This window comes from Denticeps clupeoides, chromosome 15 (assembly GCF_900700375.1).
Source record: "Denticeps clupeoides chromosome 15, fDenClu1.1, whole genome shotgun sequence".
Classification (NCBI taxonomy): domain Eukaryota; kingdom Metazoa; phylum Chordata; class Actinopteri; order Clupeiformes; family Denticipitidae; genus Denticeps; species Denticeps clupeoides.
In genome coordinates this window covers 10,360,644-10,601,972 of record NC_041721.1, presented here as the reverse complement: position 1 = coordinate 10,601,972, position 241,329 = coordinate 10,360,644, and the positions used below count along the sequence as shown (strand labels likewise).

General features: G+C 43.2%; 2 protein-coding genes across 5 annotated transcripts; one reads left to right on the top strand and one right to left on the bottom strand.

The window, feature by feature from the left end:
* The first annotated feature begins 3,644 nt into the window (after positions 1-3,644).
* On the top strand, positions 3,645-54,715 carry pawr (PRKC, apoptosis, WT1, regulator). Its single transcript, XM_028954846.1, has 6 exons — positions 3,645-4,521; positions 34,465-34,584; positions 43,163-43,197; positions 47,277-47,376; positions 49,271-49,375; positions 53,148-54,715. Exons 1-6 carry the CDS (start codon positions 4,000-4,002, stop codon positions 53,232-53,234), a joined length of 969 nt encoding a protein of 322 aa, XP_028810679.1. The 5' UTR covers positions 3,645-3,999; the 3' UTR covers positions 53,235-54,715.
* A 4,036-nt stretch (positions 54,716-58,751) lies between these two features.
* Positions 58,752-233,081, bottom strand: syt1a (synaptotagmin Ia). Of its 4 annotated transcripts, none has more exons than XM_028953977.1 (11): positions 232,690-233,081; positions 174,151-174,192; positions 152,117-152,190; positions 103,370-103,559; positions 84,089-84,261; positions 80,886-81,011; positions 75,418-75,585; positions 73,617-73,784; positions 71,086-71,203; positions 63,865-63,998; positions 58,752-63,085 (listed from the first exon to the last, which is right to left on the bottom strand). In XM_028953977.1, the coding sequence occupies exons 4-11, from the start codon at positions 103,530-103,532 to the stop codon at positions 62,879-62,881; spliced, it is 1,257 nt and encodes a 418-aa protein (XP_028809810.1). In that variant the 5' UTR covers positions 103,533-103,559; positions 152,117-152,190; positions 174,151-174,192; positions 232,690-233,081; the 3' UTR covers positions 58,752-62,878. The 4 variants fall into 4 exon arrangements, with proteins under 4 accessions (XP_028809810.1, XP_028809813.1, XP_028809811.1 ...); XM_028953980.1 differs by having other exon boundaries at positions 80,886-81,002; XM_028953978.1 differs by lacking the exon at positions 174,151-174,192.
* Positions 233,082-241,329: the final 8,248 nt, after the last annotated feature.

The window sequence follows — 241,329 nt, the reverse complement described above, 5'->3', positions numbered from 1 at the left end:
AGTGATAATCTGCACCAACATGGGGATGCAAACTTTGCACAAACCAGGTCCAAGACTCCACAGCCTTGGAGATGTGCGGCACCATGCAGCCCATGTATGTCTTGTAGGTCTTAAGAAATCGTTCAGAGTCTCCCTTCCCAGAATATCACAGAATGATCCCAGATTTTACAGAAGCATTTGACAATCAGATATATTCAAAGTTCATATCAATTCCTGCTCACTTGCAAATGTAGGACACACACACCATCCAAGAAGCACATCTATTTCAATATATTTCATATAAATACAGTATGTTTCACTTTCAAATGTGGCTTAGCTCTCAGTGGTATAAAACACATGATTGGAACACTAGAAATGGCAAAAGGCAAGAAATGCAGAGGAAATCCAGTGCAGACGAACATTATCGCTCTGGCCTCTATTTGGGATTTCCCCAAAAGCTGGCTGAAAAAATGCTAAATATGCAGTGGCGTGACCTTGCGCCATAGGCCGAGTGCCTCTATTTTTAGCTCTCGCACCGCCAAGCTCTTCCCACCTGCACCCCTTCCCTTTGTAACGCGTTACGTTAACGAACTGCAACCAGCCTGAGAGGGAACGGGGGTCTGGGCAAGGACCTGAGAAAACCAGGGATCCTAAGGCAGGAGGGGAAAGTGCCACTGACACTTCGCTAGCGGTGCAACCGGAGCGATTCCTCAAACACCCCATCGGAGGTTGCCAACATGCCACGCGGTTAGCTGAATTATTGCCATCATTATCGCAGCATGGAGCCGGCTGTAAGTGTGAAGCACGGCATGGACGGAGAAGAGCGCCGAGGCAAATAATTCACCTGCATGTGCGTTACAGGGTGGACGTAGCCTAGTGGGTGACACACTGGCCTGTGAACCAGAAGACCCAGGTTCAAATCCCGCGTACTACCATCGTGTCCCTGAGCAAGACACTTAACCCTGAGTGTCTCCAGGGGGGGACTGTCCCTGTAACTACTGATTGTAAGTCACTCTGGATAAGGGCGTCTGGTAAATGCTGTGAATGTAAATTACAAGTGGGAATTTTGGGGACACACTCAGTTTTTCAAAAAGAATCAAATAAACAACACGCCACTCAGTCAAGGAAGCATTAGAAATGTTGCACACAGTAACTAGCCAAGATATTCGCTTTGCAGGCTTGAAAAGTTATTTATGGTGAATTATACATGTACTGCTCAAATTGTCAGATATTTATCATGATTTTAAATATTCAAATATCAATCTTATTTGCCATCTTATTTCACCATCCAAAGACACGTTTATTTTTTAATTATAAGAATTACGGTGTATGCTGTTACATTACACTTCAACTACCAGACGCGTACACTTGCGTTCCTAATGATCCAGGCTGCAATGAAAGAATGGGCACGTGCAGATGAACAGAACAGAGGTAGTGAATCATTCAGTGGTGATGCGGATTCTGTTGAATACGATTTTGTGCATGATTCATCCCAGCCGGCATTTAAACGTTTGTTCACGGGGTAAAACATTGTCGCAGTCAGCCCTTTAGAATTGTTTCAGTTTGCCTTCAATCTTGAAAATCAAGTCAACATGGAAAATGCAACATTATTTAAACACAAGACATTTTAATTAAATTATGGAAATGGAATAATAGTGTTGATCATAATGATTGAGCATTTGTGTGTGTGTGCGTGTGTGTGTGTGTGTGTGTGTGTGTGTGTATATATATATATATATATATATATATATATATATATTTTTTACATCCACTGGCATTAAACTCACTCACTTTTCATAATTTAGTCCTACTCAGGGTCGCGGCTTCCAGAGCCCATCCCGGGGACTCCCGTAGGGTGCAGACACACACTATACAGTCACACACTCACATCTATGGAAAAGTCAGAGTCGCAATTCACCTAATAAACGTGCCTTTGGATGCTGAAATAAGATGGCAAATAAGATTGATATTTGATATATGATAAATATCTGACAATTTGAGCAATATATGTATAATTCAGGATTAATCAACTGGATTGGGGAGGGCTAAAAAGCTAAATAATTGCACCACATCTCTAAAGTCACCATGCTCTTCAGCATCTTTTGTGTTAATTAGAGGGGAAACAATGATAACAAAAAAATATTCCCACGGTACACTGAACAATTTTTTTGTTGAAGTGATTGTCATTGTGAAACAGTACAGCACAGCACATGGTGACACAACGAAATATGTCCTCTGCTTTTAACCATCGCCCTTGGTGAGCAGTGGGAAGCCGTGACAGGCGCCCAGGGAGCAGTGTGTGGGGACGGTACTTTGCTTAGTGGCACCTCGGCAGTTACGGATCTGTTTCCTTACCCACTAGGCCACCACTGCCCCACTTCTGGTCAGATATGAGACATTGGTGTACTTTTTCAAAATGAAATGTAACGATGCATGGAGTTAAGGGGTGAAAAACTCTGTAACTCTGTTGAGGAGAACTTGACAGTATCTGTGGAGATGTCACCACAGCAAATATTCCAACACGCAACTATAGGACCTCTGTTTTGTCAACATCAAGGGATGAAGTGGTGCGGACACATCTGCTCTGTGGGATTTGTGTAGAAGTTTAGCAACTTGTCACTATAATGGTACACAATCCGATCGCGGTGGCAATAGGCTTTCTGGCAAGCACATGACCCAGGTGACCGAGTAGCAGGTTGAAGCCCCAGTTGGACTGCCCCCTGTACCCCTGTACATGTAATGTGAAGGCATCTGGCTGTAAGAAAATTCACTGTGTCACAGCAATGTGGCAAAATCCATTTATAATTAAGGAAATTGCATCAGTTAATTTTCCATGTATCCCTATTCAGAACAAAAGAGCAAAGAGCCTTTTATTGGTTAATTATTGGTTAATTATTAACATGTTTCAGCTGAAACATGTAATTTAATCATGTCTGATTTCTTAAACAACCATTTCAGAAGACACATGGAAATTATAGCAGTGCTTTCCAGAAGAGCCATATTACTGACCTAATTAAGGGTTAAGAAGTGACCAACGCTTTATTTTACCCTGAAAGGATAGTGGAGAACCATCAACTGAGGAGAAGAAATGTTGATCTGAACATGCTGAATGACCTCAGCTCCATCTTCCCTGATGATGTGGGCATTTTTCAACACGGCAGGATGCACTGGGCTCTAATATTGAAATAACAGCCCAGGCAGGACGAGCGGTAATTTTTGCACAAGGGTTGGGCCACCGTTAACACCACCGAGAATCTACAGGATGTGCTGGAGAAGACACTCTCACATCCTTGACACACACACACAAAAAACATCTCAGTAACTAAGTAGTAGCATAGGGTGGTAGTAGCCTAGTGGGTAACACACTCGCCTTTGAACCAGAAGGTTCAAATCCCACTGACTACCATTGTTTCCCTGAGCAAGACACTTAACCCTAAGTTTTTCCAGGGGGGGACTGTCCCCCTGATTGTAAGTCGCTCTGGGTAAGGGCGTCTGATAAATGCCGTAAATATAAGTAACTTTATGCGTAATGCGGTTCAAATAGTGCCCAGTCCGGCCCTTCTGGATGTCGTGTGCAACGTAATTAACCATAAACAAGCACGTCGCTGCGCTCCTGCCTCTTCGTGAGGACTCGGGCGCGTTCGGGAGTTTCCGGAGAGAGAGAGAGAGGGCGGGGCGGTCGCTCGGTCGCCTCGCGTGTCGAGTTCGGAAGGCGCCGTTTCACCTGAGAGAGCCGCCGCCGGGACGACAGGTCGCTTCACGCCGGCCGGTGCTTCGGGAAAGTCTCGGTTTTACGGCTCGCGGGGGACTGTTGCGGACGAGAAAAAGTTTGTGGGAAGTGTTTGTCGGAATGCGGGGCGCCACGCTGAAACTTTCCCCCATCCTCGGTTTTTAGGCGCGGACTTTTATCGGCGGCGCCGTCTCTCCCTCCGGGGACACCGCGCAGCTGAAATTACAATTTGTTCTATAAGTGACAAAAAAAAAAAAAAAAGAGGCCCGTGAGTGAACTCGGTCGTGAACATGGCCACCGGCGGGTTTCGGTCCAACGCCGCCACGGACTTTCTGGAGGAGTGGAAGGCGAAGCGGGAGAAGATGCGGGCGAAAATGCTGGGCGACATCGCGGCGGCCACCGGCGCGGCTCCCGCCCCCCCGGGCGGCGTCGCCGGCGGCAAGGGCGAGACGCGCGTCCCCAACGCCGAGCTCAACAACAACAACAACGGGGGCTCCGGCCACCCCGTGGCCCGGTCCTCCTCCTCCTCGGCCCTGCGGAGGCCGGACGACGAGCCGCACCCGACGCCGGCCGCCAGGGGAGCCGACACCCCGGCGGGGAATCCGAAGAAAGCGCCGCAGCCCCAGGCGGAGAGCCCCGCCGCCGCCGCCCCCCAGTGCGGGGACAGCGACAAGGACAGCATCTCTCCGGGCAAAGGGAAGGAGAAGAAGAGCTCCGGCCCCAGCGCCAGGAAGGGGAAGGGGCAGATCGAGAAGAGAAAGTTGCGGGAGAAGCGCAGGTCTACAGGTGTTGTCAGCATACCGTCCAACGAGGTGAGTTTCCAACAGCCCGATATCGATGTATCGACATCGCCAAATATCGTTACGGTATCGTCGATGTTGTAATCAATACTAAATCTTGCCATGCCGCTGTGACTTTTCTTGCAGTCTTTAAAGCTCTTCACTGCTGGTTAGATGTTGATGGAAGGGGGGGTAGTGGCCTAGTGGGTGACACACTCACCTATGAACCAGAAGACCCAGGTTCAAATCCCACTTACTGCCATTGTGTCCCTGAGCAAGACACTTAAACCTGAGTGTCTCCAGGGGGGGACTGTCCCTGTAAATACTGATTGTAAGTGGCTCTGGATAAGGGCATCTGATAAATGCTGTAAATGATAGTTCAGTTCAGAGCATAAAGAAATGGTTTCGATGTGTTTCTTCCACATCTTTGGTTGGCATCTTAAACCTTTTTTCCAAGTTCAAACTCTGTATAAAGTTTGGTGCAGTGGTGGCCTAGCGTGTAAGGAAGCGTAATCAGAAGGTTGCCGGTTCGAATCGAATGAGGTGCCGCTGGGCAAAGCACCGTCCCCCACACACTGCTCCCCGGTGCCTGTCATGGCTGCCCGCTGCATAGACAATATAGAATCAGTCGTTCGATTTATACAGGACGTCCAGCAGAGCTGCTTGGGTTCGACTGGGGTTAGCTAGGACTACCCCCCCCCCCCAACCCCCCCATGTGGCCTGGTACCAAATGTGTATTTTGTGGGACGAAAACCGCCCCATCGATCTCTCAGTTCATTTACATTTACATTTTCTGCATTTACCAGACGCCCTTATCCAGAGCGACTTACAATCAGTATTTACAGGGACAGTCCCCCCCCCCCCCCCCCCCCCCCCCCGAGACACTCAGGGTCAAGTGTCTTGCTCAGGGACACAATGGTAGTAAGTGGGGTTCGAACCTGGCTCTCCAGGCGAGGAGTTACCCACTAGGCTACTACCAGTGTGTATGTTCAGTTGTTCAGCGTGCATGAACAGCGTCTGTCTGGCTGGAATGTGGAAAGTGTCCACCTCACTGTGCTGGACATGTACGGAGCGCGGCGGAGCTGCTGCTGTTACTTCACGTCACTGCAGCGGCGGAGCTGCTGCTGTTACTTCACGTCACTGCAGCGGCGGACTTGGACAGAATAACAGGCACTGATGAAAAGTACACACACACACACACACACGCACACACACACACACACACAGACGCTTTTACCCCAGTGAAAACCAAGGAATAGGAAAATGTGGGGGGTTCAGGCTGTGGGTGCTACTCGTGTCGGGCTCGCCGCGCGTAATTCCTGTCGGCGGTTGACCAGTGGCCGAGTCGGCCCGAGACGTCCTGCGCCAGAGCGAGGGAGCGTGGGCGTCGATCCACCAAGATGCCGGGTTCCGTCTGAACCTGAGGCATTAAACACGGCTCTAAACTGCAATGCCGGAGAAGCGGGCTTTTTCTACCATATTATTTTGTGGGATTGTAAACTGTAACATGTGACCGCGGTTACATGTCAAATGACTCGGGCGTCTCATGCCAGACCACGGATGGTCATTTTTTTTTTTTCCCAGTTAAGCGTGAGGACGTGGTGACGTGCTGCTCTGAGGTAGCCGTTATTTACGGTGAATGTGGGCCATCTTGTTCTGAAGGTTGCTGCAATGTGGAAAGAGATTGCGATAAATTCACGTTTTTCTTGAGAATGTAGTTGTCAATTTCGGCCCAGGGTCTTAAAATTAACTTTTTTTTGCGTATTATTTTACAATTAATCATAGTTAATGTTCATGACTGCCCACCTAATGCCTGCATATATATATATATATATATATATATATATATATATATATATATATATATATATATATATATATATATATATATAATATGTGTGTGTGTGTGTGTATATATATATATATATATATATACAATGTGTGTGTGTGTGTGTGTGTGTGTGTGTGTGTGTGTGTGTGTGTGTGTATATATATATGTATATATATAATATGCCGGTTGTATTGTTCTGAAACACAAAAAAGAAAAAAAAAGAAAACTGCAGAAATGTGAAGTGTTGCTGGAAGGGTTCGATTTTCTGGGCCTGCTTGGGTCTCAGGTGCCCTCGATTCGTCGTCTTTTTCAGAAGCGCATCACTCTCGACCCATCTTGCCGATGTACGCCGGTAATTCTGGCAGCCTTTGTGAGTGTGCGAACTGGCATCTTCATGGCTTCCATCGGGCTGTGGAGGTTTGGACCTCGTTCGCAGCTCCAGAAGAATTACTAGGCCATGTAATTCTTTCTGGCCCGCATCAGGGGGGCCTTGTTTGCGCCATCTGTTGGATCGAGCTCAAGAAAATGCCGTTGGTACTCGCCATTAGTGGAATTCGCCGGGCTTTCTCGTGTCATTTGTCCACACAGTCGCAGAGAAATGGTGAAGCCCCCATCTGTGGCAACGGCCTGACCGCCGATGGATGCCAGTCTTCGTCACTCGGCTAATGCTTCTTGGCTCTGTATAAAAAATAATTTCTTTCATCATACCGAAAGTTTATTGGATTTAAGAATCTCTGGAGCAAAGCGAGTGTTAATAAAACGGCTGGCCTATTGTTTAACCGCTGGCGTCACATCAACACGATCTCGAGCTGCTTTTGAGATGAAGTTCGAGGCGCGGGGTTGATTGGCGTCTATCTGCTCAACGGTGGCCGAGCCAGAACAAACACACAAGGTGACAAGCATCTCGCAGAACATTTACATTTACAGCATTTACCAGACGCCCTTATCCAGAGCGACTTACAATCAGTAGTTACAGGGACAGTCCCCCCCTGGGGACACAGTGTCTCGCTCAGGGACACAATGGTAGTAAGTGGGATTTGAACCTGGGTCTTCTGGTTGGTAGAAGCTTGGTAAATGCCGAAAAAGAGAAGCGGCAGAGCCAGACCGGGCCTGGATTTAATTACGTGTCGGCTCGGGTCGTTCGCAAGCGAGAGGGTTTTCACGGCCGCCATCCCAGTGACTAGAGAAACACGCACATCCCGCCGACGTCCAGCTGCCATCTTTCCAAAGTGAAGTGATTGTCACACGTGATACACAGCAGCACAGCACACAGTGCACACAGTGAAACCCATCGCCCTGAGTGAGCAGTGGGCGGCCATGACAGGCGCCCGGGGAGCAGTGTGTGGGGACGGTGCTTTGCTCAGTGGCACCTTGGCAGCTCGGGATTCGAACCGGCAACCGGGGCCGCTTCCTTAACCACTAGGCCACCACTGCCCCGCCACCATGCGCCGCGGTCTGGGGCTGGACTCAGAACAGGACCAGTGCTGAGTTTGCAAGCGGCGGTTTGTAGCGACAAGCGATTGATGCTTCGTGGCTGCACATATTTTCATCTTCCTGCTTTCCCTGTCCAGTAAGTCAAGAAAGAATGCGATTTTCACATCGTTTTATGGATCGCGTGGGTGTTTCCAGTACATTTAGTTGGCTTGCCATTAAATGTACCCTCGATTAAAGGCCACACAATATCTTTTACTTTTATCCAAAGCGACTTACAAGGAGAAGACACCCGCAATTCCCATTCGGCCTCCATAAATTGTGAGTTACAAAACTAATAAGCCTTGATAGGGCCTAACTTGTCAAGGAGAAGAAGTGCTAGATTTTTTTTGTGAGTGTGTGTGTGTGTGTGTGCGCGTGCATGCGTGTTAGACTCTTTTGAGGTGCTTTTTAAACAAGTGAGTTTTCAACCTAGCGACTTGGTTCTGCATATAACGCTGAATAAGTGTTTTGGAACTTTGTAGTGAGGTTTCATTCCTGATCCCCGGCCCTGAGAGTCCGGTGCTTAATACGCTGTGTGTCTGTGAAGGTTCTCAGTCGTCCAGGTGAATTTGTCTGGAAGTTGAGGCGTGGCAACTGGACTTGCTTTCTTTAAGGTGGAGGCGTTTCATTCTGCATCCACAGAACTTTGTCAGTCTGACATTAATACACTGCGGCTTTATGTTGCTAAAGACTGTGCTGCAAAGATTACTTGCTTGATCATTCGGACAGTTTCTAAAGCTTTAAAGTACAAAAGTATGATGTTAATTAAGCAATTGCTTCGAAATTTCTGCAAGACATTTCTCACACGCCTTTGAGCAAGAAGCATATCTGCATTTTGAAAAATAGACATGAACGGGGCGTGGTGCAATCTTGTTTGACTAACTTTCAAACCAAACAAGGTCACGTCGTCGCTTGAAATACCTCTGGGAATAGGTCACAGGTCTAGGTGAAGAGTTGTTTGCTCAGATTTTGCAAGTTGTTTCCTAAGCGTCTTCTCCAGCTACGAACAACAATTTCATTACCGCGCTTGGGGAATACCAGAAGCCAGGAGAGGGGATAAGGTAATAAGCCAGGCCTCTCGCCCTGCACCGAACAAGTGCTTAACACACCGTAAAAAAACCCCAAAAAAAACCTGCTCCACGTTTTTGGTGCAGTTTCATGGGAAGGTTGCATAAACGCTCCCATTAAATCTCCTTCCTGATAGGTGCAGCGTGATGTAGTGCCATGTGTCCTTCTGTCAGCGTAAATCACACTTAATCAACACCAGGAGCCTGGCGTGATAAATGTGGAGGGGGTAAAAAGTCTCTGGAGCATTGTTTGCCCGCTCTTTCCCTCAAACCGCTGGAACCGGAATTTTCTGCAAAATAAATAATAGGCTTTTTAAAAAAAAAAAAATTGGCTGGTCACCTGATTGTCAAGCCGCTCTTCTGCGACGAACTGAGTAGTGTACACACGGAAACCGAGACACCCGATATCGCTAATGTTGCCAAAACGTGTACTTAAGGCCCTTCGGAATGCCTTGAGCGTGGAGGTAGGAAGGGCATCCCGAACCGAGTCGCAACGTTCCCCATCACTAACCCCCGCAGGCCGGACGGGGGCCGATCGCTGTCAACCGCCGGTGAGACGTCCGCTTGTCACTTTCTCCTTTTGTAGTTCCCCAAAGGCCTGTTTTGTACTTTTCAGTCATGGTAAGCATAGTGAAATGGAACGTTCCCATCGTTTATGTCACATTTACATTTACGACATTTGGCAGACGCCCTTATCCAGAGCGACTTACAACGTGCTTTCAAGTTACCATCGATGAAGTGATCAGTTCTGGTTCACTTGGACCCCCAACTATGAATACAATCTTTTTATTCACTCGGTTGTAGTTTCTATACATAAGAAGGTTCCAGGTTAATCTAAATATTCTTTAAAGAGGAAGGTCTTGAGCTGTCGTTTGAAGGTGCTCAGTGACTGAGCTGTTCTGACCTCGAGGGGAAGTTCATTCCACCACCGAGGGGCCTTTCCTAAGTTACTGGAATCTGATCAATTCGGTCTGTTCATCTTGTATAATCATATACGATGCTCCCGTAATCCCAGTGCTTATTGTTAATAGCGCTGTTCAATGATTAACTATATATGACTTTCTTCTGTTTAGATGTGATTAATCACAGATTATCATCTGTGTTCTTAACTTAATTATTATTGATTTACAGTTAATAATTAAAAATATCTTTTTTTGGTTTCTCTATCTGTAGTTCTTTTGTTTAGTGGAACAGGATCCCCTGTTGACTTGGTGAGGTATTTTACCAGTAATGCTACAGTGTGCTACTGAGATGTCAGGCTTGTTTAGGGTGTGGTTTTCCAGCTCAGCGGCTTCTGTTTACCGCCAGATACTTCCAACATTTCCCATTTTTAGCACCGACACCTCGTACCGCCTGGCCGTAATGGCTAATAAAGTAACATAAAGAAAAGGAACAGCCGGAGAATAGGCTCTTGTATAAATTCCCCGCATACCAGATTCCTAACACTCTTAATTCCAGATGCTTTTGAACATGGCCCGGGCCGGATTTTTCTTTTTCTTTTTTCAGCCCCGGGCTGACGTGCTGTGCCTGACAGAAAAATCCGGCTCACATCTTTCTTTTAGCAAAGGGTGTGGTTGTCTTCATGCAGCTTGGTGCCGATTATGAGTTGATATGTACGTTTTCGCTTTCGCCATCGCTACAGGCCAAAAATAGCCCTTTATATCTGTACGTGAGAAGTGACGGCGTGGGCCGCCGACCATGTGACTCGTCACTGATTAACCCGCAGTGCGCAGAGGTCACTGTGACGTCTCTCTTTCTGTGTGTCTAAGTCTCCCACCAAACATCAGTTCCGCCTGCGGACGCCTGAATGTACTCCCACCCTCGGCCTGTTTTAAAAAAAAAAAAATAGTATAAGACTGCATTGCACATCCCTGGAACAGGAAGGAGATGGAGGGAAGTTTCTGGAAGTGGTGGCTCTGCGAGCGCTGCTTGCTTGTCGGGGACATTCCTGCCGGCTTGGCTGAGGCGGTGGATTTCTGAGTCAGCGCTAATCAGACCGCTGTGCCTGCATGATTAGGCATTTGGGACCTGTCTGTTTGTATTCATTACATTAGAATAATGAAGCTTCTCTACTCACATGTCCCCTCTGTCTCTCCCTTTAGTCTTTCTTTCTTTCTTTCTTTCTTTCTTGTATAATGTGTAAAATGTGATTTAAAGAGAACTTTCTCACTCTCTTTGGGCCAAACGTGAACTCCTGGTCACCCTGCTCTTACCCCACATCGCCATGGCTACCATTCAGACTTTGTGCCCAGATAAGCGCCAGTGAATAGGAAATAACCTGCACTCAAGTGTTATAATAAATGAGAGTGATTTTCTTTTTTTCGTGTGTGTCTGTGTGTGTGTGTGTGTGTGTGTGTGTGTGAGTGAGTTCAGGGCTCCTCAGTAACGGGAAACCAGGCCCAGAGGAATCTGGCTCTGCACAGGTTGATGTTTACTCCCCTGGTTCACATTCCAGTACACTCCGGATTGTTTAAGCCACGTTTAACATCAGTGAGTGAGTTTGCACGCGTGTCTAAAGAGAGATGATGTTTAATTCAAGGAGGCCAATTAAACCGAAAATGGCTGATTTCCTGTAATGTGGCCGTGTCTTTGACCCACCTTTTTTTTTTTTTCCAGAGTAGGTCTGGACTGGCCACATGTGGCTCTGGTTTAGATGCTTATGAAATGTTTTTCAAAAACCCACCAGCGCAAGAGCTGCACGTCAGGAATTTCAGCACCAAACAAGAAATTGAATAAAAAAACATGTTGGATTAAACTGCCTGTGATCTTTAAGCCGTCCGGCCAAATAGAGGCTGGTGAGGAGGAATGCCCACACACCGCGCCGCTGCCCTTTGAAGTAAACATATTTGGCTGAAGAAGGCATCACGAGATGTGGCTTTTACTGTGACTTTTTACATCGCCCGTCCCTACGTCCTGCTTATCCACTTTTTCAAGAATTTCTATAACAAAATTAATAATATGATAATGGTTTTGAGGTTTTCAGATTTTGAGGACCAAATTGTTTAGGCAATATTCAGACTGATGGCTAAATGGATGCTCATCACCTAATTTCTCTAAATTCACCTTGTTTTTTGTGAAACCCTGTGATTTTTTTTTTTTCTAAAAACTGAGAGCCTTTATATGGAGCTCAGGGGTCCTTCATGACCTTCATACAAATGGAGGGAGTCCCTCACCTGGGGGGGTTCTGTAATGTACATCTTCTGCGACTTGTTTTTGACAGGCGTGTGTGTAATTTGCCTAAATTACAACCCAGCGGATGGCAAGCATGGCAGTAAAAAGAGGCTGGAACTGTGGAATAAAGGTGGGCTGTATATTATGGTAATGGTAATTCCACCGGGAATTTGTTTGGCCCAGGGAAAGACATAATGATGTTTATTGAAAACGGAATACTGTTAATTTCATGCCACAAAGACATTGCACCGCAAGTGAGCGAAACTTGTGCTGAATAGCAATTATGGGCGTCGTCGATGTTTATTTGTTGCATATAACCACACACAGGCATCCACGGTGAACGGTTCGAAGCTGTTAAAAGTGTACGTTTCATCTCCTGTACACTGCTACAGGACCATTTAAACCAGCCGTCTTGATGCAGAGCAACAATAAAATCAGTAAAATTAGTATTCGTAACAGCTAACGGGAGGACAGGGAGGATTTCGTTTTTAAATGTTATGCAACCTCTCGCTCGGCCATGTAAATTGAGACACCGGCCTTATCTTTGTGGATTGAAAGATCATGCCTCGCTTCTACACTTACACCTTCACATGCTGCAAGGTAAATATTTCATGGTGTTGCACGGGAAGCTTCCTTGTCCATTGTACTGTAGTCCTCGGGTCGACGCAAACGTTACATAATGACCCAAAGTCCGCTGACTTTGCATAATTCTTAAAATCCTTCGATACTTTCATCTTGATACGATGTCATCATTACTTACTATCACTGTTAATAGTTTAATGGTGTCTTTTCTTGTGGAAGCTTGGTTGAAAAGCCAAACACCACACCGCAATGGGCGCATTACTGTTTTAAGAGAGAGGAGAGAGGAGAATCTAACAACTCGTAGGCAGCGGTCTGCTGAGTTTGGTGAAGAAAGCCACCTGCAGATCCAGCACCTCACCCAACATGTCACCCAACCTGGAAAGTGCGTTATTGGCCCGCGCAAGGCAGAGGGCATTTTTTTTTTTTAGTTTAGCTTTTTTATTTCTTTTTTTTTTTAGTTTAGTAAGGGTGTAAAATGAGTCTTTGCAGGTTGGGATGTCTTGGATTGTGGCTCCCGTGCAATTCCCCGTGAAACAAGGCTAATGGCACAATAATGTAACCTTGCATTAATAAAAAAGAATTTTATTAATACATTCCAGGGTACAACAATAATTATCAGGTGTCTTTCATAAGGTCGATGTGTCTGCTATTATTACACTGTGATTAGCCTCGCTCTAATAATATGGTAAAGTAAGCAGAGGCAAAAAAGGTATTAAAATTTTCATTGCAGATATTTGCATAACAATCCATTATCAGCTAAAATGTCACAAATGTGACTGCCCCGTGTAGCCTTTTTATCTGAACTATAACTAGCGTGGAATACAGAAAGAAAGAGTCACGCTATTTCAGCATTATCGATACGCACATCATCTCTGCTCCGCTGCTTTTAACATTTGGGCATTGCCGCCTTAAGTGGGCAGTGGTGGCCTAGCGGTTGAAGAAGCGGCCCCGTAAACAGAAGGTTGCCGGTTCGAATCCCGATCCGCCAAGGTGCCACTGAGCAAAGCACCGGCCCCACACACTGCTCCCCGGGCGCCTGTCATGCCTGCCCACTGCTCACTCAGGGTGATGGGATAAATGCAGAGGACACATTTCACTGTGTGCACCATGTGCTGTGCTGCTGTGTATCACATGTGACAATCACTTCACTTTTTTTTTTTTTTTTTTTTTTTTTTTTTTTTTTGAAGACCGTCTTCTGGGAGCTGTCTTTAGTGCTTTGAGTCGCTGTACTTTTTAAGACTTTGTTCTTCTAATCCATTGAACACTCACTAACCTTTTGTTGTAAGATGGCAAGTGGCAATTTTAGAAGATCAGTACAAGGTTTCCCCCCCTCCTCCTGCCAGCATTAACCTTTTTACTTCAGGGGCCGGCCACTCTTTTGAAGATGCAGGTTCAACAAAACCTTTTTGCGTGACAGATTGGATTTTCCTCACCAGGCGTCCTCATTGATTGTGAGCCTTGTTCCTGCATTCCTTCTCTCTTATCATTCTATTTCTCCGTCCTTTCTTCCCCTCCTCTCATCTTTCTTCCGCTCCTCCTCCTCCTCCTCCTCCTCACTCCCCTCGATTTTTGTTACGGCCTGCTGGCTGTCAGGCTTGAAATCCTGCCGTGATATTTAGCCTTTGGATTCTCTGACTTGGAAACGGTCCTCCTCCCTGTTACGACAGACCTTGTTTATTAAGGGCAGGTAGAGGATTTCTGCCTCTGTGTCTCACAGACTCACGAGTAAACATGAGCGCATCAATGGTCTGGCTTCCTTTACCACACCAAAATGTGAAGCATGTGATGAATATTTTTGTGAGTAACTTTGCCTGTACTGAGGTACTTAAATACTTGTGCTGTTTCACTGTAAAACAGGGAAATGAAGAACTGGTGCACTAAGCATGAGGCTTGTTCCTAGTGTAAGCGTCCTCAGGATTTAGGGAGAACAGCTTGGCAGTGATCAGTGTCCTGAAGAACATGCGTTTAAAGTGGGAGGAGCCTTATAATTGACATGCACGGTACGTCCTCACTCTGTATGATTTAAACTGTTTTATTTGTTCCTAAGAACACTTAGCTTGTACTTCATCAGTTTGCTGGTTTAAGAGAGCATTTAAATTATACACAGTGTCAAATATGTATGCATTGATAAGGTAATCATAATTACATTTAATCCAGCATCATACCTACTAACACTGCATGATGTACAGAATCACATTATATCATGATAAATAGTTATCATACTATAATATGTATCATTTCACATGCTTGCCAACACACCAGCCTAGAAATAGGTACATGTCAGTATGAAAGGTCACAGCCTCAACTTAAGAATTGGATCAAGCATTTTAAGATCATATTTTTGACTAATTTTATTATGATGACTGACTGACTGGTGTAGCAGCATAAACTTGTATTCATAATCCTGGTGTGCTGAAGGTTTAAAAACACGCCTACGCTTACGGCGGCTTGACTGTATGATGTATGTATTTGTGACCATCACTAGATCGCCGCAATTAGATCAGTAGTACAGGACGTGTCCGAGACCAGGGTTCCAGACATTTTGTGAAGGCTATTGGTCTTTGAGGTGGTTCCCACATGTGAAATTTCCTGTTATTTTGCCCTGAGCTCTCGCTTTTGTGGGACCAGGGCTGCGATCATGGGTTCCCCCTTTTTTCATACGTTGTTTGAAATACTCAGGGTTTTTACAGCCAGGCTTCGTCTGAGACCTGAAGTGCACCCCTGCCCGGTTTCCAGGCAAATCGTGCTGTGCTGTTCTTACCTTCCTCAGTTGTCTCATTGGTTGTGGGTTGGAGTCCCAGTCATGAATGAAGGGGACTCACCGTCTGGTTGTGGCCAAACACAATGGCCTCACACACAAGGTCAAACACGCCAGATTGATTTCAGCCCAAACCTTTGGTAGGCAGATCCTGAAATCCACAAACAGGTCAGTCATTTGAGCAGCCCCTCCCTTTTGTCGAGGGAAAGTATCTGTGGTTGCCTTATTGAAATGTACAGTCAGTCAGCCATGGTGCGATGTATCCCATGTCCTCTGAAGAAGCCGTGTCTTCTGACCAAAGGATGTAGGAAGTCGTGGAATCAGAGATGTTATGGGAATTGAAAACAGAACCCCTTTTGCAGCCAATCACGTGAAGCACCAACTGAGGCATAGCCAGAATAGTGAAATTCTCTGGATTTGGGTTCAGCTTGGACCTTGTTTTAGTTTCTAACCAGTGGAAAGACATTTTTTTTTACGACTAAGCGTGGGAGGCTAGCTTGTGTACTTTGGCAGTTTTTGGCAGGACCAGAGACAGCACGGTGGCCAGACAGGTCTCATGCAGAAAGGCAGGTCTCTGCCTGGCGTGTGTCATCCTCTCCCCCTCTACAGAGTCACCGATCACAATGACAAAAGCTTGGGAAAATACCGAGCCAGCGATGTCAGCTGAGGATTGTGGCCATGCTGCGTGCAATTTTCCCATCACTCCTTGTTCTTCCTTGCTTTCCCTCCTCCCTCCCTCCCCATTGTAGCAGGAGTGTAATTGCCACCTTTGTGGATCTGTCCTCCTCCCCCTCCTTTCTTCTTTTGCAAGAGTCACCCATTAGACCATGCATGTTCTCACATGTTTGGGAGGAGCTGTCTGCATAATGTTCTGCTGCATGGCTGCGAATTGGCTTGTTTGGTGTAAACCATCTCAAAGCAATAAACTGGTGTGCATCATATATTTGGTGGTTTTTATTTAAAATAATTCGGCTTTTTAGAGGATGACACACACTGTAAAAAAAGTAGCACAGCACACAGTGCACACAGTGAAATTTGTCCTCTGCATTTAACCCATCACCCTGAGTGAGCAGTGGGCAGCCATGACCAGCGCCCGGGGAGCAGTGTGTGGGGACGGTGGTTTGCTCAGTGGCACCTCAGTGGTACCTTGGCGGATCGGGATTCGAACCGGCAACCTTCTGATTACGGGGCCGCTTCCTTAACCGCTAGGCCGCCACTGTGTGTGTGTGTGTGTGTGTGTGTGTGTGTGTGTGTGTGTGTGTGTGTGTGTGTGTGTGTGTGTGTGTGTGTGTGTGTGTGTGTGTGTGTGTGTGTGTGTGTGTGTGTATATATATATAATATATACACACACACATATTAATTCCAAGCGTAGTCCTAGTAAAAAAAAGACAGGCTAGGGGACCATAGACAGGCTAGGGGAACTCGTATTAATGTTAAATAATCTCACAAAGATTTCATGATAGGGGACCTTTAAGTAATGATTTGCTTTAAAGTGAAGTGATTGTCACATATGATACACAGCAGCACAGCACACGGTGCACACAGTGAAATTTGCATTTAACCCATCACCCTGAGTGAGCAGTGGGCAGCCATGACAGGCGCCCGGGGAGCAGTGTGTGGGGACGGTGCTTTGCTCAGTGGCACCTCAGTGGTACCTTGGCGGATCGGGATTCAAACTGGCAACCTGATTACGGGGCCACTTCCTTAACCGCTAGGCCACCACTGCCCCTGATTTGGAAGCCTATTTTAGGTTCTCAGCATATAAGTCTCTGCCAAGAGTGTTTGCAAGGTCAAGGAGGCCATGAGGTAAACTCCAACTCCAGTATCCACCTCTGGGAAAACCTTCACCTGTGCCGCGTTCGCCAGCGCCGCGCTCCCCTGCAAAAAAACTCCAGGAGCCGCCGCAGGCCTAATGCAGTAATTAAATCTCTAGAAAAACCAGGCCGTCACCGGAGCCGCGCTAATCTGATGAGCGCTTCCAGTCTGCCGGGCCGATAACGTGTGACTGCGCACCGCGTACCCCGCTTTCCCCGCACTCCTTCCCTCAAGTGCTGCTTTGATGAGGCTGCACAGATTGCATTTGGTTTTTAAATATTGGGACCGTTATCGACTACCTGCAATTTGCTGCGTGCCGCTGCAATCTGATAAGGGCCTCCGTTCTCCACGAGGGTGTCTGGCAGAGATGGGTGCCGGCTTCTCAACTGAGAATGGGCTGGGGGTGCTTTCGTTTTGGCGCAAGTTGTCTCGTCGAGCGGGATTAAGTGCAGTCAAACGACTCTGTTAGGCCACAGGCTCTGTCTGTATAGACTCTCACTGCGTCTACTTCCTGAACTCGTTCACCCTGGCCTGGTGGTCCGTCTTCTCCAACCTGGGTAGACCCCCCGTCTCCCACGTAACAGAGTAAACAGATCCTGGGCAGAAGGTCAGAGGACTCGGGAATTCCAGTCGGCAGTTTGCTTGTTCTCCAAGGGGTGCTTTGTTTGTCCAGACAGCAGCATTCCTGGGTCCTGAGGACACGACTCAGCCCTTGGAAGCGTGTGACATTCCTACCATCTACACCCCTCCTTCGTTTCTCACCTTGTCCCCTGTTGTGATAAAATCCCATCATTCCATTCTGCATTCATACAGTTCTGTGATCCTCACCGGAGGCAAAGCTTAGAAGTTTTTAATTCTGAAAATACGCTTACACACATGATATACACACAGACACACACACACACACACACACACAGACTTTTTTCCCCTAAATCTTTGTGTGGCTTGTGGTAATAACATATTTAATCCGAATTCCCTTTTGAAAATGATAACATGTCAAATGCATTACTGTTTTTGTGAGGTCATTTGATACAAAGTATAAAATAAGAATTAGAACAACAGAACACACACACATACAGATAATGGAATAGAGGCAGCCCGTCGGTGCAGCGTTGATGTGCAGCGATTGGATATTGGGGGGGTGGCGGTGTAATAAAGTTAATCCCGGCGTTTCCAGTCAGTCGGCTCGGCGATGCGGTCTTGGTTCGTCTGCTCTAAATGACTCACGGCAGCACGAGCTCCGTACTTATTCACGTCATGGACTCGCTTTTGTGTCTAAGCAAACCCCACCATCCCTCCTGACATTTGTGCTGGATCGGCGCTTCCTGAGCGAGTGCTCCGAGGGTAAAGAGGTGGGATCCTTGTAATGGTGCTCAGGTGAGAGTGGCAGCTTTAATCTCCTCATGCTCGTGTCTCTACCGGTGAAATACATTTATTTTTTTTTTACATTTACATTTAAATGTACATCATGGGAGGGATGTTTTACAAATGCATCATGGGAAGGATGTTTGCCGCAATAGAAGCAGCAGGAGTAGAAACGATAGCATTCCACACCGATTCATATGTAAATGCCGTTCGTGCGGCGTCAGGACGAGTGAACTGCGTGCGATTCTGAGTGTGTGTATCAGTGTGTGAGTGAGTCCGCGGTGGTTTTTACTGCATTGTTCTGGGCTGTGCTGCATATCGCCCTGCCCATTACACCTCCCTACCTGGTAAACCACTATACACACACACACATATTTGTGTGAAACAATTGCTGATCCTGCCTTTGGTTCAATGTAGCAGCCTTTTTCATAATGACTATTGTCTAATCAGGATCACTTTTAATATGAGCCCTAAAACCAACACACCTGGGTTCTGGGGACAGGCCGCTTCCCTGTTCTTTTTTTTCTTTTTTTCAGCTTGGTTTCATTTACTATGATTAAGTAATCTCATGACCTGACCTGCATATTACTTCAAGTCACCATGAGTCAGAATTTGCGGTCAAAGCACTTGAATGCAACTTTTGATTGAAGAGATCTCTGTGCCATTTGTGTCCAACGTATCAGACAATTGTTTGTCTTTAGAAGTAAAATTACAAGTACAGTGATTTATTTTCACTCAAATATCCTATTGTCTTAACTCATTTTAGGCAAAAAGACTAATGGACACAAAACGTATGTTTATGAAAGTGGCTGTTATATAACAGGAACCTTTGGTTTACTTGTAGCGTAGTTTAATAAAATTTCAGTTGCTAAATTTGCTGTACTGCACCTGCATGTCCACTTATTTTCTGTCCCATCACTGATCAAGTGTACAAACTAGAACTGAACTAAGAAGGGACCCCCACAGCCTCGCCAATACCACCACCATGACAAAACATCAGTCCGAATCATGCATTGCTATGGTTCTATATCTATCCACATATTATAATAAATGAATAATACTTGATTTATGCAGTCATTTACTGTTGTTTTTTATATATTAAAGTGTCACTATGCTACTGTCGGTGTCTGTGTTTTTATTTAAACTACATAAATCATTTATTTATTTATTTATCTGTTTATCTATTTACTTATTTATTTATCCAGTGACATTTTCACACATGATGGACAGTTTTATGCCCCCAGCTGTGAATGCAGCTCAGTCGGTTCTGCTGATAGGACATTAATTCATCTTCACAGACCTGCTTTGCTCGCTAATTGGATTGCTCTGGGTGGATAAAGATTTGTTCTCCGAATTGAAATGGCATCAGCGCACCATCTCCCATCCCGTCTGTGAGCAGTTTTTGGACCACATCATGCTACAGCGTCACGTTGAATATTGTTTTTTAATGAGTTTCCATTGAAAGACGTTCAGTCCTGCACAGTTGGACCATCTAACAGTTCTCAGCATTCTTTCCTCTTTTTTTAAACAAGATGAAGGAGAGCATAGGGTGCCCACTATCCTTCTGTTCTCTCCTCCTCTCTCTCCTCTTATTTGTTTACTGTGCGGAGGCAGAGGAGTCATTTGATCATCATTTCAGTTTGTTTACTTCAGTTTTCGGACATTCTGCCACAGGAGGTTTATGGTTTTGACTGATCTCGTTGTCAAGAAATGCAGCCCAGAGCCTAAAAGTACAACTTGTTTTCTCTGGATGCACTCTGGGTCTCTGCAAGCGCATTTTTTTGGTGGTGGAAAAAGACATCTCGAGGCTGAGCTGGCTTGAAAACCTTGGACTGCTCTGACGCTGCAGACTGATTTGCCGCATTCTCCTGTCAGCTCAGAGGAGATTTATTTTTTTTTTATTATTATTCATTTATTTATTTAGTTCCCCTGTTCTCTTCCCCTCCTCTGTCCTCTCTGTGGCGGCTCAGATCGCGCAATCTCTCCAAGAGACGCCGATTCCCACAGCTCTCCGTTTATTTTTAGAGCAGCATTGGCAAATTAACAAGAGTCAGCTTCAAGTGAAGCTACATGCTGCCACGTTAACAGACCTCCCTGGTCACAGGCTTCCATTTCGAAACAGGTCTAGTATGAAGCGCCCCACCCAAGGGGAATCGGTTCCTTTTGAAGTCGCTTCAAACAGCATATGTTCTTCAATCCGTCAAGCATCCCGCACCAGCACGCCTGCCAAACAAGTAAATAGAGTTATGCAATGGAGTATATATAAAAAAAAATAAATAAAACCCACGGCCTGTTTTTAATTTGAAGTTTCATCAGCGCCCTCCAGCTCACCTCAAGGCTGTCCTCTCATCATGGCACCCTGGTGTTCTGGTCAGTGGCGGAATCACATGGAACATGGAGTTTAGAAACATTCCCTTTTTAATGATTTCTCAATCGTTGCAGGTCATCGAATGGGAGAAGATGTGTTTGGCGCTGTGGAATATGGGCTTCGTTAGCATGATCCCCGCGTCTGTTTGCATTGAGAAACGGGTGCACTCGGGGGTGTGATGGTGCCCAACACGTTGAGGCAAGAGCGTCTTTGTGCATTAATATTGAGGGGATATGAGAGATGTCTTGATCTGATGGGTTTTTTTTTTTTTCCTCACCCGTCTAAATGCCTTGGGCCAACCGGCGCATCATTTCATATCTTCTGAAGCCCTGTGCTCAAGGGACTCTGTTTGAAATTCACACACTGAACGTAAATTGAGTTTCAGTGGCATCGAATGACTGTAGATACTTCAGAGGTCACATATATAATTCAATCAGACCCTGTTGAGCTAAAAAATACATCTGATTCAGGCTTAATGCTGAATTATTCCTTTAAAGAAAAATGATAGACAGTCTGAACATTGGACTGTTTCCATTTTTTTTTTTTTTGCTTTCTTCTTCCGTCACAAATGAAACGGCTCTGTAGATGAAGCTGCCTCGAGCCGGGCTTCCCTCTTCGCGGCTCCTTCAGCGATTGCTCGAATGTGGCGGTGGAGCGAGCGTGAGCTCCAGCAGCGGCTCACGGCACAATGGACAGCAGGGTTAACTGGCACTCGCATGCCGTCTAATCGCACCCGGTGCCCTGAATGGCGCTATCTTGCCTCTGTCCCGCTGCCTTTAGGCCAGGATTACTGGCAGCCGACAGTAACCCATATTTTCTTTGTGCATTACTTCCTGTCAGCCTTATCACCATATGATGAATGCTCTCGTTATTTTACTTAATATTTATTATTAATTTTTTTTTTTTATTGGTGACCCCTAAAGAGAACAGTTGCATTAGTTACCAGATTCTGCTCGGCCCAGAGCAGGCTAAGACACGGCAATTTTTACTGCGCTAATTAAACAGGCCACAATCCCATGCCACCCACTTTAGGAGGCTGGTATCCCGTTAAGCGCTGCTTTATGCCTTCCTAACGAGAGCAGGGGAAGGGCGCAGATGGCTCTTAATTTCCCTTATTAGTAATGTTGGTTTAAATGCACTTAGTGTCTGTGCATGGAAATTCCATCAAGAAAGCGGTGCAGAAGTGGAGGTGACCGCTGCACCATTTCCCCTTCTTGCTGTAAAAAGCATGAAAGTCGTAGCGTATCACCAGTATGTTTAGTCAAGTCAAGGGAGGACCAACTGGTTCACATTAAAGACAATCCCTGTTTTAACCCTTCCTTTGACTGACATTATAGCTTCTATCGGCACTTCTGGGTTAAAGTCTGGAGAGGAAATTGTGGGACGTGTTCATTTATGCTAAAAAGTGTGGTTTTAGTCAGACTAACACACAAATTATTATTATAATTTTTTCTTTTAGTTAATTCCGAACATCATTTAAATGTACTGCATCATGGTGGCATATAAGAACCTGGTGATATTCTGCCCGTTTGTAACGATGTTATAACACTACGTACTATCGTGGGTGCGCTGGTTATGTAATGCTAGAATATAGTACGAGAGCGAATAACCGTATCCCAGATGGCCCAAGGACCTGGCGGCGCTCCGAGTGTTGTGGGAGAAACCAGTAGCTCAGACACAAGAGAAAACAGCAAATCAGGCGGAGGGAGGGAGAGAGAGAGGCCTCCCCTGCTGAGAACCATGCCCGGGGGTCATTTTATTACTCGCGGTCTGTTTTCAGGAAACATTCGGGACTTAAAATACCCAGAGAAGAGGGTCAAAAAAAGCCAAAGGAAAATATTTTTGTTGTGCGGCGATGTTAGACTTCAGCCCCCGAAGGCTTGAGGTGGAAGAGACTCAACACGCCTGAGCGCCAAGGCATACGCAGCAGACGTTTCCAGAAACAACCCCAAATCAGCTCCGCGTTTCTGTGTTTCTTTCAAGGGTCTCATCCATAAAGGTTTATCTTATCTTATCTTATCTTATCCAGGAACCCAGAAAGCCCCACCTCTTTTATCGGCCTCTTTGCAGATGCCACTCACCCTGAGGCCGGTGACATTGCATTAAACTCCCGTTGGTTTGGAGAGGCTCTCTGGCAGTTCGTCGATTACATTTGACACCGTGGCCTCCATCTTCCGGATCCCCACCAGCCGTGGCAACCTCCCGAAGAACCTCTTCCAAACCTTTGCCCCCCAAAACCCCCCTCCTCCTGTGATTCACGCAAACATCTAATAACCATAGCCCTTTGTAGAAAGATGTCACCCCCTACAATGCGTTAAACCCCAATTAGTTTGTTTCCCGTTAGGCTACATGCTCGACACTGGAGCTTTGCCATCTTCCTGAATAATAAACACTCCTCTGCTCCTCCACTTTGCACTTCCTGTTACTTGTCCTGCTTTCCTTCCCATTGTTGCTCTGACATCATCTTGAAGAACCCATGAAAGGAGGAATGCTGCTGTGGAATTCTGTAGACTCGACGTGCGATGACATCCTTATTTCTGGGTGGTGTGATGAGGCACAGGTTTGGTGTTTGTGGATTTCAGCACAGCTTTTTACAAGCACACACCTCCATAAAGCATGGACCTTTTAAACAGCATTTTTATAGTCCCATTATAGTCCCTTTGCCAAACCCGCATCCACTTTTGCCTTCAGCAGTCGTTATACAGTCACACTAATCCCCTCTGCACAGCAGACACAGCACAAATGAGCTAAAGTGGTGCGCGTTCATTGTAACACAGGGCGGAAGAGTTTACAGGTCCCTGAGTGGCCACCAGATGGGTTCAAATTCGCTTAATCTGGTCGGATTTTCACTTGCAGTACAGAGAACCCATGTTCTCCAAGTTCACAGTACATTCTAGAGTGGACACTTGGGAGATGTTTGTGTGTGTATCTGTATTTGTTGAGACAGATATTTAGCTTGTATTTCAATTAGCATAAATGAACGTATAGGTGGAATGCGCAGTGGCGCAGCGGTTAGTGACATGGCGCCTTCCAAGTTTGTGAGTTCAAATCCTGGCTGGGACCTTGTTTTTTTTCTCTCCCCACATTAGGGGGATTGGCAACTTTAAATTGACTGTAGGTGTGAGGGCGTGAGTGACTGGGGTGTGTGTGTGTGTGCCCTGTGATGCATGTGAAATGCATGTTGGGGGTTAAATGTATTGCAATCATGAGTAACCACAATTTTTGAATGATTGTTTCATTCCAATGTCATGTATCTGGTGCCACGGCATTGTTGTCATATACCAGCCATTTTGGAATTGACTGACACACCATCATATTTTTCCCCATCACACTCATAATTTGCAGAATCCTAAATCCCATCAGACGAGGGCATCTAATTCCTCCATTCCTTTCTATTTGTAAGCCTAAAGCTTATGAATCAGTTGAGCTTCTGTGTGGATGTGACTGTGTTTGTGACCAACCATGGCTCGCCGTAGATGAACCAAGCTTTCTGCCTGAAGATGGGGAGGCTGGGGTTACAGGTGCCAGTGCTGCGGCAAGCCTGCACCGTGGCATCGCAGTGCCATCAGGTGCCTCCAGGCTGTTACTACTGAGCCGAGGCCTGTCACTCCGTCGCCATAGCGACGTGGGCCCGATTCATGCGTTATTCAGACCACCATTCTTTGTTGCGCATTCGCTCTGAAGCTTGTTCCGCATAGGTCAGTGCCAGGGCTGGTGTGTGTGTGTGTATGTCTATAAACACTTTACCCCTTTTTCTGTGTGTTGCTTATCACTGTTTGTTTTGCAGAGATTTCGTTGATCAGATTAATACGCCTATGATGGCACGGGCCGTTGACCCATCGACATTTTCAGGTACCCAGGAGAAGTGCTCTTTAAGTGGTCCAATTCAGTGCCGCCTGACAAGTGGAATGGCAGCGATGGTATCGCACAGCCCCCCTCTCTCTTTCTGAAAGGCGAGGCATCCATTTTGCGTTTTTTTTTTTTTCCAGCAACTCCTTTGTTGTTTCAGCGTTACAAGCCGGGGCAACTAAGGGCCCGGAATATACCGCTGCTGTGGCAACTCTCAGCTTTTTCTTTCCAGTGCCCTGTGAAACCCGAACAGTCCCACGAGCCGAGAAGGCTCTGAATGAGCGCGCGTTAGCGGTGGCCAAGTAAACAGAGAGGTGGCAGCCAAAAAAAACGGCAAAGGACCGGCAACAAAGGAGCACAGGCTGAATAGCGCTTGGCATGGACTGCCAGTGGCTTGTTCAGTCAGATAAAGACCAATCAAAGCGAAGAAGAACAGATGGCCGTTCTCTTCTTTCAGCTTTGGAAGGATCCCGCCGTCGCCGTCTTTTCAGGTTCGAGCCAAAGCGCTTCTCCCCGTTGTGGGCTCGATTTCTCGCCTTGTAGAGCCACTACTGACACAATAACCCACTGTTAAGCTCCAGAGGTTGCGATTACTGCCTTGTCTCCGAGTCTTTCCGCTGCAGGTTTTGCTAGGTATTCCAGCCTCGAGCTCTTAACAGACCAAAAGGGTCACATTAGGAGATTCTGGCAGAGATTTCAACGCTACTATGAGCTTTTGAGTGTCAATCTGTGGTTTAAAAAAAGGTAAAATGCTGCACAGGTGCCAGAGCTGACAGAGCCGGGAAGATAATAGGAGAGGAGGGGGGAGTTGGAGAGTCTCCTCCGTGCTTGCCAGATAGCCGCAGGCCGAAGATAAGTGACCATTAACGCTTACGACTTACTGACCCCTTCGTCCAATCCGGCACTCTCCTCTCTCTGGCCATCGGTCAGTGTTTGGGGGAGGGTGCATCGTACAGGCCTTTTGGTGAGACGGTGAGCGGCCAGCGCAGATACCGAGATAGTTTTATCTAACGAGGCCAAGGCTCATGGCTGCAGGCCCCCGAGGCTCTCTGGAGACTAATATATATATAATATGCTTAGTCTGGCTAAGAAGAGTGAAGTTTTGTAGCACGGGATGAAAACTGGTGCCAAATGCCCACCTTGCTCATTTCATCTCCCATTGCTCCTCCTCACCGGCGTTGGTTTGCAGGGATAGCGTTCATCATGGAGTGTCAGCACCAAAGTGCTTAAGCAGCCCTGCCAATCCCCCCTCTCTCGGGTTTGAGTTACAGGATTGTTTTTCTGCAGTAGTACCAAGCAGAACAGGGCGGGTTCTACTAACTTAAGAGGTATACATAAGAGGAGGTTTAACAATGACAGCAGAATTGAAGTGACCTTGAGTCTACAAAACTGTGGACACCTTTTTTTTAGGGGGAAATTTTTCAGCATTTTATTTCCTGGCTGTTCCAGTTATGCCTTTTGAAGTGGTTATTTGACAAGGTCGCAAAACAAAGTTTATCCTTTCTGTGTTTCTCTGGGTCGATACGTTATGTGAATGAAAAATTCATGAGTGCTATGGGAAAGAATTTTAAGAGCAAGAGAGGTGCTTCAGCCTGTTGAATGTAGAGCCGGGGTTTATGCGGTTTCCATGGAGGTATGTTCTAGTCGAGCATAAGCTACCATTTGAGCAGAGAGGGCTTCAGGCTGTGGCACATTCCACTGAAAACCTCACACTGTGCCCACACCGCGAATGCTCCAGACTGCCGTGGCGGCCCACCTAAAGAGTAGCCATGGTGGTTAGCAGGGCGATACATACCAACACGTACCAAGTTGGTATGAGACACGTACAAACTTTCCAATAGACATGTTACTTTACTGTACAGTCGCAAATTAGCAATACGTTTTAGTTATATTGGATGGATGCTGTCCCAAGGTAGTGCACATTTTCAGCTTATTACCATACATATTTATCATACACATTTATATTTTCAGTTTTTCCCGAATGATTTTGATACTGAACTTTTTTTGGTGTAGTTTTTTGGCTGCTCTTATGTTGTACTGTCCAATTTCTTCCGTGAATATCTAAATTTCGCACTTGTGCGAAAATCTGCTGCAGGTCCTGTACAACTACCGGAAGAATTTGAAATCTGCTTCTGCTTACGGGACCAATTATAAAAGTGCACCTCTTTTTTGACTCCGTTTGCATAGATTCTGACTGTGGTTTTTACTTTTTCTATATGAAAATAGTGATTATCAGTGCTGTCACTGCTTTAAAGTCATGTACATGGTGTAAGATATCCAACCCTGTAGCACCATTGGTAAACATAGAAATTTACAAGCCAATGTAGGTAGTAGCCTAGTGGGTAAAACACTCGCCTATGAATCAATAGACCCAGGTTCAAACCCCACTTACTACCATTGTTTCCCTGAGCAAGACCCTTAACCCTGTGTGTCTCCAGGGGGACTGTGCTTGTTTCTACTGATCGTCTCTGAAGTCGCTCTGAATACGTGTGTCTGCTAAATGCCGTAAATGAATAATTAAAAATGAACTCTCAGTTCAGAGTGCGTTTTGACAGTAAGTACATTCATTTTTGATTCCAGACGACTTTGAGGATGAATGTGAGCAGCGGTTGTCAGACTGGTTCATTTCTTTCTTCTGTAGTTTGCAGCTAACTGGAGCAGATGTCACTGATCTCTTTATCATGCTTTGCAGTTTTCTTTGTGTCTCTTCATGATTATTTTAATAATAGCATTGATTGTGGAAACGGTTGAAATGCCTGATTTACATTTCCATGCCAACTATACAGCATTAGCATAAAATAAAAATCAACAATCAAAGATTGTAAAGGCCGTTGTTGCACAAATCATATTGATCCACAAATTTCTTGCATTAAAGACCTGCTCACACATTCAGACGTAAAGAAAATACGGGTCATGCTTGTCTTGGTAGGTTCCAGCCAGGTTCTAAACATATGGTGCTGTTTCCAATGTCATGAAGGGGTGATTGGATGCAATGGATGGAGAGTGACTACACTCACCCGCAGGACCGAAGCTTTAGTCAAGTGCCATCACTAGTGAAGGGTGAACCAAACCAGCATTGACCAATGACCACAGAAAAGGCTGAAACTGCACTTCTGAATTTGAACAGTGACCGTTCCATCCGACCTGAATGGGTTAAGCAAAGCGTGTGTGTGTGTGTGTGTGTGTGTGTGTGTGTGTGTGTAAAGAGAGACGGTAATGCTGTGGAGGCAGTGGTGTGGACACAGGTCTGTTTGCAGTTAGCACTCTCTCTCTCCTGCCTAGTCAAGGCACAGGGGGAAAACAAACACTGGCGCTGCTAATGGAGCCGTAACTGCACACTGTTTACAGGCACAGGCTGGCGTGGTTCAAAGGAAGTGCCAGGACAAACACACTGATATACACACCCCCACTTAGTGTCTACACACCCCCAAACTAGTGTCTCCTAAAACTGCAGGAATAGTCACATTCCAAACGTGCGACTGGCCTAATCAAGGTTTCACTATTTAAACGTACTTATCACATATTAGCCTTCAAATGTCTGTTAGTTCTTGATCAGCTGAACTGAACATGATCCCCATCCCCATAACGACATTGGTCAGATGGCGATTGAAGTTAAACTTCCAAATTGTTCACATTTTTCACAATGCTCCCAAAAGTTCTACTGGGATTTCAGAATCAATGGATTTTCAGATTGACCCAAAATTGCATGGGTGTAAAGTGTCTGCTCGAGTTCACCTCGAGCATACACTGTTCCCTTGGCAAAATTCACATCTATTGGCACATCTTCAGCATTTAATTGTAAGACACAGAGCTCCAGTGGTTCTGCAGCTCAAGCCACAGTCAAAGGATGTGACGTTAATTTAACTAGAAAGGCAGTACTGATGGCCAAGGACCAAGCTTGTGTGCAACGTTTCTGTTGTGCCAGCCTAAATATTCATTAGAAATTTGTCACTGAAGCTGTGTAATTAAGCAATTCTCCATATCACTGGAAAATTACCCAGCGTAACATGTGATCTAGAAATTGCATGCATTCATAATATTTCACGTTATTTTTGTCAGGAGTGCCTGGATTCTTTTAATTGCTTTGCCAAGATCATTAAGAATCGCTTACCTGAATTACTGTGTATTTGTACCCCTGAAATGTCAAATGAGCATTGCGTGAAAATTGCCAGGCACTCTCTTCTCTTCTCACACCCCAGAATGTGCATGTGGAATTCGTATTCCGATTCACTATTATCCACCAAGACTAGCGTAAGTTACATTGACTATATTAAAAACAAGAATCAGTATAAATCTCTTTAATTGTAAGTTATCAACCAACCATTTTAGAATTTCAGAAATAGGAGTAATGTTTCCATTGCTTTTATGTACAGAACTGGATAACATCTTCAGGTGCAAGGGGTGTTCCACCAGAGGCAAATGAACGTTTTATATAAGAATTCTGGGATTTTTTTTTATACTTTCAACTAGCCTCATGTTGAGGAGGTGGCCTTGTGAGGTCCTGCGAAGCTGGAAAATGATGTAGCTCGGAGGCAGTGAAAACACGAACCCAATGCTCCTGGTTTGACAGAGGTTAATGCCTTCTCCCACACACCCCACGTCAGGAGCCATTTAAAGTGACGACCTGGCCTCTGCTGGGTTTCTTCCCCGTGATCGGCACTGATTTTCAGAGTGGCCTGAATCCCTTCCGGGGTCAGAGTCAGACTCTGCTTTTCTTTCTGACCCTGTCCTGTGGACATTGTGACAGACCCAGAACACTTTTGTGCTTGATAATGTTCAACATATTCTTTTCTTCCACTTAGGGGTATGTGCTAAGATGTGAAAACAAGAAAAAAAAAAAAAAGTGAAGTAGCGACTTTTTTTTACTAATCTTTAAAACAGTCTGGTTTCCCACCATGTGTGTATCTTGGTTTGTGTTGGACTGTGCTGAGTACAGATTTATGTTGTATTCTTCCTGTGTGTGTCTGAGGGCTGGATACTTGAGTGCGTGAAGCTGTTCAGCCTTGTCATTAACGTGCACCTCATGAAACGTGGTCATAAGTGGACAGCCCTGGCATTGGAATGTGACCACTTCTCATCACTGCTGTATATTCAAATAAACTCGTACATCATATCTCGCAGAGAACAAATGTGTTGTTGTTATTAACTGGCAGGAGGCAGTGGTGAATTTCCTGTGTCTATTCTGCCAGAAAATGAAGAAACCCAAACAATATGAAATGTAGCTTGTAGCATGATGCTCTTGGCCCACAAATGAATAGAAATGAGGTCTGTGCTGGAGCAGGGGAACTTTAATGTGGTCCAAGGCACATTTGTGCAGACAGTGTTGAAAGAAAATAGTTGTATGTGCATAAATTCTGACCTTCTGATCACATCACGCCAGACCGATGTGTTGACTGTCAACAATTTGCTTGATAACGCTTGACATCACGCCAACAAAAGTACTGATTCTGCAGTTCTATGTTCTATGGTATTTGCATAGTCCAAAAAAAGATGGTATACTATTTTAATAGTGTTTGCCTAGCAGGTAAGGTTTGCGGGTTCAAATCCCGAACCACCAAGGTGCCGCTGAGGTACCTTGTTCAAGGTACCGTACCCACACACAGCTCTGGGCGCCTGTCATGGCTGCCCGCTGCTCACTAAGGGTGATGGTTAAATGCAGAGGACACATTTCGCTGTGTGCACCCTGTGCAATTGCTTTCGCTATTGATTTTGCCATACTTCACTTTTTGCCTGTCATTTGGCAATAATTTTATCATGATGTGTATAAGTGATGAAGAAAAATCCTTAAAAAGCAATGTGTAACTATAACAAGCATAGAACACTGCGTTTCTGAAACTGCTGATAAAGCTAAAGTGCATGTTCACCAGGACCATGGCTCCCCACCAGCTACATTGTTCATGAAGACCATGGTCTCCACTAAAGTGCTCACTCTCCAGGACCATAGTTTTTCTCACATGCAGATGTAGAGACAGAAATATACTCGCTGTCAACTATGTAGGTACGTACAGCCACGGTCCATATTTTTGCGTCGTCCCTTTTTCTTTAATGAAACTGATACGAATAAGGATGCAATACTTTTACAATGCAATACAATACCTCCGTAATTTTCTAGGGGAAATGATGGGGGTTGCAAGATGACTATTTATTTATTTTATTTATTTATTTAATTCATTCATTTATTTGGTTTGCGGCCTCGACACACCACCAACCTTGTGGTAAGGACTACACACTACAGAGAACGTACGGTATATCAGCACAAACAAGTATATTTCTGGCTAAAGTGTTCCACTTCTGGATATCAGTGTATTGATAATGTAGACACAAAGGATGTATCATGATCTGTTATAAAAGTCCATATCATCAGCCTAAACTCATAGCGCAAGAGCTGGCTTTAGTAATGAACGCTGTTTTTGGGGTTCAAAGGCTCACAGCAGAACCTATGGCCTCCCACCAGCAGAGTGTGCTGCTAATTCGCCACATAGAGGCACCTCAAGACAGTCCAGTCCACGTCCCGAATATACCACCACAAATGCACACACTTAAGACAACAGCATTGCTCTTAAGGTTGAAAGATGGTTGTTCCTGTGTCTCGCTTTTGACTCGGCTGTAGCTCGTGGGTCCAAGCGTGTGCCATGATTAAAAGACGGCGGTGGGCACTGGCCACAGCTGCTTTCGATTGATAGCCTCTCATCATCGTGAAGTCCCAGTGGTAGGCCAAAGCAGCTTGTGATTAACTCGCCAGAGTCAATAATGTCACGCCAGAGTGGCATCGCCTCTGAAGGGCACTGCCATCCCAAGCGACCTGCATTCATGTAGCCTTTTTAAAAAAATAAATCCAATACTGAGATGAGCGTGCTAATATGCTTCTGCCGGCTGGTGGCCGATAAAGCTCATGCTGGTTCTTCTCTAATACATGAACAGAGGAAAAGTAGAAAATCACATTTTTCTCATTTACAGTGCAGGATACATGGACTAGATGGGAAAGAGCAATGATGTGATTCACAATATGTTGTATTGAATGTGTTTGGGTCCTATTTTCCCAAATTTATTTAATCCTAAAAATTAAGAAATTAACTGGGACAGTGGGGATGTAATTTGTTTTGTATGTTGTTTTAAAATTCATAAATCTTTGTGGATCCATATCAATATGCTATTCATTTTATTTTGACAAATCAAATATTTGAATTATTCTGTCTTTATTACCATAATCTTTAAAAAGAACACTTTAAATTGACAGGCTGTCCCATGAGGGATCGCTTGAGATTTCTCACTTTTCCCTCACATCATGATACCTTTTTTAACATCATTCAATCTCTTGATCATGGCACAATATGCAATACTTAAAATATATTTTTGTGATTATTCATTATAATTCATTTTGATGCCTAAATACTTGCCATAATATTTAATACATTATTCAAATTGTATTATTTAGCGAATAATACATTCCTGTTCCTTCTTCTGTCATTTACAATATGAGTAATGAAAAATGTTCTGGAGCATGCTGCAATGAATTTGGAAAAATAAATGGTATTAAATTGTATTAAATCAATACAATTCTTAAAGTAAAAATGCATGTTCTGTTTTAGTTATTTAGGTAGAATAAAAAATAAATTGAAGTAGAAAATAATTGACATCAGATAACAATGAAGTCTGACTACATTGATGGTTAACAGCGGTGTCTTGAAATGTCTTGAAAAGCATGACTTTACGACCAAACTTATTTACTGACCCAACTTTTGGGGTTCAGGCCGCTGCTTTGTTTCCTTCCTGGCTAGGAAAACTGTTTTTATGACGTTTGTGGTGGCTTTGGTGGCTGAAGGAGACGGCTGTGGATTATTGCTGCCAGGGGTCATGTATTGACATGAGGAATAGCTTATCGCGTCAGTCACACCTCGTCTGTGTCCAAGACCGAACAGCTTGCTCACCGTTCACCCAGCTGTGGGTGTTTTTCTGGGCATCTGTCACTGCCCGCATTCCAATATCTGGTTGAATTTAGTTTTTTATTTTTTATTTCTGCCTCATTCTAGATCAGCCTTAGGCTGCAATTATTGTGGAGCGGCTGAACCATCACAATTTAATCCCAAAATCTGAATTAGGCCCGATATGAAATTGGAGGTTGTACCGCAGTGCTAACAGAAAGGCATCCCATAAATGGATAGCTTTGGGATCAGCATTGCTTTATATGGGATTGTGGAAAATGCAAGGCAATTCGAGGCAAATAGCGACGCACAAAGCAGCCAAAAAAACACTGCCTTAAGTGTTTCAGGCCTTTCTTAGCCTTGCTTTTTTACAGCAGGTTTGTTTTGAATCATTTGACTCATTGTATTTGTTCGTGCCTGGGGGGGGTGCGGGATGTCTGGTATGAACTCCAGTACAGTGGGAAGAGTGAGGGAGCAGACAAGATGCTTTGGCTGAACGTCCTCTGCCCTATCTCTGGGAAGTGGCTGCAGTGAGCAGAGTCTCCCGCAGGGACTGACCCGACACTGCGGTGTGGAGCTGCAGAAGATCGCTGGACCCACACTGGACCCAGACCTTTTCACTCGAGTGAATGAAGAAGGTTTTTCCCTGCCTTCTTGTGTGTGTGTGTATATGTGTGAGTGTATTCACGTGTATGAGTTTAATGTGGCAGATGGGACAGGCCTGATATTAAGTGTGTGTGTGAGAGGGTATGAGGGTTTGGCTTATCCCCAGGGATTGTGATAACCTCTCTGGCAGGAAAGTCTGTGCAAATTACTGCATTCCTCGTGTTCCCGTTTGGTTATTTTTACCCGAGCCCTGCCTGCTGCACCTTTCTGGGTCTGCTGGCGGTGTGAAATGCTGAAAGACTATGTTTTATGCTCCTTTAGGTAGCGTTTCTTTCATTGTTCAAATCCCCCATCTCACTCAAGTCACTTCATGACTCCAGTGTTTGTTCCCAGTGTTTGTTGGGACATTCCACAGATCAGAATTCCCCTTTGTCATTGCACTGTAGGAAGCCATGTTGTTTCCTGTGGCCTGGGTTGTTGTGCGAGTGCTGACATCAGCGCTCCCTGAGGGCATTTTAATAAATTCAAAATGTACAAGTACATGTATCAGTACAAACAACGTGGGGTTTTGTGTCTAAATAGTTGGATAAGGTGAAAGAGTTAATAATATATCATTAGATTGTTTACACATTGTTATGAAAGCATGAAATATGCAGAGATGAAAGAGTTAACCAGATACGTTTAGAGATAAATAGAGGTGCATACAATTTTGGGGACACAGGGGTACAGGTTGTGTATTGAAAAAATGAAATAACTATGGAGGATTTTTTAAGAATAAAATGTCTTCTGAGAGTCGAATGGATCTGAGTAGCATCATGGAGTGTCCACAAACTTCACTTATGTAATGTCTAGTTATTAATGGAATTCATTGCAAATCTGTACCTGGACAAATAAGGACTTATAGTCCCTTACAAGCATGTACTAGATGAGGATTTTGGAGAATTTTGATCTAGGATTAAAATATGACTTAAATATTTCAAAATTTAGTCATTATTCATTGGTGCATACATTTTCTGGGTTGAGGTATTTAAAAATGTTTACATTTTTTTCCATTTTCCCCTTCTGCCGTAGTGTTCTGAAGTTTCTCAACCTTTAAATAACATTTTAGAAGCAATGCAGCATTGTTGCGAAAAAAAAAAAAAAAGGTTTCCCTTTTCTCCCCTCATCAGAGTTTGGACGAGCTGGATGATGACGAGAATGGAGAGAAAGAGAGGAAGATGGAAGATGAACTGACGCAGCTCAACACAGACCAGAACGAGACTATGACCTCTGAAGCTCATTCATTACAGGTAAACTGGGATGCTGATTGGCCTTTTTTCTTTTTTAATTTGTATTTTTTATTGTGTCTGTCCACCACTGTAAAAAAAATGCCGTGTGGAATTCAGTATACAGTAGGATACACAGGAACAAAAATCTATTCCTGTTGGAAAGGGATACAAAGGGAGCTCTATAAAAAGACCCTTTTGAGGCCATGTATACATCGTGAACTTGCTTAATATATTCACGTTGACAGGGCCTTAGGGTACTAACTTAGAGAGTGCTGAAATGCTGGCTCACAATAAAACAGGCTTCATAACGCCACATGAACATATGAGCGTCTTGAAGAACAGACTGGTCCCCCCCCACAACAGACTTTCAAACTATGTGTTTCTTTTATGGAATCTGCCCGAGCTGTGGAGCAAGAGTGGGTGCAAGCATCAAAGTTTAAAGTTCAGTAATGTCTTGGCTGATATAATAACCAAACTTCTTGTAGAAATATTTCAATAACCACGTCAGGTTATTAAAAGACTATCTTGCTAGTGAAGTGGACAACTTTTTCAGGATCAGTGGTGGCCTAGGGAGCGGCTGTATAATCAGAGGTGCTACTGAGCAAAGCACCGTCCCCACACACTGCTCCCCAAGGGTGATGCTTAAAAACCAGAGGACACATTTTGTTGTGTCACCGCGTGCTGTGCTGCATTGTATCACAATGACAATCACGTCACTTTCTTTTCAACAGCAGGAACGGTGCCATCTGTGAACAGGACAGGTTATGGATGGTGCTTTTGCTTACTGAAGGACTTAATTTCCCCCAAATCACAACCAGAAGCTCCGTCCTGCGCTTGCTCTCTCTACTGCCCAGAGTGGCGTGACTATTCTGGAATTAATTCCGCGCACAATAATTCAACCTGAATCACCCACAATCAGATTTATTCCAGCTGGTGCGCTGACGTGTTTGTTAGCCGCACCGCCGTCGCACAGTTTTAAAGGAGTGAATGTGATGTGATTAGGGCGTATGTAATCACGTTTGATTGAACGTCTCTGTAGCGGGAATGAGGGCTCACTATCACGCACTGCGAGATCATTACTGTGCATTCAGCTCGCGTGAAAACGCAGCGCTATTACAGCGATTATGTGGATGTAGGGCTTGAATAGGGAGGCCGGTGTCAAAGGCTTTCGGGCACCGGCAGAACAGCAGTAAAATGCTGCCGTTGTATTTCATTTAGGGATATTGTTGCACTGAAGTATTGGCTAATATGGCTAATATAAGACATCACACTGATCTTGTAATGAACCTATTGATATTTTATTATGCAGAATTCTTGTTAGGACAAAAAAAAAAAGTTCAGTTTACTTTGGCTGTCTTGTCTCCTTTGGATCGGTGGATGGTAGAAAAATTTGTCACCCTGGCTGGAATAGTTTTATGATTCTGAATAACTCTATTAGCCAGGTTCCAGAATAGCTTGGCAAGCCTAGACACGTAATGAATTGGTCCAAATCTGGAACTATAGATCGTCTGAATCCAGCATGTTCCATTCTGCCCACCTCTTCATTGGTGGGCTGATAACTTGGAGCAGATGTGGGCGCCATTGGTGACCTATGGAGGCGTTGCACAACTTGCTAACAAACATTTCTTCAGCGCACAGCCTGTCGTGCTTCATAGTTTAGTCTCACGTCAGCGTGACCTTAGCGGGGGGCGCATTGGGGGAGACCGAGATTTACTGTCAGCGTCCTGTAGACATGTGCTTCCACTGCAGAGGATCCATCACACTTACCCAGGCTGCCCACATGTGTCCGCATGAGAAATAAGCGCCTCGGTAGTAACCTTTTCCCTGCGGTTGATCCGCCGTGAGCGGTGTGATTGACTATGACAGTAACCCGTGTAGCGGCTGTCTGTTTGGAGTATGAGCGAAATCGAGAACGTTCACGTGTTACAGGTGGAGGGGGGGATGTGTGTGATGAAGTTGCACAGAACAGCATAGTCTGACTCTCTTAATACAGAACCGAAGGGGTGGAAGGAGTCCAAATGCATGCTTTACTAATGTAGATAACTCACAGTCCGTTATAGGGGAGGGAAAACGGCGATAAAGCAGAAGTTGTCTGGTTCTCCCCATGGCCGGGGCGCAGGGTGTTAGGCTGTAGCAGCGATACCTGCGCTGTCATGGCTAGTAGACTGTTCTGTCACAGACAGGGGGCTCCATGCTGGTATCTCCTGAAAAAATCATTCCATCCTCCTGTCCTCTGTCCCCTGTCGCTCTCTCACAAATTCCTGGCTTGTAGAGCAGTGGAAAATAATAACCTTAAACTATTTTAGGCACATTAGAAGATTTTGTCACATTTTAATACTTTAATGTAACACAATTCAATACGTTTTTGTCTGTATCATGACATTAAAAACCATTGTTCTCTCCTTTTCTCTTCTTTTCCCGTTAGGGGTCGCCACAGCGGTTGCATGGTTTACACAGACACAGCCCTCCCCATTTACCCAGGCTTGGGACCAAGAAATGCATGGTCACATGCGTCCCCAGAGGCTGGATTTAAACACATTAGAAAACACAAGGGCCTTTTTATTAATGCCGGTGGAGGACATGGTGGCCTGGGTTTGCATTGTGCATGTCATAATGCATATAACCTCCATATGAGCAATTTAATCTGTAATGATCATCTCCCTTTTTATATAGTACGTTTCATGCCCAAAATAGGAATGTGCTTGCAATTCGATACAAATCATGGTTTTATGTTCACGGCAAAATTTTGTTTTCTCACGATTTTCTTTTGTAACCGAATGAGACAAATTATGCAGACAATGATTGAAAATGAGACTAATGCAAAATATAATGAGTCTTTTATGTGTAGCTTTGGGGAAGGACGGCCACAACTCAGCAGATGTGTGATGCAGGGAACACTCAAACCTGCATGAGTTGATATGGCCGAAACACTTGATATGGGGCCAGCCCGGCTTCTGGACATATTTTTGTCTTTGATGCAGTAGAACAGAACCCAAGCAGGATCTGTTTACCTCATTTGCTCATGTCAGCACTAACACAGGGTGAATCCTCAACCTGATCTACCTGTTATGTGACATTTGATCTCACTGAGATGGCACTTTGGAGGTGTTTGTGTAGACTTTGGTAAAGTTACAAGTGTATATGCACATCCCTGTAGGGTAGGGTGAGTCCCTTCAGACACGAACCAAGAGACATTTAGAGACAATCACATAATGGGGTAGTCCAGTAGGAGCAGAACTGGGCACCATGTAAAAGGTGTTTTGTAAATCAGAATCATGTATCCTTGGAGAGTCATCTGAATGAAGGATATGGTCCTTGGTAGGATTTGAAGGATCCTAGAACACATGTGGCATATTTGAAAGGGATGGAAGAAGCATGCATTATGAAAAGGAGACATGGCCAATACAGATATCTTCAACCATGGTTTGAGGAACATGACAAAGTGTTCAAGGTTTTTATCCTGGCTTGCAAAGTCCTCAGATCCCAGTCCAGTCGTGCATTTCTGGGATGTGCTGGAAAAACAAGTCAGATCCATGAAGGCCCCACCTTACTGCTTACAGGACTTAAAGGATCGTCTGCTAACATCTTGGTGCCAGACACCATAGCCTACCTTCAGAGGTCTGACCGGGTGAGAGCAGCTTTGATGACTTGAGGAGGATGTACCCAACACTAGGCAGGTGGTTTTAATGTTGTTGTTGATCTCAAGGATATCCTCACATCCATCTTTCTGTGTTCCTCTATGGAAACTAACATTCTTTACCCACTTCTTTTCCTGCCAGCCTTTGGTCACTGGCATTCTGAAACATCTGCTTCTGGTTAGATCCGATCTTACCTTTCCTCAGCACCCGGCCCCTACACACAAAACAAAGTGCCTGGAGTCGGAGCCCCAGCAGAACGACACGACCGCCCAGAACATTCCGGTTCTCATCTGCTTCTAATGTGCAGCCTGGTCCAGAACATGCCTATCGTCTTCTCCTCCCTTCCCTTTCCCGACGCCCTTGCTGTGCTCCCGGCTTAGGAGAAAATCGCTACTAACGACTCTCCATCACCAGCTTAATTTGCACCTTCCTTTTAAGATGCAATAATTGGCGCGGTGTCTGTGGGTGCACGCCTCCAGGCATGACCCCATCTCGGTCAATATTCGACGGGAAATGGACTTGTAATTTTTAGTTTTCAGAGGTGAAAAGACACATTGGATTTTGCAAGAAAGAAAAACTGTAATCAGATTGTGTGTTTTGGTTTAAAGTCACGCAGCAGCTAAGCCCTACATTTTAAATGTTTTATTATTTTTGTTGTACGCTCATATCCAATGTGTACTTGTGGCATGCCTTCTTTTCCTGTAAGTAACGTGGAGGGTGAATTTAGCTTCACCCGGCCAAATGCCTCCGGTAGGTTTGCGATCTTTATCGGATGAATGCGGCAGCCATGTGGGCCTCCGACGCGGTCGCACGGCTCAACTTTTTCATTAGCCAGGTCTCTTCTGAGATCCTAAAAATTTAATGGGCTGTCGAAAAAAAAAAAAAAATCCCAAAGGCAGCCGGACCACAAACGCGCCGTGAATTCCTTTGAAGAAACACGCCGCGGTGATTTTATTTGGAAGACTGGCATGAATTAAACATTGCTTCCAAACAAACAGCAGGTAGAGGAGCATACGGCGCAAACACGCAGATGCTGCCTTTAAACTGGCTGTTCAGTAATGGATGAAGATGTAGCCCCATTCTCCTTATTCTGTCGACCTCACTGGCCAGGCTGTTGTATGCATGATGAAGTGATCTTTAGATATTTTGTTGGATTTAGAGAAAACAGGTTTTTAGAAGACCTCTTAATCGGGGAGGTTATCATAATCTGATTTTTTTTAAATCAAATACCGTAAAAATAGTTCAGTGAGGGCTGATTCCGATGATCCGATGACACGGAAACACTGTGAAGCATATGTCACATGGTGCTAGGGGTGTGTATTGGCAAGGATCTCATGCGATACGAATTATATCACAATATATTGGGTTACTATACATACTGTCGTTGTTCACTGAAAATGTAAAAACAGAGCTGAAATACAAGATGCTGTGATTGGTCTGTCATGTTTTGCGATTTCACTCTGCCTGAAATGCTGAAAGTACCGAGCTGTACGGAGTGGAGGTTATAGCCGCACGCTGATTCGCAACCCGGTGGACTAAATTTGTATACCAGAATAGCGATATTTGATTCCCCTGTATCAAAACTACATATGATACTACGATATATCCCTGTTTTGATATTTTCTAACATGTGTGGTCAGTGTAGCACAGGCAAGATCAATAAAACCGTTACCTCGGTGTCTACATCACGCAGGACCTGTCATGGTCCTGTCACATCAACACCGTGGTGAAAAAGACCCGGCAGCGTCTTTACCACCTCAGACGCCTGAGAGACTTCAGACTGCCCTCCAAGGTGCTCAGGAACTTCTACTCCTGCACCATAGAGAGCATCCTGACGGCAAATATCTCAACCTGGTTCGGGAACAGCACCATGCAGGACAGGCGAGCCCTACAGAGGATGGTTCGATCAGCCGAACAAATCATCTGTACCAAGCTCCCTGACCTTCAATCTATCTACAGCAAACAGTGCTGGACCAGGGCCAGGAAGATAGTGAAGGACCTCAGCCACCCCAACAATGGACTCTTCTCTCTGCTGCGATCAGGGAAGCACTTTCGCTCCCTGAAGTCCAACACAGAGAGAACGAGGAGGAGCTTCTTCCCGTATGCTGTCCAAGCTCTCAACAACAACAGTACATAGAACTCCAGCACTTTCACCTCCAATCTCTTGCACAAAGTCACTTTGCACAAAATCACTCTGTGCTTTTTACCTTACTGCTTTTTTTTTTTTTTTATTATTATGGCTCTTTTTCTATTTTCTTTAAACATTGTCTGTTACTCATTTACACACCTTCACCCTACCAGTTACACATATTTGACATAAAAGTGTAATATTTGGTTATGTTTGCAATATTTGCATATTGGTTCATTGTTTACTTGCAACATTTGCAATACTGTGGTCTGTAGCAGTTGCAAAAAGCATTTCACTGCGCATCATACCGTGTATGACTGTGTATGTGACAAATAAAATTTGAATTTGAAAACTGCTATCCCATAAGTAGCCCGGTGAAATATTCTCACTGGATTTCCATTAACGTGTGCATTCATGGAACGCTTGATGATGCATGCCACATTGTCACCAAAGTTACCCGTAAATCATGACGCTGGGGTTTTTGCCGCACTCCACTTCGTGTCCCCCCCCCCCCCCCCCCCCCCCCTCCTTTCTCCTGCTCTTGCTGAGTAATTTGGACATTTTTATATTCTGAATATGCAATGTTTATGAAATTAGCCGATTTGTTTTTGCACAGTGTAGCGATTCATCAGGCTGATGTGGCCACACAATGTGATATAAATGTAATTAGAGGAAGCACATGCCACAGTGTGTGGTATCACCAATTACCCCAGCTATTGTTTTGACATTTAAATGTGCAGTCTGTGCATTCTTGTCAGATTCCGGCTTTTTTTTTTTTTTTTACAGGTTCCTGAAAATAGGACCATATAATGAAGGTTGTATTCACGAGCACGAGGATATTTTGAGTGTGTTTAGGCCATCGAGACTGTATTCATCTAATCTCCTGCAAGCCATAAGGCACATGTGGAAAAACATTGAGTGGAAAGAACTTCACATAAAATTTGCTATCAAATTAATTAAAGTGAATAGAAGATAACATAGAATTGATGCTTATTTGAATCGTGAAAGTGAAGCGATTGTCACAGTACACAGTGACACAACAAATTGTGTCCTCTGCTTTTAACCCATCACGCTTGATGAACAGTGGGCAGCCATGACAGGCGCCCGGGGAGCAGTGTGTGGGGACGGTGCTCAGTGGCACCTTGGCACATAAGGATTCAAACCAGATAAGGATTCCTTACCCCCTAAGCGCCATTGTGATCGTATTTACTTTTTGTGGGCAGTCACATAAAAAGAAAAAATTGCAGTTTTACAAACAAATTCTCCTAATTTTTTTGAAGGCAATATTAATTTGAAATCATGATTGAGTTGAACCCACATTTGCTAATGCCCTTCATTCTCAGATTTCTAAATGACATCTAACTCTATATATGGGACAGATGTAAATATCAGGCCTACAGACTTTCTTGTCAGTTCTACAGAAACATGGCAGCGTTCTTGTCTCATGGTGATTTACAAATAGGATTTTGTGTGTGTGTGTGTGTGTGTGTGTGTGTGTGTGGGTGTGTGTGTCAGAAAGTGAGGGATAAATAAGGTGTTGAGTTTTGTTGTGATGCCGCCATTAGCTCGGGACCCTGAAGGTTTAACTCTGGGCCAAACGGATATGAAACATTTGCCATCAGTATAATCCATAAATCCTGATCCTTCACACGCTTGAGCAGATCAGGGATTAAAGATGTTTAACGTGGCTTGTTCAGACACCTCCACTCCACCGACTCCTGTTTTAACAATGATTTTGCCAGAACTCCCTATCCCCTCAGCTGTGGTGGGTGTGACACTTGCAGGTGGCACTGCGGCCCAGAGACGTAGGGGCACTGCAGGAACGTGCTTTTAAAACTTTGCCCTTCTAACCTGGATAAACAAAGGGAATGAAGAGAGTTTCTGAGTTCTGATCCCCTCAAATAAGTATTCTTTTTGTGTGGTGTAAAGATGGCAGATTCTGTCAGATTTGCAGGAGAAAATAATGTCTCTGGGGATTTTTACCATATGCACATAGTTCTGTGAAATAAATACCCCTTCAACTTTCTTACTACCCTATAGGCCTGTATATATGTTGCCAATAATGAGAGACAACCATAGACGCATTGGCCTCTACTGACATTTTGAAAATAGTTTAATTTGATATTCTAATTCACTCAAAGTACTCATACTAAATTGCGTTTTGTATTATAGTTTATGTGAATGACATTTTAATGTGCTTAATTTATTCTAATCCATCCTCACATAAAGCATAAAGTCCTTTTAAAAGCGAATCTATGGAATATATGTAAAGCTTGTTCCAGTAATGCAGTGGCTCAGCCCTAATGGAAAAAGAAATGATTAATGTTCACACCCCCAGCTTTTCCACAATGGGATTGAGTGCTGGATTTGGGCGTTGCAGTTACACAGAAACCTATTAAATTAGACTTTCATAAGCCATCACCGCAATCTGTGCATCGGCTCTGAGGAAGAACAGCTAAAGAATAATCACGTGTGACCTGTGGGCCCGCCATAATGGCCGTTTTCTGCAGGGTGCCTTCTAAATCGCAGACGCAGATGGTACTTTTGATGAATTTCCGCGAAGCCCATCGGCCCATGTGCATCTGCTTGCGTTGTGGCAGCTCATATGTTATGGCAAGTAGCAGGCAAAAGACTCGCCGCTCTGTTCATTTTTCAGCCTTGAGGAAGTTGTCCTCCTTGTGAGTCCCTTTAAAATAGGGTACATTTTGGAATGCTATTTTTTTTTTTCTTTCTTTACATAATGTGTCTGTATAATCACCGAAAATTAAATCCCAGCTCTCATTTGGACCTAATTTTTCTTGTATGTGTGTGTGTGTTTTTTTTTTTTTAACAGGACATTCCTAGATCCGGGGGCGGTCGCCACAAGAGGTGAGACCCATCCTTTCCAATCCAAAAGGAATCAGAAACCGCCAGACAATATAGATGTGAGCCTGACTCAGACCGACAGAGAAGACAGCACTGGCTATCACTCACACTCACTTGTGTTGCTTTGCCCATTTCAAAATAGAAACGTCTCAACTCATCCATCTTCTTCCCCTGCCTACAATCTGAAGAATGTTTTTCTTTATGTTTTTTATAAAGTTATATATACATTATAGGCCAAAAGTTTGGACACACCTTCTCATTCAATGTGTTTTCTTTATTTTCATGACCATTTACATTGGTAGATTCGCACTGAAGGCATCACAACTATGAATGAACACATGTGGAGTTATGTACTTAACAAAAAAAGGGGAAATAACTGAAAACATGTTTATATTCTAGTTTCTTCAAAATAGCCGCCCTTTGCTCTGATTACTGCTTTGTACACTCTTGGCATTCTCTCGATGAGCTTCAAGAGGTCGTCACCTGAAATGGTTCTCCAACAGTCTTGAAGGAGTTCCCAGAGGTGTTTAGCACTTGTTGGCCCCTTTGCCTTCACTCTGCGGTCCAGCTCACCCCAAACCATCTGGATTGGGTTCAGGTCCGGTGACTGTGGAGGTCAGGTCTCCACTTTTTGTTAAGTACGTAACTCCACATGTGTGCATCATAGTTGTGATGCCTTCAGTCAGAATCTACCAATGTAAATGGTCATGAAAATAAAGAAAACACATTGAATGAGAAGGTGTCCAAACTTTTGGCCTGTACTGTACATACACACACACACACACACACACACACACACACACTCTCAACTGTCAGAACTGCAGAGTGTTCCAACTTAATTTGGGTCCCTCAAAAATGGCATTGCAGCTACACTGCTTGGGTCTCTTTGAGCCATTGTCTGTGTGCCAACAGAGCTGTACTTGTCTGTCTGTCCAGGCTTTTATGCTGTTGCTTGGCGGGCGGGTTCAGACAAAGAAAAGAGAATTTCCATGATACAATGGCACAAGTGGCACTGGTGTCAAACCGATCTGATTGTGAAATTTTATTACATTTTTTTAAGCTCTCAATGGCACCCATTAAGCCATATTTGTTCTTTTCTTCCCCTGGATTGTGCAGAGTGATTAACAATAGATCGAGGCACTATTTAAAACATAAATCACTAGGCATATTCACTGCCAGAATGAGATCTTTTACGCTGAATTCATTAAGAGCTTTCTGGAAGATTTAATTTTACCACAGGTCAGAAGCAGTTGCATTTTAATAAGCAATAGCCTCTGATGAAGGAGCTTGGGGGAAGTAGCACAGATACCCACACCCCTCTCACCTTCAGTTCGCTCGAGTTGAGATTGAGCCACGGAGAGGGGCACGTCATCACTCACTCACGTGGGCTCATAAGAATACCGTGAGTGAAAAGGTGAAGAATGAGGGACCGGATGGGCACAGGGGGGCTTTATTAAAAGGAGGCAGGGCGAATTGGCCGAAAGGGAACCATTGGTATCAGGGCGCCACCTGCCTTTTAACGTGTAGGTGCCTCGTGTCACCAAACCTGTGCAGACACATCAAGGTGTGTGATTGGATTAAGTTGTGGGAAATTCGATGGCCTGCAGTGTACTGGTCATGTTCCTCTAAACGTCCCCAAACGTTTTTGCGGAATGCTGAAAGATGCACCATTAGCTAGCCAAACACATGATTCATCACACCATTGTCCAGCCATATGTGGCAAGCTGTGGTGCACTGTGTATTTGTGAAGTGGAGATCCTTTCTTTCCATCCCTTGGTCTGAAGGCTCCAGGAGGGCATTACCATCCCAGCACGCTCCCAAGGCTAGAATGATCTTCACTCCAGGAGTCTGAAGAGGAAGGTTTTCAAAACCACAACTCCTGCTATGCCACTGTTTAATGTTTTAAAGCTTTGTTGAACGCTTTGCTCATTAGTGTCCATGATGGAGTCAGCTTGTGACGATGAAAGGAGGAAAGTGTTCCCTTGGAAAATGGACTCGCTTGAACTGTGCCTCAGGTCGGTCCATGTGGTGGTGAAGTTCAAAGATCAATCATTCGATTTTGGTGGTGTCCCATTCTTGTGAGTGCAACAGGGAGCAAATTTATCTATACACTACTGTCATTAAGTTAGGGATATTGTTATCACTCATCAGTGAACAGGACTGTAGACCACTGCTGCATTGTCTGGGTCACATGGTCTTGTGCCTACTGCAAACGTTCACGGCAGTGTCTTGGTGTCAGTAGAGTCATCTGTAATGGTTGTCTGGCATTCAAGCCAAAGTGGTGGAGTCGTTTGCGAACGGTTTGTCTGGGGAACCCTGGTACCCTCGCATCTCATAAACGGGCCAGCAGCTGTGTGGCAGTTGTATAACCACGTCTGAGTGCGTAGGTCCTTAGGTTCTGGTCATCATTGCGGTCATCACTGGTGGGGCTCCACTCCTGGGTCTGTCATAGACACTGCCAGTAGTTCGGTGTCTTGATGACACTTTGAGACAGCCCAAGTTCATGAACATCTGACTGCCTGCCACCGACCCGAACGAGTGCCATGGCCAGGTGGCGCTGCTCGTCCGTTAAGTGACGACGTGTGTTTATATATATATATATATATATATATATATATATATATATACACACACACACACACACACACACACACACATATAGGTCACTTGTGAGGGATGGGTCATAAAAAACATGCTAAAACCGTAATTAAATTCATGTATTTTTGGTCAGGTTCTCAGATAGAAGCCTAGTGGGTAACACACCTGTCTATGAAACAGATGACCACATGTTCAAACACACACAGAAAGTCAAACATCGGCATTCACATTCACAGTTCCCATCTTCACATTTTTCGCATAAAGTAAGCCTATGGATCACGGCCCTGGTCTTCCACATCGGTAATTACAGAAATAAAGCCGGCTGGAAATCGACATGAATGTTCCCACACCGGAGAGTGACACAGTTCAGGGAGCGTCTGGGAGACCAAGAGGAAGAGAGTGATAGGCCTTTTGTTTCCATAAGCTGCACTGCTCATGGTACAAAGATGAAGCTGTGTTTTTACCCAATCAAATGAACAATTTACACTTTTTCTTTCTAGTTTTTGATTCCTTCCCCCCCTCACATTAATGAGAGTGATGTACCGATCCTAGTACCTAGGGTTGTAAGCTAGGAGAGAATAGGTTAATGCGCTGTGAAAGTGTCAAAAATATTTTTAGCAAAACCTTCCCCCTCTAGGCCTGACTGTTTAGCATCTCTGAGAAAAGGAACAGACATCTCTTCTTTTCACACCTCACACTGCATCTTTCCATTAGCGCTCTTTTGTGCATCAGGCTATGAGTCACTGGCTTTTGGCGTTAATGGTTTTTATTCCTGTTTGAATGTTGTTGAATGCTGCCAAGGACATTTGTTACAAACATTGCTTGGCCCATTAAAGGCCATGTGGCTTTCTTTTACTGTAGTAAAAGTTTGCGGCTAAGTGTGTACGTCAATGGACGTCCAGTGCTGTGAGAAGCCAAGGCTTTCAGAATCCGGGTTTTCAGCCACAAATGCTTTCCAGCCTTGAGTACTGGGCAGTTTGGTCACTGCTTCATCCCCATTCACCTACTGCATTTTTGAGTTGTGCTTTGGCGATTTAGTGAGGAGCAGGACCATTGAAATCAGGCCCTTGCATATAAATGTAAAAAGTATGCAGATGCCCTGCTATGGAGGATTACTTTGGGATCTGCACAACACAAAACGTTTGTCTTCTGGATGTACAGCAATGAACAGATTGGAGATATTGTTATAACCATTTCATGTTTCTGTCTGTTCAATAATTCCTCATTTCAGGAAAATTACATCACACAAAATAAGTTAGAAAAATGTATACATGTATGTTGTTAAAATACCAACCATGTAAAAGATTCACTGACGAGAGGATTTCAGAAGACGCACATAAATCAATGCAAATGCCAATAAATATTGGGTGAAATTTTAATCAATCCAGGGACAGAATAAAAAAGGTGAAATTTAAAAAGTGCAAGGATTATTGTGACATTACCATTCTTTTTAAAAAATTTGTTAATATTTCATTGTGATGTAGCTCTGAAGAGGAGGGAAACAGTCGACAGCGTCAGGGTTGCAGCCGCCATGGTAGAGAGAGCGGAACCGGGCTGGAGAGGAGAGTGGAGGATCTGGAGAAGGTGAGGCAACCATGAACACAGTCTTTATTACCCTGGGTTAATCACAGGACTCATTAATTACGGTCCGTATCTCACAGTAATTCACAATTATTCAGCTCTGTCCTAACATGACTTGCTTGCTGAGATGAAAACCATTATAATATTTCTGTTTCCGTAATGTTTGTCATCTATTTTCAGCAGTTTGAGTTTATCAGGGTAATGATATTTTCCACAATGTTTTCACTCCCAACAGAAATTCAGATGGGTGAGCCTATCAAACTAATATCCACTCGTTTGGTATCATTAATATAACACAATTTTATTCCAGTTTTATGAAAGCATGATCCAGAATAATTCTCATTACAGATATAGTAAATGTCAAAGGACTATCTTTAATTAAAAATGTTACTTGCTTTATTAATTTATATTTTTACAAATTATTTTTACAATTCTTTATAATCATAAACTTGATGTAATGATTATCAACAGTGTAACTGAAGGTTACAGTGAAGGTAAGGAAAGAGTGAGCTGCTGACCTTGTTTCAAGTGATGCATCATATTAATTTAAAGGACAGGGTACTTATAGCCAGAAATGTGCAAACTTTACTACCTTTTCTTAATCATTTTACATAAAAAAGGATTAAATATGGTTTTGAGAAAATTATAGGATAATGCATCTGGATGCATCTGGTAATGAGAATTCACTAGAGTTCTTGTTTAAGTGATTATGAAATTTTACTAAAATAATGAGGATATGATGAAAATAGTCTTCTTTAATAGTTAATCTAAATTTGATATTGTTTATAGAAAATATAATTGTGGTTCAGGACAGTTTCATTTGAATCACCATTATAATGTCCACATTGACTCACATCCAGAAATGGTTTAAACTGGTTACATCTCCTGTTCTCTTTGACTGCATCATGTAAACCTTCATGTCACTGATAGACAGAAGGATCTCTCCTGAGAGGCTTCAACATGTCTGCACCTCCATCCATCAGCAGAAAAGAACAGGAGGGGGTGGGATCCCTTCCTGTTCCTTCCGGAACGCTGTCTGACTGCTGTCCATCTCTCTTTCTCTCCTGGTGCTATTTTGGGCAGGAATAGCTTGCCTTCCCGGTCTGAGATAACCTTTACAGTGGAGACATTTCGCTCCTCACTTCTCTCCCGAGTCTGTCTTTGAGCCCCTGCTCCTGAACTTTCTTTTTCTCAAATGTCACCCAGTCTGTATCAGGCACCAAAAATTGGCCAATCATATACTTCCACTGAGTATTCCATTGGACTCTGCAATTTTATTCCCTGCTCCCCCCTCCACTTTTCAATAGTAGCTTTTAGGTGTAATTTTCTTTGGTACAATATATGAAACAGTGTTGTTGAGAAACAACTAGATGTACTACACTTTCTCTGTTTCCCTCAAAGTTCGTTATAGAATGAAATTAGAAATATGCGGGGTGATCTGATTTACTGTGATTATTGGAGGGGTTCCCGTGCTCACTAGAGGAAACGGGCTGCAGCTGTGGTGGCGGTCCTCTGTCCATCTGTCACAGCGGAACGTAAATATTAGCATCTCGCTGACGATGTGGGAGTTCATGCACTAACAGTTGGCCGCTCACGTCCCCATGTCCCATTTTACTGAGTGTGCACCAGCAAGTGATGCGCTTTATGTGCTTCAGCGATGCATCCGGGCTTTGCTTTATAAAATGGGATGTGATTTTTTATTTTTTTTATTTATAAAAGAAAAACTAGATTTATTTCCTTCTGTCTAGTGATATTTTATCTGTGAACACAACTCTATTTTTCGCCTTTAGGGACTTGTCACAGAGTCTAGACGTCCAGGTGGTGCAGAGCCTCTCTGAAGGGTTCGGGGAGGTAACTGTGCCCTCATTTATCCCTCATTTATCCCTCTATGTCTCAGGCGCTGGCTGTGGAGAGGCAGGAGAATGTCCGGCTACAGAGAGCCTGTCAGGATAAAGACGAGCAGATAAAAAAAATGAGGGAGGAGATCGAATTACTGAACAGGGTGAGTGTTTCTCCTGATGCCTTGTCATCTAGTCTGCAGCCCATGTGTTTTTTGAGGATGTATATAGATTAATAAATAGTTATTTACCAGTCTGAAATGTAAAATAATGTTCTCACCAAGATTAGTTGCTCCCAATTTTGAGCGGTTGTCATTCCTATTCATAAGGAATAATATAATGTGTGTCCTAAATTATATCTTAGTCCATCATCTGACAAGATCACTTGCTATTTTTGTTTTTCCCCCTGCGTCATTAGTTTTTAACCTGTGTGTTATCACCGCCGTAGTGTGTGCAATTTCACCAACCTGGCTCTGTAGCTGCCGGCCAAAGCTCGAGTCAAAATAGAAACGGCTGACAAATTACCACCTTACTATCTCCCAGCAATCAGTGTGATATTGTAAAGCCGCTTCGTGGATAAGCAGAAGATTACAATTATCCCTTTTGCTCCTACAACGGGTTGCCTCAGCTTCCGCTCTCCTCAGCCACTGAATTGGATCTGATTGGTTTTTGATCAACTCTTTAAATTCATGGCAAAGTGTAGCCAGCACTGGTGTGTGTGGGAATTTGGGTGCGTATCCACAGAGAAGGTGTCTCTACCTGATTTTGAGTGCAATTTTTAATCCAAAAGCACATCAGACAGGTAGTGCAGTGTAGTAACAGGTTAACAGGCACAGAGCGATACCAGACTTTCCACTGCAAAGAGACGCCGGAGACGTCGCCCTAAACAGACGGTATATTTAACTTCTGACTTTGTTTTCACTCAACCCCCCCTACCTCACACCATAGACTATTTCTGAAAGCTTTTGTTGCCCCAAAAACCCTTCATGTAACACAAAGCAGCTGCCCCGGCTGACAGCTCTGCCAGATAGTGCTTTGCAACACCTAATTTTAAAGCACTTAGAATCAGTGTGTCTTTGTACCGGAACACTTCATGTGCTGAGGAGTACTGATATGTACAACCACTGACTTCAACTACATTCATCCAAAAAAACGCCAAAATATCACTATTAAGGGTATGTCATATGTAGTGTCTTTATTGTTTTTGACCATATGCAAGCTAAAATGATCAAGTATGTCACTCGTTGGCTACTGCACATGCTTTATGCGTCTCAGTAGACTGCAGAGACATTTAAACTGTGTTGGAAATTGGCGCCGTTGTTGCATATGTGCTGGTGACCCATGAAAATTTCACTTTGTGATATTATTAAACATAAATACGAGTTCCCCTAGCCTGTCTATGGTCTTGCAGGATTTAGACATGGCGATAGCTCTAAAGAGTGCTTTGGTTATTCAGAGGGCAGCTCAGACGGTTGGATCAGGAATTTGGACCCTTATGTTGTCATAAGGGGAAAGGTTACCTCCCATTTTGCATGCTTGGCCAACCCATTTCCTCCCCTGGAAAATTTCTCCACTGACTGTTATGGCTTGCAAATGAGTGAAAGTTGAAGTTGCTTGGTGATTGGATGTTACACCAAACATTGTGATTGGTGAATGGTGTTGTTGATGTTATTTCCAGGAATGCTCGCTCAATTCTATAGACCGCTCTCCCCCTCATCCCACCTCTCTCCTCCTCATTGTCATTTAAAGCTACAGACACAGAAATGGGGATGGTAGCAGATTTGCTAAAGAGCTACACTTAATCAGAATCCAAATTGGCTTTATTGCCAGGTATGTTTACACATACGAGGAATTTGTTTCAGTGACATAACTCTACAGTGCAACAAAAAGACTGTGAAAGGATGAGACACAACTAGAGAGTAATACGTACAACTTACTGCGGCTAAACTACTGGGGGCAATGAAGCATGAACAGACTAATTGCTAGTAATGTTAGAAGCCGTAGATCAGCTTTTTCCTCTTACCATGAGCATGATTGGCATTGACACTTATTTTATATTGTAGGAAGGTTCAGGGGTCTATTTGTTGAGATTTCTGATATAACATGTAGAGTGGAAATGAATTCCTTGAATCACCTGCTGTTCTCCAACCTCTGTTCTTGTTACCCCGGGGAATTGTGGAAATCTGTGTTCTGCTGCTTCCCTCCTGTATTCCTCCCTTGCCGTCTTTAGAAGGTCGATATCGCCTCTGTAGGCTTTAAAGAACATCAACGACAGGCAAGATGTCCAAAAACACATCTGCACTTCTGGTTTCCGCCACGTCGCTCTGTTTCCATGGTTGCCAACGCAGTGTTCCAGGGCTGGAGGTCACTCAGCTTGCAGAGTCGCCGGTGATCCAGTAGCCCCCTGAGCTCACTCTGAGACGGCAGACAAAAATTTCCCACTGCCTGACCCAGGTCAGCCCCCTCTGGGTCAGCAGCTACCACCGCTATTGACATTGCAGCAGGGTGGTGGTGGTGGGAGGGGCACCACAGGGACCAGGGAAACAAAATAAAAGCTTTTTTCTTATGTAGCAGAACGTTCCAAAACTGAGATGGCTCACATCCCAGGGTGTCGTATTGCAAGGAAAATACAAGTCTCGAGGGTCAGTTGCCAACACACATACGCTACGCTCTGCATTTTATACTCAGATGTCCAAAAATGGGCAGTTTTTCTGCTGAGCCCTTATCACACTCACAACAAATAACATGATCAGTGCCTATACGTTTTGGACAGGAAGGCAGAGATATGAGCACCATATGTGCAAAAAATTGTTTAAAGAAAGAGAGAGAGAAGAAGCATTCGTGATCCTGATAAGATATGTCCCTCTGAGAGTCTGCTGCAAGGAGCGATGCGATAGCGGGAAATAGTAGACGATCCGGCGTGGCGTCGTGGAGTCCCTGGCACATTGATCTCCAGCCTGCTGTGGAGGTTTGTTTTGGAACCGAGCCTGAGATGAAGGCTGAGAAAGCATCGTGCGGTTGGCCCGAGGGGAGCATCTGCCTCTGCCCGCTGTACCCAACCTGTCACAAATGCGAGCGTTTCCACATTCGCTGTGATTTCACTTTCCTTACCTCGCCTTTCCTGCTGGCCATGTAGAAGCATTGGTTCGGGAAGGATGAGTGATGTTCCCACTGTGGCTGTTTTCGGTTGCCCCACTCCAGCAGGCAGATATTAGATGTTAAATGGGCAGTGTGCACCAGTCGCCATCGGGGTCACAGACATTAAAACCACTTCATCATGACCCCTTTGGCGACAACTTCACGACCCCTCAGGTTCAACTTTTCATGCCGTGCTCCCTACAGAGTGTGTGACGAGCGCCACACTCAGCTAATATCTGCTGATGGGCTGTCATGTCCATTAGTGATGGAGGAAGTTGAAAATGAGAATTGTCACTTCTCCATGAGGCTTTGATGAGTCTGTGAGGCAGCAGGGCTCCTCATTTGCAACTAATTGAAGCTGATAATGTTTAATTTGTTATTATCAAGGCTATTCAACTGAAGGGAAGACCCGGGAGTCTGGAGTTGTTATCCTGCGGATGAACCTAGTTTTAAAAAAAGGGGAAAAGACTGGTCTGGTGGTACTGGTTAAAGGACGTTCTATTTAAGAGCCTGATAGGATTTGACCAGAATAATCTACAGAATAATCTACAAGATACAGATTCTGATTTAGTTAATAAAAGATTGCATATATGGTGGTATGGAAAAGCTCTAAAAGGAAAAGCTAGAGTGTGTCCATTAATTTGTTCAAGGAATTGGGGAGAAGTTGTATTGTAAATTATTAATAAATATGAATAGGGTTTATAAAATATATTTTTAAATTTGAGTAATGTCGGTTAGCTGTTTGCAGTAGTTAGCTGTATTTTGTTAGTTGAAGTGTATGTTGTGTTTTCTTTGCAGGATCTGGATGACATTGAGGATGAGAACGAACAGCTCAAGCAAGAGAACAAGACCCTGCTGAAGGTGGTTGGCCAGTTGACTAGGTAGAACCATAGAGGGACCAGAAAAGAAATCTTCACTCTCCTGACGCCTCTGCAGGGTCATGGACATGGAAGAACACCGATGTGTGCTGGGAGGAAGGGGTTTGCATCAGTGTAGAGTCAGCATACTGTTCTGTTTTTAGTTTTTTCCCCCTATTTTCTCTTCATTTTTGAGCTTCTTTGTAGCTTCAGCAGCCTTCAGCATTTCTACTCTGCTGGAGTGACCCGCCTTTAAAGGCACCTGCTTGAAAACTGCAGGTTGTCTAATGAAGGTCCTTGTTCAACCCATCTACTTAATGTAAATGTTTTGTACATATGGCTCTTCTTTTTTATGAACCATAAAAAAGTGAATTGAATTGATTGTACTAATTAGTAATTTGCTGGAGTAGCAGACCTCCATCGGTTCTTCAACTCGCATACAAAGTACAGAGTGTCAGGTATGAAGCCTCCATGGCCAATAAGAATCAGTCATTATTAAGTGAACTACTACTGGAAGAACGGAAAACAAGGTCTGGATTCGTCTGGTCCAGAGGTGAAGAACCCTGGCTTAAACCCTTTGACGAATAGGCATATCCTTCTCACAGATGTGGCCGATTGCGTTTCAGGTGTTCTATGCATCTTTGAAAACCCTTCTGGCATTGGTATTCATGAGACTGGCTGCAGGAGGAAGCCTCTGCCATTACGACCAAAAAAATGGGATGAAACCGCTGCTTCCCTCAGCCAAAGTGGGAATAATGGCTTGCACATTGTGTGATTTCTCAAATGTCCATTTTATCTTTTTTTTTTTTTTTTTTTTGGTGCCTCAGTGGACCTCTCGGTTCCACCCTCCCCTACGTTCTTCAACCCCCAAGATAATATCCACACCGTATCATGGAGCATGGTAGGCCGTGGTGTTACAGGTGACTCACTAAGTCGGAGAAAATGTATTAATTCCAAGCGTTTACAGATGTACTTTCATATACGGTAGCTATCGAGAGCAGATTTATAACATAGAGCAGGGGTCATCAACCCTGGTCCTGGAGGCCACCAGCCCCGCACAGCTTAGATCTTTCCGTGTTCCACCACACCTGACTCACCTGGGTGGCAGTGAGTAACGTGCGATCAGTGCAGGATGAGTGCCATACAGGAACAGTGTTGGTGACCCCTAGCATAGAGGCTACTGCTGTTTTTTTTTTTTTTTTTTTTTTGTAACCGTGAGCATCTCATCTGCTCTCTTGTGGTTCATGCAGACACACACCGGCCTGCATTTCGGTTCGGTCCCCACGCCAGAGTTCAGTGTCTAAAGCAATGGTGGAGTTGAGGAAGGACTGAAGGATGGCAGGGAGGGAGGGGGAAGGCTTTGTTTTTCTAACCGTGAATGTTGGAGGACGAGGGGGGTTCAAACTGTTCTCCCTCTCGCTCTCTCTCTCTCTCTCTCTCTCATGGTTTCTCTCGACATTATGCATGTACAGAAGATGAAGTCATTTAATAAAAGTTTGATTATCTCTCCTTCCTTGTGGCCTCGTTTGTGTTCATTAAGGCTAATTTGATGTGATGATACCATGGAAATGGGGCGGTAATGTAACGTGACTGCCGTTGGTGGGACCTCGTGATGGCTTGATTGGCTGGCTAGTTGCAGTTAGTTGTGTGTGTGTGTGAGAGAGAGAGAGAAAACTCATCCCTGTCTATTCATCAATTTCATTGCTCTGTGTGTCGCACCGGACTGTAGTTCCCGGGAAGTGGCGTCCATGTCGCCATGTTAATTCAGAGATGTGGCGCAGTCATTACCGGCCCCTCACCTCCAGTCGGCCGGCCGCGAGGAAGGCCTGTTGTCCTTGTATCTGCTCTAATGCTCAGGTAATTGCTTCATCCTCCTGAAATGGCTTTGGGACAGTCAGTTTTTGCACTTTTATTAAAAGGCTCTGCCTTCTGAAAGAGTTGGGTCTAAAACTGTCTAGTTAACACTATTCGAAGTTCGACCAAGTTGTCTAGAAAGGATTTCATTTCCAAAAACTACAGCGCTTGCTGAATATTCCTCATGTAAAATAGTCAGGACTTACCAAAAGACCTACCAAAAAGCTTTGACCTACCAAAATAACCTTTAGCCTTGGCCATGTGAAAGAGCTGCTGTAGCTAAAAAAGCAAATGCTGCCTCTGATAGAAAGGTTTGTAATGTATTGGCCTGCATATCTGCAGACTGGTCGGGGCGCCCATGCTGACCCGTGTCCACTGATCATCAAAACTGGACCACAGAGAAAACGAAGAAGGTGCCCTGGATCACCGAGTCACGTTTTCTTTTAAATTGCGTGCGCGTCACTTGAGGAAGACACCAGGAAACACAGTGTGAAGAAGGCAAGCCAGTGGAGATAGTGTGTTGCCCTGGGCAATGTTCTGCTGGGAAACCTTCATGTGGATGTTGCACACCCGGTCACACCGTGGTATAAGAACAGTTCAAGAACATTTGATAAACCCGAGTTAAAAGTGTTGACTTAATTCTCCCCATTCTCCTGATCACAGTCAAATGGGTGGTAGTAGCACACTCACCTGTGAACCGGAAGACCCAGGTTCGAATCTCGCTTGTGTCCCTGAGCAAGACACTTAACTCTAAGTTGCTCCAGGGGGGACTGTCCCTGTAACTACTGATTGTAAGTCGCTCTGGATAAGGGCGTCTGGTAAATGCTGTGAATGTAAATCAATGGACTGTGCAATGTTCTGGTGGCAAAAGCAAGACTACTGAACACTGTATTGTAATAAGGTCATGGCTGATGGGTTCTGAAATAAATTGTAATATATGAACAGACTAATCTTAGTCCAAGGTCTATGAGACCCTGGCAGTGGTGGCCCAGTGGTTAAGGAAGCGGCCCCGTAATCAGAAGGTTGTCTGTTTGAATTCCGATCCACAAGATGCCACTGAGGTGCTACTGAGCACCGTCCCCACACACTGCTCCCCGGGCGCCTGTCATGGCTGCCCACTGCTCACCAAGGGTGATGGTTAAAAGCAGAGGACACATTTTGTCTGGTCACCGTGTGCTGTGCTGCAGTGTTTCACAATGACAATCACTTTCAAAAGAATGAGTGGATGGAAGCATGAGTGGATGGACGTCCTGTTCCTGAACATACCGCGGTGATGCCATGTGATCAAGGTAAATAGCGCAGAAGGCCGTAAAAAATATATGACTACTGATTTTTGGGTTCACAGAGGCTTTTAAGGCCTCTTGTTGCAGCTCCAATTCCTAGTAACTTCACATTTTGTTTGTTCAGGTAATAGCACTGATTTTCTACGGCATTAGATCTGCATTTACACAGAAGCCAATTCTGTGACCGCATTAGTATTGTTATTTATGCATTTCAATTTGTTTTCTACACCCCTGTAATTTTGACATTTAGGCATCGCTGCTAGCTTTTGGCATCGCTGCGATGCAGGTGAAGGTGAACTGACATTTTGTATTCACAGGCCTTAAAGAGACCTTGAAGATGTACTTTCGGATGAGTCACCTGATGGGAGGGAAATTGATATGGATGTAATGGACTGAAATGGTTAGAGACATGTCCACCAAAATGCATTTGATCCTGCGGAGCTGATAGTCTTAAGGATATAAAACAGACACACACACATGCACGTACACACATGCACACACCTACACACAGACACACCACTCTTATCTTGCTCTTGAAGCAAGCCATATATCATTATCAGGAGCTTCATGCGCTTGGTTCTCCGCTTCAATCTACTCCATCTCCCTTCTTATCTCTGTAGGCTGCTGGTTCAGAGAAACCACTCAGCCTCCCAAGATGGAGAGGACATGGAGAGAGGCAAAAAAACACACCCAGACACACACACACACATTAGGGATGTCATTTCGTCCACTCTCAGGATGGCATCTTGGACCTGCACCTCTGCTGCTTCACTCGTCAAAAAAATGTAAATAATCATGTTTATTATTGATAAGTTGTCCATCTTGGGAAAAGTCCTGCCTGCTGGCGGTGTGGTGAAGGTACCGCCTTGACGTGGGAACTTATGATGTTGATGGAGTTTTTAATACCGACACCCTGCATGTTCATTCTGCCAGTGGACTGTCTCCCCTCCCCATGTCCAGGCCCCTCGTACAATATAATCAAAATGGGAAATTGTCTTTGTTCACAGAACCTTCTGCAATTATTGGCACCCCATGATAGCGGTTGATAAGATGTGTACAGATGTGTCAGTATTCTTGGTCCAAGAATACTAACACAGCACAGCTGGCTTTTCCTACTGAGGCGGCTCAGGTCTTTGTAGGAAATGTAGGAAAATGCTGACCTTTCACTCTGATAGTTGCGGTCTTGGCAGTTGTGCGGTAAAGACCGATGATGACAACAGGCCGGTTCCGTCCTGGTGAGCACATGCAGCTAAAGACTCGTCGCCTTTAAATGCAGAAGGGAGGAATGGAGTCCTTTTTACCGTTACCCTCTTCCCCATTCTGTAGGTGATCTTCTCAGGATCAGCACTAATGTCACGTTCTCATGGGACTCTGCAATTGCACTGTTGTTTTTCACCCCTCCTAACATGCTGCTACCTCTCTTTCTAGGTATGGCACAACACTGTCACTTTTCATCATCACTTGATCTAATTAAAATAATTTTACTATACCTGTCATAGTTATTTGTTATTTCTGAATTTGTTAAGAGTTATTTCAAGATAACGTTGCATTATTACTACTGTAAAGTATATCGTTTTATTTTCTTATTCCACTGAGCATGTTTTTAGGACAAATGAATATCTCTTGGGATAAAGTTCATACCTCATCTTACATGCATGTATGAACTATACATCTAGTGTACAACTATGTGATTTTTTACACATCGGTCAATGTGGAACTTGTAATGTTTTTCTTTTTTTCTTCCAACGTCCCTGAAGTCCATTAGACTACATTGCATTGTAATGAACTTGATGAAATGTCAGCATTTTTTAAAGACATTGGCCTTGATCATCATTGGGTCTTCCAGCAGGACAGTGATTTTCCAAAAGAATAAAAAAAAGAATATGGCCAAATCAACACACAAATGCTTACAGTCCACAGAATCAAGCTTCTGAGCGGAACTCCAGTGTGGTGAAGAGCAGAGGGTCCAGGACTGTGGAAGGTCTGGAGATATGGTCTCAGAAGCCCTGCTCTGTGTTGTACTGGCAAAGGGAGATTTTAATCACATTGTATTATTATTTTTATTATTTACACTTTTACCAATTTACCAATTAAGGTGTGCCGTTACCTGGGCTGGGTAGTGAATATTCTGAAAGGATTCTGTTCTGCAGTCTTACAAATGGTACCCATTACAGTAAACTGTGCAGCCAGCATTTTAAACAGGGTGCTGTGTGCAGAATCGCCATGTTGTCTTATTTATCTGACATTATTTGGAATGGGGGGATGAGCAGAAACTCGCATCAACCCGTTATAACCATTCTAATGCTAATCTTGAGATAACGGATAATGGAAAGGTCTGGTTTTTAATGAAATATTCATATAGCAGTAAGCGCTGTGGCTTTGCCCAGAAGAATTGGCTCAGGAGAAGGTTCTGTATCAACAGGAAATAAAACATTTTTTATTGAACATTGGTGTATATGAAGTTATATAACAACAGTCAGAAAACTCCACAGAGTGAATCACTACACAAAGTGAAACGAAATTGTAAAACACCTCATCAGAAAAATGAAGGTATACACAGCAAGATAACTGTCAGCTCGCCGCTGCGAGTGATATGGCAGGAAAAAACACCCCAAACAGTTCTACAAGGTCACAGATAAAATTTCCACGCACAAAAAATACTCAAGCAGGCAGCTGATTATACACAAAGGCAACTAGGATCTTTCTACAGCATCAGATTCTACTTCTTGAACACAGCTTTGCCTTGAAAAGTGTAAGTGTGGCTTTGTCGTCGTCGCCGCTGCTGCTGAAGTTGTTGGCGAAAATTGGAACACGGCAGGTACTCAGGGCTCTGCTGAGAGAAGGACGTCGCCGTCGCGTTGTTTGCATGCTTTGGTCGGCAAGAGTAAAGGGGGGGGGGAGTTGGGGTCTGCCAATTATGCCGCCAAACGCCTCCACACATTGCACATAGCAGCATTGCGACACAATGCAGGTCATGGCTTATTAATACATGTATGTAGATATTTTTCTGGTACTTTTGAAAACATTGCGACCCGCAATGCTGCTTTTCTTTAACCTTTTTATGTATATTTATTTATCCTTTTTTTTTTCTCTTCCCCTCCTGACTGCCCGATTGACTCTTCCCAAACTCGCTTCCAATAAAGTCATATCGTTTTCACATCATTGTTCCTGCTTTCTCATTCCATTCAGACTGTTTTTTTTATTTTATCCTTGTTCTCTTTTAAAACAAGCCTTTCTTTAATTTTAGAAACTGATGTAAACAATAAAAAAAGGAACAAAAATATACAACAAATAATAATAATAATAATAATAATAATAATACAAGAGGCATAGCATTTGGATATGCTACCGGTAACAGTGATGCAGTGTTGAGATGTTTTGGAATAGAGGGTTTTAGCTTTTCAAAGAGCTATCAAATAATGGGATAATAAATCAAAATACGTACATTGATATTTATTGCAACAATAACTCAATTTGCCAACTATACTTGGTCCCACACAAAGAATAAAACAAAAAACTAAACACACAGTCCATATTTTACATTCTTAGTTTTCACATTAAATATAAAATAAAGATTTTTTTTCAACAGGGCACCAAAAGAACATTAACCAGACAGTAGCAATATGAATTATCTAACAATAAACTCATTTTTTAAAGGTAATATGATATCCATACTTCATGGAAACGAATAGATTGGTACGCTTCTGATATATCAATGCCAACTTCAAAGATGAATAAATTATATTCAGACAAATATAAAAAATATATATATATATGTACATATTTATTTTGGATTAGGGGAATGATATCATTTTTCATTTAATTAATTAATTAGCCCAAATCATCTGACACTGGATCTGTGTGCAAGAAAAATGAACAAACAGGGAGGGAACCCAAACAGTTGCTGTTATATGTCAAGCTCCAGCCTACAGAGAATCTACGTGTGCTGTTTCCTAACCAACTCACTGGCGAGAAATACATCCGACTTGATAGCAATTTTTTCCCCTCAGGCAACACCACCCACATAACACTATGGGATGAACATACAAGTATTGCACAGTGCTCAACGAAATGCTGTGAATCAACCCGCTCACGTTCCGGAAAATAAAACAAAAAGAAGGAACAAATCCAAAAAAAAAAAGTTGAAGAAAACACGAAATCTCTCCGCATCTCGGCGTGTATAGCTCCGCCAGTTACCCGATTGGTCCACAGTTATTAAGAACTGACGACGCTACGCACTCTCAGCATGTAGATGGGGGGGTAAATGGCAGTACAACGTCACTACAGAACGATGTGGGCTACCTACTGACAAGTCTATATCGCTACGCACACACGGCAGTCACAGTGATACACCAAGCAGTCCTCAAAGACCCTTATGGAATGACGAATAGCATTTTTTAATATAATAGTGCTATCAACTACACAATAACATTGAAAACATTTAGAAAATCCTCCTGAAGCTAGCATCTAGTATACACAAGAGGTTCCTCCAAGATAAGAGACATGGTTTTAATGGAGTAAAACTTTTATTTTTCCTTTATATATTATCAGCTTCTTCCTTTCATAAGACTTGTATTAAAGGACATATGGACTAATGTTATCTATACAGACCATTAACTTTTACGGTTACGGTACGGTAATTTCTCGTACGCTCGGGTGTTATGCTCGGCTAACGCTATGAAAGCAGCCTGGCTACAGTCAGCTCCACCAAAAAAATTAAAAAAGAACTTTATTTTTGGAGTGTGCAAGAGGAGCCTGAGGTCATCGAAGCAGAAGGCCCAAATGCGTTCGCCTGTTCCAGAGTTTTTTTTTCTTTTTTTGCTGCAATCCCAACAAAACTATTGTTGCTTCGCAGGCAAACAGTGCCATACAGTAGCCACGGGTAAAAGGAAGATTGGCAGTAAAACATGGCTAGCTCTATTGTCACTGTTAGAAGGCAACACAAAGCAAAACTGCTAGTTTTAGGGCACAGTAGTGGCCAAAAGACGTTGTTCCCTAGAAACCAAAGCTACTACCTCCACGACTTGTGCATGAAAGGGAGGGTTCATGTACATTTGTTGCCTCCCTGACAGAAAACGAAGAGAAAATGGCAGTGTTAAGAGACTCACTCGGCTCCCGTCTGCACGGGATCCACCAGGCGGCGTTAAAGGTTCCGTCAACTTTAACTAGGCCTCACTTTTCCACTGTATTTTTTTTTCTTCCTGTGGTTTGAAGGCAAGGGGGTCTGTCACTGAGACACCCCCCTTAGAGTTAATAATACCCCTCCCCCCACATCCCAGCCATTAGCAAAGACCCTAAAAAAATCATGCACTTACCAAAAATATTCAGACATTGACTTAATCTAAAAAATATGTTGTTTTTTTTTAAAGCTAGAGTCCAAATCCCCAACTCCCTACAGGAAAACGTAAGCAGACAACACAACGGCGTCAATCAAACTTTAAAGACACAATGGCTACAGCTTGTAACTAGTTGACATGTGGTCCGCTTCTGAAAGGGTTCATGGAATAGACAGTTGGGTTCTAGAGAAGAATAAATGATCGAAAAAAATTGAGGACCTATCTCACGTAAAAACGAACTTTGTGTCGCTGCGAGAAGCCCTGACCGAGTGAGGAAGAGACGAAAGGAATAAAAGGCTAAAATTGGTTTGCATCTATTTAAAAACTCGGCAAAACACGAAGGTCCTCAAATTGAAAAATGAGTATAAAAAGTTTATAAGAAAAAACATGTGCTTGTATAATTTCCAGCAGCATTTAACTTTTTACCCCATGGAACCATATTAGTTAATGGCCTACATTTTAATTATATATATTTATAGCATATATAGCATGAATATACATATATAAATGTATGTACTGTATATTTGTCTGTTTTGTTAACCCAAGGCCTGACACTATCCTTTACATCGCGAGTGTATGACCTCTAGCGTCTTGTATGTCTTGCGGGTTCATTTTTTTATACATCACTCTTTTGTCTGGAATGCAATAAGGTAGAATTCTTCTTAACTCCTGTAATATATAATATCAGCTCTCCTATATCTGCATTTACATAATTTAAAATAGAACATCTTATTAAAAACATCGAGATATACACATTAGGAAACGGGTAACAACATACAAACACATAAACTAGAAATAATTTTTTGTCTGCATATTGATATATACAACTGTGATACAATAAACTCTTCCAGTCATGCGCTATCTATACAGATCATATTGCTTAAAAGAAGGGGGCATTTGGTCGGGAGGAGATACAGTGATGGTGATGGCAAAATAAGAGAAGGGGCTGGGTGGTGGGGGATTTATTTCACAGAAACCCGACATAGAAACACAAATTCCAGAGGGCCAGTGAGGGTTGGGAGAAAAAATACCATCAACGATTATAAAAGGCATTTCTTTTTTTTTTTTTTTTTCGTTTTCATTTTCGTTAAGACTAGAAGAAAAGGAGTATGATGGTGAATGGACCCATATATCACTGAGGTATGTACATACACTGGCTAAAGAGCTCTACACACGAGGGGGTGGGGGCGCCGCCCGCTCTATTTCTTGGTGGCGAGCTGGGCGTCCACCTCCTCCTCCGGCTTCAGCACGTGCCACTGGGCAATGGGTCTTCGGGGGTTCGCCAGCATATCCGACCAATGGCGCAGCTCCGTGCCCGTGCTGTTCAGGCCCACAAAGACCTTACCGATGGCATCGTTCTTGCCGATCTTGTCATAGTCCAGAACAGTTACAACAACCTGAACTTTCTGTGAAGGGGGGACAAGCAAAAGATAGAGAACAAAACGTCATCATGCAAGTTGATGGGTACTTTTGAACTTTGTATCCAGCACGGTCCCTGTTCACACTGAAAAAGAAGACACTGCTTGATCTTTACTGGCTGCCCAAATTCTGCATAGAATCTGTGCAGAATCCATTCTCACTGTGCCTCAATCGCTCATGTCCCAGCACTGAAGATTCATCTGCTTCATATGAACAACCCTGTTCGTGTACCCCAGTAGACAGTAGAGAGTGGTTACCTGCGCAATTCGGTTTCAAAATACTGGTAACGGTCATGTCATATGGAGCATATTTTTAGCTTCATTCTGAAGCTGAAGATACAGCTGGGAACTCTTCCAATCCATCTGAAGGAACCAGGCACATCCTTAAAGATGTTGAACTGAAACCCCAGTTGTATAATCCTCTAATATGTCACAGAATAAATGCTCATATATGCACTGTTCTATTTATATTGGGTTTAATAATAAACTTCATGACAAGCTGGTCAGACGTTTCAATTTTCTGCGAAAATGGTCTGTGTTTGAAACACTTGCAGCCGCTACTGCTCTGTACTGTGTGATACAGGTCAATCATGAACCTGTCACTGTCACTGTCATGATCCAAACACCACCTCTTCACATACATTTAAAACACACCACTCCCTGCTTAATACCCCCCACCCTTGAAAGATGCCACTTCTTAGTGTAAGTCTGGCACATTTGTTTCAGTACTATAACACTAATACATGTCATGTGAGGTGAGCCGTTACCTGGATTTGTTCAAACGGCACTTCAAAGCTAAAGGACTCGTTGTAGTAAGGATTGAGGGTGTTCTTCTTGATTGTCGTCTTCTTCTTCTTCAGCCTCTTCCCATTCTGCATCAGGTGGATTTTCACATAGGGATCTGTGGAGGATATTGGTCAAGGTCAAGGCTTTAGGCCGTGGAGAGTAAATGTAGGTGAGACAATGGGCTGCTGATTCACGTCGAACACCAAAGTGCTATGCATTTCTGTATGAAATGTAAAAAATATAAATGACAAATTTCCCCAAGGCAGTGACAATCTAAGGAAACAGTTTAAGTAAGTACGAGGAAATAAATAATTATTAAAAGAATTTAATTAATTAATTACCACACATTCTATTGCTATCACCCCAAAATACTGAATGAGCCACATGAATCTAGTGCAGCCCTGATATGCATGGATTCCACTGGAGTAATACCCACAGAACTGATCATTAGTAAAGACAGATGTTTAAACAATTTGCAAAAATGAGCTAATAAAAACACAGCCCTTTATCATATTTTTTCAGGAACTATTAAGTATAGAACATTTTCTAGTTTCTGTTCAACAGGGGCAATTTACCTGCGAGTGAAGTGCATTGATCGTACAGTGAAAACACAGATGTAATGAAGAGATGCAAGGAATTATTCAGGAATTATGATCAGGGTCATGGCTGCTGGAGCCCATCCCAGGACAGTGGGTGCACATACACAGAGTCACAGAATCAATCCACCTAGGAGAGCAAACTCCACACACCCAAGGTCCGAGTCAGGATTTGAACTCACACGGCCTTGGAGTTGTGAGGCCATGTCACTAAACCGGCTGGTCCCTTCCCCTAGACTCACTTGTCCACCAATCAGAAATAAAGGAGGAGGGACCTCTTGCGGCTGCTATTCTGTGGAGGGTTCCCCGTTGTCCGTGGGTGTCTCTAAATGCCACGCTCCCTTCTCCAATTTACTGCCGGCACACTTGACTTGCTGCTCACACCGGACTACAAAAGCATGGCCCCGTGGGTACGAGCAGAGGGCAGGTTTGTTAAAGGAGCAATTTGGGAGGGAACAATAGAAGAGACACTGAGAGATTTGATGCCTAGTGAGTGACAGAGGCACATGGTCATGAAACTCATGTTGAAAAGCATAGAATTAGGTTACAGACAGAAGTCAGCACTTGTTTTTCTTGGCGTGATTATAAGAGAGGCCGTGAACAGTAAATGGGTGTAATTATTTTGGCATGGGATAATACTCTAATTACATATTTAACTCAAGACCCTCACAATTAGTCCACTTAATTGTGTGTTTCAGTAAAAGCAGTTTTTTTTTTTATTTGAGCTGTACATATCTTCAAAATACCATATGGTGTGAATTATGACAACTTTGAATGGCTGATGGGTAATCCTAGAAAAATTTGACTGGTAACATCTGTAGGATTTCCATCATCAGCAAATATTGGTAAAGCTTAACACTGCTAATCTCCTATCCAATTTGGAGGGATGGTGGCTGCCAGGCTGGTGAGTTTATCCCTAAGGTGTATGTGTGTGTGTGTGTGTGTTTGAGAGTTTAAGAGAAAGAGCGAGACAGCCACTCGGTGAGACTGTGTCCGCTGTGAAGAATTGTAGTCCCGCGGTGACAAAGAAATGGAAGTGTGTGTGTACGCGTGAATAGGGCTGGCGGCATCTAAACGAGAATCTCTGCCGGTGACGGCCAGTCACCATCAAGCGGCCACGTTACCACCGTATATCACCCGCCACCATCTCCCTTCCATTCTGAATCTCTTCCCTCTGTGTGCACCGGCCGGAGTCTAAAGCCCTAGGACGCCTCATAAAAAAATAAATGGAATGGCGTGAAAAGCAATAACAGGACAGCAGAACGCCCCTCCATCCATATCTGTCCACAGGTTCGTGAAGTTCTGTGGCATAGAGTAACAGCGATGAACTGATCCATTATTCAAGGTGTCACGTCTCCACTGTGTTTATATTTATTCCTCGCTTTTTATCCCAGGCGCTGATGAGCTGTAATTGCTTTTTGATAGATTTTATATGAGAAGCTGAGAAAGTTCATTTATAAGCAAAAGACCTCACAGCTTAGACCCGTATCGAATTGGTAAGTGTGGGGAGCAGCAGCCGCCGGTTCAATTTTTTACTGACATATTATAATGAAGAGCTGCCTGATCTGTTGCATGTCTTTAAATGAAACACAAATCAAGTCAAATCATAAGTTTTTTTGTCCCACCCAATTCACTGAAAACTTTTTTTTGACACTATGAAATTTGGCCAGTTTCATTGAACTCAGTGAAATGACCTTGAAAAGGTCGACTTCAGTACAACGTCTAACATGACCCTATCTATCCACAGCATCTCATTTGCATGATTAGTATAAATAGTTTTTTTTCATGTTATTGTTACACTTTGGAAGCAGGTGATTGACAGCCTTGGCATCTTGCATCATGGTACAGGGCAACCAAATAAGTAACAATTCCTGATATCGATTGATTCTAGTCTCTCCTGCGCCTTCTCTACTCTGGCTCCACATTTAACAGCGTGCCGGAGGGAGTTGAGTTTCATTTCCACAGAACAGAGCCACTGGAGTCACATTATCCATGTTGATTTTATCGATTCATCGTTTAAAACTGAACAGTGCAATATTTGCATTTCAACTGATGCATGGCATTTTTAAAAACACTTTAGACCTCTTTGTTGAATATGACATGAATATAAGGAGTTTGGGTTTTATTGAACACGGCTTTCTCTTAACATCTCGAAAGGATCAATCAATTTGTTGCCTTTTATCTGACCACATTAAAGGTGAGAGTCTTGCAGCACGTCCACACCTTCTCTTTCTCACCTCTGCCTGGACTCCAAGCTAAAGTGTTGGGTGGAGGGTGTCTGTTATTTCCAGCTCCCCGTCTCATTTTCCAACCAATCCAAATGTGCTTTATCTGCACATGAAAAGCCTGAGTGCTGCATTCCTGCGAGAGGGAGGGAAGCCAGCCCTGCCATATTAGGAATAGAGACCCTACGTCTGCTCTCATGGTGGACCTCTAGACCTCGCAGTCTGTCCGAGACCATCTGGTTTCACGTGCGTAGGGCCCCAGGGAGTGAACCTGGCGATGCATTCAGAGAGATCTTTCACAGTCTGGTTAACTGGTCATTCTGGGTTAGGCCATATTAATTGTGCTCGCGGTAATCGGTGCATTGACCATGGGTGAAGTCATCAGATCAAGTACACCTTCGCTGGGAAAAGTCAATGGGAAGGGATCAGCCTCTTGCACTCATTAGTTGCTTTTATAAATAACTGTCTGCTTCTCTATGCAGAGTCTACCTAGATAATTACACTGTGCAGGGTCACAGCGCCACCTACAGTGGATTTTAGTTCCAAAGTTGGCCTTTCAGGGTTTCACTGTTCATGAAGAATAACGCACACTTTACAGCCAAATGTACATAGCCTAGAAACAACATTTAGAATATTTGTCCAATTCACTAAAACAAATGAACTAAAAAAAACTGAAATCATACTAATGGAATGCAAACCTATACTCATGACCACATAAATTCAGGCCTCATTAATCTATCAAAAGGAGCCAACATTCGGGCAGGTTTTCACATTAACTTAATGCTTCAGAAATCTTCGCACCAAAGCCTGAGTCGTTCACACCAGCTGCCAGAGTCATGCTCATTAGAGTACCTTAACAGAACTGCAATGTGTGAAACGCGTAAATGAATTTCAGATCAAATTCAGATGGTGTATTCACACCGACAAGAGGTGGAGGTGTAAGACCCACCCTACAGTCCGATTATTTCGCAGATGAAGAAGCGGAGTTATGCACAAAACAAGCTAGTCTGGCAATTATGGATTCGATGTGTAAAGTGACACGTTGTATGGGTTCCTGTAACATGTATGTCCTGAATCTAATTTGCTTATATTTTCAGTGGGGTTAGTCTGATTGATTACTTAAAAGATGGTGAATAGACGTAGTGTGTTTCAGGTAAAAATCCATCAAGTTTTAGAGGAAGATCCACGTCATGAGCCAGATGCACAAAGTTTTATATATGGCATTTCGCCTAATCATCATTACCAGCTTCCAATCCTGTAGGTGGCAGTAATGTTCAATTGTGTTGACGCAGCCATCGTTAGAAATACAGCTGCTATCGTGCTGCTGTTACCATATCATAACCAAACCAAACATGCAGACATATCATCACTGCTTTCTGACTGGTAGACGAGTGAGTGTAACATTGGCAAACACTCCAGACATGTTGCATCTCATATATGTTAACCTGAGCTGTGAGTGTAAAGTGTTGATGAGCTAAACAGGAGCCTTCTTATGTCTAATTTCAACCATCACTGTGGCTTGGCATCTCCCAGGCTTTGTTCTGCAAGGGTCTCCTGGTGGGTTTGTGAGTGCCCCGTTTAAAGGTTAAACACCAATGGCAGTTAGGAAAAAAAATCATTCTGTACATCACAACAATACTCAACAATTCTCAAGAGCAGACATTTTCTGTGCCAATATAAGGCTTTTGTGGAACTCAAACAATGAGCTCCACCAGCACTTAGTTTCTGAGAGGACCAAAAATGGGAAGTTTTTTTTTTTTTTTTTTTTTTTAGAATTATTTCTAATTACATATCTTTTAATTGAAATACCCATCTCTTGTGAGCCAATGACTAATTAGTCTCAGTAAACAGGACCTCGGTGGAAAAAAGGACAAATTACAGGCCATCAATTACACGTCCTCCCTTTCAAATTCCAGCTGAGTCATGCTGGTGATAGTGGTTAATTATTGGCATTATACATGCAGGCTTTTATGCCTCTCATCAGAGCCGCATCTGAAGTAGGGATGTAGCATCTGTCGGCAGGAGTGCATTTTCAAGCCTCTTACAATATTTTTTACTTGGTGATAAGGACAATACAATGAACAGCTGTCACTGTAACCTTCAAGCTCTTCAGAAATTGGATCATGCAGTGTTCGCATTCTACAAACTCTAGTGACTAAGTAACCCTTTCAGTTGGGTCAACAGTCATTGCATGTTAGTTTAACTCGGCTCATAGGAAAGCCTCTTGCTGACAGTGACAAATACATCTAAACATCTGTAACAACATCTGTATCAGTTTAGCTAGTTGTTACATTGCATTTTGATAACACTCATTATCACTGAGTACATTTCCATGCAAATTAGCCCAACAATGTTTATAGCACAGCTAGGTCATTTAATCAAACTACTGTCCTTCCTGTTTTACTGATTTACTGTGCCGCTTAACTAAGTTAAGTAGCAATATACCCCTTTTGGCTTGTTTGTACAGCAATTTTTTATTGTCACTGACCAAAATAAAAGATAAACAATTTAGCTGGTGGTGAGCATGACAATTTCCTCTCGGGGATTTGACCCGGAAGTGACAGAAGTGTAAAAGTCACAGAAGTAACAGCTCTGAGGGTCGGTGGTGGCCTAGTGGTTAAGGAAGTGGATTCGTAACTGAAGGGTTGTGGGTTCAACCTTCAAGCAGATTCAATGCCACTGAAGTCCCCTTCAGCAAGGTACCGTCCCCACATGCTGCTCCCCGGCCGCCTTTCATGACTGCCCACTGCTCACCAAGGGTGATGGGTTAAATGCACAGGACATCAATGATTTAATCAAAAATCATGACTTGACTGGGGCTGAAGATTTGAAGGAGCTTGAAAGCACTGGTTGTTCTATCAAGCCATATACCAGAGATAAAAGAGTGGTGCCACTGTTTGTTCCTTCATCTTCACAATTCTTCTGGCCATCAAACACAATCCTTCTCATTTAAAAAAACTATTTCTAACCCACGGCCTCTGGCAGTGGCACCTGCGGCTGCAGCCTTCTCACCTCTCGCCCCTTTCATTGCCAGTTATCAACTTGACAGACAGCTCATGAATAGACTGGACTCAGAATGCAAATGGCAGGAGGCTAAGTGCCAGTGCTGGCGCTTTGCAGCAGCGGGGTAGGGCTCCATGCTTAATGGCCTTCCTCACCATGAGGAAAACCTCTATCCACTTACAGCTCAGCAGGTGGGGCTGGAAGAACTGGCAGGGTGTGTAGAGAATGCACAGTGCGAGTGATGTGTGCTTTTTGTGTGCTGAAAGGGTCACATGGATGGAGAGAGAGATGGAGACCAGCATAACTTCTGTTAGAACCATAAGGATAAAGCAGGCTCAAAAATAAATAAATATTTAACGTCTTAAAAAATTAATATAGATGCATTTGGTTTACTTCCTGTGTGGGGTCTGAGCTATGATCACTACGTAAAGAATGATGGCAGATTCACATGTATTTACATTTACCGTATTTTCAAATGGAGCCACGTGGCTGCCAATGCGCTCAAACATGGCAGCAGCATGCTGGGTAAAAAAAAAGTTGCCCAAATGAACTACTGGAAAGTAAGTTACATTAAATTTTAGTCCATTTGCATTTACATTTGCTGCATTTTTCAGATGCCCTTATCCAGAGCGACTTACAATCGGTAGTTACAGGGACAGTCCCCCTGGAGCAACTTAGGGTTAAGTGTCTTGCTCAGGGACACAATGGTAGTAAGTGGGGTTTGAACCTGGGTCTTCTGGTTCATAGGCGAGTGTGTTACCCACTAGGCTACTACCTAAATTAGTTTTAAATAGATCAATGGTTCTGCAGGAGGATTGCTTATGTAGAATATTGTAGAATACGTGTAGAATGCTGAAGCATTGTTGCACTCTCCCAAATGTATTCATGCTATGCCTCCTCCCTGTTTCTGATCGTGAACTCACTCCCACTCACCTCTTCTACTTCTGTTTTAACGCCCACAACAAACCCCCACCTGGGAACAGACTTGATGTCCTGCTGGATAATCGTGAGGCCTTCTGTGTAAACAGCGAAATGAATGCACTTCAGGGGCAGACCAGTGTTCTCACATGGTCTCGTCACGATGATCTGTATACTGGGAAACTCTCGTTTTTCCCGCTGGGCCTTTAAGAAGTCTGTTGTTCTGTACGGATGCTGTGAGAGGACTCAGTGTCAGCGGGTTTCGCAAATTTTCATTTTCGACACAGTAAGCCCTGAGAGGAGACTCTGAAACTGAGACTGTACAAGGCCTCCTGTTCGTGCCCATCACCATCCACCAACCCGCGGTCCCCATCCGCACCACACTGTTCCGTTTTTCAAAACAAATTCACAATCGAAACAGCACGCGGCTTCCGAACCTGCAAACAACGGGGGGACATACCTGACAAGCCGCCCACGTCCATCTTCTTTAGGTTCTTTGCCTCCAGGATAACCACGGTCAGCTTGCCAGCAGTGGGGACGTAGCGCAGTGAGAAGCAGATATCACCCAGCTTCTCTTGCTGCAGTGCAAATATGTTCAAATAATAGGGCATTTACTTTCATAGCAAGGCATTAGAGAAAAAAAAAGACAGGTAGAAAGGAACAACGTACATAAAGTATAACCAGTTTATATTTAATATATAACCAATACATATTAAGTACTTATGAATTTCTCTACAGAAGACAGCACTTGTCTACAACAGTGGATTAGCAATAACAATTTTACAGTATTCAACAGGTGAATTAAAAATAAAGAATTTTTTGTGCACCTTTCACAGCTAATAACTTGTAAAAGAGAATTAGATTGTCATAGTTAGATATGTTTTAACTCTATCAGGTGAATCAGTATTAAGAGGCATCCACACATCAAGCAATTTGCTTGTCTGCCATCACTACAAATTAATAATTTCAGGCTATGGAATAAACATTATTTGAGAACATCACAAAAACAATTATTAGTACAGTAGAGTAAAAGCACACCTTTCAGTGTTCTACAATGTATAATCATACACTGATCCATTGAGCTATACAGCATCCATGCATTTCTGAAAGTGGAAATGTTACTATGTTTTTTGTTTCAACTGAGTGGAAATGTGCAGAAATTAAATTATTAAAACACACTTTTCCTCAATTTCCTTGAGATAAAATAGAATTATACAACCCAAAATCATTAGTAATATATCTGACTTATTTCAGCTTATTATTCTGGCTTATGAGCAGTTTCAGAGACTTTCATTGTTAAAATTTTGAATTGGTTGGGGAAATGACAATGGTGGACAGCCATTTTTATGTCTCTCCAGAGATGTTCAATTGGGTTTCAGTCAGGGCTCTGGCTGGGCCATTCAAGAACAGTCATGGAGTTGTTGTGAAGCCACTTTTTTGTTATTTTAGCTGTGTGCTTAGGGTCATTGTCTTGTTGGAAGGTAAACCTTTCACCCAGTCTGTAGTCCTGAACACTCTGGAGAAGGTTTTCATCCAAGATATCCCTGTACTTTGTCACATTCATCTTTCCCTGGATTGCAACCAGTCGTCCTGTCCATGCACCTACAACACACCCCCACAGCATGATGCTGTCACCACCATGCTTCCCTGTTGGGACTGTATTGGACAGATGATGAGCAGTGACTGTTTTTCTCCACACATACCACTTAGAATTAAACCCAAAATTTCCATCTTGGTCTCATCAGATCAGTGAATCTTATTTCTCACCATTTTGGAGACCTTCAAGGGTTTTTAGCAAACTCTATGCAGGTTTTCATGTATCTTGCACTGAGGAGAGGCTTCCGTTGGGCCACTCTGCCATAAAGATCTCATGATTCTCATTTGCTCTGACATGCATAGTGAGCTGTAAGGTCTTATATAGACAGGGGTGTGGCTTTCCTAATGAAGTCCAATCAGTATAATCAAACACAGCTGAACTAAAAGGAAGGTGAAGAATCATCTCAATGATGATCAGAAGAAATGGACACGGCATCTGAGTTAAATATATGTGTCACAGCATAGGGTCTGAATACTTAGGACCATGTGATATTTCAGTTTGGTAATGCCAAACTGACCATGTGATATTTCTTTGTTAATAAATCTGCAAAAATTTCAACAACTCTGTGTTTTTCCGTCAATATGAGGTGCTGTGTGTACATAAACGAGGGAACTTAAATGACTTTAGCAAATGGCTCCAATATAACAAAGAGTAAAAATTTCAAGGGGGTCTGAATACTTTCCGTACCCACTGTATATATATAAATACATAAATAACCTCTGACTCTCCTCCATCAGCATCTGTTGGACAGTATTATAATTAACCTTTACATAAACAAGGTTTCCCTGGCAACCAGATGTTCAAATGTTATATTGCATGACATTTACCATGAAAATTGAATCTCCTGAAGCACGGTTCGCAAAACCCGCCACTTTTATTAATAGGAAGGAGGCCTGGGCTGCTGATTAAGTGGCATTTTCACGAGAGATGGATTACCCCTCGCCTCAGATACTTGCTCCTGCCACTCCTTCAGGTAGTTCTACAGTCATTACAGCAACGTAATGACATGACAGCATTTAATAAGAGGTATGTAAATCATGAAGGTGTGAAAAGTAACGAAAAAGGTGTAAGGAACTCGGCTCAGCAAACGCACAAATTATATCATTGGGTTAGGATATTGCATAACCTCCATCACAGGCATAATTTCTCTGTGTTAGGGATCCTCTTGCAGTAGCAGGACTCTTGTGATAAAAAAAAAGAGTACTGCTGGCTCACTAGAGACTGTAATTAGCATGACAAATGAGGAAGGAAGTCAGCGATAGTTACATCCTTGCCTAATATGAGCCTTTATTGCCCGCGAATTAGTAAATTTCCCTCTCCAGCTCTGCATCTCTAAACCCAGCCAGTATTTTATGTGAGGCTGACAGAGAAATAGAAAGATGTGCGGAATTCACCTCTTCCTTCTCGGCGCTCACAAGGTCCCTCCACTCCTCTGTTATGTGGCTGAAGTCCACCTTGTTCATGGGCACCTTCACATCCCCGATGGCGTCATGCTTGGAAAATCGATCAAAGTCATACACCGTCATCACCAGCGTCTTTCCTCCCAGCTCAGTGTAGGGGACCTAATGGAGGCCAGGGAAGAGAGATAGTCAGCATTGTGAACCAATGCGGAACAGTCTGCGCAGGATCTTCAGTGACGGCACCACAGCCTGTCTTCAGCTAAGCTGATGATTTTGGGTTCCTGTCACGTCTTTAGAGATTACTGAATTCATCTCAACAGAGAAACAAGCTACAGAGTATTGATAAAGCCCATCCAGGACATCCACGTTCAATGTTTGGAACTGGCAAAAAAAAAAAAAGAGAAGAAAAATGAAATCGCCAGCGTTGGTAAGAGGGGGCCGTCTGGCATTTGATTGTTGATTGCCTCCAATTGAGCTGTTTTCCTGACAAAGCTCATTATGCAGGCCCACTCACTACGACGCGCTGACAAACTGCTTGATTGGCCAGGAGAGAGATAAGATGCTGAGGGTTGCTATTTTGTCCTTGACGCTATCACAGTGGCACTCCAGATCCTTCATTTCAATAATGGAGCCACTTGTGATTAGCTTGATGTCAGAAGCACACCAACGGTCTGTCCCATTTCGGCAAAGTCCTAATTTCCCCTAGATTTGGAATCAGTCAGACAACTACTTTCTGCAAAAATTACTTTAAAAGCAATGTGGTGTAAAAAAAACCCAAAACAGACTTGTTCAGGAACATCAGTAGACCCAGAACTTGGTTTCCGTCTCTGTGAAACGGTGTGTGTGCCTTGCCTCATATTTTACTTGCTTGGACCTTTCATGTGTGCAATGTGCAGTCTGTCAAGGGCTTGTTAAAACACCAGCTGGTTGTCTTCAGAGTACGAATATGTGGGAGAGACACTTCACTTCCCTGAATGCACAATGACATGCTAATGAGATTGTGCACAGTCCAACAATTTAAAGTTAACAATGCGTCTAGCAGACAACCAGCATTTATAATTAAAAAAAAGTTACAAAAAAGGGGGGTGGAAGGAACTTTAAGGTTATTTCTACCTAAAAACAACATTCTCGTTTTCACTGGTTTCTCAATTGATGGGCTTGTGTCTGTGTAAAACAAGAGGTTTGTAGTTGTGTAAAATATTTTTGTATGTTCTTTAAGAGTTATGATAATATATTTTATACTATAAGCTTTTATATTATTGAATAAAAACATGTTAAGAGTCAAAACAAGACGAAATAGGAGGTTTATGCAGTGGTTCCCAAACCTTTCCTTTTTTAATGAAATTTGCTAGATTTGATCCTCTTTATAAGCAGCTCATAATTTTGAAGAATGCGCATTGTTTTTTTTTTTCTTCTAGTTTTATTTCCAGTAATGCAGGTGTAGACTGAAACTAGATATTTTAGTTATGGCCTCCTGCCACTAGTGGCTGCCACTTGACTGTGTTCATTCTGCACAAAGTTCTTTCATCTCCTGGTTAGCATGATTTATATCAATTTAAGTTTAGTTTGCTTTGCTTTGCATGTAACTGTGTGACCTACATGAGTTTTGTTAATTTACTAATTTGTCTACTGCCTGGCATTTTGCCCTATTCATGTTTTTTGCACAAATGAGTATAAGAAAACAGGATGGCTCTGTTTGTGTGTTCATTTTTTTAATCAGATAACACTGTGAAACTCAGTGAAAATCAATTAGTTTGAGCACACACTCTTCTTCATGAAATATAGACATTTTTACCTTGAATGTGAACTGCTCATTGAAAGTAGGATTCAGGGTCTTCCTGTGCACCTTGGTCTCAAACTTCTTTTTCTTGTCGGGCAGCAGGTAGACCTTGACATAAGGGTCTGAGGTGCCACCCATGTCCATGGCGGGCAGCTCTGCGGCCTGTATGATTCCCACTATGAGCTAACAATTGGGAAAGAGAGGAGATACGTTGTGTTAGCACCATCCAAGAACACTAATACACTCCTGCCTTGTCCATTAGCCCACCACCATGCAATGGCTGAGCGGACACTGAGCCTCCATTAGCGGAATAAAGATGCTCTTATAAACGATTATACGCTGCAGGCACATTAAGTTAAATAGCTTCTTAAGCCTATTCATTCAGCGCTCAGACCGAGCTCCTGATAAACGTTTTTTATCTGAATGACAACTATTTTAATGTTGTGCTAAATCCCATTGGTCCTAGAAGAAGTCCTTAACCAATCAGAAATCCTCCTCTTTCTACAGAATGCATTAAATTGGACCCACAATGTATAGCTGGTTAAATATAACCAACAAATTCTGTTTGCAAATTCTTGATTGCATGCCTATTTGCACAATGATGGATCTGAGAGCTCCACACATGCAGCAATTCTCTTTGAGGCAGAGGTCAAACTGCAGCCAGGTAGCATGTAGCAGTAGAGGTCAGGACATGTCAAGTGTGGCACTTTAAGGACCCTCTCTCCACATCAGGCCTGATAATTGATAACCAGACTGAGAGGCCCACAAGGCTGATTGACCTGCCAGTCAGAGCAACTCCTCCATGGCCTCTTGGGCTGCCTAGTCAGTCAATGAACTCTTCATCAGACAGGCATCAATGGGCAATCTGGAGGCTGACCAAGCTGCTGAGCCATGGCTCTCTCCAGCTGTCGGAGGCAGAGCTGCAAGTGTGTGGTTGGTTGGCTGCCAGGTGGTGGGGGTGTCGCCACAGGAGATGCTACAGATGTGAAGCAGGCTAACGCTAGAAGTATGGGCTCAGTGTTGCATTACCAAAACAAATACACCAGCAGAATTGATAGACCAGGCACTTATTGAATCCTGGAGGGATTTTGAACTCGATATCGATATCAAAAGGCTCATGGAGTCTTTGGCTCAGGTTTGTCTGCTTGTTTCAAAGCTTAAAGCAAGCTAGCAATATAAGGAAAATTCTTTATCGTTATTTAGGGTAGAATAGAATTAGATATTAGCTGACAGAAACATCTTTGAACCTTTTATTCTTGGGGTTTATAGACAAATATGTGACCCACCAGACTAATTTAAAATACAGCAGAACACATAAAAGCATTTTGTTGGTTTCTGATGGGCTCTGTACTACACTATTATGCTGCTCACCAATATTCCATTTTGTGAACACACAGGTTTTTCATACAGGTATAAAGGTCATGGAAAAACAGCTGTACTTTCTGAAAGACAAGGCCTGTATTTTTTGTGGGAGGGTAAAGTAGGTGAGCATAGCCTGGCTTCACAGTGAGAGGGCAGGAGAAAACTCATATCTGAGTGTGACTGCACCCTGTGACGGTCGGTCTGTTCGATTTGATCACAGATCTCCAAGTCATCACATCACATCACCTGCCAGGCTGTTACTGAGTGTTCCAAGTGACCTAAAGGCATCTGAACATCCTTATCTCTCATTACGAACAGACGTGCAGAAACTCACACCAGCAGCCTGCATGTTTGTTGTAAAAAATGAAATGACAACAGATTCTTGTGGGGTGTACTCTATAGTCAAACTACTCTTCGAAAATAAAAATGTTCTGACTTTGGTAGAACCAGAAGCTAAGAGAAACTTTAATTGCATTACTATCCTCCAGGACAGAACAGCTTCTCAAATTGGAGCTTAGCGGGATGAAGGCACAAAGGCATCCAATAGCCTTATGCTACTGGCTGCAGAACAGAACTTCAAAGATATATAGCAAGCAGCAGGGACTGTGTGTGTGTGTGTGTGTGTGTGTGTTACCTACAGACCATTATTTCCTAGATTGCACTCTGTCCGCAGAAGCGTCTGTTGACAAAGATTTGAATGGATCGGTTCACATGTTACACCTGTCTTCTAACTCTGGCCCATTATTTGTTGCCAATTGCATTTGAACACAGACACAGAAGGTGACACAGCTGGGGTGTGTGTGAACTGCAATCCCAGCTCTATGACGAAAACAATGTGACCGGGCAAGTGCATCAGTCATTAGTCCCAAGTGGCCCATTAAAAACAGAGGTCAAAAAAGGCTATTTCCTAATCTCAAATACCCTGGCTTTTACTTTTATCAGCTCGGGGTGGAGTTACTGAAAATATTGAGGACTTCATTTTACACAATATAAAATACAATTACTATTTTATACAATATAAAGATACTTTAATTAATACATGTTTGTCCTGTTCAGAGTTGTAGGGGTTCAACCCAAGGTAGAAAGTAACTAAATACCCCAATTAATCATCAACTGCAATATTTTCACCCCAAACACACAAAATCCATTGTCCATTACATATTCAACATTATAGTTGGTTAATACTGTCAGAATCTAGCTGAAAATATTGTTTTTTATTGTAATGTATTTTAGTGCACATGACCCATCTTAAACCTGCTGCTCTCTAGGAATCTTTCGATTGCAGCCAGCCAATCCCTACAGGTCTGGTCTCAGTGAGGCCATGGGGGAGCAAATATGTGCTTGTGTGTGGAGAGAGGAATGGAGAGAGAAGAAAAGACTGATAGATTGTGTTTGAATGCTTTCATTAAGCCTTCTTCTACCAGGCTATGGAGGGCAGATTAGCCTTGAACAAAACCCAAGGAGATTCTATTTGCTCCTAAAATGAAAGGTAAACAGCAACAGAATAATTCCTCACATGCCAGCTCTAATTCTTATGTCCAGTCGTGCTTTAAGTCCGGTCTGGGGCGATGTGTGCGCTTGAAGCCTCCTCTGCTGACACCACTAAGCTTGTTACCAAGCTGAAAGCAACAGCAATGCTGCTTTGAAATGCTCCTACTTTCTCATGTGAGGAAATCTTCTTAAAACATGCTGCGGTCTGAGAGCCCAGGAACACTTTGCATATCAGTGAGTTTGTTCTCATAGTACCACAATCCAGCGAGAGAAGGAGTGCTATGCATCAAATAGGAATCAAAGGGACTAAGGTGATCATTCACATTTTACAATTCCACTCCAGCTCTCAATCTCTTAGCCATGGAAATGAAGAAGAGCACATGAGAAGTGGTAATAGCCACTAGCGGGTAACACACTCACCATTTTTTTGGTGGCCTAGTGGGTAAGGAAGCAGACCTGTAATTGGAAGGTTGTCGTTTCGAATCCCAAGTCACCAAGGTGCCACTGAGGTGCCACTGAGCAAAGTACCATCCCAAAGTACCTCTGTCATGGCTGCTGACCAAGGGTGATTGTTAAAAGCAGAGGACATGTTACGTTGTGTTCTTGCTGTGCTTCACAGAGTCCAATGAAGAGAACACCACTGGGATCCTAGTCCCTAGCAATGACCTGCTGATGAGATGACTCAGCATGAAACTTACCAGAGGGTCACCACAGCCACCACCACCGTAACAACTAAAGCTCCAGGGATCTTTAAACAGACTAGTAGCATTAAAATAGACATACAATGTACACCATGACACTGGACTAAAACCTACTCTGCACTGTCCAGTACCGCCAAACATGGACAAAGCACATTGAGACATACTGTATGTGGTTATGGGCTATATAAGAAATAAATGTTGTTGTTGCTTCTACATGACACTTTCACTTTGAACCAAAAGACTACAAAATCACAGGTCAAACCCCACTTACTACCATTGTGTCCCTGAGCAAGACACTTAACTCTGAGTGTCTCCAGGGGGACTGTCCCTGTAACTACTGATTGTACATTTCTCTGGGTTGGGCATCTGCTAAATCAAAGTCAAAGTCAAAGTCAGCTTTATTGTCAATTTCGTTACTCTCAGACCCATGGTGCTTACAAGTAAAATTAAATACAAAGAGTAACATTAAATAAAAAGGTATAAATACAATTTTAAAAACACAATAAACAAATAAGGGCACATGGTGGGGAGTGCAAACCATGTAAACAATGTGAACAATGTAGTGCAACAGAGCTTGTAAGTGTAAAAGTGACAAAGTGACAAAGTGAGGCAGTTGGCAGACCAATGCTGCACAGAGTGACTGGTGCACGGTCAGTTTGTGTGTGTGTGTGTGTGTGTGTGTGTGTTGGAGATGTAAATGCTGGTAATGTAAATGTAGGAGTCACTGAATCCACTCATGTGCAATCAACACCCATGTTGTGGAAGTGCATTAATGAAAAAAGATGAAAGAGGCAAAAGGGTAGGACTTTTAAAGCTTCCTGGCAGAGTGTTGGGATATAAAAAGCGATGATTTGTCCGAGGCTGCGGTGAGACTGATGGGTGTGAGTGGATAATCTTGGCCTGTCAGCTCTGTTTATGGCGGGGAGCTAGCTGCAACTGTGAGGGACGGCACTTCCCCCTTGAGCTGTCAGGAAACATCTGCCCACGGGAAGTTTTATTTTGCTGCCGAGAAATCGCAAGCGCCTCTAAAAACACACTGACGAGAGGCATCAGGCCAATTTACACGAAAAGGCTGGAAGAACACCCTTAGCCAGTCAATCCCAGCATGCCTCAAAATGAAAGCATGAGTCATTCTCAAAGCCCAAGTTGGTGTCACTGTGCTGCAGCCAGCATGCTTTAAAAGACTGTGTTTGGCTCAGTGACGTATTAAGATCAGAATAGCATAACAGACAGGTGAAATATTTTAGGGTAGAGAAACTCTTTTGAGGGACAATTTGCTGGTAAGGATTGAGAAGGGTCATGTTTGTGGTTTAAACACTCCTATTTGTAGTTTAATAGGTTTCTGGTGTTTTCTAGGATGATGATGTTAGCAGGTGGTGGTAGGTTACCTAAAAGGTAACACACTCATCAATAAACTAAAAGACCACAAAGACCCAGGTTCGAACAGCCATTTACTACCATTGTGTCCCTGAGCAAGACACATAACCCTGAGTGTCTCCTGGGGGACTGTCCCTGTAACTACTGACTGTAAATCACTCTGGATAAAGGCATCTGAGCACAAAATTTTGGCACATAATATTAAGAAAAAACACTCCAATAGATTAGCAGAGACTAGAGACTCTTTGACCTTACTTACCTTACTTTGGGCCCTATGTCAGTGAAATGATTTGCTAAGACCAAAGTGCATCTAGGTAGTAGTGCACCTGCATTTTTGTGTTCTGTATTTTGTATTCTGAAACAACCCATGGCAACACATTCAATCGAGGGCCCTTTATGTTGGTTGTCCCTTTACTTTATTGGCAGTTTGTATTAGAATCATGTTAATTTAGAAACAGAAAAAGGAACGATGACAGGAGACAGAGGTGTGACCATACGTGTGACCAGGACTATTCTAGATTATTTATAATGGGGATATCAGGAAACCCTTACCGTATTCTCTGTAAAATTGTAATCCAAGGAGTACTGTAATTTGCCCAGTTTCTCTTGCTCCTTGGGCTCCACCTCTTTCTCCGTCTCCGTCAGCCCTGTCTCCGCATCATCCTCATCCTTCAATGCCTGAAGGAAACACCCACCAAGAGTCAGTTCCCTCCGCTGCCATCCGCGCTTGTGCCAGTCTGCCACGGCTCCGCCTGGGCCTGCCCAGACAGTCCGCTCCTGAAAAACCCTCACACTTTCTTTTTTTTCTCTTTTGTTGGGGGCGTAGCAGGCATTAAAAAATAAGACACCACAGCGGTTAAAACACCATGACATGCTCAGTGATGCACTAGCTTAGAGCCGGGAAAACCAACCCCCACCCCTCCCTCCCATAAACCCCACCCCCATGTGGTCGGGTTGTGTGAGTGGAATTATATATTTTTTTAAGGGAGTTGATTTGTAATGGGACAAAAGGTAGATAAAATGGTGAACAGAGATATGGTATTAATGAACAGGCAATTAAATAGAATAATAAATAATATATATTTATATTAGAATATTAGTATTATTAGAATAGAGATAGAGAGAGAGAGTGAGAGAGAGAGAGAGAGAGAGAGAATGGGGAAATTCTGTTCAATTTACTTTAAGCAGATACATTCTCTGGTCAGGAAGGAAATCAACTGGAAAATGTTGTGGGTAGCGAGAGAGTGGAGGAAGAGACAGACCCTGGCTGACTCCTTGCCGCTTGAGGTAGCAGAAAGTTGGGTAGGTTGGGGAGGTGGGAAGAAGTGGAAGGTGCTGTGAAAGTGGAGGGTGGTTTGGTGCGGGGGGTGGGGGCCAGTATAGATGCTCGGGGGTGGGGTGGTGTTATTCAAAGAGAGCATGCGATTGGACAAGCTTCTCAAGTCCCATTCAGTGTAAAGTTGCCTTTCCAAATGTCAAACTCTCCCAGTCAGTCTGCATGCAGGGCATTCATTCTAGTTCCAGTCAGTGCTTAGTTTATGAACAAACCATTTTTTTATTGGTGACCCCCATTCTCAGTGGCGTGAACCCCCTTTCGGGTACAGAGTCATGACCCTCAGCTGCCCGTGTGACCGCCACGCAGATGGAAGCTAGAAGCATCATGCCAGCGGAAGGTGTCAGAATCATAAGGGTCGGAATGTGGATGGGGTCGGACCTCTCTGTTGTGGGGTTACTGGTGTGATGCGAAAGGCTGAACAAAACTGAACTCCTTTCTTTGCCAAAAGCCCATCTCACCCCTCTGCTACTGATGCTAATAAGTCCCTTAAAGTAATCATTACTATTATTTTTTAAATCCCAGCGAAATGTCATTTTCCCAATTTAAAAGAATGCAGAGAGGGTAGCAGTTAAATGATTAAGGCAAGGATGCACTATAAAGGCCACAAATATTCTCAATATTGAAAACTCCTTATCCAAATTAATTCCTACTTGTCTTGTTTTTTGGGGAGTTAACTTACAAATAAAAAAGACGCCCCACCATTCATGCTCCTTGGAAATTTTGTTCACCCTAATGAGCAAAAGTGGCCTTTCCGTTATAATATTTTCATGGCAGAGCTGTGGTTATTTATTGAAAGAAAAAATAATACAAAAAGAACACTTTCTGTCATCACAAACCATGAGGAGCACATTCCCACTGGCAGCTTAATCATTGCGTTTGCAAATGGGCTTTTCATAATAGCTCATTAAAAGGTCCTGGGCTCAAGGTGACGTGGAAAGAAGAAATCAATCTTGTTCAACCTTGCAGAAGCGTACCCAGTGCAGTTTTTTTCTCTCTCTGTATATATATGTGCATATGCAAACCTACACACATATATATTAAAGATATACATGTACTTTATGCATAGTTACATATATTTGCTTCTACGGGAGTAAGTTGTTGTCAAGAGGCTTTTTAAAAAACGTCAGAGTAGCAGGCTTAAAAAGATCCAACAGCAATTGGGAACCTACCGCCAGTGTCAATCCCGCACAGTCATCAGAAAAAAAACACAGATAAGGAGGACATAGAAGGAAGAGACACAAATTAAAACAACCACACACAGACGTTTCCACATGAATCTCTGGCATACCAGGAGAAATGACGTCTGTGGAGCTGATGGCTCTGGATCTATCTATTGATAAACGGTAAGAACAGTATGGGGAATTTGGGTGCTGGGCTGTATTTATTTAGAATTTTTTTTACTGTGTTGCCAGTAAAAGACTTTAAATACCAATTCAGGTCCTAATAGTAGCAGCATCTGGAACATTTCTTTTCAAATAAAGAGTTTTAGAGCCTGATTCAACTGCTTGTGCCTCAAAGAGACCAATTATGTGAACTTGAATCAATTTGGTGTTTGATGGGGAGAGGCTGTGGGCCCAACTCCTGACAAAAACCTGGCAACAGCCAAACTACCAATTTATGGATGGAAACCTAATTTTGCATATTTTAATTACGTGGCGGGACTAGGATGTGTTCATTATGTTCAGATGTAACCTGGGGTTTGTTTTTGGAATTGGTTCGAGGCGCCTGAAGTCTTGTTCTGCAGAATGTGTTGAGGTGTGAAATTTTTTGATTTTTAAAAATCTTTTTACACCCCCATGCCTTGAACTCTACAGAGAGGCCCTTGTCTTGTTAAATCTGCATCTCTAATTCCTGATGTGATTGGTGCTGAGGCGAGTGTCCTCAATTAAGTGGACTGCGATCAATTATTCTATCAGACGTACACTGTTAATGCAATTAGCATTCTAACAAGGGTTAAAGTGCCTCGTGTTCCATATCATTTTGGCAAGTAGTTGGAAGGGGGGGTGGATTAATGCGCTCCAGTCCGTGTAATTAGCTAACGTCATTTCTCAGGGTTGATACCACTTCATTGCACAGCATAGCAAATTCAAACTTCTTAAATTAGAATTGTCTTTTATTTTTTACACAAACAACCCGAAAGAGCAGAGAGAAATTTTTAATACTTTCTGAGCCGATTACAAGGCCAGGTTTTTCCATTAAAGTCCTGTAATAAGAGCCAGTGGTGAAGCATCACACTCAACAAAAAAGCTTTGCATTCCTTTTCCCAAGGACTTTTTTTTAAGTTTAAGTTATAATTGAATTCAAATTTACCAGACTAAAAGATGATTCTAAAATATAGAACAATAAACATCATCAATTAAAGCTATGAGAAGATCTACAGTACTATAAAAAGTTAAATTACTCCACAATTCGCGTTTACCTCGGTTTTGGCTCCGTCTTTGACATCTTTCATGTTGATGGCGTTCTTGCCCTTGTCTTTGCCCTTTTTCTTGTTCTTCTTCTTGAATATCCACTTTTTGCAGATGCAGAAGCAGCAGGTGAGGACCAGTATGACAGCAACGAAAGCAATAGCAACAATGGCCCATGATGGCACTGTGAAAAAAAGTCACAGGAAACCGTGATTTAACTCACGGCTGACAACAGCTGAGAAGAATATTAATAATAAAGTGAAGTGATTGTCACATGTGATGCACAGCACATGGTGCACACAGTGAAATCTGTCCTCTGCATTTAACCCATCACCCTGAGTAAGCAGTGTGTGGGGACAGTGCTTTGCTCAGTGACACCTCAGTGGTACCTTGGTGGATCAGGATTCGAACCAGCAACCTTCTGATTTCAGGGCCACTTCCTTAACCACTAGGCCACCACTGCCCCAATAATGATGATGGAATAATGATGCCGAATTGCTTGGTACCTGTAGCACTTTACAGGTTCCAGACTAAAAGGGGTCTACATTAAGGATGGGAAAAATTAGTGTATAATTATTCTTTTGGTTATATCAACATTCTGGTATCCAGTATCAATATATTAATATAATCTTAGAAGGGATTTCATTGATACAGTTGACAACATGGATATTTCATCATATTATGGGATTCTGTGTGATTTCCACTCCTACTCTGCTTAGACACTGGGTGAAACCTACTTAGCACCAGTGATATAGACAACATGCCCTGTAATGTAGAAGTAGTTGTTAGAGGGAGTAAACTTGTTTAATACATAGGCCAGCAAAGAAAAGAGGATAATAAAATGGCAAGAGTTGAAGTGTCCATAGCAGGCTAATAACCTAATCTTGAAAGACAAGAGATGTCAGAACCTCAGACTACTGGGTTACTGGCACTGACCAAGACCAAGGGCCCCACCATTGGCCCCAACTACTCCAACTATGTGCCAGGCCCATACCTGTTCAGGGTCTTTCTACGGTTCCTTGGTCCTTCATTTTTGAGGACTAAGACTTTCCACACTATCTCTATCTGTGTGATAGAGACTTTTTTTTCAATTAATCCGTTGAAAACATGAAGGTCATATTTGAAAAATCCAAGGATTAGTTTATGCTTTGGGAGAGCCAGACATGTGAAATTGCAGACATTGTCACACAGACTTTTGGACTGATGCTTAAGCCATTTGCTTAAGTCTCTCATGCTCTTTAATCAGAGAGACAATGGAAGCTTCAGGAATCCTCTGTGAAAATATAATCAGAAACCTTCTTATTCAGAACATCTGTATAGTTTTCCTGATTGTTTCATTCATGTTGAGAGAAAACTAATTTAGACATTTGAAACTACAAATCTTGTTCGGTGATCTTGTTTGGTTCGGTGATTGTATAAAGATTTCACAGTTTCGTACAATTTTGCTAGGAAAAAGCTCACACTTCCTAAAAAAGTAGAAATTGAGCAAATTAAAGGAATTCTACATTTGCTAGGCTGATATAATGAGGAGTTTGCATCAACTCCCCCATCCAGGGGCATAATTACAGCCTCTGCGCACAAGACTTCAAACACCTGGCAACAAACTCACCGATTCAACTTCAAGGTGCACATGACAGACTCTCCAAAAACACAAACCATATTCCCTCATATTCCTAACATCCACATTTTCTTGTTTGTCTGTGTCAGGTGAACATGTGTGTCGGGGATGGAAGAGGTCTGTCATGAATAATGCAAAAAATGTGAATGAGTCAAAAGCTTCCAATGCAACAAATGTGCATTTTAAGAAGATATGCATAATATCTGGTGAAATACATAGGAGGCTCTGAGTCGTTGTTATGCTTTGGGAGAATATTTGTGTAATAAGGCTACTCTAACAATAAGAAGATAAAATAAGATAAGATGATAAGATGATCCTTTGTTAGTTCAACAAGTGGGTGGTAGTAGCCTAGTGTGAAAATCACTCGCCTATTAACCAGAAGACACAGGTTCAAATCCCATTGTGTCCCTGAGCAGGGGAACTGTCCCTGTAGTGATTGAAATTTGCTCTGGATAAGGGGGTCTGATAAATACCGTAAATGTAAATGTAGGTGGGAAATTTACATTGTCATGGCAGAAAGTGGACAGTTCAATGAATGAGTGTATTCAATGTACGGTAATAGGCCATTAAAGGCAAAAAACACATTAGAAATTACTAATGGACTCTCTGGTGATCCTGAGCCATATGTAACTTGTCACGCTGCTATCCCAGAGATGCATGCACTTCATTGTCTGAGAAAATGGTGTTAAGGTGCAATAATAATGGTGAGCCCACACCAGATGCTGGCCTTTCCACAGGGTTAGGCCCATCTATTCACCACACTGTTACTGTATGATACATTTACGATACCATTAGAGCAGGCACGCTTACAGCATTACTGATTACATTTATACTATAGCTCACGGTGAGGTGACAAAGAAAAAGGCTACAGCCTTTAAAAAAGTCTCCATCAGTATTACCCACAATAACTCAACAAGGAATGTGTGTCTTAAAGCAACAAAATGACTGTTACAAACTGATTATGTCAGCACTTTTGGAACATTCCTTAAATCAGTGTTACAAAGGCTACAGTGAACAGTTGAAACAATCAAAATGGATCACAACATTAATTCATCTTTTGAAAGGGACACTATTTTCGAACTTGCGGTAACAGTGCTATGCGCTAAGCATGAAGGGCAGGCGTCTGCAACCCTTACATTCTGGATGATTAAAACCTGCACCTATCAATGATCCTTCCTTCTGTTTTCTTATTCTTGAATCTTTTTATTTATGTGAATCCAGCGGACACCTGACCATAAACTAGTGAACCAGCCCCACACTTAGGGTGTGAAAATAGTGCCCTTTGAATTTGTAAGGAATGCAATACTGGATCTGGTCTACAGCACTTTATCTGTACCTGCCCTTGAGCCACACAAGTCACATTAACAGACACACCCTCCTATGACTTCCATCTCTTATGGCTTTGAAGACTTGTTTGCTGTGGAAAAGACCCATCAAGGAGCAGCAGTGCATTATACCTACTCTCACCGGACACCAAATCTGACGTGTTTCCTTCACCATAGGCCACAGGGAAAGCGAGCAAGAAATGAAAGAGTGGAAGAAGAAGAGGGAGAGAGAGAGAGAGAGGAAGACAGAAAGTAAAGAGAAAATCAATGGTCTCTTGAAAAAGAATCGATAGGCACTCTCCTCCAAGGAAAAACAGTGAGTGATGCTCTAAAATAACTGTGGGTTCCTCGGCCTTCAGCCTGGCCCCGGCTCGGCGCTGCCATTATGGGGGTTGCGTAATAACGAAAGCGACACTGGCCAAATCGCTCCATTTTTAATTCCACTTCCCTATCCATTGGTCTTGTGCAGTTCCCCTCTGTGTGTGTTTACTTCTCCCTGGCATGACGACAGTAAGCCGTCACTGGGTGATGCTGTTATGTTTAATGTGTTCTGTTTTTAGTGCAAATCATTAGAAAAAAACAAACATTTATCAAAAGAATAAGATATTATGGCTGTGTAAACTATGTGGCTCGATCTATGTATTGAGTTGTAGAGAAACATATCAGCAAGACTGAATACATTCATTCCTGATTTCCCTATCACTTTCAAATGTATCGATGGGGGCATTTTTTCCCCACAATTCATAACAATATGAACATTTCATGCCTATATTCACACTGAAGGACCAAATCCCTCATAATCTGGTTTTACCCTACTAATGTGAATGTGCTTCTGGGCAGGAGCTCTCACTCCTGATTAAATGTGCTTTTACCTGTCTGATTATCAAGGCATATGGTTATTCTTTTATGAAAACAGCATATATTTAAATGAAAGCCTTTTTACGACATATGAAAAAAATGGTGAGGGTGAAATGGTTCTGAGTTCAGTCAACTGGAATATACACATATTGGAACCACAACCTGATGTCCACAATGTCCCTCGCCCCTTATTCTTCCTCCTCTTTGTTGAGAAAGCTTGCATCACCATCTGAGCACAGAGTCAGCAGCCTTTCACAGGCTAAACCTTGCCTTCAAGGCAAAAAATCCACCAGGTTAAAAGTTGGACCAAATGAAGACCATGATGGGTTTCTTGACCTCTTCCCTAATCCTTCCTCCTGGCCTACGGAGACCTCATGATCACATGACCACCAAAAGCCCAATTAAAACAACACTCTGGTCAGGTTCATGTTTAAGGCTTGTAAATTGCAGCTGATACGAAACTGTCCTGCTGTGGTGACAGTGGAGCTATGACACATTTTTAATGACAGCACGTATGAAAGAATCACATCGAATGCAATGACGCAGCTGGAACCCGACGAAATGAATGCATTTACCTCCATTTTAATGACGGGGACTGTGCCCGGTTCAGATTTCTTTTGGCACGTCACGAAATGTAATCTTTCCTTCAGCTCCCTCTGCTCTCTGCAATTTATAATGCATTTGCATTGACAGAAGTGCGGCGGGAAACGCTGCAATAAGCCCAACCTTATCAGTCTCATCGAGGACAAGAGTCACGTCCTGAAAGGCACTGTTGTGTTTCTTAATTAAAAGGACCCGAATCCCAGAAAGCAATAGACGCATCAGCTAATTAACTATATTGTGCAAGTGTCTACTCTCGACGAAGTGGCGTGCAGACCTCAACTGTTCCATTACACACACACACACACACACACACACACGTATGAAAAGCAGCAGTAAACGGGTGGAATAAAGGACTTTCACAGCTAGGTGTTTTCACAGCTAGCGAGAGGCGCAAATCAGATTCGGTGGCGCGGTCAGAAAGCCTCGGAAGCGCGGCTGCCGAGACGCGATGGACACAATGAGACACCTTCCTCGCTCTCAAGCACGGCGTGGCTCTGTGGATATCAGCAAGCTGCTGTTTGAGTCTGTCATCTTTCCACCACCGTCAAGGACACGCTCCGTCCTTTTTTGTGGCATGTTGGAGCAGATCTGGAGGAACGTTTGTGTACCAACACCTTCCACCCTCTCTGTACAAAGGAAACGAGGGAAAAAAACAAACCCTCTCTTAGACGGATTCATCAGATAAGTGGCGGAGTATTGAAATCTGAAAGCTGCAGCATCAGATATAGTTTTTGACAAAAAAATATACAATAGTATTTCTGACGTTAAAAACAAATTTGAAGAAAAGAAGGCACTATGGGGTCTGTATCACACACAGTACATCTTATCACACAGCTACAGCTGTGTTTTTTTACCCTTGTTGAACTGAACTCACCCCACGATGCCAGTCTGAAACACACACACAAAAAAACAATGCAAAACTCTGCAAACAAGTTGATTTGTGATTGGCCGATCCCCAGGTCCTGATTAAACTCTACGTCTCCCTGTTTCAGCAGCAGCCAGAGTAATCAATGTGACATGCACACTCTCATCTATCACTGCTATATTACACCATCGTTAATAGTTCTGACCTTGCGCTCTGATTGGCTGTGAGGCATTCTAATGGCACTCTTTAAATACCATCGTGCCTTACTTGCCTCGTTTTATTGCGCTTTAAAGTGATTAACATCTGCTTCCTACTTGCCCGCTGCCTGAATGGCACTGCTTAGCAACAACGACTGTCCACTAGATCATAGATGGAACTATTTTTCATAGTAGACGCTAAAACCCGAGCTACAGCAGCTCTGTAATTAACCGTTAATTGGAGGTATAATACCAGTAATACATTTGAGGGATGTCACGCTGTAGCATTCAGAATTGGCACTGGTGTGTATGATGCAGACAATGTGGTACAGTGTCACTATGTGACCTTGAGTTCATTATTGTTTTATAGATAAATGGACAGTTGGTATTTTTCTGCAAGTATGAGTGAAAAAGTGTAACTTTACATGCATGGGTCAAGACAAAATAGGAAATACCAGCACCAATACAACAATTTGATATGATTGTTTTAAATGAGCCAGTCATAAGAGTTGTCAGATTGGTTGAAATGACTTTTTATTCACATAATACGAATGTCTTTTTGTTACTATGTCTCTGTTTACTTAATTTAAATATGAGAAATTTCATGGTTTTGATATAAAAATAAGATCTTCAGAAGCTGTGTTTTTTAATGGTCATGAATAAGTAGTTCACTTTCGCTGTATTTGTTTGTTATTGCAGATACAGTGGAGCGTGATGCTTCTTCGGACTGGGGCTGTGCGTTGTCAGCATACAATCACTCATCCTGGTGAGGTTACCCCTGTTATTTGACATCGCACCTCATTAACTCACCACTACATGAGTCAGATAGACTGAAGTTATGTTGAGTCTCCTATCATCTTGGACCAGCAGATGGATGGACGGTGCATACATGTGTCATAGAGGGACAGGTGCAGCATTGCCACTTCCCGGCAGTTCAGGAAACACTAAAGAGATGGTCAAACGGTGAGCTGATTACGGGGCTCGCTACAACACCGCTTGGCCTCCGGCCCATCAGAACTGCAATGCTGTGATGAGCGTGTTGAGCAGAGGGGATCATTGGAAGGGTTGTGTCTCATTAGGCTCTTCGGGGCTGATCAGAATCCGAGATGAGGCTTTGTCGGCCGGGAGGAAAACGCCAGTGTGGTGGTGCGCTGGGGGAGGGCTTCTGCCGGGATAATCAGTCACTCGGGGGCTGCTGCGGGGCAGAGCACGAGATACCGGATCATTAGCACACATTCGCCATCTCTCTCTCAGGAGCTACGCCAAGCTCCCCGGCATCTTAATACAGCAAAATAGAGATGTTGAGCGGAAAAGGGAGAGTGTGTTGAGGTAGTGGGCGACTAGGGTAATGTGCACCACGGTGGCAATACAAACTAATATATTGTGACAGCGCCCCGTTGGTCAATTAACCCGCTACTACATTTCATGTTCTGGCAACAAGAGCCGAGAACCATAAAGCCTACTCTCATCCAAACATGAAGTTTGTTCCTGAAGAAATAACAACCAAACATAAGCAGAGTCTCATAAAGCAAAAGGAATGGAGTGGGGGGAAAAAAACATATCAGTCTGCAATATCCCTTCTTTCATATCCTGAATCAGATCCTGCAGCAGGTTATTGTGGCTTCATTTCTTGTGTTGACTTAGATAAGTACCTAGTGCAATTACAGAGCTTGGCCGGTGAATACCTCCTGCCATAATGAATGGCCATTACAGGTTGTATTGAGGTTTATTTAGCTGACAAATGAAAGCAAGGGAGCCAGTGATGGAGGAGATTAAATGATCGGGTTAAATGACATTGGAGGAAATCACTACCAGGGAGGAACGGGAAAGGACCTGGTCACAGACCTGGCCTTAATATTCTTCATCTATCTGTAGTACTTCGGCGAAGATGAGAACACGGGTGCCATGGGCAGAGCTGCTCGTTTGTTTATCTCCTAATTAATGAAGGTGACAAACTAAATTTGTGCATCTGGCCACAAGCTTCACTCTGTGTCTGACACTTCGGAGCTGAAAGGCAACTTTCCAAGAACATTGCCTAACACTGTCAACAAGTTGACACCCTGTTAGAAGCTAATGTTCTAGGAACATTCTCACAGCTGAGATGGTAATGGTTACGATCCTGCCTGCTGTTCGACTGTTGGGGAAAACAGGGGGCGGAGTCACAGCAAGTTTGGAGGTCTGGCAACTTTCTTGCTCAATTCTGTTCAATTTGTACATTTTATAGAATTTGGAAATGTGTGTTTATTTCACACTCTTATCAGGGACTCGACTATTCACTTATTACAGGGGAGAAATATAGAGTAGATGATGCATTCAATATAAACAGGGAGCATCTGACTTCCATTAGAAGCCAGATGTCATACAACACAGCTCAGTGTTCAAGAGTTGCCAATAAATTACCCACCTTTACAGAATCAGTATGGACCTGACTGACTTTTTCCTGTTAAAGCTTTGTTCAGCTTCAACAGAATCTAAAAACTGAACTTTGAACTGACTTCCATTTTAGCTTTTACTATTTTATGATTATAGGATTATGAACTTATGCTGTATTTTAGCAGGATAAGGTGGCATGAATGACATTGTGAGGTCTGGTTCTCAGAAAGGCCTTGCATGAATAAGTATACCGCACCTACAATTTTACCAATGAGGAGACTTCAATCAAAAGTCACCAAATGTCTCTTATTGACTCTAATTTAAACTACAAGCATGAGGAAGGTGTTTGGAGGGGTTGTAGTTCATTTGACAGGAACATGTTACTTCAGTTTCATTAGAAGAATTGAGTGGAACAGAAGCTTTGACATGAAAAGAGAAAAGTCAATAAGGTCCATACTAGTCCTTTTCATGATGGTGGATCATCTTTGATGGGTTCTTGCTCCACGAACGGCCTCCTGGCTGCAAATTGAGCTGGAACCAAAATGGGTATGTGTGTTACTTTACTTTACTTTACTTTATTTGGCAGACGCTTTTATCCAAAGCGACTTACAATGGGAAGACACCAGCAATTCTCGTTCGATTTCTATAGAATATCAAGTATACAAACTAAGAGCCCTGATAAGGCTTAGACTTGTCATTGAAGAGCATGCTCGGAGAGTGTTGGGTGCTAGACTAAGAAAAATTATAATGTATTTATACATTTTGTATTTGTTTGTTCAATGTGTATGCATGTGTATGTGTTAAATTTGTCTGTAATATTTTTGGAATAAGAGGGTTTTCACCTTCTTCTTAAAAGTGGTGATAGTCTCGGCTAGTCGTGTGGAGGAGGGTAGGTTGTTCCACCAGCCAGGGACAACAACGGAGAACAGACATGATTGGAATCGGAGACCCCGTGAAGAAGGAATTTTTAGTCTCCTTTCGTTTGCCGATCTGAGAGAGCGTGCAGGAGTGTATCTAGGTAGTAGTGTGTTGATGTAGGAGGGCGCAGTTCCATTTACAGCCCTGTAGGCAAGCATCAAGGATTTGAACTCAATGCGAGCAGCTACCGGGAGCCAGTGGAGGGAGGTAAGAAGAGGTGTAACATGGGTGTATTATGGCTGATTGAAAATGAGACGGGCTGCCATATTTTGGATCATCTGGAGTGGTTTTATGGTGACTGCAGAGGTTCCAGCCAGGAGAGAGTTACAGTAGTCGAGTTTGGAGATGACCATTGCCTGGACGAGGAGCTGCGTAGCTCCAGATGGGCCCAGATGGGAAGAGGTGTTGTAATTCAACACTGTACTTAACACTGAAAGTGTCATATGAAACAGTGATTTTTGTGTGGATTGTGTAAATCACTTTCATTTGTTAATTAGTTAATGAGGACATTCTTCATACCTTCAAGCTATGCTTAAATCAGTGGTCAGTATTCACTTACATATTTAATTCCTTTCTTTTTTGTTGCCACCGCAACAATAAAATTAGCTTTATTTGGATTTTATATGTAATATATGCAGTGTTCACAGCAATATGTGAAAATATGATTTTTATAGACAAAGCAAAGCTGGTCACAATCACTCTTTGCAACAAATGTATTTTTTTCACCGACCAATGACTAACCACCACTAAATATCTAGAGCACAATTAATTCACTTTCAAAATTTTTAAATAATTTGAAAAAAATCCCCACTTTGTCCACTGTGTAGGCGGAGGATAAGTGAAGCTGGATTTTAATGGTCTGTTGCTTTGGCTCTTTAAAAGGTTGCTGGCCTGTCCCTACCCTCCTCTTCCTCACACACTGAGAATCAAAATGAACCAGCATGGCTTTTGCCTCTCTGAGCAGACCCTCCTGAATAATAAACTTTGCACTTTTAATCAGCCTTGTTTAAGAAAATTAATTGCATGTGTGATGTTGCCAGGCATGAAGCATGCACAAGTATGAGTGTTATTCTGAACAGAGTGAGTTCATTTCATCTCGTAAATTAATCACATTAGAAAATTCATAAATAAATGTCAGATGCTACTCTTCAGTACTTAGAGTGAAGACACCAGTGGTGATAAGAAAAAAAACAGAGAGACGTTCTGCTTCAGTGCTGAGAGGTTAATTGCCCTTGGACTTTAACTCCTGGCTGCAGGGACATTTATTTTAACCAAGTGGCTGCTGCTTGGCCTTTCTTTAAAAAGGCCCCAGATTCTGGGGCTTAGCCAGATGCTAAGGCCCTGAGGGGGGACTCTGCCCCTGGCTGCAATGCTAGGGAATTGAGGGGCATCCAAAATCCAGCCTCATTAGCCAAGGAGTCCGATGGGATTTTCAGAACAGCAGAGCTTGCATGAGGAGGGCCTCAGTGAATTTAATTCATTATTGTGAATGAAATAAAATGCAATCTTTTCGGTAAACAAGTCGTTTAGAAATGAAAAAAATATATGTAGAAGCATAATTCATTCATTTTCAAAATTAAATGAAAATAATTTGAAAAAAAAAAAAAAACTCACTGTGACCACCGATTTAGGCAGAGGACAGTTAGTGGATAAATAAAATGCAGACCAGTGTAGTAACTGAAATATAAGATGAGCTATAGTGTGGATTCTTATGGTTTCTAAATTATGTAATGATAAATCGAAAAAAATATATATTACACATTGGTTCTCAAACTGTGGTACTCAGATTCTCTCTAGAAGTAAGAGCAAGGAGTTTAGATAGTTATTATTGTAGTTATTATTCTTAATATCACCAATGTAGCACAGTTCATATCCCGTTCCTCTGTGTGTTCCTCATTCAATTTGAACTTCTGGTCTGCATCAAGTAAGCTACTACATTCTGAACAAGAGTTGGAACTGAGACTATTTTATTGTCAAATCTGAACCTAATTTGTAGATACATTTAATTATTATTATTAGAAACTTAATAATTTATCTTTTATGATTGATGTCAGGTATCAGGTAATTGCAGCTAGTTCTAGGGACACCATGTTACTACCATTACTACAGTGGAGGGTTATACCTAAATCTTACACAATAGGTTCCACAAAAAAAAATCACAGTCTGAACTTAAACCGTCTCATTTATCTCCATTTAAATGTGCCTGCCAGTGGTGGTGAGAGGACATTTTCTTCTAGCTAGTGTCTCGAACCTCTCTGAGCTGATTAATCTTCAGGTTCAGGCAGAGAGACCGCAATATTCTTTTAAGGGTGGGAAGCTCGGTATCTCATTGGGAAGAATACAATGAATGGATCTTTATTAAAAACAGTGCAGGGTGTCGACAAGTGAGCGAAGAGGATAAATGCAAGAGGACGGTGCATTCGGTTGTTCTTCAAGGCCCATGCTGGCTATGCCCTGGTGGCATAATTTACTCTCATTTTAGATACGAATTGATTCTGTCAACAGTTCGGCAGCTTTGCTTACATATTCGTCTTAATTCACTGAGCCCCGCCGCAGAGGTTGTTTATTCCAAATTGCAAGCCGAGGACCATCTTTGGCAGTGACTTGTGCATTGAGGCTCGTTTGATGAAAGACCAGAAGCGTGAAAAACCGGTAATTTACTTTCTGTAATTTCATTTTTATTTATTAACACCCCCCACACACTTTCAAGTCACTCGCTACGCCTTGAGTCCTATTTCTTCCAGGTGACACTTATTCCGTTGTTGCCTGCGGCACACAGAGTGCTAATTAGAGGTGCAGGGGTTATGAGATAAAAGCCTAATGTGGCTAGCTGTGCAGCCAACACCCACACATCCATCACGTCCCCCGCATTAGCCTTGACTGTGGGTGGGGTCCACAAATCTGTGGAATAAGCGCATCCTCAGGCAGACACAGGGAAGGTGTTCATACAAAATGCAAACATACATCCACAGACCCCCTTTTTGCCCCCGGAGAGACAGCTCTAATATGAAGGGCCATTACTGCTATCCACAGGGAACCTGGGATCCCGACCCCTCACTGAGGCTTCATTATGGCCTCCATATGCTGCTCAGAGCTAATTTCACATCTACAGTGGAATGGAAGCCCTTCCACCCCTGTTTTGCCAACCTTTTGCAAGGCCTTAAAACTGCATGTAATAGAGCCAAAGCTTTCGAACTGGCCAGAAGAGTGACACTTGAGTGCCTGCTTGGTTTCAGCCCCAGTGAACATGCTGTTTGGCTTCAATAAGGCCTTCAGAGGGAGCAAACAAACCTCTTATCACAGCCCCTCCCAGCACCATAAATCTGAGGCAGAGTAATATGACAAGTGCGTCATTTGTGCCGACGCTCATGCCATACAGGGCTTCTTTTTTTCCACAGAGCCCATTTCCTAACACTGGAATTATTTTCACACAAGCCAATAAATACATCTATATTTGGTCCCTGCTGCTGAGCGCAGGCACCGGATACTTACAGGCAGAAAAGTCAAAAGAACGTCACAGTCTGGCGCTAAGAGACTGCAGGAGGCCAGATCAAGAAACGCCTCCCCAGCTTCCCATAAACGAAAGCATTTGTACACAGAGGCCATGTGCTGACAGGCACCCCTGCGTTTCAATGCGTGTTGATGGGGAGAAGGGGGCGTGGGTGCAAACAAAAGCATCGGCGACAGACAAGCAGATCAGAGACCGCATCTGCTCGTTCGTCTCAGTGAAAATGAAAATGAGACAGGCTAAACGAATAAAGAGCATCCTATGGAAATGATTTCTAAATATTTGAACAAGTGAACATAACAATGTGATGCACTTACAATTCACATAAACAGTCACTATAGCCACCGTAATTCCGTACAGTTGGAATCAGAAACTCCTGCGGGTGCGACCTCTCAGGATTGACATCTTTCTTAGTGGGGTGCGTTGATCTAAAGCTCTCAAAGGCCATATTCACAGTTTTCCCTCAAATTTCAACAACACTTCAATCAGCTGTCCCTTTGCCATTGCTGCCAGAAAAGAGTTCAGTTCATGATTGTCACATGATTCCATCATGTGACCGGGAGTAACACGGAAACGAGGTAACGTGACTCCTATATATTAGGCTGGAGAGCAGCTGCCAATTGCTCAGTCATTGAATGACGCACGCCATTCGACTCGGCTCCGAAAACCCGCTCCCAGTAAGACCGTACCTGTCCTCTCTGTTCTCCCGATACCCGAACTCCTTCCTGTCACCCTGTCCTGCCCTGTCTTGTGTCTTAATACGCGAACGACAACATCAGTGTGGTGTTGCGGCTCGCGCCGTCCCCGTTCGCAGATTAACGCGGAGGAACTTACCTGCCTCCCTGCGTCCCACCGCACTGAGGTCTCTCGTTTCCTCCTACACGTCTCTCTCGTTCTGGTCCCGGTTCGCGTGACAGAATGACTGAGCCTGAATTACGCGCTTCACAACTCGCTGCTTTGTGCGATCGGATAGCGCGGCAGGAGAATCTTTTTGGAAGTCTGTCGCAGGAGGTTCGCTTCCTGCGGCAGCGCGTTCAGGAAGTGACCGCCGCGCACCGAGACCATGAAGCGGCGAGCGTGGCGCAGAGCCCTCGCCCCCCCGCGGTTCCCGAACCCAGTTTGCCGCTCCCGGAGCGCTGGAACGGGACCGAGGGGAGCGGCGAGGTGCTCCTCACCGCTCTCTCGTTGATTTTCGAGCTACAGCCTAGCCGCTACCCCAGTGCCCGGTCCCGAATCGCCTTACTCCTAACCCGGCTCGGTGGTACCGCCGCAGAGTGGGCGGCTGCGCGAATTAGTTCCCCCAGTTCTGCGTCCCTCTCGTATGCCGAATTCGTGGAGGAATTAAAACTCACCTTCTGTCATCCGGACGGTGTGGAAGACGTCGCGTCACAGCTTTACCATCTGCGCCAGGGTTCCTCATCAGTCAGCCAGTTTACCGCCAGATTCCGGACCCTGGCTGCAAAGACTCCGCTGGGCGACCACGCCCTCCGGATGATGTACTATGAGGGACTGGCCCCACGAATTCGTGGTGAGAGGGTCAGCCGGGAGATGCCAGCAACGTATGAGGCCCTCATACAACTCGCTATGCGGATTGATCGCCACCTGCTGGCACTCCCGAAAACTGCGGCCCCCACTCCGACCCTGCATCAGACCCCTCGACCTCCGATATCACCACCTCAGCCCACCGTCACTCCTCCAGACCATAGGGGGGAACCCATGCAGCTGGGACGGACAACCCTCACGCCTGAAGAGAAGCAACGGCGTTTTCGGGAGGGTTTGTGTGCATACTGCGCTTCCCCCTCACACATCCGCCTGACCTGCCCTATTCGTCCGGGGAGACGGGACACCCAGCAGATCAGCACGGCACGGCCATCTAGGCCCCTTCCTCCACATCTGATGCCACCGACCTCCCGACTCACTCTCCCGGCCGTCCTGGAATGTAATCAGCGAAGCATCTCCACCCCAGCCTTTGTGGACTCCGGGGCGGCTGGAAATTTCATAGACCACTCCTTCATCCGACAACATCACATTCCCCTGGAACTCCTTCCAAGTCCGCTCACAATCACCTCCGTGGATGGTCATCCTATCTCCGCAGGACCCATCATTCACCGTACGGTCCCTCTGCAACTCCGGCTGGACTCCCATGTGGAGAAAATCCAATTTCTGGTGACCAAGATTATCACCTCACCACTCCTCCTCGGGTTCCCCTGGTTGTCACTACATGAACCCCATCTCTCCTGGTCGTCGGGCATGGTGTTGGAGTGGGGAGCGCACTGCCATCACCATTGCCTTCTGCCACAACCCTCCTCGTCTGTCTCCACGAACCCAGAACCAAGTCCTCCAGTGTTAGACAACATCCCCTCTTGTTACCATGACCTAGCCACCGTCTTCAGTGCAGCCAAAGCCGCCCAGCTGCCTCCCCATCGACCAGGCGACATGGCCATTGACCTGCTGCCGGGAACCACTCCTCCGAAAGGACATCTCTACTCCCTCTCCAAGGCAGAGCAATTGGCCATGGAGCGGTTTGTGGCAGAGGCGCTTCAAAACGGCACCATCCGACCATCGACCTCCCCGGCCGCGGCAGGGTTCTTCTTCGTGACCAAGAAGGATGGTGGCCTGCGCCCGTGCGTGGACTATCGGGGACTCAATAAAATCACCATCAAAAATCGAACACCGTTACCCCTCACCAACACCGCCCTGGACGCCCTCTCGGGAGCCAAATACTTCACGAAGCTGGATCTCCGGTCTGCCTACAACCTGATTCGTATCCGGGAGGGCGACGAGTGGAAAACTGCCTTCATCACCCCCACTGGTCATTTTGAATCCCTCGTAATTCCATTCGGTCTATGCAACGCACCCGCCGTCTTCCAGCAGTTCATAAATGATACTCTCCAGGACATGCTGGGACGGTGGGTGTATGCCTACCTGGACGACGTACTTATTTACTCCCCCACTCTCGAATCCCATATTCAACACGTGAGGGCAGTACTAAAGAGATTGCTCGCCCACCGACTGTACTGTAAGCTGGAAAAATGCGCCTTCCACCAGCGCTCCACCACGTTCCTGGGTTTTACCATCTCGTCCCAGGGTGTGGCCATGGAGCCCAAGAAGCTCGAAGCAGTGGCGTCGTGGCCCCTACCCACGACGCTGAAGCAACTGCAACGGTTTCTTGGGTTTGCAAATTTCTATCGTCGCTTCATCCGTGGCTACAGTACGGTCGCAGCACCCCTCACTGCTCTCACCAAACCGTCACCAGGTCCGTTTCGCCTAACCCCGGAGGCCATTCAAGCATTTAAATCTTTGTGTCGGCATTTCACCACTGCCCCCATTCTTCAACACCCAGATCCTACCCTTCCGTTTGTTGTAGAAGTGGACGCGTCAGAGGTGGGTGCTGGCGCCGTCCTCTCTCAACGCGGTCCGGACCGGAAATTGCACCCGTGTTGCTTCTTCTCGCGGAAGTTCACCCCTGCACAGCGGCGATACGGGGTGGGGGACCGTGAGCTGCTGGCAGTCAGGTGGGCCCTCGAGGAGTGGCGGCACTGGCTGCAAGGCAGTGACACCCCCTTTCTGGTCTGGACCGACCACCAAAACCTCATCTCAATCAAGGCTACCAAACAACTGAATCCCCGCCAGGCGAGGTGGGCATTATTTTTCGAGCAATTCAACTTCCAACTCTCCTACCGTCCCGGGTCCAAAAATCAAAAGGCCGATGCTCTTTCCCGTCAACACGCCCCAGACTCACCATCCTCTGACCCCGAACCCGTTCTTCCTCCTCATCGCATCCTAGGCCCTCTCCGGTGGTCCCTCGAGACGAAGGTCCGGGCAGCCCAGGCATCCGATCCTGGCCCAGACAACACCCCACCCGGGTGCCTGTACGTCCCAAATACCTGCCGACCCGATGTACTGCATTGGGGCCATTCTTCCGTCCTCTCAGGCCATCCAGGACGCCAACGGACCCTCTCCTTCATTCGCCGAGCATTCTGGTGGCCTTCAGTACGACGGGACGTACAGGCCTACGTGGATGCCTGTGATGTCTGTGCCCGGGCCAAGACTCCCAACACTCCGGCTGCTGGGCCCCTGCGTCCCCTTCCCATTCCTCATCGCCCCTGGACCCACCTCGCCTTGGACTTCATCACCGGTCTCCCTGAAGCTAGTGGTATGACCACCATCCTGACCATAGTGGATCGTTTCTCCAAAGCGGTCCACTTGGTCGCCCTGCCCGGCCTACCGTCCTCTGCCACAACCGCTGACCTCGTGCTTCAACACGTGGTCCGCCTCCATGGGTTCCCCCAAGACATTGTCTCTGATCGGGGACCCCAATTCGTCTCAGCTGTGTGGAAGGCGTTCTGTCGCCTTATTGGATCGACCTGCAGCCTCTCCTCTGGCTACCATCCCCAGACCAACGGTCAGGTGGAGAGGGCCAACCAACAGCTGGGACGATACCTGCGGTGCTTTGCGTCAGAACATCAACGCACCTGGCCCGGGTTTCTCCTGTGGGCAGAGCTGGCCCACAACCTGCAAGTCTCCTCCGCCACCGGCCATAGTCCCTTTGAGATCTGCCATGGATATCAGCCCCCCATCTTCACGCACCAGGTGCCTGCAGGCGGGGTCCCCTCGGCCCGTCAGATGATCCGCGGTTGCCGAAAGGCCTGGAAATCTGCGCGGTCGGCCCTCCTCATCGCCTCCCGAAGGATGTCCACCCAGCACGATCGCCGGCACCCTCGTCGACTGCACTTCCGAGTGGGACAGCGGGTGTGGCTGTCCACCAAAGACCTACGTCTCAGGACTGAGTCACACAAACTGTCCCCTCGATACATCGGACCATTCCGGATCCTCAGTCGGATCAACCCCCTCACATACCGTCTCCAACTCCCTCCTGCCATCCGTGTCCATCCAGTCTTCCATGTCAGCAAACTCAAACCCTTTTTCCGATCCTCGCTTCATCCTCCTGCTCCGGATCCGCCACCACCACGCATTGTCGACGGGGGACCCGCCTACACGGTGGAGCGCATTATTGCCTCTCGCCGCAGAGGTCGGGGGGTCCAGTACCTGGTGCATTGGACCGGCTATGGACCAGAAGAACGGTCTTGGATCCCGAGTCGTTTCATCCTGGACCCGTCTCTGGTGGCTGAGTACCGGCAGCGTACCGCCGCCACTCCGGGGCCGTCGGGGGTCGGCCCTGGAGGGGGGGGTACTGTCACATGATTCCATCATGTGACCGGGAGTAACACGGAAACGAGGTAACGTGACTCCTATATATTAGGCTGGAGAGCAGCTGCCAATTGCTCAGTCATTGAATGACGCACGCCATTCGACTCGGCTCCGAAAACCCGCTCCCAGTAAGACCGTACCTGTCCTCTCTGTTCTCCCGATACCCGAACTCCTTCCTGTCACCCTGTCCTGCCCTGTCTTGTGTCTTAATACGCGAACGACAACATCAGTGTGGTGTTGCGGCTCGCGCCGTCCCCGTTCGCAGATTAACGCGGAGGAACTTACCTGCCTCCCTGCGTCCCACCGCACTGAGGTCTCTCGTTTCCTCCTACACGTCTCTCTCGTTCTGGTCCCGGTTCGCGTGACAATGATAGATTGTGGGCATTGAACAATCGCAAGTTCTTCAATGAGCTTGGTCTCAAGCATTTCTGTTCATTCTTTTGCTCATTATTTTGAGACACTAAGTCAAAATGTTGAGATACGAAGTCATTGTTTTGTCTCTCATTATTAGATACTAAAACATTTTTCATCTTACAGGATACATTTTTATCACGCTGGCAGCAACAAGCTTCCATAGAATCGTGATCGATTATCATAAGGTGCCATTTATTTTGTGCAAATGAATATATTGTTTACAGTTATGTATGATGTGGACATATAGAAAATGGGCACAAAATGCTACGGATGTTCGTGAAGGGCCCCCATACCGATTACAGTCTGTCAACTCTGTGCCGGCTCACGCCCCATGCACAGGACGCACACCACATTTTCACGTGACCTGCCTGCCGGGAAATGAATGCCCTTGCCAAATCCGGAAAAGACCATGGTCCCACATAGCCGTGGACTTTGTCAAGGACCTGCCAGTGTCAAAAGGTTACACAATGCTGTTGTTTGTTCATTTTCTGGACTGTTAAATAAACCCTGTTTATTTAACGCACCCCTCTGCATCCATCGTCCCTTCCCCACCTCGGGTGTGACACAGTCATTGAGTCAACTGTGAATTCTGAATTGAAGGCAGGTGAGACCATCAAGGGAAACAAAGATGGAACAGAGATGATCCTAACAAATCCTAACAAGGGATGTGTTTGCAAAAAACAAAAGGTTATGGAATAATTTGGTCAAAGCAATGTTTCTGGATGATCCTAAACAGAGGGTTCAACAAGCCATAGACTTGCAAAATAGCTACAAATTAATTTTGCAAAAGGATACAAAGTAATTAATATTACGATATCTACTGATATTTCAGAGCAAATCTAAAAAGTATACAACCTGCAGCCACTCTATGGTAATGTTATTTTTAAAAACAATTTATTTCACTTAATGTTTTGAGGTAATGTCAACTGCATTTGAGAACTCAGAAGGTGAAAAACTCTCAGATTCCAACTGAAATTTCAGCTGAATAACCAAAGAAGCTGCATGAAATGGAAGACAAAGGAACAGAATGGAAAAGAATAGCTGCATAGTCATGTAAATCACCTTAATCCAACGACTCTTTCAATCAGATACACCGCCCGGGATAGGAAATGTTCTGATGGCTTTGTGTGAGAAATTGAAATTGGAACGTTTGTGTAAATGAACAGTTCAGAATGCGACAGGCTATTTGCGCGCGTGTAAACACATCTACTGGAACTGGGTCAGATCGGTAACCGCCGCCGCCGAGCGCATGCCGGCATGCTGTTCCTCCCCAAGTTGTCAAATCAGTCCAACACATTTTTACTGTGTACAGGTTTGGCGTGTTGAACGCTGAAGCAGGTGACAGATGGCGGGGAAGGGGCTAGGGGTCAAGGGGGAGGGGGTGGGGGTGGGATGGACTCACGTGGGATTTTGTTGAGTTCGTTCATGAACTTGTTTTTCAGCTTGGAGAAGGCCTCGTCCTTGGGCTCGTTTGACGCTGGGCCGGCAGCTTCCGTGGAGTTGGGGCTGGCCTCGGAGGCGACGGTGGGTGCCGGACCCCCTGCGTATGCTTCCCTTCGACTCATGGTTGGGGCTTAGCAGCCAGGCAGAGGCTGTACAGAGGAAGAGAAAAACATTTTCAACCAATTAATTAAAAAAAATATATATATATATATATTTTTCCCCCCAAAAAACAAAGATGAGAAGAAATGAACTGCATCATGCTCCTCCCTTAATCACTAGCAGTCTTCAGTTTTGCCTTTTACTTCAGCTCCATCACACGTTCAAGCAGCACTGTTATCATCACCGCTGTATTGCATCTATAATTACACTCTACCGCTCCGCGTCAGGCTTCAGGAATCATGGGACATTGTGGGCTGGTTTACTGTGCTCACATGTAGACAAGTGGAAATGGAATGAGATAGGCAACTGATGAACTGGTTTGTGGTTCCTCTACACAGGTTTTGTGTGTGTGCGGTTGGTATGTATGTTTCGTGAGAGTGGGTGGGGTGGCCCCCATTGCCCGTCTGTGGGTGGCTGGCAGCAGACAATGGAAGTTGTTATTGCCAATTGTTCTGGGCAGGTCGTCAACGTCGCTCATGTTGCCATGGTGACGGCAGGGTTAATGGCTGGATGAAGATGTCTAGTGAGTGTGTGTGTGTGTGTGTTTGTGTATGTTGTGAGTGCTGAAGGTGTATCCATTGTGTACTGACATAAACTTCTCTGTTCCTCATCAGCATTATGAGACGCCTAATTGTTAGAGGCTGGATACACATGTGAGTAATAATGGGTCTGAAAAATGAAAAAATGGGTTTCTACGTCTCATTGACTCACAGGAATCACCAGACCTGCAGTCCAGCCCATTTCCATGTAGTTATTAATAAAAGTGTTCCCATCTGATTGCATCTTTATTAAAAAGAATTGTTCCTGTTACAAGAAGGTGTTTCACAATGACAAATAACTACGTTAAAAAACAAAAAAGGTTGTTGTAGCAAAGGTCTTGTCATCTATGGATTGTTAATGACCATGCAAAGCAGTGAAGAAATGTGTTCTGACTTCTTCTAACAATAATGAAAAAGATCATAGAAATGGCTAAGTACGTGCTCGGGGTGTTTCCACTGAAGGTGCTGTAACCACACCCCCTTATCAAGGGTCACTTATAAGCTGAATGAGCTGAAGACAAAAGCGAGTTAAAATTGATTTAACTCTACAATTCAGGACTACAGTTCACAGTCTGTCCTTTACATAGACGTGACGGGGCATCCACATTTACGAGAGTCTGAGGAGGAGAAACGCAGACAATGAGACTCAAGGCCGTTTGGAGCTTGAACACAGCAGAGCATTGTGTGCCACTGTGCAGGCATCCATTGGCCTGATGTTAACACAGCAAGGCGTTCAGGAGCGTGTTGCCAGCTCACGTCGTCCCCATGCAATTGCTTTCCTTACATCTCAATTAAAAAGCCCGTTCACCCAAACACACTGCGACTCAGTGACTCGCGCACATATAATTTATATCATTAGTGGTGCGATTAAAAGTGTCGGAAAAAGAGGCCGCGATGAGGCTCGGTGATCCTAGTGACACTGTTCATCAAGAGATGCAGAAATTACCAGCTGTGTCACTTCAAAGCTGCCTCCCTTTTTGTTGCATGCTTGTGCGGCGCGTCATCGTGTTGATGAGATTACGTGGGCGGGCAACACGAACTGAATTCGAAGCGGTGGAGAAGAACGCAGAGGCCTCTTTTTTTTCTTCCTCAACAGTGCAGGGTGTCTCATCTAAATGGCACTAATGCACACCTGCAAACTTTTCCAGTGCCCGCGATGCAGTGAATCAGAGGGACGGACAAAAGAGCGGCACAAAGGCCCTGTAATTACATGCAGAAGAAGTGAGCAGAAAACAGTCCATTAGAGGAGGGGGGTTGCATCATAAGGCACGTTGGGGAGGGGGGGGGGGATAAAGCGGCTTTTATAAACGGGGGTCCTGAGGTGCCATTAGCGCAAGCAGCACCATGCCGGAAGGCTAGCAGGAAGGGGCACAATAATGCACGTCAGCTCTCGGCTGTCAGTTTCCAGCTGCGGCCGCGTCTATAAACTCCTCTGTCGGGGCAGTGGTGGCCTAGCGGTTAAGGAAGCGGCCCCGTTATCAGAAGGTTGCCGGTTCGAATCACGATCCGCCAAGGTGCCACTGAGGTGCCACTGAGCAAAGCACCGTCCCCTCACACTGCTCCCCGGGCGCCTGTCATGGCTGCCCACTGCTCACTCAGGGTGATGGGTTAAATGCAGAGGACAAATTTCACTGTGTGCATCGTGTGCTGTGCTCCTGTGTATCACATGTGACAATCACTTCACTTTCTTCTTCTTCTTTCTTTTCTCCAGCAACTTTCTGGACCGTTGGCTACTTTTTCTGCTACCTTTGGAAAAATGTGGAGATGGAGCATACAGTGCTGTGCACAATACGATCCAGTGAAATCAAAACCCCTGTTCATCTAAGCTGCAAGCAAATTTGCTAATGTTACAAAACCCCCAATGTCAAACATCGATCAAATGTTTTTTGATTGCAGAATTGACATTGTGTGTCTAGATTGACATTATGTGTCTAGAGACTTCTCCTGTTCTCTTGTTGTTCTATGAGCAGCAAGATAGCAACAGTTTTTCTGTAGATAGCAAGTTTTTCTCAAATCAAATGTATTCATTTCCCTTTTCACTTTTTTTACAATTATTACTTACAATACTCTGAACCCAAGGTCAAAGTAGCTAGTGCTTCTATTCCACAGTTGTTTTACTTTGTAACATTGACTCTGATGGTATAACGTGTTGAGTATTAGCAATAAAAGGTGGGTGTGCACGGACAAACTGGATGGCACTCAAATGCCATAGAAAAATATTAGCTAGCCTCCATTTCCCTTTTAAACTAATTTCTGGTGCATTTTCACTGGTGCAGTTTTGTACTACTCAGAGGTGAGTAGACATATTTCAGTGAACACCGATAACAGGGACCTTGCGACTCAAGCTTGATGTAATGAAGTGGGGACCAGAACCAACCAAAATGGGAAAAAAAACGTAAATTGTTCAAGACTCATTACTCCTCCCCCCCGGTTAATTAAGCATAAAACGCCTTTCAGCACCATCTAGCAAAAGGTCACAGTGGTCATCTTTGAGAACACCCATGTGTTTAGCCTCACTGCCTAAGACCACGATTCATATAGCTCAAATGAAGAACTCAAATGAGACCCTAACATTTCAAATTGTTCTGCTGCTTTGTACAGGTGCTTCTACAGTAAACAGGTCCTGTTCATTTGATTGCTGCACAGCACCCTGGGCATGAAGTCGTGTTCTAATGCATGACTAATAATGGAGTTCGAATCCCACCTGCCCTTTTCTCCAGAGCTTCATCCCAGAGCAAGATGAGCTTTCGCATATTGGTGCAAAGGCTCCCCACGGAGCCCATGATTTCTCTCATTTCGAGGACGGTCCGGGCCGCTGTGCACGCTGCATCAACACCCGGCCGAGATGACAAATGCAATGGTGAATGCACAAGTTAAAGTACATTTTGGAATGAATATTTAAATGGTACCAATCATTTTTTTCTCGTTGTTTTTTCCTGACCTGCCTTGAAGTGTTCTCGCTGCTGAAGGAGCACTTGAATATAGAGCAAGAGTCGATGTGAATGGCAACTAATTTGCGTCTGAGAAAACTTCAAAGCGTTGCTGACCTTTTATCCCCTGTCCGTGGGCTGCTGACACGGAGCCGATCATATTTTTGATTGCAACACGAAGTTGATACATGGGTCTTTTTTCCATTACAAGCACCTCTCCATCTGACAGAGGATGAAGGATCACACAAGGTCTACTAATGGACTCCACAAGAAGGGAAAATAGAAACATGAAGCTTTTGTCTGGTTCAAGTTCTAGTTGACAGTCAAAGAGCATTAATGTGTCAGAAAGCAACACATTTCTGCCTCTCAAAACTGACAAAACTGTTTGCCTGCAAAACAAGATTATATTGTTTATAATATTTATATTTAAGGTCTAAAAATGACAGAATTACAGTTTGAGCTGCCCAACCTTGTTGAGGATAGTCTAGAGGGCATCTTCATTTGTAGCACTTCATTAATAGACAGTTTTTAACCAGAGGCTGTTGGTTAGACATTTTTGGGAGGTAGGCTCCTCTCCACATGCAACTAGAATAATGTAGCATGAGTCTGCATTATTATAAAAAATGACAGTACGATGCAGGGGGATGAGCCCACCCCCACCTAAGTAGGATTAAGTGGTTATGGAAAGTGAGTAACTGTAAGATAGTACATTGTAACAGACTAAAAAGTTCAACATTGTACAATGAGATCAGTGAGATCATAGACTCACACGCAAACCTGCAGGAAACTCTGTGGAGGCCAACCAAGGTTTGGGAGGTATGGAAAGAGCCAAGATAAGACTAGCAAGGCCAGCAAAGCCAAATAATCATGGAGAGGTTCTGAATACCCTGAAAAAGGCTCAACTGTCAAGGCTGGGTTTACAATGCTTAATTATAGACTGCTTATGTCCATTGCCACCTCAAAAGATACTGGCTGGGAATCAGTAGGCAGGAAATTATTAAGATGACAGATCTGTGATTACGTTCACTGAACTCACACACTTAAACTTTGGTTTTACTCTGGGTCTAACTTTGTGTATGCGTAAAGGAGCACAGATAAATAAGATATTTGTTGGAGACCTATGTAACACTATACATTTATCCATGTTGTATTTTGAGCTGAAGTTATTGAAATGTATTATGAATTGAACATTGTTGTATGCCTAAGCACACACACGCACACAGCAGAGACAAGGTCCGTCCTTGAGGCCTCCCTAAGCCTTACTTCACACGGATCCGGGGAGTAAGCATGAACATCAAAAGAACATAAATCTTACACATTTTAATTGGCTGTACATGCAGAAAAACCTAGACAACACAATCACACACATTACTGAGACAGGTTTAGCACACGCAATTGCCACATTCATTTGGGTCTTCTTAATGTTTTGATGACGTGTGACCAAAGATAAGAAAAATGTAGTAGAACGAAAGCCCTGATGTGCTGCAGGCCATATTGGTCGACTCAATGGCTGTTGTCTTGTTGCGTATTGCAACAAACAATTGTCTACAATAGTTTTCAGTTGTTTAAACGACAATATAATATACAGTGCATCATATTTTGTGTATGTTCAGACCATGTGCAGTCTTTTCACATTTCACATATGCACGCAATGCACTATTTCAGAATAAAAAGTTTGAAGTGTCTGTCCTCAGGTCCCCTGAAGACTTGGCAGGGACGCGTTCTCCTCCCCCCCCCGTGCTGCGGCTCTCCGCGCAGGTGTAAAAACCTCACTCAATTACAAGGTCGCCATATGGCACGGCATGCCATCCATCACACTCAAAGCTGGCACAGCCTGGCGCTGCCTACACCCTGGCTCCCTCTCTTTCTTCTCTCTGTTTCTCGCTCCCCCGCTCCTCCTAACCCACCACACACACAAGCACTCCTCACTCAAGAACTGTCTCAATTACACACTTCGCACACTGCCGTACACACACTCTGTATGAGTATTATGAACTACAGCTTCTACAAAAAGATTCACCTTCAATCCCTGCCAAGTTCTGGCTGTATTAATTCATCTCTTTTTTTTATTATTTATTTGTAATGCATATGCAAAGGTTAACCTTTTTGATTAAAAATAAAGGACTTTGTTTTTTGTCTGAATATGCGAAGTGCACCCAATGACATACTAATGATTTGGATGAAAAAGGTGGACTTAAGACCTGCCCTGTCTTTTTGGAGGGGTGGGATGAAACAATGTGGGTGTCTGGTGCAGAGAGTCAGTCGCACAGCGGCGACGACACCAACACCAACAGAGAGGGGAACCAAAGCCTTTGATCTATTGCATCGAGTTTGCATCATAACTGCACGCAGGCACACACACACACACACACACACACACGTGCACACACACACTCCACATGCGAAGAGATTCAGATGAGCTGCCGTCTGAACTGAGTAATCCAAATTTCTCAGCTTCCTCCAGCCTTTTCCTGTACCATCTCCCCCTCGACAAGCTATTCAGACAGTAAATATTCAATTATGTCCAGTGATAAAGTGTTAAAACGCATTTCCCACCATCAGTGCAGAAGCTGCCACGTGTTGGTTCCATTAAAATTGGAGCCGTGGAGATGACTGCTGTCTACTTTGTAACATCTGATTCTACTCAGTGTTGTTCTTCTATGAGATTGAAACGAAACAAAACCTTTTCTAATCAAGGAGGAAAGTTACTGTGCTCCTGTCTTAACCTACAATGCATATAATCTGTTATTAAGCGTGGTGAATCGTGGCCGTTCACCTGCACACAAACATCCAGCCCCCAGGCGACGCTTCTTTCCTTCTCCTGCCCCTTATTTGTTTGAGCTTTGAGAGAGAGGAAGGCTGAGGCATGCGGTGGAATAGCAAAGGCCCATTTCCCCCCTTGATTAAACGGGGACTCAGCTGTAGTGCGAGCTGCAGGCGAGCGAGGAGTCTGATTGTCTTGGTGACTTTGCGAGAGAGCAGTTTAGCTCTTGGCAGAGCACTTGGTTGGTTAACTTAATGCCCTGCGGATAATGCAGGTGGATGAGAAAGACACACAGGCGTGCGCTCCGCACACACACGCACACACACGCACACACACGCACACACACACACGCACACACAGACTGCAAAGCAATTCCTCCCTCACCGTGTTGCAATTTTGTTAGAAGTACAAAGTCTTGTTAATGAAGCGAGGGGGGCTTGTTGTGAGCCACTTCCACTATCTAACAGAGGACCACTGGTCTGGAGAGAGCTGAAAGCAGTGGGGTCAAGTTCAGCACGAAATGATGCATCAGTATGGAAAATGTTCATAATCAATGCCAATGTAATTTATCCACATATTGACTTCCATTATTTTCTCGAAATTTTGTTAAGGACTGAATCATGTAACGGAAATGGGGGAAAGAATTGTGTAAATCAATACAGTTCTGCTTCTGTATATCAATTGATACTGTAAAAAGCTTAAAATAATATAAATTTTCTTTCATATGTGTCTGAGCTAACAGCTCAGCTTTTTAATGACTCACAACTTAGAATTCTGACCTTTGATGATTTTGTTTCTAAAGGTTGGGTGGACGTATTATGTTAAGTTTATTTTGCAGCATAGGAGAAGCAAAAGGATGAAGCTAGAAAATTCTGGATAAAGGTCTTTGGCTAGAATCAGTCTTCTGGATCAATAAAGGTCAGTTCCAGCACATCAACAGACAGAGTAGAGGACTGGGACAAACTGATGAAGTGGACAGAAGAAACGAAAATGCTGGAGCTGATTTTGCTGCTGGTCATGGGTATAAAAAAAATGGACTGATGTCCACCCAACAGATTCTACTCACTGTCATAGAGCTTGGAGGTTATAGCTCATCAAATAGTTCCTTTTCTTGAACATTTAATATGGGGGGAACATTTAATTAGGGGGTCACAGTACAAAAAAGGGACAAAATGGTGTCCTCCACCATGCCACGTTCCCATTTAATGACACTTGAGATGTGTCGCTGTCTAATAACCAATAAACAGCATTCCTGTAAGCCCTCCATGGATCATTAAACCTATGCTATAGCAATCTGTGACGCAACGAACACATTAGAGTCTGTGGTGCACAATGGCTTCAGTAGAAAGAGCAACTTTTCTTTGTTTCTTTGTTGCAAGCAGGTGTTTGGATGAGGTGTTGAGGGGGAAGATCTTTTTATCCCAGCATTGATTGTAATAGGCTGCGTTGGTTCCATTAAATATAAGCTTCAGTCGGGGCATTTGCAATTATGCTACATAGAGAAATAAACCGATAGTCATATCAAGGCTGGTTGTTTTGATACAAAGGGAAGACTAACAATGTAATTATAATAAAAATGGGGGCGCAGAAAAAAAAAAGAAAAAAACAACTGAACAAAATTAAAAGCTCTGAATTAGCGAGAGTAAACACAGCACTGGCACCGCATCAAACAATTACAGACACTTTATTGAAATGCACAATATTTTATCAAAAACGCGCCAATTAAAACCTTAAAAGTATTGCCCTCACCAGAACTCGCAGCCTCGGTTTCGACAAATTCTTTCATCTGCGCGATCAAAACAAATTTTCCACCCTTCATCTCAAATTGGACAGAGGAACCAGAAACGCTTTACAAAGAACTTGAGCGGGCGCTGGACTTTTAAAATGCATATTGCCAGAGTTACACGGACAACGTCGTTTTGATGTGGCAGCACATTCTGGAACACTCTGGAAAGAAAGCAGATGGTATAAAAATGTATGATTGTAAAGGAGTGAGTTCTGCGGTTCTGCTTTTTAATAAAAGGGTTAACGGAGAAGACTGTGTTTAGGCAGGAAGGGGCGGAGTCAGATCTAAAAACAAACCTGTCCTGTAAGTGCACTCTCTGAAGGTCATCATTAGTGTCTCTGTTGTCTCGTTTTCAACTCGGCCTACTCAGCCAGTGGCACTTAACAGCGCCGCCTTCCATTTTAGATCAGTTCTGGGTTCCGTGACATGCCTAGGGCAGCCCTCAAGAGCCACTCTGCAGAGAGCTCACCCGCCCGGGGACGCTTAGAAGACGCTGCAACCCTTGCTAACTTCCATTTTGGTCCGGCACAAAGCTACAGTCATTACAGGCCGAGGGGACGGGTTTTGCTCAAGCATGGCGGCTGTCAAATTAACCCCTCTCTTTAAACGTTCTTTCTGTATAATTCCACTGGGATGACTACTCCTGGACGGGAGATGACTGGGTGGAGACGGACAGGCCTGACCTCGCTCTGTCCAGGTACTCACCTATGGGCAATTTCATGGGCTAATGAGATGAGGGAAAAAAGTATTAACCCAGCCGGGCCACAGGGTCCAAGGCGATTTATTTAAGGAAATGCAAAACGATTTCTTGCTCTTTTCAATTTACGTTCTCAAGGTGGCGTGCAAAATAAGTATGGTATGAGGAATGCATGGGGAAAGGCAGGGATTGTTGGCCGTAAAGCGCCAAATCCCTGCCTCGCTCAGCCGATGGCTTGCACACGCCTGTGGCTTTCCGCCTGCCGCCTGCTCCCTGCCCTGCATTCATCCATCACCCACCCAATTTCAGAATGGCCAACATTCAAGCCCTGGAAAAACGACTCCATCAGCGACGGATTAAGAGTCCAGAGGCCAGCTTGCCACAGTAAGTGGGAAAATTTGAAGTGAGGGGAAGTAAAAAAAAAAAAAAATCTCTCTCTTTTTAAAAGTAATGAGTGAGTGAGGAGGCTTTAAGCTTAATATCAGGTTGTCATATGACCGGATGTAGCGGGTGGATATGCCAGCGGGGTGTGAAACGGCATTTAGTGTCATACAAGGAAGCACCATTAGTGTGCAAATGATAAATATCTTATGGCCAGTATAATTTGTAGCTCTCCATAATTTTTTGCTCATATATTTTCCATTTATTTAGCTTCCAAGAAAGGGTCCAAAAGACCCTAGGTTTTTATGACTTCATCAACTATGGCCAAAAAATCTATGAGTTCAGTGTTCAAAAGGTAATTCTCCTCATCCTGTTGAACTGTGTGTTCTTGGCTTTAAACAGAGAATCCCAAATGACAAAGAAATGGAAACACAATCCCCAAATCCACCTATTCTTACATGGCAATGACATGGTGCCATCAACCCACTTCTGGGTAGGTTGGAGGTTGGAGGCTCAGGCTAACGTCACTGTTCACGTGGAGCCTCCTGTCGCTCTGCATCAGCCTACTGCGGGCGAAGGGTGGGTGAGGAGGGTGGGGGTGGTGTAAGTGGGAGGAGAGTGGGTGGATGCTGGCAGCAGACAGGTGAGTCACGCGAGCAGAGTGACGGGGTGTCCGGCCCACTGCCTGATCAAAAATATCCCTCTCAGAGGGAGATCTGCACCGAGGCGACAGGCATTGAAAAGCAACGTGTCAGTGGGCGCTGACTGGGTGTTGACAGTCCTCTGGGGGATGGAGGGGCTGGCTGTGCAAAGGTTAAATGCACTTTGGATTAAGTGAGGCAGTAAAAAGAAATAAAAGAAGTCCCTGAAATATTTTCCATGCATTCAACACTCATGGAAAGACATAGGGATACCTGAATCATGTTGTGTTACGGAAGTACCTACAAGATCGCTTCCTTCTCTCTGTCTTTCCTGCTGTGACACTCCTGTGTTTTTGAGGCAGGATACAAGTACGTGCAATATACAGGGAGACAAGCTTTTTTCTTATCTGCCATTTCAGAGAGCAGGAGTGCATAAAGCTGCTGCTCGGATCCACAGCGGATATGGCTTGTAATGGCTATTGCACCAAAGCGGGGGGGGGGGGGGGGGGGGGGGGTTGTTGAGAAAAGACCACATCTATTCTATTCTGTTCTTCCTGCATCCACAGAGCGAGTCCCGAGCACAGGCCCTAAGGGTGAATAGGAGGAGCGGCGTCAGATCAGATGTGACAAGGTGAAGCGGAGCATGATGGGACACTACTCTTACTCGAAATTACTCAGAGGTACAGGTTATATAATGCAAGATATTTCAGAAAAAAAGGGGAAATATTTCTAGACGAAAGATTGCCTGAAATGACCCGAATCTTCTGTCTGAATGAGTTTTTGGGGCCTGCTGTCCTATCGTCTATTGTTTATGTATAATAAATTAATGTGTTCTGTTGGTTATTTTTATTGCTTTACAGATTTCTTTCGAAATTAATTTTTTTCATCTTGTGCGCACAAGATGATTTTTATCTTGTGGAAACAAGCATCAAATTATTATTAATTATTACATTTTATCATTACCTTGGAATAACATATTCCTAAAGTAGGTGGCCTAGTGGGTTAGACACCCCACTTACTACCATTGCGTCGCTGAGCTCCACTCAGTAACTACTAATTGTAAGTCACTCTGGATAAGCGTGTCTAATAAATGCTGTAAATGTTCTATATAACCACTTTTTCTCTTTTTAACAGTGGCCCCTATTTGTCCAGCCACCAACTGGGCGTCAGGTGGCCTGTGTTTCCTTGGATGCAATGCTCTTGGCAACAGACGCTGACATCGCACTGTTTGTCATTTTCCGTGGTGCTGATGTCAAAAGAAATGTCATCTGGGCTGTTGATAGAGCTGTCTGAGCACCAGCGCTGCAAGGCCTCTTTCAACAAACCCACGCTCGGTCCCTGACCCTCTAATTCTGACAGAAAATAAGAGAGCCAGGAAGACAGCTTTTACCAATGTGAACATTTAAAAAAAAATCAATCTTAATGCGTCTAAGATGACTTGATGATTCTAAAAGAGGCAGACAGTTGAATGGATAGATCAATAAAGTGATTATCAAAATTTAAACAATGAGTACTACGTCCAAAATATTTGGCTCTGCAAAATACCACAATTATGACATTTATGGTCTATTTGACTAGTTTACACAAGATAAAATTTGATTTCAAATTAGAATATTATTATTAGAAACACAGCAAGTGAGTATATTAACTAGTTTACTAGTTTCACTAGTTTAGAGCTGTCTGTCTCATTGTTGTCTACACGTTTTTGTGTTGTCTACATGTTTAAGTGTTACTCTTGCACTGAAAGTGAAACTGAAGTGATTGTCATTGTGAAACTTTTAACCCATCACCCTTGGTGAGCAGTGGGCAACATGACAGGGTGCAGTGTGTGGGGACGATTCTTTGCTCAGTGGCGCTTCAGTGGCACCTTGGCGGATCAGGATTAGAATCTGCAACCTTCTGATTACGGGTTTGCTTCCTTAACAATTAGGCCACAACTGCCCCGGCGACCCCCTGTTTGCACTTTATGTAGCCCCGTTTGTTGGTGTTGCACACATGCACTTTATGTCAGTATGTAACTTTGTCTAATTATTCAAATGTTACATGTAGCACCAGCTTCCGGAGAACGTTGTTTCATTTCACTATGTACCGTCTAACAAGTACATAGCTGAAATTACAATAAAGTTCAACTTCAACTTCAACTTAACTGTACTACACATTAGCTGTGAATATTCATCTCATAGAATTCACCCAGGAGGAGCATACCACAGTGAGGAGCATACCACAATTTGAGAACTGAAGTAGTATATATGTAAATTCCAGTAATCTTAAAATAATAACATATTCTTTTGTCTTGAACCATTTTGTTCTCATGTGTGTGAAAGAAAGAAACTAGACCTTTATGAATTGCATGAAAAGAGAAAAAATTCCTTTCCTTTCCTTATGAGAGACCAAACCCAGCACCACATTTCCTCTCATCTGTATCCCCCCATACCAGCGATAATACCCCCATTCTTGATAGAAGTACTGTTTGTACAGAGTATATTTGCATGATTTGATAGGAATTTATGTAACTTTGTCCCAGTTGCCATTTAGCCAAAAACAACAATGACCCCCCCAATAAACAAACAAATAAACAAACAAATAAATAAATACAGCAGCTTCATGTTCACAGACAGAAGTCCATGCCACCTTTCCCCTGAGGCAGCGTTAAATAAACACTCACCAGTTGTCTGGGTCCATATCTGGGGGAGAACTGGAGGAGATAAAGGCACAGTGAGGGTGTTCAGTGTTGTCCGAGTGAAGATAATTGTGGATGATATTGAACAGGGCAGTAGCAAGAGAAACCAACTCTAGGCGCATATCTCTCACCATCAGTTGCACTGTAATTATAGATATATCTATGTATATGTGTTAATAATATATGTGTTATATATACATTTATATCCATGTGTTATAATTACATTGCCGGGACATCTGATGGTGAGAGATATGCACCTATATATTTGGTGGATAGAGCTTTCCTCATTTGCAGGAGCTCTGTTGTTATTTCTGAGGGCCAAGGTTAAACAAGCCTCCTGCGTGAGAAATAACGAAGGCAGGGAGGTTGATGTGATATGACGTGGTGTCGATCACCATTTCTGCATTTAGCCTGAAGATCTACTCAACATCAGTATCAGCATAATTACACGTCAGACACAGCCTGAGTATAAAAGAAATAGAGCCTTGTGTCAAGAGTTACAAAAAGAAAAACTAGAAGATCAAAGACGTCAACAGTGTTCGGAAAGTTTATCATCGGAGCTGTGCCTTAGTGAGGTGTTGGGCACCACAAACCAGCACAACAGCTTCAGTTCTTCTTCTCTAGTTTCAGGAAATATGGAGAAAGTGTGTTAAAGTGATAGTGAAGTGATTGTCATTGTGAAACACTGCGGCACAACACATGGTGACACAGTGAAATGTGTCACCTGCTTTTAACCATCACCCTTGGTGAACAGGGGGCAGCCATGACAGGCTCCCGGGGAGCAGTGTGTGGGGACGGTGCTTTGCTTAGTGACACCTCAGTGGCACCTTGGCGGTTCGGGATTGGAACCAGCAACTTTCTGATTATGGGTCCGCTTCCTTACCCACTAGGCCACCGCTTCCTGTGTCACATCTTGCATTTATTTTCTTGACAGAACCTTATCACACACATGGTCAATCTGACCATGTCAGAAAGACTTTAAATGCTGTGTACACCTTACTCTGCTTGAAAGATGGAGGATGTTTCTGTTACTCTACTGGACGGTTGGACGCAGTATCTGGTGTTTTGATGATGTCATAGGTCATCATCATGATGTCATCAGTGTCCTGGAAGACCCTCCCAATAGAACATAACTGTCTCACCACTCGATCATCCAAACAACGAACCGCAACACCCATTATTTAGGCCATTCAGGCAGATTAATTGAGCAAGTGTTTTGAGGAAGTCTACAGCAATCACTGACTGATCGCAGCAGAGGGACGTCCCCTAACTTCACATCTGTGCCATGGACTTTCCCTCTCTCTGCTTCTCTTCACAAATTCGGTCAGGCAGCTATTAATTATGATAATATTTTTGCACAAGGTGCAAAGGCTAAACATTCCAAAATAACCTCTAAGCTACCCCTTTCACGGCCGACAGAGCCCGTTTACTCTGAAAAAACCCGATCAGCCCCTGTCGCACATTTATTAATTGCGGGCCGGAATGATAATGGTGATTACAACAACATGGCGGCTCCTGGGAGGGAGAAATAGGTTTCCTGATCCCTGACATCTGCTCTTCCAGCTCCTCGGGCTACGTTCAGGCAGACTTCCCGGCCCAGCGCTCGGTTTTAATTAAAACAGCAAAGCAACTAGAGCAAATTCGCAGCCAGGCTTGGGATGCGACCGGATCCAGTGCCGTACGCACACCTGCGGACAGACAGTCAGCCCTGCTGTGCCTGGCTTTCCTGAGTACTTCTGATAACCGCCTTTGGGTCTGGGGGCAGCCCGTTACGCCGCTGACAGCATCTGAAAGCGTGTTCTGCATGTGAGCATGGCATGTGTATTGTATGCGCTGTGTACTGTATATGGGTTTTTTTTGTTCTTGTCGCCAAGGATAAGCACCACGGTGATACCTGTGACCCTGACTGGCAGGTTGAGGACACTAAAATGTGTGCTGCGTATACAGCTTTCACATTTGAAGATGTATTCAACTGTAGCATAAAGACAAAACGCGTCATATGGGTACAATTAGTGGGCAGACTATCAGGATCATCTACAAAAAGTCTGGCAACCCTGCCGGTTTGGCTGCGGTATGTTTTTTATAATTTCCTTGTTACCGTTGATGTATAGACCCTCAACCCACCCATTCCTCTTCAGAACTAAATCATTAACAGAAAATGCAGTACCTGTGACATGAGCAGATTTGCATGTATCTGAGTCTGATTTGCATGTATGACCATACTGCTCATCTATGATGAATGTAATGTAAGGAATTTTACCTACTTGGAAACGTTTGCGCCCCCCCCCCTTCTATATATAAATATAGTTCATTCTACTTTTTGAAATGAACTACATACATTTAAACTCAAATTAATATGAAACAAATCAATAGACAAGAAGGGAATTTCACACACTGCTGGGCTGTTTGTGAAGCTCTTTGTGATTTTTTTATTAAAAGATAAATTCACAATAGGAGACTATTGATCCCAAAGGCAATCTGCCAAAATCAAAACAAGCACAACTGCTGATGCCCTGTGTTCTGCACGACAGTAATTTCAATATTAGCTGCTCACAGTAAGAAAAGCTGAAGGCGTAACGTGATGTTTTGGAGTCTGACGGCCCAACTTTATTGACTCTGAAAAAAATAACCTTGTCTGGCCTGTCTCCAATTACAATGAGATGGGCAGCAGAAATGCAATTCTTATTGATCTGAGTATAGTTTAACGGTCACGTCAAGTCAGAAAGGAAGAGTGCCGCCTCTTGACCACTGGTGAAGCTCTGATGTGAGACAATGACATGACCAAAAGGATGGGGTGGAATAGTGAGAGGGATGAAAAAAATACAGAATTACAGACATATTTTCCATGATTGTGTGGCATTCATGGAAAAAAGCTATGATAAATCTATAATAAGGACAAGGATGAGTGCCAGTGTTATTCAGGATGGAGAAGAGGGCCAAATAGTGAATAGTGAAAGTGAAGTGATTGTCATTGTGAAATACTGCAGCACAGCACACGGTTCACACAACAAAATGTGTTCGCGATTACGTGTTCGCTTCCTTCCCCACTGGGCTACCACTGGTCCCATGGTCCTAAATAAATGTCCCTTCTAGAGGAGAGAGGTCTAAAATATTCAGAAGAAAGTTGGTTTGATGGTAGTAAAGGGCAACAGAAACACTTGATCATAGTACAGGTTTCTGAAGAAGTTGTAGGGTCAGATGATGAATCTTACACCTATTATGAAACATTTCTTTATTGACGAACATGAGAAGAGAGAAATGAGAGAAGATCCATCCCTCCAGTAGAGTAACAGAGACTGGAGCATCTGTGACAAGCAGTTCTGGTTACCTCAGCATGGCTCAAGACTCAATATTTCTTTTTTCATAAAAAGAAAAAAGGCTTTTGATTTACTATGCTGATTCCAAATCTCGCAAAATTTGTGCAGTTGTAATTGGGGTTTGATGAAGTCTTTGACAGAAGAGCCTGTGCAGATGTTTTAAATGGTTAGCCTTTCAACAAAAGCCATCTGCTAATGTGCAACAAATGAATCATAAGACAAGAGGCTTACGCTGTGCTCATTTTTTCTGAGATTTCGCATAACAGTATTTTTTCCGCTCTGATTTTTTTAATTAAAAAAAAAAATCCTGACAAGTCAAACAGTGGCAAATTTAAATTAGCCCTTTCATTAATTACGCATGCCTGAGTGCCATTTGCTAATCTGAATTATTGGAAATGACAATGTGAAGCAGGCTGGTCTGCCACGATAATGCCCATCACTGGTAAACAGCGAATGTTAGGGTGTTTAAGCGGATGGGCATCCCCCCCCCCCCCCCCCCCCCCCCCCCCCCCCCCCTTGGGGAACCTCACAGTAAAGCACTCATAATTGAATCCCGGGATGGGCTGGCTGAAGCTCGGCCTGTTGCCCGGCCTCTCGAAATATGGGCGGCGCTTCATACAGGTTCAAATGAGTGCACAGAAATAATAACAACCACCAAGAGAGGATAACACACGTCAGAAAGTGCTACAGTTTCACACAGCGCTTCAAGCTTTGAGACTCACAGCCTTTATTTAAACTTGGTAGTTGGCCTCAGTGTCATCCTCTCCCTCCATCAGCAGGCTTAATCCTAATCTTTATGCAGGTAGTAGTTGGGTAGTACTAGCATGGATACCGATGGCTTCCCATCCTGGCATCCACCAGCCAACCATCTGTCACTCTGTGTTCAAACCTGCTGTAGGAAGGTGTCTATGTTGGCCTTTCCATGGTAAAAAAAGTGTGAATATAGATTAACACAAAATATTTCTGTATATAAATGTATAAATACATCTATTATAAATGTATAATTACATCTAAATGAATAACTACATCCAGCTTTAAACCTATTCATAAAAAAATTAAAATGAAATATTCATAAATAAGCATCCTTTCCCCCCGGAAAAGAACACGCACACATAGAAAAAACAAAAGAGAACTGATATAAGCCTCATCTAAGATCTGTGAGTATATAGCAATGCCGGGTAGGTTTGGTGCACATAGTCTCGGTCAGTCGTTGCTTTGTTCCCTACTGTCAGTATCCAAGGGCACATGGGTTACAGTGTGTTTTCTGTGGCGTTTCCTTTTTTTCTTGCAAACAAACCTCTGCGGATCCCTGCACCTCCTCTATGGGTAAAAACTACTATTTAAAATTCATCAATGCAGTCATATAAACCCAGCATCTGTAGGTGAACATTTAAGATTAGTATCCAAGCAACCGTGAATGCGGCAATTTGTCCATGAATTTGCAGAATGGAAAAAAAAGTAATAAATATGGACTTAATTTGTCGATAATATACATGAAGTATTTTATTAAATGAGCACCGCATCAAATAAAACAGAAAGGGGCTAAAATGGATTTTAAACACCGATACCAACATGCCGGTTTTTCAATGCGCAAACGTGTTGAGCTTATGGCTGCAGTTTACAATTCAAAATGTTAAACATTTTTCAGCTTGACTACCTTTGTGAAATTCTCAGTAATGATGGAGTCATAATATACCCTCAGCAGTGCAGAGCAGATATTAAAGGGCATTATTCTGAGGTCTGCATGAACCTGCGTGGACGTGCCATTCACCTCAATGTGCGCGGGAGGAAATGGTGAAGGGGGAATTTGATGAAGTCAAATTGAAATTGTGGTGCCCCTGCTCAAAAAAAAAAAAAAGAGGTGCTAGCTGTTATTTTAGAGCAAGATCATTTCCCGTGGAGCAATAATCATCTCGTCAGGCTGATGAAGGCAGACGTACCTGTTAATATAGTGCTCCATCGTGCTCCGTGTCATCACGACTCCAGCCCCATCACGTAGGGCTGCCGGCCACCACCTGCCTGACCTGTCAGCGCTTCCGGCTTGCACCGGCTCGGTTCGGGGGGTGCGCCTGACAATCTGCATCCGCAAATGACATGCCAGCAAAAGCCAATGGTTTTGGGCCCACATTTCTATTACCTTCTGTATTGTGAGTGAGTAATGGGATCAGAGCGCTACAATTATGACTGGCAGGGGTAGAGTCCATTTCAAACATTACTATGGTGAAACGTTAACAAGCAAAATGAAAGCTCATCGAATGGATAAAGAAAAGGAGGGACAATGGTAATTGCTTGCAGACCATTGGAAAAAAAAAAACACCTTGAAGGGGGTCATAAAAAAAAAAGTATAATAAGAAGAAAACAAAAGGACTAAAGGACTATATGAACAGATTTGGAGAAACTGTCAGCGAAACCTTCTTCAGGTCCAGCTTGAAGGAAGGAAGTGGCTTTCAGTCAGTTTGTATTGTGGCTGAAGCAGCCCGCCCCACTCCGGTGCTGTCATCAGTACAATGGAAATGCTGCTGATGTCGCACTCTTCTCCGGTCGCCGCGCATTTGCATCACAATTTATTCATGCCGCCCGCTGATAGGTTTCTTGCTCTTCACCAGACACATGTTACCACGGGGTTATATAATTGCACTTAGGCCAACAAGAGGGACACTGCAACCCGCACTCCTGTCTATTTGGGCTTTAATGGCTTTGGTGCATTAAGGAGATTTTAAGACTTTTTTTTCTTTTCTTTATCACTGCCCCAGGCACCACGAGAACAAAAGTCCACCTCGAAGCTGATTGGTGAGGGAGTAAACACGATTAATCACGATTAACAAGCAAAACAGGTTAAAGGCTGACTCATGGGTGGAGGAGCCGGCCATGGCGTCCAGGATCCTGCCATCAGCCCAAAGGCTCCAGCGCGCTCAAAAAAAAAAAAAAAAAAAGGCACTCCTCTCAGCCCTTAAAGCAGTGATTGATCACGTCCATTAAAAAGGTAGGGGCCAGACCACAGATCTCGTTAAACAGGATTCATTCTTTACAGTCTACGCAGACAGTTACTTATTTAAAACCAAAAAAAGGTGGCGGCGGTGGTGAGGGGGTTGCTTTCCTCCTCTCCAGTACTTTAATGTTGGTAGATGATGTCTAATGACAATGGGCTATTCAAACACAATTAGGCCTAATCTTAAGGGGTTTGCGACTGTGGCTAATTTATAAAACTTCATGCAATAAGGTAGAATTGCTTAACGGAGGGCAGACGCTGGCATTTAATTGTATAGCTGCAGGGCCCTATTAAGACACTTTACTGCCTCAAATAAGGGCTACGGACAAATAAATGTGAGAAAAATTCAGGTATGAAGAGAAGAGCCCGGTGCTTTTGGAAAAACAGCAGTGTGTCATTATTCAGTAGTTCAGCCACGACACCTCAGAGCGCCCACCCCCATATCTGAGCGTGTTTATTGTCCCAAACCATCTGCGACCGATAACCCTTGACCGAACAAGCTGTTAGCCAGTCCAAAAGGGAGTATAGGGGAAAACCAGCCATGCTTTAAACTGGGCCTTCCTCGGCCTAAGTCACTTTTTGCTACATAAAATTATATGAGAGGCAATTTCATAAATGTACCTGCGTGTGGACGACTGCAAAACAAGTCTCAATAACGATGATTCATCCCACCAAGGAAATTATGTCCATGAATATAATCTCACTGCTAGGATCTGTCTATGTCTGGATGGAAACAGTTTATGCTAATTTCTGGGTGAAGTAATTCAGCCCTAAATTATGCAGTAAATTGCAACCTTGGGTTCTGATTGGCTGAGAGGGCATCCTAGGAATGCTGATATCTCTTTAAGTCATTACATCTTATTTATGTTGTACTTAAGGCATGTATCTTAATGATGGCAGCAACAAACACGTATCTTACTTGATGTTATCTCTCGGGCATTTGGATAATGAGTAGCAAGAAGACAAAGACTACGCTTGTGTTCTAGGCACTAATGTTCTGGCAATCTGTCCTTACATCGAACAAAATTGCAAGAATGTGATGATGTGAGGCACTCAGCTGAATATATAAATTATTTAATTGCAGGGGCATAAAACAGACACCAAAATGCACTGTCCAACAACCTCCCAATCAATCAATCAATCAATCAATCATCACAAACAGGAGCCATCATGGCTAATTAGCATGGAAAGTTAATTAGCAGCGCATTCACCATTCATTCAGCCTACGACAATGCCGCTCACATGCGTATTCAAATTACTGACACCCTCTAATCTAATCGACATGCAATTAATCATTATACCTTTTTTTGGTTGCTAAGGATGTATTCTTTATATTTGGTGGCTCCAGCAACAAATTTTCTATAATCAATTAAAGACAATAATATGAAATTATACAACAAATTAAATAGACTGTGGTTGAATAGTATGATGTAACATATGGCTAATATTTAACTTAATTAGGGTATGATGCAAATGATAAACATTTCTGTTAGTCTAGTTGGAGCTTTTAAAACAGCAGAGGTCTCTTTGTCTGAGAATTGTTTAATTGTGTTTTTTTGTTATCATCTCTGTATGTTTCTGGACATGGTTTGTGGAGCTAATTACTCAAAGCAGCATTGAGTACATTTTAATATGTTTTAATTACTACTTAGCAGTCGGGTAAAATTTTCCCTTGATTTAACATACAATGCTGAGGAGAACCTCACATGCCATTTTTAGGGGTGGGTGAGTGTGGTGGGGGGGGGGGGGGGGGGGTGGATGAGAAAGAACACAAAGAACAAGAATAAAAAAATCAGGATGATTAGCTTCAGGATAGTTGTCAGGCGAGAGACACACAAATCTGCATGCAAATAACCAAATAGACCTGAGCCAGGGCGATGCAAACCTCTGTCCTGCACCCTTGATATCTGATTTATTTAAACAGGGCTCAATTGAGACCCTTTGAAGCACTCTGGAAGGTGAGAGCATGTCTAGAATGCAAATGAAAAAAAAATGACAGGATTTATCATAACCAGACTCTTTTTTTTTTCCAAATGGGAAAAATAAATCATAATACTGGGTTGAACATTTCGCCATGTTTAATGCTGTATTTAGAAATTCTTAATTAATAACAAAATGGTGGAGGATTTTCCACAGTTGATTTTGCCATCCACACTTTGGAGGTGAGACAACAGCCACAACACGTCACTAAAATGCAGACAGAATGAAGGCAAGTCTGCTGCTAGTGAGACCAATTAAATGGAAAATGTTTTGGTTCTTAGATCAGGGGCCCTCGCTTGGTGGCATATTTGGCATAAATATATCATGCCTGTCAGAGGCAGAGGTGTCAAAAGTACTCAAGTATAGATCCCTGTGTTTAAAAAGACTAGTAAAAGTTTAAGAATTGACTGAACTTGTTTACTCAGGTAAAAAGTAAATATTACAGGCTCTAAACTTTGTGAAGGACAAGCACAGCTCTGAAACACGAGGAGCAACATGTAAGGTCATGTCACATAACATTAACTACCACAATAAATGCCAGAAGTTGCTACCGGGTTTTAAATGTTTTTCTCTTACTTGCTTTACGTTCATTGTCTTCAAATTCAAATTTTATTTGTCACATACATAGTCATACACGGTATGATATGCAGTGAAATGATTTTTGCATTTTTTTTTCTTGTGCGTGTAAAATGAGTGTTGTGTGGTTCACAAATGATTAAAAGAACAAATCTTTAAAAGGAACCTACTGAATCGAGTCACTTTCTCAAATGATTTGTTGATTTTGCAGTTCAGTTGAGCTGCCTGAATGAACAAATCACTCACACGTGCTTGCATCACATGTGCAAGCGAAATGCACAAGTGATGTAGGGCTCGACAACTACATGAACATGATTAGTGATTGTAATGAAATTCAGGTTGATTACGATGATCAACTTTGGGCATATTTACTTGATCACACCTGCCAATCAGAGATCAGCAGAGACTGCGGGAAGCTGTTTTGTGAGACAACTTTATGCCTGATGAGAATTATCATCACATTTCATTATCTCGATATCTCATGGTGTGAGATCTCATCACACACCTTAGGCAAAAGCTATCCGGCTATATCTGAACAAATGAACTTTTCCATTGGTGTAAATAGCCCACTTGTTCCACCTCAGACAATTACTATTCTGTCTCTGGGTGTAGAATGGACGCAGCGCCTGACCCCACCCCAGCCCACTGAGGCTGCAGTTCCATTCTCCACTCATGCCATGTGGAGTATTTCCATCATAAACATCCTGCCGGACCAACCTGTAACTCCGAGGGGCGGGGGTGCGGGAGTCAACCTTCCCTCGACCTTCACCGCTCTGCCAGAGTGCACAGCAGACTGACCGGTCGAGCAAACGCTCAGCTCAGTGCACGTCAAGTGCTGACAAGCTGCATAAACACGCGGCTGAAAAGCTGCCTTGGCTAAAGGGCAAAAACGAGCTCATGGCAACAACAACAAAAACACACACCCCCTAAAAAAAGGAAGAAAGAAAGAAGGAAAGAAAGAAAGGCCCATCGGCGAAAGGAGCAGCCCGCCATGACGACAGCTACCTGGAGGAACGCACAGTGGGCTCAGGCGGCTGTCTAATTAGCTAATTCCTGTCCTAGCAGACAGTCATAATTGTAAGTCAGGGCTGTGGATGGGTGGTAAATGTAGAATTGTAATTGATGGGAGAGGGGGGAGATTCCGGGCGGCTGTTTCGGGATTTGACAGTGCGTTCTTGTGCCACCTCATTAAAGCTCGACTATCCCTGCTGTTCTATAGATCATCGGAGCCCTGCAGATGTCACACATGTTTGTACAATGTATTAGGGGAACAATAATATGTTATTTTAAAATTTTCACCAAATGTAAATTCATCAAAAAAAAAATTACTTGGGCAGGATTTGTGACACATGGCTAAAGTAATTATGTAAATATATATAAGCATGTAATTATGTAATTATTGCTCAGCCCTATAATACATCACAATATACACTCCCAATCAAAAGTTTTGATGCACCTATGTTATCACACTTAGGGAGACTAAGATGGAGGCCATTTAAAAAAATCTAACAGAAGAAATATCTATTTATTATTGTCATCATCAAAAAGTCACTTCATGAAATGCTCATTAACACGAGTGAATGATCAGAAAGTGTTCAGCATAAACCTTCAGGATTGTTGGAAACCATCCTTGTTGTCTAACGTAAGGTGGTGGAGAGAAGCCAAGAGTGTTAAATGCTGCCATCACAGCGTAAGCTTCCTGCTTTGAAGGGACGCAAATGTTCAACTTATTGCCTTGTTTACTATTTTTGTTGTTGTTTATTTCATAACCTCATGTGCATTATTTCATAGTCCTGTGTTTTGTTCTTTAATATAAAAAATGTAAGATCCATAAACAAGTAGATAGGGCCAAACATTTGACTGGTACGGTAGATACAATGAAAAAACAAGTAGTATTACATTTAGACCTTTTTCTTCCTGATTTTACCTCCATTGACAGATTAAATATTTTAATATCAACACATAATGCTGTGTAATGTTCAACTTCATACATACTCAGCACCACAGACAGCTCTACTTCATTTTTCATGGATGTACATCTGGACTCACTTATGAGTAAGAGAGTATCTACATTTTATTTTGCAAACAGGGAAATACTGCTTGACTTCTATTAATCTGGATCTTTAGAAAGTGATGGTCAATATACCTTTCAACTTAATATGTGTTTTGGTGGCATGGCTAATAGTTAATAGTCTAGTACATTAGTTTGAAATTTGTATTCAACACACAGTGAATTTATGTAACGTGGGTTTCAAATCACTATTAAAGCACATTTTCTTTTCTAACAAGGTGACATTTTCTACTGTGAATTTCCTCCTCCAGGACTATCCATAATGTTGCTTCTGCTCTCCACTCTTAGCAACACTGACAAAAAAAAGTGTGGCACTTCTCACCAAAATCCTATGATGAATCAATCAAAACACCTGTCTACATCCTACATTATACGTGAATAAAATGCATGTAGACGAGTATCTTGCCGAGCAATGAGAAACCATCACTATGCGGCATCATTACCCCAAGAATCACAACCTATAACGTGATAATATATTCATCACAGGGAAGAGAATAGTGCTTCTGATTAAATGTGCTTTGGGCGCCCAGACCCACTTTTGTGGAGGCAGTTCGGCCTTTGTGGCAGGTCTGTATATTCTTTGCGAGGCATTTGCCATGCTTGACATGATCCTATTTTGAATGGCTCTTTGCGGTAATAAGGTCATTTGTCTTGTGCTGGAGGGAGAGAATCCATAGTTGTCATACGGGGAGGGGTGAAGATGGATGTTGCGGGAGAGCTGGACGGTGCTGAAAATTTCCTAGGAGGCCATGGCACCTTTTCTCTTCTCTTGCGCAACCAAATCAGATTTCAACCCCCCCCACACCCCCTTTTGGGTTAAAAATGAATCTGAAAGCAAGCAAGAAATAACATGTTATGACAGCAGCAAGAAGAGCTGGGGTCAGGGCTGTGTGTTTCCATGCTTTATCTACTGCAGCAGGAAGCTGAGGCAACAGACATATTAGATTAAAAAACCTTCTGGGTTTCTTCAGATGAACTGGGGTGTAATTTGCTGTGAGAAGATGCCCTGTCTTAAAGGACCGGGCACTACGTTGTGGTTAGTAACCTTTAGTCATGACCCCCCCGCCGCCCCTTTAGAACCATTATGAAAGTGAAAATGACTGACCGGTGACTGGCAATGTCAACGTCTTGCTGGCGCCCCCTTCCCCCGCCCGCGGCTGTACAGTCGGCGAGTCTAATTCACATTAACATTATGATTTCCATGGCTCGACCCAAGAAAAGTGGTGCGTGAGCGTGCTTTCACAGTTAGGGTGGGAATCCGATTATCATACAGAGATCAGGGTTACCATGGTAACCAAGGATCTGGCATGGTGAAATGTTTTTTTTTCTTTAACCCAAACATGTCCTTAACATATTCTAAAATATGTAATTATCCTTCAAGTTAACATGGAACTTCTAAAAGTTATGTAGAATGAATAAATAGTTTTTTTTTGTGATCCAATGCAAATACTAAACTTTACATTATTTTAAAGTACTGTGAAATCCCCCCCTTTTATTGAAGGCCCCCATTGCTTTTTATGTGAACTCTGTAGGCTTGGTTAATTGTTTGCTAGAATAATGTGATCCCTGGGACTGAGAACTGTTAAAAAAAGACTGAATGAGGGATGCTGCTCTACAAGCGGCATCTCTGCCAGGTTCAATTTACACCTCAGGCCTGGACGCTCAGCACCTGCCATCATGCACGTACACTCGGGCCTGCTCAGCAACTGACTGCAGGGTCGCAGCATATACAGTACGCGGTGCATAACTACGGTAATTCCTGGCGTATGTGCAGGGTTTTTTTTTTATCATCACAAGCAGTTCAGCCATTTGGAAGAGCGGGACATGGCTAGGTGGGAGGTGGAGGGCACAGACACACACCCCTGAGTGCTTCTCAGAGCATTCTTGGAAAGAAAAGTGGAGAGAAAGCAAGTGCATGAGAGTTGTCTGAGCGAAAAGGGAGCCGGGTTCCTACAGGGCTGCAGCTTGGTTCTCCTGGGGAAAAAGAGGCAGACAGCGGGCCGAAAGCTGAGGGCTTCTCTGTCGGGGCTGCATGGACTAGATAAATGAAGCTAGCGCTCTTCACCAGGAGAGGAAAGGAGCACGACCATCTGTGAGCGCATGCTGAAAGCTTATCTTATTACACTTCCTCCTGTGGTGTGAGAAAAAAAGAGCGTTTGTCGAGTTTGTTTCACTGCATCGACAGAAAGCCGAAATAACACGCAGGTGTCTTTTTTTGCGAATGGGAGAAAAGCAGCACTCCCTCCGAAAAAAAAAGATAAAAAACACTCCCACCTCACAGTATCACAGCTGAACAGATGTGAGCATGTCTGAGAGGAAGCTAATACTGTAATGCGTACCATATTATTACTAAATCCTGAACAGACTGACAGCAAATGACATTTAAACTCTAAAGATGCACAACAACATCAGCAGCAATTTGTGTGTTTAAATGTCACGTCCCTTCTTATCTGCTCACGTTTATCCAGGATTTGTCGCCAAGTCGAGCGGAAGCCACCGATCTTCGTGCCCTGCCACTACCTCGCTCAGCCCAGTGCGAAGCATAGACCTCACTGGTCTTCTTCTCATCTATTATCAAGAGAGCAATTTGTTTCAAATGAAAAAAAAACACACACACAGGAAGGGAATAATTCGATCAAGCAATGCCAGGCTTGATAGGGTCTCTATAACTATGTACCATCTGTAGCTATATTTTCCCAGATCTAAATAAGTCATGGTTTTAGGAGCTTAGAGAACGGAGGGAAATGGAGGTGGAAGGGAGGAAATGGTTGTCTTCTTAATTCCTCTCTTCCAAGATTCTGACTAACTAGTAAGCAGCCATTTCATGTTGTTATTGATTTAATTCAGTAAATTCAGAGGACTTAAAAGAATGTGACACTTCTGAACACAGCTAAGAACTGAGAAAATAGGCCCAAATTCCCAGTATTTGTGTTTTTTGTAAAATGACATTGGGATACTTGTCTGTAAATTTGTTCTAAATAGTTTCTAATGTGTCTAATGAGGCTGTTCTACACTTGGAACATTAATATGTCACTCGTGTGCTTTTGAGGCCAGCCTGAGGAGATGAAACAGCTTTCTTGAAATAACAATGTCTTGCCCGCAGGCCATGGGAGCAGCACAAAAATCACACTACGCCAACACTATCGTTTTGTCAGACTCCCATTTCAGCAACAGGGCCTCCTCTGAGGCTTCTGTGGGACGTTCTGGTGGTGGTCATGCCGTGTTTTGTGCCAATGCCACTGGGCACAGTAGGGTGGCACACAGCAGGGTTGGGCACCATTGGGAAATGAGTCAGGCTGTGATGGGGTGGGGGGAGGTTGCACTGGTTATTCTGCATGCTGAGCTCCGCAGGGGAGCTGCCCTCCACGCCACTCACGCTGAGCGGGCGGGAGCGCAATTGACGGATGAGGACGTTGGCGTGGGCGTGGAGCCATGGGATGGGGAAGAGTCTGGCATGCAGAGGGGATCGGTCACGTTGATTGACAGGCTAGTGGAGTATTGCTGGCACAGAATTAAATTAGAACTCAGGGATGAGGTCTATGGTAAAAACATAAAGATGCCTCGGCATATGAGGAAAACCTGTCACATTAGCATCTAATCATTCTCATGTTATATGAATAATAGCAGGGACTGATTTAACTGATTTAATTCTATAAAAGAATGAGTTGGAGTATTGATCTGTGACATTTCATGTTTCTTTTGTGTAATGCACTGTTTATCTATGTCATTCAAACCAAGCTATTTGAATTCTGATGCGGGAGTGCCATTACCCATGGACGCACATTGTTCTGTGTAAGGACAATTCCCAGCACCCCGGTGGGGAAAGCAGCAGCATTAGCCAGTATCTCATCCTGTCTTTGCATTGCTCTTCCCATTGCATTCTGGGTAATTCATTTTTCCCATGGGCTTATCATATCAGCGGGCGCTAGGGATATTTATGTTGACGGCTGAGTCAGAGGGAAAAAGGACGGCTGTTACTTGCTCGGGCAGAAGAGGGTGTCCTATAGAAACGTTACGCTTCCTAGGGGAGTCATGAAGCTGAATTAACAACAGTCACATGAGTATGAGTCAAGCAGATAAGCCATAAAATAAAAAAATAAAAAAACATAGTACAACAAAACACTGTTCAAAAAAAATAAATTTAATTGAGCACCCTTGCTGCTTGACCCCATGGGAAAGTTGCCCACACCTAAATTGGCCAGTGATAAAACCTCCTTTACACAGGGTTGTGATGTTATAGACATGTTATAGACATCTTGGATCTGTGGACACTACCAATAGCAGCATACAGATAGATTATCAAACCTTTAGTATAAGAATTAAGATGACCAAAGTCATTAAACTGATGCATACATAAAAATTATATATCGTTTACATGAACATATGGAATAAATAGAACAAGGTTTTCACAATTTGCTGGTGTTATAGTGGTTATTGCATTAATAACATAAAGTGAGCAGGCTGCTGTTGTGTGTTATGGAACCATGACATGTCTGATAACATTTGAATCTTAATTTGGGTTTTCATTTGTATATTGTATTGCCCAGACTTTCATGAGCTATGACCCATGATCCTCATAAAACAGAAAATTCAATTTGTATGTAATGAATGTTGTCCAAAAATTGATTCTCAGATACTAATCAATACGTAACATTTAGAAACGATTTCAATATCAATTAGCTCTGGTATCGATACGTAAATTGCAGTTTTGCATGTGCCGGATGAGAGACTCACTTAAAACTTGGCAGGGGGCAAAAGCAGTCCCAGCGTCAATTCTGCAGCACCAAACGCAAGAGCACTGTCTGGAAGTATTTCGAACATCAATCAGCCAAAAGTTGTGGACAAGCCAGTTTGAAAGAAGTGTTTCAAATTTTTTGCTATCAAAGCGAGTGGACAGATTCAGCAAAGCAAAGCAAACACCATCACCCTGAATTATATGCAGAGGTTCACGAGTGGGGTGTGGGGTGTAAAGTTGTTGTTTAAACGTAAGCAATACTGTCAGCAATACTGTTAACGTAAGTTAACAATAAGAAGGGCTGTGCCTTTGCTTCTCTCTGTGTCTCAAAATGATTGCACAACACTTCTGCAGCATGAGAATGCATTTTTTTTGTTAACATAAATTTCTTTAATTTATTTGTTTTGTATCTAGGAATCAATGAATTCATTTATTAATTTCTTTATGTAGTGTTAATCTAATTTAGAATATTTAGAAAAATTCTTGTGTTTGTTTTTTCTCCCCCTGTAGTATCGAAAATAGTATCTCGAGTACCGTTATCGAGTACCGTTCTATCGGTTTCGAGTTGGAAATTTCAGTTTTGTGACAAGCCTAGTACAGGCATACAGTGGCCCTAATGATATGTGACACCGGTGAAGACTATTCTTTTCGCGAATCAAGATAGTGTGTGCAGAGCTGCAGGAAGACAGAGGAGAGAAAGAGCTGTTTTGTGTTTCTCCATTGACTGGTGACGGCTTTGTTGGTTGGCCCGCCGAGCGTAGCTCGGTAAATCCCACCTCACTCATTTGACACGGCCTCCTGGCAGATTTAACTCGGTTATCTGCTCCACACACAGCCTCAGGAGAGCGCCGGTGGCTTTAAGGACCCGCGGCCTCTTTTCACGGGCCACGGAGGGAAGGCGCTCTAAGGTTCCCACGAAGGAGCCGGTTTTTAATTTGGCCACTCCCCACTCGACCCAGAGTTGGTTGAAGGTGCTGATGCTGGGATGAATAATATATGAAATTTATCTCCCGATGGTGGTGGTGATGGCTGGCATGCCCCTGAGCCCTCCTCTCGTCGCAGCTCTGCCATGTAATCCCCCCCCCCCATGTTAACTCGTCAGCGTCGCCGAGCCGCAGTCAGTCAACGAAAGTGTTCCTCTGGAAGTGAAAGACCGCTGATTGCTTTTTAGATTTTTTTTTTTTTTTTTGCCAAGGCACATCGGCAGGTCTGATGAGAAGCAGAAAGGCAACAGGCATTTTGAAGACGCCCTCGTGAGCGGACTTCCTACGTTAATACTTACGCCGTTCAGCTTGAAGTTGCCATGTTCTGACAGGCAGGACTTTTTTTTCCCTCCCCGACAGACCTCTCATGTACAAATTTCCCTGACAAGGTTGCACATACAAGTGTGAGCCTTACCTTTCTAGTACGAGAAAGGATTTCAGAGCACTTAAGACATGGTCCTTTTATGTCTTGACAAGACCTTGTCGATGCAGTTGCAGACAAGAGACAAGAGACACATAAATGGATATCCAAGAGAAGTAATTACTTCCAGTTCTGAATAAATCGGTGCATGCACAGGGGAAAGAGAGGAAAAAAACGAAGAGGAAAAAGCAGATCATCACTGAGAAATCCTGTTCCTCAGTATGGTCTTGTTCTTCTCAAGATCTCTATCCTCATACCATTTAGGCCTTTTTGCAAATCATTGTCGTTCCCTTAAATAAGCTGCCTAATACCAACGAAGAGAAGGAAGGTTGCTTGCAGCTCTTTGTGCATTAACTGACCCATGTAAATGCTAAACATTTACAAGGGCGCAATCTAATCGGGGCACAAACGTGGCCACTAAAGGGCAGGCTCAACATGCCTATCATGCCTTGTTATTGTCTGGGAATTGGAGGCAGGGCGGAGGGGCTGCAGACGGCGCTTCGGCCGTGTGGCGGGAGCGAGAGCCTCGATGTGAGGCAGGTTCCCGGTGACCTCGACTGCCAGCGGTGCTTTATGGTTCAGAGGACCCTCGGGAGGAACATGCAATCTGTCACGCGTCCCGGCAGAAGGTCTTATCCACAAAAGGGGTGAAGAACAGGAAGATATTATTTACACTGTGAAGCAGAGGGGAGCATTGATCCATGAGCGCAGACAGATTACGACTGAGGGCAACATGATTCTTGATTAAAACAGAATCAAAGAGGTTTCCATTAAAGCCGAGATCACTATGCGCAGGAGTCAACACAAGGTGCTTGATATGATTCCTCAGTATAATAGTAGAACCTAATTAATTGATCTTATGCACAACATAAGTGATTAAGCCTTCTGTTGAAGCAACATGAGGGTTTTTAATTCAAGCCTTATACGTCTGCATGCTGTTGACTCTCATTATGTATTAAAAATGCTGGGTGTCAGAATGTAAGACTCAAAATTCTTGCAAAAAAAAAAAAAAGTTATTATTTTTTTTGGATGGTTTTGAAGCCAAAACAACCACATATTTGGCAATATTGTCAATGAAATAGAGTGCCGGAGAGCTGTCAATCATTTGCTTTTGCTCCTCCCCCTTTATTCTTCACTGAAGATCATTAATAAAAACATTTATCTATTAAATTTGTCTATTGGGTGACAAAAATGGACACTCAAGGTCACTCAGTGGTTGGCCTAGTGGGTAAGGAAACGCCAAGGTGCCGCCAAGGTGCCACTGAGCAAAGCACTTCACTTTCACTTTCACTTCATATTAGTTCCTCCTCTCTGTTTTCAGGGTTTTGAGGGTTTTCACTGTGATCTTAGTGAATAAGGAAAATCCAGCCTATCCAGCCTAATTGTTGAAAGCCTTTTTGTAGAAATGAATGTTGCTTCCTGGTAAATATTTGCAAACGGGGAGACCACAGCACTGCGCCGCTCAGCCAGGGCCACTGGTGATGAGGGGTGAAACCCGGTCTGCCTGGGCAGGAGGAGTAAGGATAAAAAAGGCCCTCTCCTTCCGCTCTGAGTGTCAGCCAGGCTACTGATTTACACAGCCCATCGCAGAGACGACAGCTGCGGGGCAGCGGGATGGAAAAAATCCCTTCCCCCATCGTTCCTCTGCCCTTCTGCGCTCTCCTTTCTCCACCTTCCTGCCCGTTCACCGAAGCTCCAGTCCACTGGGTTCCAGTCTTGCCAATTGTGCTTGGGATGTTCTATTCTGATTAGATGATCTAGAGCTGCAAGGGCATTTAGCTGCTTCTTAAATACTAATTCAGAAAGACGTCACCTTGGAAAGACGCACTCTGCCTGACTCCACTGCTTTCAGACAAACAAGGGCATCCTCCACTGGAGTGAAAAATGACCAGCACACCTCCTCTCCTTGTGTGGAGACAGGGAGAAGTGATAGAGCAGAGTAGAAGGGTAGGAGGGAGGAAGAAGGGAGTGATGAAAGAGCCTCACGCCGCATTGTGGGTTACTTGTATACACAGAGGGCACTGTCTTTTCGTTGCTAGTTTGCTGGTGAAGGGTCAAATCCTGCTAAATGAAATAAATAGATAAGACAAGAATGAACTGCTCGGTAGTTTTCTGAATCTTGAAGAGGAGGAACTATCTAGCCTTTTTTGTTGGTGTGTAATTACTTCTGTCACCCAGAACAGGATCTTTAATGACGTTTAATGACATCTACAGGGGAAGTAGATGATTGACTTGCTGGTTCCGGATGATTTAAACCTGTGCCTGTCAATATCCAGAGTAATTGATTCTTGTTTTATCTGTTTATTAATATGAATCTTGAGGAGGCCTTTGACCCTACACCTGCAAACCAGCCTCATGCTTGGTGCGTAGTGTTGCGCTTACCACCAGTTCAAAAACAATGCCCGTGTGCGCCCATCCAACTTTATTAACACGCCATTGCTCCAATGCACTTAACTCATGGCTATTCAGCTATGCTAATGGAGGCATGGGAATGACGCTCATCTGAAACGCTCTGCCGTCTCAATTATGCACCGGGCAGCACGCAAAAAGATCCGCAGCCGCTTGTTCTAACAGGCATGATTAAAAAGGGATTGATGTTGCTGTAATGGTGTCAGGATTTCATTAAGTTTAATTTCGTCTCGTTTCATATTCAGATTTTGGGGAGCTATGCGTGCCAAATGTGGCACCATCATTAGCACCTATTTCACTTGTCAGTATCTGGGAGGGGCTTTTATGTGTGTGGATGAGTGTGAGGAGGAGTGGGAGGGAAGTGTCAAAATGCAGAGTGAGGGAGAAATCAGAGCTCGGAGGTACGTCGTGGCCACTCCCAATCACCAATCCCCATGGTCCCATCGCCCAGAGCACCAGGGATGCCCCCCCATTTCCTGGATTCACATTAAAAACCTCTTACTGTACCCTGAGTATCCAAAAGCGATGGGCTGCGCCCACATGAACAGCATTGTGGGGGGGGTGATTTAAGACCAGCTCCAAAGCACACGACATGCATTACATTAATGAAACCGGCCTTTTGCCGTAGCCAACAATGGACTTTAAATGATTCAATAAATCAGCACCACAGGTGTCATGTAACCTGTCCTGCACACGTCCCACATGGGTGTCGACAAGGCTAAGCAATTACGACGTCACAATTGTAAAAAGAAAGTAAAATACTGCATTGATTCTGACATGCTAAACTAAAAGTAAAAATAGCAGAAATGTATGTGCCTGTTGATTTTTTTCATTATGTTAATAATATGGAGGGCTGCCTTGATTTATGCCAGTAACAATTATATTAATACATTATTATTTTTATCTGTGCCTTTATTGCACAGCCATAATTTTCTTGTTAATTAATTGTGCCTTGATTACTATTTCACTTACATTATGGGGAAACATGCAGAAAGAAATATTAGGCCCCTCCTACTATGATGACCAATACTACTACTCCTACTACTACTACTTGTAGCATTAATTTGTAAAGTGCTTTACACTGCCATTGCTGAGATAATGAGTTAAACAAACACATTAGGCAGAAAATCTACATTGAACAAACTGTAAAAAATAAAATGTTGTTAGTTAGTGAGTGAGTTAGTTAGAAGAACGAGATAGAAGAGGGACAGAGTAAGAAATCCACTCGTTTCACATATCTCTTTAAAACCCTGGAGAGAGGAGCTCTAGTCCCTTGATGTTTGTGGCTGGCAACTCACACTCACAGCCAGCATGGTTAAGTTATGCAACATTTGGCCCGCCTCTTGACACTCCAGTACATTTGACTCCCGAAACTACAAATATTAGCCGTCAAAAGGAGATATAATAATCCTAGGGATTATGGCTGCACCGGCACCACTTTCCACGGGGAATGTCCTAATATGGATCACATGGTTGCTATGCAGCCTGTCCGACTCTGTGCTTCACAACAGCCCTTGGACTCTGGGCGAAGAGACAGCAAAAGAGGGGTCTAGTGTGAGAGTAGAGGGGACAGACACTTATTAACACCTCTCTGCTGCCAGAGGTCCATGAAATGTTGCTGCTGGCCAGTGCTGGAAATGGTACCCTGTCCGACACAGCCAGTGCTGAAATCCAGAAAGTGGGCCAGATGGCGCTGTCCGAAATGTGAGGTGCTGAAACAGGCTGTGCGAGGTTAGCAGGAAATCATTGGGGCGGATTTGCATGTGAGGAACTGACACGAATGACAGCCAGGAAGAGACTTCGTGGCACACACACACACATGCACATAAATAAACTGGCTAAAAGATCATTTTCAGATTAACATTAAAACAAGTCCACCTATAATCACAGGAACACTGTTTGCAACAGTATAGATGAACGGTGGTGGAGGAAGACACTGATGGAGTAGAGGTCGTGTGAACAGAATCTCATGTCCCAGATCATGTGATCTTAATTCCTCTGTCATCTTTAGGCCCCAAGTCATGAGGAGTTGGCCACTCAGAATGGCTGAGGAGGTGAGTCATTGGAGCGGTGGGAGCAAATGGGAAATACACACACACACACACACACACACACATAAAAACTTGCACGCATGTGCTCTCTTGGGTGCTCAAGGGCAAAAGTGCACACATGCAGGAACTCCAAATCCTCCATTTCTGTTTCATGCCTTGATGCCATTCTCTGTCCTTCTACCTCTACCCTCACACTCCTTTCTTCCCCGTTTTCACTAAATGTCAAAGGGCAGCACGGCCTCAGCTGTGCCAGTGGCCCCACGGGCAGAGAAATGGAGCAACACAAAAAAGGGAAGGAGGCAGCAGCCGTATCAATGGCGACTGTGCCAGAGACTGTCATTAAATATTGATGCACTGGGAGATGTGCTGGCACAGCTGGAGGTGCGCACACACATGCACACGCGCACACACACACACACAAACACACACACACACACACAAACAACATCATACACTTCATATAAAAATGCCTCACACTCAAAACAAACACATACATACTCACACAAATAACCAATACAAATACCCTTGATGCACAACAACATGACACCTCCAAAACACACACACACACACACACACACACACACACACACACACACACACACAGATAACATGGCACCTATGATATTAGAAAAAAACAGAAACATACTGCTACCACCATTTCCACAATCATCCACAATCTTAAAACTCCAAATGCTACAAACATAGAGCAAAAACACACAAACATACCCATGTGAATGTACACACACACGCAGACACACACACACACATACATGCACAGTGTAAATGTGTAATTTCTGTTGTTCATTCATGCTTTTGTGAGAACGCACGTCTTCTACTTCATATACACATCCAGTTTAAATCAGTCTGAACCCCTGGGGGTTCCTGCCCTTTGTGTATAGAAACAAAATGCCACTTATTATGGTTTAGGCCTTTTTTCCTCACGGTCGCCAACAATACACCCCAAATGAATATGGTTGTACTTCATTTTCCCTTCCTTTATACCTGGCCTGCTCCTCAGAGTGCAGTCCCATTTTTCCAGAGGCGGTCACTGTTATTCAGCCCAGTGCAAGAAAGGAACTATCCATGAAAAAAAAAGAGATGAAATTGAAATCGGACCAAATTCATTAATGTGAAAAAAACTGAGCGCGAAAGAGAGAGAGAGTGCTAGAGAGAGAGAGAGACAGACCCAACATTGGCTTTCAAGGATAATGCAAGGAAAAGCACAATAGAATCAGATGCAGCAGGTCCGTTGTTTGAAGCTGTGCAGTAAGCCAACCTTCTCTCTTTCATGTCCCTAAATGGGGGGACAACTGTGAATGATAACCACCATCCAGCCCTGGCCTTTGTTCTCTCCCCTTTTTCCACTTGCGAACAGAGACAGGGGGACGGTGGAATGGTGCAGCAGCAACAAGAACAAAATAAATGTTGAGCTGTGCGCACTAGGGTGCGTTTACAGAGTGGCTGGAAAGAGAATGATACAGTGAATGGGACGAATTATGTAAACCACGCGTGTGTAGAGGGAAGTGAAACCCACCGAGCAAAAGAGAACACGAGAGACAGTACAGTGAGGTGATTATTTTATAAGTTGTTAATAAACGGCCGCTGCGAATGGCTCTCCCCCTGCAGAAGCTGACACAACACACACCAGGACACGCGCTACAGTGCACCACAACCCAATTAAAATGCTGTGCCTTACCAACTCAATCAGTAACAATAATACTTTATATATAACTATAACTTGGTTTTGAAATCCATGCCCTTGCTCACAGACACACACACACATACATTCTTACAATAGCAGATCTAGAAAATTGAGGAAGAAGGAAAAAATCCATTATGCCTCTCCGATCCGCCCTGCCTCCCGATCTCCCCTGTGCTCACAGGAGGATCGAAGGAAGCTTCAGAAGTTGTTTCTTTTTTTTTTTTTTTTACCCTTTCTGGTCCCCGGTGGAATAAAATCCCTTATTAGACACACATGCACTTTCCCCCACCTCCCCTCCAACCACAGAGAACTGGAATCACACGTCGGTGGAGCAGCTTATAATAGTAATAAAAAAAATAAACAGAAAATAAGACGTCTCTGCGCGCATTGACTGCTCTTATCAGTGTCACTTTGCCTTATGGAGCAATTCTCCATTCTCCAGGTACACACACACACACACACACACACACACACACACACACACAAATATGCAACTAAAACCCAATCCCTTACACTACTATGTATGAGATTAAATTATCCTTGAAGAACAGTAAAGCTTGCAGAGCGACATACACAAACACGGCCGATCGTGGTCTCTCCCTCACACTCACACTCACACACACACACACACACACACACACATCGTACAGTAGCAGCCACGCTCCGGGTGCTCAGCTCCATCAGTACAGTAAGCAGGAAGAAACCAGGGTCTTACCTGGCAGCGCCTGCTCTCTCTCTCTCCCCCCGGTCCCTCTCTGGCAGCTTGGCCCGAGCGAGCGGAGAACACCGAGTGAGGCTCTGCTTGGTCCTGATGAGAATTTGGAGGCACTATCTCCCTCTCCCCGTCGTCACATTTACACACGCGCACACACACACACTCACACACACACACACACACTGCCACGCAGCAAACCAATCTCTCTCACACGGAGCCTTGATCCAACTCCTCTTCCCGCCCACCAACTCCAGCCCCCTCCTTCCCTCTCTCTCTCTCTCTCTCTCTCTCTCTCACACACACACACTCACACTCTCTCTCCCCCCTCTCTCACCCACTCACTCCTTTTGACACATGCTGTCTTTCATGCTATTTATGCTCGTGCTCAGCTCAGCCTCGCTCTATATCACGACCAGCGGGAAAAACACACACTTGTGCACACACACATATGCATAGAAGAACACTTTGCTCCCGTTGTATGAATGACACAGACAGCACCACCCCCCCCGTCCCCAAAACATGAACACACACACGCACGCACGCCCCGCCCCTTCGTCATTCCGTTTCCTTCTCCAGTCGGCGGCGAGCCTCATGCTGCTCACGTCTACAGAGCGAGACCAGCCGCCGAGGATCAGTCAAGGGCATTCCCAGAGTAACTGCATGCTAATGCTCACTACCCATCTCCCTCTCTCTCTCGCCCCCCGCTCCCCCCCAAGACCAGCTCCAGGTGCAGCGCCAAAAGAGGGGAAGAAAAACGGCCATTAGCCAACAGCGGAAGGCCCACAGTCTCCGCCGTGGTAGTAAATAAAAGCCTCATCACCCACGGCAACCAGCTGACGCACATTACTACTGTACTGTAAGAAAGAAAATGCCCCTCTAAATGTTCCGCTAAGCGAAAGGAGACATTTAATTTCATTCCCCCATCCCCTCCTCGCCTTTTTACACGAGAAGGGAATTGGAATGACCTTCAAGCACGTGTCCTTCAGCGAGGAGGATCCCTGAAGGTTGCTGGCGTAGCCTTTGGAGGGGTGGTGGGGATTCCTTAAAGGAGAATTCCAGCTGTAATCCAACATCTATTACATATCTTTAGAAATAAAAACTAAGAAATAAGTATTTTTTAATTATCTAGTGTTACGTAACTACATATGCAGATCTAAAATACAACTAAAATCTGTCATATTAAATTGATAATCATATATATATGATATATGTTACATATAAACAATATGTGCATGGAGTTATACCCAATATTTTTAAATAGAAAATGTGTCCTATGATTAGGGGTGGAACCAAAAAAATTAATTAGTAGGTATGCTTGCTCTGATGATTATTGATATGCTGGTGTCCAATATTGATGCACTGAAGTTAAACCTGTCCTAAACCTGTGAGCAGGCCGGACGTTAAAACAGTTATACTGTTTTTTTAATTGCAGTGTGAGGTTTTTTTCTTCATCTGTCGTACAAATGTCATGATCATATCAAAGATAACATGCAGCATGGCGTTGCAGTGCCATTGTTATCATATTATACAACATTACTGCTTTCTCAGCAATTTCCTACCCCCATTTTATGAAACTGACCATTTTTTTTGACATCCAATGAAAGCAGAAGCAGAGTGACGGTTTTTAGCCTATCGCTCTGTGATCTACCATAGTCCCTCTACAGCCACGTTGCCCTTTACTGCAACACCTTCTGGAAGTCAAACCACCACCTGGTGCTCACAGCACCAGGATTAGGGATTAGTCCCGCCCTCTCCTACCACTGACACTGACATATATGAGAGGAGTGCTAGAGTTTTGGAGACACATGTTGTGGAGAAGGTGGGATAACAGATTGCCCCACTTTTTCAGGTAGCTGTGAGAAAACACCTCCCACAGATGCTCCACTGGATTGGGATTTTTACAGTTTGGCAGGGTGCATTATCCTGCTGAAAAAAGGACACTGCCGTCTCCTTATTTTATGACAATGTTTAGACACATGACACATGTGTCAGGTGGTAATGATGTTGTGGCTGATGCAAATGTGCATTTTGTGGGAGGAGTCAACTGTCATTCTGCTCCCTCTTCAAGAGCCACACGTATCACAAAGGCACGACATATGGCTCCCTCAAAGACCAGAGCACAAAAAGGTGTGTGCTTTGGCGATTGTTTGCTCATTACTGAAATTCGGAGGGCAGATGGTGCAATCCTGGCTAGACAGGTCTGGCAACTTTCTGTGATTAAAGCATGTGAGAGATCCCTAACAGGCTAACTGATCTAAAACCAGCCATAAATTAAGATTAAAAAAAAAAAAGGATGAACAAATCAACACACCTTTGGAAGCGTGCGGCTGATGAAATGGCATTGTGACGCCTCCAAAGCATGAAGGGGCAAAGGGGGACGATGATCCGATGGCAGACAAACAGTGGCTCTGGTTTAATGATTAGCTACACGTAGCCTTCTGTTCCCTGCGGGCCGGTCTGCTTGTCGCACCCAAGGCCCGGGTCCCTCCTGCCGAAACCGCGAATCTGTGTTGGACACCATGCCGCCGCGAAGGCTATCGATCACGGAAGGCAATCAGGATGTGGCAGAGTCCGAACCGTAATGAGTGTGTGTGCAATTGTGTGTGGCACCGAAGTGACGGCCGGATTGTCTGCCGTTTCCCTGACGACCTACACCGCAGCCGTGTGCATGCGCTCACACATGAACAGGCACTTACACAGGGGACCCGCGAGCTGCTTTCTGTCTCCAACTGTCACAGGGACACAGTGCAAATTGGGGCTGTGATATAACTCGTTCAGCACAGCTGACCAACAGCAGACCGGCGCCACCGCGGCGCAGCTGATGCCTCCCCGGGCATCTAAATGACGGCCAGGAGAACTGTAAAGCAAAATACGATGCACTCTTAAAGCCAGGCAGATGACATACACTGCCCCCTAGGGGTGTGTGGTCACACTATTACACGTTTTTTTTTATATGGTACATGACCTCTACTGGCTGAGGTCGCGCGGAGGCCTCGCACACTTGCTAATGACAAGGCGTGTATTCATTAGCGTCACAATCCTATCGGTGACGAGAGCTTAAATTTCCCCCTGGCAGCCAGGCAGGATGTTCTACACCTTAGAGGACGGGACGGTCCGTTCCCACAGCAACCTTTACACACACACACACACACACACACACACACACACACACACACACTAGCTGCAAACCCTGAATTGATGTTTTTTTTTGCCCCGGACAAGTGGTCAACTGGTGCAACAATGGTGGAAATAAAAGCAGACTGCATTATTCTCTCGATCAATGAATGTGATCTTTTAGCAGAAGACAATTGCGGGCGGTGCAAACATGAGGGGGAAACTGAATCGCTTTGGAACACAATGGAAATAATGGGTGATCTTGGCAGCAAAGCAACTCCGCACATATCTGCCAAGAAGGCCGGCAAAAAGCATACTCTGCCTGCAACGGAACTGTTAAAATCGTAAAATGAACCCTCTGTAAAAATGATTATTTTACAGGGAGGTCAGCTGATGTTCTTCCGTTCCCGAGGAAAGCTGCAGCGTCCTGCTCGGCTGCCAAACTTCACAAAGAAAGCTGGGACTAGGGTACCCGTGAACCTCTGCCAGATACCAGGAGTGCCAGTCCAGTGCTTCACAGCACAGGCTTGTGGGGGGAGCAGACCAGAGCCAAACCAAAGGTCAAGGACACGGCGCCGGACACCGGAAGCCAGGCGGAGAGGCACCTGGCGGCATTCATTAAATGGGAAGAGAGGCTTGTTTACCTGAGAAACTTCACTTCCCTTCAGGGATCTGACTTGTGCTTCTCCATAACTCGTAGCTGGCGGGAGATCGCCTGAGTTGGTGTCCGTTGCAGAGTCTGTAAACATTTCACCAGGAAGCCTCAATGGTGCTTTTTTTTCTGGCACCTTCAAGGAGCAAGAAAGGCAGTAGAAAGGTTTCCTTTTGGTACGAGACTGTGTGACCTGTCAGTCATTTCTTTCCCCACGTATGACAGACCCAATATGGTATAAATGTCCTTTCACATATGGAGCTGAATGCTGATCTCAGTAGCGGAGATTTCTCCTCATAAATATGACTGAATGGCAACACATTCTGGAGGTGCAGTATAAGATGTGATGCACTGGAAGAGTTCACCACACAAAAATGCCTGAATTGGCAACAATGCTACTCATTGAATGTGGAGGTTGAAAACTACGCAACTTTGAGTGGCTTGTTGCATTTCCCGAGGCACATCAAAAGCATCTTTACCATTAAAATGTCATCACAATCCAGGAAATAGCACACCTCCCCTGACTCGAGAACGTTGGAGTTATCACCTTCTGCTCTGCGTGTTTACGTTCCCATGCAGGCGCTTGGTCGGGGGAGGCGGCTGCATGCTGGCTGAGAGTTTGACGGCGTGGCGGGGAGAATTTGGTAGGGGGGGGGGGGCTTTCAGTAATTAGCAGTGATGGTTTAATTAAGCCCGGCTTTCCACCAGCAGCAGGAAGCTGCCAGAGAACGGAGGGAAGAAAACGGCTTCATCTGCTCCAGACTGAAGCTGCTTCGGTCGGGCCCGATGTGGCACCGTCTTTTCAGCTTGCAGGTGCTTCTTTCAGAGGCCACTCCTCCACCCCTCCCCACCCGCTCTCCCTCCCCCCATCCGCAAGCACCTGCTAGGCCCCCTGTCACGTTCCAGCTCTGATGACACGCTGCAGATGTTTGGATGGCAGCAGGAAAAGGAGGACAGAGAGGGAGAACAAGAGTGAGGCAGAGAGGGAGAGAGAGCGAGACGGCGCCGTCTCCCAGACAAACACTTTCACTTTTCCCTCTGCAAAACTTTCTCCTGCTTGTCAGTTATTATCCCCTGCTATCTTTGGAAACCTATTTGTGGGATCAGTGAACCTGTTAAGAGATATGATAGGAGAAATGCTAAACACCTAAATGATGTCTGCCTCATTAGTTAAGACTCAAATTGTAAAAGTGGAGCTACTCCAGCTGTTTCCCTGATTAATGCTTTGCATATTTTGGAGGCACCAGTGCTCGAACCCCACCCCCCAATACGCTTCTTATTTTGCTTATCGTAAAGGGAAAGACTCCTCAGCATGAGCAAGAAGGGGCTAATCCAACAGGGACCAATTTAAGCAGGGATGCATCAGAGAGTGTAATTAAGACATTTTGTGTAGTACACCCATTTGACCCATGTGACCTATAGGAGGTTGTTCAGAAGGGAGAAGGTTGGAAGAGTTTATTTATGGCATCATAAACGAAACTGCGGATTGTGTACATGAACAGGCCAAGGGCAAACAGAGTTGACACTCACAAAAGCACACATGCATTTTACACAGGCCTGGATTATCCCACCCAGGTCTAGCGTGATAGGGTGCTAGGGTGGGCCTGGGCCCGCAGCAGTCTGAGGGTCCCGGGAGCCTGTTCAGCTCAGAGGCCAGGGATCAGGATTATAGAGGATTTGGAGGGCACTCATTACACTTGCCTGTGAAGTTCTGATAATTAAATTACTTTGGGGGCAGGGCCCTCGCACATACCTACTAAAATGCCTTTGGGGTGAACAGTGTTGATGTATCCACAATCAAAAAATTTATTCTAAATTTGTTCTTCCAGTACTGTTTTTGGTAGAACAACCCCAAGTGTCTCAAGTCTCACAAATTTACTGCAAGACACACACATTTCAACCGGTTCACACACTGGAAACATCTATCATGCATGTAAGGGAAGTAAGAAATAACACATGGCAAGAATTAATGGATGAAGCACAGGCACATGGAGTGGAGTTAATACCCACCTGCCTGCCACCCAATCATAAAATAGCATTCTTTGTTTCTAGGTAAATTAGGAGGTGGTGATTGAGCGGTTACCTATGGGTGCAAAGAGACTGACTAACAGTACGAATCTGTACAGTTTAATTGTATTTAATGCATACATGTTTTTACATTAACATTACATTTTGTTTGTTGGGCCGCACAGTGGCGCTGCAGTATGCAACGTGGCTCCGCACCTCCAAGGTTGTGAGTTTGGACATTGTGTGTGCGGAAATATGAGAGATTCCGTCACGGCTGGGTGCTTCTGGGCTCCCAGCCTGCACCAAGCAGCCTGACAACAGGGCTCTAATCGTGGACAGTGTCTTCCTCTTGTAAGTCGCTTGTAAGTCTGCTATGTAAAGTAAAGTAAAGTAAAGACAGTGCTGCTGATTAGGGCCCTGTTTAAAGGAACAAGATGGCAGCAGACAGAGGCTGCTGGATTGATGTGGACCTTGACTAACCCCCTGTTTGTTTCTGTTCCTGTTTCCGTCACACGTGCTGGTTTCTTTTGTTGCCAATAAAATCCCCTTTGAACCACAATGCCACTCTCCTGCGCATCCTTCACCCTTCAACACTAAGATGTGACAGATTCCAGTAAAAGAAACTGTTGCACAGAGAGGAAAAGGTTTGGGAAGGGTTCTTGCTTGGGGAGCCACTGACTGTTACAGCAAGGCTAATGCTAGCACAGCTAATGCGACCTAATGAGGGCTAGCAGAGATATTAGCATAGACAGCGCTACAGTCCATGCTAATGAGTACGTTGTACATATATTTTCATTCATTCAAAAACTTTTTGACAACTATAAAAAAAAAACTGATGCCAGTTCATTTGTGGGTTAATGCTAACAGAGCTGGTGATGCTAACGCCACTAATAATGATGGATCATTATTGCACACCCTTGGCAGAGGGAAACGAGGACATGCACACAGGCAGACATGTGTCCCATATGCACAGAATGACAGAGTGATGGAGTGAAATGAAAAAGAGAGAGAAAGACCAGGTTAATGTACTGTATGTGTCGCCCATCCACATTAACAGCGTGCACTTACCTACACTCATGGCAGCCCACACACTTCTTAACACACACACTTACAGTGTCTTATTACAGTGCTCCCATGATGAGTGTTAAGATGTTAGCACAGCTAATATTTAGTCAAAAGGTCAGTGGCACCATTAAAAACGTCCCCAACTCATTACTGTATGTTACTCAATATCGTCCCTCCAGGAAAAAAAAAAAAAGAGGGAGAAATACCGTGCCGCGACTCCCTTCATTAACCGCCTCGCAGTTGAGTAATAGAATTGAACTCTGTCAGTGTTTACACACATTACTCAATGCCAGTTCCGGGCAGCAAAGCTCGCGTTCTCGACTGATGTTTCCTCACGTACGTCACCGCGGAGATGACAGCCAGCCCAAGTTGATGGAAATTAGAATTTGATTATATTAGCATAGCGCTCCGACAATAAATGCATTCATAATTGCCTGTCTTTCTCAAATGCTTTTGTGTAATTCATCAAAGACCATGAATGATGTTTCCTTTTTAAAGAACAATTTTTTTAAGGATTGTTTGAAAGGATCAGGTTACACGGTTTCGGAAGTGGGGAGCAGTTCACAGAGAAAGACAAGTCATAAATGTCACCACCACTGGCCCATCTACACAAAGCCAAACGGAAAACAATGGTAATCAGGACATCCATCTCCACAAGCCATTTGTTTTGTTATCCTCAGCTAGGCAACAAGGGCATGACTATACCCACACTGCCATGGCAACCCAGTTCAACACCACAGGCCAAGTCTGATGCAGTGGGAGGAGGGTGCCGAGGACAGGGTAGAGGACCGATACGAGAGAATAGGCGTACCTGCTACAGGGAAACGCCGGGCCATGGAAGCCTTGTTTCAAAGTACCAAACTTTGCTAAATGCATTTTATTGCATAGAATCAATCGACATCACCCATCATCAAATAAAACTCTTTCTGTTCTGTTGTTGACTGAAAGGTACATTTTTGACTGAAAGAGCTGATAAATTAAATGATAAAAATGCTGAATGTAAATATAAGGATGAGGCATGTAAATTAATGTTGCCTATTCACTTGTGACCAAAGTGACTTTTTGACCCAGTCACTTTTAACATATGTTGCAGTAAATGTAATATTTATTCAGATATATACATACACAAACATAAATAACAAAAGCACAGATAAACAACTATTGGTCAATTTGCTTGACAACGCTTAACATTGAAGAACAATCAATATAAAGACATGGAAAATGTCTTTGCATTACATTTACATTTACAGTTATCAGATGTCCTTATCCAGAACGACTTATACTCAGTAGTTACAGGGACAGTCCCCCTGGAGACATTCAGGGTTAAGTGTCTTGCTCAGAAAGAAGAAAGAAAGTAAAGTGGTTGTCATTGTGAAACACTGCAGCACAGCACACAGTGACACAACATAATGTGTCCTCTGCTTTTAACCATGACCCTTGGTGAGTAGTGGGCAGACGTGACAGGCGCCCAGGGAGCAGTGTGGGGGGGACAGTGCTCACCTCAGTGGCACCTTGGCGACTCGGGATTCGAACCTACAACCTTCTGATTACAGGGCCGCTTCCTTAACCACTAGGCCACTACTGCCCCTCAGTGGTAGTAAGTGAGGTTTGAACCTGGGTCTTTCGTTTCATAGGAAAGTGTGTTACCCACTAACTTCTATCACCCAACCATTGGTGTTCAAATGAATATGAATGTTTTGGTTAAAAGATTGAATTACATATTTAAATAATTTTGTTTGATATTTTTTTGGGTTTTGCTCATCATTTAAAAACCCTCACTATGATAATGTAGACATTTTGTTTGGACAAAGTATTCTCACTCACACCTCTTCACCTAGGGCCTGAAAATGAAAAACGTCTGCTTGCCTTAATGACCACCACTGTTGTCTATGCATGCCATGTGTATACACACATAAATGACGGGAAGATTGGCTTCGCTGTATTAGCCCGAGCAGCAACGCTGCAATTATCAGTCAGCACTTTAGGGGGTAGAGTACGCTGTACCTCAGACACCAAAATCCTCCACCATGTAAATGCCACAACACCGCTAGTCAAGACACGCATCCACCCCTACTCCACACCACCCCCACAATCATATCACCTTGGAGACGTCCTTGGCGAGTCTCCATCTCCATCGTGTGTGTGTGTGTGTGTGTGTGTGTGTGTGTGTGCTTGTGTTATGCATGTGAGTGCCTTGTCTCAGCCATAATAATTCATTCAGAGTGCTGAAAGCAGGGAGAATGCAAGCTGAGGGAGGGCTGGGGTTACGGTGTAGGTTGGGTACGATCTCAGATGAACACGTTTATGGCCTGCCTCCAGGGGAATCTACACACTTTAATATGAGCTAAAAGAGACTCTTGACTAGAAATTTTCCAGGTTTCAGCCACAGTTATTCTTTACAACGTTAATATCATCAAAACATGTGCATTTAATGCACAGAAGCACATTTTGTTCATCCTGCCTTAATGTAAACACTGACTATGACTGCCCTTCACCCTCATTTGAATACATTACTTGTGGTCTGTTGACTCTATGCTCATCAGATGCCGCCAGCTCCTTGTTTAGTATAAATTATCTTGGCTATTCAAGCCACTGTATGCCACAAGCCTGGTTCCCTTTTCACAACAGTTCTAGGCCACCAAACATATCTGGTCCTTCTTGTCATGCTCCTCATGTGCTGTGACCTTGACCTTGACCCATTGTTTCATCCACCCTAAATATGTTCAGTTCCTGTCCAATCCATTTCAAGAGACAAAATGGTGAAAGGTCTAAATAATACATTTATACTACATATAATTTATGGAGTCTGACAGACTGTGCTAAGTGTAAATATTACTAAAACAATTTAGTAAAGCAATTTCTTAATAATTAATGTCATTATGTTCTCATATTTATCAGGCTACTTGGTTTAACTCCCAATTTTATTGCAGAATATTTTTTTAAGAATGAGGAATGGGCATGAGGAGAGCTGGTTAGGTATTGTATGGTACTCCAGTAGGGAGCTGATGAGAAATAGAGTGAGTTCAGACAGGCCCCCACTGTCCCATCGTAATAACCAGCAGAGAAAATGGTGAATTGTGGCAGAAGGAAGGAATAAGGCAGTGAGGGAATAAGGCAGAGCGAGGGAAGATAAAGATATGCCGGGGTAGAGAGCAAGCGAGAGAAAGAAGAAGGAGAAAATGAAGAGAAAGAAAAGATGTTTCCTGAACAAGGAGCGATGTGCGCCTCATTCTCAGTGGAGCAAACTGTGCCATTTTGGATATGTCACAGACAATAACGATGAAAAATAGTACCGTTCTCCCAAATCCTTCTTGCCTAGAGGACCCACAAGTACCCCTCATACACCTGAAGAGTGTTCACTTCGTTGCATGCAAAAAAAAAGAGATTTAACAAGGCCAGAAGCACTCACAGCACCCAGGCAATTGGTCATGGAAAAGTCAGCACCTGACCCGCAGTCAGTGCTGCCCAAACAGAGCAAAAGAAATATGGAAACTTGGTCAGCTTGTGTTTAATTATGCAATGTGACAAATTCACCCTTTGAAACCTTTCATACAATTAATGTAAATATTCAAAGTTCCGTTTTGTAGGGGAATCAGAAATGGTAAAGCATTACACATTCCATTAACATCGCTCAGAGCCCCTTTCAAATCAAAGAAAAAGGAAAAACAGTTGTTTATCTAAGATAAGGACAATCGGGCCATAAAATCCGAGACACCTCTTTAACCCAGAGACTGGGGCAGTGGTCATGCAGACTTCCCGCCAAAACGTCTGGAGAACAAAGACAAATCCTTTCTTTAATACTCATGGAGTATCTGAAACCTCTGGACTAATATCACTTAGTAGGACAATAGACATTCATCTCCCATGTACCATGTTCAACGGACATAACTAGTTAACTTCAGGTTTTCTAGTTACTGATAGAAATGTGGTACGCCATGATGCAAATGAATATGCGTGTACTGTTTGGTGTCTCTGTAACCACCAATTTGTAACCCGAGTGAATGTGGAATGAGTGAATAGCAAGAGTGTGGTGTATAAGTCTTATATCACTTTCATATAATAAGCATCAATACCCACCCTCCCTGCAGCATCACACTCTACTACAACCATTGGTTAAGGCCTCAACCTGGGGTGTGGTCTTACTGCACATAAAGTTGCCATAACCTTGCCAAAAAAGATTTGAGTCAAAAGAACACGCAGAACAGAATAACAGCTTGAGGAATGGCAGAAGAAGAAGAAGAACCAAGCAGCAAAACAGAACCAAGGGTACATCTTTCTGCAACTTCTTCAACCTTCAGCGACCCACAACACTAAAAATCTACCCTACGGTTGGTGTTATGGCGTGGCAGCAACCTGGCACAATGCAGTGTGCTTTTGGTGTTAGTAGTCTTTTGTGCTTCATACAATTGGAAAACAACGGCAATTGTTCTGCACTTAACCAGTGTTCTTATTGCCCTAAGTCAAGATCAGTTTACCAGTCCGCAAAAATGGCCTGCGTGACACCCTGAGCCAAGTTCCTGTATACTGGACAGTATTTTTACATCAACCTTGGACTATTTTCTTGTAAATTAACCAAGGAAGGCACAGAATACATCCCTCTTTAGGGGACAGTGGATCACTGGAAAACTTTGGTTATTTAATACTGCTGATCACGAGTGGGTCAGCAGTGAAAGATGCATGCTTTGTATAGTTGTGGCTACTATCTTAGTTTTCAGATGCTTGGGGCTGGCGTTGAAAGTGAAAAAAACTAATGAATGTGCAACACGACAACTCACAAAAGCATCAATACAAAATGTGCAGCCTATTTTCGTCCTCCTCTCAGCTTGACTAATGATAGTTGGCTGAAATCCTTCCAACATAACTCTCAATGCCTCTTGAGATGACAATGCTATATTTGCTATGCTATCTCCTTCTCCCAGAATGTCAAAAAAATCAATATTCCATTAGTCAAAACCTTTAACCCATGAAGGAGACTGGACCAGAGGACAATCCTTTAATGCAGGACAACAGCAGCATGTTCAGCTTTTTTATTTAATGCATAATTGATCATTCTTAATTAATGATACAAATTAATATTTCAGTTAGTACCAAATACTACTAATAAACTGCTTCTCCTTTAGTCTCGTGACTGAGCTGATTATGAGTTACACAATATTCTATAATAAATAACTTTTCACATCCGGTATGCTGGTGATCTGGAGAGACTGGGGTCACAAGCTGAATTCTGAAGGATGAAAGTCTTTGAGTGGCCACCGCACCTCTGTAGAACTCTGGCATTTCTAACGAAGATGCAGCGCCCAATTGTTTCCCACCCCCCTTGAAGAGTAAGATCAGAGACTAACCTTTCACTCGGCGTCGCCTGCTCTCCGATTGACTCTTCGCTCACAAGACACTGGCGTGACGCTCGGATTCACTTCTGAAAGGGAGAGAAGGGCAAGAGGTTAATGCCACTATGCTGAATACTCCAACAGCACACGGTTAAACACAGCGGCCAAGGAACTGGTTCTTTTTGTTAGTTTATATGGGGATTGTTGAACTCCGAAGTCCGAAATTTAAGCACTTGGATGTCTGGAACACAGATGAGGTGCTCCATGTTCCCCCCAGGCTTTTGCAGCCGATCAGCCTTGTTCATTAGGACGCTGGTACAATCGAGCCATGCACAGCGGACACAGGATGGGGAGCAGCTGGGGATCCCCTTCTGACAGATGCTGCCTAGCGCTGGGGTGTGTGAGAAAGGCATGGCTGGGCGGGGCAGGGGCTGACACGCCGTACAGCTACAACGGTCCCTAACATCACCACCCCTTTTTTCTACCCCAATGTTCTACACCTGATCGCTGTAGCGATAAAAAAAAAAGCTACATTTTTCATGATTATCCAGGAGTAATCTCCTTTGCATGAAAGGCAAACTGCAATGTAACAGCAATTTGTCCTTGTCAGAACATATCAGCCCTGTTATCTATTACAGAATTGGCGTGAGTGGTACCAGTGAAGGGAAAAAGCAGGGTTGGTGTAATATTCTCATCTATTACATTATGGATGCTTTTTATGTGTTGCAGCTCTTTGATGCTCAGATTAGATGCTACAACTTCAGGCAGACAGGTCAGTTGAAAAATGGACTCTGTCAAGGACAAGGGTAAAGCTCTTATCTTTAGAATGAATGAAAGGCAAAAATACGCGAACGCACCAAAAACTAACACAGGTGTACCGTAGGTGCTCTTCAATGTGCTGAACCTTCAGTAAATTCACAGAGCATGGCAAATATTCCTCTTTTTAAGATTTGTTCCAAAAGTTTCAAACGTGTAAAGGCCACGCCCAGTGAGCACTCCGTCATCTTGCCATCAATTGCTTGAATCTTATCTTGCCTCACGTACTTACTATTCACTTACTTGTGCCTTTTAATTTCCATTTCACGTTTGCAGTTATCATTCAATGCAAAGAATCATAGTGATCAACATAACATGAATTTGCTTGTGTCTTGTTGAATTTGGTCAAGAAAATTGTCAATGGGATTTCAGGTGAAATGGCATGCTGCATTGTTCACCTTACAGTGGAAACTCAAACAAACCTACACATTTTGTTTGAAACCAGTTTGTTGACTGGAATGTATGTACAGGAACAGAACTATTTAAGAAAAAGTGTAAATATATTGAATGATATTGAATAAATGCAGGCTTGGCACCACTGTGCTAACATAATAGCACCACAAAGAATATTGTAACACTACGCTACATCGATTTCTGTATGCCAGTAAACCACACTTCCATTCCTACCTCAAGGATGCTGAATCAGGTCACAAAAAAGGATGTGACAAGGAAGCCATTTTATAGTCAATTCAATAACATTAAGATAAACTTTATGTGATTCAACCATATGTAGTGTTCTTTACATTATTATTTTTTCTTTTGCCACCATTACACCAGATGTAAATCTGGCCATTGGCCTGCAGCGGGCCGTGAATCTCTCGCTCCACACTGCTTCATATGGTGCTGTGCCACTGTATGAGCGCCCATAATGGCCGCTTTTGAAATTCCTGATGCGTCGGCTGTACAGCTGCCAGGGACGCCAGCTGCTCTCACATGTAAATCATGTCATGTAACCCAGACGCGGGCAGCGTGAAGGCACACTCAGCTCCCAGCTCCGCCTCCCCTGCTCACCCTCCGTTCTCCTCCCGCCAGAATCGATGGGCCTCTGCAGACCTGACAGCAGACGGCGCCCGGCGAAAAATAAATTGCGACAGCGCCAATACAATATTCCAACAGCCATGCACATCTAAAACGGATGTTTGTGTTGGTGCCGCCTCATTAATGCACTCATTCCAGATGTTGTTGTTCAAAGGAGCCGCTTCTTCAATTTGTCTCAACCTCTCTCCAACCATGGCTTTCACTTTCACTTCAGCTGTTCCTCCAGCCTTCTGTCCTCTTCCGTTTTTTTTTTTAGAATGCGTGCGCGCATTTGAATGCGCTTCCATCATTCTCACATCAAACAGATAGTCTAAGATTAGCCTCGGCGCCGACATTTTCACAATCGCCAGTGCGTTGGAGTTGGATGTGTCTTCAGGCGGGTGCATGATGGAGCAGGGGGCCTTTTAAATGAGCAACGGAGCCTGTATGTGTTATATGATAATCCCTCGGCTGTTGCGTGACTCAGAGCACATTCAGAAGAGTGCAGATATACGGTCCCACATGTCTATATAGGATAAAAGCAAATATTACGTCACTAGCATTTTTCACAGTAGTGCTGCGGACGACATACCACGTTGTCCTCTGTTAGTGTACTGACAATGGACATATTTAAATAGCTTTATGATAGAATTATCTAATTGTACAGGCAAACAGTGTCCATATGCGCTTTGATTAGAAAGCCCATTGGTGTTTTTTACGGTGGAGTGGACTGAGAGCTGAGCTGTAAAAGAAGCTGACCTTGGAGACTGTGTCCTGACAGCTAGGACAGCGTTTCTGGCCACTGTTGACTTGCATTCAAGTCAACTGAAGCCAACATCTGTCTTCCTACATGAATGAGGACTGAGAACATAGATCAAATATGCATTTTCATTGGATTACTTTCTTGCCCAAAGGGGCAGAGTGAGTGCTGCATAATGTGTATATTATAAAATAAAATCTACTCTTCTCATAGGTTAATCTAATCTTTCTGGTTTGCAATAATTTTCAGATAATGCAATTACCAATGCTGTTAATTCTAGCAATGAGTTGGACAGAAAAGAGGCACCTAAACTGTTTAATGAATAGTGATAAGAGTTGATTGGGAGCTGTTTTCGAGGCTCTGTAATATATGTTACACATGGGAAGTGTTTGCAAATGTCATATTCACTTTTCTGAAAACAACGACAATCTTACAATCTATTTGCATCTTTAGTTTGTGTCCTGAGATTATCATTTTTGATGTCTGCTGACGCCCCCATGAACAGAAGGGAGACAAAGCAGGAATGGAGAAGACAACAGGCCTAAGCCTGTTGCAAATAGCGCAAAAAGATTATTTTAAAACTATTTTTCAAATCATTTCCCAATTGATTTAATCCAAATTTTGATTTATTTAACATTAACTGGATTTATACATTTTAATTTACATTACATGAAAAAACATTCATTTTTTAACTTTTCAATAAATGTTTATTGCTCACCCAAATGTTTATTGCTCACCCAGAATACTTTCTCAGAACCATTACCAATGTAAACTTTGATTTGGGTCAACGCATCAGCAGACATATTTTGCAATGATGTCGTGGTGTTGCCCCAGTCCTAGATACAACATTACACATTCTTCTGATAAAGATTATTTCAGCCAATAATCAAGATTTAACTGTTAAATTTATTATCTAAATTATTATATAAATTTATTATTTATTTATTATAGCTAAATTTATTTATCTCAATAAACAGAAAATATTTTTTAGCATTATTTTATAGTTTTAAACCATGCAATGTTTGCCTAATGCTTACTTAACTTATTTTTTGTACTTACTTTGAACTGATTATTTTATTTAACTGCATGAGTAAATAATCAATAATAATAATAAAGTGAAGTGATTGTCACATGTGATACACAGCAGCACAGCACACAGTGAAATTTGTCCTCTGCATTTAACCCATCACCCTGAGTGAGCAGTGGGCAGCCATGTCAGGCGCCCAGGGAGCAGTGTGTGGGGACGGTGCTTTGCTCAGTGGCACCTCAGTGGCTCCTTGGCGGATCGGGATTCGAACCAGCAACCTTCTGATTTGGGGGCGCTTCCTTTGGGGCTGTTTCATGGATGAATCTGCTGCAAAGTCAAACACCACAAAATATACAGTTGCCCAGAAATGTGTTTCCTTACACTGAGAGCACATGTACAAGCGAGAGCATTACAACGTAGTACCAAGAAAGTACCCTTGCATACAGCTGAAGGCAAGCTGAAATATATTTTTATAATTTGATTAGGCTAAAAAAAAAAAACGTGTATGTGACAGTATCTCCTCCAAGTCATTTGAAACTGTACTATTGTGATTATGTGTATGTATAAGTGGCATACAAATAGTGGCATACAGGAGCATATAGATAAGAATGAAAATGTTTTATTGTGCATAAAACGAGCATTTTGCCTTTGCTCAGGTTTGTGTACGTCCCACAAGTCTCACCCTTCTTTATTCTTTTTTTTTTTAGATGAACTGGCAAAAAGCATTTTCTATGCCCAAAATAAACATTTCTATCCTGTCTCAACAGAGGTCTATTACCATATCCCCATTTCACACTGAAACAATTTCAGTGAATGCGCTCAGCTTGAAAGACAATCCAAAAGCAATTGTAATGTGTCCCAAATCTCTGTACCCCAGCACAGCGTGGGAGTGTAGTCTGTTTTGTTTAGCACTGTCACTAGCCAGGTCTGATATGTGATGACAGGAAGTCTGGAACCATTAATGATTTCAGCGAACTGAAAGAGTGCTATCTCATATATTGGGCTTCAGCACAGTCCCTGCAACCAACAACTTGCATGCCAGTCACTTACGTCAAACAGATTCCCGTATTTACAGTCTCAGTCCTGTCAGATCTGAAACAAAATGTTTACTCTGGACAGTTCTCAACAACACTTAATGCTCATTTGTGTGCTGAAAGGGCAGGTCTTGAGTGCTTGGAGGAATCCCAGAGTCCACCATCTGCCTTGGGCACACATGTACCACCATGTGGAGGTCACCTCTGATCCAGAGATATCCATTGGTCGCACATGGATGGAAGCCAGTCACGAACATTCAGAGAGACTCATGGAATGTGCGCCATTGCAGACGTAAATCTCAGTTGTTTCACTGTGGAGTTGTGAGGGGTCCTTGCAGAACTTTCAGAAGGTTCCTTGTACATTCATTACAGGAGAGATGCCGCTGTCAGATATGGGAGGAAAACAAAAGGCATCTAATTTATGTGCGAGGGATAGGGAACTTCTCTCGCCTTCCATCACTCTGATTTCCATCAGGCCTCTCTCATTTTCCTGCTACGGTTACTCTTCAAGAGTGATTTCCTCGCCTCTCAGGATTGTCTACCATATACTACCATATACGCCATGCTTGTAATGTGTGTCCTTTCCCAGGGCAAGGGATAAAGAATGAAAAAAGGAAATAAAAATGACCGGGAGAGTGAGCAAATGAGGAGGCGAAAACCATCATGATGATGTACAAATCCCAAGGGAGGTGCAATCCGAAGGACTTGGCAGAAGAACAGATGACAAATGCAAGCACAATGTTTCCTTTTCTAGTTGAGAGTCGAGAGCCAGTTTGATTCGTCTCCTTTCACGTTCGCTGTCTTCCAGGCTAACCCCCAGCCATTTCTTCAACCTTCCCCAAAATGAGCCATTGTGCTGGAATCATAATTCAAAAAGCCACAATGGCACAAACCAGTTAAAAGGCAATTTCAAGGGCGGGTGCCGTATGTCCAGATTAACTCTTGTGTTGTGACACATTCTCAATCCCCTCACTCGCAACAGCAATTGCCTCTCGCAGTGAAAGTAATTAGAACGCTAAGCATTCATGTTAAACCCTCACATTGCAACACTGATGTGTGCATTGCTTTAGCGGGTGCACCGCAGACACAGGGCTGGTTTCCTGAAAAAATGCCCCCCCCCCCCCCCCCCCCCCCCCTCCGTAATTCCATTCTGAAAGCTGCAATTTGGTGGACACCATGTGCGCTTTTTTGTTGTTGTTGTTTTACAAAGCATAGCACACTTGAGAAACACGCCTTGGTACCTTTCATCTGAAAAATGCTTCACTGTGTGGTGACAAAAAGCTTCGTATGGCCCAATATCCGGATGGGCTTCTTCCTGAACCCCCCGTGAAAGTGTTTTTTCAAAGCAAGCAACAGGACGTTGAGTCATTTGGAAAAACAAAGAGAGGCTTCTTCAGGAACCAGATGAAGAACATGAGGAACATTTATTTTTTGTAAGATTTTTGCAGACATTGCCAGATTGCAGTATGATGAAACAGATTTTCTTGTTTTCACTTTTTTTATGACAAAATACCAACATTTTGTCGGGGCAGTGGTGACCTAGAGGGGCAGTGGTGACATAGCGGGTAAAAAAATCTGCCCCATAATCACCAGGTTTCCAGTTCGAATCCCGATCCGCCAAGGTACCACTGAGGTGCCACTGTCCCCACACACTGCTCCCCGGGCGCCTGTCATGGCTGCCCACTGCTCACCAATGGTGATGGTTAAAAGCAGAGGACACATTTCCTTGTGTCACCTTGTGCTGCAGTGTCACAATGACAACCACTTTTTATTTAGCTACGAGTCAATGATGTAATGGCAGATTTTACAAACATAATAATAATTTATGGATGGCTTCTTTACTTTTTTTCTAAAAGATAAAATTGTTGAAAATTGCTCTCAATCATTTTGGTGAAAATATATTCTTTATATTGCTGTGATTATTCCTCATTCACATTTTTGCCATAATCCACCAAATACTCACTCACTCACTTCCCACAAACGCTTAGTCCTGCTCCGGGTCAGAGCTGCCGGAGCACATCCCGGGACTCTGGGGATGAAGACTCTTTAAGGGCGGGGCGCCAGCCCACCGCATGGCACACATGCACACCATTCACTCACAGTCACCTATTCACCTAGTGGACTGGCGAACCTGGTGGAAACCCACGGGGAGAGCTGGGATTCAAACTTAAACTTTGGAGGTGTGAGGCTACTTGGCTAACTGCCTCATCACTGTTCATCCACCAAGTATTTTTTTCTAACTTTTATTTCAAGAACAAAGCATGTTGAAGCACATTATGCTGATGAAACTAAACAAAAAGAACACAAAAATATATAATGTAATGCCCTTGAATTTGGTTGATGTGAAAATGAAAATAGTGGATTAATGAACTCATTCACAAACCAGCCTATTCATTTTGTACTAGAATGAAACAAGGACTTTTCACCATGGCTTCCTCCCCTACCGAAGGAGTTCCTCGTTCATCTTTTTAACAAGCTTAGATTAAGTGGGTTGCTTCAAGAGACTCTCCTGTCCACACTATTTCTTGTGGATACAGTGCAGGACCTGCATATTAGTCATGGTTTTGGAATTTAGCCCATTTTTCATTTCTTTTTATTGTATATTCGAATAAAGAGACAACTCTGTGTTGAGTTTTTGACTATTTGAAAGGTCCACATTCTGGACTCACCTTGCTCACAACAATGGCCTCACAGTCACCTGACCTTGGTGAGGTTGGCACCCACGTGCCAGCCCACGCAAGCAATGATCTGTGGACAGAGGACATTCAATCGAGTCTCCTTTCTCTCACACACAAGAACTCCAAGGCTGGCCTTTTATCCCCTGAACTGGCCCATCTGTAGCCAGTGCCCACTCTGCAAACAAGATTACCTTGATGAACACAAGTGGATTGTTTGCTCTGTGTCTGAAGGTACTTTGGGGGTGACTCACTCTTGGAGTAAAGAACAAAACTTGGAGATGGAGTTTCAACAACACAGGTCTCAGATTCATCGCTACTGATTCAAACTGAAGCGCCAGCCCATCAGAGGACTTGTGTCAAATGGCCTTTTTACAGGAAGCAAATCAGAGGCTCTAGGCCTTTTCACATTAATGTGTGTTTAGAAAGAATTGGCAATGCATTGGTGCTGTGTGAAAAATGGCATTTTTGTTTTTTCTTTGCTGTTTTATTTTTCAAATGGCTTTTGTGAGTGGGGGAGTATAAGTATATAAGGCCAATTTTCCAGACCAGCTGCAAGTCCTTGGGTTTGAACTTGGTTTCTAAACACATTTACAAGGATGTTAATTTTTTTAAGAACTGGGATTCTGACTGCATCAATGTTTAAATAATATGTTTACAAGACCAACCTTCGCCAGAGCTTTGGCTGAGAATGACAGCCAAATTTAAGGCCACTGCCACTGTTATTTCTATCATATCAGCGCATGGCGTTCCGCCCTATCAGAACCTGTCAGACTCTCGTATTTTGTGCCATGTTGGACACATTTGTTACCCTCACAGCAGAAGACTGGCCATCCTGCTGGTTGCACCGAGGAGACCGGTAGCCCCCTATACAGTCTTGTAAGTGAAAAGTCCACCATTTTGTCATTGCAGTAACAGCATCCGTCCTAAATCGGATCTGCCTGGCCATTCACCCCTTGGTGCCAGGGCAAACATACCGGATGCTGGCAGGCAGTCTCCACCTGGGGGCTTTCTGGCAAAGGCCAGCAGCAAGCAACAGGAGGAAGCAAGGAAGGCTGCATGCCTGACTGGCGCTGGGTCATTTGACAGTGGGCACGTCACAGCCCATTCCTATTTCCAGACTCTTACTTTCATCACACTGCAGCTTGTGGGATGATCTTAGGAAAAGTGACTCCATCTAATGGTTCCCACAATGCTTTGAGGCACAAGAAGGAACAGTAATATTTTTCTGTAGGAATGGCAAGTAGAAAAAGAAATAAATCAGCATAAAAACAACCTGGAATGGCTAAACATGGAGGCCTATATTTGAAATCTCACATAAGAAAGCTTCAGCAAGAAAGAGATGAGTCTTTATGACTCACCCTCTTGTGGTAAGTATTTTTTTTTATTATTATTTTTCTTCCTCGCTGATTTTATCTTGGCTGATTGTCACCCGCAGTCACAGAAAGAAATTGTCTCAGCTTCACGTCCAATTTCACAGCACATCTGAAGCACATGGCTGGTAAACTGCATTAAAATGTAATGACATTTGACCAAATCACCTCACATGTGTACAAATTGCTTACCAATCTTAATTTTCACGACATGCCGAGGTCTGACTGGTAATGCCACATGTCCCGCAGCTCCCACTCGATGCTGGCCTTCATTGTTTGGCATTTGTGCATCTGCCATTTACAGGGCAAAGTGAACTCGGCAGCATTGATCTGCTGGTTGGGGGAATCCGGGGTTCGGGGCTATGATTGCGACTGGCTGTCCGGGGTATTCGTACAGAAAGACTCCTGTCCAGAGATGTTTAGTTCAAGTTCAGTTTTTTTTTTGTTGTTGTTAAAGAAGAGGGTTGTAAAAAGAAGTTTTACTTTTTGAACTATATGCTCATGACATGGGTCGTGAGAAGCTGTTTCAGAATGGTTCATTACAGAGACACCTCCACACTACATTCAGACAGGTATGACTCAGTGGGAGCTTTTACTAACGTCACGATCCACAACAATTTAGTCATGCCAAAAGGGCAGCACCACACAATTACAAGGTTGCGCAAACACTATTCCCCCTCAATGGCTGTTAAGTAAACTGACGAAAAAGCCAGATTCCCATCAAACCCATACCTGGAAAATAAAAACATGCTAGCAAAGTTATAAATAGAACTGAGAAAAATATCTGTGGAAAATGTTTTATACGGAATGAACATTTATATCACTTTGTTTCCACCTGCTCTGAAATGAATGCTGCCAGTTCTTCAGAATTTTATGAAATGCCATGAAGTTGTCACAGCTCTGCAGAGGGCTTTTAATTTGTCACGGAGGATAGGAGGAAAGCTATCCATGCACATATACCATCCAGCCTGTTTCACATGTAATCCAAAGCATTTTTAAAGTCCTTGTTTATTACATGTAACAGCCAATGAAATCAAAGTGTCTCTCTCACACCAAACACACACACTAACACGTACTAACACATGCCTTACCAAAATATAAAAGGATTATTTCAGTTGCCTCACTTATGACAATTAGGCCAGTGAATCTAGTTAGTATTAGAGACATTACAAACAAATGAAAAATACTTAAAAACTTTGTGTGCCTTCAAGTGATCGTATATTTCATATTTAAATGATGGTGTTCCTCAAACTCATATCGAGTAGAACAAAATTTGGATGCCGTCCATAAGCCGGGTAGTGTTTACAGTTATCAGTTGCACTGAAGTAACAATATTCATGTTTGATTTGGTAGTTTTGTGATGTCCACATGCTTGGAGACTCCCCATGTTCCTGAGGCAACAGCTTCCCAGGAAAAGAGGGTTGAAGTGAGGGGTAATTAGGACAGAGAGGTCAATTGTAAGTGGGCTGCCAGTCAGAAGAGCCACTTCTATCCAACGCAGATGTCAGCCAGCTCCCAACGTGCAGGAGCGGCCTCAATAAATCTGCGCCTGCCTGCATGCGTGCGAGGGCAGGCAACTCCAACTGGGGCAGAAGGAGGTCTCCATGGCGACGGAAGGAAGGGAACCCGCAGCACCTGCGTTGTGGCAGCACCCGGGCGGCAGCGACTGGCAGCGGTGCCGAATGGTGGCCTGTGGCAGGCAGGAGGGTCTGAAGAGAGGTATTGATTACAGCACCGATAATTTCTTCCAGCTGCAGCTCTTGTACAGATAATTTCACCCACCTGCTCCTCTTGCACACATCACCTCAAACATCGGCATCCTGAGACAAAAACAGCCACACAGTTGCTGATAAGCTGTCTTGTTAAAAATGGCTGAGAGTCGATTTCCACCATTAATTAGCGTGCAGAACTTCAAGGGCTTCCTCAGGGCGCCAAACGTCAGGAATTTCTCTAAAATAACACCCGCACCCGGCCATAATGGATTCTTAACAAAGCAGACAAACATTTAACTATTACACGGACCTGACATAAACCACCACCACTCTCCAGGACTTCATTAATAAGGCATTGACATCAGGCAAATGGCACACTGTGAGTTGAACAGTGGATCGACAGATGACGGATAACCCGGTCTGCTGCCGCCACCTTATCTACACGAAGATGCCTCCATTAAACAAGGTCACATTGATGGATTAGTGCAATGTGCAACTTTGATACATCCTCCTAAATTCTGGCCCTATTGACCAAGGTTTTTCTATGCCCTCCTAATGCACACACAGAGAGTAAAGACCACAAAATGGCGGCAAAACACCCTGGTCCTTCACAAAAGCCTGTCAGATATCTCTGGCCCACCCACTTCCTCTAATGGATTTCTTCCTCTCCATAGTGGTATCAAAGCCCACTTTGGCCCCAATAAGAGCTTTGCTTCTGGGGTCTTACCCAAATGGCACAGACTGCCTCAGCCCAACTCCTTTTATGGACGTTAGAGACTTTCATGTATCTTCTCAGACAGAGGATCATTGCAGAGAGTGGCTTTTGTCTGAACACAGGCTTGAGGCATTTGGTGCCAAATGGAAAGCACAATAAGTCACAAGGGCACAAATGGCAGTTTTCAGAAGCTCTGAAAGGAGGCGAGTGCCCACGTCTACTAACAGAATGCAGTGTTTCTGGCAATCATTTGTCCTTCTGGCTGTCATACTAGTACAAATATTCCATTTACTTGCTGCTCATCATTAAAAATGGTAAATGTTATAGAGGAAATTTTCTCCACACAAGGAAGGAAGGGGCGGACGGCAGAAGAGGTTTCCAGATGAGTTTATTGAGAAGATCTGCGTGTGTGCGGCAGGATATTCTGGAACAATTCTCCTCACTGTTCTCTTTTTATTGTGGCCAAAAGGGCGTGGAGGCCTGGAAACCATCTCCAAATAAGGCATGGAGCTTCACCAAAAGACAACCTGTTTCATCTCAGATAAGAGATAAGAGGGGGGTTTCCCGGGCGGGTGGACTTAACACAACTAGTTTGGTACACAGAGATAACAGGACTCGTTTTTGGTATGCACAGCTGTGCCCCTGCTCACAACTGAACTCTATGTCATATGCAAATGCAGCACAACATTAAAATACTCCACACATAGTATATTTAAATAATATAAGCAAATAATGCCAAATAATTTTTAATGACTCACCTATGCAGTCTTTTAATAGCTTTTGCTATTACACAATGCAGAAATACACAATGTTCCCATTTAGACTAATTTAATGACATAATATTCTTTGTCCATATGCTTTAATATGGAGGCTTTTGTATGTAGTCAACCTTTGCAGCTATTACATCTTTAACTTGAAGATCATGAGTGTGTATGGATTTTGCATGTTTTCCATTTTTTAAGGACCTTGTTTAGTGCACTGGTGTAGTTATTCTGGAGTAGGAAAAGGTTATCACCAAACTGTTCCCACAAAGTTGGGAGCATGAAATTGTCCAAAAGGTCTTGGTATGCTTGTTTTTTCCAACCCTGGTAAGCCCAACCCTGAAAAACAACTAGTCTACCCCCCCTCAACCAAACTTTACAGCTTTAATCACCAAGTCTCCTGGTGTCCATCAAACACAGACTCATTCACTCTAGAGTGAAATAAAAAGTTAGTTACAACTAATAATTCCAGAATTAATAGTTTTTGGTGATCAGAAAGTCATGAAAGAAAATCTATAGGATTTGTATGTTAAGTTATGTTTCTTGTTAACTTTTGCATGTTCACAATAAGTTACATTGTATGACACTGAAGGCCAATTGGAAAATGAGGGCGTTTCCTGATAAACATCTACAAATATGATAAATGCATACCAAATACCTCGATCCCAAGCCTAGTGTGCCATACATTTTATATAGATGTAATCCAAAACTCCAGAAACATCAGGCATGAACATCAAGTGGATGAGCCCAAGCTGTCTGACCCAAGGATGGACAGCGCCTTGTTTTCCTGGCCAGATGATGCATGTGGTGTATTCCAAGACTTAGCTCAGAATGCTAAAGCTACAAGCTGATGCTAAATGCAATTTCCATATTGAATCTGTAAATCAAGGTGACGTGTCCCTTCTGGACCCACCAAACCTGTTGGTTGAGGCTGGTTGCCTTTCCATTGTGTAGGGGGTGTCAACTGTAGGGCTTGAGACACACTGTACGTGATTTTGGGCTATATAAGAAATAAATGTTGTTGTTGTTGTTGATGCTCAGATAATGCTCTGATACCGGGAAGTTTCCATCAGACACGAGATGTTAATGCGGCCCAAATTAGACAGGAACTGATGTTGAGATCAGAAATAACTTGAAAAAAAACGTGGAAATCTCTTTGTTCCTTAGCAACCCTGCTGCATCTTGTTGTGCTTTCTCTCAAGCCACATATTTATAGATCAGGTAACCTCCATCCACCTCCAAACCATGGCCTTCTGCAGTCATTGCAGATGCAAGTTCTACAGGTGAATTACTCACAAATTCTAGAGCTCACTCTGCTCCATTGGACCAGAAAGCTTCACCAATCAGAGATTCAGAAGCCGGGATCAGTGGAGCCACAGTGTAATGATGTCATCCAATGCCTCAAACTACCTACAAGACCCTTGATGTAATCAATCAGAACATTCTACATGTTGGCAGGATGTGGATGATCATTAATAAAACAAGGATTCATTTCCAGGTGACTTATTGTATGTTGCTTAGTATAGAAAGGGCGATCATGTAAACCAGTCACGTCTGGCCTGTCCTCAAAGGACTGAGCCTGTGATTTGAGACAACCTTGTGCCCAAGTGTCATTATGCTGCTGTTGGAACAAAAAGAATGATTGCCTTTGTCTCTATCTGGGAGAAGGATGTTCAAACTACTGTATCACTTCATGTTCCTGAGATTACGTGGGCATCGCGCTCCCCTGGGGAACGGCAAAAAAAAAATCTCAGTTTGACGTGAGCTGAATGCCATGATTCCAACTCAATACTGAGATCAAATCAAGGTGCCTGTATTTAAATCACACACATATGAGGAGAAGCGAGGAGAAGAAGCAATGCTCCACTGAGTTCTGATGTTCAGTTCGTAGTCAGCACACCATTAAACAAGCATCTGGGTGTTTTGGCTGATGAGACTGTTGTACTCCGGGCTGAGCAAATCCCTCTTCCTCAGAGCAGAGGTGCCCACTGCTGTTCCACTCAGCCACAAATGTAGGTTTGGTGTAGTTTAAAATTTGCACTGAGAAAACTGGTCCAAAAACAGGCAACCGGTGGCCACATCAGGAATGTCGGTATGTGTACAGGATGTCGCAGGCATTAGGGATGCAATATCAGAAACAAAATGGGGCAGTGGTGGCCTAGTGGTTAAGGAAGCGGCCCTGTAATCAGAAGGTTGCAGGTTCCACTGAGGTGCCACTGAGCAAAGCATCGTCCCCACGCACTGCTCCCAGGTCGCCTGTCATGGCTGCCCACTGCTCACCAAGGGTGACAGTTAAAAGCAGAGGACACCTTTCGTTGTGTCACCGTGTTCTGTGCTGCACTTTCACTTTTTTACTTCAAAATGAACAGCCAAGCTCCCTGGACGCCTGTCATCAGGCAAAATGAATCCAGAAAGTGGATGTCGGTTATGGCTATGTGTGGGCGTGCTTGCAAATGACGCATGGAGGTGGCTACATCAGCATCCTGCCGGGTGGGAAAATGTACCAATTCTGAAATATGATGGTGGTTTCAGAGGAAACAAAGTTTTATTAGCAACGTTCATTCCATTTCCTGGAACTGACCAGGCTCTGACTGCAAAAGAGTGGGAGTTTTTACGACCGCCTTCACTCCTTCGACTTTTTTAATATTTCCCTGCCAGATTAAGTTTGCTAAACATACAGTTTGGCACAATTACAAATGGCATCAGTGCATGTCATTGCAGGTCTTGGTGGGTGTTGACTAAGTTGACTCTGGGTAAATTATTGTAACATCAACCTTTTCCAGCTGGAATTTTACGCCGACTGGTCCAATAGAAATAACAAGGCGGCAGTTCGCTGTCATGCTGTTCTGAGAAGGTGCAGCACCCTCTCCCAGAGGCCAAGGGAGAATTGGAGTGAAAGAAATCATGCTGAGAGGTAGACGGCGCGTTTTGGTGCGATTAAATAAATCTTCTGCTCCATATGGTGACATTTAGGCTCAATAGGGTGTTTTGACTGAGGGCTTTGCCACCATGTGCTATCATCCTGCTATCATCTCTATTGATTTCCCTGAGAGGCCAGCGTGAATGAATGGCGGTGCCCGGCTAGGATGAGAACGGGGGACCTTGCAAGATTGACTTGCTGTTTATTTGGTTTGTTTAAAATAGTGTGTAAAAGTAGGCCACTTATAACTGCTGGTACACGTTCACACAGTTTCTGGGCTGAAGCACCACCCACATCGCCGACAGAGTAGGGAACAACATACAGACAGGACCATGCACACATGCATGGTGATGCAAGCACACACACACACTTGCAGCAGCCCTTCCGTCGGCACCCTCAGATCTTTTAAACTGCCTCCAGTGTGATTTGGAATATTTTACAATAACCAAATGTTTCTTAGCGTTAAGGGTGCCTTGTTTCGGGGGTGTAGGCGAGACGAGTCACCGCCATTACTGACAGCTGCCCCAGATGTTGCAGACGAAGACCACTGTACACATTTAAATTCATACAGAGGTCAGCCTTATGGATGGATGGCAACTGAGGTACCATGAACGTCCCGTGTAGGAAGTGAGGACAGATGTCACACATCAAGCTCTGACGTGCTTTCTTCTCAAGCGTTTCTTCACAAGGTGACTAGCATCAAAATGCAAAGTGTCAGCTGGGAAATACAATGACTTGTGCAAATAAACATAGAAATAAAATTCACACAGTTGTGTTAAATGAAGAAAAAGTGAGTGGAAAATATTGCCACTTAGTCAAGACTTCCTCATTGTTCTGTAGACACCTCTGCATTATTCAAAGTCTTCAGTTCAAAATAATTAATCAAAAATGTACCTTACCCTGAGACCTGGCATGAACCCAGACTCAGTACTGAACATCTGAAGATTCTACAAATTCAAAGAGTGTAAAGGGGCATTAGGGTTTTGTCACCATTTTGACTTGGTCAAAAGGTTAATAATATAAGCCTGCATATATAAATTTTCTGATAGGAATTTGTAGGATCCGTCATATCATAATTCATATGGGTGCTGTGGCCACAATTGCACAAAATACTAATCACGCCAAACCTCAGCAGCACAATTCAAGGGCATTTCAGGTCTCCCAAGGGTAATTACCTCAGATCCTTCAGTTGGAACAGAGGTTAAAGTATATTCACCATTCACCAGTGTTATCCTAAGCCTCTCTGGAGGGTAAATTTTGCCCTGCCAGGATAGGATCAGAAGCCTGCTCTGCCCATAGAATAAATAAGCCTGTCAGCTCATCGGCTACTGTAGCTTGGGGCAGAACACATCATCAAACAGGCTTCTTTGTGGCCACAGTGTTAGCGCTCACATGACTGGCTGTGTTTGTACATCCCCTAGGTGCCTACTGTCAACATGGAGGCTTATGGATCACGTGACCTAAACGCGAGCAGATGATTGAGGGACTCTAACAGGAACCTGTGTGCCTTCACTCTAGGGGGCTCCTCCCTGGCTTCATCTGACAGCTGACGGCGAGTAACTGAGTCACATGGTCCTGTTACCAAGGAGAAATCAGCAACGAAACAGACATGGCTGCAGCTTCCATATGCACTGAATTTAGCTGTTGTAAATGTACAGGATCCTACAAAATCTCTTATTGATATGCATTCTCATGAATTGACAAATTTAATGGATGCATGACACCGCAGAAATAATGTTCCACAGCGCTGAGGCATTAATGTCAGAATGGCTCATAGTTCTGCTGCCCGTGCTGAAAAGATTCATTTCATCCACAAATCTCTTCACTGGCTCCCGACTAAATGCAGTATTCAAGACACCACTTGTCAATGCTCCACAAGCACCTGCATAACATCTACATTTCTACAAAGTCACTTGTAGATCATGTAGTTCCTTATGCTCAATAAAACTCGACTGACTACAATGGGTTTAGGAGCCTCAAGTTGTGCTCTCTCCCACATAACGTGTTTCAATGTTAACATGTTGATGTATTTACCCTTTTCTCCTTGTTGATTTTTCACTATATTTGTAAAATAGGCTTGAAAAATTGTATGTATTGATGCATATTAATAAACTATTTTTAAAACCATGCTTCTAATTGAATCATTGCAATAACTGTCATCCCAGGCACCCAGCATAAGATGCGCGCAACTACCATTCCCGGGGCACTGAGTACAGGCCATGCCCCCTCCTGATTCTCCAAACCTGTTTGTGGGTCCATACACACCAATGTTCGGGGTCCAGTCTTGTTATGCTGTCACTGTGTGTGTGAGCATGTGTTTGGTATTCCAGTTGGTCTAAGTTGGTGGGTCAGGGTCTTGATCTTTGGTAATGGTTGTGGTAATAATGATCTTAGTGTTCTTGTATTTCAGATGTGGTCGTGTGTGGACTTTCCCTTCCTCATCTCCAAATTCCCAGTATGCAAAAGCTTATACCTTTTATGGTGGGTGGTAGTAGCCAAGTGGGTAACACACTCACTTATGAACCAGAAGACCCAGGTTCAAATCCCACTTACTACCATTGTGTCCCTGAGAAAGACACTTAACCCTAAGTGTCTCCAGGGGGACTGTCACTACTGATTGTAAGTCGCTCTGGATTAGGACGTCTGATAAATGCTGTAAATGTAAATGTTTATGTTTGTTTGTCCAGTATTACAATATTTTGTGAGCTGAGTTTATTTTTATTCATTTAAGTGTGGCAACAAGGGCACCTAATCACGCTACCAGCAGCATGATTAAATATACGAGTATTACTACTTTTGTGAATAAATATCATCAGTACAATTCTTCTACCATATAATGTAGATATATAGTGTACGAGAAGCCTCTGTTGCCTAGCAACATATCTGTAGTAAATTTATAAACTATAAACTAGTTTAATACGATTTCAGAACTTTTTAATTGATTTTGTCATTTTAACATGTTCTGATAAAAGCAATGGTTGTTGTTTGAACAAATTAATCAAAAATGTAATGGAGGAACTGATAAACCATGAGATATTACACTGTTGTGCTGCAGCCAGATGCATGAGTCTCAGCCAATGAAAAGGAATGGTCAGAGCTAATTATATCTGTATTGTGATAAAATGATTCTAACACTTTATTCTCTTAACCTGCATCAATCCCAAGATTGAAACATAAAGTCTGCCTGCTGTAGTCCATGACCTGTGCCAGGTAGGTAAATGCCTGTTTGGCCCAATTTGCAGGTCACCGTCCTTCTCCTGGCCAGCAGATTAGAAATCCTGTCTGCAGCACTCTGGTGTGGTAAAAGGCCCTTTCCTGGACTCAGTAGAATGTCACTCGCTGATTCCGTCTGTCGTGAAGATCCACAGGGTGACAGACAGCAGTTGTGATGTGTAAAGAAAGCCATGTCGGACTGTGGGCTGACCTCGGGTGTTAGCCTTGTCTCATACCCTTACATCTTAAAGATCCCTCACAAGCAGTCGCCATTTTGAAAAGGCTGCAATTGTTCGCTGAACAATCCACAACACAAGCACAGGATCTGTTTTCTTTTATTCCTCATGAAAGCATATCTTTCTTTTTCTGTCAAAAAAGACACATTCGGCACTAATGTAAACCTCATACAGCTGGATGAAGTGGGGGTGGGAGGGTAGGAGGGGCATCCCCGATACACCTCATTATCAATTTGCAATGGCACCAATCAAGAGCGTTTATAAGATGTGAAATTGCTCTTTGTGTCACTCCGGCCATATCTGTGAGAGGTAGCCTCATTGATTAAACGAATTAGAGGTGAATTGAAATAATCTAATGGGAAGATTAAAAGGGGAACGCTGTGCATTGCCAATCCCAGCACATGGCAAACATTGAAACAGCCACCTCAGGTTTTTGTGGGGGAAATGCCACAGCAAAAAGCAGAGCCTCTCCAGAGAGCAGTGAGGAGCCCTATTTTTGCACCGAAGGCCGGAATAAATCCCACAAACATTGTTGTAAAAGCTTTCAAATTCATCCAGACCAATTTTCATGTCCATTATTAGACTTCAGCACTAGACAGGGTATTTTATTTTGAAATAGCTTTCATCCTATCTGTATGAAACAAGGACACTGTGTTAGGAGCAAAATAGTGATTGTACCTTAATGCTCCTCCATCCGTTTATTAGATTCACTGATTGATTAGGTCTGGTGGATTCATGGTTTATTATATTTCTACCCTGGCTTAGATTACACTGTATTTTCTTTGACCTTTTGCTGGAATTGTCTTTGACCTGTTTGTGGTATTGCTGTTGTGACAGAATCACCAAGTCAAAGGAGGAGGCGGTTATAGAAATGTTTTGAGCCAATAACAATAATTTGAAGCCAGTGATGTCGATACAGATGAAAGATTAAACGATAAGGAATTATTTGTGAATAGACACTGGTAAATGAAGTTTTGTTGTTGTAAACAGTGGCATACATTAGACGTCTTATGGCAACGCAGATAATGTGGCCGTAAGTACAGTTTTACATGACTTGCAAACTATGTCATCTATTTGGACGTCTAACTTCGACGTCAATATGTAGTCAAACCTGGACTAGGTGACTTTTTTGGACGGGATCATCTAATACAAGTGTCACAGTCTGCACCTTCAGTGGACCAACAGTGGACTTGTGAAGACAACCTGAAAAAGGCGCCACTTCAGCGTGTCCCAATATTTACCAAAAAAGAATATGCCTTATTTATGACCACTCTATACTAATAAACATTATTTAAAATTGAGAGCTAGAAATTCTGTGACAGGTATTATTAAGCATTATAATTCAGTCAATTCTTTGTGTATTTATATGTGTTTTTATAAACCTGCATATTTACATGTACACAGTATGCCTGTATTATGGATAACAAAAGGACTACAATTATCAATGGATGAAGTGCCATCAAATGCTCTTCAAAATGATTTCATTCAAATTGTGCTTGTGAAATCCTGTTTGTTTTGCCAGGCATTTGTCTGGTCACACAAGTTTCAGAAATTATTTTTCTCTTTTCTTTTCACAAATGCTCAGCAGGACGGGAAAAGTTGTAGGTCTATAAAATTAACTGCATGCTTTCTTCTCTGAATTATAAGGACTGGTCAGAGTATCTCAAAAGTGAAACTAAGAGCCAGATTACAAGGGGCAATCATGTCAGGACCAACTCTGCTACCAAACTATATATGCAGGTAGACTATCAGCACCTTAATTAAAAGAAATTGGGGATAACACAATCGCCTATGAACCAGAAGACCCAGGTTCAAACCCCACTTATTGTGTACCTGAGCAAGACACTTAACCCTGAGTGTCTCCAGGGGGACTGTCCCTGTCACTACTGATTGTAAGTCATTTTGGATAAGGGTTTCTGATAAATGCTGTAAATGTAAGAATTTGTCTAATTAGTTAATGCAACATTCATGAGCATATCTGATGTGAAATAAGCCATAAATAATGGCTTAAAAATATAGCCCCAAATGCATGGCTTTGGCCTGTAACATGTATCTGCCATTTTTTTATGTGTAACCATAACTTATGTAATAATAGGCTTTTTATGTCATTTTTATATGTAACCTGAAATTGGCAGCCATCATCTCTAGTACATGTTGAATGGTAAAATCTTTAATTATTACTAAACATTCTGCAATTTTTGTTTATAGGATAGAGTTTCACTGCCAGTGATTCTGAAAAAAAAAATTGTGAATATGTAACAGGAGCCGCAACAACGACTGAGGCAATCCTTGTGCCAATCAGTATTCACTTTCCAACCAAATTGATCCTCTAAACTTGCAAATGACCAACCAAGATGGATTTCCACGAGCGCCGTTGACAGGACCGAGCCAACCGACGAGTCAATTGCAGAATGCAAAAACCATATTAATCTTAAATTTGCCTCAGTCAGCCACCGCTGAGTTTTATCTAGGAGAGCAAAGTTGGCCTAGGGCTACATTTGAAGCGGACCCACTATACTACAGCTATTTCCTGTCATGCGGGCACAGGATGGACGGGTAATTGGCGGTAACCAGAAAATTCACACATCCAGATGCTGACGTTGATGGCGGCTTCCTCCTTAGATCTAGGATCAGTTCGTGGTGAGATTGTCTGTCTTGATTTGTCCTCTATAATCCGGTGCAACGTGTGGGGGTGTCTCGGGGTTGACCTGCCTGCAGCGCTGGCCTCTCGCTCTGCCTCTCACACGTGCACACGCGGAGAACGAGCGGCGAGGCGTTTTCTTTTCACTGTCGAAACATGCTGGCTGGATTATCCAAGGGGATTAAGACCAGGAATCAGTGATAATATACTGTCATTCCTTGAGCAAGAGGGAAAGAGGTGGCAGGTTGCGAGGCGCGATATTGGCATGGCCCGCTTCCCGAAGTTGGCACGTACAGCAAGAAGTGCTTGCAGCTGAACGGCGCGGTGACTTCTACCAAATTCCACTGTACGCTATCTGATCGCCGCGGGCTTAGATTATAACGCAATTACCTCCAAGGGTTGTGATTAATACCGAAGCTAATAGGATAAGGCTGAGCAGTCTGGAGAGTGGTGGGAGGCGGCAGCAGATTCGAACGCGGTTGGATGGGGACATGCGCAGTCCATCAATCATGGCTGACAGTTGGGACGGTGGCGTGGAGCCTCATTCATCAGAACCAGGGTTTTAATGCCGAGGTTCCTCTCATTACCGCGCTGCGATTCAGGGTAACATCAACACTCACGTGCTGGGCTGGCCTGTGGCATATAGGCAATATAGGCAAATGCTAAGCGTGACATCCATCCAGGGGGTGCCACAAACGAAAGAAGAAAAAAAAAAAAGAGTAACATTACACTATTCTTAAAACTATTAATTCATTAAAACTATTAAATAAATTAATGTGTCTTAATATAAAAAAAAAACATGCCACATGAATTTACCTGCTAAGCAAAGCATATTAAGTAGTTGTAGTAATAATAGTAATGATACATATGCCATATGGCAACACTATGAATGTTTTTATACATGAAGATTTAAAAAGTGCAACGATTCTCGTGATCAGCCAAATAAAAATGAATCTCTGAATCTCTAGTATCTTCTTAATGTTCTTCTCAGGATTTAAGGTGCAAGACCTGATGATCCACTTTGTGGTGATGATGATGTGATGCTGCCAAAATACCAAATAGTGACCTTTGGTACAAAGTGGCCCAAATGTTTAAATAAGATTTGTGCCTCAGAACTGCATGCTTTTAAATAAATGCGCTGCCACTTACAGTTCCCACAGCGGCCGTCTTCTTCTCTGAGATTCCTTCCCACTGAGGAAATAAACAGGCAGGAGAGGAGCTATGAGACAGCCTGTTCATTAACAAACTCACATTTTAGAAGGAAATGGACCAAGAAAAAATAATGGGGGACAGGAAACATGCAGAGAAAGACAGCAAGGTGGAGAAGTTTAATAAAAGGTTGCACCACCGAAGGTGAGTCATAAAGACAAAAAAAAAAAAAAACTATGCAGCTAGCACAGCAATGACATGTCAGCATCCCCCTGCAAATGCTCCCCGCCTTCTGCAGCCATGCTGATAAACTCACACACTCACATAGGGGCATGTCACTCTCAGCGTACGGGAGGGAACGCGAGAGTCCCAACAGAGAAGGGAGAGTGTCGCCTTAATCCCAGCATTCAATTAAGGCTGTTTTGAATAACAGCCTCTTGGTGGCCTGAAGGCAGGAGTTACGGAGGGAGTCGGTGCAAGCTTCATTAATTAAGAAAGCTCTGAATATGAGACTTTTTTTTTTTTTGAGACGGGAATTAAATGATTATCTCTCAATGTCCACATGAAGTATACCTGTGCAAAATGAAGACCACCTAAATTAAAAGGAAGAGGGAAGTGGGTTTGTGCTCCAGAGAGTTACTGCTCTTTAATATCAATGGAGCAGGGTAATTAATCAAAGAGCAGACTTGTGCATTTGTATCTTTTCACAAAACACCCTGAGCATAAAGGTTCACTGCAAAGGCTCACTAATTTTCCTTGGCATTATTTTGTATATGTAGTCTTATTCTCTTATAGTTTTATTCATTCACTCATTAATTTGCATTTTTATTATCATGCTCTCAGGTTTCCATGCATAACTATAGGAATAAAAATGAAAATAATGCATGTGACTGCATAATACCAAATAAATGGTTATATTAAATCATAATTGCATAAAAAAACATGAAAATGAATTACCATTCATTTAACAACAATTGTTGATGGGAAACAATGGTTGAAATGCATTAAAAAGACATAAGATGGGTGAAAACTAGTTGTGTGTGTCTGTGTGTGTGTGGTTGGAGGGGTGGGAGAATATCACAGAGCAGTATCAACCAACCAAATTCTTAATATTGATAACAGTCACCAAAACTCAGGCAAGAAAGGCGCATTTTCAGAACCACGAGGACTGGACAGCGGCAACGAAGAGCGAGGGAAAAGTGAAGTGGGCGCAAATGCAGACACGCAGACTGGCTTTCAGGCCATTTAAACCACGTTTCCCCAAGGTAACTACTGAACTAAGGACAAGGACAATTATCTTTCTTCAAACTGCAGGATACAAACTGCAGGATTCTTTAATTGCAGGGCTCGGAAAAAAATTCTTAGTTTAAATGCCTCAATAAAAGTGTCATTTAAAGGTAAATAATTAAGGTAAAACAGTATATTCTGCAGGTTCAGAGAAGGGCAAAAACGGAATTAGTCCAGCTGAACAAAAATTCTTTTTTACATAATAATAATGTCAATAAAATCAATATATAATGTCTTTTTTTTCTATATTTCAGTATTATAATTATCCACACAAATGCAGTTAAAGCTTTGTATTTGCTGTTCTCAAGAACTCACATTGGGCATGAATTTTACAATGCAAAGTGTTGAAGGAAAGAAAAAATGCTTCTCAGCTGGTTGCCTTAAATTTTTACGTTTTTCCCAGTTATTTTTTTTTTACAGTACATGTTTTGTGTCTGCCGGTATGGCCATCATCTGCAAAAGAGTAGAGACCACCACGTCAAATATTGTATTCTTACTCAGATGTCCTGTTCAAGTATGAATTACATGTACTTTTCACCTTTGCGACAGTGGTGATTAATGCTTTTTATTTATTTAACCCTTAATTTAGACTGATTGCATGAATACTACAGATTGTTCACTGTTACTATTAGGTTGAACAGTGGTGCTCAGGCAGTTTCACATAACACAAGAGTCAAACACACCTTAACAGCAGCAAACCATTCAAAGGTGGGTTTTTTTTCCACTTCCACCCAAAAAAATGTATATACCACCTACACTGTGCTGACTCCAGTTCATCTAAGGACTCACCAGTGAGATGTGCACTACAGGCTAAATTACCCCTCCACTGTAACAAAGGCAACTGCTTTACCCACAATGCACTCCTGTGAGACAAATTCCGTACAGTAAAGACCAGGCTGTGTGGGTGCTGAGGGAGTGCAAGATCCCTTTTGGTCCAATGAACAAGTTTAAGTATCATAAAAATTGATGGAGCCCCCCAGCCCTGTCAACCTGTAAAAAAACAAAAAATGGTGCAATCTGTGCATTACCAAAGGAACATGCCGGATGACACGGAGGCTTCATTTTCATTAGGCATATGGTACACAATGAAGCAAATAAATAAACAGAGTGATCCCATCCACGCTCAGATAGTAAAGTAGGGTCGGTGCTTTACACAAGGAATACAAGAAATAAAAAAGACACATTTTAATATAAAAGCTGCTTAAGAATTCATCTGAGCTTTGTTCAATGTCTACTGAATCTAGTGCACAATTTTTCTTCCCTTTCTCTTGCTCTCTCCCTCACTAGCGCGACTCTTGTTCTCTTCCCTTCCCGCAACAAAGCAGTAGCCCATGCATAAACCATAGGCTGGCACGTAATAACACAGCAACAGAGTGGCAGCTCGTGTTGCGGGAGAAGATAGGGATTTTTTTGGCAGGCTGAGGAAATCAGCACTGGCCTTTTGCAGAGATGAAGATCTCTGTGCTTCGTGGGTAATATTACACTCATTTCCTGCACCTGGGCACCTTTGAGGAGTGATATAGATTCCCAATTCACAGTGATGTTCACGAATGATGTTCATGTACATGGTAGTGGTTTAAAAAGGAAGAACGTTTAACCATTTGTTTTTGTTTGTTTTAAGTTCATGCTGCTCTTAGCAGAAAACTGTGGCTAATACATCACAAAATTCTTACAATTTAGTAGATGCTTTTATCCAGAGTGATGTACAATCACTAGATACAGGGAAAGCAACCCTTCAGCAACTCACAGTGGAAGCTAAGATCAGACTATGTGACTTTTTGTCACTGTAAAAACCCAAGACGGGTCTGTTGCATGTTAGTGACATGGCCACACAATTCGAAGGTTTGAATCTTAGCTCACACCATATGTGCAAAGTTTGCATACTCACCCTATGTGTCCTATGGGTTCTCCGGTTTCCTACCGCCATCCAAAGGCATATACACTACATGAATTGGCAACTCTGAATTGTTCGTAGGTGTAAGCAAGGTACCGCTGCCCACTGCTCACCAAGGGTGATGGTTAAAAGCAGATGGTGCTGCAGTGTATCACAATCACTTCACTTTTACTTTCAAATAGTAACAGGAGCACATGAAAGTGGTGGCCCAGCAGGTAAATCCCGAACCACCAAGGTGCCACTGAGCAAAGCACCATCCCCACACACTGCTCCCGGGCGCCTGTCATGGCTGCCCACTGTTCACTAAGGGTGATGGTTAAAAGCAGAGGACCCATTTCATTGTGTCACCGTGTGCTGTGCTACAAAAGGTCTTTGTTACACAAGGACAGCCCTTTTACCTCACTTTTTTGTGTTTTGTGCTATTGTCACTTCTAAGAAACATATGAAAAACAAACTACTATGGTTGAAGAATTGGATTGAACCCATCCAATGGGGTTACAGGTGACAGTGTGTTTTTTTCGTACTGGTCCCAAACAAGGGTAAACAGGGAGGGTTGCATTGCTGACAAATAGGAATGATCCACTGTTGCAAACCCAAACAGGAGAAGCTGAAGGAAGAAGAACATGAAGAAGGGTAAAGAAATGAAAATGATGAGTGATCTCTGTTACAGGTAGAGTTGGATGAACCCACCCCTTTCCCCTTCCTGTGTTCAGAAGTCTGACTGGCTGTTCCCTCTGTTTAAACTGTGGCATCTGGGTGCTTAGGGTCATGGTATGACTTGGCCACCACCACATGCTCTGGTACTGCCAAAATAATTAAGCAACTCATAAAACATACCATTTATAATGTTTTATGTGTCACTGTCCACCCAACAGAATGTCAAATTGCCACTGATGGTGATTTGTTTGAATAAAGAACACATTTAGCAACATATTACTTAGTGCCTAATGAGTATAAAGGGACAGTTCAACTTATACTGACATATTAAAGCAGAACACAATGACATAAACTCTGGCCAGCCCACTTGATTATGGTGAGTGGTACTTTAATGAAAGGTCAAATAGGTAATTACAACTTGTGACTGTCCACAGAGCTAGCAAGGGCATGGCTGCGAATGGAGAAATTGTCTCGATCCCCTGGGTAATTGGCTTGATCCCTTTGAAAAGGTGGGAACACGCAGGCCTGGTCTGCCCAGCTCCCTGTCGCTGGCTGAAGGCGAATCAGTGACAGTAGAGTGGGCTTGAGCTCTCAGAGTGTCTGGCAAGTTGGTCAGAAACATGGCAACAGAGGAGACATATGACATGTTTGACAGCTCGACATTCTATAAAAAAATTAAGAAAAAGTCTTCTTCAAAAAAGACAATCTTGGAGTGAAAGTACTGGCAGTCATTCTCTTTAGATTAAAAGTTAATTGTCATTGATGTGTATTGTACATGTCTACAGCATTCTTTCCTTCTTTTAAATGAAAAATAGATACTGTTTTGACCCAGCTTTAAGTTAATTAATATAATAAAGAATGCTAGTTCATATACTTGTGCTTGAATCCAAGAAATTATAAAATTATAATCCTCCTTTCTCTTTTTCTAGATGTTTTGATCAAGACACAATTAATTATCCCTGTATTCAAAGTTGACTATATATAAATATATGCTTTATAAATATGTTAATACATCAGTTTCCTTTGGAAACATACTTAAATCAACAAATAAAATACATTTAAAATATATATATATTTTTTGGTGAGGATATGTGCTTATGTCCAAGTATTTACCCAAGTGTTGAGGTGAAGGTCAAACAACGGCCATTACAATGAGCATCAATGAGCCCCATCACTCATAACACTGCTCAGTGAACACTTTTCCAAAGTCGTTAATTAGCCAGTGATATTTGCACGTGGCCAACAGGGGGGCTTTGAATGCCACAGCGCTCTTGCCACACTGAGAGTACTTTCATAAGAGAGCAAAGACCCTCACACAAACTCTTCACCCTGAACGCCCTAGGGCCAGATCGCCCCTGGCACAGGAGAAGCAGCAGTTTAGAAGAAAATAAACAACCACCTCTCCTGGGAGCGTTAATTCTGAAAAAACGCAGAGGGAATTAGTCTCTCTGGCGGCACATGCACTTGTGAAATAAGCAGTAGTGGAAGCAGGCTAAAAAAAGGTCTAATTTGAGGTGTCACTGTGGAGAGCCTATATTTAAAAGCTCTCTGTTGAGGATATGTGAAGGTAGCTACAGACACTGAAAGTGCGAAATTTGGCACATAGGAAAGTTGGGTGTAGATACTTTTCCCCCCAGAAAGGGCCAAAAGATGTCACTGCAAGAACACACTTGTATACGTGATTTAATAAAGAAGGTACTTTGTCAACCAGGGAGGTGTAGCCGGCAGCCTGTCAGAAGAAACTACAAAAGCTGCGAGTTGAGACGTAACAGATCCAGTTTCATCTGGGGGGTCGTGCCGCCGGGACAGAGAACATTAGCATGTCCCTGCTGCCTATCGCCCCTCCAGCAGTGGAGGTCGCTCTCATTAGGAAGTTAATGGCCCCCTCGTTGATTTTATAAGTGATCTGCTGGTGCTTAGCCATCTAATGGATTCTTCTCCTGTTCGTCAGATCAGCCCAATTACGGCCCATTTGCATTCGTGTTCACCCCAAATCCAAGTTGACAAGTGGTGTCTAATTCACTCCAGATGCAATGCAAATGGCACGGTTTGTGGGGTCACGTTTTTTGATTCTTGAACAGCTCCTATGTGAGACAGACCAACATGTTTCATCCATGGACAGAAGGCCACTGGGCTCCATTATACATCTTAATTTTTCCTCATATGAAAATAAACTGTTTTATATCGCAGATTACATAACTGAGATATTATGTAATCTGCATTTTAGCTATGACAATCAAGTAGTTAATCACTGAACCCCAACATAGAGTTTAGGAATTGAAATTATCCTATGCACTCCACAGTGGGAAACTTTTTAAATGAATGAATTTGTTTTTTGTTTGTTTTTGCATAGGTGATGAAATCTCATTACTTTCATCCACAGAAATAATTATCATATTGTTCTTGTTTTTTTTTTTAAACAAATTTTGCTGTTTTGTTTTAATTTCATTTTTCCAACTCTTGTGTTAATTTAAGTCTGTAAAATTGACAATTTGGTCAGAGACGTTAATTCAGTCAAGTGACCTACAGTAGCTGCGGGTTAACTTGTATGACACAGAACTAATAACTAACCACTCATAAACCAGCCACTCATGTCCCCTTGATCAAGGTACCGTCCCCACACACTGCTCCCCGGGCGTCTGTCATGGCTGCCCACTGCTCACCAAGTTAAAAGCAGAGGAAACATTTTGTTGTGTCACCATGTGCTGTGCTGCTGTGTGTGCAAATTTTGAATGGTACTCGAAAATCACACCACACAGTGCCTTTTGTCGTCTTTCTCATTATTGACATATTGTGTCTTACTCTATCTCGGATGGACAGTCTAAAGTCCAGGTGCCAAGTGCCAGGAAATCGAATTCAAAATTGATCCCGGGGGTCCCTGCTCCCCGGGCGCCTTTCATGGCTGCCCACTGCTCATCAAGAGTTGGGTTAAATTCAGAGGACACATTTCATTTTGTAAAAGTTCAGTTAAAAGTGAAACATTCAGTGATGTGATTCATACTGATGTGATGCTCAGTCTAAAACAGTTAAACCAACAAACACTACGATGATTATCTCACTTAGACTGTCCTGGATAGACCACCATGGCCATTGTTGCACCAAAACCTCTCGGTTTCAGCCATCTGAGTTTAATCTGTCTCTCTCTGAGCTAATCTAGATCCTGGTTCCTGGCATTAAGATGCTGTTGAGATGTACCAGCATGAAGCTGGAGTGCTTTTCAAATGGACCAGTATCATCATAATGGGCATACACTGGACAATAATTAAACTGGTTGAAACTTACTCTGTACTATCAAGTACCTTAAACCATGTACAATGCAAAATGTACACTTACCATTACACATTTCGGACTGTTTTCTTGACCAAATCAAGAAATTATTTACAGTGGAGAGATTAAAGTAGATTTTCGACACAGTGACTCAAACTGTTTGTGCCCCTTATGCTAAATGATGTTGTTGCTCAACTCCCTCCCCCTCCCCTATGTAAATACTCAGTCCTTAAATCTCCATCATTTTCTCAGTCCTGCTTAAATGACACCCTTTTGGTGTTTTTGATTAGCCACTAAGCTATATGCGTAACCTTTGTGTGTCCCTTGCAAAATGTTACACCACCTTTCATGTTCCTAATTAAATGTCATCTTTGAGTGAGATGCATCCTTGCCTAGATGGCTTTACCATGGGTGATTAATTGATAGGCAAAAGTCTAGCCATGATATATGTTTGGTCCATTCTCATCAGAGGTTCAGGCCATGACCTGACATGCAGCTCTTAATAAAAAGCAACAATAATTGATTTTTACTCAATTAACCCCTGACTCATTGCTACAGACGCCAGGAATTTTCAGAATGTCAATTAGTTGACCTGCCGCGTCTATACCTCTCAAAAAGAGAAAACTCTTTCAGCGTCCAGATATTAAGAATAAAGGCAGGGAGCCCTTTCATTTCAACAGTGGCGTTGCATGTTTTTCATGTGTCTCTGCCGCTGTGCTTTATTGATTCCTTTTCCCCCGATGTGGCATTACCAGCTGAGCACAGACAAGTTCAGAATGCTCAACTGGAGGGTTAAGCCAAATGTAAAGAGGTGCTTTTTTTCTAATGAACATGGATAAAAAGAAAGCCTTTCAAATTCCACTGATCACAACATCTGAGTAAAGAGCAGGTTACTCAAAGAAGACTTTTTTCTCTGAAATGTCCTCGGTGTCAAGGTTCATTCACCGCGTCTTTATTGATCATTGGCCTCACAGCAATTAAGCGGCTTCTCATAACCAGACGTTGAATTCTTTATACCTGAGTAAACATCAGGATCTATTAAACTTGGACTGACTTTAATCCAGGATCAGTGTGCCTTCAGACTGTGGGAGGAGTATCTCATGTCCCCAAGTTCCTGCAGAAACTGAAACATCAATAATGTTTTGGTGAATAGCTGAATCTTTGTCCCCCAAAATCGAACCTCCGTATTGTGCTATTTAAGCAAACAAGACAAAACAAGCACCATTCTGCTGCTCACCATCGTCCTGATACCCAAAGACAAACAAGCATTTACCCCTGTGAAAGTAACATATCGCCTGTTAAAACCGCAACAGCTGCCTGTCCTGCTGTGTGTGACTGTTCCACTTCCAGTCCCCATTCATCTGCTTATTTCCAGTGCTGGTTGCCCATCCATGAATAACCAAGTCACAGACGCAAATCTAATAACACCATTAGTCCACATCAGACAGCTTTTCAATTTTGACTCCGCCCACATAATCTAAGTCATCGTTGAAACATTAACAGGCAATGGAAATATTGCTTTTATAGGCAAGCATGGGATTTACTGAATGTTTTTTTTTTTTTTTACCTCAACTCAACAGGTCACAACAAAATTACAGTCTTTCCACCAGCCCTCAAGAAGCAAACATCAAATCAGGCAGCCTTGGGACCAATGCTGATTTGAGAGCAAGCGTACAATGTTGAATTTGGCACAATGTACTTTGCTGATGGGGTCTGTCACAAAAAAAAATGCAATTATGATCAATTCCTGATTCTGTCTGTGCTTTCACAGGGCATCTTGCATATCTCATACAAGCATAATGGAGAGATCATTTTGCTTAGACCCCAGCAGTTACAGCTGGAGGTTAAAATGATCTTGCCACAATCAAGCGCATTTGCAAATCACTGCTTCCTTATATGATCTTCCAAAGCACAGAAAGAAAACGTCAAAATGACCTGGAAAATGAATGCACACTGGAATTGAAAGTGTGGTAATACCTTTCCCTTTGAACATAAAATGTTTTTTATTTTCTATTTCTTATTTTCTATATGTAATAGTCAGCATGTACAGTACAGGCCAAATGTTTGGACAAACCTTCTCATTTAATGTGTTTTCTTTATTTTCATGACCATTTACTTTGGTAGATTCGCACTGAAGGTATCAAAACTATGAATGAACACATGTGGAGTTATGTACTTAACAAAAAAAGGTGAAATAACTGAAAACACATTTTATATTCTAGTTTCTTCAAAATAGCCACCATTTGCTCTGATTACTGCTTCGCACACTCTTGGCTTCAAGAGGTCGTCACCTGAAATGCTTTTCCAACAGTCTTGAAGGAGTTCCCAGAGGTGTTTAGCACTTGTTGGCCCCTTTGCTTTCACTCTGCGGTCCATCTCACCCCAAACCATCTCGATTGGGTTCAGGTCCGGTGACTGTGGAGGCCAGGTCTCCACTTTATGTTAAGTACATAACTCCACATGTGTTCATTCATAGTTTTGATGCCTTCAGTGAGAATGTAAATGGTCATGAAAATAAAGAAAACACATTGAATGAGAAGGTGTGTCCAAACGTTTGGCCTGTTTTTATATTGCTTCAGGTACATAAAATCCAAACCTGAAAATACAATTGCACAACCTGTACTCAGCATATGTTGTAACATTTTAATATTTTGTACTTGTAATACTTTTATTCTGCCATATAAAAACTTGCACACTCAGTGGATTACACTTGAAAGCACGTTGTAAGTCGCTCTGGATAAGGGCATCTCCCAAATGCCTTAAATGTAAATGTAAATGTAAATGTAAATGTACAGTTGGTAAAAAAAATATTCATGACAAATTTTTTTTTATACATTTATGGAAATCGGAATTTATGGGAATGTAATCAGTATTCAGTGTCACTGCCTTTTTGTCTTTTTCAAACTCAAATAATTGGTTTGTAATCGGTTGGCCTTGTTTATCTGACTCCATTAATTATTAGCAATGTATTTAAACTAATCTGATGTTACCAGGACATACAGAGGCATGGCACAATAGAAGTTAAAATTTCTACTGCTTCTAATATATTAACACAGGTTGATTATTTTTGCAGTTACATGTAAATATGATATGTAATAAGGATACCAATGTTACAGAAAATTAAATGAAAAGGGAGGGAAGAGGGGGCCAAGCTTCAGAGATGCAGAAGGCCCAGAAGCTTTTCCCAATGGAGGAGGAAATGAAGAGAGTGCAGCCTTCAAGAGAACCTCATTTATACTCTGCATTTTGTTTCCAAAAAGGTTACATTTACATTTATGTTACACATTTGGATGTGTATTTCCTAGTTACCCACTAGGCTACTACCAGGCCCCTAGATCTATCAGAGATGTGTTTCCATTCTAGCACAATAAGCAAAATATCACAAACTATGGAGCTTGAACAAAAGGCCAAAGACGCTATGTCACTCTAGCCATCTACTAATGATTCCTTGCAAATATAATCCAACGTAATCGGACGTTTTTAATTTGATTGTGGATTATGAAGGAGATCAAACATTTACTCTGCTGACTGGAGGGAAGTAGATAACGCTGTCTCTGTTGTTCTCCATGGCAGGGTGTATGGACCATTACTGTGACAAAGGTCTCCTTAACGGGTGGTTCAATATGCAGAGTCTACTTCCTGCGACTTTGTGACTTTTGGTTTTCATTCACCTTTTCAGTATCCATCTTAGAAATTTGTTTCATTTGTGTAACAGATTTGGTACAATGTGGTATAGTAAACAAAATTGTTTTTTTGAGCATCCCTGCTCTGATTTTTATTTTTTTTTACTTTAAACAACAGAGATGGCATCGAGTGAATCGGGTCTGAAAGAGCAAAAACTTCAAACACAAAGCAGCAGCGCTTCATCAAAAGTGTTATTCATCTAGCAGGTAGAGCATGCAGCACACTGTGCACACAAATTAGACCAAAGTGATTCAGTTGCGCACCACACACTGCACAGTGATTTCAACAGAGGAAAGGGCCTGTCAGACCAAAGAAAGAAAAATTGAGCACAGACTGGAAAAATTGAGGTATTCTCAAGGTGTTATTTTGTTATTTTCTTTTTTTCTGACTTAAAAGTGTATTCTGAAACAGGAGTGTGAGTCACAGAAGACATGTCACCCAAGTTAACAATGACATAGCAATATATGTTTTGTAATTAAGTTATTAAAATAGGTGCAAACTAGTTGATTAATGGAAAAAAAACTGATTAACCAATTATTATTAATTATTGGTTGAAGCTCAATTGTTTGTGATCATGATATCTGCACTTTTATTTTTCAGTAACTCAGGGTTAGGTGACTTGCTCAGGGACACAATGGTTACAACCATCTCAGCACAATGACCCACCACTACTCCAAAAATCCAATAATAGTAAGGTTGAACAACTAACTAAAATGTATGTGTCCAAATAAATTAAATAATATTAATAACACAGGATCAACAGTCAAAATGATGAATAAGAATTTCTTATTTGGTGAGATTTGGTTGATCTCACCACCTAATCAGCATCACGTTGAAACTGTGTTGGTGTTGAAACTCACCAAATGGAAATGGGATGGTTATCATAGAAATAGAAATTACGGGATTGAGAAAAGCTTCCTCAATGACCCTGAACAGGAATTGCACACTAAAAGCGATTAATACCAGGTTTTGCATTCAAAATCCTCCAGAACACATGCAAACACAAAAAACAATGCCAGCAACAGCACACATGCACGTTCAATCTGTCCCCACAGAAGCACATGGCACATGGGCTGCTTGGGTGGAGGGGGTAAAACAGCATGAACGTTCCTGCAGCAAGGGCTCAAATCGAGCTGCATAACCACACTCGAGTACTCCACCTTGCGATGACACAGAGCTTGGGGGCAGATCTTGTCCACCTTTCCATTCCAGTTGACCTTCTGGATGGAGACAGAATTTGTGGGCCAAAGTGAGAACCCTGAGATTGTGAGAAGCTATTTATGTGTACATTTATCATGTAGGCAGAGCTAAAATGGAGCTGGACATAGAGCCCACACTATGTGTGCATGAGCTGAGGTCAGTATTGCCTCAGAGGCACTTTTGACCCCAATGGAAAAATTAGCAGATTGTGACTAAAATATTCTTGTATATTTTCAGCTCAGCATAATATAAACAGTGAGAGGATGTTGGACAGCCTGGCACCATCTGGCTCTTTCTGGATTAGAAATATAAAAATTCCGACTTGAGCTGCGTCAAGGTTGTACTTTATGTTGCAACAATGACATTAAAATGGACAAAATACCTTTAAGAGCAAGAGTTGTCACATTAGCATTGCTTTGAAGATGCATTTTACTACCCATGACGTAAAACCGGGACTAGAGTGTTGTATTTGCTATGCCTGCAATGTTCTGGCAGGAGAAAGTAGCTTACTGCATCCTCTCAAGGCAGTTCCCGTGTTAAGGAACACCTCAAAGAGCTGGCAAGTGAGCAAAGCTGTTTAAAGCAATGCTCTTAGCATAAAACCAAGCAACAGCCGGTCTGAAAATAATCTCCCACTTCATTCAAAAGCTTCAGGTGGAACAAGACCACATAAACAAACTGCTGAATGGCCTGACTTGCCAAAATGGCTCTGAGAAATTATGCTTTAGCATGTTCCATTTGTCACATTTTATGGCAGTCCAACCCTTTGTTTTCGTCATTGTGAAACACTGCAGCACAGCACATCGTGCACAAAACAAAATGTGTCCTCTGCATTTAACCCATCACCCTTAGTGGGGCAGTGGGCAGCCATGATGGGTACCCAGGGAGCAATGTGTGAGGATGGACCGTAATGTCCACATCAAATGGTTTCCTGTTGCAGGTGTACATTCAAATACATTATTTTTGTCTTGGGTTAAGCAGAATTATTTACTCTGAGCATGACACAAATCTTTATATCCCATTACACTGTATCGAGCAGCGTGGGGTAAATTATGTAGCAATTCATAATTACAGAACAATCCTACGTGAGGCTTTACTTTTCATGGACCGTCTGCAGCTATACATGTGCCCATACCCCTTTGCTTTCTCAAAAATGTATTTTCAAAGGCACAATATGGCAGTAGCAGTAGTGGGATGGGGACAACTGAATGACCTTAACATTCATGAGAGATGTGAATCTCACTTGGCAGAGGTCAGAACTAAGGCTTTAAAGACAGATGCTTTAATGCTGACACTATCCAGTTGCTTGAAAAGAATGACTGAGAGCCAAGGGCCACTCCCACAATAGGACTAAAGGTTTTAAGGCCTTTCATAGAAATGCCAAGTAAGAAAAACGTTGTCAAAACCATTATGACATCTGGCAGACACACTATGAATGTTGAAAGGAATTTGGTCCTTTCTTACAAGGCTTGTAAGAAATGGAACTGGACAAAAGGGCTGTCCCTGACTTCATCAAACATCATGCACAGTGAAAGCTGCTCCACCCAATGTATGAGCCAACATATGTAGTTGGAGAAAATCTGTACCCCACACTTATATAGTTCAAGAAACACTACTGACAGGTCATTCTCAAACGTTTATATCTGCATGGCAAAGACAGCATATTCTGCTTAGGAGCCCGGATTTGAACCACACAACTTTTGAATGGCATGTTAGGCAAAGGATTCACAAGCACTAGACATGTTGAAAACAAAGGGGCTTATAGAAAATGAAAAGAACACTGCTCAATTGCCAAAAGACACAAGCGTGAACACAACAAAAAATGTAGGGTGAATATGCACCTGTGGGTCAGAAGGACCCCTTATTAAGTGAAGTTGTGCCACCTGGTGAGCCTTGTGGCACACCGCAACTTCACAACCTGCACTGAAAAAAGTGAACACTGGCTAAAAAAGTTTGACGTAATGTTAATAAATGTAATGTACATCAAACCTGCAGTAATCTGTTTATTTACATTAAGTCAATGCTAAAATATTAGGTTTAACAGACTACTTTGGTCTTTTAAGTTTAGCCAGTGTCCTCTGTGTTCAGTCAAGAAGCTATTCCAGGTAATTGCACACTGCAACAGAAGTTACATTTCAGCCATGGGCTGAACTTGACAGAAGAGGGTTTAGAATATCCAGAATGAGGAAGCTGGGTCACGTGATTGCTGTCAGTCGTTGCCATGAAGTCCTTTCACCTTAAACTTAGATCATAAAAACTCAAAAGTGAAGTGATTGTCACACGTGATACACAGCAGCACAGCACACAGTGAAATTTGTCCTCTGCATTTAACCCATCACCCTGAGTGTGCAGTGGGCAGCCATGACAGGCGCCCGGGGAGCAGTGTGTGGGGACGGTGCTTTGCTAAGTGGCACCTCTGTGGTACCTTGGCAGATCGGGATTCGAACCAGCAACCTTCTGATTACGGGGCCGCTTCCTTAACCACTAGGCCACCACTGCCCCATTATTCTTGGGCTCTGTTTATTGGTAACTTGATATTACATTACCGAATTCTGCCATGGGAGCACCAGGCTCTGTGCCTTCATGTTACATAATAAGTAGCCTATCAGGTCTGCTGACATCTGTTACAGGAAAAAAAAAACAGTAAAACCTATGGTATGGACTTGTTCCATTGCAGACTGAGATAAATATACCACTAACCCAACTAGCACAGTGATTAAAATGCACTGTAAACCTTTCTTTCATGCTGTTTCCAAGAAAAGAATGACCCCGTGGACAATAAATGCTTAGAAAATCCAGGCCTTATTCTTTGTTGACAGATGGCAGGATGGCACATGAACAGTCTCTGAGCACGACTCCCCTTTTGAAAACCTTGAAGATCTAACTTTACATAAGAGAGATGTTTCGTTCGTTACTAGGCAACACTCATTAGTGTCCTTGTGCATGGTTGAGAGGTATGGAAAGAATGAGACAGATTTCACCCCTCTTCGCAGCTCTCAGGAGCCACGCAGAACCCATGCTGCAAAAAGAAGGCTTCTATAAACATGTTATTTATCAGTTGATATTGCAAAACATGGTCTAATGAAATGCGCAAGTGTGATCTTATCATGATCACTTGTTAAGCTTTTGAAGTTTCATGTGAACGTGTTCCATAGTTGCCCACGTACCTCATACATTCCAGACTCCTACATTATCTTTTAATGCTTTTATGTATATAGTGTTCTCTTATTTTTTATCTGTTTATTGTGTAAATCTATAAACATGATGTTTTGTGCAGGTTTTTTATATATCATTCTTTGTACTGTATAATGTATTGTGACTGTAGTAAAAGTCAGATTCTCATATTTAGATCAGGCATTCCCAGAGATAAACAACAAATATTCCCAGTTTCAAATTCTTTGTGTTTTGTGAGAACGTGTTAAGAACATTAACACATATTTATGAACTACATTTTATTAATGCCAAAATTACTTTGATCAAAGACATGGAATTGGTTTCTGAACCTGCCACCACAGAAGGTTCATGGGACTGCAGTAGAAAACTGGATCTCTTGCCAACACTTATATTTCAGCAACTTCATTATGACCAAGAAATGCATTTTACAGTCCATCACCCCCTGATCCTGGCCCTATACAAAAAGGAGAGAAACATCAGAGAAGTTGCAATGGAGGGCAAAGGTGTCTGACACAATCAGTGTTGAAAGAGAGAAAAAGAGAGCGAAAGAGAGGTCGTGCCTATTCGAAGTACAGCAACAATGAGCCCTTTCCTTCTTCTTAGGCTGATATGCCTGCCGCGCCTCTACTGTTCTAGCAAAGCAGCCACTAAACACACAAATTTAAATTGGAAAATTGAGGTTCGAGTAATAGGGTGTCTGAGAACTCAAAAGCTCTCTGAAGTGGCAAACTAGATTGCAGTGCAGTACACACTCAATATTTTTATTTCCCTGAGACTGGCCTCATTGGTCGGTGGGGTCTGCGTATCAACAGCTACTTAGAAACTAATTTACCACCGGGTCAGTTTCGGTCAGGGATTTGTTTTTTTTTTGTTGCAATGGCTGAACATTGGGCTGTGGGTTTACTGCATGCAGTACTTGTTGGTTTAGTCAGGTGGCATTTTTTAATGAGATCCCATGAAATTTTCACACCAGACGACACTCTTCATCAAATTCAAGCCAATGTCTCTCTAATTCTCAGTCTTGCAAACACACACACTCAGGTGTAAGAGCAGGCGTGAATGGAATGGAATTTAATGAAATTGTCTTCTGATTTACAGAAAAACAACTCCTTTTCACACAGTAATATGTGCCATTAAGATACAAACTACAAGCTTAACAAAGTTTAACATTTGCTTTAATTCAATGTCATACTTACTTACAGCTCAATGAAAAAATATGGTTACGTGACGATTTTCACATTTAACACATTTAAATGCTAATTGTTTAATTTTTTGTGTCTTCTTAAGTTTGATGAGTTCAGTGAGAATTTGAGGATGTCTAACTGATCTTTATGCAGATTTCTAGAAAATTTCTCAAATCAATTCCATTAATTCAAAGTTATGGTATCTTTAGAGGTGTCTTAATATTTAAAAATTCCTAATATATAAATATATTAAATATATTAGCTTTATATCATAAATTAGAAAATTAGTGTGTTTTAAAGGTCAGATTAGAGTGTAGGAAACTCCAGCATGACTGAATATGAACGATTTTTAATGTATTAAGTATGAGCTTTTCCCCCAAACACTCTGCTTAAATTAAGTTGTAGGCCTGCTGGATAAAAATACCCTCACAAGCTCCTAAGTTTGTCACTTGACAGCGTTAATAAGCTTCGAAGCACAAAATTACAGGCTTAATAGCGCATGACTGTAGCGACACGTTTGAAGTGTTCTTTCTGCTCACAGCAGCAATCAGGGGGGCAACTGCAATGTAAGGCCTACAAGCAACTCACAAAAATAAAAAAACTATTAGTAAGAGCTTCACTTGAAATAATGGTTGTCAGAACCCAATAAAATGAGCAAAGCTCATTTCTATTTACATTTCTATTTTCTTGTAATCAGGCTAAATGTATTCTAATAGTTATTGATCATTTAAGGTGCATGCATTGATCAAATCTTTACACAAAATCATATTCATCTTCAAATCATGTAATACAAAAAAATAAAGTCTCTATCTTTAGTCCAGGATGCCTAATTAGATAGAACTGAAGAAGTTTGTTCTGCTGGGGCTAAGCAGCATCTGAAAGCCTGTTAGATTAGGGCTCTTAATCTTGTTTGTTTGGCGTAAACCTGGCCAGACTCAGAGATGCAGCCGGCACCAGAGGGGCTGGCGAAATTAAATTAGCCCAATCAGACAACAGGATGAGCAGGGCAGCATGTAGCATTACGCCCACTGCACGCAGCACCCCACCGCAGGGCACACTGGGCGGATCTGTTATAAAGTTCGATCATTTGGCTGGGCACGGGCACCGTGGAGTCTAATTTTTAAATTAGAACAGAAAGTCCTTGTTTTCATGAAATTAATACGGATTTTATGGCAACTGAGAATTTTCCGACTTAATGGTAGTAGCCTAGTGGGTAACACACTCGCCTATGAACCAGAAGACCCAGGTTCCTACCATTGTGTCCCTGAGCAAGACACTTAACCCTAAGTTGCTCCAGGGGAGACTGTCCTACTGATTGTAAGTCGCTCTGGATAAGGGCGTCTGATAAATGTTGTAAATGTAAAAAAATGATCCAGACAGAATAGTATATTTATGATGTGGGAACAAATCTGAACATTCTTCCTGTCTCAAAACTGCAGTATCAGTCTTCTCTTTATTCAGACTGTGTTTCTAACCAACCACGTGGTCATTTCTAAATGTTACATGTCCCGTTTGAAAAACAAATGCATTATATAAAGAACAGACTAACCTTGATGAGAACCAGGCTATAATTATACTAAGAGCTCAAAATCGTATGACAGAAATGAGCCATTGCATCATGTCTCCTGTGAACATCCGCATGCTTACATTAACCAGATGAGTGTGTGACGTGAGCGATGCCTCGCTTGTGTGCAGAGGTGAACCTGACCCCAGCACTGATTGAGGGAAAAAAAGGGGGGAAAGCGCCTCTGATTAATGGCCCATGGCCTTCCATGGTCACATGACCGTCTCGGATAATCAGCTTGCTTTTGTTGAGATTGAGACTTCATTCCCCAACCCATCTTCCACATGAAAAATACATAATTAAGAAAATCTACAGAAGTGTGTGCGGAAAAAGACATGATTCACGTTATGGGTCATCACAACCTTTGAGAGGGTCTCTTCAGTCATTTCAATTTTCTCACCATTCCGAGGGAAATGTACCATCATAACAGCTATATGCCACTGATCTTGTGCCCCTGCTCTTTAATGGAAAACACCCCACATCACTTTGCAAGGGTGCAGAGCCTGTTTTTTCCCCACTGTCAAACTCAATGTTCTAGAGGGACTAGCACATGGCCATAAATGTTTTAGGCAAGTTGTGATTTGTTCTATGCATCAGCTCCTTATATTAGGGCCCTGAGTCAACTCAACATTGTAATAATGGAGCTTCAGTATCAGTGAAGTCACAGTCAAGGTCCTATTAACCAGTCATGCACATGCAACCTTTTGCAAAGCCTTAGTGGTAATGATGCATACACAAAAGCAAAGACACACCCAAAGATGCCAAATGCATGACAAATTGAAATGGAAATAAACTGAATTAAGTTGAATAGTTGTTGCTGTGAAGAAGGTTGATCCACCATTAATTGATCCATTCTTATGATCAACATTTATCACTTACCAAGTGACTACTTAAAGTGTCATCTAAATGTCATTGATCTTATTTAAAATTAAGCCTAAACACACGGATGACAAAACACAATTGAGAGATAATAAGAATAAGAATTATAGTGTCGATTAAAATGAACACTAGTAAAGGTTTTAAAAAGTTTAAAATCAAAACAAAGGTCTAAAAATCATAAGGTCTCATCATAACTATGTCTTGTGACTTTATTACTCAGCAATATTAAAGCCAATCAAAGGCATTAAGGCTTCTCAAATGAATACCTTGCTGGGTAAGTGCTTCCCCTCATCCACACTTATTACTTTTGACATTTTAATCAACCACCCATTCAGAAGAGGAATGGCATTTTGAAGTGGCAGAGTGCCACTGCCCATGCAAGGTCCTGATGTGGAAAATAAAACTGTGTCTCCCCTCCTGCCAGGCAATCCCAAACATTCGTCAAGGGCATTGCACCAGGCAGACAGACAGATTGGGCGGGGAGCGTCCGAAATTCCTCATTTCCGCTGTTGTAACATTTTCAAAACTGTGAACACAAGACACTATTTTAGCCTAAATACAGTGCAAACATGTTCTAGCATTATTATCACGTTGAAAGCACTCATTAGTATTTTGTGAATCTAATTTGTAGCAACAAACAAAAATGATCATAGATGACTGGTACACTGATCAGTTCCACCAATGCCTCAACCAGAGAAATTAAATAACAATAACTGTGATAATTACTTGGGATAATTAGTGTCTAGGCAGTACACAGACAATAGCTAGATACTTGAAAATATGAATATTAGAGCATACTGGACAATATAAAGTGATTCTGAAAAGAGTAATTGCATCGAAGTTGCCATGGGGTTTAAAGAGGCCTTTGAAACATTTTCTTCTATAACGATAGAGTATTCATTAATGCTAAGAATATTATTCTCAAGGGCATGATAATGCAGTCAGCACTAATACACATGATAGGTTGTGCATGCTGACCCCTGGAGCATCAGGGTATGTGTGATGAAACTGCCAGATTTGTACACCACAACCACCTCCTCTATCCTCTGTTGTTTATTGCACGCTCTCATGCAGCTATATTCATTTAAGGAATACCCAGAGCGGCGCTTCGTCCCAAACTTATGTTGGTTAGGCCTCTGCGAAACATTTGTCGGCGTCGTACCTGACTACCTCCAGGCAGACAGAGCGTCTCAGGAGAGCGAGTGTCACGGAGCGACTCAAAGAAGGGAAAAACGAAACGACAACAACAAAAAAGTTGCGCTCACTTTCTGCCGAGCCCTCTCAAGATGTTTGCACTGGACCCGAAGAGCTTGGGCTTGGTTCCCCAGGCACCAGGTCTTTCATGTGCTGGAACTCAATATGGTATCACTTGTGATACACAGCAGCACAGCACACGGTGCACACAGTGAAATTTGTCCTCTTCCTTTAACCCATCACCCTGAGTGAGCAGTGGGCAGCCATGACAGGTGCCCGGGGAGCAGTGTGTGGGGACGGTGCTTTGCTCAGTGGCACCTCAGTGGCACCTTAGCAGTCTTCTGAAAAGGGCGCACTGGCCGCTTGCCATGGTGGTTTAAGGTTTAGCTTTTTTTCTCCTGACACCCTAGAGCCCCTAAACACGAAACTACACAAAGAAGCAAATCATTTTCTTTTAAACTTAAAAGAAGATGCAGCATCTGGTTAAAATGGCGGACAGAGCTGATGACACACATACAAACATGTAAGATGGCCTCTGACGAGACACTTCGCATCTGACATTGCACACTGATCTGCTGCACACGGCACACTGCACATCATAATCTTTTCATTTTTGCGATGCTCAATTTCCACTCTTAATTGGGCTTTAATGTCCATAGGAAATGCCAAAGTGAAGTCCGTAATTTCCCGGAGCTGCATTACATTCATTATCAAAGCTCGGTAAACAAAGCCCGGCGCTCACGCCGCACTTCTGTCTGAGCTGCGCACGTCTTCACTCATCTTATCCCATTTGCATCTGTGCAGTTCGGCTGACGCAATTAGCGCCGAAAAACGGCAGAGCCCTCTTCAGGAAAATCACATATTGATTGCTCATTAGTTCCTAATGAAAATGTAATCGTCCATAAATGGAGTGCGTTAAGCCATTTTTGCCGTTCGTTGGTGGGCAGGTGAAGGTTACTCCTCAGACACTTAAACCTCCCCCAAAATCCTGGGGATAAAAGAAATGAAGGCTTGGGCCAATTTGCTGTCTTATGGGGTCTTTGTGTAAGTGCGTGTGTGTGTGTGTGTGTGTGTGTGTGTCGGTTTTTGTTTCTCCACTTCTCCTGCAGCTGAGTTGCATGTTACATAAGTGACCTGTTGCGTCATGTAAACTAGTCTGTGCTGGATGAAACCACTACCTTCAACAGTTAGCTGCCTGTCTCTCTGTGTCTGTGTGTGTGTGTGTGTGTGTGTGTGTGTCGCAGTGGGAAAAACATGATCTTGAAATATTAATAATCTTTGACACCTGAAATTTAAAAAACAAGATGCCTGGATTGTGGTGATCTCACAACACATCTCTGCTTTTTGTCCTCCCTCCCTGGAAAATATTTGATGAAGCTGTTTATGGCATCTTCAAAAAATTGTCTAAGAGCAGAAAACAAATTGAAGAGACTGAAAATAAGTTTATGTAATTACTAACAATAATTACTGCAGTGTAATTTTTCTTTGATCAAGACATAAGACATGGAAATCATTCCATCTACTTTTAGGTAGACAATGAAAACGTCAGTCATAATATCTCACCAAAAACCATGTAGAAGAAGAACATCTGAAATATATTACTTAGTTTCAGCAAGGTGACACCTTTTTATGCATACAGCAATCAAAAAATGTTTTTTTTCATAATCAAGAAAAGCTTTCACATAGAGCATCTTTACTTGCACGTGAACATCAATATAAATCAATTTTCTTCACACATGTACATTCATAATTCATAGTATGTGCTTTTAATGTACATGTTGTAGGAAAACTAGTGTGTGCAGAAGTAGATTATGTATGTAACATACTCATTGTACTGGAATGTTATTGACCCAATGCATTAGGGCGCAGCATCTGAGACCACATTTGATATTTCCCTTTATTCTAGTAGACATGATACATCCCCAAAGACAGGTGATGTAATTAAATAACAAGAATACTTCAATAATATATTTACAGCGGCATGGACAAAAAGACAACTTTCCCACAAGAAACCTACAGAGGCATGGACACTCTGTTTCAGCTAATAAAGAATGATATGCAGCAATAAACATGTGAGATACATTGATGCGGACTTCCACAAGTCTGTATACTTATAAGTACAGTATAAAACAGAGCAAGCGGCAACAAGGCCGAATACTAAAAAATAGAACTTGTTTACAGTGTTCCAGTTGTGTAATAAAATGTATCTGAAAGATTTTCATGATTTTATGCACTAATTGTGAACTTTATTTGCCCTTAGAAGAAACAGACATGGTAGGAACAATCAGCATTAAATGAAATGTCTAAATCACTCAAGCTCATGTAATAATGCCGATAATGTGAAGGAATATCATGATTGAATTTAGTAAATTTACCTCTGCTCTGATACTCTACCTTTACTTTTACAGAATGAGTCTAATTTTGTAGGCACATACTTTGTTTTTGGATGCTGGTTTGAAAATAGGATTTTTATTGACGGCACCATGCAGCCTGGTTGGTTGAGATGGTGTTTCTTGTTCTTTTTTTAATTTTTTTTTGTGCAGTGAGCAATCATTCCTACTCGCTCTGTTTTATTTACCGCAGCCATGTCCCTGCTGAGACTGGCTCCCACTCAATCACATGCAAATGCAATTTGTGTTCTCAGGTTCACCACGGTGACATCCCACCCACGGACCAGGGTATTTGCATGTGAGGACTGCACTGTTTTGGGGGGTATAGAAGAGGGCTGTGTATATAAACACAAGCTTCTTTATCAGTGATCAAGTGAGCTCTACAGCTTAATCTTGTTTGTTTAGCGTAAACCTGGCCAGACTCAGAGACTTCATTTACATTTAGAGCATTTATCAGACATTTACAGCATTTATCAGACACCCTTATCCAGAGCGACTTACAATCAGTAGTTACAGGGACAGTCCCCCCCTGGAGCAACTTAGGGTTAAGTGTTTTGCTCAGGGACACAATGGTGGTAAGTGGGATTTGAACCTGGGTCTTCTAGTTCATAGGCGAGTGTGTTACCACTAGACTACTACCACCTCTTCAAAATAGCCACCATTTGCTCTGATTACTGCTTTACAAACTCTTGGCATTCTCTCGATGAGCTTCAAGAGGTCGTCACCTGAATGCTTTTCCAACAGTCTTGAAGGAGTTCCCAGAGGTGTTTAGCACTTGTTGGCCCCTTTGCCTTCACTCTGCGGTGCAGCTCACCCCAAACCATCTCGATTGGGTTCAGGGCCGGTGACTGTGGAGGCCAGGTCTCCACTTTTTGTTAAGTACATAACTCCACATGTGTTCATTCATAGTTTTGATGCCTTCAGTGAGAATCTACCAATGTAATTGACCATGAAAATAAAGAAAACACATTGAATAAGAAGGTGTGTCCAAACTTTTGGCCTGCACTGTATTTAAAAATTATGCTGTCTTGAAATTTAACAAGATTTAAAAATGCTCAGGTTGACATTTACAAATGTATCTTATAAATTTATATTTATACATTTAGCTTGTCAGTATCACTTTCTATACCCTATAACTGCACTTGCGATTTTTATTGCACATTTTGGCCAAACACTAACTACTAACAACTAACTACATGAGCAAGCCCAAAAAAAGGCAAACAAGTTCAGTTCTGACATCTTTAGTCATGGGTGATACCAAAAACTTGTTTAGTTGCAGCCCTGTATCGAATTTAGATTAGATCATACAACACGTGATTAGTGACTGCAGAGAAATAATGTTCACCATCCCACCCCACCTTTAATTAAAAACCAGAAGAAGCTGAGTTGTCAGCGACTTCTAGGCAACGTCCCCTTGATTGTTCCTGAGATAAAAAGGTTTCCCAAATATAGCAGACACTGGAATTTCCACCCTCGCTCTGCCTGACTCAGTGTCTGCTGCCTACATAGCACAGTTCTTCAGACAGTACTATTTGACAGCCTTGCTCCTCCCTTGAGACAGACACTCAAGCCTAGAGCCGAACAAAGGGTGCGATTAGCTAATCGGAAAATGGCAAGGAATGCCCTGTTTCTTTTCCAGGAAGTCCAAAAAAATGTCCCTTGATGAAGGGGGTTTGGGCCTATGATTGGCTGATCTACCTGCAGTGCTGAGAAAATGTGCTCCTTGCTTATGTAATTGTGACCCCTTGGGAGATTCTTGAAATATTAGGACAAAAGCAGCTCTAGGAGCACCATATTAACTAACCCTCCCATTTTGACCTTTGTGAAAATCTGTCTCTGGGAACAGGGGAGTGGCACAGAGTACTTTTGGCTTAATCTGCTGTATTCAGTTTTCCCCTTTGGGGGGACAGACTGTCTGTCCCCTAGAACCAGACATGACGCTGGTCATTTGTACTGCTGGGAAGGTCATACTCTGGGTCATTATTTTGGCTAAGGTGAGAAGAAAAGAACCCTATTCCCAGAAAAAATGTCCCCTCAGGTCAGGGACCATGATTTTAATAAAGTGCCTCAGAAATGCTTTGTCTTAAACATGCTGTGTAAATACAAATTTCTTTATGGTTGAGCTAATCATGGCTGGACATTGCAAGGAAGAAGGACGCATACGCACAACGTCACAAAACGGGGGTTTGATACATAACTCTTTTTTTTTTTTTCATGAAATTAAAAGTAAATTTTATGTTCATTAAAATTCTGTGAGCAAAGTAAATAAAAAGTAACTTACTGTTAACCATAAAAAACAAAAATACCAACTTCAAACCACAAGCAACCCCAGAGAGTGAAGCATTGTGGGTAATAAAAGATAAACTGACCACTTGCAAAAAAAGAACCATGTCTGGAGCATTGCAAATGATTGATGGCCACAATGAAGGACCAGAAAGAATGAAAAAAGTGTTCAAGGTTGAAACAATGAGCAATGAGGCACGGGCAGTGGATGTAGGATGACTGATATGTGTGACAAAGCGAGGACCCCAGGCAGCATGATCATATGAGGCCAGATGAGGCTTCGGCTGCCTTCCCAAACGACATTTATTCATTCATAGGCAGAGGATAACATCAACTCTGGGACTAATGTGACACTGCATTACCTGGGAACAGGGAGTGCTTAGAACACGGGCCTGACAAGCACAGAGGGCTTTGTTCTGCAGACCCCCACAAAGCTTGTCAAGCACCTAAACAAGTGAGTATTGAAGAACCCACGGTTAATGTGCCACTTCAGTGCTCAAAAAGCCATGAACACATAATGGATGGCCGATACCTCACAAGGACCAAAATTTATGCAGCGATGCAGACTAGAGACACGCAGAAAATGAAGCCCTGCTGTGATATCGTTATCCTCAAACACGAGTCTCTCTCAGGCAAACAGTAAGCCCACGTGGCATTTTATAGTGCAAACGAGTGCCGGCGACGTTGCATATTAAATACAGCCAGGCCTTTCCCCTGCATGTGGTGCGACACAGTTTATTTTGATTGCTTTTGCTTCCCAGGGGGCATCAGTAATGGCATTGCTCTGTTTACCGCCTTTTGCATTATACATGCGATTCAACAATTATCAGTCTGTCTTAAAATAAAGAAATAAATGAAAATCTCCTCCGGTTGAAAAAGAAACAAGACATGCCGATTCTCCAGGTGATGCATTTAAGACCGCCGACCCTTGTGGCTCGACCACCACCATCAGACTGCACGTTGGGCTGAGATTGACATGACGAGAAGCACCAAGCCGATAGAATCCACATTGTAGCGCGTAGATCTACTGTCATGCAGCTCCTGACCCAGAAAAACAGCAAAAAACAGACTCCCCAACGCCCCAAAATATAAATAACTTGCTCTGTGCCAGTTACATGCGTAATTATGGGGGGAAGGCTGAGACTCGACGAGACAAATCCGAGAGAGAGCAAAAAGGTTTTTCCTAATGACAGTTTTCCTTCAATATATGGCATCAGTACTTTATAGAAGAGGGTGTCACTTAAGGACCCCACTTGCTTTCTTATTCCATGAATAAAGCATTTGCCCAGAATGACTAAGTGACCAATAATTTGTAAGCTGTGGGCTTTAATGTGTATTAAGTGACTAATGGCCTCAAACCAGAGAGGTAATTACGATCCAGACTCTTCAGAAAGTAGCTGATTGTGATTTAGCTGAATCAATCTAACATGGCAGCAGTGATGTAAACAGAAATATTACATTATATTTATTTGAGTAAATGAAAGTCTTTGAGAGTGTTATTGAGTTATGCTTAATGACTGTCTAATGACTAATGAAAGAAAGTAAGAAAAAAGAAAACAAGAGAGAAATTGGGAGAACTGTTCATTCCAGGGGCCACAGTATGGCGCGGGTTTCCTCTGGGTTCTCTGATTTCCTCCCACCATGTATGTACACTAGTAACAGGAGTAATGCTGGTTTGACATGGTGAGGCAGTAGATCTTGAATGATGGCTGGACATGATGATGAAGAAGGACACATACGCACAACGTCACGAAACAGGGGTTTTATACATGATGAACAGGACAGGGAAGACATCCAGTAACATCGACCCGACGGTGAACAGACACAAACAGGGGAGCTTTATATACTCTTACACAGGTGAACACGATCAGGAAACATTACACAGGAAGAACATGAAACTCCGATCTGGATCCCGGACCCAGAGTAACCCCATCCGGACTGGATAATACATTTACATTTACATTTAAGGCATTTGGCAGACGCCCTTATCCAGAGCAACTTACAATGTGCTTTCATGTTACCATCGATGAAGTGATCAGTTCTGGTTCACCAGGACCCCCAACTATGAATACAATCTTTTAATTCACTATGTTGTAGTTTCTATACATAAGTAAGTAAGTCACAAGTTAATCTAAATATTCTCTAAAGAGGAAGGTCTTGAGCTGCCGTTTGAAAGTGCTCAGTGACTTAGCTGTTCTGACCTCAAGTGGAAGTTCATTCCACCGCCGAGGGGCCAAGACAGAGAAGAGTCTAGATGAGTGTATTCCTCGTACCTTCAGAGATGGAGAGCAGTACTGGAGGCTCGGAGTATACGAGGTGCAGTGTGAGGTATAATAAGGGCTGTGAGGTAGGATGGTGCTACTCCATGTTTGGCTTTGTAGGCATTTTGAATCTGATGCAGCTACCGGGAGCCAGTGGAGGGATGTAGCAGAGGGGCGGTGTGTGAGAATTTGGGAAGGTTGAAGATCATGACAGTAACAGTGAGTGTATTTTCCAGAAGCATCCCTAGAAATTAAACCATCATACCCCACTGTAATTAAAGAAGACAGACGTGTGTTTATCTTAAAATGTGAAATTTTACAGCAGCTACAAAAATAAAAAGAACTACAATGATTCATGCATATTCTTGCATATATTTGATTAGAATTATGATTTACTTAGTATGGAAATATGCCACTGTATATCTGGCCAGTGATAATCTTGACGTTATACTAAATTGAATAAAAGTTAGCCATCAGCCAGTATATTTTTTTTTTGTATTATAAAACAGTAAGCAATTGAAAAAGGAAGTGTGTGTATGTGTGTGCAATGACAATAATGTACATATTGGAATATTAGCAGAATCTGAATGAACAAAGTCAAAGTCAACAAGAAAGGGCAAGATAAGTGTCCATAAATGCACTAAAAAAGTCTCCAAATAAATCCAAAGCTTAATGTATATTTTATATACAAATGTAATGTTTTGGTCTTTATCTCAAGAACTGGTGATACAATGAATGTTTAATACTTTGAAGAAGCACATTTGACTGTAATTGTGTTTGCATTCGTGTTGGCACAGTAAATGTGGACATTTGCCGGCGCACTTGAAGGAAATTATTTTTGAAATGTGTTTGAAAATGCCAAATATTCTCCAAACAATTTGATTAATTCATCCAGTGCTTTTGGCTGTGAATCAGGTGACTGTAACCTATGAACTGTTTCCCAAGACTCTAGACTCTCTAGCCGCTCTCTGCTTGCACTCTGCTTCATTTGTTGCGTGGCATTTGCAGAATGTTGCTATGGTGCCAAATCTGTTGGTTTGTATGTGGTCCAAAAAGCTCAGTTTTTGGGCTAATTAAGCCATGTCTTCTTCAACTTCGGCTCAAAATCTCCCACATGCCTTCTGGATATCTAAATAAAATCTGATTTCCCTCTTGCTCTTTATTGCTCTATCAAAACATACATGTGTATACATGCTTTGATTTGAATGGCTTAATTCCAAAAGGATCAAGGTATTGGCTGTAAAGATATAACCCAATGCAACACTGAAACCAGTTGGAAGTGACAAATTTGTGAAGCGTGATATTTCTTTTAATGTTATAGCTAAAGATACATGCCACATAACCATTATTGTTAGAATTGCATAATCACCCCTGCGGGACCTGCAGCAATGATAGCATTTTGTTCAAGACACAGCAAATCCAGGCCAGCTCCTGTCTCCTCACTGCCTTCTCTCTTGTGAGCACCTTTCTTGAAAAGACACTTAGGGCGGCCCGTTTTATGAGGTTTCGCAGTTGTTCCAAATTCTCTCAATTAATTCATGATGGACTTAACAGTGCTCCAGGGGAATTTTCAGTGACTTAATTTTTATGTAATATCGTCCATCTTATTCTACTCCTCTCAAGAATGCTACTGTTGATCAGCTCTGAATAATAATGAGTATGATTATGTTTATTTATTTATTTTTGTGTAACAAAAAAAATGGCTACCGAAACATGAGCAAAGGGCCGTAACAACAGACTCGCATGATGGCCTTTCTGCTGTGTCCTCCTTAATGAAATTTTAGGACATGACATGGCATCTCAGAAGGGCATGGTGTGGGCCAGTGGAGACACCGCTGAAGGACATTGAGGCACAAAGGGGACATTCTGATCTTTCCCCAGCCATGGCTGGGCAGGGCTGGAGCAAAAAGCCACTCGGAGGGGACACCACCACCACTCCAGGTCAGGAAACAAGAGCCCAGCTATAATGTCAGAGGCTGGGGCCACGCGGGAGACTGAGCCCCATGCCAGTGTGAGCCTTATGAGAACAGACACGGCATGAGCAGCTGTCATAATAATTAGTATGCTGGCCAACATATCGATTTTTTTATTTATTATACTCATAGCAAATCTGAGCACGCTCGAAAAGGAAGGATACAAACGTGAAATCAGATTGTTCTTATCTTGTTATCAATAAATTTGAAATCACGCCTGTTTGTTTCTTGCTGTCTTGTCAGAGAAGCTTTCATTTCGTTGTGATTTGATTTCAGCAATCTTGAATATTCAATAAATAAACATAAATAGTTAGTTTGCATGTTTCTTTCAAATGCATATAAAAAAACATAATGATGAGATATGCACTCTTACAAAAAAAGACCCTAGTTTCTTCAGCATATTAAAATACCAATCTTATCAGTGAACTATCAGGGCATAAATTAACAACCAAAATAAACAAAAATCTAAGTAACAAGCAATGTAAATTGTTCAATTAAGCCACATTGCGTTGTGTATATATTTACAATGCAGACCTCATCAGTGAACCATGAGGGCACGAAATACACAAAGACAAAAAGAAAAATGCAAAGCGTTCATTGCTAATATCGTCAAACTGAACTTTTATGGCCCAATCTTACGTGACATCCACCAAAACTTAATTCCTATCTCAAGTAATGAAACATGTGTCAGTGTGCATGGTGGCATTTGAAAAGTGCGTCCTGTTCTTCACTCCAGTCCCCTCTTACCCGGTCCACTACATCCAATTACGCCGCGTGTTTGTAGTGGAGCCTTTTGGCCGTTTTCATTATTTATGGACAGATTGTGTGTGTGTGTGTGTGTGTGTGTGTGTCCTTGTGTACTCATTTTACACTCTGTGCCCAGAGTCCCGAGGTACCACAAAGTGCAAGCGGAGATGCCGATCCAGACGGAGCGATGTACAGACTTGCACATTCCAGCCATGAAGAGCGAGGGGGAACCGCAGGAGCTTGTCGTCTCGTTCCTTGATGGCCCCTCGGTGAACCTCTCTTGTGGCTGTTCGTTGTAATCAGACAAGTTTTTGATAATGATTCCTCTCTCTCTCTTTCTCTCTCTCTGTCAGAACTGTCTCTTCACACTAGGAAAGACTGCACATCAATTAAGGGGAAGGAGAGCAGGGAGCCCTGCAGGGAGTGAATCAACCATTTCAGGTCCCATTTGTTGATTTGTGATTAAATTTTGATGCATTTAACAAAAGCGGCACTTAAGGTCAATAGCGATTTAATTACAGCAAAAGCAGCGACGTTTCTGAGATGCTTGTTCCCTCCATCCTCCTTTTCTCTGTCGTCTCCTGCCTTCTTGCATTCTGATCTCTCCATTCAGAGCCATTTCAGTAGCGTTGCCACCTGCATGGAGATGAAAGACGCAGTCGCCACGGCAATCTGTCTGTGGCACAATTTGGAGACAGATGACACCTGGGTCAGGAGCTTGTGTGTGTGTTGTGTGACAGACTGAGAAAGAGAGAGAGGAGGTCCCTGAGCCACTTTGCAGTCAACTGTCCTCTGAGCCCGGAGTGTCATCGCCTGTTTATTTATGGAAAGTGTGTCTGTGACAAATTCGGACCCCTTCCTGGCCTTTGAGGACATCCACGGGCCTCAGACTCCTATGGCCCAGCCTGAAATCACAGCATTTTAGGGGGATCAAGTGGTGGGTTTAGCACCATCGCCACTCATGCACCATTCACAGGCACAATGTGGCACAAAGGCAGTGCTGCTTCAGAAACAATCATTGCGCTTGCTGACCACCAAAGCAAAAAAAGATTTAATTGTGACCTAGTTCAGACAGGTTGTTTTTGGAGTGTGGAGTGTGAAAACAGGGAAAGAACATTTACAGTTTGAGACCCTTTTAAATGCATGGAGGTGTGTAGCCTCCATGCACAGGGTGTGTTTTGCAGCGGGTTGTTTGCAGCAGTTCGTGAATGAACGACACTCATTTACATTTACAGCATTTATCAGACGCCTTTCTCCAGAGCGACAATCAGTAGTCACAGGGACAGTCCCCCCCTGGAGACACTCATGGTTAAGTGTCTTGCTCAGCGACACGATGATAGTAAGTGGGATTTGAACCTGGGTCTTCTGGTTCATAGGCGAGTGTGTTACCCAATAGGCTACTACCACCACACTCCATATAGCATTTGGAGCAACCATTTTATTTGATGTCAACCACATCAGAAAGGACATAATAAAACTGTAATTAAAAGATAACAGTGCAGTGGAAGAAACTGCTAAATATATGGTGCCAATTAGTGAGGTGTCATCACGAAGGTGTAATTTTGCACCATTACATTACATTAACATTACATTACAAGCACCAGCTTGTTCAATCGGGTCTTTATTTTTTCTCAGCCTCTGTTGGTTGCTTAAGTTCATTAACATTTGGGGGTAACTTAATATCACACACACACACATAATAGTCAGTTGTGTATCAGTGCTGCATGCCGTGCTAAGAGATTCATAATACGGTCTTGTTCCTTACTCCACGAAGGCACGTTCTGTTGGTTTAGTTGTACTTTCATTACTAGTTTATTTTAAAAATCACAGTACTTAGTGATGCAGATAATAAGATGATCTGCATCACTGCAGAACTGGTTTAGTGACAACAATTCAGATATTCTGTAGGTACAGCTGTCATGATCCGGTCCGAAATGGGGGTTACTCCGGTCCGAGTTCCGGACCGGAGTTTCATTGTTGTCATGTGTAATGTTCCCTAATCGTTTTCACCTGTGTTAATTGTATAAAGCTGCCCTGTTCATTTCTGTCCGCTGTCAGGTCTTTGACGTTATGTTCCGTGTTCACCAGTGTCTACGTCTCGGATGTCTCCCCTGTCCTGTGATTCACCATTAAAACCCCTGTTCCGTGATGTCAGGTGAAAGCGTCCTTCATTCCTCGTCATTCCTCGTCACTCTTCGTCCTCTTCTCCGTTCACCCGCCGCGTCATGCCTGCATGGACGTGACAACAGCCATCTCTTATTGCCAATTTTTATGGTCATTTCAGCTATATACGTGTTAGACAGTACATAGTGCAACAAAATAACGTTTCCCTGGAAGCAGTGTGTGGGGACGGTGCTTTGGCAGCTTGGCGGATTCGAACCGGCCACTTCCTTAACCACTAGGCTAACACTGCCCCTAAGTCACCTTAGTCTGGCCACTCTACCATACAGGCCTGATCCTCTGGAGCTCTGACAGTGACCATCGTGTTCCTGGTCACCTCCTTGACTAAGGCTCTTACATTTACATTTACACTTACAGCATTTATCAGACGCCCTTATCCAGAGCGACTTACAATCAGTAGTTACAGGGACAGTCTCCCTGGAGCAACTTAAGGTTAAGTGTCTTGCTCAGGGACACAATGGTAGTAAGTGGGATTTGAACCCGGGTCTTCTGGTTCACAGGCGAGTGTCTTACCCACTAGGCTACTACCACTACCTCTTGCCCCTGATCGCTTAGTTAATTCCTTTTTGTGTCTTGGCCTTTATTTGAATTCTGCACACCTGTGTTTTTCAGTTCCAAACTAGCAAGCAACTTTGATAAAATAGAAATTATATATATATAATATATATAGAGTAGGTCAATATGCTACTGTAAGAATGGACATCACGGGAGCCTGCTTTTGCCTTGCATAACAGATGTCTGCAGGGGGAAGTGTGACATTCCTGTGTCGATGGTTGTGCGTGAAGATTCGACACCTCTGTTTTACATGTCTTTTGTCTGACGGTTACGTGCGAAGTATCAGCCGTCAGGACCGCCCACCCTCTTTGTCTTCCCCAAATGGGAGGCACCGGGGGGCGTGACATCAGAAACAACAGGTTCTGATTGGTCAGTGACAACTTCCTGTAGGCCAGTGACAACTTCCTGTAGGCCAGTGACAACTTCCTGTAGACCAGGGGTTTTCCATCTCTCCCCCTCTCTTTCTCTTCTCCCTCTTTACTATTTCTTCTCATTTTATTTTCTCTGTAACCTTGGTACCTTTTTACATTCAATATTCACATGTAACTACAATAATTATTTACCGGTGTTAATAAATTAGAAACTTTTCATTTTTAACCTCTACTGTGCCATGCCTCTTTCTGCCAGGTAACATCAAATTGGAGTGGTTGAATACAGTGCTTTGCGTGGAGGGAGAAAGAGTTTTTTCTACACACTCTATTCTCCTCTCCCACACCACATGGTCTTCATTGTTTTTACAAATGGTGACCCCGACGTGATACCTTTGCTCGGATGTGGATCTGTGACCGTAAGTCTCTTTTATCTGAATTTTACTGCATAGGGAGGAATAGAATCTATGTGCTTTAATTTAAATAAAAAGGATCTACATATCCTAAAAGCCCGGGACCGTAGAAACCGAGGAATTTCTAAATCCAGATCCACTCCGACAAGGTATAAAATGAACATAGACTAATTACTGTATCACTTACAATGTGGCATGTAGATATGGCTGGCACAATAGATGAACCCACAAACCAAACTGTAACCAGTAATAACCAGGATTTGTGACATTTTAGATTACCGGTATTACATTGAACATCATAAACCATGTCCCACGGTGAACAATTTGATAATAACTGATCAGGGATTTGAAATTGCACTGTTAAAATTCATTGTTTACATTTTAAATTCATGTTCAGTATGATCAACATGTTTAGGATCAGAATTAAAATTTATGTGAAACTGTATCTCTCTCTGAATACCTCAAAAATGCCATAATCTCAAATAATAGCTTTTAGTGATAAAGGTGTAATTCTCTAATCACATGGCAACAAGCGGGATTTTTATTTGTGTTTATTTTTCCGGCCACTGTTGTTGATTGAACTTCGTTAGCCAATGCAAATTCGCAGAGTTATGAATTCCCCAATAAAGGTGTAATTCTCCAATCACATGGCAACAAGCGGGACTTTTTATTTGTATTTATTTTTTCGGCCACTGTTGTTGATTAGACTCAGTCAGTCAGTACAAATCTGCGGAGTTATGAATTCCCTGATATCATTTTAAGCCTCCCACTATATTTTTATGTTTTTTGCATTACAGTATCTGATCATTGTTGTCATTTGTTTTTCTGGTTTGGTTTTAATGTACGATGAACACTGTTTTTCTACATGCACAATCTGTATGCAAACCTACAACCTTTTAAATTCATCACACTCCAGACAAAGAACCCAACCAAGTGTGAAAAGCCCTGGATCAAGTTGAATATTCTATGTATGCTGCTGTGTTTGATCTATGTCAAGAAGGCAGGTTTCCCTACAAGGGTGATCTCAGATACCTGAAGATCGCAAAGGACACAGAACCACAACTATTGGCTACATTTGAATTCCCGACTGACCAGGAAGGAAGCAGATACACAACCATGACCCAATTGTGATCCCCATGGACCCTGAATACTCGAGTGCCCCAGGGGATCAACCGGCCGTCTGTAAGAATGGACATCACGGGAGCCTGCTTTTGCCTTGCATAACAGATGTCTGCAGGGGGAAGTGTGACACCTCTGTTTTACATGTCTTTTGTCTGACGGTAACGTTCCGGGGGCGTGACATCAGAAACAACAGGTTCTGATTGGTCAGTGACAACTTCCTGTAGGCCAGTGACAACTTCCTGTAGGCCAGGGGTATAAAAGTCTGCTCACATGTGGACAAAGGACCTCTGAGCTTTCTTGCTCAGTGTCACATGATTTCATCATGTGACCGGGAGTAACACGGAAACGAGGTAACGTGACTCCTATATATTAGGCTGGAGAGCAGCTGCCAATTGCTCAGTCATTGAATGACACACGCCATTCGACTCGGCCCCGAAAACCTTCAACCCAGTAAGACCGTACCTGTCCTCTCTGTTCTCCTGACCCACAAACTTCTTCCTGTCGCCCTGTCCTGCCCTGTCTTGTGTCTTAATACGCGAACGACAACATCAGTGTGGTGTTGCGGCTCGCGCCGTCCACGTTCGCAGATTAACGCGGAGGAATTTACCTGCCTCCCTGTGTCCTGCCGCACTGAGGTCTCTCGTTTCCTCCTACACGTCTCTCTCGTTCTGGTCCCAGTTCGCGTTACACTCAGGGGGTTTTCCATCGGAAGCCGGAAGGCTTCTGAGCCTTTCTCTCCCCCTCTCTTTCTCTTCTCCCTCTTTACTATTTACATTTACATTTTATTTATTCTCATTTTATTTTGTACATTCAATATTCACATGTAATTACAATAATTATTTACCAGTGTTAATAAATTAGAAACTGGAAAATGAATGAAACTGTTCATTTTTAACCTCTACTGTGCCATGCCTCTTTCTGCCAACTAACATCAAATTGGAGTGGTTGAATACAGTGCTTTGTGTGGAGGGAGAAAGAGTTTTTCTACACACTCTATTCTCCTCTCCCACACCACATGGTCTTCATTGTTTTTACACTACAACAGTTATTTGGCAAGACAATTTGTTTGTAATTGGACAGTAAAAAAAAGAACAGGAAAGTACAGCAATACACAGTGTTGGAGCCATTTTTGCTATTTTGCTTTTTCTAATTTTGTCAGTATGTATTATGGTAGTTGAACTACATTATTATTTAACATGAGGTATTTGGGTAATAATGTCCATGGATCACCTACCTCCTGTCATCTTATGTCTTACGCATTACCTTATGTTGGTAAGAAATACGTCAAACAAATTAAACATCAAAGTGGAGGAAGTAACGGATCAGCACATCTTTAACTTTATCAGCTGCTTCTGACATTGTGGTTAATCATACGACAGTACAGGTCTGGTTCAATCATACTTTTAAAAATATTTGTTAAAGATAAGCAGCTGGGTATCATTTTAGTAATCTATGTGTAATAAGTGAAAAGATTGTGAAACACTGCAGCACAGCACTAGGTGACACAATGAAATCTGAAAATCTATCAGGAACCACAGTAAAGGATATAAAATAAGGATAATATGTGGCATTTGCAGCATTATGTATTTGAACAATTGAACCATGAACAACGTTCCCCTTTTTTCTCATTTAGTTCATTCTTGCTCTGTTTTACCGAATCTAAGGCAATGAACGCCTGACCTGTATAAATGGCCTTCTGTCAGGCATATGAACTGTTTTGGTGACACCTGTTCCCGAGTCCACGCTTGCATTCCTTCACATCCAAAACTATATACTTTTGAGGTGTATTGTATCTAATGTTTACAAAAAACACTGTAAAAGTGGGTAAAAATACATTGTTTAATATGAGCTGTGCCTAGGGTTGCCAACTTTCTCACCCCCAAAATGAGGGACACTTTGTGTGCGTGTGCAGAGTAGCTGACCAACAACGGTGAAAATTGCAAGGTTTCATTCTCTAAATCTACTTATTTCACAGTGTAAAAGGACAAGCCACTACTTTACTTGCTCCTTTTCTTGAAATAGCACTAGAACCATACATGCAACAGACCCTGTAAACGTTTTCGGCCTAAACCAACCACTGTCACTATATTATTTCTCAGCAGCACATCAATATAACAATATAGCAATATAACAGTGCCAGCCCTAACAAATTTTGAGCCCTAGGCAAGATTTTGCCTTGCATTGCAATAAATTCCACTGTTAGTGCAGATATATTCAAAATAAATGGAATAGTTTGGTCTTAGACATTCTTTTATTTAAATAAACCAAATACTTAGACACAATATGAACTTGATCTTGTTGAAAGCCAATTAGACGGGGGGCTCTCAAGTTTTGAAAACAGGTAAGAGTGGCATTGCACTAAACCTCCGCACCAACACCAGCAGAGACGCGCTTGTTACATAGTGAGGCGCTAATGAGCCACGGTCTAAGAAATCTGCGCATGCACTCAGGCTGTGATTGGAATACAGTACTGGAGCTGTCCCTGAAGGGACAAATCAAAAGGGACATATTTTGGGATGTCCCGGACAATTCGGGATGGCTGGCAACCCTGGCTGTGCCACTCAGTCTTGGAAGAGTTCTCATAATGACAATTATCCTCCTAACAAAGCTATCTACAGTAAGACCACGAGGCCAAAATCAAGTAGCACTACTACCAGAGCAGATCCATGCTTATTCAAATGCTGGAGGTCCAGCAAGTGCCCTCACGTAAGTTTCAGTTCCTCTCTTTGATTTCTACATTCAGCAAGGCTGAATTCTAGAACCTGATGCAGTCACCTTGAAAATGAAGCAAAGGCTCATTTCTTTTCTAGGACAGCCTCCTCTTTTTTCCGGGCAGCGGGCGTGAGATCCTCGACAAGAGCATCCACCTCTCCCACCCCAGCCGGAACAATCTCCACTCCCCACCACATGCATCACAGGATTGATGTCTTCCCAGGAATTATAAATAGCTTCCCACTCGGGTAGCCAGCACCAGATTAATACACCTCTCTGCAGAGCTATCTCTGCATTAGTCGGCCAGGGTGTATCAATCCATATCCACTTTGCCTACATAAAAGCCTCTACTTTTGCCCAGTCTTCTGAGCCGCGTGGGGCGCCGGCTCACACATTGACTTTCATCAAGGCCTATTAGCCCGAGGCCTGCAGACCAGGTGCAGAAATGAGGGCTTACATTGGAAACATCGGGAGATATTAGCAGTAATAGCGGGCTGGTTTGTGTTTGGCGAGTGCCTGCTTGTTGAGCAGGTTAGCTTTTTAGGCTCTAAGTGAGGATAATAAATGTAGACAAACCACACACATACGCACACACTCAAAATTGCACCAGCCTACATTTACACTTCGAGATCTATAGACTAAAATGCACTTTGCTTTTGGTAGGTTAGCACTGTGCACTTACCTTGATAACACCTGAATCATTACAAAAAATTTGGATATTTTATTTTTGTACTGAGTCATCATTTGTAATATGAAGGCTGCCAGATTCCATCAATCTCAAAGCTGTTCTCCTGAAATCAGTGCAAATTCCTTTTCCACAGCATCTGAAGGGGAGCGTTGATATGGTCAACAGTACCTGGAACTTGCATAATTGCTCAATATGAGCAGGAAATGCAAGATTTGGAATCCAAGAGACATTGGGCCAAGCTATTTCACAGTGCTGTTACGGCATAGACTTACTGCAACAATGATCACTGGTCAGCAGCTTCAGCAGCTCCTACAATTACATGTAGGTTTCTAGCTGGCAACAATTTGCTTTTATGTACAGATGTATAATGTAATCTAGTGATCTAGCAATTTTTGATAAATTAAAACACATAGGAGTTGTAACACATGATTCAATAGCTGCTTTGTAACTAAATTAGCAAGAAAATGCATTTTCTCCATACAATAGGCATCATTGCCTATGATTATTACATCTTAAAGAATATTCTACACTACACTACAGGACCTGGTGAACCAGCATTCTACTGGGTTTCAATGCAACCATGCAAAATGCTACACTTTATATCAAGTTCACCTGAGTACAGATTGAGTACTATTGCTGACTTATTCCTAAGTGTTGGAATAATTAAGGTTTAACCTATGACCAATGGGGGATGGTTGGGGGGGCAGTCGTTGGATTAGCGGGTAAGGAATCTGACCCCACACACTGCTCCCCGGGCGCCTTTCATGCTCACTAAGGGATCACTGCTATCTAAGGGTGATTTAGAGAACAGGACACATTTCGTTGTGTGCACTGTGTGCTGTGCTTCACTTTCACGGTAGCAGGAACACAAGTAACTGATGTATAATATACATGTAATAAAATGCATAACTGCAAAAGATCATTACTTGAATTGTTCTGTAATGTGACTTCACTCAACGTGACTCCACTCTGTTTGTTATCAGCCACAATGACAACAGCCATAATGGAGTTATATTAAACCACCACATTTCGTGGCCCTATAAACATCATAAGGACTTTCATACAAAGCTTTGTAGTGCTGGAAACACATTAGTAAAGAGCACTGAGGCTTCAAAAATTGATTTTGTTTTGGGTGTTGAATCTGGCAAACATTAAAAAACCTAAAATTAGCATACTTTTCCTTTTGCATGTAGGTTAGATTTTTTAAAAAGTGCTGTAGAGCAAATTTAGTTGAATAATCCTGTGAATATCAATGATTGCAGCAAATTCCAAGACACTTGATAGATCAATGGGTGTGAAAGTGTTTCTAAATGCTCACACCACAAGTAACACAGATGGGAGTCTCTGTCGCTACATGTACAGAATTACCTGGCCTTGCATGTCAAAGGATCAAAAGGTCACTTGTACGCCAGTCCAACAAGGACAGCATAATAATAGATGTCATAATGGTTCAATACCTTTTACCAGCATGCCTATGGGGGAAGGTGGGGACATTATTGGTAACGTAGAAAAAAGGGCAATTGCACAGAAATTGTTTGGAGAGGTACAGACAAACAGCGTTAAGGCGCTGAGGGTGGGGACTGCGGCTCACTGGAGTCACGGTTTTCATAAACAGCCACTGGCTGTCGATCTCCAGCCCAGGGTGGTGGGGTTCAAGAGATAAAAGAGCTAATCAATGTGCTCACTGGATAATTTATCATAGCTCAATTAGAGCAACTCCACCATCTATCAGCCTTCCCCTTCTCCATCGCCCTCTTTTGTGCACTTTCACACTTTGTCTTCTCTGGTTAATGCCTATTTTTACACCGACAGGTGTATAAATTTGGCAGCCGGTGAGGCTCTCACGATAACACCTACTGAAGTCTCTCGCAGTATCCGCCACTTGATTCTTTGTTTGGGCAAGTGTCAGCCTGAACTCTGTAAGAAATGGAACAAACATTCGAGTGGGAAGAAATGGTCATCCCAGGGACTGCTGTGACTAACAAACATTTCTTTTGGTCTCAGGTGAGGTGCGTTATGATGAAGCACTTAAAGAGTGTAAAGTGGGTGTAAATCCCCCACCATTTTAAAATGAAGCCATTTTCCCCTAGATCTCTTTGAAGTTAGTCATAACGAGCCAGTAATGGTGCCTTGCGTCTTTCACGATGAGCGTGGATATCTCGCATCCAGCCAAGGTAAGTCATTACGTTGATGCCAGCTGAGGCAGGGGGATGAAAGAAGGCAAACTCTATTACGCTGATAGAAGGTTACTACAACACCGGTGCAGTCCCATTATAGCAACAAAGACATGAATTATTTATACACCATGCATTCAAATCGGGGGCAAAGGTGTAGAATGGCATTAAATCACTATGATTTTGTATGAAATGCTTAATGAATAGTCCCAGATCTGTCCTACGCACCTCTAGGCGAGTGCGGAGGGGAGGAGAGAAATCATTTTACGGCACATTAAAAGGTCTGTGCCGGCACGGACAGGGATGACGTCTTATTAGAATTCGTTTGGTTTGTTGTCATTCTGTTTGCATCGCCCATCAAGCTCTTTTTATTAAGCTTGTCACCGTTTGATTCCACCTCCAACAGCTAGCTTTTGAAAATATGCTTTAAGACGATTCTTGTGTGCCGTGAGGGGTTTCTGCTGATTGTCGAAGGCTGGCCACGACGCAACAAACACCTTCGTGTTTCATTTACAGGAACAAAGGGTGACTCCATGGACAGTCCCAGGCTTATGGTTTCTGTTCTTTTCAAGGATTTTCAGATTAGGAGGTTTAATTAATTTTGAAAGGAGTGGCCAGGGTTCATTACAACACGGACGAGCCATGCTAATCTGCACCAACAAGCCATTGTGAGGGGTTATCCTCCATTTGCCTCACCCTGACAAAAGGATTCTTTCAAAATTGGTAAGCTTGACCTAAGAGATGTGTTCACTCACTCGTAAACCCCACCCACCATACTCAATGTCTCTTGGGCACACACATGCACACAAACACAAACATACACACACGCAGAAAGTAATAAAACTAAAATGAGCTTTAGAGGAACTTTCATTTCGAGGCCCTGGTTCTGCAGTGGTGACTAGATGAAGTCAACATATATAAAGCATTTTCCTTGCTCGTGAGCTCAGCAGGTGTCCTTCAGCCCTGACATGGGCTGGATAAATGAACCCTGGATGCCCCGCCCATCATCTTGAGGAGTCGCAGAAGGAAATGAAAAAGGTTTGCTTCAAACACGCTGTGAGGGGCACATACAGAGGAACAGACAGACCCCGGGGAGGGAGGAGCTCTCCATCCCTTTCTTCGGTGTGGAAGGGGTGAAATGTTATCATGCAAATGACACTGTGGATGACTGGGAAGGAAACGGGTGGACAGATGGTGAAAAGATTCTGACCTGTCCACCAACAGTCCATGTTCAGGTCCAGTAAAGAAGGAGTCACTCTTCAAAACATCTGTTTCACTTGTTTACAGCCCATTCCTGTACATCAAAGCGGGACCCGGAGGCGACGTAAACGGTCAGCTTTCTGAAACAGGTGTCTAAAAGCGCGCGTTTGATCTCGGGGACCAAGGATGGTCCAGTCGGATTGTGAGGCAGAGACACACACTGCCGACTTCAGATGGTCCAGCTGCGCACTAAAAATACACACATTCAGGCCGAAGAGCACATCTGACGGGGTGACTCAGAGGCTGCTGCTGGGACATCACACAGCCCCCCTGAGGGCATCAGGAGAGGGATGCTTCCAGCACCTCATTATTGAAGCTAATGAGAAATATAAATGTACCGTGTGTAAGCACACAGCGCCGCCGAGCACACGAGTTCCACAGACGGCTTAGAGCGAGACCACAACGTGAGCTACTGAGCCAAACAGCCATATTTTACCCCCATTACCAACAATTGATGACCACAGCTCCACTTTTTAAAAATCTCGTTGTGAATTTGACCTCATGTGACCTTCAGTCAGTCAATATTGGTCTGACCTTGCCGCTGAGAGTCATCGTATCTGTCAGCTGCATCTCTGCAAGTACAATTCAGCTTTATTTACCTTGCTGGAGTGTAGAGCATAGTGTCTGCTGCCCGCCTGCCTGCACACCAGTGAGTGAATGAGGTCGCTAAGCAACAATACCAAGAAATTGTATTATTCATTACAGAAATAATTTTTTTTGCCATTGATAATTAACAGGTGAACTATGGTGTGCGATTAATAATGCGCTCAAGGTCGATGTTGCTGCTCCTCTCTGATGGACTAAACGTCAATGGAGGTCAAGCTGGAGTCACTCACTTCGACCAGAGTGGGCAGCAGTGAGCACTGGCAACACGCTCAGTCCATTAACTCAGCCCTACCACACAGTAGCTGATCTGTGACCTGGTGCAGGAAAATCATATTGACACCTGTTGCTGTAATCGACAGTGTGTGTTTCTGTGTGTGTGTGTGGGTGTGTGTGTGTGTGTGTGTGTATTTGGAGAAATGGGAAACAGGAATCTCTGGTTCGTTGTGTCATGTCAGGTGGTAGATGTATTATGCGGTTGGAGAGAGAGCAGATGAGCAGTTTGTGTGTGTGTGTGTGTGTGTGTGTGTGTGTGTGTGTGTGTGTGTGTGTGTGTGTGTGAGTTTGGCTCCATGCTGACGTCACCCCTCAGTGATTAAGCTCAGACACCTCAGTGCCACCACCTCCCCTGTGACAGCCCTGCTCTCTGTGTCCTGTTAGGAAGTGCCTGGTTTGGCCCAGCATGGACCGTGTCCACTCGGCAAGAGCACTGCTCCCACACTAGCCACCCCGCTATCAGCCAAGCTAAATTAGGTCCACGCCGACCACATGCTACAAGGGACACATATCTGGACCTATGGGCTCAATAGGCTCATCCTAAAGCATACAGCAACACTTGCGCTTGCCTAGAGCCAACCATCTGCTCAACCACACTGAGGATGTTTACTGCCACAGGGCTTCTTAGCACACAGAGAAACCTCAAGAAATATTATATTTTCCTTTCTATCTACACTATTGGGATAAGACTAGGTATTGCCACTTCAGTTCTTGCATTATTTATAATTCTTAATTGGTTGAAGATTCCTTCCAACATGCATGCTAATTGAACTGCATCTATGATAATTGCACAATTAAATAAGAAATAAATAAAAATGGTAAATAAACGTTTGTACCAGCCTCCCTAAGCCACAGGCTGTCAAGCTTCCTCTGTGGTGTTCAATCCAATATTAAATAACCTTAGAAGACACACTGGTTTAAGTATTCAATTAAATTACACTGGATCGGCGAGCAGGATTTATTGCATTGAGGAGCACAGACAGGGGTTAACTGCAAATTACAGAATGATTTGTGGACAGGTTTACAGAATGTCAAGTGGGATGGCTTTGAATTTCAGAGAGTCAACAGAATTACCTGGTCAGACGTCACAGGAGACATGGCCAGACGTAACATTTTCCAATGGATTCTGTGATCTTGATTATAGACAAGCTCTACCCCTGGACTCTTCCAAATACAATCACAATGCAGCACATAAAAGCCAAAGTATGTTTGCCGAGTCAGCCTGCGACTGAGAGCAATACAGTGCATCCAGATCCAGCAGCACCCATTACATGGCCAGGACACCGGCACACGTTTATTTTCAGTGTTCTTCCCTAATTAAGCAATAGCAATGGGGAAGGGTGTGTGCTGTTGTGAAAGAGAGAGAAAGTGAGATTTAAATGAGGGGGAGATTGGACAAAGAAAAATGTCTCATTACAGCAATCCAGCGGCTTCGGATGAGGGCGTCCTGTGGTCCAGCTGTGGCAGCTGCTTTATTTTCCAATATAGAGTCTCTTCAATCAAACACGTCTATACAATGCAAAAATGTTCAAAATAACAATAGACAACTAGGCAGGTTTAAACCTTTCCTTGTTTGTTGAGATTTGGTGGGTCCAATCAGCAGCTCATCATTTTGAAGAAGGTATGCTGGACATGGAATGCATGCCCTACATCCAGATACTGTGTTTAAATGAGTTGTCAGGAATCCATGCTGGCAGGGAACAGATGACGCACACAGAGGAAATTTATTCCAATACAGACAGGACGGGCTAACAGGCACAATGACCCGACAGGGACAAGACACACCCGGGGTAGATTTATACATAGCAACACAATCTGGAAATCAGGGACACACGCTCAACAGCAAACTCCGTACCCCACAAATTCCCTATAGCACTTGCATGTGGGGTGGTTGTTATCTAGTAGGTGACACACTCCCCTATGAATTAGAACACCAAAAAACAAATGGTTCAAACCATTGTGTCCCTGAGCTAGACCCTTAACCCTGAGTTGCTCCAAGGGGACTGTCCGTGTAACTACCGATTGCAAGATGCTCTAGATCAAGGCATCTGCTGAATGCCATAAATAAAAATTTAAATCTTTAAATGAACTGAACACACTGTTGAGGGTCTAACCAAAAACATCTTGCTCTCACTTTCTCCATTAAAAGATTCTTCAGCATTGTCACTTTATGGTGTGTAAGTTCTTCCTAGAACAAACACTACACATAGACACATAGACGTAGGATTCATGTTCAGTCCTAGGGTTAAATTGCTCAGGGTTGTAGCAGGATTAATAAATTATATAATAATATCATTTAGTCCTTTCAGAGCTGGGTTTGTTGACAGCTAGACGACCACTACCATTAGCAATTTTATATATTTCTTTTTTCATACAGCAAAAAAAACACAAAACACCCAACAATGAATAATTTCAATCACACAGACAGACTAGAAGCAGCTTGATGTTTCTTCTAATGATGCTGCCCTGTTTGTTCAGTCAATGATGGGATATTGATCCAAATCTCTCGCCAATCCCTCACCCTCAGACTACTGCACAGTTTAGTCTTTTTTATAAAGCATCGAAAGCATCGCTCTCTCGCCACGAAAAAACAACAACCTCAAACCGAGACGAAGGGGTGGCCTAGACAGGACCTCTGCTACATGGGCTACTGTAAAACTGTGATAATGGTTCTGAGTGGCGCATATGTGAGTTCAGCACCATCGTCAGGCAGAGGGGAGTGATGAAGTGGGATGCCAAGGCAAGGTCAACACGCCGGCGTCGGGAGGCTGGAAAATGCCATTTAAGCCCTTTCACACTTAAAAGGCCATCCTGGCTCAGTCCTAAAATCTGAGGCTTGAACTTTCATTCCTGCAGAGTAGTTTTGAGGAGCGTTTTGGCTTTTAGACGGCCTTCTTTTAAAACAAAGTTCAGATGGTGAAGATAGAAGTGGAGAATATATTGGAAAAAAAGAAGTAAATCAAACGTAACCTCAGTAACCTCTTCTGGTCTGCAAAAAAACGGGGTCACGCTGTAGCAGTGCATACAACGTTTAAGGACCAATAGGGACCAATCAGAATCATCAAGCTCATGTGCATATTTTCCTGGTCCTTAGTTTAACAAACACTATTAAAGATTCATTAAAGTTCATCTAGGTGTCAAAAAAATTAAATAGCAGACCAAATGTTGAAAACTACTTCATGCACGTGTGGTTTGCAGACATGGGAAAAGTAAATTGTCTGTCTCCTACCTGCTTCGTTCTATGTTGTAAACAAACACAATATTCAATAAACCTGGAATATATGTGCAAGATATTGGTATCCAAATTCTGTAAATGTTTTTTTTTTTTTTTTTTTGATCCGACCCCAGGAGGAAGTTTTGTTTTGTGCTCTAAAATAAACTACTTATACTTACCTCATAAAAAACAATACATTTTCTTGTGCAAATGAAGGGCGGTATTCAGTATGATATACAATCTGTGAAACGACCTTATAACTATGTTGGGTGTCTGCATGTGCCATTCACATGTCATTTTAAATAAAGCTCTTTCAGGAAATCTCAACTCCGAAACTGATGTTATCCGAAGGCTCCAGCCGCCCGGCTCACTGCATTAAAGGTCACTGTATTAAAGTGGCTTGTTAGTGATGCACAGCATGTGCTACGCACCAAGGTTAGAATCAGAATCAGGGCTATTGCCTACAGACAAGCAGAAGCCCAGGCTCAGTCGGGAGAGAACCTAAGCGTTCTTCCAGGGGCAGTGGTGGCCTTGCGGTTGAGGAAGCGGCCCCGTAATCAGAAGGTTGCTGGTTCGAATCCCGAGCCGCCAAGGTGTCACTAAGGTGCCACTGAGCAAAGTGTCTGTCACGGCTGCCCACTGCTCACCAAGGGTGATGGTTAAAAGCAGACGACACATTTCGTTGTGTCACTGTGTGCTGTGCTGCTTCACTTTCATTCTACTTCCGAAGGACCCCCTGCCAAGGTGTTTTTCCTCCTTCCATAAGCCTTTGTTTTAACTGAGATCCTGCAGTGCTTAACATTTTAAGAAGGCAGGCTGGTTGAATAGACTAGGTGGCTGAAATGGCAAAAAGTAGGAAGAAGGCACGAAACTGCTGCGAGATTACCTTGCATCTTTTGGTCTGAGACGTGAAACTGGAGCCAGGTGGAGTTGGAGCTCTGCTAGGCTGCAGTGTGAGCTTTGCCCCCCTGCAAGATGCTCAGTTCTCAGACTGGAGCAGTATCTAGTGGCAACAGCTCTTCATTGCAGTATGCTCCGGCAATTAAAACTGCTGCTTGCTCTCTCTTTCTGTCTCTCTCTCTCTCGAGACTAGAGACTAGAGAGCAAAAAAGCTAATAATACATGATCTATTACAGGAATCCCACATTTCCGAATACCCTGTGATGTCCAGTTTTGAACATTAAACATAATCCCATGTGTGTAATTAAAGGCAAAAACAGCATCTTGTTCATGCATACACATGAGAAGTCAGTGGGGTCGCACAGATGCCACACACTCAGTCACCTTGGGGGGCTTGGAGCCCACCTGGGGGAAATGGAAATGCTGACTTATTGATCAGGGAGTCTTATAGCATGTGCAAATGACCCTGGATGGGCAGCACAGCCTTGTACAAGCTGTGCTCTGACATTGAATCCTTCATCAGCCTCCATAACAGAAATGTTCTACTCCATTTAAAGCATACAGCATAGTAAATATAGCCAAAGACTGTAAGAGTGTTGCATCAGAAATGCGCAAAGCTGTTTAAATATGTTTAAATATGACTTTGGACTATGGTGTGTGTATATATATATGCCTTATTAAGCGGCATAATGACTTTTGTGCTCTGTGGATTAAAATGTCTCCACATTCTTTAGGATGCCGTTGAGGTTAAGCGTCATGTCCACTAGAGGGCAGAGTAAATTTTCTGACCACTCCAACCATGGAGGCTTAAAATTGAGCAAAATAATATGACTCACATATCAACTTGTGCTGGCAGATTTCGCAATTCCCCATTTTTTGGAGGATCTTTTTGGAGGATCCAGTGTCAGAACATGGCTTGTGCAAGGCTGTCCTCCCCTCCATGGTCACTTACAAAACCTATAAGACTCCTCGATCAATAACTCCATTTCCATTTCCCCCAGGTGGGCTCCCAGTGATATTGCTTAGATGCACAAATTTAGCTGTCCACAGTAATTTCAAAAATTTTAATGATTTTTTTATTCATCATTGTGAGCTAATGGAAACATGTCAGCTCCATCATCAAACAACTTTCTCATATATATTGTTATTCCTGTCGAAATTATCGCAGGGAAATTAACTGTAGGGACTAATGTGATCATGTTATGTTTTCATATCAGCATTAACAGATAAATGCAACCTTTCTGAATCAAATAATGATGGATTAATCATGATCAAAGAGTTTATACTTCATACACTGCAGCAAAATAACTTTCAAACTGTCACCATCCATTTCACCACCATAACCACATACCACTTCAAAGTTAGAATAATTAAATACATCTCTTATTATCTTGCTGCTTTTTGTCATTCCCTCAGACCATTTTCCAGAGAAACTCCTTTCAGACCCTTTTCCTCTCAGGAAATTATATTCCTTTATTTTCCATACAGAACTAGAAGCATTTTGAAAGTATGTGCCATTATGGAAGATCAATGGCTCTGTTATGTAAAAATCTTAAAGGTATGAAAATGTGTGGGGTTTTTTTGTTCACACTAAATGTATTGTTTAAAACAGAAAGGAAGCCTTTCGTGATAACAGTACTAATTAATAATTGTAGGAATGTAAAAGTAGAAAATGCCTTTGACATTTTTGTTATTGATATTATACTTCCAGACACCTAAATATAGTATATGCTGTTTGGGTGATATATTTCTACAGTGTAAAATTTTAAAGATGTATTTAGTCATTGCACTCGCAAACCACATTGTATTCATGGGCCAAATTTTTGGCCTGAGCGCATGCAACGCACCCATCATTTTTCTTTAATTCATTATTTATTTGTTTTGTGTCGAAATCAACAAAGCACATGCAGAAATCAGCCCAGGAACATTATGCCCAGGTTGACTTCAGAGATGACCTCCCCTCCATGTCTGTGGTTGATTGGTTCGATGGATTAACAATTAGGCTGAGAGAAGCAAATAAATCACAGTTCCCAAAGCTACATCTGCAGTCCTGCACATCTCACACCCTGACTGCCTCCAACACCTTGATTGATTCCCAGAATTAGCATAATTGTCATTAATGATTGCGGGTTTGAGAGTTTGTTTTACTATGTGCAGTGCATGCATAATGAGCGTTTCTATTCCGGCACTTTTTCATTGGCAGTTAAAATGAACATGGGTATACCCATTATTATCATCACTTAAGCTATTAACCACGCATAACAAGGTCTGCTGAAAGTAGGAAGTTACAATAAACAGCCAAAGCTTGTAAGCAAGCAAACACATAAATAAAGAAATTAATCCATTAATCTTAAACAAATGCTGGAGAAATTGTAGCATGGTTCCCGATTCTATAAAAATCTATTTGTTTTAACCTAGTAAGTACTACAGTGCAGGGAGGTGAGGCTTGCTCAAACAGACATATCTGAAATACCAGTGCTTAGTTGGACTGGAAAGGGCGGCTTTCTAAAACATTCAACAACATGAAGTGTTTTTATGGTTAATGTTTCAGATATATTTCTCATTTGTTTTAGGGAAAATACAGAAATCCAGTCTCTGGCTGAAGAGTCAACATTTACATTGGACAAATATTATCAAAATATGCTTTTGAGTGCTTTTTGGTTGCATTTTCTTAAAAAAAATCTTTAGGATCTGTCCAAGTAGCACTGTGTGCTCTTGTTCAGTCGCCTTTTAAAACGTTCCTATCTGAATGCTGAACTGAATGAAAATTTGCTACACTAGCCTCAAATGATTTGAAAGCGATTGTCAGAGATTTGTGCAGCAAAAAAAAAAACGCTTAGAAACGTTAAGGTAATAGTCTGAAGCTGGTTTGAAAAAAATTCGTTCTTCCACAGGAAAGGCAAATAGAAGAAAACCAGAGTTGTTTCACAGAAGGTGGTGGCAGTCACCATGACTTGTCCCCGGCCACCTGTCTGTGGTAATCATCAGAAGTGGACGTCAGAAAGGCCCCGCCAGGATCAGACCCATGTCTCCAGCCTAAACGGCCGAGCTGAGGCTCCACCACGCTTCCTTGCGCTCACCCCCAGTTCACCCCAGCCTATGATGAGAGCGGCCAAGACAGAGGAAATTACAGACCCAATTTTCACAGGGAAGCCACAGCCTCACGCACCTAAACACATCCGTTTTTCCTTTGGCCGGGCAAAGACGGTAAACACATTGCCTTGTGTGTGAGTGGAACACATCTATTTGCTGAGAATCCTGTGATAGCGCTGGCAGAGCTGCTGACAGTAGATTGGGTCAGATTTTATGATACCGCTATAGTACACATTGGACAGACATGGCCTCGGGGGAAAGGAGTCGGGGGGTTCATTCTATGCACCTCTCATTCAGTGAGTCATCTATGAGCTGGAGAAGAGTCAACACGTGAAAAAAAGAGTGAGAGCGAGTGAAGGAAGCTGTAGATAAGCCAATCCCCTGCCTCGACTAGCCACCGTTTAAAAACTGCCACGGACAAGCCTGCAAACGCTTTTTATGATCCTGCCTGACACGGTTAATTCTCATCTAATAAATCAGTGTTTCAGTGAGACCCTCAGTTAGCAAATATAACCCAGCGCTATTCATCCTCAAGAGGGAAGCCATTATAATCTATCATTAACCAACCAAGTTTGTACGAGTTAATTCAATTCGGTTCAATATTCTGCAACAAACAGAAGAAGTGCGAGATGAAGTGTGAATGCAGATTTCTGATCATGAGCTCAAGAAAAGATGTGTAGATGTATCGATGTGGGCGACCTCGCCCTGCGGTGTGCGCAGCTGAACACCGCCTCATGCAGAACAGGACCTGTCGCGTGCCATCTTCTGCAGAAAGAATCAAATGAGCGCAGAGGATAAAATGATGCAGCACGGGGGGCTGAACCTTTCTCCCGTTTCCTTAGTCTGCCGCAGGGACCTGGCCAGCATGGATTATTTCTCACCACCACACCAACGGGGACTAAATAAAAGGAAACAACAGCCAGAGGCAACTGGTGTTTTTTTTTTTTTTGTATTGTAACGTGTTTCAGAAAGCATGACTGTCTTGGGGGGGGGGCAAAGGGGGTCAACTGGAAGCTTTCAAAAACCTTCTCTGTTTTGGATTTTCCCAGTTGTGAGGTTTCAATTCTGTGTGTGTGTTAACTCACATCTAATAACTAAAACTAACACAACTATCTATTAAAACTAACACAGTGTGTGTGCTACAGTATTTTATACATATTATGGGATGTTTTATACAGTTCTCATACTATTATCATACTATTACATGTCATATTACTATTACTACTATTATTATTATTATATCATATTGTATACTGTATATACTATAACTACTAAATATACCTATAAACTGATACATTATTATACTGCTGCTTTTTGTTCATCTGGTTTGTCTCAACCTTCGATATATTATGGGTCAGAGCACAATGTCCTTTGGCATGTTTTTGAGTTATTTTTTTAAATTTACACAATCTTTTCGAAACTATGTATTTGTATATGGGGAAATGACAATAAGGTTCACTTTGAGAAGGTAATATAAAATGCAAAGAAGACAGCTGGGATTGCTGCTATGCATATGATATCATGTCGACTCGACTTCAACTTTATTGATAGATATGTTGATCATTAATGCTCTAGTACAAGTTTTCATATTTGTGTGTGTGTGTGAGAGAGAGAGCATGAGCATGTATATTTTAGAGCTATAGCATCCAGCTCTAAAATAGACAGAATCCACAGGACCGCTACCTCTGACCTTCAGAAGGCCACAAATCTACATGTGTCTGCTCAAGCAGTCAGAAACAGACTCCATGAGGGAGGTAAGAGGGCCCAACATGCACATGGTGCTTACAGCCCAACACCGTGCAGCATGTTAGGCATTTGCCAGAGAACACCATGGTTGGCAAATTCGCTACTGGCGCCCAGTGTGCGTCACAGATAAAAGCGGGTTTACACTGAGCACATGTGACAGACGTGACAGAGCCTGGAGACACCGTGAAGAACGTTCTGCTGCCTGCAACATCCTCCAGTGTTTGGCAATGGGTCAGTAATGGTGTAGGGTGACATTTATTTGAGGGGTTGCCCAGCCCTCCATGTGGTCACCAGAGGTGGCCCTACTGCTATTAGGTACAGTGATAAGATCGACCATATGAGACCATATGCTGGTGTAATCATGTCTCTCATCATGTCTCGCTCCACCACCAACGGCACGTTTATTTAAACAACAGGCCCCGTAATCAGAAGGTTGCCGGTTCAAATCCCGTTCTGCCAAGGTGCCACTGAGCAAAAGCACCGTCCCCACACACTGCTCTCCGGGTGCCTGTCATGGCTGCCCACTGCTCACTCAGGGTGATGGGTTAAATGCAGAGGACAAATTTCACTGTGTGCACCGTGTGCCGTGCTGCTGTGTATCACATGTGGCAATCACTTCACTTTACATACTACTTACTACTTCCAGGTCTGGGAGGGGATCCCTCAGGAGACAATCCGCCACCTCATCAGCAGCATGCCCATGCGTTGTAGGGAGGTCATTCAGGCACGTGGAGGCCACACACACTACTGAATTTGACTTGTTTTAAGGACATTACATCAAAGTTGGATCAGCCTGTAGTGTGTTTCCACTTTACTTTTGAGTGTGACTCCAAATAGACCTCCATGGGTTGATAAATTTGATTTCCATTGATCATTTTGGGGTGATTTTGTTGTCAGGACATCAACTATGAAAAGAACAAAATTTTTAATAAGAATATTTCATTCATTCAGATCTGTCTTTTTTTTGTGTTCCCCTTATTTTTTTGAGCAGTGTATCAGACAGTAATAGACGTCAAGCCGGCCTCCCCTGCTGGGAAGACTAGCCCCTTCAGTGCTGGGATAATGAGTATTTTTGCATTTGACTGGGTGGACATGTTTGGGTAGGCCTCCATTTGGTCGTGCTGGAGCTGAGCATGTTCAGCCATGTGTGGCGACATGTGCCAGTGTGTGAGTGTGCATCTGTGTGTATGAGCCACAGACACAGATAGGAGAGGGGTACACAAGTGACAGTTTGTGTGTGTGTGTACCTCATCTGCATTTGTCTTCAGGGGTGCTCCAAATATGTCAAACCAATCCACTTAAATGTAAGTGGAGGAAGGAAATAACAGGAACACTAAGACAGTTTGCTTTTTCCTCCTCTTTCAAAATCCTGTGAGCTAAACTGTGGGGTTATTTTGCTGTTATTATTCCAGCAATTGACTTGCCCTGGCAATAGCTGGGGGTGCAGTGTGTGTGTGTGTGTGTGTGGAAGGGGGGGGGACATAAACACAGAGCTAAAGTAGCAGGGTAATGGTAGCTGCTCAGTTTAGAGCGATAACAAGCCTGAGTTCATAATGAACCATCTACAGGCAGCTCTCAGAGACAAGAGTGTGTGGAGGGAGCAGCAAGAGAGAGAGAGAGAGAGAGAAAGTGTGTGTGTGTATGTGTGAGAGAGAGTGAGCAAGATAGCTTTGCAAAGATGAGCCACAGTGGGCAGGAGACTTGGTCGCCATGGTGACAAACTAGGATGTTTGCATTAGAGGATAAGCACAACGGGTGGCCAGACATGCGCTATAGAACTCACACACACACACTGCTATATATACACACACACTCAAACTTTTGAATCTCACACACATATCTCCACTCTCATTGTCAAACTAATGAGAATAGTGACTAACACCTCTGTGTGTCATCTCTGGGAATTCCTCACCAGCTCCTCTTCATCATCCAGCACTCCAGGCAGTGGCTGCCTTGAGGACAAAAAAAAGCTAAATAAATCAGAACAGGAAACAGAATTCAAAATGTAAATCCAGTAGTTATGTTCATTGGGCAAATTCTCATATCCCCTTTACCTGATTAATTTGTGCAGCAGAGTTTGCCTCATGAAGCCCAGACACATGCTAAAGGGCTGCAATTTCCCCACAGGCCTGTCATGGGGTGGCATCTGATGCCTTATTTATTTATATTTTTTGCAAAAATGAATGAGTGGACAGGTGCGCCGGTTCTCCTCAGCATTCCTCTCCCGTTCCTTATTAGATTCATAAAACATTCACAATGTCCTCCAGGCCACCTCTGTTGCAGTGCCTGGCTCTTTAGAAATAATTAATCCTCTCCAGACACTGCAGCCACTGCCACCAAATCAAAGGGATGTGCATCCTGGCATCACTCAGGTGTACCGAGCAGACAGATGTTAGTAATGTTTCATAACTCTCCTGCTGCAATCCCCTCTAGATGGATGGAACGGTCTGTATATAAAAAAATAAATCGAATGAAATCTGCATTTGAGTAGGTGCTGGGAACATCAGGATATTGCAAATTCTGAGAGCAATTTCCTTAAGGAAGGAGCTTTTTGAATTATGCTTTATTAGGAAGAAAGGTGCCTGTTTGACACCATCTTACAAAAAATAACACCTACTCTAACCACCCCTGGAGAATCACACACTTACAGGTAGAGTTCCAGTAGGGCTGTGCAAACATCTATTATATTGCTAAATTATCTATTTATATATCCTGATGCACGGCTCATTAGAAGTTACTTTGGAGGGTTATGGATGGGTGAATGGATGGAAGGACACAAAATTGCAATGGTTTTAAAATCTATACCTCTTTTATCACCCTCTAAAAGCGGCAATTCTGAACAATATTACAGTGAAGCGCAATCTACACAAAAGGACATAAAGCACACATAACACATGTAGGCGAGTATGGAAAAATATTAACACTAAGGGAATAGTGTATTAGGTTTGGTGATAAATAGTGAAAGTGAAGTGATTGTCATTGTGATACACAGCAGCACAGCACATGGTGCCCACGGTGCCCATAGTGAAATGTGTCCTCTGCTTTTAAGCCAGTGAGCAGTGGGCAGCCATGATAGGCGCCCCGGGGAGCAGTGTGTGGGGATGGTGCTTTTGTTCAGTGGCACCTCAGTGCCACCTTGGCGGAACTAGATTTGAACCGGCAACCTTCTGATTACGGGGCTGCTCCCCACTAGGCCACCACTCCCCCATAATGCTTACATGTCTATATTTAAGGGAGAAAGCACATGATAGGCGCAGGGTGCATAGACAAGAAACCGTGAAAGAAAAAAAGAAAGCCGCTCGTTGTCCAGATTACCATCTCATGATCAATAAATAGAATCAGCAGTGAGTGCAGCGGCTACACACTGATGGTTTTCATTAGGACTGAATCTTGCAAAAACCATTCAATTATTTTGAAATGTTACTTTTGCACATTCCCATTCAATTGTTGCAGCGAAAATTGAGGAGTGACACATCCAATACAATCCGAGCCTCTCTCAAGGCCTCATTAAACCAATGGCTTCAGGGCTGACTGTCGTGTTGGTGAGCTTATTGGTGAATGCAGATCCAGTCAGGAGGCATTTTTGGTCATTTTATTTAAATTGTACACATCAAAGTGACATAAAATACATAAAGTGACTCTTATGCATTTTATATACAAATACACAGTAATATACTGTGATGTGAGCACTGTAAAAGTAATGAAATGATTGTGTGACATATAAATCACCCTAATCTCATTGTAAAAGGAATGTATTGGAAGTCATTTTTCATTCGTTTATTTCTTCTTGCATGGTATACAAGGTCAGGGGGACGCCCGCAGGTCACAATTCCACCAGCCACCACAATTCCACTAGCAGCACATCCGGTCTGAGCCAGATATAAGGGCAGACAGTTTGTCATGCTGACATAGTTCCCTATGGACAAGCCGTCTTTGTGGATTACTTACAAGGAATTGGCCAGTGTGCAAGTTAAGAAAATGACTTGGAATGTTACTGGATTTCTCTGGATTTGGCTTTTGGACAAAATAATTGAAATACTGACTTTTTCCATACTCTGAATATATATTTCTTAAATCAGCCTGTGACCATTATACACTAACAAAAAATTCATTCCGGTGTGTGGCAACGCAATAATCCCAAGCCATGCATTGCTGCACCAGGACATTGGTTTAAACAGGAAATAGGTGGAAAGGCATGAGCGTCTACTGGGCTCATTCTCCACCTGTGACAAGGCCATCAATTTATAAAGTCCTTGTGGTTGAAAGCTTTTTCGTCCCTGACTGAAATACATACTCAGTAGGACAGAGTCACACCTAATGGTTGCCAGCGCAGCTTGAACGGGCCAGTTACATCACAGCGTGTGACTGAGGATTCTGGGACACAAGATACCACCATGGCAACACATGCACCAGGGAGGAAGCCATATAGCCCTCTTTTGTCTGCGAGTCTCAAAGCATATCTGCTCGAAGATGGCAGTGCTGCGGAGTCAACAAACAAAATGTATTCCCAAATGACACGTACGTCCGTTGCGTAGCAATGTGCGGCAAGGAAGGGAACGACACACACCTTGTGTACGGGAGCAAAATGCAAGCAAATGCATTACTATGCAATATGACATGCCTGCAAAGACACGAGCAGTGGCGCAAAGCTCACAGCTATTTAAAACCACTTTCCTTTACACCCACATAACGTTTCAGCAGCGACTTCAAAATCAGATCTGCCATTTATTTTCCCGTCAAATGCTCACACAAGACTGACAATATAGTGCTCTTAACTATGATTATGCAAATGGTTTCAGGCTCTTTAAGTGGAAAGTCATTCTCTGGATTTCGTTTTATCATTGCCTATGCACAGACATGCAGAATTAATTATAAGACAATAATTATTATACAATGAACAATCAACCGTGAATGCAACCATATCTTTTAGAAGCATGTTGGAAACATCCATGGAAAGCAGTTTGAATATTATAAAACACATAGTCATAGAAATATCATCTCATTTGGTAGCCATGGTGTTCATTAAATTACTATTCGATCCAGATTTGCATTATGGAGTTCCAACAGGGTTGTCACCACCTAATCACTATGATGATTATTTTTTATGTACCTTCTTCTGGAAAAAAAGCTGAACCAGACCTCTTCTTTCAGAACAAAGCTGTTTCCCAGACGTGGGAAACGCATTCACCATGGATTCTTCTACAATTGAAATTACACGTGATTTTTTTTTTTTTAAATGAACCCCTCATATTGGTACTGAAAGCGCTAAGGTCTTCTTCAACAGGACCATTTTCGTCAATATATACACTGACCTTGTGTTTGATCTCATAAACCCCCTAAGCTTATAGATGCGAACGCCTTGCTGTACGTGTTGTCCAATTGACAAATCAGCACTCATACACACGACTGAGTGTCCGTCCCGTCTTTGTAAAGTTTATTCTTGTTCAATTGATACTGTTTCAGGATTATTTAGGCTATACTTTTTATGGAGAAAATGCTCAAATATTACAGAAATAAAGAGACGACCTTTTGAAACTGACCAGCAACAGACATCCTTTTTGCAGAAGAAATTGGCGTGTCGTCTGTCTCCGTCCACAGTGATGCTGTGACTTTAAAGCGGAGCCGACAGGCTGTCAAAGTGGAGAGAGCGCGAGAAAGAGGAGGAGTGTTATTGGGGACATTCATCATGAGCAAGCCCAGACAGGGCCTACTTCACGGGCACGCTACTGATCTGTGTGTTGGCTTCCCTCCCGAGGGAAACGCGGAGGGGCGGCCGCACAAGGTCGAAGCGTAATAGAGACACTATTTTTATCCGGTTGTTTTCCAGTGTCGACCCTGCCCTGCTCCTGTCCTCATAGTAATCCTCCCAACAACACACCACCACCACCCCAAAAAAAAATAAAAAATCCAACATGACTGTACACGTCATGTTGTGAGTTGCCCTTTACCCAAAAGGTCTTTATTTTCTATGGGTAAGCCAAAGTAAAACCTGCCCCGTCAAAATCTGGACACCATGCTGGAGGCGCTAGGCTTGTATCTGCACTCATTAATGGATATTTAACAAGGACGATAACACATGATGCTACCCTTGGCAACAGCAGGAGTTGTGATTTATTTAGGTACCAACATCTGCCCTACCACTGTGGCCAGACAAGGTTTTCTACAAACAAACCTGACAACGTCTTTGATCACATTACTGCATTTTTTTGCAAATATAAGATTTTTTTAAGGACTAATTAAAAAACTCATGATCAAGTATTGTATTTGGCACCATCTTCCGGTATTGCAAATTGGTGACAAGACTAAATTAAAAACACCACCACTTTTTCAGACACATTTTGAGGGAAACATATACCTGACTTACATACTTGGGCGGTATGGTATTTAAAAAAATAGCCATTTTACACGCACACTGTATTTTTTGCTCATTTCAATTTTGTAAATCTAGTCATTTATTATACAGAACAACTCTGCAAATCAGCACTGATGCAAGTTGTACATTTTTTAAGTCCTATTATATAACGTGTGCTTATGTGATGGAGGGGTGTCTACAGGTGTCCATTCAGTAACACAAACTTGGGCATCTCCTCGCTAATGTATTCCAGTTGGGAGGCTGAGCAGAACAGAAGAAGCCACGGGCCACAGCTGAGCAACCCCTGCCCGGCTCTCCTCCGGCTTACATGGCAACCACTGATCTGGCCACCTGAGATATGAGGTAATCGGAGTCGGGAGGAACAAGTGGCCAGCACTAATGCCCGCGCTGTTTATCGGCGCTTGCTGGAAAAGCCTGCGAACGAGGCCACGCTTGGCCAACGCTACCAGAAAACCCCCCCAAATCCTCCAAGGATAATAAATGGGCTATACAAATCACAAGAGCATGTGGGAAGTGCAAACATTATTCCTACAATTAACATTTTTTTTAAAATATCAATCATAATGTCAGCCTAATGCACGTCTGCAGGCGACTCCGTTTTTTCTCTGTCTGGAATTCTTCATTATTCCAGTCAATAGCATCACCTGAAGCTTTTCAGCGCCCAAGATTAACCCATCACATTTGGGAGACGGGGGGAGAAAAGATGGATCCACGTCTCGTGGTCGGAGTGTTTTATCTGATGGTGGAGGCTGCAAGGGGGATTAGCTTCCCCGGGATGAAAGCAGCTGCCTCTCCTGCGCCCACTTTCCCTTCCTCATCCTCCCCCGTCTCTCCTTCCCCCTCATTCCTTCGCCCCAAAGCACCTGGGGTCTCCATCAGGAACGTGCCGGGTGTACGGTGATCTCACCGACGCCCCTGTCGTCGCACGCATGCAGACGCTTCGCTCAGCGGCAACCGAAAACGGCGCCAACTACCGAGGGGCTTGAAAACGCGGCCGTGCCAGAGAGGGGTGAGGGATTCGGGTAGCGCAGACTTTTCCATCTCTGCCAAAACCCTCTACAGCCCACCCACCCATGCACACATGCACACCCCCACACACAACCACACACACCCCAATTCCTTCTCCTAATTGCTGTTGGAAACACACACTAGCACACACACCGAGCTTAGCCCACCCAGGCACAACTTTTGCGGCGAAGACGGCGGAGTGAGCGGCTGCCTACCTGAAATCTCTTGTGCTTTCGTTAGCTTCCGATTCGGCTGAGCAGATCGGAAGCAGGGATCATCTGGAGGAAGGAAGGAGAGTCTTGAAGAGCGAGAGGTGGAGTCGTGCCGGGAGAGAGGGAAAGAGAGAGAGAGAGAGAGAGAGAGAGAGAGCAAAGTGTTGGCTGTTGCCCTGTTTCTGCTGCTGCTGCTGTCTTCTACTCTCTGGCTGGACAGGAGGGAGATGTGGGCATGGCGCCGTATGATCCCCGCACACACGCGCGAGACAGAGGATGACCGAGCGCTGGGTGAGTGAGAAAGAGGTATGGATGAGGGAGGAGGCGGAGGGGGAGGAGAGATGGAGCGCGCGAGTGAGGAGGGGAGAGACTCTAGGCTGTTAAACAGTGCGTCGTCACGCGGCAGTTCCTTCGGAATCCCTCCACAGAGAGGGGGCCTGCATCACTGAGTCCTTGGCTGTGATTGGCTGTCGGCAGGCTGGTGGTGATATGGAGAATGCTGGCAGTGGTACACTAAAATGACCCTTTCAGCAGACATTAGCATCCCCTCTCTGGGGGGGGTTGGCTAATGACAATCAAGGACATTTAAAAAAGGCCAACAGAGAGCAAATGGCATGACTGTATTTGATCTTTATTTAAATGAATGCAGTTATACATATTTTGTGCATATATATATATATATACATGTGTGTGTGTGTGTGTGTGTGTGTGTGTGTGTCTGTGTGACAGTGGAAAATGGCAAAGGGGCAATGCATGTGGCAAGTTCCAGCTTGCCTCCTTCTCTACCCTTCATTCACACACACACATATATACACACACACACACACACACACACACACACTCACACACAGAGATTTCACCCAGTGCAAAGCCAAGAAAGACAAGATGATTTCCCGAGAGAAGTTCAATCAAAATCAGCAAAGCACAAACACTGACAAGAGCAGCCTGATATTCTGTCTGGACAGCATGGCAGTGACCCTCAGCCTACAATAGGATGTTGCTGATGGCTTTTAAAAGACACTAAAACATCCATCCAGAAAGTTCAGGACAAATTCAGGGCATTTTCAAAAAGCTTATTACCTCACACAGCATTTATGCAGAAAGTTTTGTTACAAGAAACATCACAGTTTGAAGAGCATAAAAGTCTACATTCATTTTACAAAAATGATGTCTGATTTAATTAGACATCACTTAGCATTATTTAGCATTATCTCGGCTTTGTACTTTGTGTCTAGATTCAGAATTTCAAGATGTTGTCAGGGAACTGAAAGCATCTATCTTTTTCTGTAATACCAGGCCAGGTGCCACAGGAGGAGGTACAAGCGCAGGACATGCTGAAAACTGGGGATTTTCTTAAATGTCAAGCAAACCACGCCATGATAGACGCACACACACAGAACAAAAGTAATACATGCAGGGGTCAAAGCATGGCTGGGTAGTAAGGGAGCACCAACATTTATTTACTTCCAAATTACACCAGATTGCAGACGCGTAAGGAAATCCGGAAGTCCAGACAGTTATTTGGTGCCACCTGGTGAGCCAGGGGCACATGAATCACAAATTCCAACATGCTTAATCAGCTTTTATTCACTCCACCTTAATTCACTAATTCTCCAGACATGGCTTTTAAAAAGTCAGCAGAGGTCTGTTCATGAGGTCTACAAATACAAACTTTACCGTACATTTTTCATCTTTCTCATAGACATAATTCATTTAAACATAGGACATTCTCCAAATTTCATCTCAAGCATTTCCAAAGAAGCAAGAAAGATGTGAAAATGGTGAGAAAGTGCGGAGTTGAAATGGACTGTCGATTACGTTTTGGCTGAATCGGGGTGTGGGACAACTTTGACCATGATGTTAATAAATGTATAAATGACACATTGTTGACAAAGTAAAAGAAATGTGAAGAAGTAAAGTGATTGTCACATGTGATACACAGCAGCACAGCACACAGTGAAATTTGTCCTCTGCATTTAACCCATCACCCTTGGTGAGCAGTGGGCAGCCATGACAGGCGCCCGGGGAGCAGTGTGTGGGGACGGTGCTTTTGCTCATTTGAATAATGTGGCGAGCTTTCGCTCAGCGCTCATTCTTGCTGGAATAAGAGCTTTGTACTATTTGTACAAGCTCCTAGCAGAGGTCAACAGTACGCTCATTTTTTACTTAATGACTAGCAAGAACATGGCTGCTTTTATTCTCTGTCACTAAACTGTGCTTAAGCACCATGTAACACACATCTCAACATGTAACATTCAACTATTTACATTCAACCCATTCAGTTCCCCACACATATTCTTTCCTTCTTAGTCTAGCAAGCCTTTCTTCAAAGTCAAGGCTGATCAGCAACACAGTTCCCACTAAAAGTCATTAACTCTGTAATGCCTTATTTATGTTTATGTCTGATATGTATGCATCTGGTGTTGGCCTGTCCCGTAAAAAAGTTAATGAGTCCCCTGGGCTTAAACATTTGCCCATCCCTGATATAGACTAAATTAAACCACAAGGCATCCAGCCATGGATGTTGAAAGCATGGAACCATGAAAAGGCTCTCCCCTGTTTTTATTAAGAATCTACTAGCCCTCCTGGGTATGAATTATGGTGATGAATTTCTGAACCAGAACTACTTCGACCGCAAACTGGAAAAGCCAGTGGATTATACAGACAGGGCATGATGAGACGAGGCAAAACTAAATTCTGGTCAGTCACAGTGAGACACATCTCTCAAAAACAAGTATTGATTGGTCATTCTTGACAAAGTGACTAAGAAGCCATACACATAATTAACGGGGGTATTTTGGAGGTGCTATACAAGATATAGTGGGTTCGGAATGTTGTATTTACCAATTCACATATCAGAATTCTAGGCAAACAGAGGAATGTGGCAAAAGGTTGAAATCAACCAGAATGAAGAACTGTCAGTTATCACTTTGAGGCCATCCCATTTCAATTTTTTTTATAAAAACGTAGTTCAAGTTGAAGTTTATGTTCCTGAAACCCTTAATATTCCTCAGACCCTTCGTATGAAGATAGAAATGATGAAGAACCTCTAAACAGTCTCTTGGCATCACTGTCATACAGTTCAGATAAGGTCAGATAAAGGAAGCAGGGGTGCATCCCAAATTACCCAGAGTTCTGTTGATTCAGCAAGGTCCTGTACTCTACACTGTAATCAGAGTCCCACCGTGACTTGGCACACTGGCATGGCCTTGACCTCCAAACTTGCAAACAAAACAAGTTTAGAAATCAAAAATGATGTTTACTTTTCCCAGAAAAAAAAAAAGTAAAGTATTTATAATTGTGTGTAAGTGATGCCCTTTCAAAAGTATTTAATTTGCATAAAAGATAAACACCAGGCTTAATAAATGCAGTCATCAGCGTTCATTCGAAACTGCTGCACAGCATCGGGCTGCCCCCATTACGCTCAAATTACCGGCATTCTAGGTATCCTGGACGTATCGTTCCATCACTAATATTCGGTGCTGCCAAAACCAAGCAGTGTCCTGCTGATGCGCATTTTGCCTCTTGCGACGTCCTTTCTGTGTAATCTGCGGTGACACTTTGATAAGAGTCCCCCTCGCAGAGCTGTAAAGGTCAGCGGCCTGGAAGATTATTGCAGGGTGGCGCTCTGTGTGTGTCTGCGCAACCTTGACAATAACAGCCTGGTAAGTTCACCCTCTGCGAGTTCCTTAGGCCGCATCTAAACCCCCGGCGTTGCCAGAAGAACGCTGCACTCGGTACCTGTGATTGAATGCAACGATGCTGCGGAATCCTATTTTTTGGTTTGACATTTTACAGGCTGTTGTCACCACCCCTCACCTCCACGCTACCAATCTCATAAGATATTGATGAATGTATAAATGCTGTATATTGATTATTGATCACCATACTATTTTGAGGAATTGCTTTGACTGGGCTTCAGTTGCCCTTCTGTTTAATGTATTCTGAATTAAAAGAACACAAGGGGTTGTATTAAATCCAAGTTGCTACCTATTTACACACGTATACTTATTTATTTCTGTCTCAAAAACACGTTTTTTTATAATCATCGAGAAAACCTGCTGATTGTCAGGGCATGAAAATTGCATCCATTGCAAAAAATCTCTGTGGTTTATGCCCTGTCTCACACTTATATTTTGTTACACCCTAATATTTTATTCATCATCATTTTACAACAATGACAGGTTTCAAGCAGATTTCAGCACAGAATCAACTATCCAACAACCTTCACAAAGCCCATCCTGTAGTCACATACACAATTCAGGCACCACCCCCTCCCATCCACACCTCACGGCAATGTACATGTCACACATGCCAAACCGTATAAGCTGACTGTTCTCTAGAGCCTAAACCGCAGGCTGACATGCCCCTTGGCCTGTTTCTTTGCTCCTGGTTGGTATTTTTGTAGTGCTCCAGCTACTTTGTATGGATTCCCTGTTTTGAAAGAATCTCTCACAACAGCCAAATGCAAACAATCATCAACACAAAACCAAACCAATAAACTCTCATGTTGTATTACACATATGCACTATATGCACTGTCACTATATGCACTGATTAGTCAGAACATTATTACAAGCATTCTGGACAGACATAAAGTATCTTGTTACAATGGCATCGGGCAAGTGGACATTTTTTCCTGGAAGTTGATGTGCTTGGTACTTGAAAAGTACCAAATTTGGATGGCTGGGTCATAGTGTCTCCAAAACTGTTATGGATGCTCTACGTACACAGTGAACCTGTTGTTCCATAAAGGAAACCAGTAAAGTGGCAACAGAGTCATGGGGGGGCCAAGATTAACTGATGTACAGTATCAATGTTAATAATGTCTGTGTGTTTAGACTGTTATATAAACTGTAAACTGACTACTTTACATTGTATCAAAGTGCAATAAATTCAATGTTCATCCCAGAGAACGAATGTGTACTCACTTTTGTGAGATACTGTACAAAGATCTGGATAGAAAGGTGTCAGAACACACAACGCATCATAGTTCATTGTTTATTGGGCTGTATGAATCTGATCCATGGAGACACCCCCTCTCAGTTGTAGATACCATAGAATACCTTCAGATGTTTAGTGGGCTAATGTTTAAAAAAAAATTACCTACTCAATATTAGTCCAGGGTCAAAATGATACTGCTGATCAATAATATAATAACGATTGTGCAGCTTAAAGTGAAGTGATTGTCACATGTGATACACAGCACACGGTGCACACAGTGAAATTTGTCCTCTACATTTATCTCATCACCCTGAGTGAGCAGTGGGCAGCCATGACAGGCACCCGGGGAGCAGTGTGTGGGGATGGTGCTTTGCTCAGTGGCACCTCAGTGGCACCTTGGCGGATCTCCTGATTACGGGGCCGCTTCCTTAACCGCTAGGCCACTGCCCCTGTAACAACAAAAGTAACAATACAATGTCTTGTAACAATACAAGACATTACTTTTGCCCTGTAAACTGACATTAGCATTTATAAGGTCATTCACTTCCTCTATATGCCTGCTGTCTGTGTTATGTTCTATCCTGGATGCATACAGTGGTCTGTGGAGAATGGAGGAGACGGTATACAGCTTTCTTCGATGCCATAAGGTGTCTCAGTGGTGCCTGGATGCCTGCACTAGAGCAGAACAGGCCCCACCAGTCTCCCAGCAGCAGGGGGACCAGCTGTACCCTCCCCAGTGCCCTTCATAAATAGCCCTGGCCCCAGCAGACGTCTGGCCTGCGCCCATTAAACACTATGCCAATGGCTGCCCAGTCTCCACCACTCTCTGAGGTGAAGTGAAAAGTCAAAAAGGAAGAGAGTGAGAGAGAGACATTGACAGAGTGAAAGAGAAAGGTTCACAAGGTGGACCACATGACAACGGGATTGTTGACAGACTCATCCCCTCAGTCACAAGTCTGGCGTCACACGGGCCTTCCATAATTCAGCACCACGACGAGAAAATCAAAGTGACAATATTAATCATGCAGTGGAAAAAAATAATTACAGACTAATAAAAAAGAGAATTAATCCCTGCAGCCATCTGCACGAGTAGATTACGACTCGGCCGGCTGGGTAATGAGTGTGCCGGCCTGTTTTTTTTTTGCGTAGAGTCATCAACACTCAATCAAAGTGGATACAACTGAGGCCATTTTTAAGCAGTAATGGTAGGGAGAACGCATGCTTTGCTACATACATAGTATTAAAAAAATCAAGTCATATATCATCATTAAATAAACAAAAATGCAAAACAAAACACATTTTGTTCAGTCGTAGGCTTGACCCACCTATGAACCAGAAGACCAAAAATTCATTGACCAAATACAATTCCTCATTTGAATAAATTTCATGTAAATAGATTGGTGATTTGAACCTGAAACTATAAATATATATATATGTGTCCATGTCCTATATAAGTCATGAAGGCCCCTTCTGGCCCTCATAGGACCACTGCATCTCTCACACCCTTGTTTACAGATGCCTAGAAGCCTCAGGAGAGGCTGGAGAAAGCCTGTGACAGACTGACGGATGAGGTGACACACATTAACCACTCTGCCGTGTCGTTGTGGCCTCTGTCTGTGTCAACACACACACATTCGCTGTCTCAGAGGGGAGGAGAGAGTTAGAAGATGTAGATATGGACAGGAAGAATAGGAAAATCGAGATGAATGAGATAGAAGTAGAAAAGGGGTAGAGGCTATGAGTGATAAACAGAACCCTGAACAGCACCAAGTTCCATGCAAGAGCTAACGATGGGGACAGGCTCTGTGAAAGGCTGTCAACTCCCCTCCCTGTCACATCAACATTGACAGTACTGGAACTGCTGCAGATGATGATGGTGAAAAAAACGCAGAGATGTCAGATAAAACAAAAAGTGTGTAAAGCAGTAATCAGAGCAAAGGGCGGCTATTTTGAAGTAACTAGAATATAAAACATGTTTTCAGTTATTTCACCTTTTTTGTTAAGTACATAACTCCACATGTGTTCATTCATAGTTTTGATGCCTTCAGTGAGAATCTACCAATGTAAATGGTCATGAAAATAAAGATAACACATTGAATGAGAAGGTGTGTCCAAACTTTTGGCCTGTACTGTGTGTGTGTGTGTGTGTGTGTGTGTGTGTGTGTGTGTGTGTGTATCTCCTGTTTTCAGCATATACTGACGTACATGGTATAGGGTGAGATGGGGAATGAACCTCAGAAGCAGGACATCTAGATGAATTGGGAATTGAATAAGGACAACAAAACAAAAAACAAGGGCCAGAAAACAGGAGATGAACAAAAACTAACCTGAAGGTGTCTGTCAGATCGACCAGAGCCTAACAAACACCACATATGTAATCATACTTAACGTAAAGTGAAGTGATTGTCATTGTGATACACAGCAGCACAGCACACGGTGCACACAATGAAATGTGTCCTCTGCTTTTAACCCATCACCCTTAGTGAGCAGTGGGCAGCCATGACAGGCGCCCGGGGAGCAGTGTGTGGGGACAGTGTTTTGCTCAGTGGCACCTTGGCAAATCAGGATTCAAACCTTCTGATTACTTGGCTGTTTCCTTAACCACTAGGCCACCACTGCCACTACTTAATCGGCTCCAGCTGAGATTACCCAGGAGTCTTGACACCAGCTGTGATGGCCCAATGGCCCCGGAGCATCACAACGAGGCAGATTTACACTGTTGCAAAATTATGACAATATGTTTGAAAACTGATGTGTGAAATACAATCATCAAATTAGAAATTAAATTCATATATAATAAAGCACCAAAGGCCTTCTACAACAATGGGGTTTTTTATATTTTGGTGTTACAGGGTTTTTATCAGCAACATAGACAGCTTTTAACAGAATCATCGTTTCATTTAGTTGACACCATTATCCAGTGCAATGCTCAAGCAGGGTCAGTAACAGACTGATAAAGAAGCAGAGATCTTACATTTCTATATTTTCATCCACAACTCTGCTTCTCTATTCATGCCAGAGTGCTTCAGCCAACATGAGTTGTTCGTTAGAACAAACAGAACCAGAAAAAAGATACAATACAGACTCCAATAATTGCGGCAATTTCACATCGCCTGAGCAGCATGGACACACTGCGGCACAAACGATCAAAGGCAGGGATTCACTCAATAAGGCCATACCTTTGCCATTATTTGCCTGGATCAATGTGCGATTGTAATCTTTCGCTGAGCAGATTAGGAAAGACACTACACTCCCTGGATCAATGCTGCTTTTTTGCTGCTTATTTTTCAGAGATGCTTCAGATTGTGTGTGGATGTGGTCTCGAGCGTCCAAACACGACTCTTCCTTCCTGAGTAGATTATTGCAAATAGATCCTGATATGCAAACAGGAAAAACACAAGGCTTTTAAGTGGTTTACATGGCTGCTAAACTCATCTGGCTGTGCATTGATCTGTTTTGCTTTCCAATTCACTCTGCCTGACACATTTTCGAAGCAAACGTACTTAAAAGGCCTCGATGTTTAAGGGCTATTAAGGGTCTGACTCAGCCGGAGATAATGGAGAAGGTTGGAGATGACACCTTTCTTAAACTCAGATCTGGAATTGACTCGATTAAAAGAGCAGCCACAGTCAGAGATTTGTTGCCATGAGGATGGTCAATGGACTGCCATTCATCCTGCGGTAATTATTGTCCACTCACC

Excerpts from the sequence above, each read along its gene's own strand:
- pawr (XM_028954846.1), top strand. The coding sequence starts at position 4,000 with ATGGCCACCGGCGGGTTTCGGTCCAACGCCGCCACGGACTTTCTGGAG. Across the intron at positions 34,585-43,162 it reads CTGAAGCTCATTCATTACAG|GACATTCCTAGATCCGGGGG; the intron begins GTAAACTGGGAT and ends TTTTTTTAACAG. Across the intron at positions 49,376-53,147 it reads AGATCGAATTACTGAACAGG|GATCTGGATGACATTGAGGA; the intron begins GTGAGTGTTTCT and ends TTTTCTTTGCAG.
- syt1a (XM_028953977.1), bottom strand. The coding sequence starts at position 103,532 with ATGAGTCGAAGGGAAGCATACGCAGGGGGTCCGGCACCCACCGTCGCC. Across the intron at positions 84,262-103,369 it reads CGAACTCAACAAAATCCCAC|TGCCATCATGGGCCATTGTT; the intron begins GTGAGTCCATCC and ends TTTTTTTCACAG. Across the intron at positions 75,586-80,885 it reads ACAATTTTACAGAGAATACG|CTCATAGTGGGAATCATACA; the intron begins GTAAGGGTTTCC and ends CCCAATTGTTAG.